The sequence below is a fragment of the Natator depressus genome, chromosome 10 (genome assembly GCF_965152275.1).
Source record: "Natator depressus isolate rNatDep1 chromosome 10, rNatDep2.hap1, whole genome shotgun sequence".
NCBI lineage: Eukaryota > Metazoa > Chordata > Testudines > Cheloniidae > Natator > Natator depressus.
The window spans coordinates 83,555,779-83,832,594 of record NC_134243.1 but is presented as its reverse complement, the minus strand read 5'-3'; the positions used below and the strand labels follow the sequence as shown (position 1 = coordinate 83,832,594).

Sequence of the window (276,816 nt, the reverse complement as noted above, 5' to 3'; positions counted from 1 at the left end):
GTGGTTGACCTGCTTCCCCTTTCCCCTCCTCTCTCTGGTGTTTTCCCCTCTCTCCCCGCTCATTATGAGGGGGGACACGGGTGGGACCCCTCGGGTGGACCCCGCCTGCCCCCCCATCACCCCCCGAGCCTCTACCTCAACCACCGCTACCGAACCACCTGCTATCGCCCCCGCTGGGGCACCAGCAGCAGCAGACAACGGGGTGAACTCCGCTGCTGCCATGTCCCTCGCCTCCTCCAATTCCCCCAGCTGGCACGAAAGGCCAGGGCAGAAAGAAGGGGAAGGGCCCCGCCAAAAAGACTAGGCCCTCCACGGCAGGGGCTGCCCCAACTCCTGCGGCCCCGCCACCGGCCACAGCATCCATCCCTGTTGCTCCCTCCACCAGCTCTGTGGGTGCCCCTCCCCCGGCCCCCAGGGCGTACACCCAGGTGGCGGCGGCTCCCCTGCCTGCTGCCACGTCATCTCTCCCGACCACCGCCTCTGCTAGCATCTATAGTGGCTGGGGCCCCTTCCCCAGCTTGACCAGGAAACATGGTGTCCGTTGCCTCCTGGTGCCCACCTCGCCCCACGTAGAAACCTACGTGCAGGCGTTGGCGGGCGTGGTGGGGCCCAAAATGTATGGAAAGGTCGTCTTCTTCCTAGTATCGGAGGCCTCCGCCCAGGAGGTGGTGGAGCAGGGCCTGGCGGTGGGGGGGCGTATTCGTCCCCCTGGAGGACCTGGGTGTCCGAATAGTCCTGACCTCTGTCCCTCCTTTCCTTCCCAATGCCAAAAAATTAATCCGGCTCTAGTTCAGGGATGACACATCACCTTACACCTACAGTAAGACAAAATGAAAGGAAGAGAACAACAGCAAGTATTTTGCAACTTGAACTCTAGCAGTTGCTAACAGCCCCCACTTGCTCAAAGGAACTGCACTTTCCTCCATATTCCTAGCTGTGCGTGGAGATCCTTTGAGCAGGTGGGCTGTTAGCAACAATTAGAGTTAAGGTTGCAGAATACTTAGTTATAATCTTCCATTTTTGCATATTAGTAGCTTTCCAATGCATTTGGATCAGATATTTTCTATGCTTGTTCTCTGCCTGAAGGTGAATTGTTTATTTTAACGTAAGTTACATTGTCTCAACCATTTTTTGATTGTGGAAAAATGAACAAATAGTTTTCTTCCGTTAAAAATTTCAAGCCATAGAATCACTTTCCATGTTTCCAAGTTGAAACTTGACCTGGATATAGTCCTCATTGAGGATTAGTGGTTTTGCTTGGCTTGAAAAATAATTGTTTTTATTTTACAAAGCTAAGAGACTTTGAAAATTGTATACTGAGAACATGCAGTAGCTTTGGGTGGGGGGGAGGGGTTGTTAAGAGATATGTGCTTAGGTCTTAACACAGATGGAAACTAAGTGTGTTCAGGATCTCACAGGAGACACTGAGCATCTTACAGGGCCTTTTATAAGAAAGTAGTGGAGAGGGAAGAGGAGCTCTGCCCTGACAAATCGCCTAAGAGGTCAGTGAGGAGCAGTGGGTGGTTTGTCAGAACAAAGAGCCTTTCCTCTTTGCTTCTCTCTCCATAGACCCCTCCCAAGCTCATCCAAGAAATCACAGTATAAATGGCAGCACAGCTCCAACCATTTCTACTGGGAAATGCTGTCAAAGTTAAATAATATCAAATTTAATAATTTTCAGCATCAAAACCTAAAGCTGTTCTGCTGGTTACTAGGATGGCAATCAGGGTTCAGTCTCATATGACTACCTGAAAGTTTTGGGGAGACCTGATGATTCTTCTGTAACACTGTAAACATTTTGCCACTAAAAACTCTTCAAGTTAGAAGGAACTCTACTTCCTGAGCCTTTAATTCCTAGTAATCCTGTGCCCTTTAAAACAAAGTCAGCCCTGTAGACACAGATTCTGATGTAAGGTTCTCTCTCTTTACAAGTTCCCATGGACTTCCTACTTTAAACCTTTCTTGCATAGATTCCAAGGCCAGAAGTGATGATTGTGATTATCTAGTCTGACTGCCTCTATAATACGGGCCATAGAACTTTCCCAAAATAATTTCTAGATCATAGCTTTCAGAAAAACATCCAATCTTGATTTAAAAGCATTATGCAGTTCGCCACTTCTACAAAAAAAAGTGGACATACACCGGCTTCTGTAACCTGAGTAGATTTCCTAAGCTCTTCAAACAAAACACACAGTTTTAAGTAAAATATAAAACAGATTTATTAACTACAGAAAGATAGATTTTAAGTGATTATAAGTAGCAAGCATACAGATTAAAGTTGGTTACCTAAGAAACAAAAATAAATTCACAGTCTGCATTCTACAAACTAAACAGGATTTGAATTAAGCAGTGTCTCACCCTGACAGATGGTACAAACAGGTTGCAAATCTTCAATATACAGGCTGGAACTGCCTCCCAGCCTGAGACCACCCTCCCCGGTTCAAAGTCTTTGTCCTCCTGTGTTTCCAGGTGTTCAGTTATGGGGGGAGTGAGGCCAAGTGATGATGTCACTTCCCCTCTTTTATAGTTTCTTTCAAATTGCAGGAAAGATCTATAATTGTGAGGTGGGGGTCCACCCTCATTGGTCAAGCATCTCCATTGTCTACGTGCTCTCTCTGGGATGGCTGCTGGGAAAGTGAATTCCCTTTAATGGGCGATCAGTACATCTGACTACTCCACTGTTGTACCTGAAAGATTGGTTGTAGGTATTCCCAACCTCACAACATATTTCAGTAACACACACACATAACAATACTTAATAACTTCACATATAATCCAACATGATATTAATGTTCAACAGATCAAGACTTTTAAAATATCTCACAAGCCATACTTTGTATACAATTAAATTATATGACAATGGTGAATATCACGGTTTCAGGGTGCTGCTTTGAGGTACAGAATGTCACACCCTTGCCTATAGATTAAGTTAATCCAGTTGTAACCTGGAGCAAAACAACAGGATTATGGGACAGGGTATAAATTAGGTGAATAAACAGCAGATGAAGAAAGAGAACATTAAGTAGAGTACAACATCCATTCTTCAGTGAAAAGATATCTCTGTTTGGAAACTACTTCCTGTTCGGAGTTTGATATCTAAGGTAAACCGAGAAATTTGCTCTGTTTTCATGTTCACCTACAACACTCTGAGCAAGACTAGAGGAGACGACAAAACATGACACCTGTTTTACTTTACTTTACTTTCACCTTCATGAAGGTGAAATGGTAAGAGCGTTACATCTCATCCAGTAATCCCCTCCCTAAAGGTCTTGTAGAAGTCAGTACATTTACAGTCCTGGTTACAAATTAGCTGATTTGCTCTGTATCTCCACTTCTCTGTCAGACTGTCTTGTCTCTGCTCAGTCCAGCACCTATCTTTTCCCTTGTTTGACTTTTGCTCTCTTTTTCTCTCCTGCATTTGTGATGACTTCACAACTAAAACTCCCATCCAAGCCTTAATCATCTCCTGTCTTGCCTAGTGCATCCTCCTCCTTGGCTTTCCTGACACCAACATAACCCTTTTTCAACCAACACAAAAAAAATTTGGAAAGACCAACTTCCTTGACTGTTACTCTGACCATATAACCCCTCAACTCCACCTATGAATCCGCCTGCTGACTTCTTGCCCTGGCTCTAGAAACTGTGAAGTCAAGAAGAATTCATCATGTTCCTATTACAACTCTGGCATTTAGGGTAGTGACAAAGCTCCTCCACTCCTGTCTGTTTCTGGCAAGTCTTTCAATGGTTCCCCAGCTGTGCCCCAGGTTTTTCAGCTCGGCTTTCACAGCTCTTCACCATGTTGTATTTGGGTGGCCTCGTTTTCGCTTGCCTTCAGGTGTCCATCTTATTGCTACTCTGGTGATGGAATCAGTTTCCATCCAAAGCACGACCAATCCATCTCCAATGCCTCCCGGCAATGATGGTGCTCAGATCCTCTTGGCTGCACTCTGTCAATAGATCTTGGTTTGAGATTGTTCTGGGCCAAAAGATAAGGAGGCACGTTGTATAGAATGAAGACAGTTTGGACGTCATACTTTCTCATTCCTCATTAGATGGGGTCAAAAAGAATTTTTCCATCTCTAAGTGCTATGATTCTTCGCTTTCTTTTTTCATCATTCTTGCTACACAAGTATGACCTTTGGTGTGTGCTTCTGACCCCTTTACCCCAGGTAGGGAGAATGAGTCTCCTTCCAGGAGCCTCATGAAGACAGCAGATCTCGTGTCTGACACCTCTCTACTATCATACAAGTTAGTCCTTTTCAAATTATGGGGGAGGAGAGGAGCTCGGGGTCTCAGCCCCACACTGCTCCCAGCTGCAGTGGGGGGAGGGGGACAGCTCGGGGTTTCAGCCCCACGCCGCTCCTGGCTGCAGCCCTGCAGGGAGGCACTGGGGCTCAGGGCTTCAGCCCCGCGGAGGGGTCGGGGGGAAAGGGACTGGGGCTCAGGAACTGGGTTTCAGCAGCAGGGCTCCGCGGCCCTCCTGAAAGGGCCCATGGACCCCTCCCCCGTTGAGAACGACTGACAGCACAAAATATCCGATGGTCTATTAAGAATATACCAGTACTGCCGGCTTGGATGGCAGATCATCCTCATACACATTTCTGTAAGGATGAAGTTGTCCTAAAAATATCATGCCAAATTCTTGCCTATGATCATGGATTTTTATTTAAATCAGACCATTTATGGAACCAGTCACATGATGAAGAAAATATTACATACTGAAGTAACTTTTGTCCTCCAAATATGTTGCCTCCATAGATTCACACTAACGTTCCCTCTTCCCCTTCACCCTGGAAATGTAAAGGATATGCCCAGGGTTAGAGAGGAGCTAAGTGACAATTTGGGGTGAACCTTTTATATTGTGTGTCCTAGAATCCTGGAACAGGGCAGAGGGCATCCACTTGCACTCTGTGATAAAGTCAGGTTGCCTGGGTCAGGGTCAGGTAATCTGTTCCTTAGTTTCCTCTCACACACTGGACTAATCAAAAGTCCTTTCCTTCTTAAGGTGAACAAATGTTCCGAATAAAAGAAAAATGCATAGTTCTTCACCCCCTCCTACAGGGATTCTCCTACTCTTTTATAAAAGGAATCAAACCAGCCTTCATCCTCTAGCTGGTGTCATGAAGAGGTGCCTTGCCCTGGAACCCTAAATCATACGGCAGCTGTGTGCCCTAATCTCAAAACTGCCCTGCTTCACTGGGCTACTTCCTACAATGCACCTTCTCCCTGGCCTTTCCCCACAAGTCCTCTTCCAAACCCCTCCAAGCTCCTTTTCCAGTCTTGTTCTCCAAAAGGCCCCATAACTGATCTTATCTAGACCCATAGTACTTGAGAACTTTCACCAATCAGTTACTAGCACTCCTCTTCTCAGTTCTACCTCACTGGAGAGACCCACACCAGATCTTGCTTTGTCCCTTTGTTTCTGAAAGAAAGGCTGCTTCTTACTCAGTTCTGCCCGCTTACTCAGCAAACCTTACTTCCTACCTGCAGTGACATGACCCCCTAGGTCTACTGTTCTCAGAATGCCTATTCTTAAAGGGCCAGAGGATATGCTAGATCAAAGCTTACCCTTAAATGGAACCCTGTGACACTCATCCAGTTCATAGAATATCAGGGTTGGAAGGGACCTCAGGAGGTCATCTAGTCCAACCCCCTGCTCAAAGCAGGACCAATCCCCAATTTTTGCCCCAGATCCCTAAGTGGCCCCCTCAAGGATTGAACTCACAACCCTGGGTTTAGCAGGCCAATGCTCAAACCACTGAGCTATCCCTCCCCCCAGTTGCTTTTAAATGGGTTCTTTTGGGCAGGTGATCTCACCATGGAGATCTATCAAGGCCATGCATTCAGAGAAAAAAAGTCACATTAGTAATTTACCTCTTTTTCTTAGCCATGTAACAGTTGCTATCACTGGTATTATGTCTTATTTTACTTGGTTAAATGTTTTAACATTTTTAGATGCTCTCATAGGTCTCCAATTCCCAAGAGGACTTTATTCATATGGACATTTCTTCTTTCCTCTTTTGGTTAGGAAGAATGGACATTTAATGAACATTGATCGGTTTGATTGATTATTCTGTAGCAGTAGGTCCTGGGCTACAGGACTGGAAAATTGAAATATTGGGGATTACTTTTGTTCTGGCACATTCAAGAGCCTTTTTATTATGATTTGAGGCTATTTGCTTTATTCCCTTTTCACGACTACTGCTAACCATAAATATCTCACTGTTACCTTGCACTCCCACTGTCCATTGTATTCACCTGTTGTCTCCCATCATACGTTTTGATCGTAAAAGCCTTTTTGGGGCAGGAATCATATTTTCATTACATACGTATAACAGTCCCTAGCATAGTGGGCCACTGATTCCTGACGGGGGCTGCTAGGTGCTACCACAATACAAACAAACAAACAAATAATATGATAGCAATAAATATCACATAGTAAAAAAATCTTTGGGGCAGATCCTCAGATAATTTAGATTGTCATAGTTTCTTTGAAGTAAAAAATTTGGACAGCAATTGCTATGCAGATTCTATTATATGTATATTCATACTAGAAAGCAAGAGATTACCAGTTATTCCATCTGTATGCTACTGGCAGGGCAGAAAGGGCATTGTCCATTTTAAAGCAGTCTCATTTGTAAGCGTAAGCAATCTTCCCTAGAGGTTCTAGTCTCTGTGGAACAGCACCATGACTGGGCATTGTTTTTAGTCTTCACTCCAGTTTGTATGTCTCCTGTTCCTTTTTCCCCCTCTGGTAGGGAGCCAGCTGGAGGAGCCTCTCTGCACTGCAGTGAAAAGCTGCAGCTCTGGAGAGCTGAGATGTCAAAAAATAATCCTCAAGTATTAAGATGAATCATCTGAAAACAGAAGGTACTTGGATCATGTGGTCTGAAAATCTCAGAAAACCTTTGATCATAGTGATTCTCTTTACTGATGTACAGTCCCACTTTCAAGGTAGAATCGCTTACATTTGTCTTTCTGAAGAAATGTATCTGCAAGTTTTCTCTTTACTTACATATTTACTTGTCTCAGTGCAATGACTTGAGACAAGCTGAACTGATGCAGTCTGGCAAATTACAGCACAGAAAAATAAATTCAATCCCTTTGCTCCACTGACTCCCTTTGTTTATAAGGCTCATTTCCCATAAAGTGCATAGACTGTAGTTTCATAGCTCCTTTTCTATATAAAAATTTCTATCACATCAGGTTGCGTTCATCTCCTGGAGACTAATGCAGATTAAAGATCTTAGTGTGGAAAATAACTAACCTATTAACACCATCAGCAACTGCAACCTGAATCATTTGGAAACACAGCAGAGGAAAATTCAATTTTTTTGTTTTGTTTTTCAGATTATGTTGCTGTTAGTGTCTCATGACACAATAGATAGCAAGACTCACATGCACTTGCCAAAATGCTAACTGTTCCTTTCAAACTATGAATTTTCTCTTGTGTCCTCAGTGTTGACGTGGCAGATTATAAGAAAAAAAAAATCCCACTGAAAGCAAAGACACAGGTTTCTCTGTCATGCTTCTCAAGCAGTAACTCCTCTCAACAGGAATCTTGCAGACTACAGGAACTGACATTTTTAGGGAACACGGCTGATTATTACTTTAAATTGGTTTTACAATCACTAGACTTAGACTCTTCTTTCACTAAACTGCATTAACACAGGCCAAATCTCTACTCTTTTGTCAGAAGAGCACAAGTACTGTACTGGATATAATCACCCATACACTCTATACCCTAAAATGGCCATTGGTGGAGTTTCCTTTACACAGCATGCCAAGGGCTGATACCCTGAGCTTGGGCTATTTGATAATATCTCTCATACATTGTATGTAAGTACTCCATTGACATGGCTAGGTTGAATGCATTATCTATCATATACACAGTTTCAGAGGAGTAGCCGTGTTAGTTTGTGTCAGCAAAAACAAATACGAGTCCTTGTGGCACCTTAGAAACTAACTAACAAATTTATTTGGGCATAAACTCCACACCGCTTCTTGTCAAGTGTTGGAAATGGGTGACATCCACCCTAATTGAATTGGCCTTGTTAGCACTGACCCTCCCCCACTTAGTACAGCAACCCCCATCTTTCCATGGGCTGTGTATTTATACCTACCTACTGTATTTTCCACTCCATGCATCTGATGAAGTGGGTTATAGCCCACAAAAGTTGCTGCCCAACTAAATTTGTTAGTCTCTAAGGTGCCACAAGGACTCCTCGTTGTCTCTGCATATACAACAGTTGTGTACTGAATTAAGGTCCTTTTTCCCCCCGAACATGTTTCTAGCCTCCTGGGTCTTCCATTTTAAGCACTTGCAGCATGGGACACAGTAATCTGTGGTTTCTGGAGCCCGTCTCCTGACGTTTGCAGGGTTGTCTGGAGGTGGCCACAGGGCACGCCAGGAGCGTGGGAACCCTGGCTCGCCCACGGACGCCTCGGCCTGGGACTCGTAGGCCGCGGTCTCATTGGGGGGCCCTTTCGCCAGCCAGCTCCCGCCCCGCGCACCGGGACCGGAAAGGCAACGCGCCGCCCGGCGCTGCCCTGACCCGGCCCCCGCCGCGCCCCTTGCTCTGCAGACCGGGGCAGCTCGGAACTCCCCCCGCCGCCGCCGCCGCCGGACCGCGTGGGGAACGAAGCGCGCGGGAAGCCCGGCGGCGGGGCGGGGCGGGGCGGCCGGAGTGCGGCACGCAGGGGGGGATGTAGGCTGAGGTGGAGTCAGCGAGACCACGGGATCCCGCCCCCCGCTGCTCGGCCGCATTATCTCTGGCTCACGTGTCCACCCCAGCCAATCAGCGTGGGGCTGATGGCTCTTTAAGAGCCGCGCGCCAGTCACCTGCTTCACGCTGCAGTAGCGGCGAGCGGTTGCCATGGAGATCATTGACAGGGCGGTTGCCATGGATACAGCGGCGCCCGGGCTGTCGGGCGGGCGCCGCGGCTGGGGGCTGCGGAGGCACGCGCTGCTGATCGTGATCGGCGAGATCGGGACCGAGGCGGAGCGCGCGGCGCTGCGGGGCGCCCTGGAGCGGGGTGAGCAGCGGGCGCCGAAGCGCGCGGCGGGGCTGGGGCGAGGCGAGGCGGCAGCCGGGGGCACTTGCCGTGGCGGCTCCGGGCGAGAAGCGCGGGGCTGCCTGGGGCTGGGGCTGCAGCGACTGGCCAGCCCCGCCCGGGGCGCGTCAGCGTGCCGCACTGTCACGGCGCGAGTGGCAGGGGCTGGGCTCGCCCGCCCCCCCCCGCCTTCTGACCCCGTCCCTCACCGTAGCGCTGAACCCCCCCCCCACCCCTCCCGTCCCGGCTTCTTACCCCGTCCCTCACCGTAGCGCTGAACCCCCCCCCCCACCCCTCCCGTCCCGGCTTCTTATCCCGTCCCTCACCGTAGCGCTGAACCCCCCCACCCCCGTCCCGGCTTCTTACCCCGTCCCTCACCGTAGCCCTGAAACCCGCCCCCCCCCCGTCCCGGCTTCTTACCCCGTCCCTCACCGTAGCCCTGAACCCCCCCCCACCCGCCCCCGCTTGTTATCCCTCCCCTCACCGCAGCCCTGGATTCCTTTTCCCCCCTCCACTCCCCCGGCTTCTTACCCTGCCCCTCATCGCAACCCTGGATGGACCTTCCCCACACCCGGCTTGTTATCCCGTCCCTCACCGTAGCCCTGAACCCCCTACTCTCCCTCCCCCCCCGGCTTGTTATCCCTCCCCTCACCACAACCCTGGATGGACCTTCCCCCTCCCCCCCAGCTTCTTACCCTGCCCCTCATCACGACCCTGGATGGACCTACCCCCCCCCCGCTCTCCCCCTCCAGCATCTTATCCTATACCTCATCGCAACCCTGGATGGACCTTCTGCTCCCCTGGCTTGTTATCCCTTCCTCATGGTAGCCCTGAACCCCCTACTGTTCCCCCCCCCGGCTTGTTATCCCTCACCGCAACCCTGGATTCCTTTCCCCTCCCCTGGCTTCTTAGCCCGCCCCCACCACAGCCCTGAACCCTCCACCCCCCCCCCCCCGGCTTGTTATCCCTCCCCTCACCGCAGCCCTGGATTCCTTTCCCCCCCTCCACTCCCCGAGCTTCTTACCCTGCCCCTCATCGCAACCCTGGATGGACCTTCCCCTCCCCTGGCTTGTTATCCCATCCTCACAGTAGCCCTGAACCCCCTACACCCCCCCCCCGCTTGCTTGTTATCCCTCCGCTCGCTCACCGCAGCCCTGGATTCCTTCCCACCCACCTTCCTTACCTTGCCCTTCACTGCAGCCCTGGTTTCTCCCGCCCCAGCTCTGCTGAAGTCTGTCTCAGCCCAAGGCTCTTCCCATCCCTTTCCTGCCCCATCCTGGGGCATGCTGAGGGCCGGTGCCTCAAGCAGGGTTTCTACCCTTTGCCCCTGCCCTCATTTCAGGGCAGCCCAGGTGGCTGAGGAAGTCAGGAGGTTTATTTCTCTCCACCAGTTGTGGGTGTAGGAGCTGTACAAATCCATCAGTGTCAGGTTATGTATACTGTCAAAAAGTGGTTAAAATGTTTGTGTCCATTGATCTGGGGCTTCTGGAACAAGCTGGGGGTCATGGGTGTGTGGAGTGGGGGCATATAAAGGACCTCAACTTTGCTCTGATGTGCTCTAAGGAGTCTGGAATTAGAGCTGGACCTGGGGCTATCCTCAGACAGCCCTGGCTCCCTGACACTGTTTACTAATAAACTTACCTGTGTCTGTAAATAGGATCTAGGGTAAAGAGCTCTGTGAGCCTGACACACATCCCCCTCTATGTGGTATTCACTGACCTCCAAGCACAGGTTAGTAGCTTGGGGTGAGTGGTGCCAGGTGAATGCTTTGGTAGGGTCACGTAGGGGAAGACGAAGGTCCTCTCACTCATGTTCATCCTTACATAAGAGACTTCAGCTCCTTAATCAGATAAAGCTTCTTATGGTCTTTACCATATAACGACATGAAACTCTTAGGCCTGGAGGGGAATGTGTACAGAGAGAATATCCCACGTAAAACAGTAGCAATGCCAGCCAGAAGAGTGGATTGCAGATTGTTGGGATCGAGAGGACTAAGAAAGCTGCCTCATGGAATTGTGGGATACTTCAGGATGACTCCTGGCACGTGAGTCAAGTGGGGCTGGGACTACACTGCAAAGCAGTAGGCTTGACTTGACCTCGGACACTCCAGCCCCGCAGGGTCCTGGGACCCTACGTCTGACTCCTGGGTTAGCACAATTGCAGTGTAGGTGGAAGGGGGGTTAGCCTTGAGCTCAGGCTCAAGTTTGGGCTTACATTGCAGTGTAGACATACTCTCAGAGTACCTTTTCCAGACCTGACAAAGAGCTCTGTGTAGCTCAAAAGCTTGTGTCTTTCACCAAAAGAAGGTCCAATAAAATATATTACCCACCTTATCTATCTAATATCGTACAACTGACATGGCTACAATACTGCAAACAAAGTCTTTATGTATAATTTTTTTGGGGGGGACCCTCCTTCCCCTGTATTAGGAATGGAGTAGAGAGAAGAGTTTATACTGTCCCTTATGTAAACATTTTGAGCAGCTGGGTATGGTCATGTGGAAGCCTTCCTGTGATTGTGAGCAAATGGTACAGGGGGTGGAGGCATTGTGATTAGAGAAGACTTTTTCTGAGATGGCTGAATTATCAGGTCCTAGGGACCTGACTAGGAACAGTTCCAAGAGCAGTGAAGATCCTGTAACTGTGACTTGCAAGAATAACATGTTAAAAAAATTTCAGCCTACAATGCTAATATAGGCTGAGATTGTGATTATCAAGAGATGTGACTGTGGATTCTGGCCCAAAGGGGGAGGAAGAACCCAATGATAAAGGGCTTCAGCAAAAAGATATTTGCATTGTCGTCTCAAGTGGTCAGAACACTGTCAAACCTGTGGGGACCCTCCAGTGTATCTTTGTGCTTGTGAGATTCCTTTATTGCCGTTAGAGGGATATGCTTTAAACAGTGTTCTAAAACACCATTATTAGACCTGGAAATTGGGGATATCTTTAGATTCTAAACCCATCCCTCTAGGGGAAAGTAGCTTGATATTGCTCTGGATTACTGGTTATGCATATTTATCGTGTTATGACAGTAGTACCTGTGGCCAACTGAGACTGGCACCCCATTGTGTACTGTACAAGGCACTGTACAAACAATGAGACAGTCCCTGCCCCAGAGACCGTACAATCTATATAGAGAAGACAAAGGTTAGGGATATAACGTACAAGTTGCTCTAATGATTCAAGAATTGTAGATGGCAAGAAGTGACTTGCTATGTAATGCTGCCAGTGAATCTTGCTCTAAAGATTGGCGGTATTTATTTATATTACGGTAGGGCCCACATGCTCTAGTGATAGATCAAAACAGTCATTCTGGGTTAGACCAAAAGTCCATCTAGCCCAGGATCCTGTCTTCCGACAGTGGCCAATGCCAGATGTCAGAGGGAAGGACCAGAAGAAGTCATCATCAAGTGATCCATCCCCTGTCGCCCATTCCCAGCTTCTGGCAAACAGAGGCAAGGGACACTATCCCTGCCATCCTGGCTAATAGCCATTGATGGACCTATCCTCCATGAACTTATCTAGTTCTTTTTTGAACCCTCTTATAGTCTTGGCCTTCACAACATCCTCTAGCAAGGAGTTCCACAGGTTGACTGTGCGTTGTGTGAAAAAAATACTTCCTTTTGTTTGTTTTAAACCTGCTGCCTGTTAATTTCATGTGGTGACCCCTAGTTCTTGTGTTATGAGGAGTAAATACTTCCTTATTTACTTTCTCCACACCAGTTATGATTTTATACACCTCAGTCATATCCCCCGTAGTCTCTTTTTTCCAAGCTGAAAAGTCCTAAACTTATTAATCTCTCCTCATACGGAAGCTGTTCCATACTCCTAATCATTTGTTGCATAATGACAAGTTTCAGAGTAGCAGCCGTGTTAGTCTGTATTCACAAAAAGAAAAGGAGTACTTGTGGCACCTTAGAGACTAACAAATTTATTTGAGCATAAGCTTTCGTGAACTACAGCTCACTTATCGGATGCATCTGATGAAGTGAGCTGTAGCTCACGAAAGTTTATGCTCAAATAAATTTGTTAGTCTCTAAGATGCCACAAATAAGTACTCCTTTTCATTTTTGTTGCCCTTTTCTAAACCTTTTCCAATTCGAATATATCTTTTCTGAGATGGGATGACCACATCTGCATGCAGTATTCAAGATGTGGGCATACCATGGATTTTTTTAGAGGCAATATGATATTTTCTGTCCTATTATCTATCCCTTTCTGAATGATTCCCAACATTCTGTTTGTTTTTTTGCCTGCCGCTGCACATTGAGTGGATGTTTTCAGAGAAACATCTACAATGGCTCCTAGAGCTCTCTTGAGTGGTAACAGCTAATTTAGACCTCATCATTTTATATGTATAGTTGGGATTATATTTTTGTAATAGAGCCAGGCTCACCCGGTGGCACCTCCTGCTGGCTGTCCTTGGGAATTAGCTCATCAGCCTTTGGAGCGCCCTCTGCCATCTGGTGATTTGCCTGTCACTGGCCCCCGTGTCCCTCCCGGACCTGGTGCCCTTTTGTCTGGGGTCCTGCCCCCTGGCAGTAAACCCCAACAATCTCTGAGGGTCTCCCCTCCCCAGGGAACCCCTACCCACTCCCCCCACCTCACCTCAGTCTTGGCTACTGCCAGTCTTCGCTTAGCCCCGCTCCCTGGGGCAGACTGCAGTGTATCAGCCACTCATCACAGGTGAGGGGGTTTGGACCTGCTGCCTCTGTCTACCTGTGGGCTGCCCCCATGCACCCCAGTACCTAATAGGTCCTAATCTAGGCCTCACAGCTGGGGGCAGGTTCCAGGCTGGAGCTCCCAAGGCCTTTCCTCCTCATGTCCCTGCAGCCAGACCCTTCCCTCTCTGAACACAGAGAGAGACTCTGGCTAAGCTTCAGCCTAGCAGCCCCTTTATAGGCCCAGTTGCAGCCTGACTGGGGCATGGCCCAGCTGTGACCATCTCCCCAATCAGCCTAGCTTTTCTTGGCCTGAGCCCTGGCTCTCTCCCAGGGCTGGCTTTTAACCCACAGGGCAGGAGCGGGTAACCACCCCACTACAGTTTTCCAATGTGCATTACTTTGCATTTGTCAACATTGAATTTCATCTGCCATTTTGTTGCCCAGTCACCCAGTTTTGTGAGATCCCTTTTTAATTCTTCACAGTCTGCTTTAGACTTAACTATCTTGAGTAGTTTTGTATTATCTGCAAGTTTTGCCACCTCACTGTTTACCCCTTTTTCCAGATCGTTTATGAATATGTTGAATAGGACTGGGCCCGGTACAGACCCCTGGAGGACACCACTGTTTACCTCTCCCCATTCTGAAAACTGACCATTTATTCCTGCCCTTTGTTTGCTATCTTTTAACCAATTACCGATCCATGAGAGGACCTTCCCTCTTATCCCATGACAGCTTACTTTGCTTAAGAGCCTTTGGTGAGGGACCTAGTCAAAGACTTTATGAAAATCTAAGTACACTATATCCACTGGATCCCCTTGTCCACATGCTTGTTGACTTCCTCAAAGAATTCTAGTAGATCAGTGAGGTATGATTTCCCTTTACAAAAACCATGTTGACTCTTCTCCAAAAAATTATGTTCATCTATGTGTCTCATAATTCTGTTCTTTTCTATAGTTTCAACCAGTTTGTCCGGTACTGAAGTCAGGCTTACTGGTCTGTAATTGCCAGGATCACCTCTGGAGCCCTTTTAAAAAATTGGTATCACATTAACTATCTTCCAGTCATTTGGTACAGAAACTGATTTAAATGATAGATTACAAACCACAGTTAGTAGTTGTGCAATTTCACATTTGAGTTCCTTGGGTAGGATCTAATGAGAGAGTGAAATGAAAGAGTCCTATTCAATTACATCATGTAATAGCAGACAGCTAAAAAGTGACAATTTTTAAAGTGCTTATATACCAATGCTAGAAGTCTAAATAATATGGGTGAACTAGAGTGCCTCATATTAAATGAGGATATTGACATAATAGTCATCACAGAAACTTGGTAGAATGAGGATAATCTATGGGACACAGTAATACCAGGTACAAAATATATTGGAAGGACAGAACATGTCGTGCTGGTGGGGGAGTGTCACTATATGTGAAAGAAAGTGTAGAATCAAATGAAGTAAAAATCTTAAATGAACCAAACTATAGCATAAAATCTCTATGCATAGTAATTCCATGCTCAAATAATGAGAATATAGCACAGGCAGTCAACAAAAATTCACATCCCGTGACCTGTCCATGACTTTTACTATATACCCCTAACTAAAACTTGGGCCGAGGGCTGCAGGTGCTCGGGGAGGGGGGGGGGGCCTGTGGCGCTATGCCCGGGACCCCTGCTGGCGCTGGGGGGTGGGACAGGCCACAGCACGCAGCCCAGGACCCCTGCTGGGGGGGAGGGGTTGGCAGGGCTGGCAGGGGCTCCCTACCGGCTCCACGTGTCCCTGCAGCTCCTAGGTGGCGCAAGGCCAGGGGTCTCCACGTGCTGCTCCCGGTCCTGCCATAAGTGCCGGCTGCGCAGCTCCCATTGGCTGTGTTTCCCGTCCTATGGGAGCTGTGGGGATGGGCCTTGCGGGCACAGGCAGCACATGGAGCCCCCTGGTGCCTGGCCCCTCCTCTGCCTAGGAGCTGCAAGGCCATGCCAATGGGAGCTCCCCACCCCGAGGTAAGCGCCCCTGGCACCTGCCAATCCCCTGCCCCTAGTCCTGAGCCCCCTCACACAAACCCAAACTGCTGCTGCTGGCCCAGGGGCTGCCTGGCTTGGGCAGCCCCTGAGCTAGCACCAGCTGCAGAGGTCATGGAAAGTCATGGAATCCGTGACTTCCGTGACAGACTTGCAGCCTTACCCATAGCTAGAGGGTCACATAGATGTGATATGACACACTGAGAAAGGTGATACAGCTTGCTGGGTCACAGTGTACAGGGTGCCTTGTGATAGTGAATCAGTCTGCTGAACAGGAATTGCATTTTATCAGTTAGGAGACACTGAGTAAAACATCTCTTAATTGGCAACAAAATGTTGTTGTCCCCTGAAAGCCCTTTGTACAGTTTTTGTTTGTTTGACAGTAAGGAGTTTAGAATGCAGATCCAAATCAGATTGACTTTGGACTTCTCAGCAGCACTGAGACTGAAAGTTAGGTTGGTGCAAAGTGTTAGTTTACTCTACAGTGTGATTGGGATGTAGGATGTTCTTTGAGGGTAGAATAATTAATTAATCTTTATTCTTATTTTGTTTTTTATTATGGGCATGCCTAAACTGAGGTGTTGTCATACAGAGAGGAAGACTTTGAGGACTTTCCTCGTAAACACCACCAAAATCTTGCCCTGTGTGACTTTGAAGGTGTGCAGAGTCGCTTACAGAATGTGACTACTAATCTCGTATGCTTTTCCCTTAGTGTGGTCCAGGAGAACACACAAGTTAGACTAGAATTAAGAACAAACATATTCTTGATACCTAAGCATTACCCGGCTTCAGTGGCATCATGTGGTTCTCTGTGTGAGACTTGAACAGTGGCTACTCTCACATGCTATGAAGCAGAGTCTGATCCGAAGGTCACGTTTCTATTCTACTTTGATTCGTCCAGTTTTGAAAGAATGTCTCAAGGGAGTGAAGCTGGTATTAAAAGGAAATGTCAAATCTTATAAGCCAATTAACCCAGCAGGAAGTCAGACAGTTTGCAAGGGCATGAGGAATGGGATATGAGAAACTGTACCACAAGTCACATGGACCTGTACCCATGCAGTACATGCTACAGCAGCATCCTCAAAGAATATGACCAGTTAGGAAACCTCAGGATGGTACATTGCACACACCTGTGTAAGGAGAAGGGGGCCCGGAATCTGGTAGAGCAATGGTCTGGTCCCTCTGCAGTGGGCTGAGCATTTGAGGTGATGGTCATTGGTAAGATGAGGGATGATTTTAAAAACTAAACTGAGTGACTTCCAAACTGCTCAGAGGAAAAACTTGAAAATTAGCTGAGATACTAAATGAGAAGCCCCCTCTCCCCATAGATTTTAAAAGAGGATCTCTTTTCTTTGCATTGTGGAGAATGTAACAAGCAGTGCTCCAGAATAGCCCTTCTTGTTGCTGCAGCCAAGAAACTGTGACTGATACAGCAGCTCACATCAGCAGGAAGTGTCCTGCAGAGAGCCACCTCACCTCCCTTCTGTTCCCCTCCAGGTTGGATTGCTATTCAGCTTCATCTCATCAACACTGCAGAGGTATTAAAGAGCCCCTGTGTTGGGCACATGTATTAAATCACAGCTTGCTTATCAAGGCCATTTTTATAAAAAGGGGAACTGATTTTCCCTGCCTTGCCTCAATCTGTTCCCTTCCTGAACTGCAGAACTCTTATTTCTTGGCCTGTGTTTGTTATTTGGGGGTGGGGACATAAAGGAGCAGGAACAATTGATATCCTGTGGTGCTGCTAAAACTGATGATGGGTTTTTCTGATATTCTGAGAGCATCCTGAGCGCCATTAGCTTGTCATACGTTCTGCAGTGCGGTCTGTCACCTGATTGCTGCACCATTCCTTTGCAGTGTGTGCTGTGACCATAGACAAGTTAACAAAAAAATTGTCCAGAGTTATTCTAAACAATCCCTGCCTTTGAAACTATATGTTTGCTATGTGTGTGTGATGTGGCAAACTACTAACCCCATTATGGTGATGTGTGCTGAGGGCTCGGGCTGAGCTTTGTAATTGCATCTTGTACTCTGGAAGCAGCGCTGATATTTGAGTTTGCATCCTCTGCTGAGCAGTGGCCACTATGTTGCATTCAGTTGACGGTCGTCTCCTGAATCGAGCTATAGTGCTGGAGAACAAGAACTGATTGCTGCAGTTAACTGGATTGGTACCCCTGCTCCTCCAGGGACTGGCAATAGACTCCTTTTAGGGTAGCGACAGGTGTGGAGCTAAGATTTTTTTTTCTGGCTTTTTTGACCCCCTGTCTTTAATGCACCATCACACAGGAGTGGAATTTTCTCTCTGAGATGGTGGCAAAGGTGTTTTATCAGTACTCACGTAATGAGTACTGATAAAGTTTAGAACCTTAGTTTAGTTATTATGTATTTGACTTGTACAACACTCTATCACTGGCTTTAAGCTGCTGCTGGCTTGCTGGAGGCAGCAACGAATGAAAGGTGAGGTGGAGTTATCATATGTACCAACAGTTTGATTACCATGCACCCAACCGTGGCAAGGTGCCATCTGGGAGTGGCTGCTCCTTGTTGGGACATGAAGATGAATTACCTGTAGCACTGTATATGCTACCCAGAAGGTGAAACTCTTCCTCACCAAGGTCTGAAGGTGACTTCCCCAGCATGGTGTGACGCCATCTGGTCTGGGAAGAGAGTCTACTCCCTGCTGGGATATGAAGGCGATTATTTTGCAAAGATTGTATAGCTTAAAGAGCAAACTCAAAGGGTCTGAGGGTGATCCATGGCTTTGGAAGAGTGATGTGGTAAAGGAAGTTGAGGGGGATGGTCTGTACTGTGACTCGGAGGGGTACACATGTTATAAGAACTGTCGTATCAAACGGATCAATAGTCAAATTAGTCCAGTATCCCATCTCTGCCAACAGCCAATGCTGAACACTTCAGAAGATGTAAAACTCCCACAGTGCATTTGCCTGATTATGCAGTGGTGTATTTGGTTTAGTCATTGTTTGTGGAACCTCACTAAAATGAAAACTCATTTACTACCTTGTCCTGCCCCATAACCTAGGTGCAGAGTTGTAAAGGAACAAATGGGAATTGGCTGCCTAACTGTCCCTTGTCTTTTAAAATGTTCACCATGGGTCCTAAATATGGGCTTCTGAAATAGCATACACAGTTTCATATAATCAGCTGGCTGACTTTTATTGACACCTCCATTCCTGGTTTTGGAATTCATGGAAAAAGGCCTTAATTCTACTTTTCTTGTTGGACAGGAATTCGCTCATGGAACATTCATCTTCCCTCTTGTGACCTTAATCAGCAACTGAGACTCTTTGTAAGTCAGCATCTTGCTCAGTTTTCTTCAGAGTTCAAAGGTCAGTTTCCTTTTATCTATATTCATTTTTTTGCTTTTCTGTTGGAGTTTGAAGTTGGTGAATAGAGGATGGAAATGAAATTGGTAAAGATTTTACTACTTAGAAAACAACCATGTTCTTCCTGTGAGTTGCTTCTCCCGGTTTGAGTAGACATTAACATGAACACTGAAGGTGGAAACCATAGACATTAAATTCCTTTGCACTGATATATATTTATCTAAAACTGCTGGTCTAATTGTTGGTGAGGGTGGAGGGCTTGTAGAGGAACTAGAGACATGCAAATAGGCTTTTAAACAGAGTGCCCAGATAAATAATTTAAGGCATTGTTGTTTGTTCCTTCTTACAGCACAATACATTATTTCATACAAACTGTGTATTCTCAGATCTCTTTATAGAGGTAATTAATAGTTTGAAACTGTAAATTCCCCACTCATGGGAGAGTTACCAGAAGTAATCACCTTGTTGGATAGTGTGGGGGGCTGAGGAAGACTAACTGAATGTTTGTTTACCTGAATAGCAATTTGCATTTCATAGGCGTTTATTCCACTTTCCTGAAAGGAAAGATGATGAATAAGTACTTGATATTAAATACCATTGGCATCTTTGAAAGAGTGCCGTATTACCATGCATTTAGAACTGTCCTCTGTTCCCAGGCTAATTGTCACACTGTTAAATTTCTCAAAATGTATATACATATTAAATATAGATCATATCAGACATATGGGCACAGGCTGTCACTGTGAGCTATGCCTGCAAGATGTTTTTATATCAACATATTACACCTTGTCAGATTCCTCTTTTTAGGTGTTTGTGTGTACTTGAAGGAAGGTGCCATTTTCCTAATGGTCAGGATATATAACTGGAAAGCAGAGGCCTAGGTTCTGTTTCTGGATCTGCCATTGACTTACTATGTGAGCCTGTGACGCAGTTTCTTTACCTATAAAATGAGGATAGTAAGAATGATGCATTTTTGTAAAGTAGCGGGATATCTGGAGTTAAAGCTCTGTGTATTACTATGTACACACTTGATTAATTCCTCTCCTGAAGTGTGGTGCCAAGAACTGGACACAGTACTCCAGTTGAGGCCTTATCAGTACTGAGTAGAGTGGAGGAATTACTTCTCATGTCTTGCTTACATCACTCCTGCTAATAGAGCCCAGAATTATGTTCACTTTTTTAGTAACAGTGTTACATTATTGACTCATATTTAGTTTGTGATCCACTATAACCCCCGGATCTTTTCCTGCAGTACTTCTTCCTAGGCAGTCTTTTCCCATTTTGTATATGTGCAATTGATTGTTTCTTCCTAAGTGTAGTCCTTTGCATTTGCCCTTTATTGAATTTCATCCTATTTATTTCAGACCATTTCACCAGTTTGTCAAGATCATTTTGAATTCTAATCATGTCTTCCAGAGTGCTTGAAACCCCTCCCAGCTTGGTATTGTCCACAAACTTTAAAGTGTACTCTCTATGCCATTATCCAAATTTATGAAGATAGTGAATAGAATCAGAGCCGGTACAGAACCTTGTGGGACCCCACTCAATATGCCCTTCCAGTTTGACTGGATAAAGATTTGACCACAATGATCTATGTGTTTGTCACCTCCAGATTAGATTTCTGTGACTTACTGTCTCTAGGCCTGAAGGTAGATGCAATATCAAGGCTTCATCTTGTGTAGATTATAGCAGCCCAGTTTAATGAGATGAGCCTCCTTGAGTACATTATCATTACCTCTGTAGAGGCTCTGGTTCCCACTTCACTTGCTAGTTCAAGGCCTTAGTCCTAATCTACAAAGCCATCAAATGGTAAAGACCCAGCTACTCTATTAAATTCCTTTATTTATTTTTTGTATTGCTGTAGCACTATGAGGTGCCAAGTAGGATTGGGGCTCAGCTGTACTGAGCGCATACAAACATGTAGGAAAACATAGTCAGATTTCCATCCATGACTTGCAAAAACAGTTGTGTTCCTCTGGAATAATGTAGTGTATGCAGCATGTGATAAAGAATTCTCTAAACAGATTTTTTAAAAAAAATCTGTATGTCTCAAGCAAAGCTTCCCATAACCAGGGAATGGAGAAGATCAGGAGGTTCCATGGAGTCTGCTATGGAGCTCTCCACAGACACATGATTTACCTGGAAAGTGCTTAGGCACTACAATGATGAGCACTGTAGAAAATCCTAAACTAGATTCCTATATCCTGTTTGCACTTATGCCACTGAAACCCTCATTCTTGAATGAGTAATTGAGTTCCTCCATACTTCCAATTTGTCCACCTGTAAAATATCTGGTCTCTTGTTATAAACTAAGGGATTAACTACTTGAGATCCTCTGAAGGGAACTAAAGAAAGATGATTTTATTTGTTTTGTATTATTGCTTAGAGATCCCCAACCAGTTTAGGGCCTCATGTGATAGGCACTGCACAGACATAGTGTAAGACACTGCCTTCCCCAGTCTTAGTTTAGGACAAGATGTAGCAGGTTGGTAAAACAAATGAGGGCTAGGGAAGGATGGGGTAACAGTAATACATATTCTTTTGCATAGATGAAGTGTGCACACTTCACTGGTGTAACAAGCAGATCAGTAGCAGGAATGGAGAAAGGAGAGCAGCAGAATATGGACCCTGGACTTCAGAAAAGCAGACTTTGACTCCCTCGGGGAACTGATGGGCAGGATCCCCTGGGAGAATAACATGGGGGGGCGGGGAAGGAGTCCAGGAGAGCTGGCTGTATTTTAAAGAATCCTTATTGAGGTTACAGGAACAAACCATCCCGATGTGTAGAAAGAATAGTAAATATGGCAGGCGACCAGCTTGGTTTAACAGTGAAATCCTTTCTGATCTTAAACACAAAAAAGAAGCTTACAAGAAGTGGAAGACTGGACAAATGACCAGGGAGGAGTATAAAAATATTGCTCAGGCATGCAGGAGTGAAATCAGGAAGGCCAAATAACACTTGGAGTTGCAGCTGGCAAGAGAGGTTAAGAGTAACAAGAAGGGTTTCTTCAGGTATGTTAGCATCAAGAAGAAAGTCAAGGAAAGTGTGGGCCCCTTACTGAATGAGGGAGGCAACTTAGTGGGAGAAGATGTGGAAAAAGCTAATATAAGCAATGCTTTTTTTGCCTCTGTCTTCACGAACAAGGTCAGTTCCCAGACTACTGCACTGGGCAGCACAGCATGGGGAGGAGGTGACCAGCCCTCTGTGGAGAAAGAAGTGGTTCGGGACTATTTAGAAAAGCTGGACGTGCACAAGTCCATGGGGCCGGATGCGTTGCATCCGAGAGTGCTAAATGTGGATGTGATTGCAGAGCCATTGTCCATCATCTTTGAAAACTCATGGCGATCGGGGGAGGTCCCAGACGACTGGAAAAAGGCTAATGTAGTGCCCATCTTTAAAAAAGAGAAGAAGGAGGATCCTGGGAACTACAGGCCAGTCAGCCTCACCTCAGTCCCTGGAAAAATCATGGAGCAGGTCCTCAAGGAATCAATTCTGAAGCACTTAGAGGAGAGGAAAATGATCAGGAACAGTCGGCATGGATTCACCAAGGGCAAGTCATGCCTGACTAATCTAATTGCCTTCTATGACGAGATAACTGGCTCTGTGGATGAGGGGAAAGCAGTGGACATGTTATTCCTTGACTTTAGCAAAGCTTTTGACACGGTCTCCCACAGTATTTTTGCCAGCAAGTTAAAGAAGTATGGGCTGGAGGAATGGACTATAAGGTGGATAGAAAGCTGGCTAGATTGTTGGGCTCAACGGGTAGTGATCAATGGCTCCATGTCTAGTTGGCAGCCGATATCAAGTGGAGTGCCCCAAGGGTCGGTCCTGGGGCCGGTTTTGTTCAATATCTTTATTAATGATCTGGAGGATGGTGTGGACTGCACCCTCAGTTTGCAGATGACACTAAACTGGGAGGAGAGGTAGATATGTTGGAGGGTAGGGATAGGATACAGAGGGCCCTAGACAAATTAGAGGATTGGGCCAAAAGAAATCTGAGGTTCAACAAGGACAAGTGCAGAGTCCTGCACTTAGGACGGAAGAATCCCATGCCCTGCTACAGACTAGGGACCGAACGGCTCGGCAGCAGTTCTGCAGAAAAGGACCTAGGGGTTACAGTGGACGAGAAGCTGGATATGAGTCAACAGTGAGCCCTTGTTGCCAAGAAGGCCAATGGCATTTTGGGATGTAGAAGTAGGGGCATTGCCAGCAGATCTAGGGATTTGATCGTTCCCCTCTATTCGACATTGGTGAGGCCTCATCTGCAGTACTGTGTCCAGTTTTGGGCCCCACACTACAAGAAGGATGTGGAAAAACTGGAAAACGTCCAGCAGAGGGCAACAGAAATGATTAGGGGACTGGAACACATAACTTATGAGGAGAGGCTGAGGGAACTGGGATTGTTTAGTCTGCAGAAGAGAAGAATGAGGGGGGATTTGATAGCTGCTTTCAACTACCTGAAAGGGGGTTCCAAAGAGGATGGATCTAGACTGTTCTCAGTGGTAGCAGATGACAGAACAAGGAGTAATGGTCTCAAGTTGCAGTGGGGGAGGTTTAGGTTGGATATTAGGAAAAACTTTTTCACTAGGAGGGTGGTGAAGCATGCAATGCGTTACTTAGGGAGGTGGTGGAATCTCCTTCCTTTGAGGTTTTTAAGGTCAGGCTTGACAAATCATCCCAGCCAGGGCTTTAGTTGGGGATTGGCCCTGCTTTGAGCAGGGGGTTGGACTAGTTGACCTCCTAAGGTCCCTTTCAACCCTGATATTCTATTAATCTTCTCTCCACCTGCATATAAATATGAAATGTTATGTTTGATTTATGCTGTTACTTTGACAGATGCTTGAGGTTTAAACCAAGCATCAGAGAACAAAGGCCTGTCTCCTTAGAGACTGGCTTGTGGTTATGGGTGGGATTTATTTTTTTTAAATGTAATATTGGAAACTGAAATCCCACTTCTGTGACTAGAATAGTAATTATCACCAGGAGCCTACACTGCCATGCCAGTCCACAGCCATAAAATAGGATCTAGACTAAAGTCACTGAGAGACTCCCACTCTGGCTTCTCTCTATGTATGTGCACGATCTAATACTTTGCTATTATAGGAATAGTAGCATTGGGCTGCTGGAGGAGCTTACATTTTGATTCCCTGTCCCTTCATCGTGATGGGAGAGATGCTGCTGGAGATCATTTAATATTCAGAAATTCTTATTCAAGATGCTTGAGTCTTTCTGGTAAAATTGTGGGGAGGATGTGATGGGCTGAGACTAGCGAGGGTGTTGCTTCCATTTTTAGGGCCACCGTTTCCATTTCCTAAGTGCCTCTGCCACAGTGCTTCAGCTGAGCTGTGGTCATGGTACCACCTTAAGAGCAGTGCACTCTGTTTCTCTCAATGAATCCAACTTCCCCTCCAGCCCCTACACACTCCAGCATGGCTTCACTGTTTATTCTGCATGTCCTCTGAGTCCCCCTTCCCTTCCTCTGACTGAAATGCATATAAGGCTGTTCCTGGAGTGAGCAAGATGCATTATGACACTGAATTCAGCCCACTCAGAAGTTGAATCCCTCATCATTTGTGGTGGGTGAAGTTTTCTTGTTTCAGCACCACCAATCCCTTTGCTGCCAGTAATGCAGTCCAGTTCTCTGTGCTGTCAGAGATGAATAGTGGATCTGTTGATGCAGGGTATAGTGGAATGTAATGTGGACATATGATGTGGAGTACTATTCTGGTGCTGCAGCTCAAGGCCTTTTATAAATGCTTAAACTTTCCTATATGTACTGATATATCCATACCAGTGTAACCCTCATGTGGATCCTTCTATTCCAATGTTCTATTTTTGGTTTAGAAAATGTTGCTTTGGAAGGTGTTTAATGTAAACAAAAAAAGGTTACTGTTATATCAAAATTAGAGTCTCTACCCAAGGGGTTATACCACAATAACAATATCAGTTTAAATCCACATTTTGGCATATACCAGCACAACTTTTCTGTGTAGACAAGCCCTGAGGCCCCCTACACAGGTCTGCCAATCCACTTAAGTCCAGCAGCACCATCTGTTTCTCTAGGTTGACTCTCCCATGAGCCAGATGAGCAAGTGTGGCTCCGGCATGCCTGGGGAATGGTGACTATGTAACTGTATTGAGACGTCTTTCACTTTGCAGGTTTACTTATTGTCTGGGAGCCTGTGCAGGCATTTTGTGTAGCTTCAAAGAAATTCAGCGCCTTTGACCATGCAACAGCTTCAGAGGCCCCTGGGCACTCCCAGCCTACAAGACGAGGGGGAATGGATGGATACTGTGATGGGTTTTTTTGAGTGGAGGAAAGGGGAGGGCCATAACTCCAGCAGAGCTATAGCAGTCTCTCTACCTCATTGTCCTTGCAGACAAGAATTAGCTCATTAAACAGTTGAAAATTCTGGTCCTGATCCCAAACAATCTGAAAACTAACAGCAGTAGGGTCTAACTCCCTGCTCAGCCTCTCCGCTTTTCCTTGCAACCTCTTTCCCATCTTCTGTCTTAGTCTATTTAGATTGAACTCCTCAGGGCAGCAACATGCTCTTCATACTGACTGCACAAATAATAAAAAGAACCAACAATGGATTTGAGACTTCCAAGCTGCAGTACATGGAGCTTCCTCAGCTTTGTTGCCATGCTGCTGGCATTGAGATAGATGTGCTATGAGAGCCAGACAAGGCCAGCTGAGTCCCTGCCCACACCGGTCTGGACATTCTTACAAGAGATCTCAGACCTGCTGCGTCACTTTGCCTTTCTCTGGCAGAAAGAGTGTGTTTTGCTGCCATCTATTGGCTGAAGTTGGGGTGCAGGCAGTACAGCTTTGTGTGATATGTCCAAAGTGTCTGTTTAATTTTTTAGCTGTCAGAGGACTCACCAAGAGTTTGAAAACCTTATAGAATCTCAGGCTTTGTGTACACTACAGTTTATGCCTGTATATCTTATGTCGCTCAGGGGTCTGAATAAACCGTCCCCCTCGAGCGACATAAGTTACACAGACATAAGCACCAGTGTGGATAGTGCTGTAATGGCGGGAGAGCTTCTGCCAGCATAGCTACTGTTGCTTTAAGTCGACGGGAGAGCTCTCTCCCGTCACCTTGGAGTGGCTATATTAGAGAGCTTAATGTGGGGAGGTGGTAGAGACCCCAGAGCATGGCTGATTCCATCCAGTGATGAGGGCATCAGTAGAAGTAAATAGAATCAGCTGGGACATAGAATAACTACCGGTACTTCAGGAACCAGGGCACCTGTGTAATGTTCTTATTGCTGCAACTGAGTAAGAAACCCCTGAGAGGTCAGCTGAGTGGGGAGCCATCAATAGAGTGAATCCCAGTTGAGAAGTTTGATCTGAGAGGTAACAAATACAGTCTGTCAGAGGTGAAAGTTAGTAATAAATTTAGTTCCTTATAAGAATTACCCCAAGTGTGAAAGTAGATTACAAATGGGAGTCCTTGCGCTGTTATTCTTATGCAGATTATTACTATTGTTTATATTTATTTATACTGTGTCCCTAGTTAAAACCAGGACCTAACTGTGCAGGATGCCGTGCAAACACAGAGAAGACAGTTACTGCTCCAACAGGTATATAGTCTAATCAGAGACAAGTTGGAACAAGTGAGTGACAAATGAGGAGGGGAGGCATTACACAGAGTAGGGGTGGGCAAACTTTTTGGCCCGAGGGCCACATCGGGGTTGCACAGCTGTTTGGAGGGCTGGGTAGGGAAGGCTGTGCCTCCCCAAATAGCCTGGCCCCCACCCCCTATCCACCCCTCTCACTTCCCGCCTCCTGAGTGACCCCCCTCAGAACCCCTGACCCATCCAACCCCCCCTGCTCCTTGACCCCTGATCGCCCCCTCCTGAGACCCCCCCCGTCCCCTAACTGCCCCAACCCATATCCACACCCTGCCCCCTGACAGGCCCCCTGGTACTCCCATGCCTATCTAACCCCCGCTGTTCCCCGTCCCTTGACCGCCCCCGCCAACCTCCACCCCATCCAGTTGCCCCTTGCTCCCTGTCCCCTGGCTGCCCCCTGGAACCCCCGGCCTGTTATCCAAACCCCCCGCTCCCTGCCCCCTTACCATGCCGCTCAGAGCAGCAGGAGCTTGCAGCCCCGCCGCCCACCCGGAGCCAGCCACACCGCGGCGCTGCCTGGCAGGAGCAGCGGGCCAGAGCACTGGCAGTGTGGCGAACTGAGGCTGCGGGGGAGGGGGGAACAGCACGGGAGGGGCCGGGGGCTAGCCTCCCCGGGCAGAAGCTCAAGGGTCAGGCAGGACGGGCCCACAGGCCGGATGTGGCCTGTGGGCCATAGTTTGCCCACCTCTGACATAGAGCTATTGATGGTCCTGAGGGTACCATATCTTTTACAGTAAATAAAATTGGCTCTCCCTGACTGACAAACATCTGAACAGTCACTAGCTAGCTGATTGTTTGTCAGCATCATAGGAGACCTGGTTCTTGGGGAGAAATTGGAGGAGATAGGGAAGTGGCCTTATGGATTATGGGGGGACAGTCCATGTATAAAGTACAGTGCAAAAACAAGCACAGAAAAGGCTGTTGGAAAAACAGACCAAAGGTAATAAAAGGAGGCTTTGGTAGCAGGGAGCACAACACAAGAGATTGGAGAGAACAGGTTGTAGAGGACAGAGTTGTGAAGGGCTCTGAAGGTCAGGACAAGAAGTGTGTATTTGATGTGATGAAACGAAGAGCTAGTGAAGCATTTGAAAGAGGGAGAGATGGTGGTGATATAAGTGGATGTATTTTGGTGAATTGAAGGGTGTATGTACTGTTTGCCTTACGGAGGCCACAGGGGAGGAGGTGCAGTGGTTTATGGACAATATATAAGACCTTGGTGAAAGCCCATTATAAAATAGGATTAAAAATCCTGCATTGTGATTGGCTAACCCAGTGAGGTGTGGTATTAATTGCAAGACAAGTCTGGAGTGATGTAATGGACCAGGCCTTGTCACATCGGCTATCACTCCACCTTTTTAGCAGGGCTTTAACGGAATGTGCTTCATCTATTTCTGCTAGGAACTGATGGATAGAAAAGTATGTGCTGAGTCACAATCCTGTTCTGGAAAAGGAAAAACAAGTTTTCTGATTAGGGTTCAGATTCAACAGTCAAATCTGCTCAGAGAAAAGCACTTTTTTTCCTTAGAGTGAGCAGAAAAGCGTGCTTTTATCAGCCTCAGCCACTTTCCAAACTGCCAAAAGAATATTTGTATTTACTTGTTCCTGCCACAGAAAGGGGGTTTGAAATTGCTTAACAGGGCTAACTAAATTAACTCTTACTAATTATCTCCCCGCCCTCTCGCCCCTGTTATACCTTTCATGGCCAATCATCAGATCACTTTTAAAAATAATTAAATTATTTTATTAATTCTTTTCAATTATGTGATTAGGAATCAGTTATTTAAACTATTTTCATGTGTTTTAAATGAAAAATTGTAAGATGAGCTTGAAGGAATGACTAATTTGATATGTTTTATGAAAGCTTCTCAAGACAAATGGATTATCATTAAACCTTTGGTTTCAGAGTAGCAGCCGTGTTAGTCTGTATCCACAAAAAGAAAAGGAGTCCTTGTGGCACCTTAGAGAATAACAAATTTATTTGAGCATAAGCTTTTGTGAGGTACAGCTCACTTCATTGAATGCATTCAGTGGAAAATACAGTGCGGAGATTTATATACATAGAGAACATGAAACAATGGGTGTTACCATACACACTGTAACAAGAGAGTGATCACTTAAGGGGATCTATTACCAGCAGAGGGGCGGGGGAAAACCTTTTGTAGTGATAATCAAGGTGGGCCATTTCCAGCAGTTGACAAGAACGTCTGAGGAACAGTGGGGGGTGGAGGAGTGGAATAAACATGGGGAAATAGTTTTACTTTGTGTAATGACCCATCCACTCCCAGTCTTATTCAAGCCTAAGTTAATTGTATCCAGTTTGCAAATTAATTCCAATTCAGCAGTCTCTCGTTGGAGTCTGTTTTTGAAGGTTTTTTATTGAAGAATTGCCACTTTTAGGTCTGTAATCGATTAGAGTGACCAAAGAGATTGAAGTGTTCTCCAACTGGTTTTTGAATGTTATAATTCTTGACGTCTGATTTGTGTCCATTTATTCTTTTACGTAGAGACTGTCCAGTTTGACCAATGTACATGGCAGAGGGGCATTGCTGGCACATCTGCACAGACACACCCCTGGAACCCCGACCTGGGGTATTCTATCTGCTACCCAAGATCCATAAACCTGGAAATCCTGGACGCCCCATCATCTCAGGCATTGGCACCCTGACAGCTGGATTGTCTGGCTATGTAGACTCCCTCCTCAGGCCCTACGCTACCAGCACTCCCAGCTACCTTCGAGACACCACTGACTTCCTGAGGAAACTACAGTCCATTGGTGATCTTCCTGATGACACCATCCTGGCCACTATGGATGTAGAAGCCCTCTACACCAACATTCCACACAAAGATGGATTACAAGCCGTCAGGAACACTATCCCTGATAATGTCACGGCAAACCTGGTGGCTGAACTTTGTGACTTTGTCCTCACCCATAACTATTTCACATTTGGGGACAATGTATATCTTCAAATCAGTGGCACTGCTATGGGTACCCGCATGGCCCCACAGTATGCCAACATTTTTATGGCTGACTTAGAACAACGCTTCCTCAGCTCTCGTCCCCTAATGCACCTACTCTACTTGCGCTACATTGATGACATCTTCATCATCTGGACCCATGGAAAAGAAGCCCTTGAGGAATTCCACCATGATTTCAACAATTTCCATCCCACCATCAACCTCAGCCTGGACCAGTCCACACAAGAGATCCACTTCCTGGATAGTATGCTGCTAATAAGCGATGGTCACATAAACACCACCCTATACAAGAAACCTACTGACCGCTATGCCTACCTACATGCCTCCAGCTTTCATCCAGACCACACCACACGATCCATTGTCTACAGCCAAGCTCTACAATGCAACCGCATTTGCTCCAACCCCTCAGACAGAGACAAACACCTACAAGATCTCTATCAAGCATTAGAACTACAATACCCACTTGCTGAAGTAAACAAACAGATTGACAGAGCCAGAAGAGTACCCAGAAGTCACCTGCTACAGGACAGGCCCAACGAAGAAAATAACAGAACGCCACTAGCCATCACCTTCAGCCCCCAACTAAAACCTCTCCAACGCATCATCAAGGATCTACAACCTATCCTGAAGGACGACCCATCACTCTCACAGATCTTGGGAGACAGGCCAGTCCTTGCTTACAGACAGCCCCCCAACCTGAAGCAAATACTCACCAGCAACCACATAACAGAACCACTAACTCAGGAACCTATCCTTGCAACAAAGCCCATTGCCAACTGTGTCCACATATCTATTCAGGAAACACCATCATAGGGCCTAATCACATCAGCCACACTATCAGAGGCTCGTTCACCTGCACATCTACCAATGTGATATATGCCATCATGTGCCAGCAATGCCCCTCTGCCATGTACATTGGTCAAACTGGACAGTCTCTACGTAAAAGAATAAATGGACACAAATCAGACGTCAAGAATTATAGCATTCAAAGACCAGTTGGAGAACACTTCAATCTCTTTGGTCACTCTAATCGATTACAGACCTAAAAGTGGCAATTCTTCAACAAAAAAACTTCAAAAACAGACTCCAACGAGAGACTGCTGAATTGGAATTAATTTGCAAACTGGATACAATTAACTTAGGCTTGAATAAGACTGGGAGTGGATGGGTCATTACACAAAGTAAAACTATTTCCCCATGTTTATTCCACCCCTCCACCCCCCACTGTTCCTCAGACGTTCTTGTCAACTGCTGGAAATGGCCCACCTTGATTATCACTACAAAAGGTTTTCCCCCCTCTTCCCCCCCACAGCTCTCCTGCTGGTAATGGCTCCCCTTAAGTGATCACTCTCTTGTTACAGTGTGTATGATAACACCCATTGTTTCATGTTCTCTATGTATATAAATCTCCCCACTGTATTTTCCACTGAATGCATTCAATGAAGTGAGCTGTAGCTCACAAAAGCTTATGCTCAAATAAATTTGTTAGTCTCTAAGGTGTCACAAGTACTCCTTTTCTTTTTGTGTTTACACAAGATCCTCCATCACAGATCATCACAACAGATGCCTCCCTTGTTGGGTGGGGAGAACACATGCAACATCGCACAATTCAGGGATTATGGTCCACAGCCGAGACAAGGCAACACCTAAACCTTCTAGAACTCCTTGCCATCTGTAATGCCTGCCTCCACTTTCTACAGTTTATAAGAAACTAAATCATAAGAGTAATGACTGACAACATTGCTTGCATGTTTTATTTAAACAGGCAAGGGGGAGCCTGATTACACTCGCTCTGTACTGAGGCTATGAGACTCTGGAATTGGTGCATCCAACACAATATCCATGTCTCGGCTTCCTGCCTACCTGGATGCCAGAACACCACAGCAAACGAACTCAGCGGATATTTTCCCCATGACCACAAATGGGAATTAAACAACGCAATATTGGAATGGGGCCACTGACAAATAGATCTATTTGTGACTGCCTGCAACACCAAGTGTCCAAAATTCTGCTCCAGAGCAGGCCTGGGGAAGCGATCAATAGGGGATGTGTTCCTGACCAGGTGGAACACAGACTTTTTCTATGCATTCCCACTAATACCATTACTACCCAGAGTAATACAGAAAATAAGGACTGACAAAGCCAGAGTCCTCCTAATAGCCCCTACATGGCCAAGACAAGCACGGTATCTGTACATCACTCTCCCGCTCCAGACGGACCTATTAACACAGTGAGAGGATCAATTGCAACATCCAAACATAAAGATGCTACATCTGAAGGCATGGCTCCTCTATGATTCTCTAATGACAAACTAAGTTGTTCTGAACAGGACCAGAGGCTGCTGCTCCACAGTAGAAAACATATTACACGTAGCACTTGCCTACATAAGTGGAAGATATTTACAGCATGGTGCACCGCTAGACAAACTGATGGAACATCTGCACTTCTTCCATTGATATTAGACTGCCTCCTGGAATTAAAACAATCTGACCTCTCCATCAGCTCAGTAAAGGTACATCTCCTGTCACCGCCTTTCACCAAAAAATCGGCAACACTACAATTTTTGCTCACCCAATCACCAAGCAATTCCTCAGGGGCATTCAAACCATCTGTCCGGACGTGAGACCACCCACACAATCCCGGGACTTAAACTTGGTCTTAATGGTTCGCACTCAGAAGCAGTTCAAACCCTTAGCAAACTGCTCCTTACTACACCTATCCAGGAAAAATGGCACTCCTAATAGCAATCACATCTGCTAGACGTGTGGGAGAAATTGGGGCTCTCATAGCAGATCCGCCATACACTATCTTTTTTAAAGATAAATTCATTAATCAACCTATACAGCTTTCACCTTTCTTTCCTAAGCGACACGAGAACACGTTCGAAGCTATGATGCACACCCTTGGTGTTAGAAGAGCACTAGCTTTCTACTTGGACAGTACCAAGCCATTTAGAGTTTCACCAAAACTCTTTATATCCATCACAGAACGCTCTAAGGGTACCTCCATATCTATGCAGAGACTCTCTAATGGATATCTGGATGTATTCACCTGTGCTGTCAATTAAAAGAAACATAACCTCCAGCAGGGATCAAGACCCACTGTACTAGATCCATATCAGCGTCTGTAGCATTCCTAAACAACGTTCCCCTTATAGACATAGGCAAAGCTGCCACCTGGGCCTCCGAACACACTTTTGCCAAACATTATGCAATCATGCAAGGCCCTAAGATGGAGACTCGCCTGGGTCAAGCCATATTATCACTTATCCTACCAACTCTGAAGCCCCTACCATCCTAGGAAGGCACTGCTCTACAGTCACCTGGAGTGGAGCACCCACAGGGACATCTCTCGAAGAAGAGAAGGTTACTCACCTTGTGCAGTAAATGAGGTTCTTTGAGATGTGTATCCCTGTGGGTGCTCCACTACCCACCCCCTCCCATCTACTTCAGAGTTTAAAGCAGACTGCGGCAGAGAAGGAACTGAGGAATCTGGGTCTTGCACACCTGCTAGATGAAGTGCCAATGGTGCATGAGGGAGGCACTGCGCGTGTGCAGCCCGTACAGGCACTGCTGCAAAACTCTCCAAGCAAAGGTGCAGGGATGCACCATCACCTGGAGTGGAGCACCCACAGGAACACACATCTGCAGAAGGTGAGTAACCTTCTCTTTTGATGTAATACACTTAGACTTCTGTAAAGCATTTGACTTGCTTACAGTCTATAAATATCTAAACTGGGAACAAATATTTGATAATGGGCTCTTCAATCTAGCAGAGAAAGATATAACATGATCCAATAGCTAGAAGTTGAAGCTAGACAAATTTAGACTGGAAATAAGGTGTACATTTTTGACAGTGAGGTTAAGTAATCATTGGAACAACTTACCAAGAGTCATGGTGGATTCTCCATCACTGACTATTTCTAGATCAAGATTGGATGCTTTTCTAAAAGCTGTGCTCTAGGAATTATTGTGGGAAAGTTCTGGCCTGTGCTATACAGGAGGTCAGACTGGATTATCACAATGGTCCCTTTGGGCCTTGGAATCTGATATTCTACCTTGGAGTTCTCTGCCCTACTGCCTCTTGTTTGATCTCCATAGCTGTAGTGGTTCTTGTGGAGCTGGCTTTCTCAAACTGTATGGGGCTGGAGGTGGTGGTACAAAAACTTTTTGTTTGTTTAAAAAAAAAAAAGTAGGAAGACAATACAAAAAATAAGAACAGCCAATGGCTGCCTGTAGTTTTCTGCTTATTTCTCTGTGTTCTAGCTCCACCTAATGCAGTGGAGTTCAATGTAGGGCCCTCCAGAAAATGTGTACAGTAGAACCTCAGTGTTATGAACACCTTTTGAAATGTTTGTAACTCTGAACAAACGTTATGATGGTTCTTTCAAAAGTTTACAACTCAACATTGACTTAATACAGTTTTGAAACTTTACTATGCAGAAGAAAAGTGCTGCTTTTAACCATCTTAATTTAAATGAAACAAGCACAGAAACAGTTTCCTTACCTTGTCTAATCTTTTTTTAAATTTTCCCTTTATTTTTTTTTAGCAGTTTACATTTAACACAGTACTGTACTGTATTTGCTTTTCTTTTTTTGTCTCTGCTGCTGCCTTATTGCATATTTACAGTTCCAAATGAGGTATGCGGTTGACTGGTCAGTTCGTAACTCTGGTGTTTATATCTCTGAGGTTCTACTGTATTTGATTTAGAATTGAAGATATGCTTTCTTAGCCACACCCTGCAATTTTTAAACTGAAGTACTCAAATTGGTCATTCTGCTCTATGGAGGAAGTAGAGAGCACCACCACCCTAACCACCCACTGCTTCCCCAGCAGTCACAGGGCCAGCTCTGGGGTGAGTTGGGAGCACTCCATTCCAACCCACTGCAACTGCTCTGCAGCTCCCCTGCTGACTGCCTGTTGTATCTTGGAGAAATAGAGTAACTCCAGCTGCTCCATTGCCTGCTTCTTTGCCAGGCTGTGAGAGCCCCAGGGAGAGTATAATAAGAGCTCAGCCAGCTCTGCCTGAGCCTGTGGCAGTACCTAAGAAAGGCTGGATGCCTGTGTCCACACAGCTGTCTAGGGGAGCCTAAGAAAGTGAAAAAAGTTAACTGGTAACCAATTATGGTTCCCTGATTCTGTACCCCAACCCAGGTTAGAGTAGCCTGGGGGCATCACTGCCCCAGGCTCAGCAGGAAGAGAAGAGTAGGGAGTGGCTTTGTTGTCTCTGTGCTCTTGGGGGGAGAGATAGCTCAGTGGTTGGGGGGGAGAGATAGCTCAGTGGTTTGAGCTTTGGCCTGCTAAACCCAGGGTTGTGAGTTCAATCCTTGAGGGGGCCATTTAGGGATTTGGGGCAAAAATTGGGGATTGGTCCTGCTTTGAGCAGGGGGTTGGACTAGATGACCTCCTGAGGTCCCTTCCAATCCTGATATTCTATGACTCCACCACGCTGGTATGAAGCAGAACAGGCCCTGAGTATTGATTTTGGTCCCTTGACCTTTGTGACGTATATTTTGCCCTAAGTCTGAAAAGGGTCAGCACCACTGTGTTAATAACTCTCACTCCTCCAGCTGGACTGAAGGCACTTGAGCAGGATTCCCCTGTAGCAACTCTGCCTGGTTCTGGTTGTCCAGAACCACAACTGTTATTTGAGGAGATAAATTCTTCCATTTTGTGCAGACTGAGAGCACAGTCGTAGAAGAGTGTGGCTGGAGGCTGCTAATCCTGTTTCACCACAGATTAATTGCTGTCATGTGCCATTGTAAATTTAGTGCCATAATTCCCTAAGAAAACAGATGTTCCTGAGTCTGTGATTGGCTGCGTTCCAGGATTTTGCCGTGCCTCATTAACCCTGGCACTGCCAGAAGGTACAGACTTTGCCTCCAATGGGAATTTAAAACTGTGGACTGCAGACATTCCTTCCTCTTCCGATCCAGTGGTTCTTTAGCTGGGGAGGCCAAGATAAGAGGGAACTGAGGAGCAGTGAATTTCCCTCTGTGTGCATCATGACTGAGAAATGGAAAAATGTCTCTGTGCTGACCCTGGAAGCCAAGAGGTTAATGACCATTATTGGAAGCTTCAAACTAGGAAGCACGTGCCTGTTGAAGCACTAGCTTGCCTTCAGTTTATTTGGAGATAATGGAGTGTTTTGCTGCTTACTTGGAAACTTTGACCCAAGAGATTCCAAATATAAAAATAAACCAGCAAATTTCTCCTTGTTTCATGGCAGGGTGTTCCAGGGAGACTCAGCTTCTGCAGGAGCATGGGTACTGTACCTGTATTTGTCTCTTCTACCCAATATCTTAGGTTATGTCTGCACAAGTTAGGGGTGATTCCCAGCTTGCGTATGCATGCTCGTGCTACTGAGTGTAAATAACAGTGTAGCTGCGGTAGCACGGGAAGTACAGCAGTGGCACAGTATCTTAGGCTACGTCAGCACACGTTAGGGGTGATTCCCAGCTGTCATCGCGCTAGTGCGAGTGTGTGTATGTACGCTGGGAATCACACCTCTAGTCTGTAGTATAGATGTAGTCTTAGGTAAGTGGGAGACCCTGACCTAGCCTCTTACTCCTTGGCATGCTGTACACTGAAATAGGGGAGACCTAGTTTAGCTTCCCAAGCCTGGGTGCTCAGGGATTGGGAGCAACATAAAGTATATGAAGGTGCATGTTACATTATTCCATAGTAATCCTCACCATCTTTTTAAAGTAACTAGTAGATTCTAAGGCCAGAAGGGACATTTTGACCATCTAGTCTGGTTTCCTGTGTTAGACTGTTTTAGAAAGAGACATCTGAACTTGACTTAAGGACTTCAAGTGGTAGAAAATCCACCACCTCTCTAGGTAACTTATTCCAATGGTTAATTACCCTCACTGTTGAAAATTTGCACCTTTATTTCTAATTGAATTTGTCTAGTTTCAGCTTCTAACCATTACATTGTTTATGCCTTTATCTGCTAAATTGAAGAGTCCTCTCCTGTTAGAAATCTTCTCCCCATGTAGGTACTTGTAGGCTGTGATTGAGTCACCTCTTAACCTTCTCTTGGATACACTAAATAGACTGAGCTTCTTTAGTCTTTTACTGTAAGGCAAGCTTTCCAGACCTCAAATCATTCTTGTAGTTCTTTTCTGAATCCTTTTTAATTTGTCAACTTTCTTTTTGAAGCATGGATGCTAGAGTTGGACACAGTATCCAGTAATGGTCTCACTAATGCCATGCACAGAGGTAATACCGCTTCATTAGTCTGATTTACTATTACCCTGCTTATACATCCAAGAAGCATGTTAGTTTTCTTAGCAACAGCATTGAATTGGGAGGTCAAGTTCAACTGGTTATCAATCATGAATCCTGAAGACATTTTCTGAGTTATTGCTTTCCAAAATACAGCCCCATCTTATAAGTGTACCCTAAATTCTTGGTTCCTAGATCTCAACCTTGCACATTTATGTGTTTTAAAATGCATGTTGTTCAGATTGCTCTGTAGAACTGACCATCATTATTTACCATTCCACCAATTTTAGTGTCATCTACAAACTTTACCAGCAATTAGGTTTCAGAGTAGCAGCTGTGTTAGTCTGTATCCGCAAAAAGAACAGGAGTACTTGTGGCACCTTAGAGACTAATATGTTAGTCTCTAAGGTCCCACAAGTACTCCTGTTCTTTTTACCAGCAATGATTTTACATTTTTTCCAGATCATTGATAGAGATATTGAATAACATTGGGCCAAGAACAAATCCCTGTGGGATTCCCCTAGAAACATCCCATTGAGGATGATTCTCCATTTATCATTACTTGTTGAAAATTATCAGTTAGCCAGTTTTAATCCATTTGAAATGGGCTACATTTATTTTGTATAATGCTAATATTTTTTTTAACAGAATGTTGATGTATTAAGCCCAGTGGCTTACAGAAGTATAATTATATTCTCTCAACAGTTACTTTTATCAAACAAACTTTAAATTCAATGAAAAAATATTGTTTGTTTGACAATGCCTATTTTCTATAAAACCATGTTGACTGGCATTAATGCTACTGTTCTTTAATTTTTTACCAACTGCATCCTGTGTCAGCCTTTCCACAATTTTGCCTGGGACCTCTGTTTAACTGGCCTAAAATTCCCTGGATCATCATCTTTACACTCTTTAAGTACTGGCACAATGTTACAGTTTTCTGGAATTTCCCCAGTGTTCCAATTTTTTTTTAAATATCAACATCAACTGTAAAGGGAACTCTTTAGACAATTGGTTTAAAACTCTTGGATGGAAGTAATCCAGTCCTGCAGATGTTTAAATGTAACAGTGGCTGTTTAATATCCCCTCTGGCCTTTCTGCACTGGACAGCTGGACACCGTGCCATGGGGGGAAATGAAGGGATTCAGAAGAGAATCCAGAAACAAACCTACCCACCAGAAAGATAAATATTTCTTTCCACAATGACTTTGGGAGACCTGGCAGCCTGTACTCTTCCTATCTGTCCTTTGCACCAGGTTAAATCTCTACAGCATTCTAATACACCAGTCCAGTCAGTGATTTTTCTGGAAGTGAACTCATGGAGGGGATCTTTTATAACTGCAGTGAAAAGACAGTGGTGCCCGTCAACCTGGAATCCGTGCATGAGCTTTGAGCATCTTGGAATCAGCTAGGACTAATCAAGCAGGGGAGACCTCCTCCTTTGGGCCTGAATGTGCATAAAAGTAGTTGGAGTGCCCTCCCCCTAAATGCAGCTAGATTAGGGTAGCATCATCCAGGCCTTGACAGTAGCAGATGATATTCAGTGCTTGGCTGATGCCTGCAGGTTTCAGGGATCTGTTATTTGGGGTTTCTTTAGTGAGTGCTAGAAAGGAGCAGAGATCCCAGGGGTCATCCTTTTGGGAGTCCTGTGTCTGCAAATATGTCATAATACTGTTGTGCTGCAAGATTATGCCCTGATCCATGTATCTCAGAGCTGAGAGGTTGCAGCTTGCATTATTGGAAACCCATAGAGCAAATACGTCCTGAGACAAGTCAAAAGAAATTGTGAGATTGCTTGGCTTAAAAGGCAGGTGAGCATTTTGGTTTATCTTCTAGTATTTTAAACTCTAGGAGAGAGCACAAGCCCTACTATCTACAGTGTACATGCACATCAGGCTGAAACTACCGCTGTCATGAGCACATGGAGATGTAGGTTGTGACCCTGCTTCTTGACTGCTGAAATAAAGGGGGACTCCACTTGCCTCCTCATGCAGCCCCCTGTGGTTATGATCTTCTGCCAATGGAAGGGAAGTGGTTCTTTTGAGGACTAGATACTCCATTCTGCAGCCCCTGCAACAGCCACTGGGTCCTGTGCAGAGGCTGCAATGCCTTCATTAAGAACCTTCTGAAGTTGGCAGAGAAGCAACATGCAGCACTATAGAGAAGCCACAGGCATTGGGAGGAGGTTGTATAGCTAGGGCAGCTAAGACATGCAGAGGGAGCCTACAGTTCCCAGGATTTGGGATTCTCTGTTTTGCTCTCTCCTGAATGCAGTTGCCTTCTTTAACCTGTTCTGCAAACATAGTCCCCATCCCATGCAGAGCGGACTTCCTGTCCATGGAGTTTGGCTTTGTTCATAAGTAGGGGCCTTCCAAATTCACGGTCCCTTTTGGTCAATTTCACAGTCGTAGGAATTTTAAAATCGTAAATTTCATGAGTTCAGATATTTTAATCTGAAATTTCATGGTGTTATAATTGTAGGGGTACTGACCCAAAAAGGAGTTATGGGGAGGTCGCAAGGTTATTGTAGGGGGTGTTGCAGTACTGCTACCCTTCCTTCTGCACTGCTGCTGGTGGCGGCATTGCCTTCAGAGCTGGGCAGCTGCTGGCTGGGAGCCCAGCTCTGAAGGAAGAGCCACCACCAGGAGCAGTGCAGAAGTAAGGGTGGCAAGGTATGGTATTGCCACCCTTACTTCTGCGCTGCTACCTGCAGAGCTGGGCCCTCAGTCAGCAGCTACCACTCTCTGGCCACCCAGATCTGAAGGCAGCAGTGCAGAAGTAAGCGTGGCAATACCATAACCCCCAAAAAATAACCGTGTGACCCTCTGTAACTCCATTTTGGGTCAGGACCCCCAATTTGAGAAATGATGGTCTGGTCTCCCCTGTGAAATCAGTATAGTATAAGGTAAAAGCACGCAAAAGACTAGATTTCATGGTGGGAGACCAGATTTCACGGTCTGTGACACGTTTTTCATGGCTGTGAATTTGGTAGGGCCCTATTCATAAGGAATCTACAATATGAGAAAGTTCAGCTCAGACCTTCTCTCTGGCCTGGGCTGCTCCTAGAGCATTTCCATCTGGACTGCCCAGCCCTACATTAGAGGCAGAGGTCCTGAAACTGTGGGGCACACACCCCTGTTTGGGGGGGCACAGCGGGGCCTGGGCCAGCCCCTACGGGGGCAGGGAGGGAGCACCACCCAGCCCTGTTCCAATCCCAGCTCTGCTCCACTCCACTCCAGCCCCCACCCTTGCCCCCTCTTACCCTGTGTGCATCCCCCCTGCTGTGAGCCACGGCCCTGCTCCTGGCACTGGGGAAGGGGCACGGCCCTGAAAAGTTTGGGGACCACTGCATTAGAGCCTCTCTCCCTAGAGAACCACTTCTACCTCCTTTATTCCCAGGTGGGGTAGTAGGCTCCTGCCTCAGTGAGTCAGCAGACCCCACTTAACTCTCTCCTAATGGGCAGTACCTGCTGGCAGGGTAGTGGGGTTTCAGGCACTCACTACCCACTTGCTTCACCCTTTTACTGTACTACTGAATACAAAGGGAGGTGATACTACTTGGCAGGACCAGGACAGGTGCCCATTATCTTCCCTGCAGGGCGGTTTGTTCATAGAACAGTGACTGAGCTGGAGACTTACGGGGGTGAAGAGAAGGAAGCAACAGTGGCTCAATGAGGAACAACTGCCTCTGGTGCATGGAAGAGGGAATTGCTCTCAAAGAGGTCAGGTGGAAATTTGTGTGGTTGAAAGCAGCATGCAAATGCCACAAAATCATGGGACCTAATGTGACAAGCTGGCAAAACACCAAGAGTATGAGATGATCTCATTTGGGGACAGGACACTGTGTCCAGTGCTGCCTTCCTCTCATTGCATATGGTCAGGACCTGGCACTACCACGGCAAACAGGCTTTCATTTGCAAATTCATATATATGGACATTGTAACTATTGAGTGATTCACGATGTCTTCCTGGGCTAATGAGGACCTCTCTGAGAGGAAGTGAACAGCAGAGCAGGTGGTTGGACCAACCTCTTGGCTGGCTATTGTGTTCATAGGCACATAAATGAGAACCACAGCTGTCTCCTTTGAAGAGTGTTATCAACAATGTGATGCAGTTGCAAAAAAGGCTAATACTATTCTGCGGTGTATTAAAAGGTGTATCATATATAAGACAGGAGATAATTGTCACGCTCTACTTGGCACTGGTGAGGCCTCAGCTGGAGTACTGTGTCCAGTTCTTGGCACCACACTTTAGAAAAGATGGGTACAGACTAGAGAGACTCCAAAGGAGAGCAACAAAAATGATAAAAGGTTTAGAAAACCTGACCTATGAGGAAATGTTAAACTTGGTATGTTTAGCCGTGAGAAAAGAAGACTGAGGGGGGGACCTGATCAGTCTTCCAATCTGTGAGGGCTGTTATAAAGAGGACTGTGATCAGTTGTTCTCCATGTCCACTGGAGGTAGCACAAGAAGTAATGGGCTTAATCTGCAGCCAGGGAGCTTTAGATATGAGGAAAAATTTTCTAACTGTAAGGATAGATAAAGAGAGGAACAGGCTTCCAAGGGAGGCTGTGAAGTTCCCATCATTGGAAGTTTTTAAGAAAATGTTAGACAAGCAGCTGCCAAGGCTGGTCTAGGTGTACTTGGTTTTGCCTTAGCGCAGGGGGGTGAACATGATGACTTCTTGAGGTCCATTCTAGTCCTACATATCTATCATAGAATCATAGAATATCAGGGTTGGAAGGGACCTCAGGAGGTCATCTAGTCCAACCCCCTGCTCAAAGCAGGACCAATCCCCAATCAAATCATCCCAGCCAAGGCTTTGTCAAGCCTGACCTTAAAAACTTCCAAGGAAGGAGATTCTACCACCTCCCTAGGTAACGCATTCCAGTGTTTCACCACCCTCCTAGTGAAAAAGTTTTTCCTAATATCCAACCTAAACCTCCCCCACTGCAACTTGAGACCATTACTCCTTGTCCTGTCCTCTTCTACCACTGAGAATAGTCTAGAACCATCCTCTCTGGAACCACCTCTCAGGTAGTTGAAAGCAGCTATCAAATCCCCCCTCATTCTTCTCTTCTGCAGACTAAACAATCCCAGTTCCCTCAGCCTCTCCTCATAAGTCATGTGTTCCAGACCCCTAATCATTTTTGTTGCCCTTCGCTGAACTCTCTCCAATTTATCCACATCCTTCTTGTAGTGTGGGGCCCAAAACTGGACACAGTACTCCAGATGAGGCCTCACCAATGTCGAATAGAGGGGAATGATCACGTCCCTCAATCTGCTCGCTATGCCCCTACTTATACATCCCAAAATGCCATTGGCCTTGTTGGCAACAAGGGCACACTGCTGACCCATATCCAGCTTCTCGTCCACTGTAACCCTTAGGTCCTTTTCCGCAGAACTGCTGCCTAGCCATTCGGTCCCTAGTCTGTAGCTGTGCATTGGGTTCTTCCGTCCTAAGTGCAGGACCCTGCACTTATCCTTATTGAACCTCATCAGGTTTCTTTTGGCCCAATCCTCCCATTTGTCTAGGTCCCTCTGTATCCTATCTCTGCCCTCCATCGTATCTATCACTCCTCCCAGTTTAGTATCATCCGCAAATTTGCTGAGAGTGCAATCCACACCATCCTCCAGATCATTTATGAAGATATTGAACAAAACCGGCCCCAGGACCGACCCCTGGGGCACTCCACTTGACACCGGCTGCCAACTAGACATGGAGCCATTGATCACTACCCGTTGAGCCCGACAATCTAGCCAACTTTCTACCCACCTTATAGTACATTCATCCAGCCCATACTTCTTTAACTTGCTGACAAGAATACTGTGGGAGACCATGTCAAAAGCTTTGCTAAAGTCAAGAAACAGTACATCCACTGCTTTCCCTTCATCCACAGAATCAGTAATCTCATCATAGAAGATTTTATGATTCTATGATTTTATGATTTCTGTTATTCTTACTGTACGCACTTTCTCTCTGCATGTATCAGATTTATAGCTGTGTTTTCAGTCCTGGGAGAGGGAGATGGATTTTATTTTGGCTTATGTATCATCAGAAGACTTGTTAAAGGTGATTGGAAAAATGAGTTACTGCCCTTTTCTTCCTCTTTATGGTGCATGGAGAAGGCCTGAAAGGGCTATTTGTTTTTCAGAAAAAGATTTGTTTCTTGTTTACATTAAAAATTCGATTATTGTCTATCTTGTTGTTCTTGGAAGACACTGGAATAATGGAGAACTGTTAGCATTATTACATTGGTGATACTTATAATTAAACCTCATTACCAGTGGGGAAATTGTTTATTCAGACTGTTCAAAACTTATTTTTAAAAAGTTTTGCTAATATCTATTTTATTCAAATGCCTAAAAAACAATTCAGGGAGAGGCTTTTGTGCCCCCTGTCTCTTCCATCTGAGAAAGTCCTCAATCAGCATCAGTGAGGATTTTCAGCAAAACCTGGTTTTGGTCCATGTTTTAAAAAGGATGTTGGAAAAACTGAAGAGGGTACAGAGAAAAGCCACAAATGAGTGAAGGACTTGAGAAAATGCCTTACTGTGAGAGACTCAAAGAGCTTGATCTGTTTAGACTGTCCAAATGAAGAATCAGACATGAATTGATTACCATGGTATCTTCACAGGGAGGGAGATAATCTAGCAGAGATTCATAACCACATGGTTTTTCCTGACGTTTCCTCCTCATAATCCTCTGTGCTAAGCAATGCAACTCTTTTTAGAGAGGAAGGATAACCCAGTTGTTAGGGCACTGGTGTAGGACTCTGGAGCCTTGGCTTCAATTTCCTGCTTTGTCACAGACTTCCTGTGGGACTTTGGGCATTTCACTTAGTCTCTATGCCTCCGTTCCCTTTCTGCACAATGAGGATAATAGCACTGCCCTTCCTCATGGAGGTTTGTGAGGATAAATACTACCTCCATTCAGTGTTAGCTGGATCTTGACCCCTCTCTAATCTCTCCAAGTGATAAGCCTCTTGATTTCACCTGCCCTGAGGTGGAATCCTGTGATTCTCCGACTCCCAGATTGGGTCCCTGGGTTATAGGCCCCACCTCTACCCACTGTGATTACTCAGTAAGCCCGACTGGTTCAGTCTCTTTCCCAGCAGTTTCTGCCTCTCTCTCTCCCCTTTGCTTCAGGGCCTGTTTCTTGTCCACCCTCATGTTCTCTGTTTGTTTCCCACCTGGATTTCCTCTTCCCATGAGAAAACACAGCATGGGGTGAGGTAAACTTCAAAAGCAAATGACACCTGAATTCATAGGCACCAACTCAGTTAGTGCTCCAGGGCTCAAGCACCCAGAGAAAAAACACCCCCAGTCACAGTGGGTCCATGGCCCTGGGGCTGGCCGCCAATCAGCTGTTCAATGGGGCCCCGGGGCTGGCTGCTAGTCAGCTGTTTGGTAGGGTCTCGTGGGCTGGCTGCAGATCAGCTGTTCTGCGGGGCCCTGGGGCTGGCCGCCAATCAACGAATGGCTGGTGGGAGGTTCTCCAGAGGGCGGGAGGTCGGAGAGGAGCGAGCAGCGGGCAGGGAGGGCCTCAAAGGAGGGGGCGGAGCGGGGGTGGGAAGAGGTGGAGCACTCACTGGGCAAAAGAAAAGTCAATGCCCATGCCTGCATTTGTTTGGGTTGCCTGAGACTGTCAGCTTCCTGGCTTCCACGCAGTTAGCGCCCGTTGGAATTAACTCCCTCCAGGTTACAACGCTACCCTGGGCACACGGTACTCATCAAATATTACAGGCAGCTCCCACGCCCTTCACAAGTACATTTGAGATTGAGCTGGTTGAATATTGGGGTAATGGGGACTGTATAAGTACCCTAGATAACTCCTACAGTAGAGCTCTGCGAAGGGAAGACCTGTAGAAAACAAGCACTACTTCTATTAAGTAGCCCCTTTGACCTTTAAGGTCATCTTTAATTAAGATGCAAGTTTTGATGCCTTGTCTATCGTCTTCAGCCATAACATTGTCTTTTGTCACACTGCCCCTACATGTGAATGCTCTCCCAGATTTGATCTGCTAGACCACCCCACCCCTCCTCAGTTCTGCCAGAGATGAAGCAAAAATTAATTATTTTTTTCTTTCTTTTTTAAGAAAAGTAAAATTCTTGATAGCCATGAGCACAGCGTTGTGCTTCTAAGTTGACTATGCAGTTGTATTGCTGTAACTCTTTCCCTTTTGCGCCACTTCTCTCCTTCGTCTATCATGAGCAATCTGGGGTAGGGTTTATGACAGGGAAGGTGGCTATAGGTGTTTGGAGAAGCACAGAGGTCCTGGTGAGTGGGGCCTGCATGCCTCTGGTGAGCCGGAACCCTGCTAACCAGCACAAGACAGAAGAAGATGGCTGCAGCAGCTCAGGGGAGCCTGTTCATTCATTAAAGCTCCCAGCACACTTCTGGAATCTGACACAGACAGTTTTATAGAAGTTAGAGACAGAAAAGCTCTATTATTTAGGTCAGCTACTAGCCCATCCCTACTACTCTAGCTGGGCCGAACTGTCCTTAGGGTATTCACTAGTGCTGTGTCCAGTCCAGTGCTGAGTTTTTGAAATGACAAAGCTTTTACCACTTCCCTAGGGGAGACTAAACACCAAAGTCTAAAACATCTAGTTAGCTCTTTGCTGAACTTCATCCCCTTATGCCTAGTTTCTACTCCCTTGTGCCTCCCTAAATAATTTGTCTCCCTCCTTGGTGGCTGAAGGGCAGACATCCATTATCGTTCTCCGGGACCACTCTGCAGTGTTCAACATTGTTGACTATGAGGTACTGCTGTGCTGCCTGAGAGAGGTGGCAGAGTCCAGGGGAACATACTAAAATGGTTTTAATTCATGGAGGGGTGTAGCCAAAAGGTAGTGATGGGAAACTGCACCTTTGTCACTAGACTGCTTAATTGTGGAGTCCCACAAGGACCAATGCTCTCTCCTGTCTTATTCATCATCCACATGCAGCCACCAGATAAACTGGTGAGAGGCCGTGCAATAAAGAGCCAACAATTTGCAGATGGCACATGGCTCTATTTACCCTTCACTAATGCCAGTGGTTCACTATCACCTAGATGGCCCAGAGCTGGATGAGATCAGTTCATGGCTGAAGAACAGCCAGTTGAAGCTGAAACCTAGCCACAAGTCAGTGATGCTGGTGGCAGAGGAAACCCTGTGAGGCGTTTGCAGCTGTGGTGCAGTCTCCTCTTGTTGAAGGTGTCAGTTCAACTGCACCTGTATTTCCCCAGTGTGGATCATCAAGGGCAGCCACTCTCAGGCTTCCAACTACCCAGCTGTTGCCTTTCCTGGATGGGAGATCTGTGTGTCTCCCTTTTGACTGGGGTATTTCCAGGCTGCACAGTTCCCTGCTGTCACAGCGTTATTCCCAGGACAGGCAGGTTGCCCAAGGATACCGTCTTGCTTTTTCTTTAGAGATGGTTAATAGTGTAATAGCTACAGCTGTAAGGTGCCACACAGCACTTCCTATGCAAGCCTATTTTATTCTTAAGATAAAAGTGTTACTGAAAAAAATACCTTAAAATAGGGGTTCTCAAACTGGGGGTCGGGCGCAAGGTTATTACATGGGGGGCACGAGCTGTCAGCGTCCACCCCAAACCTCACTTTTCCTCCAGCATTTATAATGGTGTTAAATATATAAACAAGTGTTTTTAATTTATAAGGGGGGTTGCACTCAGAGGCTTGCTATGTGAAAGGGATCACCAGTACAATAGTTTGAGAACCACTGCCTTTAAACAATAAAAGAACCTATACACATGCTAATAAGCTTACCAGAGAATCCCGCAACCCTAACATGAGCTCTGACAGGAGCAGTCATTCAGCACCCCAGCTAATGGGTTTCCTTTGTGGTCACAATTCATCACAACTTCAGCTCAGAAAAGCACACTCATACCATGTTTAGTCCACCCTTTATACAGTTGAGGGGTCTTTGATCTGGAGTTTCCAGGAGCAGGAATAGGTCATTTGTATTCCCTTCACCCCCAAGGTATTTCCTAGGAAATCTACTTTACGTGCACTGTCCCCAAAAGTCCTTTGAAGTTCCTAGAAAAGTTACATACAGTCCTACAATAACACATAAACAATTGCATTTTCAATATAACGTACCCCAAAAGAATTAACCCTTATTCAGTAAAGTTTATCGTAATTCCATAAGGTTTGTCCAGGTTATTACATTGCTTGGATAAGATCAGCCCATGGATGAAGAACAGCTGGCTGAAGCTGAAATGGAGCCTGATGAGGGTGATGCTGGTTATAGAGAAAAGCCCTGTGCGGAGTTTGCTGCTGTAGTGCAGTCTCCTCTGGTTGAAGGCACACACCCACAGTTGGTAAATTCAGTCCGTAATTTAGGAGAATGCTGAGCTCTTACATAACAACATCTGCCAGCAGCACTCTGTACTGTCTCTGGTTGGGTAGGGCACTCTGTCCCATCCTGGTGGACAATGACCTGGCCTAATTTATATACACATGCATCCCCTCTCATCTGGACTACAAGAATGTGATAGACCTGGGCATGAAGCCATCTCCTTGTGAAACTCTTCTAGTACAGAACTCTGCAGCACATCTCCTCCGCAACACTTGCTACCACAAGTGCATCAGACCTGTCCTCTCTCTGCACTAGCTTCCCAAAGAATAGTGAGTTATGGTCAAAGTCTTGCTTGTTATCATAAAGGCACTCCATATACGTAAAAGAGCCTGAAGCTCCAGGATGAAGACAGAGGTCAACACTCTGCTGTTCTGGCCTAATAGAGCCATCACTGCAGGCATAAACTAATCCATGGAAGAGACAGTTTTCTCAGAGGCCAGTCCAAGACTGTGGAATGAGCTCCTACAGGAATGAATTATCACTACAAACCTCAGTCCTTTTATTCCAAGTCCAAGATGCATTTCTTTGAGCTGTCTTCTGTCGTATAAACACAGAGCAGCATGGACATATAACTTACTGAAAAAAAAAAAGAAAAGAAAATACTTGAACAAAAAATTTAATTGTATACACAGCTTTCTTCCTGGAGAGAGGGTGAGAGAGAGAATTAACTGTATGTGACAAGTGCTAGTCACGTTGTTTCGTGCATTCCTAGAAGGTATTTATACTACTCTGGGAAATGTGGTATAAATACCTGTCTGGAATATTCTAGAAATACATACTATTGGTAATTAGCATGTCCTAGCCCCCTCTTTTCCTTAGGCAGTACATAGGGCTTGTCCGCATGGGTAAATTTAGCAGCAGAACTGTACCAGTATAATTAGATCGGTATAGCTCCCCTTTGGGATACATAGTTTGGAATAATCCATATAGGGAGTTATGCCAGTATAGTTTTGTTGGTAAACTTCCTCCTGTAGCCCACTACGTGCAGCATAAATTAGTCCTTAATCAGTTTGTTGCTTTCTTGCTTCCACTCCACTGACAAGTGTAGCTTTCCAAGTTTGGCAGTTTCCTAGAGAGTCTTAAATTCATGCTTCTCTCCAGTCCATTAGGTTCTTCCCTGCGTTGTGATCACTGCAGTCTGTAAATTCACCAGTAGCATTTCTACAGTCAGAATTTTGCCCAGCAAAGCCATTACTCTGATTTTTAAAACCAGTGTGGTTGCATTTTGCTGGCTGTTTATGGGATCCAGAATCTTGAAGTACAGATTTGTGGATCCAAAGGCAAAGTGGATTTGCACTAAATAAGCAGCCAAACAGAGCAGCCTTTGAATCCTTCCTGGAATGTCAAAGAGAATGCAGCAGGCAAAACCTTTTTCCCCACTTTGTATTTTTTTAAACTATAAACAAATGTAGTCAAATGCTAAAATCCCCGCCCCAGCTCACCTCTGCTCCACCTCCTCCCCGAGCACGCCACCGCTTCTCCCGCCTCCCAGGCTTGCGGCACCAATCAGCTGTTTGGCGCGCAAGCCTGGGAGGGAGAGAAGCAGAGTGGGGCAGTGTGCTCAGGGGAGGAGGCGCAGCAGAGGTGAGCTGGGGCAGGGAGCGGTTCTCCTGTGTGCCCCCCCCCGTTACTTGCTGCAGGCGGCCCTCCCCGTGCCCCAGCTCACCTCCGCTCCACCGCCTCCCCAGAGTGCGCTTTTGGCCACCCCCAACCACTTGGCGCCCTAGGTGACTGCCTAGTTCGCCTAGTGGTTGCACCAGCCCTGCCTGTTCTTGATGTAGGATCTTTTGGATGATACTGAAATTTTGACTGAGAACTTTCTCAGCTCTTTAATAAAGAGGCAGACTGTGCTGAATCTAAAACACACTGCTTTTCTCCCCAGTGGTTTCCCTGATGTCATAAACCTACTAGCGCTTCAGTCATCAATAGACTCTTCCAGGAAAAAACACAGTAGATGAGCCCTGAATTTCTTATGTTAAAAAATAAAAGGGGAAAAAAGTCTTATACCTTTCAGGCCTACTGTATCTGTAATAAAGAAGGGGAAAAGGGCATAAACCCAGTTTTTTCCCCCTTTCAGATGGCCTCTTCCCAACTACCCTACTCTCTGCCCCACTGAAATTGTTCTAATCCAGGGGTGGGCAAACTTTTTGGCCCGAGGGCCACATCTACGTATGGAAATTGTATGGCGGGCCATGACTGCTCACAAAATTGGGGGTTGGGTGTGGGAGGGGGTGAGGGCTCTGGCTGGGGGTACGGGCTTTGGGGTGGCTCTGGGGATGAGGGGTTGGGGACGCAGGAGGGAGCCCCAGGCTGGGACCAAGGGGTTTGGAAGGCAGGAGGGGGATCAGAGCTGGGACAGGGGGTTGGGGCACGGGAGGGGGTCAGGGGTGCAGGCTCCAGGCGGTGCTTATCTCAAGCAGCTCCCAGAAGCAGTGGCATGTCCCCGCTCCAGCTCCTACACGGAGGCATGGCCAGGCAGCTCTGTGTGCTGTCCTGTCCGCAGGTGCTGCTCCTGCAGCTCCCATTGGTCGTGGTTCCCGGCCAATGGGAGCTGTGGGGGCTGCGCTTGGGGTGGTGGCAGCGTACAGAGCCCCCTGGCTGTCCCTATGCCTAGGAGCTGGAGGGGGGACATGCCACTGCTTCCAGGAGCTGCACAGAGCAGGGCAAGCCCCCAACTCCGCTCCCCGGGGAGAGCTCGGGGGCCAGATTAAAACGTCTAGAGGGCCAGATGCGGCCCTCGGGCCATAGTTTGCCCACCCCTGTCCTAATCTGACCTTATCTCTGACTTTTGGTTGCCTCCCTGTAGATGGAGCAGTGGGATGTAAGAGTTGGTTGCTGCTAGTTATAGAATGATCTCTCACTGGGCTGTGGGTGAGGGAATGGCCTAAATGTGCAGATCGGATTTCAGCATCTGAAATTCATGTTGGTATTAAACACTGAGGATGGAGTGGAGGTCAAGGATAATCTAGGCATGGTCCAATATCTAAACAAATACTTTGCCTCAGTCTTTAATAAGACTAAAGAGGATCTTAGGGATAATGGTAGCATGACAAATGGGAATGAGGATATGGAGGTAGACATTACCATATTTGAGGTAGAAGTGAAACTCAAACAGCTTAATGGGACTAAATCGGGGGGCCCAGATAATCTTCATCCAAGAATATTAAAGGAATTGGCACATGAAATTGCAAGCCCATTAGCAAGAATTTTTAATGAATCTGTAAACTCAGGGGTTGTACCGTATGATTGGAGAATTGCTAACATAGTTCCTATTTTTAAGAAAGGGAAAAAAAGTGATCTGGGTAATTATAGGCCTGTTAGTTTGACATCTGTAGTATGCAAGGTCTTGGAAAAAATTTTGAAGGAGAAGGTAGTTAAGGATATTGAAGTCAATGGTAAATGGGACAAAATACAACATGGTTTTACAAAAGGTAGATCATGCCAAACCAACCTGATCTCCTTCTTTGAGAAAGTAACAGATTTTTTAGACAAAAGAAATGCAGTGGATCTAATTTACCTAGATTTTAGTAAGGCATTTGATACTGTGCCACATGGGGAATTATTAGTTAAATTGGATAAGATGGGGATCAATAAGAAAATTGAAAGGTGGATAAGGAATTGGTTAAAGGGGAGACTACAACGGGTCCTACTGAAAGGTGAACTGTCAGGCTGGAGGGAGGTTACCAGTGGAGTTCCTCAAGGATCGGTTTTGGGACCAATCTTATTTCATCTTTTTATTACTGACCTTGGCACAAAAAGTGGGAGTGTGCTAATAAAGTTTGTGGATGATACAAAGCCGGGAGGTATTGCCAATTTAGAGAAGGACAGGGATACCCTACAGGAGGATCTGGATGACCTTGTAAACTGGAGTAATAGTAATAGGATGAAATTTAATAATGAGAAGTGTAAGATCATGCATTTAGGGATTAATAACAAGAATTTTAGTTATAAGCTAGGGACGCATCAATTAGAAGTAACGGAGGAGGAAAAGGACCTTGGAGTATTGGTTGATCATAGGATGACTATGAGCTGCCAATGTGATATGGCTGTGAAAAAAGCTAATGCGGTCTTGGGATGCATCAGGAGAGGTATTTCCAGTAGGGATAAGGAGGTTTTAGTACCGTTATACAAGGCACTGGTGAGACCTCACCTGGAATACTGTGTGCAGTTCTGGTCTCCCATGTTTAAGAAGGATGAATTCAAACTGGAACAGGTACAGAGAAGGGCTACTAGGATGATCCGAGGAATGGAAAACTTGTCTTATGAAAGGACTTGTTTAGCCTAACTAAAAGAAGGTTGAGGGGAGATATGATTGCTCTCTATAAATATATCAGAGGGATAAATACCGGAGAGGGAGAGGAATTATTTAAGCTCAGTACCAATGTGGACACAAGAACAAATGGATATAAACTGGCCACCAGGAAATTTAGACTAGAAATTAGACGAAGGTTTTTAACCATCAGAGGAGTGAAGTTTTGGAATAGCCTTCCAAGGGAAGCAATGGGGGCAAAAGATCTATCTGGCTTTAAGATTAAACTCGATAAGTTTATGGAGGAGATGGTATGATGGGATAACATGGTTTTGGTAATTAAATATTCATGGTAAATAGGCCCAATGGCCTGTGATGGGATATTAGATGGGGTGAGATCCGAGTTACCCAGGAAAGAATTTTCTGTAGTATCTGGCTGATGAATCTTGCCCATATGCTCAGGGTTTAGCTGATCGCCATATTTGGGGTCGGGAAGGAATTTTCCTCCAGGGCAGATTGGAAGAGGCCCTGGAGGTTTTTCGCCTTCCTCTGTAGCATGGGGCACAGGTCACTTGCTGGAGGATTCTCGGCTCCTTGAAGTCTTTAAACTACGATTTGAGGACTTCAATAGCACAGATATAGGTATGAGGTTTTTTTTTTTGTAGGAGTGGTGGGTGAAATTCTGTGGCCTGCGTTGTGCAGGAGGTCAGACTAGATGATCATAATGGTCCCTTCTGACCTAAATAAATATCTATGAATCTGCAGGTAAACCTGCAGCAGACAGTTCGACTCCCATCCAGGGAAGTCTCCTGAGAACACCGTTCTAAAGTTGGGACTCAGGTTTACTTGCGGTTTTATTCATAGTTCATGGAGATAAATAATTCAGCACAAGTTATCGATTTTATGTCCATTTGTTCTTAGTTCCTGATTTCATCTGAGCTCCATTTTTGCAAGGAAAGTGTGAGCTGCAGCAATGAGCTAATGTTACTTTAGGGCACAAGAAGGGAAGGGAACAGTCTCCCTGACAATGAACATTGGCACCCAGAAAATGTATGTATGTATGTATTGTGATACAGCATGGCCAGAAGGCAGCAGGAGAGTGATATAGGAGAGTTATGTAAGTCCCAGGATGAGGAGACGCCTTATTCCCTGTAGAGGGAAGAAAAGTTTCTATAGATTAATTAAAAGCACCTGAAGCCAATTAGAGCACCTGAAGCTAGTCACCTGATAAAATCCACCTGCTCCAATCAGCCAGGGGAAGGAGTTGCAGTAGAGTGCAGTTTGGAGGAGTTGAAGTAGAGGAGAGTTTGGAGAAGTGCCGTGGCTGGCTAGAAGACCAAGATCCTAGGTAAAGAGACACCTGGCTTGTGTAGAGAGAGAGGGCAGGAAGCCCCACAAGCTGAAGAGCAGGAGAGGGAAGTAGCCCAGGGGAAGAAAGCACTAGTTCAAGTGGTTTACCACTATCCCTAGGGCCCCTGGGCTGGGACCTGGAGTAGAGGGCGGGCCCAGGTCCCTCCCTCTCTACTACCCTTCTCTGGGTTACTAGTGGGACAGTAGATACCCTAGTTCAGGGGTAGGAAACTGTGCCCTGAACCACCCCCCCCCCCCAAGAAGAGGAAGCACAGTACCCATCATAATTGTACTGGCAATTTGCCACAGTATGTATGTTGAACTCATGTCTTTTCCAGTTCTAGCCCAGTAGGCACTGCTAGGGAGAATTGATCTGTAACTGACTAAGGTGATTTACAATTTATCTGATTGCCTATTTGTGGGACCTGTACTTTATCCTTCCATAATGGAAATGTACCTGGAAAGAACAGCACTCTGGGAGTTATGGTTGCCTCCCTGCAGCCACTTTATGTGGCTGAGACTGCTGATAACTTCTAAAGAAGTTATTGCAAATGGTCTCTGTAGCTCCTCTCTCTTTCACGGGTCCTTTTAATCACATTGAAACTTCTGTCTGTTCTGAGAGCAGCATGCACTCAGTACAGGGTGCTGCTAGGATCCCTCCTCCTCCCTCCCCCCCCCCGCTCTCCTGCTGGTATTAGCTCATCTTAAGTGATCACTCTCCTTACAGTGTGTATGATAACACCCATTGTTTCATATTCTCTGTGTATATAAATCTCCACTGTATTTTCCACTGAATGCATCCGATGAAGTGAGCTGTAGCTCACGAAAGCTTATGCTCAGATAAATTTGTTAGTCTCTAAGGTGCCACAAGTACTCCTTTTCTTTTTGCGAATACAGACTAACACGGCTTCTACTCTGAAACATGTGAAAACCGTGTGTGATAAGTTCAGTGATGTGGGCTCTGCAGTTTGAGAGGATATCAATAAACTATTCAATTCTGAGAATACAAGAGAAAATGTCCACAGTGAGTGAAACTCATAGGCATTGTAGACATGGCCATTTCAAGCACTGTTATACTGAGGAGAGAATGGGAGGAAGACAGCCAGATATTGGTCAAAATCAGACCATTTAGTACACAAGTGAAACCCTGCTCCTTATATAAATTATTTGACTAGATCACTCAGCCGCAGAAAGAGCAGTATCTTCGGAGAAAGAGCAGTATCTTCAGAGTATTGTTAATGTTCCCTTCAAGCTTTACTCTGCCCAGCTAGCTCCCCCTTATCAGTCTGTCTGTCTGATAGTCCCCTGTTGTGGTTTTGTCATTACTGTCCTAGTGGTCTCCCTGAAGAGCAGCATGGCATTTGTTATCTGGATAAACAACGAGGCATCTTGCAAATCAGGGACACTGGAATGAAACTCCTCTTCATAAGGATGTCAGCAGCCTTTTTTACTCTGGTGTTCAAGCCCTGGGGATATAAAGAGCTGAAAGCACCATGTCCCAGGAATCTGATCCTTCACAAGGCAGCTGATGACTATTACAAGAGCTTGACCAGCTGGTTTCAGAGCAAGGGATGAGGTCTGAGAGAGTTAAACCATTTCTAAGAAAAAGAGAGCTGTTCTGTGTTGAGGCAGAATTATAACACCTCACCTCTTTCAGTTTTCACGGGGTCACTCACTTTGTCTGACTCAGTTCCATTTCTTTATTATTTCTATTTCTAGTCTGTCTTGGGCCCTCTTTCTGCCTTTCCTCTTCTCTCTTTCTCTCTGTCTGTCTGAGATACATAAAAGGTCTAATATTCCTCTTCCTGAAGGATGTCCCTGTGTGCATGAGTAACTAATGCTGACAGAAGCAGACAAAGCAGCAGAACCAGGAAGAAAAGAAGTATGTGTGGCACCTAAGGTGCCACACGTACTCCTTTTCTTTTTGTGGATACAGACTAACACGGCTGCTACTCTGGAACCAGGAAGGACATCCTTGCGGGGATCACACTCTCCCTCTTCAGTGGTATTTGAGTGTCTCTTCCAAACAGGATTTTGGAGAAATGGTTCTTGAGGTCTAGTGATACTAAAAAGCCTCAGGGCTGTGATCACTAATCCCTCCCCACTCTGTGTTGCATCATCCATCTCTCTGCTGCATCACTTTCCTTCCTAATGCCATGGAGTTTTGTGCTGCTGTCTGGTGTGAAGTTCCTATTGCTGTTCTCACCATGTGGTGCTTTCCTTTAATCTCCCTTTTCTTGTTCCTTCCATTCCTTTACTCATTACTAATATTTGCTGCACTTTTCCAGCTTTGCTTCATAATCCTCTTTATCCGCTTCCATTGAGACTTCTTAGAAGTCATCTGCCTTCATTTTCCCTAAAGCTTTTATGAGTTGCTTAGTTAAATTAGAATCACACTTTTTAAAACCTTCTGTTCTGGGACAAAAGTGGAACCAGCATATTGGCACAGAAAATTGGGTTTAGGGGATTATTTAAGATAGAAGCTGGAGGGAAGTTAATGACAGGTGCTGATGATCACATGGGTCAGACAAAGATACTTCTAGTAACTCCTTATCTGGGAAAAAATAAGAACAGAAATTACAGCTGGAGTAGGGCCAGTTTGAGATCACATTGGTAAATCTGGAGAAAGTAAGAGGGTATCAGTTTACAGAATTTAAAAGTAGGTACATAGCCAAAAGTTAAAATGTTACGAATCTGCATACTGATGTGAGAAACTTAAAAGCCAAAATAGGTACACTAGAATGCCTGGCTATAAGGAGGAGCTTGGTGTGATGGAATGGCAAATCAATGAGACACTGTAATAGCTGGCTGGGCACTATTTGTAGAAGACAGAATAGGTTGTAGAGGATAGATGATAGGCAGGCCAAAGACACAACTAAGTCTGAAGTAATTATACTAATGGATGACTTCAGCTAGCCACATATAAATTGGTCAAATGTCACAACGAGACCAAATTTACAAGCAATTTCTCAACAGTTTAAACGGTTACTTCTTGGGACAACTAATGTCAGAGCAACCATGAAGAGAGGCTAGTCTCAGTTTAATCCTAAACTGGGAGGAGAGGTAGATATGCTGGAGGGTAGGGATAGGATACAGAGGGACCTAGACAAATTAGAGGATTGGGCCAAAAGAAATCTGATGAGGTTCAACAAGGACAAGTGCAGAGTCCTGCACTTAGGATGGAAGAATCCCTTGCACCGCTACAGACTAGGGACCGAATGGCTCAGCAGCAGTTCTGCAGAAAAGGACCTAGGGGTTACAGTGGACGAGAAGCTGGATATGAGTCAACAGTGTGCCCTTGTTGCCAAGAAGGCCAATGGCATTTTGGGCTGTATAAGTAGGGGCATTGCCAGCAGATCAAGGGCCATGATCGTTCCTCTCTGTTCGACATTGGTGAGGCCTCATCTGGAGTACTGTGTCCAGTTTTGGGCCCCACACAACACAAGGATGTGAAAAAATTGGAAAGCGTCCTGCGGAGGGCAACAAAAATGATTAGGGGACTGGAACACATGACTTATGAGGAGAGGCTGAGGGAACTGGGATTGTTTAGTCTGCAGAAGAGAAGAATGAGGGGGGATTTGATAGCTGCTTTCAACTACCTGAAAGGGGGTTCCAAAGAGGATGGATCTAGACTGTTCTCAGTGGTAGCAGAGGACAGAACGAGGGGTAATGGTCTCAAGTTGCAGTGGGGGAGGTTTAGGTTAGATATTAGGAAAAAAATTTTCACTAGGAGGGTGGTGAAGCACTGCAATGCGTTACCTAGGGAGGTGGTTGAATCTCCTTCCTTTGAAGTTTTTAAGGTCAGGCTTGACAAAGCCCTGGCTGGGATGATTTAGTTGGGGATTGGTCCTGCTTTGAGCAGGGGGTTGGACTAGTTGACCTCCTGAGATCCCTTCCAACCCTGATATTCTATTATTCTAAGTAACAGGAATTCATATGACATTTTGGGGTTCAACCTAGACCAGTGAGAGAGATTGTGTCACCCCCCACTGTACAACCCTGGATGTCTTAAATGCTCTGCTGCTGTGGCTTACAGCCCGGACACCAACAGCCAGTAGACAAACATGCAGTTCCCCAAGCATCTGTATGTTGTGCAGCGCTTGTTCACCTCTCTGACTCCAGCAGCCAGCCTATAACACAACAGCCCCATCCTGGTCTCCATCAGCCTTGGTTACTGCTTGCAAGCTAACTCCAATACACAGTCCCAAATTTCCCTAACGTCATCCGCTGTGAAGTGTCCTGCCCTCTCCTGGAAACTTAGAGAAGTAATAAGGTGTGTCTCTCTTTTAAAGAGAGAAAAGCACAGTTAATTAATTAATTAAACTGGAGTTAACAAGCACTTCAATTGAAACACAGCACTGGGTTTGTTTTGATTAAAAGTAAAATGAGTTTAATCAACAACGGTGAGGTGTTAAGTGAGTTCAGGTACAGGCGATAAAGACAAAAATAGTTTCAAGCAAATAAAAGTTAGAATATACTTTCGAATGGCTAAGGTTTAACAAGCTACCGCCTTGGCTCAAGGTAGCTTTCTTACCTGTCTTTCCAGCTATGGCTGACTTTCCCTCAGTCAGGACCTTCCACAGAAGTACAAGGTGCTGGTTTCCCTTATCTTCCTAGGTGAAAGATGCCAAAATGGCTCTCTTTCCCCTTATATTTCTCAGAGTTCATGGACCTTGTTTCAAGGGGCAGGATGACCTTGGGCTGTTCCTCCCCTGCTGATTTATAGGTAAATTAAGCTTCCATCATTTTGATTCAACAATGCTCCTTTCTCTCGTCTGGGAGAAAATCTGTTTCTTCCTTTGTAGAGGAAAGCATAATATGAATAAGTATATGTAATTTCTCACATAGTGTTAATGCATACATTTCACAATTATATTAATTATTAGTGTGTCACAGGCTTTCATAAAAGATGTTATTGATACACTTTTATAATGCATGTAATATTATATACAATCAGGTGATTCAGTTGCTTATCATTTTGAGGTTCAGACCACTGCAAGAGGCTGTCTCCCCCACTCGCTAGGTTGATGGCTTTGTTTGCTTTTTATGCAAATATACCTTCTTTATCTCTGGCTGACAACCAGCCTGGTCAGACATTCAGATTAAGGAATGTGTATTTAAGGCAAACTGGACCTATGCATTGCTTACCAAACACATTTTCAGAACATAATTCTAGCACGTATCTGTAACTGTACACACGAGCTGAAAAAGAACTTTGTGTAAGCTTGAAAGCTTGTCTCTCTAACCAACAGAAGTTGGTCCAATAAAAGATATTAGCTCACCCACCTTATCTCTCTGTACACACCTCGTGCATACATCACACAAGAATATTAATGACCAGTGAGTTATTAGTTTTCCAATGATACGTTACATGCCACCATTTGGGTATATATCATGACAACAGTGTGTTAAGTGTAGTATGTCAGGCCTGACAAGAGTTGCTGACAGTCTAGTGAAACACCCATGGACCTCTGTGTCACAGCTGGTTCAACATCTAACTATAGCTGAGCCACAGAGAAATAGACGGCATGATATAATTAAGTTCAACAGTTCCTTGAGGTAGAAATGTCCCAAAAATTTGCACAAGTGCCACAACACTTCAGATAGAAGTTTTAAAAAATGTGGAACCTCATCAAAAGTGAAGGAATTAATATCCTTAGACTGCATAAAGAATGCCTAAGGAATCATACAAGGTCTCAGAAGACATGGGTATCCCTAAAGAAGAAAGGGAACAGAAGGGGGATGATGGTGGAGGGGAATAAAATGGTTAAATAGAAAGGTTCAGGAAGTTATTCAAGACGAACAGGTATCCTTCAGAAAACCCGAATAAAGCCAATAAAATGGAGCAAAAATTACAGAAGGTAAAATGTAAGATGGAAAGGGAGCTAAAAGGGATTGTAAGAGCCTATTACATAAAAACAAGTAAAGAATTCTTTCAGTATATGAGACGGAGGGAGTGTATGAGAGAATCAGTAGGTCTGATCCTCCAGCATGTAAAGGGGGCATTTAAAGAGAATGAAGATGTTGCAGAGAAATTCAGTGATTTTTTTTTTCATCACAGAGGATTCTTGGGAGATATCTGTCCTTGCTATTTCTTCTTTTAAACGGTATTACATGCTGTCAGAGAATGAGGTGTCAAAAGACAGGGTTTTGGATTAGATGGATAGATTACAGCGCAACAAATCACGAAGTCTGGAGGGATTCATCCAAAAGTGCCAAGAAATAAGATGCTAACAATAATATACAAACTCATATTAAAATCAAGGGCTGTATTGGTTCAGTCCACACCAGTATGATGCACCAGCACTTCTTTGAGGCTGCTATCTTGTTCTCTAGAATCTCTGCTTTCATTTAGGAAAAAGAAGCCTCCAGCTGTTATGGTTGTGAAGACAATCTCAAAAATGTGAATCTAACTGATACAAAGAGTTCTACATACATTTGAAGAGAACTTGGAACAATAGCTTGGAGAGGTGTGAACTGCCCCATTCACAGCATTGCCATCCCTCATAATTTTATTGAGACTTTCACAATATTTGATGTTTCCGTAATGTCCCACCTCCTGGAATCATTTTATTTCATGACAATCTCAGCTTTCATTTAAAATAGAAAGTAAGTTTTTAGCCCTCATGGTCTCAGAGAAAAGCTTGGAAATGTGACCTGGGTTAACCATAACCAGAAGGCAAATAAAAGGAATCCAGTCTTTTTGAAATCTTGTGAATTTTAAGTCACTCATTATTTTGGGGGGGCTGACTCCTGATTTCCCCCTCTCCCCAAGTAATAAGGAGCCAAGCCAAAGAGGTGTGGTGAGCTCATGGGGAGGTTCAAGCCCCACTGAGGTGGGAGCCAAGCTGAAGGAGCCCAGAGAGCTGCACAATCATTTTGGACATGTGCAAGCTCTACTGCGAGAAACTTCTCATTTTGATGACACACTTGGGGGGAACTTATTTTGTGGCAGAGCATGGAAGAGTGCCATCACTGCCCCTCTTCCTCCAATCCATCCCCTGATTACAATAGGCAACTGTACTCTAGAAGACTAATGGATCGTAAGTGTGCCTGTCTTTAAAACAGGCTGTTGGGGTGATCCCTGGAATGAATTGCAACACCGTGTGCCTTTCTTCAGTACCAAGAATGCTAGTTAAAGGGATTGTTTTAAAATGGAGTTGGCTTCTGTGTATCCAACCGTGGGGTCAAAGCACTTGGTCTGTGAATGTCTGAAATCTCGGAGAGCAGTGTCTGCTGCGGGCCACTCGCTCCTCCGTCCGCCTTCCCTCACTTCATGAGGGTGTCAGGGAAACAAAAAGGGAGTGGAGCAAAGAGAGTGGAGCATACTCAGTGTCCTCAGTGCTTCCTTGGTTTGTTTTTGTTTTCTTCTGCCTGGCTTTGACAGCTATTTTTGTCTTTCGTTACATTGTCAGCAAATTTTTCTTTTTAAAACCTTAAAAGGGAAAGGTGTGTCACAGGCTTCACCTGACCCTGCAAAGGCAGAAGAGCTGCGTCAGACCCCTGGCTGATGGGGGAGGCTCTTCAAGCCCAGTTGAATAACAGGTACAGTATACATCCAGCATCCACTTTGACTATCTGCTTTACTGAAATGGCTGTATGCCCAGTTTAAGTAGCATCCTTGTCTCCACTCTCATCTGGTCAACCAAATCCAATCTAAGGATCTGTGTGTAGTAAGAAGATGTATACATACATACAGAGAAGGTGGAAGTTGCCATGCAAACTGTAAGAGGCTAATTAATTAAGATGAGAAAAAACTTTTGTAGTGATAATCAAGATGGCAAATTTAGACAGTTGACAAGAAGGTGTGAGGATTAGGGTTATAGATTCAATATGTGTAATGACCCAGCCACTCCCAGTCTCTATACAAACCCAAGTTAATGGTATCTAGTTTGCATATTAATTCAAGCTCAGCAGTTTCTCGTTGGAGTCTGTTTTTGAAGCTTTTCTGGATATATATCTTCTTACTATATGTTCCATTCTATGCATCCGATGAAGTGGGCTGTAGCCCACGAAAGTTTATGCTCTTATAAATTTGTTAGTCTCTAAGGTGCCACAAGTACTCCTGTTCTTTTTGCGGATACAGACTAATACAGCAGCTGCTACTCTGAAACCTCTCAAATTACAGTAGATTAACATGACACACCTTTCAATCGGCAAGGAATTTGAGGCTCAGTATGTGACAAAGAACCAAAGTGAGAGACAAATTGTTCATGACAGGGACTTAAAGTGTGGTGGGATTCATTCATTTAGAGTAAATAACTCTTTCTATATAGCCTCAGGTTCATAGTTTGTTATTTCTGACATAACTTTTATTGTTGAAAACTAATTAGGGAACACTAAATTTGTGTGGAACATAGGTAACTTTTTGGGACCAAAATGAGTGACATGCAAGACAGATAGAACATGAAATGATAGAGACAAATAAGCATAGCTTCTGTATAAAGGAAAATTGTGACTCTTAGAATTCCTTTAGCATGTTAACAAAATTGTGGCTAAAGGGGAACTGATTGACATGGTTTATTGGGATCTTCAAAAAGCCTTTAACAAAAGCAAACAGAAGAGGCTGTTAAGGAAACTAAGGGCTAGTTTAAACTTAAAATTATACTGGTAAAACATCTGTCAGCAGTGTGATTTTTTTTTTTTTAATCACGTAGTTATACCCATAAAAGTCCCAGTGTAGAGACAGTTATACCAGTATAAAAGCATTACCAGTAAAGCTTGTTTTGGTTCTCAAACTGGAATAAGATATCCCAGTATATACACTTTTATATCAGTATAACTGTGTCCATACTGGTGTGGGGGGAGGGGTGGATTGGAGGGGTTGCTGCTCTGTGTATATCAGTGTAGTTAAAGTAATGAAACTTTCTAGTGTAGACAAGCTCTATGTTGTCATGGGGTGAGAGGTGAGGTGCTATCATGGATTAGAAATTGGCTAAAACAGAAAACAAAGAATTATGAATAAATAGTATATTTTCAACATGTCAAAAGGCTAATGGTTAGTTCTTCATGATAGTTCCCAACTAGGAATGGTGGTGTTTAGTATTAGTAATTAGTTGGAAAAAGAGGTGAAGACTAAGATGGCAAAATTTGCAGAGCAAATGACACAAAATTAGTTAGGGTAGCCTAAGACTGTGAGGAATGTCAGAGGGGACTAACCAAGCTGAGCAAATGGAAGCAAAATGACAGATGAATTTCGTTGTTGACAAATGCAAAGTAACATTCATTGGAAGGAATAATCTGAAGTACTCTTATGTTACTAGGTTCCAAATTAAATAATTATACAGGAAAAATACCGGGCTATCATTGTGGACACTTTAATGAAAACATCTGAATGGGGTAAATCAGCTACTTCTCCTTTGTCAAAATATAGGAACAAGGGGACACCCAATGAAATTGAAAAGCAACACATTTAAAACTGATAAAAAGATATATACTCTCTACCACTGGATAGTAGTGAGGGCAAGACGATAAAACTGTACAGAAGACAAGGAGTTCATCAGTTTATGGGAGCCTGACTTGAGACACATTGGGTTGCAACTCTCAAGTCAGCTGGAGCTGAGTGTGCTCAGTATCTATGACAGTCAGGCTCAAAATATCTCAGATTGGGTTCTCAGAAATTGATGGGAACCTCAAATCATAAGGCTCCTGTGAAAAATTACTGCAAGAGCTTAGTAGTATTAAAAATAATTAGGCATTTACTTGGGTAAAAAGCAGTGTCACAATGTGCTGATGTACCATCCCCCAAGATATTTTGCAAGTCATGCAGCAAGTGGGACTGTTCCACAAAATGCAGGACAGAATGATAGCAGCAGTCATATCATTGAAGGTGAAATCTGTGGGTCACTATGTCCATTCCGTTAATTCTCACATGGGGTTTGTCTACTGAAAACTTCTTTCCTCAAATTAATTGATTGCCAGTTACTTTACAGTTGTTAGCACATTAGTAAAGGCTAATGTGGACACTCCACATGTTTTCACTTTACCGTATGCCAAGCCCTATTGGCAATCAACTTGAGGTTAAAAAAAAATAAGTCCAGTGCAGACATGCCCATGGTGGCAGAACCTCCTGTGGATCATCTTGTCCCTCCCCTACCAGCTGTCCCCACATGGAGTGGTTCCTGTGGGTCACCTCTTTGGCTTACCTGACAGAATCTTGGAGTAAGTGAGACAGCTGCCGTTTTACTTTGCAGGAGCTTCTCTGTGCCCTGGATGATTTCCTCAGCCCTTTACCTGTGCCTCTCTCATTCCTTCTAAGAGATGCTACAGCGCAAAGAGAAGTTATGGGCTTTGTTCACATATTATTGGGTGAGGTTCTGGGGCCTGTGTTATGCAGAAGGACAGACCAGATGATCAAAGTGGTCCCTTCTGGCCTTAAAATCTTGAAATCGGCACTAAAAGCAGAGGCCTATGGAAACGGGGAGTAAAGTGGGGTGCCACGAATAGTCATATCACCTATTCCTTCAGCACAGAGAGCCCTGAGGCAGTTAGGCTGTTAAAACCTACTGGAAGAAAAGAAGGGATCTGTGCAGTATCTGCATCAGCAAAAACAACGAGGAGTCCTTGTGGCACCTTAGAGACTAACAAATTTATTTGGGCATAACACTGACCCCCCACTTGGTAAGGCAACTCCCATCTTTTCATGTGCTGGTATTTATACCTGCCTCTGTATTTTCCACTCCATGCATCTTACGAAGGGTTTTAGCCCATGAAAGCTTATGCCCAAATACATTTGTTAGTCTCTAAGGACTCCTTGTTGTTTGGGTTTCCCTGTGTAATGCACCTTGCCTGGTATGCATCTGGCAGCCCTACCTGTGTTTCCACAGCCCAGATGCATTGTTACACATCCAACTGGGCTGCAGGGACAGCTGCAGTAGCTGTTATGGACTGCCAGAGGTTGTTGTGGCAGCTGGTCTGCCAGGCAGCCATGTGGCCTCACTTCCCTCCTCCCCGCATCACAGCAGGAAGGACCCAGTGGTAGCAGTGGCAACAGCTACAAGGGAAAAGGCGAGAGATCCAGTACTGGTGCCAATCTCCCTAGCATCCTTCCTTCCTCCCAGCCAACCTTCCAGCCTCAGCTTACCCCCAGACAGCCTTCCGTCCACAGCTAACTACCAGCCATCCCGCTCTCAGCTTCCTCTGCACCTAGCTACCCCTAGACAGCACCCACCTAATCCAGCACCGCACACACGCTTCAGCAGTTCCAGTCTCTGTCATCCTCGGACACCTTCTAGGACTCTCTCATCCACCTCCAGACCCCCTCACACCATCCAGCACCCACCCGACCGCAACTTCCGACATCCTCTGGAACTTACCTACACATGTAGCCTGGTATCTCCCCAGGACTCCATCCCACTGGCCCCGCCACACCTGCCATGATCTGTGCAGCTCTGTATCCTGCCCCCGCTGTTGCTTGGGGCAGGATGTGTTGACGGTAAGCTGAAGTTTAGGGTCATATACAAATAATTTGTCAATATGACGAGAGAATCACATGCTTTGTTGCTCTATAGGCTACGCTCATTGCTTACACCAGGGACACCTCCATCTCTCCATTCTCCCCCAAGCTCCCTGTGTGCCACCGTCTCTCCATTTTAGGGAATCCCTGCAGCCCCCCCACCCCACCTCCTGCATGCTGGAGGCTCTGTGTAGCCTCCCAGTTTCTCCTCCCCCCCATGCCAGAGGCTCTGTATCTCTCTTTTTTGTAGAATCTAAAGGGTCGCACACTTCATTGCTTATATAAGATGACCTGTAGTTCCCTGTGTCTTCCATACCCCCACCACCATCCCCTTTTTCTCTCCCACATCCCTTTGGGGTCCTGCTTTCTTCCTACTTCACTCTCGTCCCCCATCCAGGTTCCTGCTTCTCCACGCACACACTCCCCCCTCTGGGTCCCTGGTTCTCCCCACACACACAACACACACAACTAAGAGAGCATCAGAGAGAGGGTTTTTAGAAGGGAAGCAGGGACCAAGGGGAGAAAGTGGGGACCCAAGACAGGAGTGGGGGAGAATGTGGATGGGATAAGCAGCAGCACCCCAGAGCAGGGAGGGAGGGAGTGGAGGAGGGAGAGCAGTGAAAGGGGGGAACCAGGTACTCAGAATGGAGGGTGGGGAGCCGTGGAAGGTGAAAGCAGGAACTCAAAGAGGAGTGTGCCCTGCACTCCATTTGATGGCATTTCGCTGACTGTCTGTCTGCCTGTCTTTGAAGGTTTTCCAAATGGCTTTTCCAGTTTTCTAATTTTCACCCAAAATCAATAGGATTGTGCCCACTGATGCCTAGAACGTTCCCTGAAATTGTGGAAGCGATTGGCTGCTGTGTTCAAAAGTTACTACGTTACATCCAGACCAACAGGCAGGCAGACAGAGAAATGCCATCAAATGGAGTTAAATATGGGTTCATTATATAACATGCATAAAATCTCACATAGAGCTTAACAAAACTTGGCAGCTGTGGTGAAATGTACAGGGGCAGAGCAATGCAATGCTGCCAGCTCTCGTGATGTTTTTGCAGTGGTGGGATTTTGGCTGGGGCTGAAGCCATTCTGGTGGTGACCAGTGACACAAGAAGCTCCAGTCCTCTGGTGAATTTGAGCCCTCTGATTGGGTTCCCGCCCCACTTGCCTGCCTCCTGGTGCAGAATAACCAATCAGAGCTATGGCAGGCAGAGTTGCCTTCCCCCTTCCCATAGTAACCTAAAGCCATTTTCCCGAGGGGGGCAGGAGTGGAGGCGGGAGCAAAGAGCCTAGCTGCTCAGGTGGGCTCCGCCCCACCCTCCCCTCCCCTCCTGTGAGTAATGTGGACAGGACAGTGCCTCTCCTCTCTCCTTGCAGCACTTGGCCTGGCAAGAGATGAAGGGGGAAGAGCTGTCCACTCCAGACTTGGAGAGGGGGGTCAAGAACCCAGTAAGAGCAGGGGTGCTCACTGAGGAGGGCTGAACTGATGGGGGGCAGAATTAATGGGGTTGGGGGCTGAGTTGATGAGGTTACTGAATTGATGCGGGTGAGGGTTGAACAGTTGTGAGGGGGGGCTGGTTGGGGACAGAATTAATTGCTGGGCAGGGGGCTGGCAGATGTGGGGGTGAGAGCTCCTGCAACAGGGGCCAAAACTGCCGGCCCCAGTGTGGACCTGCCACAGCTGGGAGAGGCGCCCCTCCCCACCGGCCCCAGCGTGGACCTGCCCCAGACTTGCTGCAGCTGGGGGAGAGGAGCCCCTCCCCTGGCCCAGGTCCGCCGGACCTACCGGGGAGAGGAGCCCCTCCCTCGGTCCAGCATAGCCCCGCTGGAGCTACCGCGGCCAGGGAGAGGCACCTCTCCCCCGACCCTGAGCTACTGCGACGAGGGAGGGCTGGGGGAAGTCCTCTCTCCTCACAGCAGTCTTGGGGCAGCCTGTACCCCAAACCCCTCATCCCTGTCCCCACCCCAGAGCCCACACCCCCCTGCACCCCAACCCTCTTCACCAGTCCTGAGCCCCCTCCCGCACCGCAATCTGCTCATCCCCAACCACACCCCATAGCCCTCATTCCTCATCCCCTGCACCCAACCCTTTGCCCCAGTCTTGAGCCCCCTCCGGCACTCCTTAGCCCTCATCCCCAGCCCCCCCCCCAGAGCCCACAACCCCAGCCGGAGCCTTCATCCCCCCATACCCAACCGTCTGCCCCAGCCCTGAGCCCCCTCCCACACTGAGAACCCCATGGCCCCACCCCCGCCACATGAATTTTGTTATGTGTACCCATGTGAAGGTAATGTGTCACACCTCACCTCCATATGGGTGCACATAAAATCCATTCCGCACATGGACGTAAAAAATTAGAGGGAACACGCACACACACACACACACAATTGGTAAGGGGGAGTTCAAAACCCACAACATATTCTTGGTGTGAAATCTCATGATTTTCCAGGCCAATCTCGTGATTTTGGGGGTGTGACTCATGATTTCTGCTCCCCTGAGGTTGGCGGTACTGGTAATGGTACAGTACCAAGGTTAATGGGTGCAGAGGCACTTGGTGGGGAAGGCTGTTGAGAGTACAAGGAGGCTTATGAAGCCATACTCCGTCACCCATGGAGTAAGAGGGAGCATATGGAAGGTTTCTCAGGCTGGGCTTTGGCACCGACAGAGTTAATGTGGAGCATGTAGAAGCACTCAAGTCTGGGCTCTGGCACCAAGAAGGCTAATGAATGAGCCCACTGATGTCCCTGGGCTCCGGCACCCTGGGGGTTAACGAATGAGGAGCCAGTGGAGGTGCTGGGGTTGGGCTCCGGCACCCTGGGGTTATCGAATGAGGAACAGGTGGAGTTGCTGGGGTTGGGCTCTGGCACCCAGGGGGTTAACGAATGAGGAACAGGTGGAGGTGCTGGGGTTGGGCTCCGGCACCCTGGGGGTTATCGAATGAGGAGCCAGTGGAGGTGCTGGGGTTGGGCTCTGGCACCCTGGGGGTTATCGAATGAGGAGCCAGTGGAGGTGCTGGGGTTGGGCTCCAGCACCCAGGGGGTTAACGAATGAGGAACAGGTGGAGGTGCTGGGGTTGGGCTCCGGCACCCTGGGGGTTATCGAATGAGGAACAGGTGGTGGTGCTGGGGTTGGGCTCCGGCACCCTGGGGGTTATCGAATGAGGAACAGGTGGTGGTGCTGGGGTTGGGCTCTGGCACCCTGGGGGTTATCGAATGAGGAGCCAGTGGAGGTGCTGGGGTTGGGCTCCAGCACCCAGGGGGTTAACGAATGAGGAACAGGTGGAGGTGCTGGGGTTGGGCTCCGGCACCCTGGGGGTTATCGAATGAGGAACAGGTGGTGGTGCTGGGGTTGGGCTCCGGCACCCTGGGGGTTATCGAATGAGGAACAGGTGGAGGTGCTGGGGTTGGGCTCCGGCACCCTGGGGGTTATCGAATGAGGAACAGGTGGTGGTGCTGGGGTTGGGCTCTGGCACCCTGGGGGTTATCGAATGAGGAACAGGTGGTGGTGCTGGGGTTGGGCTCTGGCACCCTGGGGGTTATCGAATGAGGAGCCAGTGGAGGTGCTGGGGTTGGGCTCCGGCACCCTGGGGGTTATCGAATGAGGAGCCAGTGGAGTTGCTGGGGTTGGGCTCCGGCACCCTGGGGGTTATCGAATGAGGAACAGGTGGTGGTGCTGGGGTTGGGCTCTGGCACCCTGGGGGTTATCGAATGAGGAGCCAGTGGAGGTGCTGGGGTTGGGCTCTGGCACCCTGGGGGTTATCGAATGAGGAACAGGTGGAGGTGCTGGGGTTGGGCTCCAGCACCCTGGGGGTTATCGAATGAGGAGCCAGTGGAGGTGCTGGGGTTGGGCTCCGGCACCCTGGGGGTTATCGAATGAGGAGCCAGTGGAGGTGCTGGGGTTGGGCTCTGGCACCCAGGGGGTTAACGAATGAGGAACAGGTGGAGTTGCTGGGGTTGGGCTCTGGCACTCTGGGGGTTATCGAGTGAGGAACAGGTGGTGGTGCTGGGGTTGGGCTCCGGCACCCTGGGGGTTATTGAATGAGGAGCCAGTGGAGGTGCTGGGGTTGGGCTCCGGCACCCTGGGGGTTATCGAATGAGGAGCCAGTGGTGGTGCTGGGGTTGGGCTCTGGCACCCTTGGGGTTAACAAATGAGGAACAGGTGGTGGTGCTGGGGTCAGGCTCTGGCACCCAGGGTTTGGTTGGTTTTTTATTAAGGTTTTATTATTTTTTACTTTTCAATGCAAACATCACAATACAAAAACAAAACGAAAAATGAAAATTGTTAACTTAAAATGACTATGAGGCGTGTACTTGCCCCGCACTGGACAAAGAGGGATTAACTCTGCACTCTGGGCAGAGGAAGCGACACCCCCTCACCCCTGCTGGGCATGCTCCAACTGGATCATCAGTGTAAAAGGGAACAGCCCAGCTCAGTCAGGGCTGAACACCGAAGAGAGAATGGATGTTGCAGGCTCCTCCCCGGGAGCTTCTGAAGCCCAAGATCACGGAGGCCAAATCCTCTGAGACCCAGGCAGATAGTCAGCTTCCTACAGATACCCAGGAGACCTCAGAACCACCAGGAGCTTCATGGATGATCTCTGGACCACGCCCCTGGAAGACACAATAGGAAGTTTCCCAGGGGACTAACCATTGGATCGGGAACTAAGTCAGCATGTTTCGGTTGGATCCCTGCTGATCTAGCGACAAGTACACTCGCCATTGACGAGGCCTTGGGCTGTGACCCAGTGGAGTAGGGAGTGCTCGGTTCTTCTACCCTGGCCGCCACCACCCCGGGTGGAGGCACCATTGCCCTCTGGTCATCCAACTACTCAGCCCTGTAAGAGTGGGCAGCGACATTGACTTGGGCCACTAGGCCACACTAATGAGGGCAGCCATATTGACTCTGCCTATTGGGCCGTGCAACCCTGCTAAGGAGGACAGCCGTATTGACTCTGGTCACTAGGCTGTACCACCGTGAGGCCAAGGATGGTCAGGTGGACTCAGCCTTGGTGCTATAAGGCTCCTTCCCCCGCCCCAAACGGGGACGGAATGTACTTGCCCCATGATAATGACCAACTGTGACATACAGCATAGTGTTAGCATACATGTGCAAAAACCATTTTAACAATCATAATATTAAACTATAAAATCAGATAAATCAAAACTTTACAATTAATGTGGGGACAACACAGACATGGCAGGGAGGGGAAGAGTGAAAGCAGGAGGAAAAAGAAGTGGGTGAAGAGTCAAGGAGGGAGAAGGGGAAGCAGCAGGAGATCTGGACCTGTCAGTGGGCCTTTGGGAACTCCTTAGTCTAATGTTTGTAAAAATGCAGCCCAGATATCTTTAAACTCACATAGTTAATCCCTGTAGAGGACAATGACCCTTTCAGTGGCTGCAAGGCCGGGGAGACCAGAACACCATTGTTCTGTTCTGTGCATTGATTTACTTTCCCAACTCTGTAAAATCATTCACTTCATGATCATGGCTTCTCTCAGGAACTATTAATGCTGTGCTGATGAGAGGCCCCGTTTCATGGGTAAATATCCTAATGTAGTTCTCTACCAATGTTTGATTGCTAAAGCCCAAAATCATTTTAATTCTAGTGTCAACTGCTTTCCACAGCTGTTTAACTGGAGGATATTTCTACAACATGTGCAGGAGTGTGCCCTTATTTTTGCCACAGTGTCAGCTTCTATCTGAAGGAAGAGCTTATGGTCTTATATTAAGAGCTTTAATTTTATGTAGCCTTTGTGGTGTCCAGTACATTCTAAATACTTTCTGTTGTTGTTGAATTAAATGTTAACATACATCTATAGAAGCAAATTTTGCATTGTGCAATACAATTAACCATTGTGGAGCTTTTTAAAAGACAATCTAGCACTCTATCTCTCTCTTTCTTTTTTTTTAAATCTCATTCCTCTGAAGCATCAAGGATAGCCATGGTGAAGATGGGACATTGGACAGGGAGGGTCAGAGCTCTGAGGTGGCACCAAACATTGTCTCTCTCTCAAGTGCTTGGCTGGCTGGCTCTTTCTCATATGCTCAGGGTCTAATTGATCACCATATGTAGGACTAGGCAGGAATTTTTCCTCAGGTCAGATTGGTAGTGACCTTGGGAGGTTTTCATCTTCCTCTGAAGTGTATGGGTGCGGGTCACTTGCCAAGATCATCTGGTATATCTCAATCATCTCCCTGCCTTTGTGGGGACTCTTAACGTTGGTGCACCTCAGTCTCTCCGATTCTCTGCCTGTGGCTCATAACAGCCTAGTCTCCTGGGGGTTATAATGCTTTGGTCTGATTTCAGGTGTTGAGCTTAGTGTGTGGATGCTGAGTGGTATTAATGGTCTGTGATACACAGGAGATCAGACAGGATGATCTGATGGTCCCTTCTGGCCTTAAGCTCTATGACTCTGATCTGTGGATTTAGTGGACGCTTCAGGAATCGGAGACCTTTTCCATCAGAAAAGCATGTACGCAGATATATGGGTCTGGGAAGTTTGCGGAGCTTCTCTACTGTTCTGTACTTCAGGTGTGTCAGGTAGTCTCCGGGTGTTGGGCCAAAGTGGCAGGTCAGGAAAGGTTTTAGCAGTATATATTGCCATATTGCTGTAGCTAGTAGCTTATACTGCTATAACACCTCGAATGAACCATTCCCCCATCACCAACCAATTGAGAGAGGACTCCTACTCTTTCTGTTCATTCCCTCCATACGTTTGGTGGGTTGCCAATCTGCACGTCACTATTACCCCACGTAGTGGCTTTTGTATGGTGCGAAGAGTGAAAATGGAATCTGTTGGTCAAAATGGTCCATACTCTCCTAGTGGCCACTACAGAGGGCATTTTCTTTTTCTCTATAGGGTAGGATAAGGATCCCAACAGGAGGATTGATTTAATTCATTTTCTTTTAATCCCCATCCATAAGGGATGGTATTGTTTACGTGTTGCAAACTGTGAGAGATCTGGACATGAGACAGACAACATAATAGTTATGAAGGTCTGGGAGTCTGAAGACACCTCCAATGGGAAGGAGCTGAAACTTCCTCCAAGATAGTCTGGGGTGTTATGCTAGGCCCTATAAACAAGTGTTGATAATACTATTAAAGCTTTTAAAATAGAATGGTGAGATGATGACAGGAAGCCCATTCAAAATGTATAAACATCTAGGTAAAACATTAATCTGAACTGGATTAATCCCCCCCACCCAGGCTCAGTGAATGCACCTCCATTGATTGGTGTTTTCTGCCAGCTGCAGAAGGTTAGAATCTAAATTCATTTTTTCAGTTTTTTTAAGGTTTCTTGCTATTTGTACCCCCAAGTATTTAACTGCCTCTCGCTGCCTATGAAAATTCCACTGGGAGAAAGCCCCGCTAAAAGGCAGCCAGGCAATCTAAAGTAATTCTAACTTTTCCCAGTTAATGCTACAGCCTGAAAGTGAGCCAAAGTATTGGATTAATGCAAGAAGGGCAGGGATTGTGATTTCAAGGTTCATTATAAACAGAAGGGTATCAGCATATACCATCTAATGGTATTCCAGTGGGCCAATCTTAATACTCAAATGTTTGGGTGAGAGCCTGTAGTGGTCTTCATGGGCTCTATGGCTAGATCAAACAGAAGAAGGGACAGTGGACAACCTATATGATACCTCAGAGAAGGTTAAATGAGTGTGAAATTATGCCATTGGTTAAGATTAGAGATGTGGGGTCCTTATATAGAAGTTTAACCCATCATCTAAAAACAGGCCTGAAACCAGGCTCTGGAGGGTCTATAGCATGTACTCCCCGTTCATGTGATCAAAGGCCTCTTCTGCATCCAAGGCAGAAGTGCTTCGGCATCAGCGTCCTCATACTGTGCGATTATTATAGCTACTAACTGTTTTTAGTTATCTGAACCATGTTGGACTTTAATAAGCCCCATCTGGCTGTGATGGATGATACTGCGCCTGTCAGCCAAAATGTTGGCTAATATTTCAAATGCTAATTAAGGAGATTTCTGTATAGTTTGGGCATGACATGAGGCCACAGCCCAACTTGGGAATAACTGAAATACAGGCTCTCCTCCAAGCGTGGGGCGGGTACTTTCCTCCATTGAACAAGGCAGCAACTTGCCTGCAAAGGGGTCAGAAACATGTTTATAAAAATAAGCTGGGAAAGTGTCTGGGCAAGGAGCCTTACCCAGTAGCATGGATTTCAAGGCATGGGCAAGCTCTGATGTTGCTAATGAAGTATCAGAGCTCTCCTCTTGGGACACTGAGAGTTGGTGCACCCAGGGCATTAATGAACGAGGAATATGTGGCCATTCCTAGAGCTGAGCTCTGGCACCCAAGGGGTTAATGACTATTGAGACTGAGTCCAGGCTTTGTCACCTAAGAGGTTAACAGGGTGGTATGGAGGTACCTTGGGCCAGGCTTTGTCACCTAAGAGGTTAACAGGATGGTGTGGAGGTGCTTGGGGCCAGGCTCTGGTACCCAAGGAGTTAACAGGATGGTGTGGAGGTGGATGGGGCCAGGCTGTGGTACCCAAGGAGTTAACAGGATGATGTGGAGATGCCTGGGGCCAGGCTTTGGTACCCAAGGGGTTAACAGGATTGTGTGGAGGTGCCTGGGGCCGGGATTGGTACCCAGGGGGGTTACAGGATGGTGTGGAGGTACCTGGGGCAGGCTCTGGTACCTAAGGGGTTAAAAGGATGGTGTGGAGGTGCCCAGGGCCAGGCTTGGTACCCAAGGGGTTAACAGGGTGGTGTGGAGGTGCCCAGGGCCAGGCTTGGTACCCAGAGGGCTCAATTGGAAGACATGGAGGTGCCTGGTGCTGGGCACTGGCACCCATGGGGTTAACAGGGAACTCGTGGCAGTGGCTGGGCTCTGGCCCCTCCCTGAGGGTTAATGATCAGGGAGCAGCAGGGGTGGGGGATGCCTAGGACTAGGCTCTGGTTCCGGGTGTTCTCCAGGCAAAGACTCTGGCCCAGAGAGGGTTAAGTCTGCCTGGCGCATTGTTGAATGGGTGTCAGAGAGAGGCTGGCCAGCTCCTCCCCCGATTTGCATTGACATAACAGCTGCCTTCTGCAGCCGGTTTGTGTCTGTGACTCTCCAGGCATCCTGAGCAGCGGCTGCTACTTCCATGGGCTGCTCATCCCAGGACCCTATGGTACGTGCAGACTCCTCTTTCCCATCCTGTGCACTCAGCCTGGTGTGAATGGGTGTTCGAGGGCGACTGAGAGTTAATGGAGATCTCCAGCAGTGGGATGGGGAGAGGGTGGCGTGCAGGATCGAGATAGTCAGGATTGGCCTCATTCTTGGGGTGACACTGCTTAGCTCCCAGCTGGATTGTTTAAGGGTTGGAGGTACCAAAACAACTCATCACTTTGGGGTAGGGGGTTCCTTCCATCTGGAGGTGCTCACAGGAAATCTGGATAATAGGTGGCACATGGAGATCCACCCTGTCTGCTGTCCCAGCTCTGCCGTGTCTGATCTCAAGGGGATGCAATTGGCTGGATGTCACCCTGCTGTGGCTGAGGAGTGGTTGGTGGATCTGCCATCACGTTTCCTGGGGGAGCTTTGCAGTGATTCCTGGTAGATGCAGTTTCTCTATTTGATCTGCTGAAATAGGGCAGGGGATGCTGCATGGGGACTGGGCAGAAAAGGACAGTGACAAGAGGGTAAGGTGGCTGCAGGCAGAGCTAGTTTTTATATGAGGACCTCGCCCCTTGCCAGCTGCTCTTGTCCCAAGTGCCCCAGGGACAGAGAGACTCTGGATTCTCTGACTGCTCAGCTGTTCTCTGCACTTGTCTCTCTGGCTCAGACATATCTCAGGATGGCTAACACAGGGTAGGACCCAGGGAAAAATACTGAGTGCCAGGAACCTGGAATGTGCTACAGAATCAGAGCTTGTGTCAGCACTGCCTTGCCTGAGGGCAGTGTGCTGGTCCCTCTACCTGGGGGCGGCATGGCGTCTCACAGGCACTCCCGTAGGCAAGAATTGGTGACTGAAATGTCTGTATGGTGCTGATGCTGGAATGAGGCTAATGCTAATCAGGAAGAGGGTGAGGGTGTCAAGGTGGAATGCAGTGCTGTTAATAGATTGGAAAGGGGTACTGGGAGCCCCCTTTGCTCGCTCTCTCTCACACACACAGCAGTATCCTTGCATTAACTAAAGTCTGGCTTGGAGCTATTCAACACTTCATTCTTCCACTACAGGAAGCCAGAAAGCATCCAAACTCTTCCAGTTTGTGGGGGAGGAAAAGGGGAAGCTGCCTGTGAAATGTACGAGTGATGCAGCCTTTCCAGGGCACTAAACAGAGGAATGAAGTGGTTGGGCGTGTGGAGTTGATGTTGCTGTCCTGGGGGTGCGTGTCCTGCCAGCCCTGTATCCACGCTAGTGATAGTGTTCAGATTTTCAGTTCCCTGGACATGAGAAGAGAGCAAAGCCCTTGTGTACTCCCAGTCTTTGTCCTTGGCAGTCCCCTGCTCCTGCTGTGCCTTCCCTTTAGCACAGACACTGCGCTGGGTGAGCCCTCCCTTTGTATGCAGCTCCTGTCCTGGATTCCCAAGGTTACAGGGCGGAGGCTACCCGCTGTCCCATCAGCAAAGTGGAGGGCTCTAGTTTCACAGGGTGTGTCCAGAGCTGACTGACCACCACCAGCTAATATATTACGAAGGTGTTAAACCCTGTGAATGCTACTGTTAAGAATGTCAGTTAAAATATTTTTAAATACAATCTTTTCTCCTAGTCTAGACAGAACCAGAGGGCAAGAGGCAGGTGCAGGCTTGGCCCCATGAGCACTGGCCAGAGGCTGCTGTTGTGGGGTTAGTGTAAAGAGGGAGACGCAAACCCTGATGAACAGTGATGGAGCAATTGAAAGTCTGGTGAAGCCAACAAAAGACTTCTTAATTAAGTGGGGGAGGGGAGCCAGGGCGAGGGGCTGGGGTTGATCAGGCTGGGACTTGGAGTGGGAGTGGAGCGGGGAAGAAGGGAGGGAGTTAGACACATTTATCACACAGGGAGGAGGCTGGAGGGGAGGAGCATGGCTGCTGCACACTCACTCTTTCTCTCTCTCTCTCTCACACACACACACACACTATACTGCGGCAAATTCTGCAGCTGGTGCCTGCTGGCTCCTGACTGCAGAAAAGACAAGCTCTCTGGTTCAAACACTCCGATCTCAGGGACAGGGCTTTATCCCACTCCCAACAGCATTGATCCCACTGGGAAAACCCCCCCAAGCCAGGCATCATCTCAGGCAGACCAGGGTCCCGTCTTCTGTCCACAGAGGCTGATGGGTTAGGGGGGTCCCTCTTGCTACAAGGAGATTGGTGCTGCCCCTCCCTCCCCCACTGCCCCATGGTTGCAGTTCAGCTGAATGTTCCTCCTCTCACATAGACGTTATTACAAATAGGCAGAGGAGATGTGTAGGCACTCCTATGCTCCATTTAGTCTGTGTGGGCACAAAAAGATGTATGGGTCTGGAGTTGTTCCTTCCCAGGCCAAAGCATCCATGAGAAGAATTTCCTGAGGTGAAGCATGCAGAGCACAGCCCCATTTGCTGCTCCTGCCCATGTCAGTGCCATGAACACAGCATTGACCCAGGAAGATGTATCCTTAGCAGGTATGGGGGATGGGGGATGTATAACAATTCAAGCACAGGGGCTATGGGTTGTGAATGGCCAGTACAGGCAGGTAAAAGCAAGGGAGGGGATGTGCACCAGGAATGCAGCTGTGGCTGGTCTAGTGGGGTTGGAGTGGGCATGGTGGATATGGGCCTAAGGGCTCTGGACAGTGGGGGGTGCAGGGGAGGCATATGCAGAATTCATCTGGGGGATTTTTCAGGCACATAGTCTCCTATGGGAGTTAGTCTTGTGTTCTTTGCACACAGAGTCTTCCTCTCAGTGAGCCACCCAGGGTCGTTGTGGCCTCACAAAAGGAAGGGGAAACTGTTGAGTAAAGAAAAAAGACCCTATGATGTGTCTGTCTGGAAACAGATTATGAAAACAACAGGGGAATCTGCCTGCAGCCCTTGGCTGGTGGATAGACTGTGTTACTGTGTGCCTGCCTTTGAATGGTACATAGGATTATTAGTGTGGGGAAGTGTCTGTGGGGCCTCCACCAGTGGGTATTTCATAAGGACTGGGTAGCCAGGTGAGAGGCTGCCTCGGGATACTCATGGGGATTGGACCTGTTGTCTGATGGCCTTTGAGCCAGGGGATGGTCTGTGGGGAATATGGCCTGTGGGGCAGCAGTTGGGAACCCCCTTGGTTACTGGGCAGTTTTTGTGGACTCAGCAGATGAGGGAGAGAAAAGAGCGAGTTGAATCACTGTAAGTGTTTCTGGGGAGGGTTTGTTGGGATTGGAAAGGAGGGTTCTTTTCTCTTCCAAAGATAGTTTCAAAATTCATTAGACAAAATCTGCGGTTGAATTGGTTCCTCTGTCATGCCCTGAATTCCAGCACAGGCTGTGTGGCTGTTGGGAGGAAACCCTGGGGGACGCACCGAGATATTTTTATTCCAATTCCCAGTTTGTGTCCAGTTTCTCTCTGCATCCCCTTTGAGCTGCTGATTCAATCCTTGGGATTCCTCCCACAAACACACATGCTTTCCTTCTGAGTGGAGTCTACCTCCACTCGAACACACTCCTTCTTTAACTCATTAATGTACAGTGGCTGTGCTCCTGCCAAGAATGCCTCATTCCCCCGCAAGTGTCTTGTGGCTCCAGACTAAAGTCAGAATGTTTGTTCTCTGTGCCCAGCTCTTCAACAACCTTTGTGTATATCCTGGGCCTGAGTACCCCAACTCCTCTGCAGTCAGTGGGAGCTGCAGGTGCTTAGTACCTCTAAAACTGGCCTTTAAATCTTGCTGGGCCCATCTCTCAAATGGGTATTTTCCAAAGGCTCTAAGTGACTTAGGGGAGCACAAGTCCCTCTGACTTTCAATTGGCCATGTGCTCCTAACTCACTTTGGTGATCCACTAACATCAGAGGCCTGTCTCTGGCCTTTGAGTGCCTTGGAGGGAAGGTGCTGGAGAAGGACCTTGGATGATTATTGTTACTAAAGAATGACGCATTTCTGCTGTCTTCTGTCAGCACTAACCGGAGCACAGAATAAAGCCCAGTGCTGGAGGAGAAGACTAGCCAGTCTAAAGGGCTTTTGGGAAGCCTGAGTCTATCTGCTAAATCCAGTTACCTGGGATGTGGGCTCTTGTTAGTTAAATGCCTCAAGGTCTCAGTTTAACAAATTGTTTTTATTGAAGATATTCATCTAGCACAAAGCAGACTGTCTTATGGCCACTTTTCTTCTGGGAAGGAGAGGGGTCCAGTTCATCATTAGGGTGGACATTAACAGTGTTAAATAAAGAGACGCCCCACCCCATGCAGTAAAACACACTTCACAAGCTGAATTCTGATCTCAGGACAGTAAGGTTTTCCCCGAAGCTGCCATTAGTGATGCACAATGAGTTTGCAGTTTCTAGCACATTTTCTTGAGCAGCTGGTTCCTGTATCTAGGCACTAGTGCCCCCAGGGCACTGCTGCCTTGTTATTTTTTTCAAGGCAGAGATCCAGTCTGTGGAGGCTTAGGCCTATTTTTCATAATGTACCAGACATACAAGTAGATCATACCAATTAGATAGTGCCTTGCCTTTTGGCAAGTCCAGGTCATTTGCTTCTTCTAATGACCTTAATAATTCCTAAAAAGATTTTGCCTAAATTCCCTTTTCACCTGCCCTTTCTGAACTTTCTTTCATGCATCCTGATCCAAGTGCCTCACCCCTGCCTGTATCAAATGGGATCCAAAACAGAATCTTAGATGATTAAGAACTAGAACAGAACAGCCCTTAGCATCTTTATTTTGTATGTTGCTTGACTGTTGTCTGAGCCTTTCAGAAGACACTTGTGACACCAATCTCTAAAAGGAGAAGCGGGAGAGAAACCAATAATTACAGCCTGGTTAGCTGTGTTTCTGGAGGCCTCCTGAAATGGCTTCTTATGGATAAACTTGGATAGAAGTGGGAGTTCTGCCCAGAGCTTATGAGAAAGAGATCAATTCAAACAAAGCTGATTGCATTCTTTGGAGGAAGAACACAGAATATAGGTGATAGCTGGATCAGTGGCTTACATTCACCTGGAGCCTTTTGCAAGATACACACAGGTGGCTATCAAATGAGATTACAGCTATAGGCATCAGCAGTAAGACAATGAGATGGCTGGAGAGTTGTTTTTTTTTTTTTTTTTGAGGTTAAAGGTGTTTTATTTTCAGACAACTTATGTTTTTATAACTTATTACAGAAATGCGTAGAGGTCTGCTCGAACTCCAAATCCAGGTCCTTTGGGTGGTTCAGTCAGAGAAGTAAGACCACCAGCTGGCTCACAAGAAAAGCATCCATTTCTTGGGCCAGGTTTGGGAACTCTGCCAGCCTTTAATTCATCAATTTTGTCTTCAATATCTTTTGGTGTCAGATCTTCACAATAATTATCATTTATTTGTACCATCGCAAGCGCCTAAACATTTGACTTCTACCAGTGTGAAACAGGCAGGAAGTGTAGAGTACAATCTAATGGCAGTGAGTCCTCATGCAGAGGAGTAATAAGTGGGGACCCCTTACCCAGGGCTGGGATCTAATGCAATTTATAACACATTTAAGAGCCGTTGAAAGTAGAACTAGTTGTGAGGTCTGAATATTTACAAGCAATACAGAGTTCAGATGGAAACTTCACCCCATGCAGGAAGATTTGGGGAAATGGGCACACACAAATGGATTATGACGTCAGGGTCAGGAAATGTGAAGTTAGGTATCCAGGGAAATTCACCTAAATGGCAGAATCTTCATTCAGAGAAAGAAAAGGAGTACTTGTGGCACCTTAGAGACTAACAAATTTATTTGAGCATAAGCTTTATTTGAGCATAAGCTTTCGTGAGCTACAGCTCACTTCATGATGAGCTGTAGCTCACGAAAGCTTATGCTCAAATAAATTTGTTAGTCTCTAAGGTGCCACAAGTACTCCTTTTCTTTTTGCGAATACAGCCTAACACGGCTGCTACTCTGAAACCTGTCATTCAGAGAAGAGGTGGGTGGCGGTGGAGCAATGCCATGAGGTTTGGGAGTTCAGGTCTCGGTGTATGGCTGCAGTATGGTACTGTACCTCTTATCTAAAGCGGTGACTCTCCCCAGGGGGCCTGCCCTAGGGGGTGAAGCATCTGTCAGTCTCTAAGCAGTTATGCTTCCCTGCCACTTTCAGTCCAGTCCAGGTCTTGCTGAATCATTCTAGAGCAGGGGTTCTCAAACTGTGGGTCAGGACCCCATTTTAATGGAGTCACCAGGCTGTGTTAGACTTGCTGGACCATGGGGCTGAAGGTGAAGCCCAAGCCCCATCACTTGGGGTCGAAGCCCAAGCCCCACCGCCCGGGGCCAAAGCCCAAGCCCGAGGGCTTTAGCCCTGGGTGGCAGGGCTCAGGTTACAGGCCCCCCACCTGGGGCTGAAGCCCTTGGACTTTGGCTTCCCTGTCCTGGGGTAGTGGGGCTTGGGCTTTGGCTTTGCCTCCCCCATCCCTCGAGGTGGCGGAGATCAGGTGGGCTCAAGCTTTGGTTTCCCCCTCCTGGGTTCGTGTAGTAATTTTTGTCAGAAGGGGGTCACAGTGCAATGAAGTTTGAGAACCCCTGTTCTAGAGGCTTTTTTACCACCTAACTAAAAAACAAACCCAAGAGATTCCTAAGTCCTCTTTTTCCCTTGTGTGGCTCTCTTCAGGTTCTGATACTGGGCCCACCGCAATGGTGTCTGAGCACTATGGTAGCTGGGCTCCGTGTGGCTGGCTGTCAGACATTTATGTTGTGCCCAATACCATGCTACTCTATCTTGCCTGCTCGCAGTTGTTCCTTGTCATGTGTTTCTTTGGTGTAAATTCCCCCATATTCAAATCTGGGGATGACATCAAACCTGGAGGAAGAAACAGCCTATTGCCACCTGGTTTCCACTTACCTAATCTGTCTGGGACATAATAGGGGAGGACAGATTATGGGGCACCCATTGTTCCAGCAGCATCTGCAACATGTAGTGTCAACAATTTCTTAGTCTCTAAGGTGCCACAAGGACTCCTCATTGTTTTTTCAGTGCAGGTGAGTGGATCTAAGATCAGGGCTAGGTTTGAGTGTTGACTAATGCGGTGGGGGGAGCCAGCATGGTCAGATAGCATGAGGAAAGTGAGTCCACCTGTTGTGAAGGGAGGGCTGGCATGAGCTCAGTATGAGGCAATGGGATGTATATGTAGAGCCCTGCGTGGATACACAATTTGTATTCGCATCCAATCCATGATCCGCAAACATGGTCCGCAGATGTCCACAGATGTAAAGCAGATATCCGCAAATTTGCAGGGCTCTAGCTATAAAATTTGGATCCGCATCCATCCATGAGCCGCAAATGTGGTTCATGGATATCCACAGATGTAAAGGGGGTATCTGAAGTTTGCAGGGCTCTATGTATATGCCTGATGAAAGGCATTGATTGAGGTGCATTGTCCCCACTGTGATGCATGGGGGAGGGTGAACCCAGTGCGATATGGGCTTGGGGGAGCACCTCTGGTTCTCTCCAGCTGACACATTTTCAATACTGAACACAGAATAACAAGGCATTTGCTAATAGAATGGACATGGGTGACCCAAGTGCTATGTGCATTTATATAACCTTGTAGACATAGGTGAAAGAGTGCCTTGCACATCAGGCTGTAAATCAAACCCCAGGAATCCAGACCATGTAGAGAAGTTGCAAGGTGGCACCCAAAATCCAAGCATGCAAAGTCAGAAGAAATGACAGAGGCAGAGGATAGCTGGTTTCAAGTCAGAGGCTGGTAACTGAGAGAAGTGGGCCCTCATGCTTCTCTTTCCTTCTGCCATGGTTAGTTTATTGGCTTCATTTTAGATGTAGATGACATTCTGCATAGTGAGGCATTGGGGGTTCCCAGAATGCAGCAGGATGAGAGGCTTGGAGATAAGAAAAGCTAGTGAGGAGTGAGCAGTATGAGGAAGTATTAACATCCATGAGTGGGAATGAGTCTTGGGGCATTTGAACAGACTCCAAAATGCAGTAAGCAACGAGAGGGTTCCTTGGGAGCCTTTGCCAAAAATATGCCACCTGAAATTTGCAAACTGGAGGGAAGCTTGGGGTGATTTCCCCGCTTCTGATAATTATCTCCTCCATTGGTACAGCTAAATCCTTCCTGCAAGAGAGAGCTTATATGTGAGGATCATAAACATAGTGTTGAATAGCACAGTAATGCATCAGATTTAATCTGTTGACAGGTACCTGTATTTTTTAAAAGAATCCCTAGGGGAGGGACACTTCTTGGTCATTCTACAAGCTTCTCACCCCACCTTACACTTCAGATGAAACAAGATGGATCCTGGGTTGTACCACCAAAACACTCAGGAGCAAAATGTAATATTCCCAGCCAAGTACATCTTTATCAAGCAATGTTGCACAGTTGTGTTGCAGCATTTCTTGGTTTTGCTGATAAGAAAGTGTCATTGCTTAAATGCAAAAACAATGAATTATTTCATTTGCCTACTGTAACCTGGCACATGGAGTTTATCTCAGGATTAAGAGGGATATTTTTGTGGGGTCCCCTTGTTAAGATATTGGCAGCAAATCACAGATACAATTCCACTGAAAAGGAACAATATAAGGAGCTAGCAATGACCAGCACGGTCCCCTCAAGGTTAGTAAACATCTATCATGGGACTGGAGGAGTAGGAGGCAACCAGACAAGGCAGAGTCTCATGGAAAAGATGAAGGTTGCAACAGACACAGCTAATGCTGCCACAGGGAGGAAGGGTGTGACAGGGTTTTAACAAGCACCAGAAGGGTGGGGAATGAGGCGAAAAGCCTGGCTCATTAATAACAGGGAGATTAAAACAGTTGTTCTCAAATGGCTGAGTCACTGAATTGCTTTTTAAAATGGTCTATAACAAAAAAGTGAGACAGACTAGTCAAACAGCATGAGCTGAGAGAGCGAGCTGGGTTCTCACCACTCCATGAAGCTTGAATCGATCGGGGGTCCCAGGTGGTGGTGGTAATTGAGGGTCCGGAGTACTGGAGTCAGGCAGAGCCCCCATCATGATCAGTCAGAAGAAGATGAAGTCCCAGTGGAACTGATTCAGATTTTGGATCCAGGCATCAGAGTACTTACTTGAGCGTGGGTAGGAGTTTTTGTAGAGAAACAACAATGGTTCAAGGGAGAACACTAGATTTGTTTATGTGTAAACAAGGGAATATACCAAAGTTGTTTTGTTCAGACTAGACCATGGGAGCTGATCATTCCTGTCTTTGGGTGGTGTTCCTTGGAGGGCGTTCACAATGTAATTAGGGAGCTTTACTATTTTGGATACCAATAAAGGATTTATTACTAGAATTGGTCTGATAACTGCTGAGCTGGGTGTGTGCAGGCTGGGTTCATTAACATCTGGAGTAGAGATCCTGCATCATGCAGTGTTTCCCTGCTTTTCTGGTCCCAGAATTTCATGCGGTTCTTGCCTTGGAATCTCTGTTCTCCATTCTGCATGCTACTGGAGATGCCTCCTTGCCCCATCTTCGATGCAAATGAGGCTAGGGGAGTTTCCTTAATCCTGTCATCTGTATCCCAGGGGTCTAGGTGTGTCTCCCACTGCCTTTTCATTAGGGTGACCAGATGTCCCATTTTTGTAGGGACAGTCCTGTTTTTGGGGACTTTTTCTTATATAGGTGCTCATTGCCCCCCCACCCCCTGTCCCGTTTTTTCACAGTTGCTATTTGGTCACCCTTCTTTTCATTGCTTTTTGTAAATCTTTCTTCTGATGCAGATTTGGTTCAGTCAGAGGCTGGCGGGAGGTAGGGGGGGAAAGAAGGTCTTTTCTGAGTCCGACAGACTGGGTACTGCGCCCTGGTTCCCCAAGAACACAGAGCTGCAAGGTAACAATGTCATCTCTTCTCGCTTCTTTTTTCTCTGTGACTTTCCTAAATGTCACCTCTTTAGACTCACTGTGTACAGTGCTACTGTCCATTTTCTCATTGGCAAAGCACTACATCCTAACCTGAGTTTAGGAAAGCATTGACTTTAGTGAGACTTTAGCACATACTTAATGCTTTCCTCCACTAGGGTCAGAATATGTCATCTCTCTGCTTGCAAGCTGTATCCTGTTTTCCCACCGTTTGTCTTGTTTTTTAGATTCTGAGCTCTTTGAGTTAGGGACTGTTTCTGTCCACATGCTTATACACTGCCTAACATCAAGGGGCTCTGATCCTGACTGGGACCTCTGGCACAACCACAATACAAATACTTACCAATCATCATCATCATTAAAGCTCTGAAAAGTACCATGCACATAATAATATCCCCATGTTCAAACACCAGTGACTCTTCATTCAGTTCAAAATCCCCCTCATTTTAGAATCCGCCATGGTCTTGTTCCCACACATTTCAGAGACCATCTTTGCTGCCTTTCTCTGCTCATCTAGCATTGTCATTTAGCAGTATGTCCCAAGCAGACTGCAAAGAGCTACGAAAGGATCTCACAAAACTGGGTGACTGGGCAACAAAATGGCAGATGAAATTCAATGTTGATAAATGCAAAGTAATGCACATTGGAAAACATAATCCCAACTATACATGTAAAATGATGAGGTCTAAATTAGCTGTTACCACTCAAGAAAGATCTTGGAGTCATTGTGGATAGTTCTCTGAAAACATCCACTCAATGTGCAGCAAAAAAGCAACAGAAGGTTGGGAATCATTAGGAAAGGGATAGATAAGACATAAAATATCATATTGTCTCTATATAAATCCATGGTACACCCACATCTTGAATACTGCCTGCAGATGTGGTCGTCCCATCTCAGAAAAGATATATTGGAATTGGAAAAGGTTTAGAAAAGGGCAACAAAAATGATTAGGAGTATGGAACAGCTTCCATATGAGGAGAGATTAATAAGTTTGGGACTTTTCAGCTTGGAAAAGAGACTACAGGGGGATATGACTGAGGTGTATAAAATCATAACTGGTGTGGAGAAAGTAAATAAGGAAGTATTATTTACACCTCATAACACAAGAACTAGGGGTCACCACATGAAATTAACAGGCAACAGATTTAAAACAAACAAAAGGAAGTATTTTTTCACACAACGCACAGTCAACATGTGGAACTCCTTGCTAGAGGATGTTGTGAAGGCCAAGACTATAACAGGGTTCAAAAAAGAACTAGATAAGTTCATGGAGGATAGGTCCATCAATGGTATTAGCCAGGATGGCAGGGATAGTGTCCCTAGCCTCTGTTTGCCAGAAGCTGGGAATGGGCGACAGGGGATGGATCACCTGATGATGATTACCTGTTCTGTTCATTCCCTCTGTGGCACCTGGCATTGGCCACTGTCGGAAGACAGTATACTGGGCTAGACAGAGCTTCGGTCTGACCCAGTCTGGCCGTTCTTATGCTCTTATTGACCTCTGGCCTATCCCGTCACTCTTAGTATGAGAGCCTCTCTGGAGAGCCCTGCCCATTGACTCTTGATTGATTTCACATACCGACTGAAGATGTTTTCTCCTTGCCAATACCTGTGACTCCCTCGCCCTCGCTGGTTACTATTTCTCTCTGTAAAGTATTTGTGGACCCAAAAATAGATGCTGTACAAAATAAAGATGTATTGTAGCAGTTTTAAACTATGCTCCGCAGATCACCTGTGGGTGGTCCACAGAGTACTGGCTGGGTACAGCTGTTTCCAACTGCTGAAGTGCACTAAAAAAGCTAAAAATACTGTACCATACTTTGTTAATACAGTAGAACCTCAGACTTATGAACACCTCGGTAAGAGAGGTTGTTCGCAACTCTGAAATGCTCATAACTCTGAACAAAACATTGTGGCTGTTTTTTCAAAAGTTTACAACTGAACATTGATTTAATACAGCTTTGAAACTTTACTCTGCAGAAGAAAAATGGTGCTTTTAACCAACTTAATTTAAATGAAACACGCACAGAAACAGTTTCCTTACCTTGAATGAGGTGTGTGGTTGACCGGCCAGTTTGTAACTCTGAGGTTCTGCTGTACTGCTTTTTCATGTAAGCAGTTGCTGTAATTATCACATGTGCTGGTGAATGAAAGAGGAGGTTGCTACAACATAATCTCTTTATTAAACTGTGGTCCAACATTATGAAGCAGTTTGATGTGCCTTGTTGTATTCTGTTGATCTGTGAAGGGGATAGGTATTTAGTGGGTAACTGCAGGTACCAAGCCCTACTTTTAATTAATATCTTTACTAGTGATCTGGAATGGGATGTAAACACTGTGTTGATTAAATTTACTGATTATAGTAAATTATGAGGTGTTCAGAACAGCCACGATGGACAGAAGGATAATCCAAAGGACCTACAGAGAAAGGAATTTTTGGAGGGAAATGACAAAAGGAGATTTCATTTGGGACAGTGCTGCTAATCCAAACCACGCCCATTCAATAGGAATATTAAGAAAGTAGTAATAGCTGAAAGAGATGTAGGAGTGATATGACATAGATATGAATACGCTTGCAGCTGCCAAAAAAAAACGCCCAGTACATTTGGGCCGCATGTGCTGGGGCATAATATCCTGGGACAAAGGTGATGTGCTGCTTTCTCTGTGTGTCTAGCCACCTCAATCCCAGAAGAGCAACAAAACTGAAAGGGAAGATTAAAAGAGTTTCTGATATGTATCATCTGGCCAGACACTGAGAATAGTGTGAAAAACATGTTTAAGTTTAGAGAGGAGGGAAAACCCAAGCAGGAAGAAGAATTGTTTGGGGGTCCAAGACACGTAAATTCTGGGAATGGGTTGAAATTAATCAAAGGAAAATTTAGGGTTTTCAGAAATACAGCCTGACAGTGAAAGGGATCCAGATGGAGGACCATTAAATTTTACAATTTGCTATCTGTAAAAATGAGAGAACCCTTTCTTTCTCTCACCCTTGGTCTGTTTTGTCTATTTAGACTGTGAATAATTTGGGACAGGATGTGCCCATGTCCATGTCCCCAGGGAAGAGTACAGAGTCCCATCACTTGAAAAACTGGAGAACGAACTGTAGTGAATAATCCTGCCTTGCACCAATAGGGGTTGAGCTATATATATATCCTGGTAGTGCTCTTCCACCCCTCTCTCATCCCTCAACCTGTGTGGGCTCTGAGCACCTGGGCTTCTTCAAGAGAAAAGATGGGGGAGGCTGCAGCATACCTCTCTAAAAGCCACAGGGAGAGAAGTATGTATTGAAGACAGCAACAGTTTCTGAATACTGTGCAAAAGAGCAACCATCACACATGTTCCTCTTCACTTTCTGTTCCAAAATTTGTTGTGTTGCTCTGGGGTTGTTAAACAGCTGCTGTGCCCTACCCTAGAAGTAGCTGCAGCTCAGTGGGGGGGTGAATGATCCATGTGTGTGTGTGCACGCGCACACACACTCCTTGGGATTCTTTCTGATGACTGCTTATATCTATACCATGCCCGTCATCACAGTGTCTGTGAGATATAACACTTATCTCCAGTGCTGATGGTGCAGCCAATATGGGTGTCACATTGTCTTGGAAGCTGAGTTCACTATGTTGCTGATACCCTTGGGGAGTGTGGGTCACCATCTCCTAGAGTTAAGGGAACTAGAGACTGGGAAACTGTGGCCTGATTTCCAGTTTGGGGGTGGGGAATGGAACTCGGGATGTGGGCGTGAGCCTTCTCCACACAGACAGATTCCTGGGAGTGGAGATGGGGAATGGGATAGCAGCCACTGCTGGGGCTCAAGCCAGCACTGTGCAGACTCCCATGTTTCTTCGAAAGGTCAAATGACAGTCAGATGTTCCTGTTTGTTTTCTCTCTGATGTCTGGCAGAGTTATGCTGCTTGCACAGGGCCAGGCTGCCTCGCACAGACATGCCACTCACCAGCTAGCTCCTGCTGCCAAAAAACAGATAGCACAGTTATGGAATTTGCCTGCCAATGATCTCGCCTTTCTGGACTCCACTACAACCCTACAGCCGGCCCCATGCTCAGCACTTCCTCCCCTCAGACCCACTACAAACCTACAGCAGTCCCCATGCTCAGCACCTCAACTCCACAGCAGGCCCCATGCTCACCACTTCCTCCCCTCAGACCCACTACAACCCCACAGCAGGCCTGAGGCACAGCACTTCCCCTCTCAGCAGGACCGCCGGCGGGGGGGCTAATGGGGCAATTTGCCCCAGGCCTCGGAGACAGGGTGGGGGCAATTTTGGTGGCAAGTCTTTCAGTCCCTCTCCTCCTCGTTGGCGGCAGCTCAATTGCTCCGCTTCAGTCTTCTGCAGCAATTTGGCAGTGGGTCCTCCTGTCCTCTTCCTTCTTCGGCGACACGACTTGGGTTTTTCTTTTTTTCTTCTTCCCCGCTCGGGGCGGCAAAACTAACTTTTAGTTAATGGAAGGGGCTCCCGAAATTGCTTTGCCCCAGGCCCCCTGAATCCTCTGGGTGGCACTGCCTCTCAGGCCCATTACAACCCCCACAGCAGGCCCGCCTGTCTGGGTTCCTTTCACAGGCCTGCTGGTGCCCCTCACTTGTGACTTTGAGCACCCCAATGCCTGGCAGTATTTCCCAAATCACATAGGCAGTCCGTGGAAATTGAACCTGGATCTCCCAAGTACCAGGCTAGTACCCTAGCCACTGGGCCATCCTCCTTCTTAGCTCTAGAAATTCAGATCCCCCGTAATACCAGGTTAGGGAGCAACTTCTCCAGCATGGGTGGGACCCTCTGCCACCAGTGTGGAGCCACCCTTTCCATCAGCACAGTACCCCCCATAATGGGCTAGGGAACAGCTTGTCCTGATACTAGGTTTGCAACATCCCCTCTGGCAGTGCTACCCCATCTGTGGCTGACAGCCAATCCTCGGGCTTTCTTTAACGCTCCAAGCATTGAGTCCATCTTGCATTAAGAGAGGGGAAGGTGTGTGTAACATATGGGATAAAAGTAGGAGCTTTCCTCAATATTCTGTGCAAAACTTTTTTTCTGGCCTTTATAATGACGCTCCCCCAGGGCTGCTTCCTTGTATTTGCATTACAGTGCCAGAGTGGGAATGAATATGTTGTTCCCTCGCTCTCTGAACAGACCCATTTTGGGACTGAAATCTTTTTCTCTCTGGCACTGAGGAAGCTACAGTTGGAGATTTCTCAGCCTCCTTATAAAAGAGCCAGTTACCATCTCGGAGTGATGATGTCATTTAAGAATGAAGTAGATGGAAGCCTTTCAGTTTGCAGAAGACTATGCTAAATTATGCAGATATATGCACCCAGTGATCACTCATGCAAAGCTGGGGCTGTCTTCAAATGTGGCCTTTTGTTTATACAGATTCAGAAAGGCCTTGAGTCCTGTAATGTGTGGCTCAGAGCCATGCTGAAGTGTGGGAGAAGGCCAAGCAGCTGCAGAGGTTCAGGGCCTCACTGCAGGAAGAGCTTTTTGAGGAAAAACTCTAGGAAAAAGAAAAGGAGGACTTGTGGCACCTTAGAGACTAAAATTTATTTGAGCACAAGCTTTCGTGAGCTACAGCGAGTCAGGATATTGAGGTCATGATATGGCAGTAACTGCAGCAAGTTTTCCCCTGTAGTGTCAGCTGGAGAAGTTAATCTTCACTTTAGCACTTATACACTGTTTTGTAGTGTCAGTGGCTGCTGAATTCCACCCAAGAGGCTGCTGCACTATAGGGGAAAGGATCCCTTTATAGAGAAACTGTAAAACTCCTTGAGATCCTTTTGAATTGAAGCTACAGCGAGAAGTGCCTTCTGGTACAATCACTCAAAGCTGAGTGACTCAGCACGTAGTTCGTGGAAAGAAACTGCCCTTTTCTGGTGCTGCTCCTCCAACAAGACTAAATCAGAAGAATTGTGTACCTGTATACATGAACCTTCGTCTGCAAATTTTATATATAGCCATTTATATGGGGTGGGAGGCAAAGTATTGTCATGAATCAAAAACTATCTAAGAGATAGGAAGGAGCATAGAAATAAATGGTCAAATTTCATCATGGCAAAAGATGACCAGTAGGGACTTCAAGATTCCACATTAGGTACAGTGTTGTTTAATCTATTAATGCTCTGGCAAAGGGCATTAACACTGAGCCAACAAAATTTACAGGTGACACAATGTTATTTAGATCCAGAGAAGGGTGTGAGGAACTTCAGAGGGACTTAACGAAGTTGAGGGAATGGGCAGTATGGTGACAGAGGACGTTAAAAATCAATAAATGTGAAGTAATTCACATTGGGAGGGTGGGGGAAGATAAACTTCTCATGCACCTTACAGAGTTTTATATTAACTGAATCAATTCAGGAGAGGGACCTGGGCATCACTGTAGACAGCTCTATGAAGACCTGCTAAATGTGCAGCTGCAGTCAGAAGAGCAAACAAGATGTTAGGATGCATAAGAAACAAGATGGAGAATAATGCAGAGACTCTTATAATGCCCTTATGTACCTTTATGGACTGGCCTCACCTGGATACTGAGTTCAGTTCTGGTCACACCATCTCAAAAAGGATGTAACAGAATTTGAGGAAGTTCAGAAAAGGGCTACAAGAATGATTAGGGGGCTGGAGAAACTCTTATGAAGTGAGGTTAAAAAGATAGGGATTTGTTTAACCTTGTCAAGGACACCAATAAACAGAACAGGATAAAAGTCTAAAATAAAGAATGGTTTAGAGCTTCTCATCTCCTGATCTCATAACACAAGAACAAGGGGACACTCATTGACACTGAAAGGTGGGGAATTTAAAATCACTAAAAGGAAATGCTATGTCATACAATGTGTAATTAGACATTGGACCTCACTGCCACATGATATTGTTGAGGCCAAAAATTTAGCAAGAGTCGAGGAGGGGATGGATTAGGCCAGGGATCCGCAACCTTTGGCACGCGGCCCGCCAGGGAAGCCTAGCGGGCTGGGCCGGTTTGTTTACCTGCCACGTCCACAGGTTCAGCCGATCACAGCTCCCACTGGCCACAGTTTGCCGTCCCAGGCCAATGGGGCTGTGGGAAGGGCAGCCAGCACATCCCTTGGCCTGCGCCAGGGGTTCCCTGGTGGGCTGTGTGCCAAAGGTTGCCAATCCCTGGATTAGGCAGTGTAGCCTATGGAATAGAGTGCTGGACTGGGATTTCGGAGACCTGCATTCTATTCCTAACTCTCCCACTGACCTGCTGGGTGTCAGCAAATCACTTCACCTCTCTGAGACTGACTTTTCCCATCTGTGAAATGGGGACAGTGATACCGATCTGCTTTGTAAAACGCTTTGAGATAAGTTGATGGAAAGTTCTATATAAGAGCTATTATTTCTACTGGTAAGACTGTCCAGAGTTGTCATAATTAATGTGAAGAATGAGAGTATTGAGAAGGAGACAAACCTCCTGTTTCAGGGCCAAAGCCAATCTCCACTATTAGGGGTTAGAATGAGACCTTCACAAAGTAGATTATCCCACATCTGCTATTGTGGGGTTCTTGCACCTTGCTTTGAGGCACCTGATGGTGCTGGCTGATGCCTGAGATAGGATATTGGACTCAGTGGACCAAAGGTTTAACCCAGTGTGGCAATTCCTATATTTGACTGCACAGACCCTGTGATGATTATGGTAATACAGAACATACATGGAATATGCAAAGTTAAAATTAAGACTCATGCAATTGGAATTTTAACCTTAATGTTTCATAATATGCAGGGAAGAGGTTTGCAGCTAATATATAGTGTTCGTGAGTATCATTTGACAGGGCCTAAAGAGCGCAAAGCCAGAATGGTGATGCTACTCCAATAATTGGTTCATTAATAATATCTTCCAGGTGACTGAGGTTGAGGCTCTCACCAGACTGAGACTGTTTTTCTGTGTACTGTAAACTCTTGACAGTGGGAGCCAGGCAGAGCAAGGGCCAAGTGTGATCACAGTACGATCTTTCAGGCGTATCTCTCCCCTTTGCCAGAGCACTCATGTGGGACAAAGTGCTGTGGGATTCATTCCATTAGTATAAATGACTCTTTCTGTAACCTCAGTTACTCGATTCTCTATTTCTGATTTAAATAATTTTTGACAGTAAGCGTAAAGAACCCCACCCCCCACCTGTGCATTTGAATCCTTTGCCTGTGTAGAAGAGGCCTGTGGAACTGGCTTCTTCTGAATAGGCTCTACAGAGGGAGCTATCTGTAGTGGGCTCTTCAGGTATGAGCCCAACATGCTCATATTCAAAGTCTTTAGGGTAACCTACATTTCCCTGAGCTGCCTTGACCTTGGACCCACCAAGGATGTGGATCTCAGGGAAGATCAAGAGGGAAATCCCTTTGGATACTGCTCTCCTTGGTGTTTTGATCTATCACCTCCTGGGCTCTGGGCCTTCATGTTGTACTCTAGGTTCCCACTTTGATGTTAAGTGAGTGTATTGCACTGGGGATATGAATAAGAACATCAGAACGGCCATACTAAGTCAGACCAAAGATCCATCTAGCACAGTATCCTGTCTTCCAACAGTGGCCAATGCCACGTGCCCCAGAGGGCATGTGAACAGAACAAGTCCATTCCTGTCACTCATTCCCAGCTTCTGTCAAACAGAGGCAAGGGACACCATCCCTGCCCATCCTGGCTAATAGCCACTGATGGTCCTATCTTCCAAGAACGCATCTAGTTCTTTTTTGAATACTGTCTGTCATTCCCCATGTCTCTCTTTCTTACTGCTAGTTCTCCTGAACTTTTGGCAGGAACTCAGCAGAGTGATTCTGGTTGCTTCAGTTGCAATTCTCAATTCTATTAGCCCCAGTTGCACTTGGTGCTTCTCCTGAGCCTGGATCTCTTGCCTCTGAACTCAGATCAGAAAGCTCTTCATCTAGAGCATGGTTACAGGGCTGTTAAAAGGGGATCCTTGTACTTCTCTGGGAAAGGCTCTTCTGTACTTGTGGAATCACGTCTGTGAAATAGAAATGATGTAAGCATTCAAGAGCCCCTAGAGATGATTCCAGTCTCTTGTGCCTTTACCAGTCATTTTAGAATTTTCTTTCTCCTAGATGGAGTGGAAGTTCTCCTGTCTGCCATCTTTGCTTCTATGTGCCTGTGCAGAGGGTCTGTCTCGTCATCCTTTCCAAGACAGTATATTAAAGGGCCAGTGAATGTGTTTATTCAAAATCATGACCCATGAATCCATGAGATGGAAATCTTGGTTCCCTCAATACTTATCCTGTCTTTTGAGTCAATCTGCCATTGAGGCCAAGAACTTAACAAGAGTCTAAGAAGGATCGGTCAGTTATATGAATAACAAGGATAATCAGAGTAATAACTGTAATGATCAAAAAAAAGCTTTGGAAGGGATGTAACTGCTCCTGGGGCACAAGCTGACCTAACTAATAGCAGTCAGAGTAAACTGTCCATGGGGCAGACTATCCCAGAACTGCCTGCTGTAGGGTTTCTTCCTCTGAAGCAGCTGATCTTGGCTAAAGTCAGCAACAGGACATGTGGCTAGATGGTCCACTGGTTTGATGCAATCTGAGAATCCCTGTGTTCTTTGTGTAATGGTCCCTATGTGTATTCTACTTGGTGCGCATGCGCTCCATGGGCCTGAGTCCAGAAGATTTTTGCCGGCAATGTCCACTGCTCCATACCTGGGCCCCACTCCTCCTCATGTTCCAAACTGAGAGTATAAGGGGCAGCATGTACCGACTGCCTCTCTGGTTCCTTTCTGCCATCCATGGTCTGAGACAGCATCTCTTCAGTGTCTGTAGTGTTTGCTAGCATCCTCTGCATCAAACTATAAATATCTATAAATAACTCTTAGACAGTTTTTAGCAGTTGGGGGGCCAAGCTCTTGGGATTCAAAAGCTGAATGTCCTGGGGTCTTCCCAGTCAACGATGACCATGTCAGATGCCTTTGTTGCCTCAGGGAAGCTCACAGCCCCTCAAAGTGCAGCATTTGCTGTTCTTTCCCAAGCCAAACCTGTCAAGCCTGTGAGTACAGGCTTCAGAAATTCTTAATGGCTTTTGCTATAAGGCCCCAGTCTGACCCTGGGCCTTCAGACCCACCCTCCCTCAGTACATTCTGCAGAGAAACTGGGTAGCACCCCCTCCGAGCACAGTGATCTCTGGCTTCAGGGCTGATGGGAGTAGAACTAAGAACTCCTCCAAAAAGGGCAAGAGGTGGATAGGAAACACTCTCCCAAGAAGTGAGAGAAATCCCCCTCCATGTCCTCATCCAAGAAGAATACCTATTCTCCAACACCTTCCAAGTCAGGTGAGACACTGTGTGTCAGGAGCTCACAAGGAATGTGGTACTAATCTCCTGGCTCTGAAGAGCAACAGCATCCCAAAACCAGTGTTATCTGCAGGAGCTGGACTGTCCCAAGTACAGTGAGAGAGAAATGAAAGTGGACAGTTCCCACACTGATGGCACCATCACACCATGGTAAGGAGTTGTTGGTACCAAAGACCATCATCATGGGTGCTGCAAAAAAAAAAAAAAAAAGGCCCTCCTCTTGCGTCTGGGGATAGATACATTGCTTCTGAGAGCACTGCTAGCTTCTCAGGCCTGGAATCCCCGATTTTCTCATGGGAGATCTCCACACCATCGTCCAGCGCATGAGGGGAAGGGAGAGTCACTCACTGGTACCTTCTACCAGCCAGGGCATCATAAGATCCTGGGTACCAACAGCACTGCCCATAGAGTCGGAAGTTTCCCTTTCTGGTGGCCATCACTTCAGCCAGAAGAGTCAGAGAGTTTGGAGGCTCTTATGACTAATATGCTTTACATGATCTTCCATAGGGATTCCTAGTGATTCCTGAAATTCACCCTCACAGTGATCTTGGAATTCAATCTAAATTAGACTATTTGCTTACTTGTCTTCTTCACAAAGCTGCATGCCTCTGCTGAGGATAGCAAGCTCTACTCTCTAGCTGTGCAAGGATTGGCATTCTACCTGCAAAGGAGCCTTTTAGAAATAGCCTAGATTATTTGTGTCCTTCGCAGAATGTCAGAAAGGGTGCCCGCTCTCTTTCCCCTTTTCTGGCTCTCCAAGGGTTATTAGCAGTATAAAGATACTGGAGGAGTGTATGGTCCATGCTGACCCTCATACCCTGGGTTTGGAACACAAAGAGGAGTGAGGTGCAAGTACAGACCAATGGAACTGCTAGCAAGAGTCTTCCAGTCTTAGGTGCATGGAGCACATGTACACCAGCAGTGAAAGGAGGGGGGAGGGATAGCTCAGTGGTTTGAGCATTGGCCTGCTAAACCCAGGGTTGTGAGTTCAATCCTTGAGGGGGCCATTTAGGGATCTGGGGCAAAAATTGGGGCTTGGTCCTGCTTTGAGCAGGGGGTTGGACTAGATGACCTCCTGAGGTCCCTTCCAATCCTGATATTCTATGATTCTATGAAATAGAGCTAGAGCCTACACATCTCAAAGAACTCCAGATAACACCTAATTTAACCTTGGTAAATCACACTGAGCTACAGCGGATGAGGGAAATTAATCCCACCTGCTAATTTCAGAATGTGCTCTGCCCCACTCTGGAACAAACTGCCTAGGGAGGTTGTAGATTCTCTGTCATTTGAGGTTTTTAAGAGCAGGTTAGACAAACACCTGTCAGAGATGGGCTAGATAATACTCGGTGTGGTGGGTCAGGACTAGCTGTTCTATCAAGCTCCCTTCTAATCTTACATTCTATGATTCTAAGGCAGACTGTGAGTCAGAAAACTTCCTGAGAACGACAAAAAATTCCCCTCAAGGACTGCATTGTCCCCAGTGAAGGGCAAGAACAGTTGAGTCAGCTCCCATTAGTTAGCTCTCAAAGCCCCATAGCAACCACAACGTGGCTACTTTCCCAAGCTACATCTCCCTGGCAACTGCACTGAAACTAGATAAAAACCGTGAGTGGGCAGGTGAGGCCCCACTGCCTGCTGGCATTTATGAGCATAGGGGAGAGCCCACACGGGCTACACAGTGTTGGGCTCTAGGGTGGCAACCTGTGCTGGGCCAGAACAAGCCTGGTTTGTTTTTGTGTGGAAGGGGCATGACTCTGGCCTTTTAGACGCCAAGAGTTAAACTACACCCTTGAACATGACATGAGGCCTTGGAACCAAGGGGAAGGGGAAAATCTGCAGCAAAGTGAAGCACTGGGGACGGAGCTGTTGGCGAAACCCCAGCAGGCTTTTTCTTCCCTTCTGTTTTCCTTGCCCCTCTCCCTAGGCCAAAGGATCCTTCATCACCGGAGTGAGACTCTGGAGACAGTGATCCTGGTGAATCCCAATGTGGACAGCATTGTTTCTGAGGTAAGGACCAAGAACGGCCTCTTGCAATGGGACAACCCTGGCATTTTCTCCACATCAGCTGTTCTGCCTATGCTGACCCAAGCACAGCCAAAGCATTAGCTCATTAATAGAGCATTTCCCACCCTTCATGAGCAGTTTTCCCAGACCTGGTGTGTAGCCAGCAGAATTACTTCCAGGCTGTGTGCTCACTGTGCTTACCCAGCAGGAAGATCCATGCTGCACCATTGCCATACGTTCCAGGTTATTTCTAGATAAAGGAACACATGCCAGTGCCATGCCACACATTACTCTGAGGAAGAATGCTAATTCCTGGGAACTACCTAATCTCTAGAGCGTTTGTGAAGCTCTTTTAGCAGGAAGGAGGGAGGGCTTCAGCCCGTGAGAGACGGTGGAGTTGCTTTGTTAACACTGAATGGAGCAAGCTTTGTTAACACTCTGCTGCTGGAAACTTCTCCTTATCCCTGGCCTCTGCTGATTCTTGTCCCAAAGAGAGGCTGAGGATTGGGAGCAAGGGTATGGAGCTGCTTTGGAGGTGGGGTTTGCAAAAGGGCTTCAGGAACTTGTGTACTTAACTCCCTTGTGCTTTTGTGAAAAGCCCAGCCTGGCTTGGAGCTGGGTCAGGCAGGCAGCAGAGGCATCTTTGAGTGCTTCTATCTCTATAAGCAAATAACTTTTATGTAGAAAAGCCCTGCTTTGACCAGCTGCTTGGGCCTGAACTCTTAGCATGACTTAACCCTCTTACTGCTCTAGACTAGGGACTAGACCAGAGGTGGGCAAACTACGGTCCACGTCCACATCTGGCCTGTGGGACTGTCCTGCCCGGCTCCTGAGCTTCCAGCCGGGGATGCTAGCCGGGGTTAGGGCCGGGGGGTCCCGGGAGGGGGCGGTCAGGGGACAAGGAGCGGGGCAAGTTGGATGGGTCAGGGATTCTGAGGGAGGTGAGAACTGGGAGGGGGCAGATAGGGGGCGGTGGCCAGGCTGTTTGGGGAGGCACAGCCTTCCCTACCCGGCCCTCCATACAGTTTTGCAACCCCGATGTGGCCCTCGGGCCAAAAAGTTTGCCCACCCCTGGACTAGACGCTCATGTTCTGGATCCTGTCACTGGTTGAGACTGTGGAACTGGTGAGAAAGCCAGAGAACCATAGAACTCCAAACCTGAGCGCTGACAACTTTCTGTCTTATGGTAATAGGTCCGATCGCTGGTATGTGATTCATCTGCCCACAAACTACTGCTCCTGTGTGGTCAGAGCTCAGACCAAGAAGGAGACCTGATCCTGCAAACTGGGACCTTCACTTATCAGAAATTTGCTGAGATAATTGCAGATCCAGAGGTGAGTATGAATAGTAAACCAGGGACTCACCTCCAGCTGGCAGAGACCAGGGGGGCCAGGGCTCCACTTCCAGCTCACAGATACCCCAGCATGCTGGTCAGAAGCCTGGCTCTCGGTTCTCCTAATTCTTGAACTAAATTACTATAGGGCCTTGGGCAAGACACAGGTCAAAATTTTCCAAAGTGAATAGTGATTTGGGGGTGCTTTAACTTTTGAGTGCCCAGTTTGCGACACATCAGGGTTGCCTGATTTCCAGAAGTCAGGTGATCTGGCTTTTCTGAAAATCTTAAGGTATCTCAGCTTGGGCACCCAAATATTGAAGCCACCACAATCATGTGCCACCTTGGAAAATGTGGTCCTCTTCCTTAGTTTTACTATTTATCCAGCGAATGTTATATATATATCTCACACACATACATACATACACACACACACACACTACAGTTTGTGAGAGTTAATTAGTGTGTGTCTAAAGCTTTGAGATCTTTGGATAATTAGAAATGCACTCTAGTATTTATTTAGCTGTATTCTGGTTCCTCTCTAAAAAGCTGTATTATTATTTATTCTCATTGCCACTCAGATACACTATTTTGTCGCTTTGACAGTTTCAAGCCCTGCTCCAGATGTTTCTGGTCTGGTTGCAATATTCACTAAGCACTAGGGCCCACATTTTCAAAATTGTATGCACATGATTTGAATGTGCATTTGTGGTAGTTGTGGTAATGAGATATTCAGCTAACTGGCTAGGAGGGTAGATTAACCGTCTGGACACAATCACCATAACTGCATGTATAGGCCTGGAAATCTGGATTTCAGAGTTTATTTTTCTCAATATATTCTCTGGGTTTTTTCAACTTTACTATTTGCTTCCACTCCTTCATGGGGCCAGACTGTCAAGACATCAGCTGAGTAGGGTCTCTTTAGGCAAAAGCATCCTATGCAAAATATTATCACTAACTCTAAAATTCATAAAATGTAAGCTGTTTAATTTTTAATATGGCTTTAGTCAATGCATTTGCATATCTGCATAGTTCTAAGGACTCCTGAAACAGATATTAACTCCTGCCTTTAATCAGATGATAGATCGCAACACTTGCCAAATCAGCAATGATGTCCTAGCCTTTTAAAATCTGGGTCAGGAGAGACAATGAATCTGAGTAGAAAAGAAAATCCCAGTAACAAGGAACTAAAAGTTTCAATAACTAGGAAACTGGGAAAATACTCAAAGAAGAAGATGGGATAATGGCCAGCCAGTGAGAGTTGGTAGGAAACCACAAGAGTGTGCTTTGGAAAAAGAGTGGGGCTGACGGAGAGGATTCCCTAACCAATAGGAAACAGTTGCTTTTACACACCATGATTAGGGGCAGATTGTGCCCTTGTCGGCAGGGGGGAAGAGGACAAGGAGGCCCCTCCCTTTGTGCCTCTGCGGCCAGTCACACTTGCAGTCCTGGCATTAAGGAAGCAAAAGACCTCATCCTGGCTAGGCGCCCCCTCAATAGCATTAGGCTCTGAAAGAGAGAGCAAGGCCAAGGCTCTGGCCCATACCTCATAATGGCCAAAGTTGGCCCAACAGCTGCATTCTCAGGGGCCTGCTAGAGCCATTGTGCCCGTCTGAAGGAGTTGTGCAGCTCAGCATTGCCCTCTGTCATGGCCTCTTTTGCAATATGTCAGCGGAGTCCTTAATGGTCCCACATTAATCGTTGCTTTAAAAAAATTAAATGCTGCAGTGTCTCACTTCTGTGTCTGTGATTGTTCTTGTCTGTCTCAATAGGTTGCCCAGCTTCTCAGCAACACTGATCCAGATAACAAGGCCTCCCTCACTGTGTCCTGTTTGGGAGAGGGAGACTGGAGCAACCTTGGACATCCCCAGTTCCAGCAGCTTATTAATCTGAAACTGAACCCTGACCCAGTCCTGCCTGAGATGGATGGGGTCTCTGAGTTTGCAGAGTATGTCTCTGAGACTGTAGATGTGCCAACTCCATTTGATCTTCTCGAACCTCCCACTTCTGGAGGCTTTCTGAAACTGTCTAAGCCCTGCTGCTACATATTCCCCGGTGGGAGAGGGGACTCTGCTCTGTTTGCTGTCAATGGATTTAACATCCTAGTGGATGGTGGCTCTGAGAGGAAATCCTGCTTTTGGAAGCTGGTCAGGCATCTGGACAGAATTGACTCCATTCTCCTGACCCACATTGGGGCAGACAACCTACCTGGCATTAATGGGCTTCTGCAGAGGAAGATTTCTGAGCAGGATGAGGAGCAATCTCAGGGCTCCACCAACTACAGTGACTGGATGAAGAACCTCATCTCTCCAGAACTTGGGGTTGTTTTTTTTAATGTTCCTGAAAAGCTTAAGATGCCTGAATCATCCATGAAAGTAAAGAGAAGCATTGAAGAGGCTTGCCTGACATTGCAGTACCTGAATAAACTCGGCATTAAATCAGAGCCCCTCTACAGGGTGGTGAGTAACACCATCGACCCCATTACTCTGTTCCACAAGATGGGGGTTGGTAAGCTGGACATGTACATCCTGAATCCTGTCAAGGAAAGTAAGGAGATGCAGTTTCTAATGCAGAAATGGGCTGGGAATAGCAAAGCAAAAACTGGCATCATTCTAGCAAATGGGAAAGAAGGTGAGATTTCTGTCCCTTATCTGACCTCCATCACAGCCCTGGTGGTTTGGCTGCCAGCAAGCCCAACAGAAAAAATAGTAAGAGTTTTGTTTCCTGGAAATGCTCCACAAAATAAAATATTGGAAGGTCTTGAGAAGCTCAAGCATCTGGATTTTCTGAGGTACCCAGTAGCTACTCAGAAGGATATGTCTTCTGGCCTGCCTACACCTTCTCTGAAGCAGACCAAGATTAAACAGAGAACTGACAGCAAAGAGAGTCTGAAATCTTCCCCCAGGCCAGCTGCAACAAAGCAGGCCAGAAAAGAAGACGCAAATGAGGATGGGGCTAAGGAGATAAAACCAGAGGTAGTAAAGGAGGCCAGAACTGAGAAAAAAGTGAAAGAACACACTGAGAAAATTCCTGAGAAACATGCTAAACCTGAAAAGATAAAGACAGAATCAAGTGATGCCCTTAAAGCTGAGAAAAGGAAACTAACCAAAGATAAGATTGTCAAGAAGCACCTCAAAGAGAAAGTGTCTAAACTGGATGAGAAGAAGGACAAAGAAAAGAAAGAGATTAAGAAAGAGAGAAAGGACTTTAGAAAAGATGATGGAAAGAAAGAAGAAAAAAAAGATTCAAAGAAAGATGCCAAACCAGAGCTGAAAAAAATTTCTAAACCAGACTTAAAACCGTTTACCCCAGAAGTCAGGAAAACATTATACAAGGCAAAAGTTCCAGGTAGAATCAAAACTGAGAAAACCCGAGTCAAAGCTGAAAAGGAAGCACCTTTGGAACAGAAGATGTCACCACTGCAGAAGAGACCTATACAGCAAGAGCCAGGAATGGCTGACATGGTTGAGCAGAGATTAGTCCTGTCTTCACCAGAGGACCTGACCAAGGACTTTGAGGATCTGAATCATGAAGAGAAGGTGGAGCTGCAGGTGGCTCAGGAAATAACTGATATTGAAGTGAGTGATGCAGTCATGAGAGGACCTGAAACTGAAGGAAAGAGGGTCCCTGATATGACTGCTCAGGGTCACCTTGATGAAGCTCTAATTTTGGAAGAGAACATCTTGATAAAGGCGACTCCTCTAGATTCCCCAGATGAGGGAATCATCACTATTGATAGGGAAGGAGAGTTGCCATGTGAGGAAAAGCCAGTCCATCAGCTGGAGGTGAGAGCAGGAGAGGCTGAAAAAATTGTGGATGAAGGAGCGGCCCTGGAGGAACCTCTTGAGATGGGAGAGTTTGCAGAAAAAGTTGAAAGAAAGGAGGAAGCCAAGCTACTATCAGAGGTTCATAAAGATGAGAGAGGGCAGGTACCAACACACACAGAAAGAGCAGCAAGAGAAGCTCACACCCCAGCACTCAAAGAGAAGGAAGAAGAGCAGAAAATATCTTTGGACAGAAAGCAGAGGGAAGGAGAAATGAAGACTTGTGAAAAGTACATTGAGGGGATGGATACAGGTGAGGAAAGTGAGAAGGAAAAGAGAGAGGATGTGATAGAAAAAGCAGAACTGGAAGAAACAGAAGAACAATACACAGAGGAAAAGGACATGAAGACTAAAGAATTCTATCAGCTACACCACGATGAGGAGAAAGGCACAAAATTCACTGCTAAAGAAAAGGAAAGAGAGTTCAGTGAGGATATGGGTGAGAAAAGCAATTTACCTGAAAAGGAAGTAACTAAGGAGGAGTCTTACCTGAGAAGTGCACCTGTCCCTCCAGGAGCCACAGCAGAACACATTTCATACATCCAGGATGAAACCATCCCTGGCTACTCAGAGACTGAACAGACCATTTCTGATGAGGAAATACATGACGAACAGGAAGAGAGGATCCCACACTTGAAGTATGATGTTAGTGCCTATGATATTTCTGTGCCTGATCACCCAGGCTCTTTTGAAGCAGTACATGGTATCCAAGCCACCTCCACTACTGATATTGCTGCCAAGGGCTACATCAGCCAAGAATCTGAAATCCTTGTGTATCCTACAAGCATTGTGGCAGCCCCACTGGCTGAAGAGGAGCATGTGTCCTCTGCCACGTCTGTTACAGAATGTGACAAGCTTTCCTCTTTTGCCACTTCAGTAGCAGAAGATCAGTCTGTTGCATCCATAACAGCTCCACAAACAGAAGAGACTGGCAAAAGCTCGTTACTTCTGGACACAGTAAACAGCATACCCTCCTCTCGGACTGAAGCCACCCAAGGCCTAGACTATGTGCCCTCTGCTGGCACAATCTCTCCAACATCCTCCTTAGAGGAGGACAAATGCTTTAAATCTCCGCCTTCTGAAGACTTCCAGGCATTAGCAGAAGGAGAGAGAAAATTCCAAGCTCATAAGAAGGGCCTGCAAGAAGAGGCAGAAGAGGAGGAAGAAGAGGAAGAAGATGAGACTCCAAATATTGAGATGCCTGAGAAACTCAGAGGGCATTATGGTGCCCAGCTGTTTACTCAACAAGGGCACCTGGCTGATGTTTTAATTGAATCCCGCACAGAAGCGTCCATGTTGCTATTATCCACAGGGGAAACACAACTTTCCCAGGTAGACTCCAGTTCTGGAGAAGCTGAGGAACGATGCATAAGTCCTGATGATAGCACAGTCAAGATGGCATCTCCAACACAGTCTGGCCCCACCAGTGCTGGACATACACCTTTCCATCAGTCCCCTGTGGAGGAGAAATTGGAAACTGTGGAAACGGAGTTATTTGAAAAAGCCAGAGATACTTCTGTAAAGAAAGGTGAAGGACAAACTTCTGGTGTAGAAAAAGGAGCTGAGAGTGAATTTGAACCACTTAAAAAAGCTGAGGCACCTGCAGCTAACGATATCCCTGAAAACAAATTGCATTCTGTTATACAGGAGAAGCCTGACTTAGCTAGCAAAGTGCTACTGCCTATGGAGTCCATGTTTCCCAGTAATGAAAAGCAGGACCTGCCCATTGGAAAGGAACAGCTGTCACACATTTCTTATCACAAACAGGAAACCATTGAAATTAGTGAAAAGGATGGTTCCAATCTGTACATTCCCAGCACAGACATTATTTCAAAGCCAGAGAAGGAGGCGGAGTTTAAAGAAACTGAAATGACTCAAGGCGTTTCACTAGAATTTGCAAAATACACAGCTAAAGAGCCAGTTTCTCCCAAAGAAATATCTCCCCAAAATGCTGAGGCTCCAGAACAAAGCCAACTTGAAAGTGATAAATCTTCACAAATTTCTATTAAAGAAATATCTCCAGATGATTCCAAATCACTTTCTTTTGGAGAAGAAAGTCTTTGTAAAGAAAAATCTTCAGATATTTCCATTAGAGAAGCTTCTCCAGAAGAAGGGAAACTACTATATTTCACAGGACATAGCTTAGAAAAAGAAAAATCTACCCACATTTCCATTAAAGACATTTCTCCAGAAGACACCAAATCAATTTCTCTCACTGAAGAGAGTCCTGGTAAGGAAACATCTCCAGACATTTTCATTAAAGGAACTTCTCCAGAAGACACTAAGTCTCTTACTTTTACAGAAAAGAGCCCTGCTAAAGAAACATTTCTAGCCACATCCACTAATGAATTCTCCCCAGAAGCTGTCATACCCCTGCATTTCATGCAGCAGAGCCCAGCTACAAGTGAAAAATCACTGGAAACTTCTGCCAAAGATATCATTAAAGAAAAACCCAAATCCCCTCTTTTCCCAGAACACAGCCCAATTAAAGATACACTACCCACAGAAATTTCTTCTGCAGAAATATCTCCAGAAGATACCAGATTGTTTTCTTTAACCGAAATGAGCCTGGTCAGAGAAAAGGCTTTAGAAATGTGCCCTCAGGAAACTTTTCCAGATGCCGAGTTCTTACACTTAACAGAATCCAGACGAGTTCAGGATGAAGAGTCCTCAGACGTTTGCTCTGAAGATGTCAAATCTTGTGATTTCATGGACGAGACACAAACTAAAGAAGAAAAATCTCCGGAAATGGAAGATATTTATATGAAAAATCTAAATTACGAGAAGAAAGTGTGGTTTCCAGAGGAGGTGGAAGAGAGAACAAGTAAGGAAAGCCAACAGAAGTATGATAAGGAAAGAGAGAGCACTTTTTTGGATGAGGTTCAGGAATATGAAAAAAAATCTTCTCTTACCATAACAGAAGAGGAAAAGATTATATATTCTATGGCATATGAAGGTTATGCCTTGGAAACAGTAGAGAAGAAAACTTCAGACTCTGAATATGGATATTTCCAGGAAGAAGATGCCCCCAGGCAGGCAGGCCATCTTCCTAAGAAGGAAGATTACCTCTGTCATGGTGAAGACAAGCCTGTGCCTCAAGAAACAGAAGCTGGACATTTCAAAGTGGATTCAGCAGAAGCACAAGAATTTGCACTGCAGGAGGACAAAGGATTGTCACTGGAACCAAATAAAATGGAAATAGCCCCTCCTGGGATCACCTGTTCCAAAAAATCAGAAGTAGTTAGAGCAACCCCATCTTCTCAGCATGTCTGTATAGAAGAAAAACAGGTCAAACTATCAAGTGCAGCAAAAGGAAGGGAAGAATCATTGTTCCCATCTAAACAAGATTACTCCTATTTGGATCACGAGGAGAAAGCAGTCTTGGATCTATATGCTAAATCATTAGACGGAACACTGACAGTATCTCCTCTGCCTGCATCATCTAGTGCTCTAGAAAAGGAGGCGGACACAAGTACACAAGAACTAGAAAAACATTTAATGACAGACCAAAGCAAACCAGCTTTGCAAGCTGAAGTTCTGCAGGGGGCCAGAGTGGAGATATCAGATGACGATGTTTTGAACCAAGAAACATCAGACTCTAAATACATGCTAGACATAGAGCAGAATGCTGAAAGCAAAACCACTGAGGCTCATGATGACCCTAGAGGAAGCAAAGAGCAGAGTGCAAAAGCAATTGCTCTTCTGTACTCTACAAGCCCAGCAGAATATGAATATGTAGCAGCTTCCCCAAAAGACAGTGATGCAGTGTCAGAGGACAGCATGCACTCTTTTTCAGGACCATATCATCCCAAAAGAAGCAGTGACATTATAGGCCATTCTGAGGACATGGGTTCTTTCAGCCAAGTGGAATATCATACAGAGTCTTGCATTCGGAGCTCTTCCAGTCCTTCTGAGAAAGAGGTTTCTGAATCCAGAGGAGATGACCATGCTAAACAGCTAAAGCAGGAAGAAAGGGAACCAACACCCTACCCTGATGAGAGGACTTTTCAGTATGCTGACATCTATGAGCAGGTAGTTATCTCTGGAGTTGGGCTTCCGAGCCGTATCCTGAAGGATGTGGACAACCTAGGTCACCCCGATAAGGAAAAGCTGGAACCTATATTTGTGGCCTCCAAGACAGAGAAAGTATCTGTCTCTCAGAAACAGCTACTTTATCACATCTCTGCAAAAGAAGAAGAGTCCTGCCTCTACACCTCTGCTGAAAAGGAGCTGTCATCCCCAACTTCCCCCAAAGATAAAGTGGATTCTTCCTTTGCATACACAGACAGCCATGAAAGATATTCACCCCTGACAGAGTCAGATAAGCATGGGATGCCCAGTGACTTGAGATTCAAGGAAATGCAGGAAGGACAGAATGGACTGAGCTCATTAATTGCCACACCAAAAGAACCATATTTGACCCTGCCTCCTTCCTCTCCTGGAAGCAGTGAGTGCACTCCTCCTATACACACCATAGATGCATTTTATCAAGAAAAAAGAGCTCCCTACATTGAAGATGCTCATCCAGATGAAAACATAATTTCAATCAGCCAGGAGCAGAGATCTCTGTCACCAGTGGAGCCTCAGCCCAAAGACTTATACTACGAGAAAGCAGGACGAGGAGAAGAGAGCACCAGTGACTCAGAGTTAGAAAAAGGTGCCAAGGAGAAATCTGAAAAGGAGTCCAAATTGCCCAGCCCTCCCCAAGCACCAGAAAAAGTCAGTGAGCAGGAAGTGTATGCAGACATTTCAGTAATGGAGATGGCCCGGGTATCAGAGCTGCTTCACCAGGACAAGCACCAAGAGTCTCATTTGTCAACATCAGTTGCCTCCTCCCCTTGTGATCCAATGCAGAAAGAGGAACTTGGAGTTGAGAAAACTGAATCAGCAACAATTAGAAAGGCAGGTACTGCTGGCTACAGTACCCTGACAGATACATGCAGAGATGTTTGGGCATCAGAAATGTCCTATTCAAGCCAAATTTCTTTGCAACAGGGAAAAGATGCTGAAAAGTCCCCAAAGGAAGCACACTTTCTAGTAACAGATTATCACCATGCAGAGACTGCTTCTGAGGGCTATGACAAAGACAAAGATATTTGCTTAAAGTCTACTGCTAAATATGTGAAAGAGGAACATCAAAAGGGTCTGGCACTGCAAAGTAAAGAAATGGATTTCTCTTCATCTGGGTTTGAATTTTCCTCTCTAGAAAAACATGACCCATCCATTGTGTTTGGACATGAGACATCCTCGTCATACCACATAGGGGACAAATCTCTTATTTTAAAATTTCCTGATGCTTTGCCCTCAGACCAGGGGAAGAAAGATGAGTACCTGGAGGTTTCTAAAAAAGATACCAGTATAGATTCATCTTCCCTTAGCTTTTCACCACTGAGCCCATATAAAGAAGACAAGTTGTTCTCTGGGGCTGTGGAAAGAGAAGTTGCATCCCAACAGCAGGCAAAAGATGACTCTCCCAGACTCTCAGAGGATGCCTCTCCTGAAGCCACCACCCCTGTGATACATGCTACAGCAGAAAGCTTCTACTCCCACATGCTTTCTACATACGCAGGAGGAGAGACAGACACCAGGAGCCTGTGGGATGTGTCTCCATTGATTCCGGCTGATTCTGTCAAAACATATCCAGCTGAAATGGAAGGGTTTGTGTCTGCTGAGGATGGTGGTTCTGCATCCACATGTGATGTGGATAACACGCTGCCATGCAGAATTGACTGCCGAAGTACACGGACATCACCACTGTCCACAGAAAAACAAAAGCAAAGTTGTGCAGCCAGCCCAGAACAACACTCATCTGTCACTGAAATGCTTATGGCAGTGACCTCACTTCCTGATGTACTGACATTATTTCCTCCTCATCAGCAAGAAGCAGCAGCCACAGCCAATGGCCCAACAGAAGTGAGCACAAGTCTGCAAGCTTTCCAAAGTGTGCAGAGTGCAGCAGAGGTGAAAGATGAGAAAGCATTTCCTGATTCTGACTGGACTGTGTCACCATCCTTGGGGGAAGAGGATACGGCTAGGCAGAGCCGGCCTTCTTCACTGATGTCCCCTGAGCATACCTACCAGCCCTTTTTTCCAGAGGCACAAAGGGGAGGAAGAACTGAGGAGCACGGAGATGCTTCCCATGAGGTAGAGCCGTGTTTAGGAGCCAGCTCTGACAATAGGCAGAAGTTCTCTTCCTGTGAATATAAACAGAGGAAGGGTGAGCTGTCTCCATCATTCATCAACCCAAGTCCTCATGACCTCTCTGATGACAGTGACCTCTCACAGGATGAAGGACATCCTTCAGTGAAGGGGAGGCCACACCACACTACTGGTAGCCATGTACAAGCCACAATGGTAGAGGAAACCCCTCCCACATCAGTGAGTGACTCTGGAACCTCCCAGTCTGACTCTGATGTCCCTCCAGAGACAGAGGAATGTCCATCCATCACAGCCGATGCTGCCATGGACTCAGATGAAGATGCAGATTTCCTCCCAGTAGACAAAGCTGTGGGCACTTCGCATCATGGCAGCACAAGGTCTAGCCATGATCCACAACCTGTTCCAATGATAGATCCCCATCCTCATCCCCCTCATCCAGATGTATGCATGGTGGACCCTGAAATGCTGGTAAATGAGCAAAATGTGAGCAGAACTGATAAAATATCCAGAAAGGATCTGAAAGAAAAGAGCAAAGGAGTGAGGAAGCCTTTGAGTAAACCCAAATCATTATCACCTGCCCGGAAACTAGATGTCAAAGGGAAGCGGTCTCCCACACCTGTGAAACAACCATTAGACAGGTCTCCAAAATCTTCCACTGCAAAAAAAGAGCGAGATGGAGGAGAGAAGCAGTCAAAACCACGTACCCAATTAGTGCAGCCCTCTCACATGGAAGAGAAGGATGAGTTATCCCGGAGCAGTCACAGCAACCCGGGCAAGACCCTTGTTAATGGCATCAAAACAAACCCTGGTAAGAAATCCCTCCCCAAATGAGAATTCTCTTTTGCTTAAACAATAAGCAAAGCACTAAAATGTAAGCATTTGCTTCACCATTCAGGGCACTGAGTGGCAGTTAATGAGCACTTCCTAGCAAGTCAGAGTGAGTTTGCAAGCGCTGAGGGATTGTGATAGGCAATGATTTAAAAAAAAAATGCAGGGAATGTCAGTAGCAGTGAAGCCAAACATCTGGTAATTTAAATCCTTTGTGTTTAGATTCTATTATACACACAGGGAGTATGTTCCCCACAGGATGATCAGTAGTTGGAATTCTCTGGTCTCAGAGGGACAAGCAGAACCCACCTTACTACAATATTAACAGTGGGATAAGACACCTAACTATGGTGGCTGTTACTGCATTCTCCAGGGTTGAACTGATCATGACTCTAGGAGTGCATTTGGGTGCAGAGATGTTGCCTTCCCTCTGTAACTACGAGCAGAGACTAGATAGGAGTATCCTCCACAATTAATTCCCAAAATTACAGGGGGGGCTGAGTAGTATAGAACCTTGGTCATCCTGGCGTCTCCTCCCACAATGGAAGATGCCATATTGACTGACAGTATTGGAGACTGAAATCCTCTCTGCATCCCCAGAAGAGATCCCCCACAAACTACTCCCTGCCACTATGTCTCAGTCCTGCTTGGAGGAACCAGTTTAAGCAGTTGAGAGGGAAATTCAGTCTCCATGGTCCATGTAGCCCTTGAGTACTCTGCTAAGAGTGCCATCATGGAGGCCAACTGTTGTTATTAGTTGTATTAGGGTAGTGCCCAGGAGCCCCTGTCATGCACCAGGATCCCAGCACGCTAGGCGCTGTACAAACACAGAACATGTAGCTGGTCCCTGCTCCAAAGCGCTTAGAATTTAAGTATAAAACAAGCAATATTGGCTGGATACAAACAGATGGGGTGGGGGCACAAGGAAACAAACATTATTGGTCACCATGATGAGCAGTGGTCTCAGTACATCAGTGGCCAAACCATTGTCAAGATTTTTGTAGAAATCCTGGCATGGGAGAGTTTTGAGGGGGCATTTGAAGGTGGCTCATGGGGCAGTTTTATGGCTGTTTATGGCTAGTGCCTCCCAAGCATGAGGGGCAGCAAAGGAGGAAGCATAAAGATGTTTGAAAATTTAACAAATGGGTGATGGCGGCTGGCATCCTGGGCCTATTGGAGGCAGGAGTTGACATCTTGCTAGTGAATAAGCGCTGCTAGGTAGGGCGGGGCTAGGCCATCAAGGGCCTTGAAAGTGAAGATAAGTAGCTTATGTTTGATGCACTAGAGAAGGGGAGCCAATGGAAGGAATCCAAAGAGAGAGGTGACATGGGCAAAGTGACAGACTAAGGACGAGGTCTCTGCAGTGGCATGGCTGTGAGTGGGACAAGAGTTATTTAATCATCGCCAGCTAGAGGGAGGGCACAGTAATCACGACAGAAGATAAGAGCCTGGATGACAGTTGTTAGCTGTGTGAACAGATAAGGCTGTATCTCAGCGCTGTTATAGAGAAAGAATCCGCAAAATTGAGACCTAGCCTGAATGTGAGGTCCTAGAGCAATGACATCCAAAGATGATGCCCAGGTTATGAACCTGCATGACAGGCAGGATAGTGGTGGTGTCCTCAGTGATCGAGATAGGAGGTAGCAGGAAGGGTTTGGGGTGGAAGATTAGGAGCTCTGTTTTAGCCATGTTGCGCTTGAACTGATGGCTAGACATCCCCAAGAGATGTCAGGTGACAGGCTGAGATTTTTAGATTGGCCAATTAGAGACAGTTCAGGAGTAGAGGTAGCTCTGTGAGTCATCCACATAGGGATAGGAGTTGAAGTTGTATGTGCAGATGAGCTTATCCAGAGATAAGGCTTAGAGGGAGAAGGGAAGGGCGCCAAGCACAGAGCCCTGTGGAACACCAATGGAAAATGGGAGACGGGGCTGAGGAGGATCCTCTGAAGGACACGGCAAAGGAGCAATGAGAGGACAGAGTCACAGAAGCCAAGGGAGGACAAGCTGTCAAGAAGAGCCTGATTATGGTGTTGACGGCAGCTGACAGGTGAAGGTGGGAGAGGCTAGAGCACTGTTTCTGAGCTGTGAGTAGGCAGAGAGCATTAGAGACTTTGCCAAAAGTGTTTTAGTGGCATGCAGGGAGTGGAAACTGGATTGGAGAGCATCTGAACTGGAATTGGATGAAGAAAAGGAGTACTTGTGGCACCTTAGAGACTAACCAATTTATTTGAGCATAAGCTGTAGCTCACGAAAGCTTATGCTCAAATAAATTGGTTAGTCTCTAAGGTGCCACAAGTCCTCCTTTTCTTTTTGCGAATACAGACTAACACGGCTGTTACTCTGAAACCTGGAATTGGATGGGAGGCGCTGTAACCAGTGCATTCGTAAGAACACAAAAACAGCCATATTGGGTCAGCCCAATGGTCCAGCTAGCCCCGTAGCCTGTCTTCCAACAGTGGCCAATGCCAGATGCTTCAGTGAGAATAAACAAAACAGGGCAATTTATTGAGTGATCCCTCCCTGTCGTCCAGTCCCAGCATCTGGCAGTCAGCGGTTCAATGAGCTGAGGGAGGAGGGAGGGAGATAGGGTGGCAGCTGGAGAGACCGGTTGGGCCAGGATTGAGATTTTTGTTTTTCAAGTTGGGAGAGACTAAAGCATGTTTGTATTGTGAGGGGAAAGAGCCAGAGGAGAGTTAAGGAGGAGAGTAAGGGAAGGAGGTGTGTGTGTGGGGGGGGATCAGGAGATAAGATGGGCTGGAATCACTGGGGCAAATGAAGAGGTTAGACAAGGAGAGCAAGAGAGAAACGTGATGGGGAGGAGGAAAGACTTGTAGGAGGGGAAGGAGGTCAGGCAAACGAAGCAGGGGGAGAAGGTTGTGTCATTAGGTGGCTTTGGAGGTATGGACACTTGCCCACTAGCAAGTGTAATGAGCCACCAGGCCATCAAATGCCTCACTAAGAGTGATGTCAGTCAGCTTCACATGTGCAGGCTAGAAGGGACAGATTCTGTACTCACTGTACATTCCCTGAGCTATTTGTCTCTTGTTAATGCTGGTGTTTAGCCTGGCTGCTGCCATGAATTGGCTATGACAAGAAAATGAGGCGTACAGATTATGTGTGGGGACGGCAAATGGGGGCAGAGCTTTTTTTTTTTTAATTGTGCCTCTTCATTTCTTTCTTCCCTTTCAGACTTTTTTTTTTATTATTGACAGAACAGTTCATGTATCAGCCCAAACACTGTGGGAACTTTAGATTTAAAGGCCTAAGAGACATATGGAAGAAAAGAATATGTTGGGGTGTGGTGTGTGTGTAAATGCATGCACATGCTGTATTCACATACTTGTGTGCACTCACATATTTTCTAGTGTCTCTATAGATGATACTGCCTGTGTATATGTCTACAGTGTGTGTTTGTTTGCACATGGTCGGCAGTGTGCATGTGGCTATGTGTCTGCACTATTATGGGCATGTATTCACATATCTCCATGTTCAGGTCCTTGTCTAAATGTGTGTATGACTCTATGCCTCTGCACTTGGGAACATGTCTAACCCAATGACTGAAGGATGCAGAAATGATGAAGGGAAATGCTGAAGGAGCAGAAATATTGATGAAAAACATGAGCCAGTCATCAGAAAGAACTGCTAGGAATCATTAAGAACCAGGCAGGAGTTCCCAGAGATGTTACTGTAGATTCCTGAGGGCTGTCAGATGAAGGACATCAGGACATATTGCTATAGCCAAGATAGGTTAAGAAACCGAAACGGGGGCTATTTAGCCAGATAGTGACTGGACTAATTACTCTGCCAAAGCTAATAAAGGGGAATTTGTTTCCCTTCTGCAGCAAAGGCCATTCTGGACCTGATTCTAAAGCTGCTCAGTCCAGCACTAAAGAATTGCAGACCTTTCCCCTTTCCCACCTGGTTTCGGTGCTACTGCTGGGACAGACCATCCACTATTGTTTCCTTTCACTAGCAGAGAGGAGGAGCCAATCCAGGCCCTTTAACTTAGTCTCTGCAGCTGCAGGAAATCTTCCTGCATTCCAGATGCTTCAGGGTTTTGTTAGCATCTGATTTCTCTTTTCCAAAGTTTCCAGTAGCCCCAAAAGCAGTCTCTCTGTGCCCCCTGGACCACCTGTCTATGTGGACCTGGCCTACATCCCCAACCACTGCAGTGGGAAGAACACAGACCTGGAGTTCTTCAAGCGGGTCCGAGCTTCGTACTATGTTGTGAGTGGCAATGATCCAGCCAATGGGGAGCCCAGCCGTGTGGTACTGGATGCACTTCTGGAAGGAAAGTCCCAGTGGGGTGAGAACTTGCAGGTAAGTGATGTAAATGCCCAGGAATGTGTGATGTTCACTGTATCATGGAACTCCAGGGAGAATGTGCCTATTACAATACTGATCCACAGTGGAAAAAAATCTCGCATGATGGTGCACTAGAGGGAAACAAATGGGATGGGGACTTTCTCACTGTATGGTGTTAGGCGCCAGTCACTGTCAAATCTTAGCAACGTCTCTTCCCTCCCTGCCATTTGGGGTCCTGTTTGTCAGTAGCCTAGGGACAGGAGGACAATGTAGCCTGAGGAATGAGGAGAAAAGGTGGGGGATAGTCTCTTTCCCTATGCTGAGATTCATTCACTTAAAGATCACTCACTCCTCCTGCCTCTGCAGGAGGAAACAGAAATTGTCCTCTGGCAGAAACCAGCTGGAAAGTAAACACTAAGACAGCAGAGTAGCCCCCTAACGTGGTATTAGGGATAGGGTCACCCACCCCACTTCCCGCCCTGGCAGTGGGGACAGTGTTGCAATCACAATTCTAAACCTGTTCTGATAATAACTTCCTATTAGCTCCTTAAACCATGAACAAATATTCCTTATAATACCCACCTCTGCCTACAAGGTTTCAGTGAGAGCCTGGGTGGTGCCTGTTCCTGCAGACAGGACTAGAGCAGAGCGTGCCTTTGTCCAAACTGCTCTGCTAGATACCGCATCCTCAAACACCAGGGCTCTGGAGCTGACATGTTCTGCACCTGGGTAAGGTGACACACAGGCTGTGTGGCATTTTCCGGTCATTCCACGGCCATTACTGGAGCCCTTGTGAACACAGATTTGCTGCTACTTTTGCTGCTGTTGACCAACTCATTCTCCAGCACAGCCTCTCCCCCTCCCTCATTTACCTTTCTGTTCTTCTTCGTCTTAGTATTATTTATATGGCGGTAGTGCCCGTGCTGCAACAGGCCGGGACCCCCTGGTGCTGGATGCTGCACAGAGAGATAGTAAAGAGGCCATTCTAGTTTAAAAGACAATATGTAACAGGCGGATGGAAAAACGAGCAGGCAAGGCCACGAGGCCAGAGTAACGGTTATAGGATTGTGTGGGCACAATTTGTTGGTGCACTAAACCAGAGAGTAACAGTGCTGTCGGTTTTCTCTTTTGTCTTTTCCAGGTGACGCTGATTCCAACGCATGACACTGAGGTGACACGCGAATGGTACCAACAAACCCATGAGAAACAGCAGGAGCTGAACATCATGGTGCTAGCGAGCAGCAGCACTGTAGTGATGCAGGATGAATCCTTCCCAGCCTGCAAAATTGAGTTCTGAGTCTCCCAGTGACACCTGGCTCTCATCCCTTGATGCTGTCCACCACCATGCAGCACTCAGACAGAGCTACCATCTCATCACAGTCCAGTTCTTCTCTTCTGGTTTAGTCTATATGTGGTTCCCATTTGCAGGAGATTCAGGACTCATCCAGCTCAACACTGGATGCTTTGAAAGAGGAGCCTGGAGGTCTCTAAGATTCTGTGCAGAAATGAGAGGTCATGCAAGGAGCAGTACCAGGCCAGGGCCAGCTTCTCTTTCCCTGGTTTATTTTGCTGCCTGTATAGTCGCTGTAGAATAATTTGGCTGCCTTGATGCTGCGAGCACTTGCTCTCCTTCCCTTGCCCTGGCTGCACTGCCACTTGGCTTGTAGCACCATGAAGTGTTTCCTTTGGCCTGTAACTCTGCTGCTGCATGAAGATAGTTGTGATGGTCACGGTGTGGGAGAGAGACTGTGAAATAGAGGAAAAGGGGAGTGAGAGAGGAACAAAGGGATTCTGGTGTCAATATTCTGAAATAACTGGACAAAAAGAGAAGGCCATTCCTCCAGCTCTCAGCATGAGGCATGCTAGGAAAAGAGAACTGGACTCCAACTACGCATGGCTGCGTTTATCTAATTCCAGAGGCTTCTGCCCTGAGTTGTTGGACACCCATCACTAGGTTACCCATTCATCTTTTTCGCCATGGTTGAGGAGCTGTGATGAAGAATAAATTGGCTTGGTGGAGCATTGGCTTGTCATTCTTAGCTACAAAGAGCACATTCCTGATCTGCTAACCTCAGCTTTGCACTTGTAAAATGATTAACGTTGTACTTCTGAGCATCAGCAGTGTGACTGCAGGAGTCATCGAGGGACTGCTACGTGAACAGGCCCAGTCAGAAGGGTATCCAAACGCACAACCCCCAACTCACCTAAACAGAAGCGCTCAAGACAACGCTGACCACCGCTGGACCAGGATTTGCCTAAGAACTGTTGTGGCCTATGAATCAAAGGCTTTCTTGAGTGGGAGGAGGAGGGATAGGGAACTGAGGCACCAGGGGTAGCAGGGATGCGCTGTCATAGCCGTCTTAACAGATCCTTGCCTTTATCGCATGGGCGCTCCATTGCTGCTGAGTAATACATCAGCGCATTGTATAAGCTAGTGATGGAAAAGCCCTTTCAGGCTCCAGGCTCAGCTCATGAAGGGCCATAAACGTGAGGCAGTGGAAGTGGCTGCTCAAGCACTAGTGCTCAACTGCTCTGCCAACACGTTTAACACTGATTGGTCTTTGCAGAGCCATGTCAGGCTGCTCATGGCACCAGGGAGGATTTTTTAGCAAGACAGAGACACGAAGCAGTTGGGGGGGCTATAACATAAAAAGGCTATGATGAAAATCTTGGCCCACAGCCCAGAACACATGTTGTGTCAGTGCCAGTACTTGGCACTGGGCCCCGCTCTGATGGGGAAGGAGCCCAGGTCCTTGTGCTATGCTTGGCTGGGACATGCTGATCTGTGCCACTAGCAAACCAGTAGCCACTCCTGGGCAGCTGGTGTGGAGAAAATGCTGCCTGAAAAACCTGCTGCTAGAGGACTAAAATGGGATTTCTATGGAAATGATTTATTTTGCCATCTAATTTATATATTTATTTTTGGTGTTAAGCTGCATTTTGTATGGAGTTAATATTTTAATTTATACATGTTAACATGGCACCATGTGGTTTTGAGGGATCTCATTGTGAATACTCAGATGCTGCAATTTAAAGAACAGACAGACCCTCGAGAAATGAACAAAGTATCACTGGCAGCCGCAGGGGTCTCCGCACAGGCTACAAAGCAGAGTTGATGTATCTAAAGGAGCTGAGGCCAGTCAGCACAGCTGGCCCTTTAGGGCCCTTGTTTTGAGGGTGAGATTCTTGCCTGGGAATTTATTAAATTCCTGCATTGTATTTTCTTGGTTTTTTTAAACTAGTTGGTCCAAAGTGTGTCTACCAGGAGAATAAATGTTATTCTCTGTAAACTGATTGAGTCAGTATGTATGAATGTCAGCTATGACAGCCAATCACAGGCAGGCAGTGATACAGATCCAACCTGTTTTTCCATTGGCCTCTTTTCTGTCTTTGGGCTTTTCACTTTAGGTCATTCAAGAAGTCAGTTAGCCCAGTTTACCTGTGGTTGGCTGTCAGCCAACTCCTGGTGCCTGGAAGCCTTGCACACTCAGATCTGGGTTCGAAGAGGGAACAAATGGTGCATGCTCAGCTACTGAGTCCATTTCCTCAGCAGAGTGTGTAGGCAGAAAAAGTTAATGCACTAAACTTTAGCTAGACCCTCATATGAATGTCTTATTCTTCAACTTGAAGCAATTCTGACTAATAAGAGTGACAGTGGGGCTTTAGGGGCACCTGTATTCGCCAGGAAGGAAGAACAGCTGGGAGCATATCTGCCTACCCCAGGTCACGCTCCTGGTCGCTGCAGCTGTGTCCCTTCTGCAGCTTTACCCCAGCGCCCACTCTCCTCCCTGCCTGGAGTCTCTTTCACACCTTTTTGAAGAGTTTTGTAGCAGTGTGTGCTGTCTTCAGCTTCTTTCGCCTTCTTCCTCAAAATTTATGGGAAAATACATTTTAAAAAACCCACCACCTTTATAACAGGGCCAAGCCCTGCCTTCCCCAACAAATGGCTGCAGGCCTGAGGCTGAGTTAGCCTATGGGACACGGGCCAACCCAGAGGTACCATGACACTACAGTAGAGAAACATTTAAACTCCGCTTTTGCTTGTTTCTGCATGTGGACGACAATGTGTAATATTCCCGTATGTAATAGGTACAAAATATTTTAAAATTATAATAAAAAAAGTGAGCGTCTTAACTGTATTGAGCTGGCAATTTGTGCTCCTAGCTTCTTTCTATGCTGAATGTTGTAAAAACAGAGCGCCCAGGTTCTTTTTTTCTGCATCATGTTACTATTTGACCTTAGTTCCTTGATTTTAGTTCCTTTCCCCCATGTTCACGTGCAACACTCTGTAACTAACTGCTGTAAAGGGAGGAGCTTGATACAATAATAAAGCCACATTAGTTGCAAAAAATAATGTCTTGGGCTTTTGTAAACTGTTCCATTTGAGTTTGTCCAACTGTTTCCTCCAACTGGGCAGTTCCATACATCTCAAGCATATAGGCACCAGGAGACAGGGGCATAACTTGTGTGAAGTTCTGCCCCCTCCCTCCCCCCCATTATACACCCATGACCTCCCTGACTGTTGGCTCCCTACAAAAAATTAATGCAGCACACATTAAATGGATTAAAAGCTAGCTAAATGATAGGTCTCACACTGTATTTGTAAATAGAGAGTTATCATGGAGCCGGTGTGTTTTTAGTGGTGTCCTGCAGGGATTGGTTCTTGGCCCTATGCTATTTAACATTTTGATCAGCAACCTGTAAGAAAACATGCAATCATCCCTGATAAAGTTTGCAGATGACACAAAAATTGGGGTAAATAATGATGAAGACAGATCAGAGTGATCTGGATCACTTGGTAAGCTAGGTACGAGCAAACAATGTGTGTTTTAATACAGCTAGCATTCCTATACATTTAGAAACAAAGCATGTAGGCCATACTTACAGGTATTCTATCCTTGGAAGCAGTAATTCTACAAAAGACAAGGGGTCATGGTTGCTAAGAAGAGGGGAAGTACTCAAATCATTTTTGAGGGAATTGGTATTTCAGCTTTGCTCATTTGGTTACTGGAGATAGAGATGCTGCAATCTGCCTTGTGAGTCTTCCATTCTTGGCATTGCCAACCTGCTAGGGTCAGAATGAAGACTATCCAATACTGTATCAGCTTCTCCTGCACTTCAGGTAATTCCATGTCCAGAGTGTCCACTGTCCTTCCCAGCAACTCCTGACAGGACTTAAGTCATCAGGAGAGGGTACTGCAGCAGATCCTTATGCGTAGATGGCTAGAGAGATCTTTTGTGGCTTTTGGAGAAATAGTCCTCTTTCTCCTGAGTCTTGACCTCCTCCTCAGGTTTCTTCTTGTTCCCTAGGGTTATTTACAGCACAGGGTGGCCTAGTCAGGGAAAGATTTCCAACTTCATGTGTGCCCACATGTGGAATACACAGAGGGACCAGTGCTCAAAGAACTATGGGGTGATAGAGAAATAGCAGCTCATGGAAGGCCAGCACCCCCTCACCCCCCAAAGGAGGCCCAAGGTAACTGTCAGTTAGAACTTGGGAGTCCTGTCTGGCCAGAGAGAAGCCACAGCATTTAAGTTAACTGCATGAGAACCCTGGTCTGAGTCTGCTCCGGCTTCTGGAAACAGCCAGCTGACACTGTGCATGTGCACAGGCTTAATAAAGGCATTAACATAACCAGTCCCCCATTCACAGTCACTAGCTACCCTTCCCCATAACACCTTTCTGGCTAATTTAATTCCATTTTTAATTTCAAAATTTATGTAGCAGAAAACTGACACCTGAAACACTTTGAGGTCCCACCTGTAGCTGACGGGCTCTCTTAGCACCCATCCATTAACGTGACTGGCTCCAGGCCAAATATGTTGTGTCTCAACCAGGAACTACAGGGATTTAGGCCCAGACCCTCAAAAAGTCTGTGTGTGTCTCACAGCCACTGAAAGCAAGGGAAGATAGAGGCCTAATTAATCTTTAAGGCTCTGGGCCTTGGTGACTTTGGCTACCTGCTAGCTCTGATGTGGCGGCTTTGTTCCTTGAACAATGACATTTTCACCTCTCGCATGGAGTCTGTTAGTTCAAAATATGATTGTGGCTTTGCTAGGTGAGGGCAGGACCTATAGACTCATATTGAATTGCAGCTAGCCATGTCCTTTCCCAGGAGTCTTGTTTGCCTTTGTCAGACTGGCCTCTGGTTCTGCACATCTGTCATACCAAAAAATTGTTACTCCCCTTCTTAACAGCTGTGCTGCAGCAACAGACCCCATCAGTTGCCACTGGGGGCTTTACAAAAGCCCCGCTCTTCCACCACCCTAAAATTCCAGCAATAAAAACCTCACCCCAACTGCCCGTCAGTTTTCCCTGTTCCTCCCAAACCCATTCCTCCCCTCTGGCAGGTTCAGGACTAGAAGAGTTGGCAAGCTGGCATTCTTTAAAGCATTTCTCCAGATCCTTTGGTTCCCTCTGCAATTGCAAATGGGGGAAAAAGTCAAGGTGCAGGATTTCTTACCCTGACATCTGTATGACCAAAAATGTGGTGCCAGAGGGTGGCCCTGGGTTTGTTCCCTACCGAGGAGTTCTCTGATCCATCGTAGAAGGATTAGTCACAGGGTACCAAGAGGTTGCAGAGTAGCAGCCATGTTAGTCTGTATCCGCAAAAAAGAAAAGGAGTACTTGTGGCACCTTAGAGCCTAACAAATTTATTTGAGCATAAGCTTTCGTGAGCTACAGCTCACAACACAGGATGCAGCCGATGAAGTGGGCTGTAGCCCATGAAAGCTTATGCTCAAATAAATTTGTTAGTCTCTAAGGTGCCACAAGTACTCCTTTTCTTTTTGAGGGTACTGAGATGCTCTTCTGGTCTGAACCTAGCTGCAGAAGCTATTTCATCCACCACAAGAGAGGATCATTGCATATGAGTAGAGCACTCAGGTTCTCTAAGAATTACAGATCTCCTTGGATCCACTTGCTTTTATATCTGTGAAGAACAATAAGCATCGGCAAACTAACAGACGCAGGTCCTCTGCATCAGTTACAAACTCAGTTACAGTCTGGTTCTTATTCTGCCTCAGTGCAGACAGCCACGGTGGGTCCTATGGGTCCAAAAGCTGCTTGATAGGAAAAGGCCCTGACTACCCTCACCAGTCAGCTGGATATTTTGCTTGGGGCAGCAGCTTCTGAAAGGGTCGATCTGGGAGAAAGGGTCAGAGAAGAGTCTGCCTAATTGTCAGAAGTGCTGATTAGAGGCAGGGGTGGGTCTCAGCTCCCACTGCCCCTATTTGGAGCACAGCCCAGGCAGTCAGATATTGGTGTTCTCCTGCAAGTTAGGCCGCTGCTGTATGAACTGTATGCCCAGATGGTCACTGTCCAAGGCAGGCCTGCCAGCAGCAGACCTGACAGCGGCTGGGGTCTATCCCCTGCCTCAACATTCCCTCCATTTCCACTGGGGCCTCAGTGAGGCCTGACTGATGTAATGAATTCATCAGAGTCCGCCTGCATCTCCTAGGACGTGCCAGCTGCTCTGCTAGGTTGTTTTTCCTTTTGACTTAAACAAAGGCTCTGCTGAAAGCTGGCACTGTTCTGTCTCCCCCATAGAGCGTGCTCTGTCACGGGGCAGCTGGCTGTGGGCAGCAGCACCCTGAGCCCCTGGTGAACAATGACAGCTCTTAGCCAGGAGCTGTGTGCTTGTCATGCTAATGATCCCACTGCCTCCTTGTGGCGCTGTAGCACAGTGACACTGATAGACTGGCAGAGGGGCTGTGACCCACCATATCCCCCGTGCTGCCAGATGCCATGGTCACTAGGAGGCAGTATCTCTGCTCTAGGAAACACAATCACCCACATGGAAAGGGCAAACAGCTTGCTCAGACAGGGACGGATTTCCAGTTTGGCACATGCCAAGGGGCGCCGGCATTCTAGAGGCACCTAAAAGTTAAAAATGGGTTAAAAGTTTCATTTTTTTACAGCAAACATGAAGGTCAGCTGTAGGCAGGGGGTGGCACTGAAAATGCTGTACCTAGGGGCATGTAAGGTGTAAATCCAGCCCTGCTCTCAGATGTGTTTGCGGACAGGTGCTTGGCTTCCCTGATCCTGATGTTGCTGTCCCTGCACTGCATTCTCAAAGTGAGAGGTTCTTCCTCAAAGCTTGTGCTGCCCTGGATAAAATGCTGCACTTGGCCCCCCCTTTGCATGTCTGGGTTGTAGCTGTCAGGGTTACGAGCACGCCAGGGAGAACTGCGGTGCAGAAGTTGTGCTGCACACTCACTGGGGGAGCTGCCCCCCATGCCTCCCTCTTACTTCCGACTTCGTTCAAATATCCAGTTGAAAATTGCCTTCAGAGCCCTCGGTGGCTGGAGTGTGTGTAACAGCACCACAAGCAATCTGGTTACGGGCAGATGTTCTGGCTTCACCGCACTGGACGAGGAAACGTAGGGACTGTAGGTTCAGCTTAGGCAGAAGATAATGTCGCTAATCACAAGCCGTCGCTATGCTAATTCCAGACAAAACCACAGGGCTCGTCTATACACAAACTTGCACCAGTTTAATTACCCTGGTTTAGTTAAACTAGTGCAAACCCATGTGGACACATTTATCTCCGTTTAAAACTGGTTATAGTGGTTTAAGCTTGCTCTGTAATGGATAATGTAAGGTACAGGAGCAAGCTAAAGGACTAAAATACAGGGTTAAGAGTGTCCTCCCACAGATTTGCACGGATTTAATTAAGTCTTTGTAAAATCATGCCTGTAGTTAAACCAGGACAGCTGTGTGTGGAGCAGACCTCTGTGACAATTGCAAAACAATAATGATGTCAGAAGTAATAGGTAAGAAGGCTGGAATTTTTAAAAAGGCCAGGTGCGTCTAAGCTGAGATAAAGCCACCAATGTGAGAGAATGGGCTTGTGTCTATCACACCTAACTGCAGCTCAGGAGGTCAACATCCACTTCTGGCTCTGCCTCCCTCTGTCACCTTGGTAAAATTACTTCATCTCTCTCTGGGCCTCCACTTCCCACCCATCCAATGGACATAACAGCACCCTGTCTCACAGAGGTGTTCTGAAGCAATATTAATGCACGGTTGTAAGGTGCTTTGAGCTAGTCTCCTTGAACAGAGGCACCAGAGAAGTGCAATGGGGAAATGCAGTTAAATACCTCAACTGACTGTAACTCTGCCCCCACACCTGTCACCTCACGCACCTGCCTAGCAGAGTGCAGCCTATGGACAGCACGCTAAAGGCACGTGTACGCTGCATAATTATTGGCAATGAACCATAATACACGGACCTCAGCAGCTCTCCTGTGCAACGAGCTATGGCTCAGCCTTGCAGATGAGGAGGCTCTTCTAATGGACAGGGGACACCTGGAATATTGTGGTGGTATGTGGCCTCTGTGACGTGGATGAAGGTTGTGTACGGTCAAGTAGGGGATGTGGCTCCAAGTATGTGGCTCCATCATCTCCCCCATTCTATTCAACATATGCACAGAACTGCTCTGGAGAGGGTGACTCAAACGGCCACAAGATACAGCTTTATATCCCAGGCAGAGTTCATGATCTCCTAGCTCTCCCAGTGCCTGAGGGAGATTAGTCCCTAGATGCAAAGCACACTTCTTTCGGAAATCTTGGCCTCTCCCGGTTCTCTACTCACTCCTTCAGCGGGTCCTACTCATGCCCTCATCAGTGCTTTGTGGGGGGTCCCACTGGGCTCTGTCCTTGCTCCTCTACTCTTCCCCCTCTGTGCTTTATCTCAGGCCAAGCTCATCCACAAGCAAACATTTAACCCTCTCGATGCTGACCACTCACAGATCCACCTCTCTACTCCAGCCCTGCCAAGCTGGAGAACTGAATTCAATCTCAGCCTCTGCCACAGAGTTCCTGTGTGATGCTGGCAAGTAACTTAAACCACACTTTCACAGGTGGCCGCAATTATATGTTCCTTATTTTCTGGATACACTGTGATCTAAGCGGGGATCTGGAGCATTTTAATGAGTACAAAGCCTGATCAGTTTTTGAATTAACTGGGTCTTGTCCATCAAAGAGTAAATCTTCAAAGGGTGTCTGTACCTCTTTAGGTAAAACCAGATACAGACGAGACCCTCTTCCTTGCCACCAGTTGCTATATATCGTACCCTTGTGTCCCCTGCATCTAAAGCTGCCTGCAGGGATGTGTTGGCAACTGATTGTCCTGCTGAGCAAATGGACTTAAACTCCCAGGAGAACTCAAGGAGAGGTTATCCACAATCTTCACTTCCTTGTCCCACTGCAAATAATGTAGCCTGATGATTTGCTTGCAGGCTACCAGAGGAGTATTATTTATTTATTTTTTGGTAAAAAAAAATCTAATCTTTTTTTCAGAGGTTGGTTCTTTGTCCTTTGGGGCAGACTTTGTAAACTGCTTAGATTGTTCATTGGCTGCAGTGACTACTAACAAGATGAGTATCAGAATACTCCAACTCCTCAGATGGAACCAGATATCTACAATCCACGCATTTCAACGAAGCAGAGCGGATGGCTGGGGGAGCCTATAAATCCTTAGCAAGGTTTAAAATTCCCTTCTTCACTGGCAAAGTTTCACAGTTCTGAGGAGCCAGTAACAGAATCTCAAAAAATGTATAAGCCTTCTCTTGAACCATCTCAAGAGGAATTTCAAGGATTTCTATAATCTTTTAAACAATTATTGAAATAACTTGAAGTCATCAAGAGTAGCAGGGACAAATAGAATCATTGTGTCAGCTGGGGGGAGGGGGGGGTTGAGCGAAAGCATGGAGGTGCTGATGGGGTCCTCCTGACGCTCCATGTCCTTCCTTCACTCAGCAGTTGCTGCTCCTCTGGGATGATCTCCTGCCCAGTATGGCCAAGTTTGAAAGCCAAAGGAGTATGACATATTGGGCCAAAGAGAGGCATCTATGAAGCATGTGGAGTTTCAGGTACATGATCTCTGTAGAAGGGAAGAATTTAATCTATGCCCTTCCCTATCCCTAGAGTGGCCAGGTAGGAAGGGTGCTGGTCTAGGGTTCCTGCTAGAAGTGGCTGCAAATGAGGAAACACCTACTAGTGGAGAAGCAGTGCCTGGAGCCACTGAGACTTGAGTGGGAATCGTGGATTTCCTCTGACTCTCGGGTGGATGAAGTGAGATCTTCATCACTGGTACCCAGGACTGGGGTACCAGAGATGATTTTGAAATCATAGCAGAAGCAGAAACATTGAAAAGAGAAGACTCCAGGGTGACTCAGTCCTGCGGGGTAGAAAATGCCCCCTTAGGTATTGTCAGTACTGGAGATCTGTGTTCTGTTGAGAGTGGTCTCAGGTGAGTCAACACCAAAGCAGCTCTCAAAGGGCTGTAGGGGAGGCAGTCTAGGCAGTTCAGTGCTGTCATCCTTGGATAGTGCTGCATCAGTCCCAAGGTCAATGACATGGTAGTGTCTTTACTAGCACTGGCTTAACCAAGTCTCCAGCTTGCCGACTCTTAGCAATCTCTTGCTCTGTACTGGGAAAGGGGATGGTGCTGAGAGGCAAACGGAGCTATGCTCTGCTCTCCTGCAGACAGCAAGGGTAAATGACTTCTCCAGCAGGGTGTGTGGCAGTGTCTTTGCACTCCTGGAGGAGGAATGAGTGCACACTGCCGCTCTGGAGCCTGGAGTGCCGTCCCAAGCAGATGGAGCATTGGAAGCATATTTTGCTGGAAAAAAGGCAGGAACTTCTGTCTGGCACACCTGTGAATCAGATGCTCCCCTCAGACTGCTCCATGAGGTAAAGATTTAGCACTGACTCTCTGGCCTTGTGTGTGCGTTTGCTAAAAGATTTACAAATTGCACACTTAGAGGAGATATGACTCTCTGCAAATAGTAAAGGCCCTTCAGGTGTTCATCCCACAGGGAAATTATCCTTCCATGGGAGAGAAAGGTCTTTAAACCTGGGGACATGGGTTCAGCCATGAAACTGAACACCTGGGATCAGCTGAGGAATTTCAAGGATTTCTATAATCTTTTAAACAATTATTGAAATAACTTGAAGTCATCAAGAGTAGCAGGGACAAATAGAATCATTGTGTCAGCTGGGGGGAGAGGGGGGTTGAGCGAAAGCATGGAGGTGCTGATGGGGTCCTCCTGACGCTCCATGTCCTTCCTTCACTCAGCAGCTTCACTCAGCATGAGGAACACCCTCATGTAGATTTTGTGGCTTTTTTTGTTGGTTTAACAAACAGGCTAAGACCAGAAACACTAACATGTAATACCTGCAGTAACTGCGACCAGTAACAAACGATCTCTAGCGACTACAGGGACACTGAAGTTGTTCTGACTTGCTGCCGAGAGTGGTAAGAAGGAACTGAGTGGTGGCTGGGGTCACACTGCCCTTTACCCTCTTGGGAGGGGGAGTGCAAGGGTGTGCAGAACACAGGCCTGGCCCCCTAAAAGACACTGCTGGTAAAAACATTCCAAACTCCCACATGTAGGGCGCATGTGCATCATGATAAAGTCTCTCTACTTGTGGATCCCAAAGCAGCAGTGCCTACCAGTCACCACCCTGCCCAGATCACAGCTGCAGCCTCAAAGCCTTTGGAGAGAGCCAGGGTAACATCCAGTTTGAGCTTGAGGAACCAGAGATGTGGCTTTGGCAGATTTAATGAACACACGTTAGTTCCCTCTAGAGCTTCTCAGTAGCTGTTTAAAGGGCTATTATCCACCAGGGCCTCCTTTTGCTCCCTTGCTCTGTGCACTTCTTTCCTGCCCCTTTCCTCTGAGAGGGGCAGCAAATAGGTTAGAAGGGAATGGGGCAGCTCCCCCCATTACCCCTACAAGGCCCCTCTTAGCCCAGGGGATACAGCTACTACTGCAAAGGGAAGGAAAAAAAATGCATTTACAACAGAGTTTGTCATGCTCACAAAAACAGTTGCACAATAATGAGATATGTATTCTAGCACTTGGCTTTGAATGTCCATGATCCCGTGAGAGTTTAGGCTTTCCTGGGAGAGGTGGCTGCAGGAAGGAAATAAAAAAAATACACCTTTTCTTTGAAAGGTGGAAAACCCCTTTCCTAGTGGCTTTATCCATCAGAAAGCAGATGAGATGTACCAAGCCCAATTCTTTTCCCACTGCGGCTCCCAATCCCACATGCTCTTTCTCCAAGCTGTAGAGAGCACTTGGCTCTACCTCTTGCATCTGGCATTCCAGACACCTGGCATCACAGGTGAAACAAATCAGCTTTTAATGGTCTCCAGCCTCAACTCCATCCCATTCTGCACCAGGGCAGGAAACCCTCTTGCCACTGATTTTCAAAGTGGTTTCTCAGGACACAGCTTGTCCAGGTTTTAAAGGATTTTGACAAATTGTCAAAGGTTCAGCAAAACGACAAGACTTCTCCAAGGTCTGGAAAACGTGTGTTACAATGAGAGACTAAGAGAGCTCAGTCTCTTTAGTTTAGCTAAGAGAAAGCCAAGAGAATTCAGATAGCAGAGGGCTCCTCAATCTACAAAGGCAAAATGAGATCCACTGGCTGTAAGCTGAAACTTCAACAAATTGGTTAAAATGTGCCCATTACTTCTATCCAGGCACTGTATTTTATACCCTTGCGTCAATAAAAATGCCACCCTATCCCCCATCTTTGGCGACTCTCTTTCTTAGCCTTTGTCCCCATCCCTTACCAGCTGCTCCATGGCCCCACCCCAGCTGCTGGTCTCCTTCACAAGGTTTCTGCCTTTTAATTTCCCTGAGGAGGAAGGGCTGGAACTGGGGATGCCCTACACCAGTCAGTACTTCCTGGGATAAAAGGGAGATTACTGGGAGATCAGCAACTGATGCTTTGGGCAGCCTCCAGCTCACTTTGCAACGCAGCAGCACAAGAGCCAGCCTTTGAAGCCTTGCTATCAATACACCTCATACCCGTCACAACTTCTGTGCCAGGCAGCTTGGCTGCTTATCAGGCAGCGCTTCATGGGAGACTGACTTTGACCCCGCGGGCTGCATGTGTATGATGACTCACAAGGAAGCAGCCCACTTTCCTGGGATGTTAAGGACACTCACGTGGGTGATTCAGTGTGTTAACACCTTGAGCACTTTCCCAACACATCTGCTCCATTCAACCTGCTCTCTGGGGAGCTACCTTGTGCTGAGAAACCCAGCACCACAGCTGTTACATGCAGCTGGTAGCCATGCACAAGCTGGTGAAGTTAAGGAGCCTGAGGACTGCAACTCACTGGGACAAAGTAAAGCCAGTTGTAGCTTCCTGGGGGCTGTCAGTGGAGACTTCCTCTCCCGGCATGCCAACCCTCTCCCTCCCCCCCCGCTGAACAGCCTACTGCTAGGCTGTTATAAAATTGTGTCTTCTGGGCAGTGGACTGCACTTTGGCCACCTCCACTACACAGGTACAGAGCAAGAGCTGGACAAGTAGAACCCAGTCAGATTAGAAACCCAGCTGGCCTCTTTGTCCCCCTCGCATGGCCACAGCTAGCAGCTCTGTGCTGTGGTGTGTACAGCTCCCCACACAGCCGGACATAGTGCTGCTGCTGAGATTTTCCTGGAGCAGCATGAGTGGCTAGAGATGAAGAGCTGGAGCAGGCTGAGCTGATTTCTTATGCCGTGGAGGCACAGTTGCTCAGTCCTAGCTGAGGCTCCTATTCCTACCAGTGTGATGAGATGCATAGATCTCACCCTGCCCCAGCAACAGGAGAAAGGAAAACAATTATAGAGAAACATCTCCTGTTGCCTGGGGAGGTCTGGTTGCCACAGTAACAATGGTGACGCCAGCAGATGATGCTCATTGACCTTGAAGAGAAGCTTGAAAGTGCAGCAGGTGGGGAAAAGGCAGCCTCCTCCCCCTTGGCTGAAAAAACAGGGAGAGGTGTTAGAGGCAGGACCCCCAATCTCTCCCAGTGTTTGAGGCCTGGGGATCTTGTGAGTCTGGGCAGCACTGCGAAGGAATGCAGGTGAGTGTATTCCAAATTCCAACACATGCCTCACAAAGTAATGGAGCTGGTCTACCCTACCATGGGCACACTCCCTCGCCGAGTGCTTTCTAGGGGCTGACAGACAACAGATGGCCAGGAGGAGAACTGCTGAGCTAGCACCACTTCTGAGTTAATAGAAGCTGGGGATGCAGTTAACCCCTGCAGTTAATAGAAGCTGGGGATGTTCTGGAGCATGCCATCTTCTAGATCTTTAAAATCCTAGTTCACAGCAAGGGACAGTGAAGAGTTGGCTCCACCTAGAGGAAGGAAGCAGTATAAAGCAGGCAGGACTTCACTCCAGTGCCAGGAAGGGGATGCTCCTTCCAGAGCCCAGCAGCTAAGTGCTGCTGTGGGCCAGTCCCATGCAGAGCCCCTGATCGAGCACAGTGGGCCAAAAAAGCCCGGTCAAGGGGAGAGGCTGTGTGTCCACGAGCCAGAGCACAGCATTCCAGCCCGCTGCAATTCCAATCTAAATATTCAGGAGATGAGGGGAAAAGCAGTTCAAGAGAGCTCGCAGTTTTTCAAAGAGACATTATTAAGGGCACAAAAGCAAACTATCCCACTGGGTAGGAAAGATAGGAAGTCTGGCAAGAGACCACCCTGGCTTACCCAGGAGATCTTCAATGATCTAAAACTCAAAAGAGAGTCCTACAAAAATTGGAAACTAGGTCAAATTACAAAGGATAAATAGTAACAAATTACACAAGTATGTAGGGACAAAATTAGAAAGGCCAAGGCACAAAATGAGATGAAACTAGCTGGAGACATCATGGGTAACAAGAAAACATACTACAAATACATTAGAAGCAAGAGGAAGTCCAAGGACAGGGTAGGCCCGTTACCCAATGAGAAGGGAAAAACAGTAACAGAAAATGTGGAAATGGCAGAAGTGCTAAATGTTTCAAAAAGCGTACTTGTGGCACCTTAGAGACTAACAAATTTATCTGTTAGTCTCTAAGGTGCCACAAAGTCTATATCTGTAAAAAGAAAAGGAGTACTAACACAGCTGCTACTCTAAATGTTTCAAAGTTTTCACCAAACAGGTTAGCAGCGATTGGACATCTAACATAGTGAATGCCAGCGAAAATTAGATAGGATCAGAGGCTAAAATATGGAAGAACAAGTTACAAATTACTGGCAGGGCCTGATGAAATACATCCTAGAATACTCAAGAGCTGACTGAGGAGATATTTGAGCCATTAGCGATTAGCTTTGAAAAGTCATGGAAGATGGCATAGATTCCAGAGGACTGGAAAAGACCAAATATAGTATATATATATAGTATATAGTAATGCCAATCTATAAAAAGGGAATAAGGACAACCTGTGGAATTACAGACCATCCAGCTTAACTTCAGTACCCAGAAAGATAATGGAACAAATAATTAAGCAATCAATTTGCAAACACCTGGAAGATAATGTGATAATTAATAGCATGGATTTGTCAAGAACTAATCATGTCAAAGGAACCTAATAGCTTTCTTTGACAGTGTAACAAACCTTGTAGATGGGGGAGAGGGTGAAGCGGTAGATCTGGTATGTTTTTATTTTAGTAAGGCTTTGATACTGGATTGAATGATCTCCTCATAAACAAATTATCATAGAATATCAGGGTTGGAAGGGACCTCAGGAGGTCATCTAGTCCAACCCCCTGCTCAAAGCAGGACCAACACCAACTAAATCATCCCAGCCAGGGCTTTGTCAAGCCTGACCTTAAAAACGTCAAAGGAAGGAGATTCCACTACCACCTCCCTAGGTAACGCATTCCAGTGTTTCACCACCCTCCTAGTGAAAAAGTTTTTCCTAATATCCAACCTAAACCTCCCCCACTGCAACTTGAGACCATTACCCCTTGTTCTGTCATCTGCTACCACTGAGAACAGTCTAGAGCCATCCTCTTTGGAACCCCCTTTCAGGTAGTTGAAAGCAGCTATCAAATCCCCCCTCATTCTTTTCTGCAGACTAAACAATCCCAGTTCCCTCAGCCTCTCCTCATAAGTCATGTGTTCCAGTCCCCTAATCATTTTTGTTGCCCTCCGCTGAAGGTTTTCCAATTTTTTCACATCCTTGTGTTGTGTGGGGCCCAAAACTGGACGCAGTACTCCAGATGAGGCCTCACCAATGTCGAATAGAGGGCAACGATCACGTCCCTCCATCTGCTGGCAATGCCCCTACTTATACATCCCAAAATGCCACTGGCCTTCTTGGCAACAAGGGCACACTGTTGACTCATATCCAGCTTCTCATCCACTGTAACCCCTAGGTCCTTTTCTGCAGAACTGCTGCCTAATCATTCGGTCCCTCGTCTGTAGTGGTGCGTGGGATTCTTCCGTCCTAAGTGCAGGACTCTGCACTTGTCTTTGTTGAACCTCATCAGATTTCTTTTGGCCCAATCCTCTAATTAGTCTAGGTCCCTCTGTATCCTATCCCTATCCTCCAGCATATCTACCTCTCCTCTCAGTTTAGTGTCATCTGAAAACTTGCTGAGGGTGCAATCCACACCATCCTCCAGATCATTAATGAAGATATTGAACAAAACCGGCCGGAGAACCGACCCTTGGGGCACTCCACTTGATATCGGCTGCCAACTAGACATGGAGCCATTGATCACTACCCGTTGAGCCTGACAATCTAGCCAGCTTTCTATCCACCTTATAGTCCATTCATCCAGCCCATACTTCTTTAACTTGTTGGCAAGAATACTGAGAGAGACCGTGTCAGAAGCTTTGCTAAACTCAGGGAACAACATGTCCACTGCTTTCCCCTCATCCACAGAGCCAGTAATCTCATCATAGAAGGCAATTAGATTAGTCAGACATGACTTGCCCTTGGTGAATCCATGCTGACTGTTCCTGATCACTTTCCTCTCCTCTAAGTGCTTCAGAATTGATTCCTTGAGGACCTGCTCCATGATTTTTCCAGGGACTGAGGTGAGGCTGACTGGCCTGTAGTTCCCCGGATCCTCCTCCTTCCTTTTTTTAAAGATGGGCACTACATTAGCCTTTTTCCAGTCGTCCAGGACCTCCCCCGATCGCCATGAGTTTTCAAAGATAATGGCCAATGGCTCTGCAATCACATCTGCCAACTCCTTTAGCACTCTCGGATGCAGCGTATCCGGCCCCATGGACCTGTGCTCGTCCAGCTTTTCCAAATAGTTCCAAACCACTTCTTTCTCCATAGAGGGCTGGTCACCTCCTCCCCATGCTGTGCTGCCCAGTGCAGTAGTCTGGGAACTGACCTTGTTCGTGAAGACAGAGGCAAAAAAAGCATTAAGTACATTAGCTTTTTCCACATCCTCTGTCACTGGATATGAGTCAACAGTGTGCCCTTGTTGCCAAGAAGGCCAATGGCATTTTGGGATGTATACGTAGGGGCATTGCCAGCAGATCGAGAGATGTGATCGTTCCCCTCTATTCAACACTGGTGAGGCCTCATCTGGAGTACAGTGTCCAGTTTTGGGCCCCACACTACAAGAAGGATGTGGAAAAGTTGGAAAGAGTCCAGCGGAGGGCAACAAAAATGATTAGGGGACTGGAGCACATGACTTATGAGGAGAGGCTGAGGGAACTGGGATTGTTTAGTCTGCGGAAGAGAAGAATGAGGGGGGATTTGATAGCTGCTTTCAACTACCTGAAAGGGGGTTCCAAAGAGGATGGCTCTAGACTGTTCTCAGTGGTAGCAGATGACAGAACAAGGAGTAATGGTCTCAAGTTGCAGTGGGGGAGGTTTAGGTTGGATATTAGGAAAAACTTTTTCACTAGGAGGGTGGTGAAACACTGGAATGCGTTACCTAGGGAGGTGGTGGTGGAATCTCCTTCCTTAGATATTTTTAAGGTCAGGCTTGACAAAGCCCTGGCTGGGATGATTTAGTTGGGGATTGGTCCTGCTTTGAGCAGAGGGTTGGACTAGATGACGTCCTGAGGTCCCTTCCAACCCCGATATTCTATGATTCTATGCCTCCCTCATTCAGTAAGGGGCCCACGCTTTCCTTGACTTTCTTCTTGTTGCTAACATACCTGAAGAAACCCTTCTTGTTACTCTTAACATCTCTTGCCAGCTGCAACTCCAAGTGTGATTTGGCCTTCCTGATTTCATTCCTGCATGCCCGAGCAATATTTTTATACTCTTCCCTGGTCATTTGTCCAATCTTCCACTTCTTGTAAGCTTCTTTTTTGTGTTTAAGATCAGCAAGGATTTCACTGTTAAGCCAAGCTAGTCCCCTGCCATATTTACTATTTTTTCTACACATCAGGATGGTTTGTCCCTGTAACCTCAATAAGGATTCTTTAAAATACAGTCAGCTCTCCTGGACTCCTTTCCCCCTCATGTTATTCTCCCAGGGGATCCTGCCCATCAGTTCCCCGAGGGAGTCAAAATCTGCTTTTCTGAAGTCCAGGGTCTGTATTCTGCTGCTCTCCTTTCTTCCTCGTGTCAGGATCCTGAACTCGACCATCTCATGGTCACTGCCTCCCAGGTTCCCATCCACTTTTGCTTCCCCTACTAATTCTTTCTGGTTTGTGAGCAGCAGGTCAAGAAGAGCTGTGCCCCTAGTTGGTTCCTCCAGCAATTGCACCAGGAAATTGTCCCCTACACTTTCCCGAAAACTTCCTGGATTGTCTGTGTACCGCTGTATTGCTCTCCCAGCACATATCGGGGTGATTGAAGTCTCCCATGAGAACCAGGGCCTGCAATCTAGTAACTTCCGTGAGTTGCTGGAAGAAAGCCTCATTCACCTCATCCCCCTGGTCCGGTGGTCTATAGCAGACTCCCACCACGACATCACCCTTCTTGCTCACACTTTTAAACATAATCCAGAGACTCTCAGGTTTTCCTGCAATTTCATACCGTAGCTCTGAGCAGTCATACTGTTCTCTTACATACAATGCAACTCCCCCACCTTTTCTGCCCTGCCTGTCCTTCCTGAACAGTTTATATCCATCCATGACAGTATTCCATTCATGTGAGTTACCCCACCAAGTCTCTGTTATTCCAATCACATCATAATTCCTTGACTGTGCCAGGACTTCCAGTTCTCCCTGCTTGTTTCCCAGGCTTTTTGCATTTGTGTATAGGCACTTGAGATAACTCGCTGATCCTCCCTCTTTCTCAGTATGAGGCAGGAGCCCTCCCCTTTCGCGCTCTCCTGCTTGTGCTTCCTTCCTATCCCACGTCCCCACTTACCTCAGGGCTTTGGTCTCCTTCCCTGGTGAATCTAGTTTAAAGCCCTCCTCACTAGGTTAGAGGAGGGAAATACAACCTAGATGGAGCCATGAGGTGGGTGCATAACTGGTTGGAAAACCGTTTCCAGAGAGTAGATATCAGTAGTTCACAGTCAAGCTGGAAGGGTCCCGCAGGGATCAGTTCTGGGGCCAGTTCTGTTCAATATCTTCAATGATTTAGATAATGGCATAGAGAGTACACTTATAAAGTTTGCGGACAATACCAAGCTGGGAGGGGTTGCAAGTGCTTTGGAGGATAGGAATAAAGTTCAAAATGATCTGGACAAACTGGAGAAATGGTCTGAAGTAAACAGGATGAAGTTCAATATGGACAAATGCAAAGTACTCCACTTAGGAAGGAACAATCAGTAGCACACACACAGAATGGGAAATGACTGCCTAGGAAGGAGAACTGTGGAAAGGGATCTGGGGATCATAGTGGATCACAAGCTAAATAGGAGTCTACAGTGCAACACTGTTGCAAAAAAAGCAAAGATCATTCTTGGATATATTAGCAGGAGTATTGTAAGCAAGACAGGAGAAGTAATTCTTTTGCTCTTCTAGATGCTGCTAAAGCCTCAACTGGAGTGCTTTGTCCAGATCTGGGCACCATATTTTAGGAAAGATGTGGACAAATTGGAGAAAGTCCAGAGAAGAGCAACAAAAATGATCAAAGGTCTAGAAAACATGGCCTGTGAGGGAAGACTGAAACAATGGGGTTTGTTTAGTCTGGAGAAGAGATGGCTGAGAGGAGACAACACAGTTCTCAAGTACATAAAATGTTGTTACAAGAAGGAGGAAGAAAAATGTTCTCCTTAACCTCTGAGGATAGGACAAGAAGCAATGGGCTTAAATTGCAGCAAAGGCGGTTTAGATTGGACATTAGGAAAAACTTCCTAACTGGTCAGGGTGGTTAAGCACTGAAATAAATTGCTCAGGGAGGTTATGGAATCTCTATCACTGGAGGTTTTTAAGAGCAGGTTAGAAAACACCTGTCAGGGATGGTCTAGATAATCCTTAGTCCTGCCATGACTGCAGGGCACTGGACTAGATGGCCTGTCCAGGTCCCTTCCAGTCCTATGATTCAAATACTAGCAAGCTGGTAGCTAGATATTACCCAGTTGAGGGGGAAGTCCCAGCAGTATCTCCCTCCACCAAACTAAGTGCCTTCTCCTCCAGCTGAACGGCCCAGGATGGGCACTGGCCATGAAGCAGAGAAAGAGGCTGCAACAGGGTGGATGGGGGGGTTTCTGCTTGTGAATTATTAGAAAAGTCAACTTTTATGCACACATTTTCCTGCCAGTTCTAGGGCTTGTGCTGCCATACTCCTGCTTGGCCTCGTCTGCACTAGCAACCTTTGCAAGGGTTTTCCTGCTCTGCTCACTCATCTCGCCCTGCTGCCAACAGCAGAGCTGGAATGCAGGAAGGGCACTGATAGTCATACTCCCACGTCATCCAACCCTGTGGCAGTCAGAGTGCAAGTGCCCTCCTGCCACTCCAGCACCCCCAGGGGTGGCAGCAGGGGAGCTCACTAGGTGCAGGGGTATATGTCAAGGCCAAGCAGGGCAAGGCCAAGCAGGGTTATGGCAGCACCAGTCCCACCCTGTGAACCAGGGAAAAGGGGTTTTATGGAGACTAAAAGTTTTCGCTAAGCCCCAGTTAACACAAACACCTCACAAATGGTGCACTTAATGAGGAAGGGGTCCTGGGAAAAAACAAAATGTGAGTATCCTAATGCATGCCGTTACAGCCAGGAGGGAACTGCACCTAGAAGCTCTCTCTTGGAGGGACCCTTTCCAAAGCATAGGGCTGTGCCACTCTCAAGGTGGACCCCCCCCCAGTTCACCCCATTTTTAGACTGGATCACCAGGCTTCAGCACTTCCTCTTTACCAACTGTATTGACCTTGCAATTGGCTGAGACACAAGCTCTCTGTGTACAAGGCTTACCTGGCCCTTTCAATGACCACGTAACCAAAGGCTGGAAAAGCTCCTGCAGGCTCCGCCTCTCTAGGTCCTGCCAAACCCAGGAAGCTGAGGCTGACACCCCTGCCGCTCCCATAGTGAAAACCACACCAGATTTCCTCTCCGTGTCTCAGAGGTATTAGGCCTTCGTTATACATCCAAGACCCAACTTCCACCCCAAATACCCACACCCATTTTGCAGGTTTCCTTAAACCATGGCTTGGCTTGGCATGGCACGGCCACGCTTTGGTGGGGGACAGAGTCAGGCCTTAGCCTCACAGAATCACAGGATTGGAAGGGACCTCAGGAGGTCATCTAGTCCAACCCCCTGCTCAAAGCAGGGCCAATCGCCAATTTTTGCCCCAGATCCCTAAGTGGCCCCCTCAAGGATTGAACTCACAACCCTCAGTTTAGCAGGCCAATGCTTAAACCACTGAGCTATCCCTCCCACATAGGGCTCATCACCTCCAATAGGTGAATGGCACTAGCTTCAACACAGATATCACAGACACGTGCATTTCCAACACTCCATCATCTCAAGTGCAACAAAGGGAGTCTCTCCCCTGTGGGGGCTCAGGAAGCTTTAGGTGCAGTGGTCTGACCTGAATCCCCAAGTTCAGCTCAGCAGCGTATACAGCAATAACTCCTCAAAGACAACCCAGACTGCTGGAGACATTGGGCGTTTCAGCGCTTTGCCCAGGCTGCTGCAGTGGTAAGAGAGATGGAAGCCAGACATATAGTGTAGCATGTTTACTGTGAACACACACATCCTGATATAGCGCAGAGATCTTTGGGTACAGCTTCCCCAGAGACTACAGACACACAGATAAACCGGTACCATAAATAAAGTCCTGCCCTATAGGCAGGACAAAGGAATACACTTGCTCTGGCAGATTGTCACTTTGCTGAAGAGGTGACATCACAGCCCCTGCCATTGCAGATGGGGAATCCTCTACCTGCAATGGCTCAGGAAGCAGGACCCCTGTAGTTACCATGCCTCTGGGCTTGTGCTTGATGCTCATTTACATAAATATATATTAAATAGTTTGTACTTTATTCACAATAGCGATTTCTCCTTATCAGTGTCTTACAAATAAAACCTGATTTGCTCAAAAAGCAGTTGCACTTTGTTTCTGTCACTGCAGGGCTCAGAGCTCAAACCTCATTCAGCCCTCAGGGACCAGAAAGACCCGTCTGTGTACCCGCCGTGCACCCCTCCTAGAGTGGGCACCATGCCCCTACCTGCAGAATCGCAGCCCAAAGGGAACACACAAGGGTCAGCCACTGAAAGGGGTCCCCCCACAAGCAGTGGTCCCCAACCTGTCCCTGCAGTGCTCCAAGTAAAGCTTCCCATCCCACCCCCATTACCCTCTCTGTCCCATGCCCCCCACCAGTGTTTCTCCCTACAATCAGACTTGCCTCTGTGCCCCCCCACAACCATCCCCACCTGGGGGTGACTGACAGGCGAGGTGAGAGAAGCAGACAGTTACCAGACCTGGCAAGTGAAGCAGTCAGGCTGGGTAGGGGCAGCAGGGCCCACAGAAGGAAGGAGCTGGTTTGGCAGCAGGCAATGCCCAGTGTTACCTATTTTTCATTCAGTCACATAAAAGCCATTTCTGAACAGGCTTGTCGTGAACCTGCAGGCTAGGATTTCTCCGTTCCAGAAGCCACCAGCTTACAAAGGCACTCTCATCACGCACCCTTGCCAAGCCTCGGGATCATTCTCCTGCTTCCAAGGACACTGCAGCTTAACCAAGATCCTCAAGCTGCCCTCAAATCTCCTCCCCTGGTATATTCCAGCAGCCAGAGAGCAGGAGACCAACACCACAGTGCAGCTGGTCAGCACAAACATGCAGCTCTTGTATGTTCTGATGAGGCTTGTGGCTGCCACAATGCCCTTGTCTGCCAGACCCTGTGCCCCTCTCCATGCAGTCAGTGGGCTGACACCAGCTGCAGGCAGCAGGCACCTCCTTTGGCCTCATTACCCTGACAGCTGTGGACCCACCTCCCCTTCACTCCTGGCTCCAGTGCCGCTGAAAAAGCAAGCCAAAGCACTCCCTATGACTTCAGTGGGAGTTGCCCCTGCTCACCCAGGGCTGACTTTGTTTTCTGTTTAAGGAAGGCAGGGATGCGTGTCCCTTGTCAGGTGGTGACAAGCTGACTGGTGTCTCTGAACAGAACAGACTTTTCCCCTGTCCCTTGAATGACCCATAGACCAGTCTCCTATAGTCAGAGCTTTGGAGTGCCAGCTGCTGTGCAGGGAGTGATGTAACGTCTGCCCAGCGGGTTGACTGGAGGGCTAGAAACATTACGCAAGACATGGGCACAGCCGAGTCCACTCCACAATTGGGGAATCATACTGCTTCCAGACATTGACTGTCTCGGGGATTCTCTTTTCTTCCCAGCATGCTTGCCACAGAGGGAGATGCTAGTTCTGTAGCTCCTGCTGACTAGCAGGCTGCTCGTCCTCAACACTGTTCTCACTGGACAGCTGTTGGTCCCAATACGGATGACTGGATGGATGCTGATCTGATACAGCATTATCTGTGGACAGCTCCTCTTCTTCCTTCTCCAGTATTTCCACCAGCTGCCCCTCACTTTGCTCCAACATCTGCATCACTGGCTCCTCCTCATCCAGCTCAGATGTCTCCCCTGGCACTAGTGGCCTGATCACATCTGGTTCTAACATCTCCCCAGCTGGCCCCTCTTCACCTGGATCTGACATCTTCCCAGACAGCCCTCTCTCACCTGGCTCCAGCTTCCCTTTCTCACCCAGCTCCCATGTTCCCCCAGCTGGCTTCTCCTCACCCTGCTCCAGCTCCACCAACTCATCTTTTTCAGATGTCTCTCCAGACAGCCTGGTCTTGCCCAGCTCCAGTACCCCGGTCTTGCCCTGTTCTGGCACATCCTCAGATGGTTCCTCCTTGCTTGGCTCTGGGACCTCCAAGAGCCCCGGCACCCTCATCAGGCCTTGTTCTGGCATCTCTCCCAGGGGGTTCTCTACCAAGGACCCAGACCCACCCAGCTCCAACTCAAGTGCCTCCCCCAAGGGCTCCATCTCACTCTGTTCAGGGGGCTGGCAGTTCAGTCGCTCTTCACTTATTTGGGGACTGATGGAAGGTTTCTCAGTGAAGCCGAAGCGAGCGTAGTTCTCCATTGAGGTCGGGGAGGAGGGGCCTGCACTGGAGACAGTGCTGGAAGGACCACTGCTGTCTGCAAAGCAATTCCAAAAAACGTCAGACAAACACTTAGAGAGTCAGTACTTAGCTGAAAACCTCAGCCAGAGTCTGTGCCGAAAAGCCTATTAAATGGCATGTAGCACATTCCCAGACATCAGCACCTGACTGCTCCCTCCAATGGGAAGGCAGCATATCAGGGTGGAAGGGACCTCAGGAGGTCATCTAGTCCAACCCCCTACTCAAAGCAGTGGTAGCAGATGACAGAACAAGGAGTAATGGTCTCAAGTTGCAGTGGGGGAGATTTAGGTTGGATATTAGGAAAAACTTTTTCACTAGGAGGGTGGTGAAACACTGGAATGCGTTACCTAGGGAGGTGGTGGAATCTCCTTCCTTAGAAGTTTTTAAGGTCAGGCTTGACAAAGCCCTGGCTGGGATGATTTAATTGGGGGATCGGTCCTGCTTTGAGCAGGGGATTGGACTAGATGACCTCCTGAGGTCCCTTCCAACCCTGATATTCTATGATTCTATGAAGAGCCAACTCTCTCTCTCTCAAATGTACATCTGGCAATTCTGTACATAGTGGACGTAACTAACATCAAGCCCAGGAATGGAAAGGGAAGAAAAATCAAGCCATTACATCCTTTTATTTATTTATACCCTTCTGCAGACTATAGGACTCCACTATCAAATATTATGTCCACTAAGTCCAAAAAATTGTAAGTGGGCCATAAACAAACAGATAGCCCAAATGCCATGTAGCTGCTCTGCACATTTTTCCCATAGGTACACTCCCTAAAGAGAGTGATGCCATTGGTCTTGTAGTGCATAATTTGAAGTCTGGGGTAGGACCCTTAGGCTATGGAATAGTCACCTTCTTTTATTTTGCAGTGGGTGAAAGGCAATAAAGCGTGATATAGGTTTTCTGAATTATTTTCTCCTGTTGGTAGATATTTTGATTGCCCATGATGCAGCAAGATTTGGCCATAGTGTCTCCTTGGGATGCCATGGGACCAGACAGAAGAAAGTGCTAATTCATGAGCCCTGTCAACCCTAGATAAAAGCTTGGTCGGGATTCCAGAACTCTAAAGGCCATCATGTCCTTGTGAAATGTGCATTACGGATCCATTATGGATAGTGTCCCCCATGCAAACTTACTCCCGGATGAAGCTATCACTGAGAACCACAACTGCACTCCTGCTACAAAGAACAGGGATGCAGAATAAATATTTAAATAAGTGGACCAGTTAGATCTTGTTACATGTCAGATGTAGGTTCTAGCATGGATACATGCTTAGGTGTACATAAAACTATGGCTTGCATATCAGAACCCAGCAAGACCATAGCATCTTACTGAGTTAAGGGCTGCTAACTGGGACTCAGACCTGCAGACAGATCGCCCTGTGGGAATTGTAACTTACTGAGGATTGAAGGGTTCCAGGGATCTGCATCACCCTCAATACAGAATCTAAGGGCCTGTCTACGTGAACAATTAGTTTGCGGAAAGCTGGGGTCTGAATCTACCCCACACTAGCCTGCTGTGGGCTAACTATGCATGGGGAGCCTGCTTACAGCCTAACAGTTTGTTAATGCCCTTTGCTCTAGTCCCATTTCAAAGCTGACAGGATCAAAGAGCATTAACAAACCCAGAGCCCACATGGACATTGTCTGATACAGGCTAGTGCGGGTAATTCACACCCCAGCTTGCCACAAACTAAATGTTTGCATAGACAAGCCCTAAGCTGTATCCTTGAGACAGGGCCTCATGAGCTCTGTGGCCAGGAGAACTAAAGTGTGCAGCAAAAAGTCTCTGGATTCAGGGGCATTCCAGAGTGGAAAGCTGCAGAACTTAAATTTAAATTAAAAGGTATAGATTTTTAATTAAACTAAAAATAATTAATCCATTCAGTATAGTCACTCCTGGGTTATCATCTTGATGTTGTATTTAATATTAAGCTTTCCCCCCATTTTCAGTTTTGAATATACCACATATTTCTGCGTTGACAACACAAGTGCACCATGAGGTTGCCAGGGGAAGCTGGAGCTTGTGATGCAGGGGAGGCAGTTTGGAACTATGGATAAGCACTTTAGCTGGATGTTTGTTTAAAGTGATCAGTTATTAACTAGTTTAGTTTATCTCGTTGTAAATGTCAATGTTGTTAAGGTGCCAAAGTGAAGAGTCCCTGGGGATGACTGTACCTGCATTATTGTTTCATGCCTGCCTGGTTCACACAGTTCCAATGTGGAAAGCGGAGATTCTGGAACAGGGTTCTCTGGCAAGGGGTGGATACCATGGCAAATTCCAAGGCTGCAGAACTGTGGAATTTCTGGGGCTCTGCCTTGAGCATGCCAACAGGGTGAATTTTTATCCCAGCTGCTCGTAACTTGCTACTCCTTGTCCAGAATATATGAGGGTTACTTTGGCCACGTCTACACTAGCACTTAAACTTTTGTGGCTCAGGAGTGTGAAAAAACACATCCCTGAGAGACATGAATTTTGTCAGCATAAGCGCTTGTGTGCATGGTGCTATGTTGGTGGGAGACTGTCTCCCGTCGGCAAAACACAGCTAAACAAGCACTTTCACAGTGGCACAGCTGTGCTGCTCTAAGCTTGTAAGTGTTGACATGGCCTTACTTGTAACCAGAGAGGACTTGTGCCTCCTGGGAGGGCACAATGTGAAGGGGGGGCCAACTGACCACCCAACGTGTTGCCTCTGGGAGGAACCTTCCAGCCGCTCCTCCCTGGGCTAGTTCAGTCAATCCTGCCAGCTCCTGGGGGCCTAGGGCTACAGCAGTGGGGAGCACATGTGCCTCTGGGCCTGGCTGGGAGCCCAGGGTATGGAAGCTGCAACTGGAAAATCATATTTTCCCTGCATCCAAGCAACATATCTAGCTCATTTTAAATAGTAACCCTTTTTAGTAGGCAATTTTCTAGTATTAAGCAGGACATTCTATACCAACGAGAACATGACTACTAAGAGTAGCCAAAATCTGACAGCCCAGGCCATGAGATGAAGAGACTGAGGATCTGGATGAAGGATCCTGCCTTGTTGCTGTAACAAGAGATCTGGACACAGAGGAAAATGCATGTAAAGCCCTGCTGGCAGCTGATGCAGATTCATGGACCGCTGCTGTCTCAGACAAGCTGAGGCAATCAATATAATTTTTGCCCTGTCCTGACATATCTGTCACCACTTTCTGAATCAAGGTGTGTTGGGGGGCAGGGGGGTACACAGAAGGCTCCTTCCCCAACGTAGAAGGAAGGCATCTGAAATGGACTGACTGGCTGTCAAACAGGTCTACATTGGGATAATACCAACAGGGGAAGATGTCTTGCATACTTGGATCTTTCAGAGACCACTCGTGAATCTGAGAACTGTCCCTGCTGAGGCTGCTAGCACATTGCTCTTGTCTGCTAAATGCAGGGCCATTAGATAGATCTTGTGAATCGCATAATCTGACCACCTTGGCACATAACTGGAAAGAATGAGGCCCCCCTTCCTTACTTGTGTAACGCATGGCAGGAGCGTGATCCAGTGCTCCCTGAATAGCCTTCCCCCCTTTTATATGAAGAAGGAATGATCTGAGGGTCAAATGGGCTGGCTCTTAATTCCAAATACATTTTCTCAAAAAGCCCAGACTGTAAACCAGTGTAAATGAGCTGCCCATCCAGTGTTGGCTGCATCTGACGTTACTATGACTGGGGGCGAAGGAGGATCGAACAGGACGCCTCAGAGTATTTGATCCGTTTGTCCATCACATCAGTGAATTTAGAACATCCTGAGGCATGGTGACGAATATTTTCTGACTGTCCTGGCTGGGTATGTAGACCTGAGCCATCCAGTGCAGCACTGGTTTCATTCAGAGATGAGAAAACCGAGTTATGTAAGTGGTAGCTGCCGTCAAGCCCACAAGATCCAGGAAGATGATCACTTTCCAAGATTGGCAGGCTTGAATCCGCAAACCCACTTGCTCCATTTTTAGAAACCTGTCCTCTGGAAGTAAAGTTTTCCCTGCTACTGAGTCCAGCATAGAACCTATAAAAGGAATTCTGAGCTTAATAGAAATTCAATTTTTTGATATTAAGAAGCAGACCCAGATCCAAAAAGAGGGAGACTATAACTGTGATGTGAAATGACAGACCCTCACGTGTAGCACCTTTTAGCTACCAATCCTCCAAATATGGGTAAACAAAAATACCCTGTCTTTTCAGATGTGTCACTACCACAGAAAGGCATTTTCAAAAGACCCTTCACACTGTGGACAGGCTTAATGGGAGAAGCTTGTACTGGAAAAGGTACCCTGCCACCATTAAATGCAGACATTTTCGACGACTATGTCGGCTAGAGATATAGAAGTAAGCATCCTTTAAATTGAGAGTGGCAAAGCAATCCATAACTGTAGGCGAGGTAATTATGAAGGCCAGGGTTACCAGAGGAATACACTGGGGCGGGATGGGGTGGGGGATTTCTTCCTCACCCATGCAGGTAGTCAGCCAAAACATGAGCTTTTAGAAACATTAGAAATAAACGAGCAGCGAGCCCCATGGCTGCTGAGCCCTGACACCCACCATCACAAAAACCCAGTCACACAATCACATTTTTAAACTTGACCAGCTCTCTTAAAACTAATTAAGTTGTTTGCCCCACAGCTCCTATTGGGAGGCTGTTCCAGAGCCTCACCCCTTGGATGGTTAGAAGCCTTCTAATTTCCAGCCTGAATCTGTTCTTGTGCCAACATTATCTTTTGAGTTTAAATACTGCTTCATCCTCCCTGCTATATACTCCGCGATGTACCTGTAGAGTAACCATACCCCCCCTCAGCCTTCGTTTTGCTAGACTAACCAAGCCAAGCTCTTCCAGTTGCCTCTCAGAAGACAGGTCCTCCATTCCCCTGATCATCCTAATTGTTCTTCTCTACACCTGTTCCAGTTTGAATTCATCTTTCTTGAACAAGGGTAACCACACCTGTATTCCAAATGAGGTGTTACCAGCGCCTTGTACAATGGCATTAATATTTTTCTATCTGATACATCCCTAGGACTGCATTTGTGGATTGACCCAAACTGATGCACCACCAAGAATGAAATATGCACGTGCAGCAAGAAAAGTGGGGCTTTGGTACAAGATAGAGGGTATGCAGGCAGTCTGAGGTCAGAAGAACCTCAAAGTCCTTTTTGGGAGTGATCGCCATCCTTCCCGCAGAGGGGAAGTTCTACCTTAAGCACCCCTGGATGGAATAGCCTTATCCCTGGCAAGAGACTCTCCAGCAGCATCTGCCCTCTGTCAGTAACAGAGCCCTTTGGTTCTTCAGTGTTAAAGAGCCTGAAATGCTCTTGTTAATGTGTTTTCTCTTACCAGGCTTGTTCCATCATCCCTAGTCACCTCCTCCTCAGAGGGGCGCACGGGTGTCGGAGCCTCAAGGGAGGATTTTGTGGGAAGAAATTTACTCTGAGGCTCATTCTCAGGAGCCCACTCAGGTTGGACTGGAATAGTGGAAACAACCTGGCTGCACATAGCTTGAAATTTCTCAGGGGGAAATTTGCTGCATTTCCCCCACTCCCTGTTCAGATTCAGAGTCAGACAGCTCACCTTTCTCAGTGGAGGAGGGGGGAGGAAGAGGAGTCCAGGCCTCGTATCTCATGGATTTTTGTGTTTTTTCTTCCCTTTTTCTCCTTTTCTGATTTAACTTTTTTTAGTGCACTTTGGGAGCACAGAAGCTCTGCTGTGGCTTTTTATGGCTTGTCTTCCTTAGGGCCTGGAGCCCTCTGCAGAGGTCTGGCTCTGAATCCACTCCCTTTGGGGGGAGAGGGGACATGTTGTCAGAATCCTTCTGCTTGGCTTGGGAGGGAGGGAGGGAGACTGATTAGAAGCCCTGCTTCTTTCCTCAGGGTGCTGAGGACTCACTGAAGATTGTGGGGGTGGGGTGGGGGGGAGTTGTGGCCCCACAAACCTCCGCTCTTTGTTCTGCAGGGGTCCCCTTGGACTTACCATGAGTCAAGTAATCAGGGTCCTACTTGCTTTTAGAGCCTTTCCTGCTCTGCACTGGGGTTCTTGGTCTATTCCCCCCCCCCTCCAATGATGTTGCGGCTGCCTTGGTGGGCAGAGGCTCCACCTGCCTGTCTGACTTCTAGCTCCGGGACCTAACAGATTGAGGGACGGAAAACTGGGCACCAGTCACCACCTACCAAGCCTGGGAAGGCTGACTCACAAATAGAGCACTGCTTGAATTAAACCTCGTGCTTTCTGGGCTGCTCTGCCATAGCTGCAAGGGACAGAGGAGCCTGCAGGGAGATGCTGCAGAACAGGCTCAGGGAGGGTTAAACCCTTGTGGGGTTAACTGAGCCAGGAAGGTGAGGGAATGTTGCGCCTCACTGCCCAAAAGCTGGGCAGAAGCTCCAATCGCAAAGGAAGTGCAAGAGCAACAGAAGCCATCAGTGTCTGTGGAGGAGGCAGCAGAGAATCCGGCAGCTAGTGAGAGCAGAGGGGGCACAGCCAGGGAGTGCAGACTCAAAACACTGAGCCACCTCTATGAGGGTGCAGTGAGAGGAGAACAGCCCAGACTCCAGAACTATGGGAGATGCCCGGCTACAGAATGTTCTGGTCTATTTCGGAGTGCAATATCTCATGAAAGAGGGCCACAGCCATGCCGGACTGCAAAGCACTGAAGTATTTTGGGTGAGCAATACCTGATTAGACAGGAGAGAATCTTGTTAATTAAGTCTAGGCTCTAGGATGCATGTTACAATTTTATTTTATATGTAAAGCATGTTTCCAATAGTTCTACTTGCCGCCACTTGAATCTCTGTCCTTTATTAAATAAATGTAGCTATGTTTACAGTGAAATCAAGTATAAGTGCTATGTGATCAGTGGAGTGGTGATCTGAGGTGCAACTGATAAGCTGGGGTGTACTGTTTCTTTGGAAGCAGCAGGTCTGTGAATGCTGTCAGTGTCCATCGGATGGGGCAGGACACTCGGGGAGATGCTCAGAGGGCTTGAGGGTTGGAGAGTGCACAGGAAACATCATCACTAGGGCTGTTGATTAATCGCAGTTTACTCACGCGATTAAAAAAAAATTATCGCGATTAATTGCACTGTTAAACAATAGAATACCAATTGAAAATTTATTAAATATTTTTGGATGTTTTTCTGTATTTTCAAATATATGGATTTATATTACAAACACAGAATACAAAGTGCTCAGTGCTCGCTTTACATTATTATTTTTATTACAAATATTTGCACTGTAAAAATGATAAAAGAAATAGTATTTTTCAGTTCACCTCATACAAGTACCATAGTGCAATCTCTTTATTGTGAAAGCGTAACTTACAAATGTAGATTTTTTTTTGTTACATAACTGCACTCAAAAACAAAACAATGTAAAACTTTAGAGTCTACAAGTCCACTCAATCCTACTTCTTGTTCAATCAATCACTAAGACAAACAAGTTTGTTTACATTTATGGGGGATACTGCTGACTGCTTCTTATTTACAATGTCACCTGCAAGCGAGAACAGGCATTTGCAAGGCACTTTTGTAGCCAGTGTAGCAAGGTATTTACGTGCCAGATATGCTAAACATTCATATGCCACTTCATGCTTCGGCCACCATTCCAGAGGACATGCTTCCATGCTGATGCTCATTAAAAAAAATGGATTAAATAAATTTGTGACTGAACTCCTTGGGGGAGAATTGTATGTCTGTTTTACCCACATATTTCATGCTATAGCAGTCTCAGATGATGACCCAGCACATGTTCATTTTAAGAACACTTTCACAGCAGATTTGACAAAATGCAAAGAAGGTACCAATGTGAGATTTCTAAGGATAATACAGCACTCAACTGAAGGTTTTTGAAGTGCCTTCCAAAATCTGAGAGGCATGAGGTGTGGAGCATGCTTTCAGATGTCTTAAAAGAGCAACACTCAGATGCAGAAACTACAGAAACCGAACCACCAAAAAAGAAAAATCAACCTTCTGCTGGTGGCATCTGACTCAGATGATGAAAATGAACATGCATTGGTCTGCTCTGCTTTGGATCGTTATTGAGCAGAACCCATCATCAGCATGGACACATGTCCTCTGAAATGGTGGTTTAAGCATGAAGGGACATATGAATCTTTAGCGCATCTGGCACATAAATATCTTGCAATGTCGACTACAACAGTGCCATGAGAATGCCTGTTCTCACCTTCAGGTGACGTGAACAAGAAACAGGCAGCATTATCTCTGGTAAATGTAAACAATTTTGTTTGTCTGAGCGATTGGCTGAACAAGGAGTAGGACTAAGTGGACTTGTAGGCTCTAAAGTTTTACATTGTTTTATTTTTGAATGCAGTTATTTTTTATACATAAGTCTACATTTCTAAGTTCAACTTTCATGATAAAGAGATTGCACTACAGTACTTGTATTAGGTGAATTTTGAAAAATACTATTTCTTTTGTTTTTTACAGTGCAAATATTTGAAAAAAAATATAGTGAGCACTGTACACTTTGTATTCTGTGTTGTAATTGAAATCAATATATTTGAAAATGTAGAAAACATCCAAAAATATTTAAATAAATGATATTCTATTTTTAACAGTGCAATTAATCACACAATTAATTTTTTTAATCGCTTGACAGCCCTAGTCATAACTATACTGCACTTAAACTACTTTATACTAAAAACTAAACTGTAAACTAACAAGGGACTGGAGTGGTTCAACTCCATCTGGCATAGCAGCTGTTCCCCTACATAGCCACTCAGAGGAAGAGTTTAAGGGGGCACGTGTGCTCTAACGAGCATTGCTTAGAGAAGGTTCTACCATTAGGTGCCAACAGGTGATGCAATACCCGTAAGTGGGAATATGCAATGCCACTTGACGAATACTGATTTTTCATCAGCATCTCCTGAAGTAGCTAGGCTGCTAAGCTCAGAGAAAATAAAAACCTGATGGCACCTGAAACCTCGAAAACCCACATCTTATGCTAGGTTGGCAGGACCAGACTTCAGGATCCAGATTGCAAGGGTTCACACCTGCCTGCCCCTCCCCCATATAGGTCAGTAGATGTGTCAGAGGAGGGAGGAGTCTGTCTCCCTGGAAGGGTTTTTTTTTACATCTGGAAGTCCTGAGAATGCCACAAGAACAGGGGAGCATGGCTGCTGTGCAACCTGCCAGGATGAGAACCCCACCTGCTCACCTCCGTGGCCTCCCTCAGCCTCACCTTTTTGGCACAGAGAGCCTTCCGGCTTTGTCCAGCGGCCTGGGATTTATGACGGTCAAGAGCTGTAGGTAGAGCAGGGGCACTACGCTTTAGCCCTGCTTGCCTCAGTCTTTGACTCCATACTGAGTTGCTAGAGAGTACAGAAGGAAGAAAGCCCCAGTTTCATGACAACAAAGCCAATAAAATAAAGCCAGTACCTAGCCCAAAGCAGAGAGGTCTATTTGCTCAAAATCTGGTGTGATGAGGAGAATTCCGCATTAGATATGACCAGGAGCAGAACAAAGGCATGAACCTTGGAGGTGTAACTTTTGGGAAGAAGGTCCTAGCCCTGCCCTCCTGCTGTGAGCTCCAAGGAGCATGAGGGAGAGGAGACTCCCACCCCCAGCAAAGACAGAAATGCCGGATGTACTTTTGACCGCTGCGTAACAGGGAAAAGACTCAAACAAAGGACCTAGAGGTGAGATGAACCTTATTTTCAAATGCAATCACAGTCACTGTGAGAAGTGCTGCCCCTTACAACAGAGTGGAGGGAGCGTCCTGGCCTCAGCCACCCTTAGAAGGAGTGGGTGAATGAGGTGCAGTGAAAGCACTGGATGGAGACTCAAGAGTTTTGTATTCCTGTTCCTAGTTTTGTCACTGGCTTGCTCTGTAACCCGGTGTGAATCCCGTCCCCTCTCTGGGGCCCCAAGGGGGTTAATACCACCCATCTGCCCCAAAGAGGTTGTGAAGCTCAGCTGTGGCTGTGATGAGTGACAAAGAAAAGCCTACAACTAAAATAGTAAAGAAGGGAACACTGTGGCCTCCTGGATCAAAAGGCACTGCTATTTGTGAGGGAGAATCAGACACATTAGAGATGGAAACACCTCTTAGGTGCCATCCAGTCCATCCCCACACTCAGGGGACAGTACAGGAGTGGCCCCGACAGTATCCTTGGGGAGACTCTGTCCACTAGAGTTGTTAATGTGTCAATGACGGAGCTTCCACCCCTTCTCTTGCAGGACTGTTTGGTAGATGGATATCTTTCTCCTTCAGGAAGATTTTCCCAATACAGTAGACAGGCTACATGTTTTCTTTGTACTCAATTATATCCCATTTCTCCCAGGTTTATCCGTGGAACTCCCCTAAGCAATTCCTCTCCCGCCTGCAAACCCTCCAAGCCCATTATCTTGGCATCCCGCCGCAGCCACCATTTAGCCCAGCTACCACAAATCAATCCCTCCATAAAAGAAAGGAAACACTCACACCATGGCGGTTTGTCAGAGCGCTGGCGCAATGGCAGAGATGAGGATGAGAGGATTCTCTGAGGCATGAAGGGGTCACCGGGTGTCTGGCTTCCAATCATGGAATCAAACAGAGCTTGAAGAGACAGAACATCCATATGAGGCCACACAAATTCCATCAACCACGTGGATTAACACCCCAGAGTGGAAAATACCAGGCTGCTGCTCCAGCCACAACAGAATCTAGGCCCTCTGCAGATCTACAAGCAACCTGTAGTGCCCACCCCCACCCGCAGTTAGAAGCTACTTTTGATTGATTGCCTCTTATATCTCACATAACCATGCAGGGCCACCCATGAATCACCTCACTGGACCAGCAGGCTCTGGAGCAGTTACTCTAACTGGCATTTATTACTAGCCTTAACCTTTTCAATCTGCCCCTCCATTCTACAAGGAGGACAGAGGATAAACAGGACTTCACAGTGTCCTGGCCAGCCCCACTGCCCGCCAATGGATCTTCCACTGCTCCTGTTGTCCTCCTCCTTTTCGCAGGGTCTCAGGGATTGCCAGGCCCTCCCCCACCAGTACCTGTGGATGCTCGAGAGTGCGAGTTGCTGTAACTCCTGCACACAGATGTCAGGAACTCATTGACCTGTCGCAAAGAGAGGGAGTTGTGCAGGGTCTCCAGTGGGTAAATGGTGGGAACCATGGAGCAGCCTTCAAAACCTGCAAGAAACCCAGGCAGAAAATAAATACAGCAGACAGTGACTTGGTCGCATGCAGGATCATTCACCATTGAGAGGGAAGCAGTCTCCCAAACCAGACAAGGTGGGCCCACTATGAACCCCAGACCCAAATTCACCTCATCTAGGCCAGGAAAATTGTCACTAAGCAACAACAAGCCTAAGAGCACGAGCACAGGCATAAACAGCCAGAGGGGGGAGCACACATCACCTCTCTGCTGCCCAGTTTGTGGCCATTTTACTAAATTACTGGCATTTGTTTGATTGTTGTGGAAGAATTCATCATGTGCCCAACAGCTCATAGCAGCCCCTCTGGAGAAAGTCAGCAAAACCTTAATGGGAAAATGGCTCCCATTTCTGGTGCCTTAAGTTTGTGATGAGACTTTTTCTCTGTCCTAAAATGTGCCTCGCCCCCATAACACCATTTAACTAAAGAAACAGTGAGTTACAAACTGAAGGCAAGCAGCAGCAGCAGCCGCCCATTCCCACAAAAACCAGCTGGTGCCCCCTCTTGCCCACATGGGCCTGGCAGGGTTTCCCACAAACAAAAGGAGGCTGCACTAGAGCCCAGTTCCTCCCTGGCACCTTTCACAAACTTCTACGCACTCAATTCCAGTAGCCACCAAATCCAATGCTACCAGGGCCAGGCATTTCACAAGACACTCACTCACTGGGCTGCCCTTGCTCAGATCTCACACCCAGCAGGGATGCAGGAGTCCCCATGAGACGACATTTCTGACCCCAGAGCCACTATAACAGAGAGCAGCAATGCTGTCTCTCTTCTCGACCCTCCTTCGTCCCCCTCTATGGGCTTTAAGCTAGCGCAGAACTGCTAGCGGCAGGAAGGAGGCTGACGGGAAGAGACCAAGGCAGAATGGGGGAAGCTGTTCCAGGCACTCCTGCCTCCATGTTCCCTTCACCCTCTTTCTAGGCTGTCCCAGGTTCCCATCCCCCACTTCAATGCTGCCCATTCACCCCGGCTCCCCAAGCTGCCTTGGAAAGTTCCTGCCTCTCCCAAACCTGCCCCCTCTGATCCTGAGAGGGACTCAGTAATTTGTCCTCACTGATGAAAAATGTCATGCATGGAGCTGCTAAAAACCCTGAAAGCAGTGGAAAGCCATGTATCTACTGAGAGACTTCTGGAGGCTGCTTGGTGTAGTTACAAGTCCAACAACTCTGTGCTGCAATGGCCCATCCATGTTTTGGTGTGGTCAGGTCATCTCACCCATCCCTGCAAGGCACCAGCTAAGGAGAACAAGTATTTGCGCATGCAGAATCATCTTGCAGGCTGACAGGAGCACATCACATGAAGATGCCACAGCCTGGTGCACTCTCACCCTGCAACCTTTCAAGAAGACAGAGCAGCAGAGGGGCACTCTACAACCCTGCTGCAGGTGCACACCCAGCCACTGTGACAAACAGTGCCCAAAGGCTTCCCAGACATCTCCCAAAACAGAGAGGAGAGGTTTCCCCATGGCAAGGAGCTTACAAACAAAATTTAGACAAGATGTGATAGGGGTAACACAACAGCCACAAGAGGAGAGGATACCTCACATTACACTGCTTCCAAGCAAGGTCTAGTGGAATGAGCAAGGGCTTTTCATGGGATGGTCGAGGAAGCAGACGTCTCCATTTGATAAAAAGAAAAGGAGTACTTGTGACACCTTAGAGACTAACAAATTTATTTGAGCATAAGCTTTCGTGAGCTACGGCTCACTTCATCAGATGCATGCAGTGGAAAATACAGTGGGGAGATTTATATACACAGAGAACATGAAACAATGGGTGTTACCATACACAATGTAAAGAGAGTGATCACTTAAGGTGAGCTATTCATAGAATATCAGGGTTGGAAGGGACCTCAGGAGGTCATCTAGTCCAACCTCCTGCTCAAAGCAGGACCAATCCCCAACTAAATCATCCCAGCCAGGGCTTTGTCAAGCCTGACCTTAAAAACTTCTAAGGAAGGAGATTCCACCACCTCCCTAGGTAACGCATTCCAGTGTTTCACCACCCTCCTAGTGAAAAAGTTTTTCCTAATATCCAACCTAAATCTCCCCCACTGCAACTTGAGACCATTACTCCTTGTTCTGTCATCTGCTACCACTGAAAACAGTCTAGAGCCATCCTCTTTGGAACCCCCTTTCAGGTAGTTGAAAGCAGCTATCAAATCCCCCCTCATTCTTCTCTTCCGTAGACTAAACATCCCCAGTTCCCTCAGCCTCTCCTCATAAGGCATGTGTTCCAGTCCCCTAATCATTTTTGTTGCCCTTCGCTGGACTTTCTAATTTTTCCACATCCTTCTTGTAGTATGGGGCCCAAAACTGGACACAGTACTCCAGATGAGGCCTCACCAGTGTCGAATAGAGGGGAATGATCACGTCCCTCAGTCTGCTGGCAATGCCCCTACTTCTACATCCCAAGATGCCATTGGCCTTCTTGGCAACAAGGGCACACTGTTGACTCATATCCAGCTTCTCATCCACTGTAACCCCTAGGTCCTTTTCTGCAGAACTGCTGCCGAGCCGTTCGGTCCCTCGTCTGTAGCGGTGCATTGGATTCTTCCGTCCTAAGTGCAGGACTCTGCACTTGTCCTTGTTGAACTTCATCAGATTTCTTTTGGCCCAATCCTCCAATTTGTCTAGGTCCCTCTGTATCCTACCCCTACCCTCCAGCGTATTTACCTCTCCTCCCAGTTTAGTGTCATCTGCAAACTTGCTGAGGGTGCAATCCACATCATCCTCCAGATCATTTATGAAGATATTGAACAAAACCAGCCCCAGGACTGACCCCTGGGGCACTCCACTTGATATCGGCTGCCAATTAGACATGGAGACATTGATCACTACCCGTTGAGCCCAACAATCTAGCCAGCTTTCTATCCACCTTATAGTCCATTCATCCAGCCCATACTTCTTTAACTTCCTGGCAAGAATGCTGTGGGAGACCGTATCAAAAGCTTTGCTAAAGTCAAGGAACAACATGTCCACTGCTTTCCTTTCATCCACAGAGCCAGTTATCTCGTCATAGAAGGCAATTAGATTAGTCAGGCATGACTTGCCCTTGGTGAATCCATGCTGACTGTTCCTGATCACTTTCCTCTCCTCTAAGTGCTTTATAATTGATTCCTTGAGGACCTGCTCCATGATTTTTCCAGGGACTGAGGTGAGGCTGACTGGCCTGTAGTTCCCAGGATCCTCCTCCTTCCCTTTTTTAAAGATGGGCACTACATTAGCCTTTTTCCAGTCGTCCGGGACCTCCCCCGATCGCCATGAGTTTTCAAAGATAATGGCCAACGGCTCTGCAATCACATCCGCCAACTCTTTTAGCACACTCGGATGCAACGCATCCGGCCCCATGGACTTGTGCACGTCCAGCTTTTCTAAATAGTCCCGAACCACTTCTTTCTCCACAGAGGGCTGGTCCCCTCCTCCCCATGCTGTGCTGCCCAGTGCAGTAGTCTGGGAGATGACCTTGTTCGTGAAGACAGAGGCAAAAAAAGCATTGAGTACATTAGCTTTTTCCACATCCTCTGTCACTAAGTTGCCTCCCTCATTCAGTAAGGGGCCCACACTTTCCTTGACTTTCTTCTTGTTGCTAACATACCTGAAGAAACCCTTCTTGTTACTCTTAACATCTCTTGCTAGCTGCAACTCCAGGTGTGATTTGGCCTTCCTGATTTCACTCCTGCATGCCCGAGCAATATTTTTATACTCTTCCCTGGTCATTTGTCCAATCTTCCACTTCTTGTAAGCTTCTTTTTTGTATTTAAGAGCAGCAAGGATTTCACTGTTAAGCCAAGCTGGTCGCCTGCCATATTTACTATTCTTTCTACACATCGGGATGGTTTGTCCCTGTAACCTCAATAAGGATTCTTTAAAATACAGCCAGCTCTCTTGGACTCCTTTCCCCCTCGTGTTATTCTCCCAGGGGATCCTGCCCATCAGTTCCCCGAGGGAGTCAAAGTCTGCTTTTCTGAAGTCCAGGGTCTGTATTCTGCTGCTTTCCTTTCTTCCTTGTGTCAGGATCCTGAACTTGACCATCTCATGGTGTCTGCCTCCCAGGTTCCCATCCACTTCCAACTGGTTTTTGAATGTTATAATTCTTGACGTCTGATTTGTGTCCATTTATTCTTTTACGTAGAGACTGTCCAGTTTGACCAATGTACATGGCAGAGGATCATTGCTGGCACATATCACATAATCAAGGTGTGCCATTTCCAGCAGTTGACAAGAACATCTGAGGAACAGTTGGGGGTGGAGGGGTGGAATAAACATGGGAAAATAGTTTTACTTTGTGTAATGACCCATCCACTCCCAGTCTCTATTCAAGCCTAAGTTAATTGTATCCAGTTTGCAAATTAATTCCAATTCAGCAGTTTCTCGTTGGAGTCTGTTTCTGAAGTTTTTTTGTTGAAGAATTGCCACTTTTAGGTCTGTAATCAAGTGACCAGAGAGATTGAAGTGTTCTCTATGTATATAAATCTCCCCACTGTATTTTCCACTGAATGCATCTGATGAAGTGAGCTGTAGCTCACGAAAGCTTATGCTCAAATAAATTGGTTAGTCTCTAAGGTGCCACAAGTCCTCCTTTTCTTTTTGCGAATACAGACTAACACGGCTGCTACTCTGAAAGCGTCCATTTGATAGTTTCGTATAGGCATCATGGCAGAAGTGGATTGTGAAAAGGGATTGAATTGGGAGGGCATGCCTTGCAGGCCAGCTCAGGGAGGGTATTCCATGCATAGCAGCAGCAGATGAAAAGAGAGGGCAGGAGTTCTTATAGATCCCAAGGCCAGAAGGGACCATTGTGACCATCTAGCCTGACCTCCTGCATAGCACATGCCGGAGAACTGCCCCCAAATAATCCCTAGACCACAGTTTTTAGAAAACCATGCAGTCTTGATTTAAAAATGGTCAGGGATGGAGAGTTCACCACAACCCTTGGGAAACTGTTCCAGTGGTTAATTACTCTCACCTTTAAAAAAAAAAAAAAATATATCACACCTTATCTCCAGTCTGTATTTGTCTAGCTTCCACTTCCAGCCACTGGCTCTTGTTATACCTGTCTCTGCTAGACTCAAGAGCCCACTACTTAATATCTGACCCCATGTAGGTAGTTATAGATGGTGATTAAGTCACCCTTTAACTTATCTGAGCCTTCCTTGACTCCTGTAATTATCTAATTAGCTTAACAAAGAGAAGTTTATTTGTGGCCTTTACATGAACACAACAGTGTGAGGTCCTAGCTTCACAGACACTGTCCCCAGCCAATGGCTCTCATTGCAGACTGCAGGGAAAGAGGGGTCCCCATGGTCTATGTCCACTCTGACCCCACAGCTGAAACTACCAAGAGGGAAATTCAATGCCAGGGAGATCGCACCATGATTTCAACAATTTCCATCCCACCATCAACCTCAGCCTGGACCAGTCCACACAAGAGATCCACTTCCTGGACACTACGCTGCTAATAAGCGATGGTCACATAAACACCACCCTATACCGGAAACCTATTGACCGCTATGCCTACCTACATGCCTCCAGCTTTCATCACAGACCACACCACACGATCCATTGTCTACAGCCAAGCTCTACGATACAACCGCATTTGCTCCAACCCCTCAGACAGAGACAAACACCTACAAGATCTCTATCAAGCATTCTTACAACTACAATACCCACCTGCTGACGTGAAGAAACAGATTGACAGAGCCAGAAGAGTACCCAGAAGTCACTTACTACAGGACAGGCCCAACAAAGAAAATAACAGAACGCCACTAGCTGTCACCTTCGGCCCCCAACTAAAAATCTCTCCAACGCCTCATCAAGGATCTACAACCTATCCTGAAGGACGACCCGTCACTCTCACAGATCTTGGGAGACAGGCCAGTCCTTGCTTACAGACAGCCCCCCAACGTGAAGCAAATACTCACCAGCAACCACACGCCACACAACAGAACCACTAACCCAGGAACCTATCCTTGCAACAAAGCCCTTTGCCAACTGTGTCCACATATCTATTCAGGGGACACCATCATAGGGCCTAATCACATCAGCCACACTATCAGAGGCTCGTTCACCTGCACATCTACCAATGTAATATATGCCATCATGTGCCAGCAATGCCCCTCTGCCATGTACGCTGGCCAAACTGGACAGTCTCTACGTAAAAGAATAAATGGACACAAATCAGACGTCAAGAATTATAACATTCAAAAACCAGTTGGAGAACACTTCAATCTCTTTGGTCACTCGATTACAGACCTAAAAGTGGCAATTCAACAAAAAAACTTCAAAAACAGACTCCAACGAGAGACTGCTGAATTGGAATTAATTTGCAAACTGGATACAATTAACTTAGGCTTGAATAGAGACTGGGAGTGGATGGGTCATTACACAAAGTAAAACTATTTCCCCATGTTTATTCCACCCCTCCACCCCCCACTGTTCCTCAGATGTTCTTGTCAACTGCTGGAAATGGCCAACCTTGATTATCACTACAAAAGGCTTTTCCCCCCCCCCCCGGCTCTCCTGCTGGTAATAGCTCACCTTACCTGATCACTCTCCTTACAGTCTGTATGGTAACACCATTGTTTCATGTTCTCTGTGTATATAAATCTCCCTACTGTATTTTCCACTGCATGCATCTGATGAAGTGAGCTGTAGCTCACGAAAGCTTATGCTCAAATAAATTTGTTAGTCTCTAAGGTGCCACAAGTACTCCTTTTCTTTTTGCTTATGTCGCTTATCTATCTTGGCTCCTCTATGGTGCCTAAGATCTTAATTATTATTTGCAGGCAGGAGCGTCTAGAGCCCCAATCAAGAATCAGGGCCCCACAGTGCTAACCTCTTTACAGATACACACATAAAGATGGGCCCTGCCCCTGAGCTACAATCTAAGTCAGAGGTGGGCAAACTACGGCCTGCGGGCCACATCCGGCCCGCGGGACTGTCCTATCCAGCCCCTGAACTCCTGGCCGGGGAGGGTAGCCCCTGGCCCCTTCCCCGCTTTTCCCCCTCCTCCGCAGCCACGTCACCGGGCAGGCGGCACTCTGGGCAGTGGGGCTGCGCACTCACGTAGGGCAGCGCATCTGGCTCCAGCCGGGCGGCACAGCTCCAGACATGCTGCTCTGAGCGGCATGGTAAGGTGGTCGGGGCCAGGGGGTTGGATATGGGGAAGGAGGTCCTGGGGGGCAGTCAGGGGACAGGGAGCGGTTGGATAGGGCAGAGGTTGGGGGGGGGCAGGGGAGTGGATAGGGGTCTGTGCAGTCAGGGGACAGGGGTGGGGTCCCGGGAAGGGGTGGTCAGGGAACAAGGAGCAGGGGGGGTTGGATGGGTGGGGGATTCTGAGGGGGGCAGTCAGGGGGCCGGGGCCAGGCTGTTTTGGGGGCACAGCCTTCCCTACCCGGTCCTCCGTACAGTTTCGCACCCCGATGTGGCCCTTGGGCCAAAAAGTTTGCCCACCCCTAATCTAAGTCATAAGTGAGAGAACAGATGCGGGAGGACACAGTGACCATGAGAGGGTACTTGTTAGCTTCCCACTGCTATCTAGCCATTGTTGAGGTTTTTGTAGGCATTGTGGAGAGGAGAGTTTTAAGGCAGGATTTGGGTGGTAGTTTTGTGATACTTGTGCACTAAAAACCCAACTGCACACAGAGAGACCACCAAGCAACCATCAGAGGTACACTTTTCATTCATTGCTAATTCAGGCTGGTTTGGCACCAAGTGACATCACACTGAAGGATGGGTGGACAATGCCCCAAAGCCAACCCCAGCCAAGGAGCGGCACGTATGCTGCATATGTCTGCTAAAACTCTTAATGAAGTTTTCATGATAGCAGCTGGTGTGAATCCCAAACCCAGTTAATCCTCACTAGAGGAAAAGGATGGTGTGGACACAGCTCACAAATTTTTGTGCAATGACAGGAAAAGAACTCCAGCTGCTGCTGAAATTTTATTATTTGTTTAAATATACAATAAATATTAAGAGAAAACCCTGTAAAAAGCTAGAGGATTATGTAAAACACTAAGCAACATGGGTTTGTAACTAACAGATCTAAGGGACAATCTCAATAGACCTCAGATGTTGAGCAGACTCCGTTCTGATTAAACTATTTCGATACAGAACTCCACGAAAAGTGCATGTACTGCCGAGAGTGGGGGAGGTGACTCAGTACAGAGCACTCTTCCATTTCTTTCGGTACTGCACCTATGTCCCAGAGCAGTGGCAGAGAGCACAGTGCTGTTAGATGAGAAACAAAATTTGAGATGCTCACTGCTCAGCCCCGGCCATATTACAACTCGAGTAATTATATCCTAGCTAGGACTATACCTCCTGAAGTTTCACATGGATACTGTATTCTTCCAGCTCACTCACACATTGTTGTGTACATTGCTGAGCACCATTAAGCCACAGGCAGGCTGGACAGTCACACTGCATGCCAGAAGTAGCTGCATTTCACTGGTGGATGAAATGACTGACATATTAAGGAGTCACAGGAGCAGGAAAGGAAGGGACAGAAAAGTTAAGTAACCTCTCCGAGGGCCTTTAAGCATTCCCACTCTGGGGAGATTCATGAGCTGTCCAGACCAGGTGGAAGGTGGGCTGAGGAATTCTCAATTAAATAAAGATTGTAGCATCACTCTCTCCAGCCCAAAATCAGAGGGGGAAAATAGTATTTGGTGAATATGTGGAGTGAACTCCAAGTAATTGCTCTACAATTCTCAGCATTACAGAAATGCCTGAAACAGGCCACAGAGAGAACAGTAGCCCTGACTGAGCAAGTTCTACACCCTGCTGGGATAAGATTTTTGAAACATCTGGTTGCATATGGCATCCCATTGCTCTTTACCCACAAGCTTTAACCAGACATCTCCATCTATCCAAATGCTACATCCCTTCCAAAAAAGGACCTTAAAAATATAAAATGTCCCCTAAGCAGAATTTATCCTGAAAAGGGAGAAAGCTAGAGATTCCATGAAGTCCAGAAAGGCCTTCACTGTTGTTCTTATTAATTGTACATGGAGGGGGCACTGATTCTGCAATGATGGGCAGCAGGGGCTCACCTCCTCCCCACACCTCTCCAGACCACATGTAGAGATGATGCGGTAACTGTCTGTGGTAGCCGACAGCAAAGCCAGTGAGCCTTCTCCCTGGTGGTAGTAGGCTGAGATAAATGCAGAGAGCACTGTAGCCCGGGTGTTCTTCAGTTTCTCTTACACCTTATTCATTTTGGCACTAAAGTGCCCATGTCCTTTAAATAGTAAGCCCTCAGTCTTCAACTCAGCCATGGATGGTAAAGCCTGAGAAATACAGCCGAGCACAGCTGAGGCTCAAACACATCAGAGTCTCGTAATGGATGGTGTTTTCCTTAAAGTCGTATCTCGTACGATCGAGAGACTGCAGAAGAATTCCAGCTTTAAAAAACTTTTTTAAAAATAGTTTCTAGCTTTCAGAGCTGCAAAGAAAGGCTGGAAAACGTGATGCAAGTGCCCGGGAAACACTCAAACCAGAGAACAAAATTAAGAAGTTACAGATTTTGGGTGCTATACCTTCTATCTCCAGGTTTCAAAGAAGGCAAGGAATTCTGTATGTATAGCCGTTATCAGATGTAGGAGAGGGCCTTGTATCAACTTTATCCATCCAGAAGTACTAAAGCTTGAACTTCCCTGAGGTGTAGCAGTGTTGTGTTCCCAGTGCCACGGTTCTTCGGTAATACTGATAGAGATGATTTTCCAGAAGGTTCAGAAGGTGTGAGGTGCCAAGGCATCATCCCCATTGCACCAATTTAACTAAACCGGCTTCTGAAATATAAATCAATCCGTCTGAGTGGCTAACACTGAGTGAGCTTAACTCAGTTTGTGGCCAGGCCTGGAAACATGCAAAAGCCCTTGAAGAACAACTACTCCTTTCTGCATAAAGTTTCTTCTGTGTCGTCTTTCCCCAATGATTTAAGTTTGAAGTTAATTAGAGGACAGTTTGGAATGGTCTTTAAAAGAGTCGTATATTTTCACCTTTTGAACCTTGTTCTAACATTTGCTTTGACCACTGAAATCAGACACAACCTGCTGTAAAAATTTCAAACTTTTTTTTTTATATTTGAATCTTTAATGAGAACTCACACAGATGGTGACTGTCATGACATTTGAGAGCATAAGTTTTTAAGTCACTAAAGGCATTATCCCTGTCACAACTTCCATAAGAACTCTGTTCCATCTATGCCAATATTTTATTTTGTTAAAAAGTAAGTTTTTAGTCAAGACTTGGATACTTCAGTTTTTGGACTGGAATCTTCTGATTTCTCCTGTCGATTTCTTTTCTTCTTGGTTCTAACTACAATGTTCTAATTAAGTGGGTTTTAATCACTAGCTTTCTCTTTACAACTCAAAACTATAACACTGAACTATTTTAGTTTTTAATTTCCTTAGCATTAGACACATACCTCTCTTGTGCTTTAACAATAAACATGCTCCATGACCCCTCAAAACATCCAGCTACAATGGTTGGGATATCAGGGGACAAAGCTTGGGTTCTTGTTTGAGCTCTAGTAGACACAGGAAAGAGATCGGCGAGATCTCCAGCAGGGACAGCTCTCTGCTCTAGCTTCAGAGCAGCCTGGTTTGTCCAACCCCCTCTTCCCTTGAAGCAATCTTGCCTCTTTTTAGTCTTTGTTGCTAGGAGACCAAGGATAATTCTAATCACATTGGTACAGCAACAGCCATCTCATCTCTTGATGGATGACAAGGGCCATATTGAGAAAAACCAAATTGTTTTGCAGAAATTCCCCTTCTTCCGCATCTTCAGAACCTGGGGTCTGTTTCTTCACAGTGTGAAAAGCCAACCTTTCTGCACCTGTCCCCCTTTCTTCTTCAATTCAGAAAGGAAAAGCGGATTGATGCAACACAACACACACGGTTCAGCAAACCACATACACCAGCAGGTTTTATAGTGTAAGAATATCTGGGCTGGCCAGCACCAGATGGATAATTTCCTTTCACAGAAAAGGATATCGCCTCCTACCCACTTTAAACCAGCCAGAGGCACTACCCCCAAGATTTCCACACTCCTGAAGACGAGAAACACACAGAGGAACAGGAAGCTATCACACCATTTAGATCTGATGCTGAAATTCCCTGCCCACTCCCTTACAAGCAGGGACCAATTCCCATAAATGAAACAGATGCCATGCAATGCAGACACACAAGCAGCTCTCCAGTCCTACATTAATCCGGCCTCTCTGAAAAGCAGTGCACCTCCCTCAAGCAGCTCACTTTCCATGCATTTCCAAAGGAGAGGTTACTTACCTTGTACAGTAACTAGAGTTCGAGATATCTGTTTCTCTGTGAGTGCTCTATGCTAGGATGTGTGCACACCTGTGCACCCTGGATCAGAGGGGTTTTTTTGTGGTCAACAGTGTCTGTGGGTCCAAGCCTATGCCCTAGACACCCTCATGTTCTAGTATGAGGGCATATAGGGGGGCAAATTTGCTGCCACTCCAGTTCCTTTTCAATGGCAAAAGTTCACCAAGAGACTCCGAGGCAGATAGGTAATGGAGCACCAAATAGGGACACACATCTTGAAGCACTCCAGTTACTGTACAAGGTAAGTAACCTCTCTTTCAAGCAGAGTCCCTAGGGGTACTCCTGAGCAACATCTTCAACATGGAGAAGGGTGCTGAGGAGGTGGATTCAGTCAAGATCATACAACAGGGTCACTGAAAGCCGCATCAGCTATGGGAACAGTGACAAGAGCATAGTGCTGGGAGAGCATGCGTATCAAAGACCAGGTGGCTGCTCTGCTGGGATAGGTATGTTTCTCAGCAGGGCAACAGAGGTAGATTGAGCCCTGTTGGAGTGAGCCATAACTCTCGAAGGGGAGCAAACTGCTTAAATCTTCGTTGAAGGTTAAGGTGCATCCTGCAACCCATTTGGACAGCGAGTGAAAATCCCCCGTCCTTTCATGCATTCTGCAATTGAGATAAGAAGTCTCGGTGTAGCCCTAAAGGACCGAGTCCTGTCTTGAAAAAGGCAAGACCTTTTCTTTACACCCCAGCATACAAAGGCTTGGGATAAAATCACCAGTAGGTGAATCTGTTGGTTGATGTGGAATTCTGAGGCTACGTTAGGAAGGAAGCGAGGGTGTGGACATAGTGTCACCCTGGCACAACTGAACACCATGCACAGCAGGTCAGCCATCAAGGCTCCACGCTCCCCTATCCTCCTGGCCAAGGTGATGGTTATAAGGAATGAGGTTTTAAGAGGATGGAAGAGGGAAGAGTTTGCCATAGGTTCAAATGGGGATTTCCTCAACGCACTGAGGACTAGGTTGAGGTCCCATGGTGGAGTTGGTTCTTTAACTGGAGGGAATAGGTTGAAGAGGCCTTTGAGAAACCTCATCATGGTTGGGTGGGTGAAGATTGAAAGTCCCTCAGTGGGGGAGCTAAAGGCTGCAACAGCAGCTAGGTGAACTCTAATTGAACGCCGAGATAATCCTGTAGGTTTTTAAATTGAAGAGGTAATTGAGAACGTGTGTTAGACGGGAGTCAAGAGGAAAGAGAGATTGGTGACTGCACCAACTCTAGAAGAATTTCCACTTCTGCAGGTAAGTTTTTCTCATTATAGGTTTTTTACTGTGAAGCAGCACTGTTTGCACCTTTGGGGAGCAAAATAATTCTATACCAGAGAGCCATCTGGTAGCCACTCCTGGAGGTGAAGTGCTGAGAGGTTCAGGGGGTGACAGAGCCCAACTCTTGGGTGAGACGATTCACTGTCAGGGGAAGGTGCAGATGCAGTCAGAGGTATTCAAACCAGCTCTTGGAACCATACCTCTCTCAGCTATGGCGGAGCTATGAAAATGGCTACTAATTTTTATTGTTTCAATTTGTTCAGACCCTTGAGCAATAGGGGAGTCAGAAGGATGAGCACACAGCACTATGTGAGGCCAAGGAATAATTAGGGCATCTCCCATTGAGTTGTGGCTGTGCCCTTCCCTCAGGCAGAATTGCCTGCACTTTTCATTGGATAGAGCTGCAAGGAGCTCGGTCTGTGGATGGTCCCAGGTAAGACAGATTTCTTGGAATACCTCATTGTTCAGTTCCCACTCACGTTTGACGCTGAAATGTCTACTGCGTTCAGTAGTCCTGGTAGATAAACCACTGATACGCACCAGATTCACAGTTTTATGGATTCGGTGCATAAGGATCAGGATCTTGCTCCTCCTTGCCGATCAATATAATACATTAGTGCTGGACCACAGAGAAGCATGCTTATTGACAGGCCCCTGATGCGTGGAAGGAAGTGCTGGCGAACATAAAGAACCACTCAGAGCTCTAATACATCAATATGGAGGATTGCCTCGAGGGGACCACTTGCCCTGGCTATGAGGGTTTTGAAAGCATGCACCCCCTCCTATCAGAGAGGCATCTGTAGTGATGATTCCTGTGGAGAGGGCTGTAAGAACTGAACCCCTATGCACACATTCTGCAGATCCTTCCACCAATTTAGAGACTAGCAGTCCCTCCAGGGTACAGGCACTGGCTTGTATAGGCGGTGTTTGTTGCGGATGTAAATGGTTCTGAGCCAGGCCTGAAGACACCAGGAGCATAGTCTTGCCAAGGATACCACAAACGTACAGGCTGCCATATGGCCCAGATGTTGTACTTAAGCTTCTGCTGGCTCTGTTGTATTGTCAAGACAAGGCTGGATAGTGTCAAATCTGTCCCTGGGCAAGTATGTTCCGGCAGTGGAGGAGTCCAGAGTAGCTCCCACAAAGTCTATTCATGGGGTGGGTGTGAGAGTGAAGTGGAGGACCAGTGACTGGAACAGAGATAGGGCCTTGCTGGTTGCAGTCTGCTTCGAGGAATGACTGACCTTTCAGGAGCCAATCATCCACAAAGAGAAAAAAAAGATTATTCCCATCTGATGAAGAAGGGCTGTGGTGGTCAACACAACTTTGATAAGACCCTTGGAGCAGTGGAAAGGCCAAAAAGGTAGGACATGATACTGCTACTGGTCTCTGCCCACCCTAAAGCGTAGGAAATGCCTGTGTGAGGATGTATAGCTATATAGAAATAAGCATCTCGGAGACTGAGGGAGACAAACCAAAAGACAAAACACGACTCCAGAGAGGAATCATCGCTACTAAGGTTACCATTCTGAACTGCTGAGCATGGACAAAGGTGTTTAGTGTCCTTGGGTCCAGAACCGGTCTCCATCCCCGCTTTTTCTTTGGGACCAGGAAGTACCGGAAATAAAATCCTTTCCAGACAAAGACCAGTGGGATGGGTTCAACTGCCTCCAGTGTTAGGAGGATTGTATCTCCTGCCTCAAGAGACTCCCATCAGAGGAGTCCCTGAAGAGGGAGGGAGTGTGGCTGGATGGAGTAACCTGTAGATATCACTTGTAGGATCCATCTGTCTGAGGTGATGGGCTCCCAGGAAGGAAGGAAATGGGTGAGACGGTCCCCATAGGGGAGGAGGTGGGATAGATGCAGTGTAAAATCTGGAGCAGGAGAGAGAGTTCATGACCCAAGACCGCCAGGTCAAAATGGTCGTTTTGAAGATGTTGCCAATTGGGAGGTCACAATAGAGGACTGTCCTCTCAGAGAACCTGAGCTTCTTCCTTGGGGGCTCAGCAGTTCTTGTGGGCTGGCAGTGGACTGGGTTTGACCACTGAGCCACCTGCAACCTACTGTACTTTCTCTTTGTCATAGGTGTATAGATGCCCAGAGATTGTAGCATGGCCTAAAGTCCTTAGAGTGAACGGACCCATCCACGGCATCACTGAACAACATGGGTCCCTCAAAGGGACAGTTTGAGGGTATTTTGTACCTCCCAACACAGACCAGAGGACTGCAGCCAAGAAGCTCTGCACACGACTATTGCTGTAGCCAGGGAACGAGCAACTACGTCAGTGGCTTCTAGTGAGGCTGTTATGAGGGCTTGAAGTTGTTCCCTGTGATCCTGTAGCAAGTGGTCAACAAAAGGATGAAAACTGGGAAGAATTCATGAAACTGTGTTTTGGTATCAGGGCTTGGTAACTGGCTGCTCTGAACTGCAGTGTGGCTGAAGGGTAGCTTTTTCATACCCAGAAGGTCCAGTCTTTTTTGTTCTTTATCAGACAAAGTAGAATGGAACAGATGTTGTCTGTTCCATTTGTTGACTGCTGCCACGACCAGGAAGTTGAGTGTAGGATGGAAAAGAAATATTCTGATCCTTCGGGAGGGAGGTAGCACTTTTTGTCTGTCGGCTTTTACGTAGGCAGTATAGTAGCTGGGATTTGCCACACAGAATGTGCAGGGGCCAGTGGAGCAGCATTAATGGGAAAGGCAATTTTGCCCCGAGGAAATGTGTGAAGGATGTCCATCAAGGAGTGTTTGAGGTTCCTGTATCTCCCCCAATGGAATATATAGGGTCTACACTATATGCTTCATAAGATCCTGAAATTCTTGAAACCGTCAGTATAAGATGGTGAGGGAGGCATGAGCCTTGTCTGGGGAGCAGAAGGATGTATGGGAAGGCAAAGATTCTTCTTCCATAGGTTGCTCTTGCTTCCCTGTAAGATCCTGCTGTGTGGAAGGACCCAAGGGTGCTAGCTGCTGCTCTTGATGTGCCCTCCTACGAGATGGGACCCTGTAGAACTGGTCACCATAAGGGGCTCCAGTGCTCCAATAAGCCTACTGTGGTGGCTGTAAGGGACAGGATCCCACTGTTGTCCTTGCCAGGGTTCAGAGGTATCGCCTGGATAGGAATTTCATGATCAGGAGGTACTCTGAGTGAAGGAGGTTGAAAAGAGGAACGCTTTATGACACTTCAAAATTAGATGTGTCATTTTCTGTTTCAATTGGAGGGGCAAATGATGTTGGTACCGGTGGTTGAGTCAGTACCAGGGCCCAAAAAGGGGCCTGTAATTGCATCAATACTGGAAGCTGTTGATATGAAGGTACCAGACAGTGTCAAGTCAGTAACTGAGAGAAGTGTGTCTGTGTACCCTCAAGGGAGGACTGGAGGCTGTGATGGCACTGGAGGATGAGACATGGTTGAAGACAGTAGTGGAGGAAACGCAGACTCCAGCAGATGAGGCCGTACACCAGTGGGGAGTGTCTTTCAGTACCCCTCAGCAGAGGTGACTCAGGGTACTCCAGGATCCAAAGCTCCACATGGATCAAAAGATTGGATGGTACTGGGGACCCCAGGTAGGAAACATTGGGAGTCAGACTATCTGGTGGTGTCAATAGCCACCGGCGAGGTGCTCTGCTCTGGTTCAATAACAGTTGGCTGCGTGCATGTTCCCTCTGTGTGCTGCCCCAGCTCTGCAGATAGCCGACACAGCAGACCCCGAGAGAACCCCCAAAGACCACGGACTCTAGTAAGGCATGAAGGCACCTGGCCAGGTTTATTGTCAAACAAAGCACAGTAATAGTTTCCTATAGACAATGGACACAGCTCAGTCAGTGGCAGGACACTCCACTGCCCCCTAGGCTGGACAAAGATATGCGCTCCCAGACCTATTTTTATACAGTTGCAGGACAGATTACTCATCCCTACTGACGTATTGAGGTACAGCCCCTTGACTCATTAGGGTGCTGTCTCCCCCTTTGATCATGTTGGTTCAAACAAACAGATCTGTCCATCATGCTGTCCTTTTGACCCTGCTTTGGGATGCACCTGGCTGTTCCTTGTTATCTCTGTGAAGTGTCCTGGTACCGGGATGTTCAGGTGCCATCTTGGCACACGTTCCTCTTATTACCACTTATATCATTAGCGCGTGCTTTCTAGGAGTCCTTTTCTTGCCAAGTTCTGCAATTAGGGCCTGCCTCTGGCTCACAGCCCAGCTTTGCTTAGCAATGCCTGGAAGTACTTTGGTTCAGGCTTTAGGTCTCAGACCAGGCCTCTGATACAAGGGTTTATGTTTCAGGGCCTCTTACTACATCTGTTGTTACCGAGATGGTACTAAAGTACAGTCAGCACATCCTTTATGTCTGGTTGCTAGAGGCAGTACAGACAATGATTTTGGCTTAGCTCTGGAGTGCTTACATCTTGGAGGCACGGAGTCCAGTGGCAATGTAAGTACCACTTCAGGTAATTTACCAGACGGTTTCTTGATATGCAGCATAGTGACCTTAGCGAGTGCTGTGGTCTCAGTTCCAAAGGGGATGGGAGCCTCAGAGGTACCCATAATGGGGGACAACATCTCCTGAGACCCAGACTGAGAGGTTGACTTTCCCTTTCTCTTCTCCTATTCTGGGAAAGGCGGCGTTCTCTTCTTCAATGGTTTAGATGGTTCCGAAGGGCCCCCAGGTCTTTGCTTACTGTCACAGAAGAGATGGGTCACCGGAGCTCTCTGAGCATCTGACATATAGGGGGATGACTCAGATCCTGTGGGTCTCAGCAAATGCTCCATTAACAGGAGTTTGAGCCTGTTCTCTCAATTTCTTAGATCTACTCTTAAACCCTGAGCAGACTGGACATTTGGAAGGGACGTGAGACTCCCTGAGGCAGCTTAAATGTCCATTGTTGTGAGGGAAAGATTTATGGCATGTCTGGCAGGTTTGAAGCCCAAGGGCCTGGGCATAACCCACACTTGAGCCCATGGATCAAAGGCCTGAATTGGGCAAAAAAGAGGAAGGGGTGGGGAACCTATTAAAAAGCACAAATTGTGCTAAACTAAAATAAAGAAAAAAATACTAAGAAAAAGAAAATTTTCACAAGAGGCGTAGCCAGCCTTGACGCCAGCTAGCAAACACCGTGATGCTCGGTTTCAAACTGCAAGTGATTGAGAAGGAACCGGGAATGGCAGCGGGTCCACCCCTCCCTACATGCCCTCGTAGTGGAGCATGAGGGTGCCTAAGGCTCTGGCACAAACTCACAGATACAGCTGACAAAATGTCTCCAATCCAGAATGCACAGGCGCACGCACATCCTGACACTGAGCACCCATAGGCACACTACTCGAAGAAGCAACAGGTTTATCTCATGGGTTTCAGGCTGCTCGGTCATTCTTATGCTATGTCTCCCGATTCTCCATCCTTCTCCACACAGCAGTCATCCACCTCACCTCCTTTATTAAACTGAAGGGACATGGGGATTACACTTCTCTGGGGATTGGGCATGGGGAGAAAGAGTGTTATATCAGCAGTCCATCAAGCTGCTGGAGCAGCATCTCAGACAGATGAAAGCACCCCAATCCACATTGGCCATGGCTCCACAAGAGAAGCACAAGTACCCACTCTGACTAGAGGAAGGAGGCACTGTGCAATTGCCAAGGACGAAGAGCACAAAGTTAACAGCTACACAGAAGTTATTACACAGAAGTGCCCTTGTTGCCAAGAAGGCCAATGGCATTTTGGGATGTATAAGTAGGGGCATAGAGAGCAGATCGAGGGACGTGATCGTTCCCCTCTATTCGACATTGGTGAGGCCTCATCTGGAGTACTGTGTCCAGTTTTGGGCCCCACACTACAAGAAGGATGTGGATAAATTGGAGAGAGTCCAGCGAAGGGCAACAAAAATGATTAGGGGTCTGGAACACATGACTTATGAGGAGAGGCTGAGGGAACTGGGAATGTTTAGTCTACGGAAGAGAAGAATGAGGGGGGATTTGATAGCTGCTTTCAACTACCTGAGAGGTGGTTTCAGAGAGGATGGTTCTAGACTATTCTCAGTGGTAGAAGAGGACAGGACAAGGAGTAATGGTCTCAAGTTGCAGTGGGGGAGGTTTAGGTTGGATATTAGGAAAAACTTTTTCACTAGGAGGGTGGTGAAACACTGGAATGCGTTACCTAGGGAGGTGGTAGAATCTCCTTCCTTGGAAGTTAAGGTCAGGCTTGACAAAGCCCTGGCTGGGATGATTTGATTGGGGATTGGTCCTGCTTTGAGCAGGGGGTTGGACTAGATGACCTCCTGAGGTCCCTTCCAACCCTGATATTCTATGATTCTATGATTAGCCCTACACTGAAAGTACCTTCCTCAGGCTCCAAAACTGCCCTGATGCAACCACCCACATGCCTCACTGCAGCACCAACCTGAGGCTCTCAGAGAGGCAGAGAGGGAAATGCTTTCCCTAGTTTAGAAAGCACAGCATACATTGCATTCTCAAGCAGACAGCACCCCCCGCTCAGCTACAAGAGCGTGGGCTTAAGGCAGCTGCAGCGTGCAGTACCGTAGAGGCACTCCAAGTCATCCTGGCCTGAGATCAGCCAGCTCCTGAAGAGACGCAGGTGGTAGGAACACTGAGGTAGGTGGTGGGCCAGAGTGGCATCCAAGGAGATATTCCGTCTCATGGCATAGTCAGAGGAAAAACGGCACAGCAGCTGGGCAACACGGTGGTGTTCAAGCACATCTACAGGAGAAGGGAACCACAGAAGGCGAGAGAGAGAGAGAGAGAGAGAGAGGGTAGCTGAGAAATGAGAAAATGGAGACAGGTGGGGAAGAGGCCATGAGCTGAACCCCCAGCCCCAAAGAGTAGGAAGAGCACTCTCCTCACCACCCAATACGCTGAACCTTCAGCCCCCAGGGTACAATCCCATTGAAGAGCTCGTTTATATTTAGGTTGTTTCTTTCCAAGATTTTAGTTTTTCTAAAATGAACAAACCCCAGGAACACATTTTTAGCCTGTGTGTAATTAAGATCCAGGCTGGGCTACAAAACAAGAAAGATAGGCCCAGGCCTGGCCCTTCTCCCACTGAACCAAGAAATCCAGATACAGCCTTTGGTGCCAGAATCCTGAGCACTGTGTATGGGGAAGAAAAATGTATGGTTTGGAGAGCATAGCAAGGGTGGAAAATAGCCAGCAGGGAGGCTGAGAAATTAGCTGAGAACAGATCACCTGGAGGTTCTGAAAATGCAGAGGGGCACAAGTTATTTACAGCCCCCATAAGAACATAAGAATGGCCATACTGGGTCAAACCAAAAGGTCCAACCGCCCAGTATCCTGTCTACCGACAGTGGCCAATGCCAGGTGCCCCAGAGGGGGTGAACCTAATAGGTAATGATCAAGTGATCTCCACCCTCTGACAAACAGAGGCTAGGGACACCATTCCTTACCCATCTTGGCTAATAGCCATTAATGGACTTAACCACCATGAATTTATCCAGTTCTCTTTTAAATGCTGTAATAGTCCTAGCCTTCACAAACTCCTCAGGCAAGGAGTTCCACAGGTTGACCCTGTGCTGAATGAAGAAGAACTTCCTTTTATTTGTTTTAAACCTGCAACCCATTAAATTAATTTGGTGGCCCCTAGTTCTTATATTATGGGAACAAGTAAATAACTTTTCCTTATTCACTTTCTCCACACCACTCAGGATTTTATAGACCTCTATCATATCCCCCCCTAGTCTCCTCTTTTCCAAGCTGAAAAGTCCTAGCCTCTTTAATCTCTCCTCATATGGGACCCATTCCAAACCCGTAATCATTTTAGTTGCCCTTTTCTGGACCTTTTCTAATGCCAATATATCTTTTTTGAGATGAGGGGACCACATCTGTACGCAGTATTCAAGATGTGGGTGTACCATGGATTTATATAAGGGCAATAAGATATTCTCCGTCTTATTCTCTATCCCTTTTTTAATGATTCCTAACATCCCGTTTGCTTTTTTGACTGCCACTGCACACTGCGTGGACGTCTTCAGAGAACTATCCACGATGACTCCAAGATCTTTCTCCAAGACGACGAGAGTGCCAAGAAACACTGGGAAACGTATCAGCCCCGCTCCATAGAATTGTATTGTCATCCTCAAGGCAGTGTGGAAAGACGACTAAATTCCTTCCCTTCACACACTGTGGGATTCATAATATTGGTGCCCAGTTCCTCCTGGAGTCACAGATTTTAAGGCCAGAACGGTCTATTATGATTATCTAGTCCAGCCTCTGGCCCAGGGCAGATAATTTCACCCAGTGGTTCCTGCATCAAGCCCATCGCTTGCAGTCGAGCTACAGCAGATCTTTTCAATTGAGACTTCCAGTCTGGATTTAGACAGGGAATGCATCGTGTCCCTAGGTAAGTTGTTCCAGTGGTTAATTACCCTACACTGTTAAAAATGTGCACCTGATTTCCAGTCTGCATTTAACAGAATCACAGAACTGGAAGGGACCTCAAGAGGTCATCTAGTCATATAATATCAGGGTTGGAAAGGACCTCAGGAGGTCATCTAGTCCAAACCCCTGCTCAAAGCAGGACCAATCCCCAATTAAATCATCCCAGCCAAGGCTTTGTCAAGCCTGACCTTAAAAACTCCTAAGGAAGGAGATTCCACCACCTCCCTAGGTAACGCGTTCCAGTCCAGTCCCCCGCACTCAAGGCAGGACTAAGTATTATCTAGACCATCCCTGACAGGTGTTTGTCCAACCTGCTCTTAAAAATCCCCAATGATGGAGATTCCACTACCTCCCCAGGCCATTTATTCCAGTGCTTAACCACTTTGGCAGTTAGGAAGTTTTTCCTAATGTCCAACCTAACCCTCCCTTGCTGCAATTTAAGCCCATTGATTGCTTAGTTATTTGCTCCATTATCTTTCCAGATACAGAAGTTAAGATGACTGGTCTGTAATTCCCTGGGTTGTCCTTATTTCCCTTTTTAAGGATGGGTACTATATTTGCCCTTTTCCTGTCTTCTGGAATCTCTCCCTTCTTCCATGACTTTTCAAAGATAATCGCTAATGGCTCAGATATCTCCTCAGTCAGCTCCTTGAATATTCTAGGATTCATTTCAGCAGGCCCTGGTGATTTGAAGACATCTAACTTGTCTAAGTAATTTTTGACCTGTTCTTTTCCAATTTTAGACTCTGATCCTATTTTATTTTCACTGGCATTCACTATTTTAGACATCCCATTGCCACCAACGTTCTTGGTGAAAACCGAAACAAAGAAGTCATTAAGCGCCTCTGCCATTTCCACATTTTCTGCTATTATCTTTCCCCCCTCATTGATTAATGGGCCTACTCTGTCCTTGGTTTTCCTCTGCTTCTAATGTATTTGTAGAAAGTTTTTTAAAAATTTGTCTGGCTCCACCTCCCAGCCATTGGATCTCATGTTGTTTCTGTCTGGACGGATTAAAGAGCCCTATGCTCTGTGCACTTTTTTTCCCCAACACACACACTGCGGGTGCCCTATTTCCCTCTATAATCTCTCTATGGGCATCAGGCTGCTGTTACAGTGGGGGGTGGCCTATGGAAGGCTGCTCCATAAAGGAAGAGCTTGGCTTCCACATGCCACATGTGCTTACCAAACTATTTTCAGAAAGATACCGGAATGAGCCATGCAGCTGCTCCCTTTGCACAGAATGAGACCGAGTCCACCTGGTAATTTCTCCCATGGTCTGACCTGCTCGGAGACTCAGTATGTCTATGCACCAGAAGCTGTACACAGGCTAAGCTACCTGAGCTAGCATGAATCCCACTAGTGTGGGTGACAGCAGCAGCAAAGACGTATAGCGCAGCATTCAAAGTGCACTAGTTTGCCGAGCATTACTCAGGGTCTGTGTCAGGCTTGAACTATCCATGCTGAAGCCCATGCTGCCCTGTTTTCCCTCTTCTTGTAATCTGAACCAGCGCAAATCCAGCCAGTGCAGGCAGGCTAGCCCATGCAGACCTTTGGCTGTGCAGACACACCCTTCAGAAACTAGCCAGACCCTAGCTTTGTGCTTTATGATGGTTCTTTTCTGTTCTTAGACTCATCTTCTAGATCACAGAGTGTTTACTGAGCACCAGCATTCAGGTTGAGAAGAGACAGTCTAACCCAACTAAGAGAGAAGTACTTCTACTCATGACTCTTAATAACCTGCTCCAGTCCCAGCCACTCCCTATCCATGAGGAATGGGTAGGAATGTTAGCTGTAAAACAAAATTTTTCTGAACATTTCTGTTCAAGGCTTAAGAGAGCAAATACTTATGAGCCATTTGACAGACCAGGAGAACCAACTGTCTTCATAACATCTAAAGATGCACAGAATTACATCAGGTTAGGAGCTACACAGAGCAGGGGAGCTGGAGAACACAAGGAGCAGAGCCACTCTTCCCTATTCCTTGCTGTTAGGGTGGGGAGAGCAAAGCAGACTGTACTGCAGCTGCCCTCCCTCCTGGCTAAGCGGGGAACAAATATGGAGCCCAGTCTCTGAGTTTCATGGGTTCAGTGCGGAAGATTTCCCACAGCAAAAGGAGAAAGGCGCTGCCCTTTTGAATGTCAATGAACATTCCACAACCTTCCTTTGCGACCATATTTGTTTGTGAGATTAAAAGTGAATTCTCCAATGACATGATGCTTGGGGGGAGGGTGCATGTGAAAAGGTGAGACCAGCCCTACTAATGCCATCATGTTGGGTGGGGGATGAAGAGAGATTTGGGGAGGGGGGGGGGGACATGAGAGGGACTAGCATTGCAAGCGACACTGTGCAGGTGGGAGACCAGGAGAGAACCAGAGCTACCAAGGCCACTGTGCTGAGGGGCAGCTTGGCTAGAGGAAATGCTAGGGATCCCTGCTGTTTTATCCTCTTACTCTCACCTCAGTAGATTGCATTTTCCACAGCCACCAGCTGGAGGCTGCCTTTGCCTCACTTATTAATGCCATCTAACCCCAGAGCTGCCCTCGCTCTTCCTCCGCTGCTATGCACAGCAGACTAGAGAGCCAGTCATTGCTTCTCTCAGGATACAGACTGTCAAGGCAGATTGTGCTGCAGGGTTTGCACGGCTATGCCTCCCACACCATCAGTGAGATGGAGAGAGTGAGCATGGAGGAGACGCTGACGCCAGTACAGAATTTGAGGCTGCTAAAGGATCCAATTCTTGTTTGCTCACATTTGGTTGGTCAGTCGGGGTGCAAACACCTCTGGAATAAACAGGCTGCCAGGATTCTAACAGCCTGCCCAGGCCTGGGCCCCTCACAGACAGTAACACAAAGTGAGCAGGTTAGTCACAATGAGACAACAGGGAAAACGGTGAAACAGTTGGACACCAGATACACAGACGCGCAGAGGAACATGAGAAGGCTGAAGGGAGGGGTACACAGAATGACGTGCAGAGAGAACGGAATGTGAGGATGAGGTTAGAAGCATGAGGAAACGTCAAATCAAGGAAGCAAACGTACCATTAGTCGGATGCTTTGCAAACGACACAGAAAATCGTTTTACGGCTGGCATAGACAAGAGCTCTGAGGAAATAAAAACAGATCATCTCAGTTAATAGCCTGCTTCTAAGGAGCCCTGAGACTTTGCATGCTTACAACTATCCCTGCCTGATAGACCCCTCACACTTATCCATCTGCCTGATCCCCAGACACCCGCTCCCACGTGACACTTCTCTTGACACTCCTTACATCTGCAGCACCTGACAGAGTCCTCCAGGTCCCTCTTTACACCTGCTCTCTGCCTCCCTTGCATTTATGCCCACTAACAGTCTCCCTTCCTGATACCCTGCAATGTTCTCACACTTCTTCAGCCCCATTCTTATACACAGGAGGCACTCCCTGCCCTCCTACCTCATTTTGCCTAGAGATACTCTCTGCTCTCTGAGTTGTGCATGGACTGGTCCTACTAGAGATAGCTGGGGGAAGAGATAGGGCTCTTCTGCACAGGTGACCAGGACATTCTCAGAGCCAGTATAGCACAAAGCCACACAGAACGCAGCAGTACAATATAGGCCAAGCCACTCAGAACTTACTGGGGAGAAGTGAAGTGAAGTGCCTAAGACTGCTCTCCCCTTGCAGGAACAGAAGATTTAAAGTAAAGGACACTGTAGCCTCAGTGTGTCCCCTCCGGAATCTGTGCTAAGCAGAGAGCTTTATGACTTAAAAAGGAAAGTCAAATTTACAACTGAACAGACTAAGCGGGTGCCCCCAGACCTTGTCCCACGAGGCATTCCCAGATACCGGCCAGGCATGGCCCCTCAAGCACAGCTGGGCCCCACAAGGATCCCTTTGGGCATGAGCCAGGCCAGGTTCCTGGCCACAGAGGCAGCAAAGCTGTCTCACACGAGTTATGTTGCTGGGGAGGGAGGGACTGAAAACAGATGGTGCATAAAAGGGCTCGGCTTTCATGGTACAGTTTTGTTATTTCCATAATCTACCGGAGAAGTCTGCAGTGAGGCATGGGGAATATTGCAGGTAGCTCCTCAGGGCGTGTGGGAAGGGACAGGCCAGCACAAACCGAAGAGAAAAAGGCTGATTGGATTCATAGCTTGGGGGAACAGAGCCCAGCTGGCCAGACTTCCACCACGGCGTGCGAATTAAAAAGGTTTTCATTTCTCAGAGTGTCTCTTTCATGCTTCCTTTTTACCAGAGCCATAAGAGCTACACACAACCTTGCCCTTCCACAAGTGCTCTAATTCAGTTGGCATCAATGCCATCTCATCCTCGTGTCTGGATCATGCTGCTGGCTATGTTTACGGAAATACTGCTGACTTACCCCCACAATTAAATTTTATTCAAGGGCTCACGGGCATTTCTATATTTCCCTTGCTGTCTGGATGGCCCTGGAAACTGAATTGCTCTGTTTACTCCTGGGTAGGTGCAGCATAGGTAGAAGCAGGACAAGATTCCCATCCACATGCACTCAAATTGGAGAGTGTTTCTCAGCCTTGACCCTATAAATCAGCTCTAGAGGAGACAGTGACATTCAGTCTCCATAGCCCACTCAACGGCTGGCTATGAGGAACTGGCCTGAGGCCAACCAACTTACTTCACAGAAGGTGATACCACGGATGACTTTCACTCGCTAGTGGATTGCGCTCCATCACACCAGTAATGTAGAGGTGAAAAGCTCCGTATCTTATTCCCAGTCGCCAACAAGGAGACTTTTAGAGCAGCAATGAGCTGTGGAGGAGAGCACCACAAGCAGGGCACCACGTACTCTGCAATTCAGCCGCCACAGAAAGGAGAAGCAAAAGCCACCACTGGTCCAGAATTGTGCTCCGGAATCTTAGGTTGTGTCTCTAGTTTAATCCAAAGCTGTTTGATGTGCATCAGGTAACTCAGAGTATGCAAATTGCACCAACAGGATGCACACAGAACACTCATTCCATTTTCAATTCACATTGTGTGAACACACTGCAGCAGTTTGCTGCAAACTCAGGGTGCAGTCTTCTTGAGAGGTCCTTTGTTTTGCTGCTGAGCAGCATGCATCCTGGGATTGTTTTTGCTGTGAATTGTGGGGAAGCCAGCTAGGTTCTATTTTGTTTTTGTTTTTTTAATTCTACATTTCTGCATTCTCCACCCCATCCTTCCTTTCCTGATAGCCTTGTGCTATTTTTGAATTGCTCAGTCAGCATTAACTCAACAATGCTCCATTCCGCTATGGTGAAAACTGTGAATATTCAGAGCCTGCCTGGGCTGCATTATAGCACTAAAGCCAGATGAAATTGGCATTTCACTTTGCCAAATCGCCCCACAAGCAGAAGAATATTCTATGGCATCAGCACAACACACTGGAGTGGGGGGAGCAGAATGAGGAGGAAGAGGACCCTGCCAACCTGCGTGAACTAGAGGACCAGTTCCTGGATGAGTTACACAGTTCTCAGCACAGTCTATGGACCTGGGAAACCAGTGTGGATTGGTGGGAGAGGACATTCTGCAGGCCTGGGATGACTAGCCGTGGCAAAAGAACTTCAGGCTAGGGAGAGTTACCCTTTTTGAGATCTGTGCAGAACAGACTCTGGAGCTGCATCAACAGCACACCATCATGCGGTGCCACACCCCTGTGAAGAAGCCAGTCGCCCTTGCCATCTGGAAGCTGGCCATCCCCAAATGCTTCCGGTCTGTAGCAAACCAATTCGCCATGGGTCCATTCTCATGCAGGTCTGCTATGCCACTGATAAGGTACTCTCTAGCTGAGTAATGCTCAGGAGATTATTGATGGCTTTGCACGCACAGGGTTCCCAACTGTACTGGAGCAACTGGTGGAACCCATGTGCCTATCCTTTGCTGTTCCCTCACCCCACCAGGGCACAGAATTTAGAAACAGAAAAAGGGGTAATTCGCCATGGTTCTCCAAGGACTAGTGGATCATCACCGGTGATTTACAGACATAAATGAATGGCGGTCTACAAGGATCTTTTGGAACTTGGTATATGTCTTCCCTCACATGTGCTCTGGGGCTGAATGCCATAGCTCAAAACTGTCAGGGACACTACTGGACTCCCCTGCGTTCTTGGTGTCTAAAGGTTGATTCCAAAACGGGGATGGCTTCTGGTAACACTGCTGAGAGGTGCGGTGGGGAGGAGTTGCTGCTGGTCCCAGTAGCCAGTATTGCCCGTGGGCTCAAGGACATGCCTGAGTCCCAAGTAACAGGACTGCAGGGCCTATTGGCCTAGTAGGAGCATGTTTAAGAGGAGAGCATTCTGGCCCAAGATAGTGTCCATGTGTTGCCTCTGCATCTCCTTGTCTTTTTCCATGATCTCCTTGGCCAGGGTGATGCTTCCCCTGGCCACAGCCACACTTTCCTGGAGAGCTGCATTTCTTTCTTCTTCCAAGTCTTGATGTACAGTTCAGTTTTCCTCTGCAACTCCGCCATGAGTGCTACAAACATTTCGTCCAGGGTTTTCCATTTCCACCCACTCAGGTGGCCAGCCTTTCTGCAGTACAGAGCAGCTCTGTCTTTGACAGTCTGGCCACTGCAGGTCCTGTGGCTGTCTGGGGGAAAAACCCAAAAAGCAGTTGCTTGTTGGTCATATTCCAGACACGCCATGATGTTTTTTCTTTATGTGACTTACAATTTTGGAGGTTCCCCCAGGATTGGGACGAGACACTGTGAGGTAAAGTGGTCTATGTGTGAGGAGGGTGCTGGGTGTATCGGGATTTCTGAACATGCTGTTAGCAAGATTGGGGGGTAGGAGGGGGTGGATTTAGAATTATGTTTCCACTTTGGTTTTGCTGTTTTGTGTGTGTGCTGGAGGCACTTCTGTGATGTTGGCAAGGTTAAAAGGGAGCTTACGGGAGGCTTCAGGGGTGAGAGGGCTAGTAATCCTCCCAACAACCCCCATTAGGCTGTCCTGATTCACTAGGATGTTGCACTGGGGCAGAGGCAGAGAATGCGTGACTAGGAGGCAAGGAGCAGACCATTGAGATATGCTGTGAAGTTATTCACTAGGATGGTCCCCCCAGAAATGCTGCAGGAGTGGAAGGAGCTTGAAAGCTATACCTGGGGCATGGGCAAGCATCCATTCCCTACAACATGCAAAACTAAATGAATTTCTCAGTCAAGTTCTGCTACGTCTCCCCAGCAGACAGAGCAAATACACAGAACAATAGAACCATACAATGATCATCAGTTAGAATGCATATTGAAGGGCATTTGTTCCTCAGCACGGAGCAGCTTGCATGCCTGGTAAAGGCATTTGCAGAACTATGATATACCACACATCACTTAAATCAGCCTCTGTACAAGATAGCTATTGTAACAGCTATTTTTTAAAAAGGCTCCAGAAGCGATCCTGGCAATTACAGACTGGTAAGCCTAACTTCAGTACCAGGCAAATTAGTTGAAGCTACAGTAAAGAACAGAATTATCAGACACATAGATAAATACGATACATTGGGAAAGTGTCAACAGGCTTTTGTAAAGGGAAATCATGACTCAGCCATCTATTAGAATTCTCTGAGGGAGTCAACAAGAATGTGTGAAAGGGTGATCTAATAGATCTAGTGTACTTGGACTTTCAGAAAGCCTTTGACAAGGTCCCACACCAAGGGCCCTTAAACAAAGTAAGCAGTCATGGGATGAGAGAGAGAGAGAGAGAGAAGGTCCTCTCATGGATCAGTAAGATAGGAAATAAAGGGTAGGAACAGAAGGTCAGTTTTCACAATGGAGAGAGGGTACCCCAAGGATCTGTACTGGAACCAATGCTGTTCAACATATTCATAGATGATCTGGAAAAAGGGGTAAACAGTGAGGTGGCAAAACTTGCAGGTGATAACTATCAAGTAATTTTCTAAGTCCAATGCAGACTGTGAAGAGTTCCAAAGGGATCTCATTAAATCTGATGACTGGGCAAGAAAGTGGCAGATGAAATTCAACAATAATATGCATTGATAAATGCAAAGTAACGCACATTTGAAAACATAATCCCAACTATACATACAAAATGATGGGGTCTAAATTAGTTGTTACCACTTAAAAAAGACCTTGGAGTCATTGTGGATAGTTCCCTGAAAACATCTGCTCAATGTAGAGTGACAGTCAAAAAAGCAAACAGAATGTTAGGAGCCATTAGGAAAAAGGATAAATAATAAAACAGAAAATATTCATGCCACTATATAAATCCATAGTACGCCCACACCTTGAATACAGCCTGCACTTCTGGTAGCCCCATCACTAAAAAGATATTAATACAGAGAAGGGCAACAAAATTATTAATAGTGGTATGGAACAGCATCCATATAAGGAGAGATTAAAAATACTGGGACTGTTCATCTTAGAGAAGAGATAACTAAAGGGGGATATGATAGAGGTCTATAAAATCATGACTGGTGTGGAGAAAGTAAGTGTTATTTATTTGCCCCTTCACATAACAAGAACCAGGGGTCACCCAATTAAGTTAGTAGGCCGCAGATTACACAAACAAAAAGGAAGTATTTCTTCACACAATGGACAGTCAACCTGTGGGACTTATTGCCAGGGGATGGTGTGAAGGACAAAAAGTATAAATGGGTTCAAAAAAGCATTAGATAAGTTCATGGAGAACAGGTTCATCAGTGGCTATTAACCAGGATGGTCAGGGATTGAACTCCATGCTCTGGATGTCCCTAAACCTCCAACTGCCAGAAGATAGGACTGGATAATAAGGGATGAAACACTCAAAATTGCCTTTTCTGTTCATTCCCTGTGAAGCATCTGGCACTGGCCACTGTTAGAGACAGGATAATGGTCCAGATGGACCATTGGTCTGGCTCAATATGACCTTTCATATGTTCTTATTTATACCTCATGTAAACTATGAGCACTCACGAAACTCCTTTTCCTGTAACAACTGTCTCCGTACACTTGATTTTTGCAGAAATGAATGCTTTCGTTATTCAAATCTGTTGCGGGAGGGGAGGCGGTGTAGAGACTGACTTCTGCCCTCAACACGGCCACTAGATGGGTGAAGGAGGGGGATGGTTTCAGAAGTCAAGTAAGATAAGGGAAGAGGAAAGGAAGACAGGAAGATGGGCAAGTGGCCTCCATGTGCCATGGACCTGAAAACATCAATAGTCATGGCGTTAGCATGTCACAGAGGCTGACTGCCTGGTGGAGCAGCCACCATTTTGGAAGCACTTTGGAGGGTGAGGGGACAATGGGCAGCATGAGCCAAGGGAGGCAAGGCCTGGATACTCGGAAGGGCTCCTAGCTCACATCTGCCTACAATGGCTGCGGACAGCAGTGTGGCACAATAATAGATTGTAGAATTACATGCTGAAGTTCCCCCCAGGGAATGTGTTTTTTCAGTCCCGAATCGGTTTCTGTCTGGGCCATGGGTTCAGCCAATGCAGGGCAGGAATCGCGGTCCATTGCAGGAGGGTGGGACTGCAGCTAGCTGGCATGAGGGTCCTGAGTCCCAAAAAGATCCTGGCTCTCAGGAGACAACTCCTCTCTGGCATCCTCCTGCTCATCCTCTGATGCGTTTGGCTGGTCTTCATCGGGGGGGAGGGAGGGGGGAACAGTGCGGGCAGGTCCCGAATGGTGTCTGTACAGGATGGACTAGAATTGTGTAGAATCCTATCTAGTTCATCAAAAAAATGGACGGGTCACATCCCCTGCCATATTGCCTCCTTTTGTCCCATGCTATAATGTACTTTCTCCTGAGCTGCTTGCTCTATCTGGCACTGCTTGGCATCCTGGTCGTGACCCCTTGCAGACATCTACTTTGCAATGTACACGAAAAGGTCTTTATCCTAGAGACAAGAGCTTCCTGAACTGCCACTTCTCCCCAGATGGCATTGAGATCCAGGGTCTCAGCACGGCTCCAACCGGCTACATGAGGGCATATTGTGGGGCTTCAGAAGTGCTTTGGTGGTCACACTGCAAAAAATGATACGCTGGAGTCCAGGAGCAAATGGGCAAAATCTGGCTATGTGTCAGCTTCTAAAGGGAGGTGGTATAGTCCTGGAAACTTGACACCAGAGCAGGGAGGGCACACAAGTAAAGTGATAAGTCAGTAACGGTCAACCTGCAAAGCCACTGGGATCATGTAAAAAGAAGCGTGCAACAACTGCATACACACATACAATAGATGAACTAATCTGATTCGAAGCAAACATCATCCACTTTGCAAGAAGACCTCAGGGTTTGCGATAAATGTGTAATTAGTGAACAGTGATGGTATGGCGTTGCATGTATTCAAGTGTTTTCAAATCATATTAACTTGATTTGATCCACTATAAAGCCCCACCACCCCCCGTGTAGACAAGCCCTTAGTTTTATTTTTATTGTTATGTTTCTAAACTGTTGTCTGAACTGCCTCACTCATCTCTATTGATTGGTAACTCTGAAATCTAAAGATGATAATTAGCAATGCTGGTATTTAAACCACTTCATTGCAGAAACACCCAATCAAAGGGTTTGTCTCACTTTCCAAAGTGCCTCCCCCCAGGACCCAAAAGCCTCAATAGCTTTCTATGCAGCTGCTAAAACTTCCAGCTTCTTCCTCACAACTTCCACAATGCAGCTTGCTGGCCCTGGCAGAGCAGAAAAGCATGGAGACAATGAGAAAGAAACAGAATTTAACACCAAAATAAATAACTCTGGGGCGAGTGACTTGATCAGGTTAGTCGCCTTCATACTGAATTAAATAAAAATCTACCTTCTAACATTTTATTTTATATCTGTTTTATTATCTATCCACTCCACAAGAATGCCAAAGAATGCAGGGACTTTGCCACAGGATTTAGACCCAGCCTGCTGGAAACTGCCCAGGGCCTTGACTATAAGCAACCAATGGTACAAACTGAGTTTGTAGGCAGGCCCCAGCTGCCCAGCATACATGCTGCAGCATTCAACAGGCAGTGAATGAGCACAGGGCCAAGACTGAGATGACCTGGGTTCCTTTCTTGACTGCTACCAGCTTGCTGCATGCCCTGCACCAAGTCAATTCTCCCTATGGGAATAATACTGCCTCTGAACTTTGAAGGTGCCTAGAAGCTACAGAAGAAAAAAAATACTAGGACACAGGCTATTCTTTCCAGCCTCCTCACCTGTATCTCCACACTGGATGCCTTGAGCTAGCTTGCCCTATACTGGCAGATTGGCTCTGGGACCTATTGCATAACCAGCACAGATTCTCTTCCCCCCCACCCACCCACCCACAGCCACCGAGGGCAGCTCAGAACTGATAGGAAAAGGTTGACCGAGACAAGGTGGGCGAGGTAATATTTTATCGGTGAGAGAGACAAGCTTTTGAGTTACAAAACTTTTCTTCAGATCTTGGAAACGTATCCAGAGTGTCACTGCTAAATACAAGGTGCAAGAAATTGTTTAGCTTAAGTAGCTAAACACATAATCGAAGAGATCATTCAAGATTAAGTTGCCTGTTAATACCTGTGCAGTCATAGGACAAACAAGGGGGGTTAGCAGGCTACAGATTCTTGTAAGAAGCTGTAAATTCAGTGTCTTTCTTTTTTAGCGTCTAGCAGCAGCGAGTTATGAATTTAACTTCCCAAGCTCTTCTTTTGAAGTTGTTGTGCAGGTTTCCTTTGAGGACAAGGACAGAGGTCAGATACAGAGCGTTCACTTTGTGAGAAGTGTTCACCTAGGAGTGATACTGGGCTTGTCTTTTACCTTTTCCTTTGTGAATCTGAGCGTAGTGATTGGCTGGTTACACCCACAGAGTTGCTATGGGGCAGTTAGTACACTGGATGTGATACACCACGTCATGATGGGCACGTGTAAGACCCAGGAATCCCAACAGGTGTGTTATGGGGGGCACTGATCATCATACCCACCCTTTCTCGCCAATACCTTAGGAACAACATAGCTAGAACACCACAGCAAACAAGGAGAAGGTTTTGCAGTTTCCCCCAGTTTGCTTTCCTAATATCTATCACCCTTATGCTGCATCCATCCTTTACACAGCTCATGGAGACAAGCTTCCCTATTATGTTCTACACCACAATCAGTGGCTGTGCAAATGATTATGACTTTGACCAGGCAGCAGATCAGGTCATAGGCAACAAAGACCTAGTATTATGCAGAAGTCTCTTGTAGCAAAGATGGAAGAGCAGCATAGAAAACCTCTCAGCAGACTGATCAATACAAAGTTCTCCATGAAGTTCCAGTGGATTTCTGGTTTGCAAATGCCTTCCCCAGAGTACTTTGCCAGACCAACTTCCTCTTTTTATTCCATTCTGTCCCACTCAACGGGCCATGGCCACAAGAACTGAGCTAACATGGAAAAATAAACAATCCTCCAACTTTACCGCACCCTCACATCTCCCAGAATATCCCAGCTTCTACACGAAGTCCCTAGAGGCAGAACTGCCTCATTGCGTCCTTGACGCAGTGAAATCCATAGGTGCTGGGGGAGCTGCTGCACCCCCTGGCTTGAAGTGGTTTCCATTATATACAGGGTTTACGGTTTGGTTCAATGGCTCTCAGCACCCCCACTATAAAAACTGTTCCAGCCCCCATGGTGCCACCACACTAAGTGCTGTATAAAATACAAATGACTATTCTTATTTAATGTGTCAACCAGACAGTTCCCCTTCACTGACAGAGTACAGGCCAGCACTTAAACCAATGAGCTGAATGTTTGATTTTATCAGGTCATCTTCATTAGGGATTCAACTGCAGATTTTTCAGGCAGCTTCTGCAGTAAGTGAGCAACAGTGATGAGAGTTTGCAATCTCCTCCCAGCATCCTACCCAACACCCGCATCAGCACCTCAGGTGTACAGAAGTGTCTGGATGTGGGTGCATTCCAGAGGTTCTCCCACAGCTGCCCATAACTCCATATACTTCCCCCTCCCAAATATCCCCAGCCTGACCCCACCATGCATGTCATTCGGCTAACATGGCAGCCCCAGCTTCACATGTAGATAACTTGGTCTTCTTATGGGCTTAGAAGTAAAGCACAAGTGGGACCATTTGAGACAAGCGAGCTGAACCTCTAAGCACACAGGGACATACCAATGGCCCATTGAGCTCAGTAATCCACCTCCAAAGAGTGGATACTGTCAGCTTGCTTGGAGCAGTACATAACAATTCAGTGTGACTGTGATTAGTGCAGGTGCAGAGGATATTCAATTCATTCATGTCTAATTCTCTGGAAAATCTTACTACATCTTTGCCTCAGTAACATCTTTAGAGAGCAAGTTCCACAAGTAAATTATCTGCTACACAAAGAACATTCATACCATCTTTGTATGTCAGGCTGGTGGTGAACTTTTTGCCGTGGCTGCGTGCGTAGTCCTGAAGGTTTGGGGCACTGGAGGAGCCTCCGAGCACAGTAGTGCTAAATAGTCCTGTACACTGCGACCCTGGAAAGGCGTGGGAGGGCATTAGTATTATGTCTCCACAGCATGCATCTACAGACGACATCAGCAGAGTTAGCGCGGAGAAGTAAGAGGCAGTTACTCACCTTGTGCAGTAACAACAGTTCTTTGAGATGTGTGTCCCTATGGGTGCTCCACTTTAGGGGTCTGTGTGCCCCTGCACCTCTAATCAGAGATATTTGGTAGCAGTGTCCCGTTGAGCCTGCTCATGTGCTCTCCCCCTCCCTCATGGTCTGCTTCAAGGCTATTTAGCACTGCACCAGCGAACCCCACTCACTTCCTTCTCTACCACGGAGCCCTGTAGAGAAATCTGAAGTAGAGAGGAGGAGGGTGGGTTGTGGAGCACCCATAGGGACACACATCTCGAAGAACCATCGTTACTGCACAAGGTGAGTAACTTCCTATTCTTCTTCGAGTAGCGTCCCTATGGGTGCTCCACTTTAGGGGACTCCGGAGCAGTACCCACCACTGGAGGCTGGGACTTCGGAGCGGAGTCTTTTACTACAGAGAGTACTGTGGAGTCGAAGATGGCGTCAGCAGCCAAATCTTCAGTGATCGCCTAATGTTCTGCGAAAGTATGGACAGAGAACCCAATCATTGCTCTATAGATTGGGTAGATAGGGGTATCCCTATGGAATATGACTGAGGTAGGAAATGATCTCATGGAGTGCGTATGGACGGAAGGAAGTCGCATCCTTGCTAAGTGATTAATGCAACTAGAGACTCATTTGGATAGTCTTTGAGGAGATATCAGAGCTTTTGGATCTTTCTGTGGATGAACGGAAGAGTTTAGCGGATTTCCTGAAGTCCTTAGTCCTGTCCAAGTAAAATGCTAACGTCCTTCTAAAATCTAGCATATGCACAATTGTCTCCCAGTTGTCACAATGTGGTTTTGGGGAAAAAACAGGGAGATGGATCTGTTGATTCATATGGAAAGTGCAGAAAAAGTAGGGGAAAACTTGGGATATGTGGCCTTAGAGGAGGAGTTATTATTATTTTATTTTTTTAAAGATAAAGGCCGTGAATGATGGGTGTGCCATCAGGGCCGCTATTTCTCCTATGTGCCTAGCTGAAGTGATGGCAATTAGAAATGCTGTCGTCATGGACAGGTGAGAGAGAGAACAAGTTGCCCTGGACTCGGAGGGAATCATAGAATATCAGGGTTGGAAGGGACCCCAGAAGGTCATCTAGTCCAACCCCCTGCTCGAAGCAGGACCAATTCCCAGTTAAATCATCCCAGCCAGGGCTTTGTCAAGCCTGACCTTAAAAACCTCTAAGGAAGGAGATTCTACCACCTCCCTAGGTAACGCATTCCAGTGTTTCACCACCCTCTTAGTGAAAAAGTTTTTCCTAATATCCAATCTAAACCTCCCCCATTGCAACTTGAGACCATTACTCCTCGTTCTGTCATCTGCTACCATTGAGAACAGTCTAGAGCCATCCTCTTTGGAACCCTCTTTCAGGTAGTTGAAAGCAGCTATCAAATCCCCCCTCATTCTTCTCTTCTGCAGACTAAACAATCCCAGCTCCCTCAGCCTCTCTTCATAAGTCATGTGCTCTAGACCCCTAATCATTTTTGTTGCCCTTCGCTGGACTCTCTCCAATTTATCCACATCCTTCTTGTAGTGTGGGGCCCAAAACTGGACACAGTACTCCAGATGAGGCCTCACCAGTGTCGAATAGAGGGGAACGATCACGTCCCTCGATCTGCTCGCTATGCCCCTACTTCTACATCCCAAAATGCCATTGGCCTTCTTGGCAACAAGGGCACACTGCTGACTCATATCCAGCTTCTCGTCCACTGTCACCCCTAGGTCCTTTTCCGCAGAACTGCTGCCTAGCCATTCGGTCCCTAGTCTGTAGCGGTGCATTGGATTCTTCCATCCTAAGTGCAGGACCCTGCACTTATCCTTATTGAACCTCATCAGATTTCTTTTGGCCCAATCCTCCAATTTGTCTAGGTCCTTCTGTATCCTATCCCTCCCCTCCAGCGTATCTACCACTCCTCCCAGTTTAGTATCATCTGCAAATTTGCTGAGAGTGCAATCCACACCATCCTCCAGATCATTTATGAAGATATTGAACAAAACCGGCCCCAGGACCGACCCCTGGGGCACTCCACTTGACACCGGCTGCCAACTAGACATGGAGCCATTGATCACTACCCGTTGAGCCCGACAATCTAGCCAGCTTTCTACCCACCTTATAGTGCATTCATCCAGCCCATACTTCCTTAACTTGCTGACAAGAATACTGTGGGAGACCGTGTCAAAAGCTTTGCTAACGTCAAGAAACAATACATCCACTGCTTTCCCTTCATCCACAGAACCAGTAATCTCATCATAAAAGGCGATTAGATTAGTCAGGCATGACCTTCCCTTGGTGAATCCATGCTGACTGTTCCTGATCACTTTCCTCTCATGTAAGTGCTTCAGGATTGATTCTTTGAGGACCTGCTCCATGATTTTTCCAGGGACTGAGGTGAGGCTGACTGGCCTGTAGTTCCCAGGATCCTCCTCCTTCCCTTTTTTAAAGATTGGCACTACATTAGCCTTTTTCCAGTCATCCGGGACTTCCCCCGTTCGCCACGAGTTTTCAAAGATAATGGCCAAGGGCTCTGCAATCACAGCCGCCAATTCCTTCAGCACTCTCGGATGTAACTCGTCCGGCCCCATGGACTTGTGCACGTCCAGCTTTTCTAAATAGTCCCTAACCACCTCTATCTCCACAGAGGGCTGGCCATCTCTTCCCCATTCTGTGATGCCCAGCGCAGCAGTCTGGGAGCTGACCTTGTTAGTGAAAACAGAGGCAAAAAAAGCATTGAGTACATTAGCTTTTTCCACATCCTCTGTCACTAGGTTGCCTCCCTCATTCAGGGAGGTCTAGTCCAAGCCCCGAGAACTAGATTAAAGTCCCAGATTGGAGCGGGTGGTGTCACATGGGGGAAGAGAGTCCCAGTGCCCTTAAAGAGTCTACGTATTAGTGGTTGAGCAAACTCCAAGTGGGAAGCCATTTTCGCCATGAGATGTACCTTAAGGGAGCGGAGTGAGAGTGTAAAATGTAGTGCAGAATCAGAGGGAGGAAAGAGGAGGTTGGGTCTGTCCGTTTGGAATGGTACAAACGTAGAGTCGTTTCCATTCTGTAGATGGGTATGTGGAGTGGTCAACTTGTGGTTGTGTTGCAACATGTGTTTCAGCTTGTCAGAGCATTCTGCTTCTAAGCCTTGGAACAAAGAAAGATCCAAGCCTGGAGGCAGAGGACCCATGGGTTGGGGTGAAGGGTCAGCCCATTGTTTTGAGGGGGGGGGGGGTGAGGAACGGGCTGACGTCCGAGGAAGAGGAGGGCATATTGCCATCTGCATCAGGTAAGGGAGCCAGACTTGTCACAATCAATCATAACAACTCTCGCTTTGTTTCGCTGAATTTTCAACAGAATCTTGGATAGGGTAGGAAACTTGGAAAAGACATACAAGTGGGCCCTGTCCGCTGGGAAGATGATGGCAACTGCCAGTGAATGTTTCCCCAAAGGGTGGCTATATCCTGAAGCACCTCTGAATTCAGTATACACGCATTGTCATGAGAAAATTCCAACTGAGACTGTTGGTTATCCCGTTCTGTATCCCTTGTAGACAGACAGCTGAGATGGGCACGTTGTGATGGGTGCATCAATTCCAAAGTTTGAATGCTGTCTTGCAGAGGGAGGGAGATCTGGCAGCTCCTTGGCAGTTTATACAAAACATACAGGTCACATTAAGTCCATCATAAGATCTTTTGTGTTGCTTTGTAGGTGAGCTCCCCAGCATATTAGGGAGACATGTCCCAGGATGGTGAATGTGAGTAGTGAGAGGAGCGCTCTCTTGTACTGCATCAGGTTGGTGCTGATAAAGTCCAGTCCCTGTACCAGAGTTAGTATGCCACTACAATGAAGTGACCCTTGGAGACTACCCTGTGTGAGCAGTCTGTACCTATAATGATCCTGCCCCAAAAGGCAAGCAGTAGGAAATCTCCTGTACAATGGTTGTATTGAGATATGAAAGTAAGCACCCTGTAGGTTCAGGGCTAGAAATCAATCACTCTCTTTGCTCTAGAGCTGGTCCTAACTGCTGTGAAGTAAGGTAAGGTGACTTCTGAGTGGCATGACAGGTGTATAGATGGCAGCTGATGCTGTAAGGTATCATTGTTCAGGCCCCTGACCAGCTCATCAAAGTGCTTATAAGAGGCAGTTTGAGAGGTCATGGACTGGGGTGCAGACTGTTGTCACTTTTGAGCCCTGGGCCTCTTACAATGTGGCTCATAACAGCAAAGAGATGGTGATATTGAGAAGACTGATCTGTGGTGTGGTTGAGAGGTATATCTTCTCTTCTGTTCCACAGTGTAGATTCCTAAGGAGTGTAGTGCAGTCCAAGAATCCCTCAGGATGTGGAGAGAAAAAAAAAAATCTGTCTTCTCCGCAAAGAATCTGGCCCTTCAAATTGGAAGTCTGTAGCTCTTTGGGCAAATCTAGAGAGGTGTAGCGAACAAAAAAAAAAAAACCCAAAAAACACAAAAAAAACCCACAACCCACCTCAGTACCACTGTCATGGAGACTGGGCAGGCAGCTGTAACAGCTACATCCAGTGGTCTCTCTAGGACCAGTCTGGCTATTAACTGACCTTCTCTAAGAATGGTCTGAATCTGTTTTCTGTGTTTCCAGTAACGTTTCAGAAACATCCTGGGTTTCCCCAAGATTAACAAAATTGTTTTGGCCATGACAGTTTGGTAATTTATTACTCTAAACAGTAATGTTGTTGATGAATACACCATCTTGGGAAGCCTGAGCATATGGAGTTGACTTGGCATTATGTTGCTTGCTTCATGCATTAACCACATCCACTAGGACGATTGGGTTGTGGATGTTGAAAACAAAGTCTGCCTCTTTGGGTAGAGATGTAGGGTTGTTTTTGTTTACACTCTGTTGCTGGTTGGTGCAATGGAGGCTGGCTCTGCCAGATGATTTTGGTAGGAGCTAGAATCAGCTCATTAATTGGGAGGACAGTTCTAGATGAGAAGGTAGTGTGCAGAATTTCCATCAACTTGTGATGTGCATCTGCCACCTCCTGTAAAGGGAATCTGCAGCTCGTCTGCCACCCTCTTGGTAAGATCCAAAAAGTTCTTAAATCTTCACCTAGTGATGAGGGGTAGGCAGCACAGTCTCATCTGGGAGAGATGAGGAAAAGTGTGCTGAAGAGGTAGCTTCCTCTTCAGGTTTTTTTTTTCCCCCCTCCCTTCCCTCTTCCCCCTTCTTTCCTGTTCTGAAAAAGCTTTCTCCTGTCCTGGCTCAGGTGCTCTCCTGCCCTGGCTCAGGTGCCAGGCTGTAGCAAACCAACTGGTGGACTCTCCCTGAGAGACACTGGAGACGGTCGCACTATGTGTGGGTATATACCCGAAAAGTTACAATATGGCCTTGGGAGGGAGAGGCAGGAAGGCAGGCACTGGCGGTTGGCGTGATGGAATTGGGGATGACCCTTGTAGTGTGGTGGTGGGCCACCTTGAGGGGCCAGGAATTGATCTCCTCCTGGCCAGTGTCAGATTCATCAGTGGGTAAGGGTGCCGCTGACTGGGGTATTGGCAGTATACAGCCCAGTGCTAAGAGCGATTCTGGGTGCCTGGATGTGCTTGATACTGGGGTCCTGGTACCAAGTAATGGGGATTGTGGTTCTTCTCCAATCATCAGGTCTCCAGGGTACCAGAGTCATGCAGGACCATGGGTTCATTTGGTACCACAGAGGAGGGTCCGTGGTACATTGTCAGTACTGATAGTTTGGCAGAGCACTCCCTAAATGAGAGTTTTGCCCAGTACAAAAAGTTTGTTGGTGCCACTTTTTTAGAGACAATATGGTATGTGTATGACAACAGTGTGTATGGTAACACCCATTGTTTCATGTTCTGTGTGTATATAAATCTCCTCACTGTATTTCCCACTGAATGCATCCGATGAAGTGAGCTGTAGCTCACGAAAGCTCATGCTCAAATAAATTGGTTAGTCTCTTAGGTGCCAGTAGTACTCCTTTTCTTTTTGCAAATACGGTAATTGTCTCTCCCTGGGTACTGAGGTCACAGATCTCCAGAGTACCAGAGCACCTGTGTTACCATGGGCTCATCCGGAACCCCAGAGGAGCGTCTGTAGTCGGTATCAACGGTTGGAAAGGTGCAGAACACTTCCTAGATGGGAGTTTTGTTGCCTCTGGTACCAAAGGGTTTCTCTATGCCACTCTTTTAGAGATGGTATGGTAACTGTCCCCTCTCCTTAGGGAATGGTACCATTGCCTCAGAGCATGAGGGTGGAAGCCTCTGGTGTCTCGGTGCCAAAGCAGAGCTTCTCTGTGTCGCTCTTTTAGAGATGGTACGGTAAGGGTGCCCTCTGGGTGCCGTAGTTGCCCAGAGTAGAGCTCAGAGCAGCACAGAGCTTATAGAAGCCCCTCCTCAGTCAGTGCGGAGAGCAGAGCTCAGAGCAGGGCGGACCTCACAGCAGGAAGCCCCTTCTCAGGTTTCAGCTTCCAGAGCTTCCCTGCCGAAGGGGAGTGGCAGCTGAGCTCACGTGGCCAGCTACTTGGACTGGGGAACACCCCTCTGGCTGGCCAGTTGCTCGGAGGAGCCTTTGCAGGGGGAGTCTGCTGGTGGCTTCTTCTCTCTCTCTCTTCTCCTCTTCACCACTGGACCCCTTTTGAAGTGAAGGCTCCGGGGATAGACTGAAGGGTTTTCTCTATAGGGAGGAATTTTTACTTCAGCTCCCAGCTCCTGTGAGGCTGCAGTTTTAGGTGTGACAGGTAAAGCACTTCTGTGAGGGTCTCCCAGGCACAGTGAGTGTCTGGCCATTACAGGAACTGACTCCTGGCAGGAGAAGCATCGCTTGGAGCAGAGAAATCTAGGCAAGCCCTTGGGCAGGGGGTTGTCATCCTCTAGCAGGGAGGAATATACAGAAGAACATAGTTGTTTTTAAAAAAAAAAAACAAAAAAAAACTGAAAAAGAAAATTATGAGTCTACTAGATGCCTGGGGAGGGGGGGGAATGCCCCCAGACAGGGAAGGAAAGTGAAGTTCTTTTCCTTTTTCTCTTTTCTTTTTAAACCAAAGGAATAAAATAAAACAAAACACTAGCTTGAGTGCTTTTAGGGAGAACAAAGGTAACAAAACAAACACTACTTATGCTAATGACACAGCTAAAGAAGGGACAGCTGCTCGTTGGGTCAGACACCAAAGGCAGTAGAGAAGGAAGTGAGGGGGGTTCGCCTGTGCAGTGCTAAATAGCCTCCAGGCAGACCAGGAGGGAGGGAGAGCACATGCGCGGGCTCAACAGGACACTGCTACCACAAATCTCCAATTAGAGGTGTAAGGGCACACAGACACCTAAAGTGGAGCATCCCTAGGGACACTACACGAAGAAGAATCTGCCCGTCTCCAGGAGATGAATCTCCAGAAGGGCCTGATGCCAGAGGAGGCAGCAATCCCCTCCAAAGGAGATCAGCACTGGGCACGCGTGGGGATCTTGGTATTTGGAGATGAGGAAAGTTGCCTTACTGCAAGATAACCAACCATGCAGGGTTTACTGTCACTTGGCTTTCCGCCTCCTGACCCAGGAGACCTATGTTGACCAGTCTGAGCGCTAGGATATCTACCCATCCATTTTAATTATTTAGGATACCTAATCCCCTTGATATGTAAACACCAACTGCAAGCACTGCCCCTCTGCCTTCCCTCCAGTTCTCCTGTGCAGAGATTTCACTAGTTCTGTAGGAAGCAGCCAGCACTGCAGCATAGAGGAGGAGGAAGCAGGGAATAAATCTAGGGGAGGAGAGAGTGTCCACAGCCCAATCAGGATTTTTCAAATGAACTGAGGAACCTACTGATCAGGAAACAGAAAGCTTGCTCATCGCTCTGAGTGCAGAGAAAAGACTGGATGCCCAGCTGGTGATGCGTCACCATACCAGGCACTGGGCTGCTGATGCCAGACCTCTACCCATCAGCACTGGGGAAAAATCTGTATCCAGAGCGCCATTTTTCAGGTTTTCAGATATACAAGCTGCTGCCCCTGATCAGTACACAGGTCCCTCCAGTACAGGATTCTGCCTTGATGTTTCAGAGAAAGGCCAAGTGACCCACAATGTTCCTCACAAACTGTGAGAAGATATATGGGGCACAGGACACGAGTCCTGCCTGAGCCCTGGAGCTTGCAAACCATCCATTTATGCCCCAACTGTCTCTCCGCAGACCTACTTAGGGTTTTCTTTCTCGGTTAAGACTTTCCAGTTGTACAAAACAAAACCCACCCAAATAAAACTAACTCAACCCAAATTAAACCATGGCTTTGCTTTCTGCATCCACGGTCATATGCTCAACTTGAAATCTGTTCTTTAAAAAAAAAAATCACAATGTATTAAGCCAAGAGTTTTGTTGAGAGTCTGAAAATGACTGCCACACATTGTGTCATTCTGCCTGTTCTGGATGCCTCCATAAAAGTCTGTTTCTCCATAAATTAAGTGTCCTAAATTTTTACCATCTACAATTAATTGTTGGCTCTTTTTTCCAGGCAGTTGGCAATGCACATCTAGATTCAACTTACATATGCATAGTAGGTTTATGACCTTTTACATTATATGTAAACTATAACCTATAAACCCAGAGGAAGGATGGTCTGTAGAAAAGGCAGATAACTAGGAAGGCATTGTTCTATTCCCAACCCTGCCACACACTCATTGTGTGCAGTCACTCAGGTCAAAATTCTCAAAAGGAGTCTCTGATTTTGGGTACCCAAGTTGAGAACCCCTTAAGATTTTCAGAAGCGCTGTACACCCTTGGCTCCCATTGACTTCTGTCAGAGTGATATGAGCTCAGCACGCTGAAAACTAGGCAAAAAGAAGCAGCCATCTGGACACCCAAACACTGGTCTTTGCTTCTCAGATCCACAGTGCTTCCTGGAATGCTCTGCGCTCCACATGGTAATGAATGTGGCTTAAGTGGTGGTTTGATCGTTGGGCATTTGGAACATGGTTCATGTCAGTTGAGGAAAGCAACTTTGTTTATCCATATTGTGGTCCAAAATTATTAACTGTGGATGCAGCAGAGTGCAAGCCCCTGCTCCCAAGATGGGAGTCCCCCCAGGAGGGGGGGAGGTGCATGCTCTTCCACCCCCCCCCCCTTTTTTTTTTTTACACTCCCTGAACAGTACAGATCCAGGTACCTACAAGTTGTTGACTTTACACTGGTCTAAAGTTTTCCTCCTTTTTTAACTTGATAACATTCTATTCTCTGCACCGCCACCGTTACTCAGGATCATATATGATTCAACCCTTTTAAAACCCGTCATGGGAGCTGTTTCATGGACATCTCATGGCATGCCGAGTACTCACCCTGAGAAACATCTCTTTTGATTGAGTTTAAATTTATTGGCCTTTAATTGACCAACCCTTGTTCTCAAATTATGGGGCAGCATCAAAACTCAGGACTGATCAATTTTTGCGATTACACACATAACTTTACTTCAGACAGATTCCCTTTAATTCATATTCCCAACTCCCCTTTTTATTCCCCCAGAGTAAATGCAGCGATTTTAGTCTTTGAGTCTCTCATCAAGTACCCACACTAACTACCCTCACAGTTCTGTTTCTGGGCCTTCCAAACTGAGTTCTTCTACAGCCAAGGCACCCAGCACTGGACATACTGATCCAGATAAGGATGTACAGTGATGGCCTATTTTTCTTTGCTAACGTCTATTTGCTTCTGTCTTCACTGAGCTCCTCAGGGCCCTAGCATAAGAATTCTTCATCAGGGTACCCTTGCTCAGAGAATTGATAGAAGGATGCAAAATCTTTTCCACCCAGAGCCCTGCTTTGTACCTAAGACTGAACGTAAATTCCTCACCCCAAGAGATGATCCCTTCAGTTGGCGATCTGAACCTTACTGGGAGCAGGCAGAGTGATGAAAGTTGGCACTGTCATTATCTGTTCCAGAGAGAAACAGGGGCTCAGTCTCCAGACCTCCCAATTTGCCATTTGACACGAGTTCTAAATTCCCCGTTTAGCTCAGAGATTCCCCTGGTGCATCTATGGAACATTATTTTGTTTTCTCATGTGTCGTTTGATTTTCTCCTCCCTCTCCTGGCTGAGCCTCAGTAAACTGCAAAGCACTCTGGGATTTTTAGTCTGTTCATGGACTCATCTCTCCATTCCACCCAGAGACAAATTCCTTTTTCTTAGTTTTTCAAAAGAGTAGTGTTTGCTGAGTGTGAAGCAGCTAGCTCAACACAGCACATTTCCTGTCAGAGTCTTCATGAGAAAGACAGCCTGCAGAAAACATCCTTCCCAAGGAAAAGAAATTTCCATATGCGATCACATCAAAGGCCAATTCAGACCTGGAACCATCACCTACTGCTATTCTGAATCAGAAGAGTGGCCCATCCACTTGGTATCCCTCTCTCCCTGCTACACTAGATCACACCAATAGTCCATTTAGTCCAGTATCCTGCCTCCAGCTGTAGCCAGGACCAGATGCTTCATAGAAAGATGTACATTGTTTCCAGATCTCACTGGGCAATACTATCCCATATAGGGCAATTGATTCCTAACTCTAGAACTCATTCATTTCCTGAAACACGACTACGGATGAGCCTTGTAATTTTATCCTGAAATTGTGAAACTTAGCATAAGATGACACTATTTTTCCATCAGTTTCCAAAAGGAGTTAATTCAGTTCATACAACCAGAACAATTTATTTGGGAACCATCTGTTGCTGCAAAGCTGCAGAAGAGGCATCAGGCTTGGTCAGCCAGCAAGTGGCTGAGAGGACAGAGGCACACAGGGATGAGAACGCCTCCCAGGGCAGCCAGGGGAGATCACAGCTCCCAGAGGATGAGCTTAGAGATTGTGCTACAATGCAATCATCACACCAAACAGCAGAAACAGAACACAAAGAGGCAAACAAACTGTGTAGCAAGAGCTCTATGTCTAATCTCTTGGCTGAAAAGAAGGTAATGGACAGGAAGTGAGAGAGAGAGATACATGACTATCCTTGGACCTGGCTAGCTCAATACAATTGGAGAATGAGCCTGTGGAACTGCAATGCTTGTATACGGATCGTTTCTCCTGAAGACTCTACACAACCAGCCCCTCAATCTCTCAGGCTGTGACTGTGGCCCTCCCCCTTTCCAGTGGAACATTTTAAGGGCTCCAGCAGAGTAAACCTGACTCAAAACTTAGGATGATGATGGCTGGGGGGGAATGGTAACAGCACTATATCAAGGGTCCTCTCCTGCCTTCTCCCTTTTGTGTTTGTAACCATTTTGGTTTTATGCCAGAGTACTAGCACTCATCCTTCTCCCTCCATGGCAATAGAATAAGAAACACCAGCAGCCAGTCACTGGCAAGGCCACTTAGTGGGGAAGTAGGCACAGCCTGACACTGGAGCAGGACTTGCTCAAAGCCCAGCAGCAGCAACAGGTAGTAGTGACTAACAGACCCACCCACAAGAATAGGTGCTGAAACCCAAGCCAGAGGGAGAGCCAGTCTAAGACCAGCTGTCCTTCCTACTCCTCCCCACACATTGAGAACACACATCTCAGATTGTGAAGGGGATGAATCTAGGTTTCAATAAAAGCAGACAAACGCATTAGGAAGGAAAAAGAAAAGGAGGACTTGTGGCACCTTAGAGACTAACCAATTTATTTGAGCATGAGCTTTCGTGAGCTACAGCTCACTTCATCGGATGCATGATGAAAGCTTATGTTCAAATAAATTGGTTAGTCTCTAAGGTGCCACAAGTCCTCCCTTTCTTTTTGTGGATACAGACTAACAGAGCTGCTACTCTGAAACCTGTCATTAGGAAGGAAGAGACCCACGAACAGGTAACAGATGCATTGTCTCTAAATACATCAGAGGGATAAATACCAGGGAGGGGGAGGGAGTTATTTAAGTTAAGCGCTAATGCTGACACAAGAACAAATGGATATAAACCGGCTGTCAAATTAGTTTAGGTTTGAAATTAGAAGAAGGTTTCTAACCATCAGAGGAGTGAAGTTCTGGAACAGCCTTCCAAGGGGAGCAATGGGGACAAAAAAATACAAACAAAAAAACCACTAACTGGCTTCCAGACTGGGCATGTTGAGTTTTTAGAGGGTATGATGGGAATGCATACAATGGCATGTAGCCAATCAGTACGAGTAACAAATACCCTCAACAGCTGGTGATGGGACACTAGATGGGGAGGACTGAATTACTACAGAGAAGTCTTTCCCACATGCTAACAGATTGCCATATTTGGGGTCGGGAAGGAATTTTCCCCCAGATCAGATTGGCAGAGGCCCTGGGGAGTTTTCACCTTCCTCTGCAGCATGGGGCATGGGTCATTTGCAGGTTTAAACTAGTGTAAATGGTGGATTTTCTGTGACTTGAAGTCTTTAAATCATAATTTGAGGAGTCCAGTAACTCAGCCAGAGGTTATGGGTCTATTACAAGAGTGGGTGGGTGAGATTCTGTGGCCTGCAATGTGCAGCAGGCCAGACTAGATGATCACGATGGTTCCTTCTGACCTTAAAGTTTATGAGTTTTTATGAATCCAAATCCACCTAAGAAGAAAGGCGCATCCCCAGCAACCGTGGCTCCCCAAGTAACCCACCAGCACAGATCCCTCCGTGCAGATGCAGAGATCTCTTGGGCGCAGTGACCACTGGGGCCACACATGCCCCACTCACAAAACTGATCACTTGGTGCCATTTGTTTCTTCAGCTTACTCAGTGCTGCTGAGACTTTGCACTGCAGATAACTATTGAGAAGAGTGGCTTTGTAGTGACAATCTAGTTAAAGATCCATAGACTCAGAGTAGTTAAGGGCCTTTTTTGCACCTCAGTGGAGCCTCCAGCAGCCTGTTCCAACACTGAGTGAGATTTAGGGAAAGCACCACAGCACATAGTCAGGGATAGCAGATCTCGATAGAGTACTAAACAGAGGACAAGCCGTCAATGCCTGAACCTCTCTAACCCTCCCCGCTGATATTACCACTATCCAGGGTTCAGTCTTCAGGGACAGACATTAAAACAACCTTAACCTAATGGTTCAAAAGGAGATTCCGTTAACTGGGTGAGAATTAAGTTCAAATCCTAAGAGGGGGTTCATGCACAGATGTGGAGGAAAGACTCAGGGCCTTTTAGAAATCTCTTGGCTGTAAGATGTCTAAAACTCAGAGAGCAGGGACTTGAACTAGTGTTGTTGCTAGGAAGACCTTGGCCATGCCTCAAAGGTGACCTGCAAAGATGTTTAAGAAAATTGGTTTGCCCCTACTTTGCCGCTTTCTGGTGTATAATGGCAACCTGAAAGGTCTGAAGCTTGTGAAGTTTTTTTTAACTTTAGAAACATCAGGAATATCAAGTCTGGTCTACCCTGCTTTTGCTGGATAACTTTTGGAGCTTAAAACGTGAACTCTTCCACCTAAATTAAAGATTCAAAAATCTGCCTCTTTAACAAAGACATCCTTTCTCCTAAACATTCTAGGGTACGTTTACACGGAGATACAAACCCACAGCACCAAGTCTCAAAGCCCAGTCAGCTGACTCGGGCTCGCAGGGCTCAGGCTGCAGGGGTGAAAACTGCAGTGTAAACATTTGGGCTCAGGCTGGAGCCCAGGCTCTAAGACTCTCCCCTCTCATGGGGTCTCAGAGTCCAGGCTCCAGCCCAAGCCTGAACGTCCACACTGCAATTTTATAGCTCCCCAGCCTGAGGCCCGTGAGCCCAAGTCAGCTGACCTAGGCTAGCTGCAGGCCTTTGATCTCAGTGTAGACATAGCCTTAGACTTTGGAGCTCAATGACTGCTAAACAAAACCCAGAATTTTAAAGTGTGGTGAAAATTCCCTTTCCCTCTCAATTGCTCAGGTTTCACTTTCTTGCAATACTATAGTTGCACTAGTTCTACAGTGGCCATAGAGTCTTCCAAGGAGACAAGAACTGAATTTATAATGTTAAAGAACAAAAAAAGCAGAATTTTCTTTTGACAAAACCCTTTGGGACTTCTTCATACAACACAAATAAAAGCAACGAAGTGCACATGCTCATGTACTTTCCCTTTGGACTGCCAGACTTTTAGATTCAGGAAATTATCCAGGACTGCAAAGACAGAAGCAGGTGCTGGAACAGTCTCCTTCTGTGTTGTCCAGAGTGAACACCTTGCACGAAGCTGTTTTATGGATAGTTTGCAATCTCCCACAAAAATGTGCTATCCTTCTAAACCATCATTATCTGCATCTGTCAAGGTTCTGCTTTGCAGGCAGTCAGCAGCAGAGATTTGGGCTCTGGATAGAGAATTTGACTCTGCTTCTGCAACAGGAGTTCTGGGAGCATTAGGAGGCTCTGAGCAACAAAATCCAAATTCTGGCCTGACAGGACAGCACGGTAATGGCTTTCTTAACCTTGCACCAAATGTTTGGCTCTACTAGGCAGCACGACAAAGCTCCAACACAATCTGACTTCAGTGCCCAGGCCACAGATACTCAACAGTGGGAATCTGTGCTAAAAATACTTGCAAACAGTGCCCAGAAGTTTTTTCCCCAGCTTCGACTGGCACTCTAGCTATGAAAAGCTAATCAGATCAGTGATGGGTGCTATGAGCCGTCACCACTGAACAGACAGCAGCTGGTGAGCGATCTCCATTTCCTTGATGAGGCCAAAAAAATCTTAACACGAGGAAGAAGGGATTATAGACAACAATCCATCTATGGGAAGAGCCTGGCAAATGAATAAATTAACCCAGCTGTGATAAGAAAAGCATGCCAGTTTCAGATCTCAGATTTTGGCTAGTAACTTTCCCTCCCTCTGCTGAGGATAAAATAGTGCACCATGAAATACGCTGCCATAGGAGCAGAAACCTGCTCTGCAATTATGCATCTGCTACAAAAGGTAACATGTTCACTTTCAGCAGTAAGAACCTTTGCTGTATGAGGGGCTGAGGAATGAAGGAGAGAGAGAACTGTACAGGAAACTTATTGTATGCTATAACATTACATAAGAGGACATAATACAATACACAGACATACATGGAACTTGAGCCAGATGTACATGTGGCGGGATGGACACACGCACACAGAGAGACAGAGAGGTACAGGTGGACAGGTCGAGTACAGGCTCGTACCTAGGCCACTTTGCTTCATTTCGGAAGATTGTCTGGAGTAGGAGGAGAAGAGACGATACCCTCCAGTTTTGGAAGAGGACTCGGACAGCACCTGTAAAAACAAGAGGAATGCTGACTGCACCATTAAGGATTCCTGGCTACTCTACCCACCACTCTCAAGGGACTTCACAAATGATAGTAAGAGGCAGAGAGGATGTGTCTCATTTTAAAGACTGCATGGAAAGGAGAATTTCACAGGCACAAAGAGCCAAGTTGTGCTTGATTCTCACTGGCAGTGACAGGGAGTTAAGCGTTGACCTGCCTTTTGCACCTTTAGAAATCTTCCCCTAAGGAACTCGGCATAAAGCTGAGAACAGAACTCAAGGAGTCCCAGCTCCCATGCTCCAGCTCTGATCACTGAGCATTTCCCCTCTAGGGCACACACAACTCATGTCAACACCATCAAGTGCAGTTGTTTCTACATAAGAACAGCCATGCCGGGGCCAGACCAAGGGTCCATCCAGCCCGTATTCGGTCTCTGACAGTGCCAGATGCTTCACAGGGAATGAACAAAACAGGGCAATTTCAAGTGATCCATCCCCTGTCATCCAGTCCCAGCTTCTGGCAGTTGGAGGTTTACGGACACGAGGAGTACGGGTTTATGTCCCTGACCATCTTGGCTTATAGCCACTGATGGACGTATCCTCCATGACCTTCTCTAATTCTTTCTTGAACCCAGTTATAGTTCTGGCCTTCACAACATCCCCTGGCAATGAGTTCCACAGATCGACTGTGCATTGTGTGAAGAAGTAATTCATTTTGTTTATTTACTCTGCTGCCTATTAAGAACCAGGGTTCACCAGACGACAATGTGTTATGAGAAGGGGTAAATAACTCTTCCCAATTCACTTTCTCCACACCATTCATGATTTTATAGACTTCTAACATGTTCTACCCCCCTTAGTCGTCTTTTCCAAACTGAACAGGTCCCCAATTTTTTAAAATCTCTCCTCACATGGAAGCTGTTCCATACTCTTAGTCATTTTTGTTGCTCTTCTCTGTAACTTTTCCATTTCTAACATGTATTTTCGGAGATGGGGAAATCAGAACTGCATGCAGTATTCAAGGTGTGGGCATACCATGGATTTACATAATGCCACTATGATATTTTCTGTTTTATTATATCTCTCTTTCCTAACGTTTCCTGACTTTGTTAGCTTTGACTGCCACTGCACACTGAATAGGTGTTTTCAGAAAAACACCTTTCTTGAGTGGTAACAGCTAATTTAGACCCCATCGGAAAACATAATTCCAACTATACATACAAAACAATGTGCATTACTTTGCATTTACCAACACTGAATTTCATCTGCCATTTTCTTGCCCAGTCATCCAGTTTAGTGAGATCCCTTTGCAACTCTTCACAATCAGCTTTGAACTTAACTATCTTGAATAATTTTCTATCACCTGCAAATATTGCCACCTCACTGCTCCTCTCCTTTTCTAGATAATGTATGAATGTGTTAAGCAGCACTGGTTCCACTACAGACCCTTGGGGGACCCTGCTATTTACCTCTCTCCATTGTAAAAACAGACCATTTATTCCTACCTTTTGTTTCCTATCTTTTAACCAGTTACTGATCCATGAAAGCACCTTCCCTCTTATACCTTGACTGCTTACTCTGCCTAAGAGCCTTTGGTGAGGGACCTTGTCAAAGTCTTTCTGAAAATCCAAGTACATTAGATCCGTTGGATCACCCTAGGATCCTCCCCAGACCATGGTTAATTTATTGTGTGCCAATCACCAAAAAGGCATCTGTGATTTCATGGCTGACTATAATAAGGAAGGCCAAAGACAGCCACAGATCCCTCAGCCACAAACATCCCTTCCCCCGCCTCCAAGAAAACAGCTGGAATCAAGGCGAGTGACTAGTCCCAGGAGGGAGGGCACACAGTGCTGAAAGCAGCTTGAAGGGGATTTGGATACCTGTGAGCTAAGTCCCCACCACTGAGACAGTCCATCCAGACTGAGCCTGAGGACAGGGAGTAAGGCCAGCTCAGCTCAGCTGCCTATAAGTACATCGGCCCTATGGCAGATTAAGAACTTTGTAATAAACCTCCACTGCCCAACACAAATCACAAACAGCAGGCACCACCCCTTCCCATGATCCTACAGGAGACAGATCGGCCACATGGCACCTTCCAGTTCAACTTCATGAGACACCCAAGAAGAAATGAATTAAAACAATGCAGCCTGGAAGTGACAACAGTACATTTACTTTGACACGTAGTTTTGCTAATATCCCACAATGCAGCGGATGTGCCTATTCAGCATTTCCCCAGTGTGCTTTCGCTGCAATTCACCCATAGTTATTTCCACACAATTGTCTTTCCTCACCAATTGTCCAAACCTTTTTCCTGCATTTCTCCTCCGTGAAGGTATTTTAAGGAGTTCAGTATGTCAGCCACCTAACCACTCTGCATTTATTAATAAACCTGCTTTCCCATCGGACACATTATTCCCTTAACTCAGTGACCTCCAACCAGTGACCTCTAACCCTTTTTATGCCTAAGATCACTTTTTGAATCTAAGGGCAACCCAGAATCTACCCCACCCCTTCTTCAAGGCCCTGCCCCTTCCCCAAACCCCCGCCCCACTCACTCCATCCATCCCCCCGGCCCCGTTTCTGTTGCTTACTCTCCCCCACCCTCACTCACTTTCACCGGGATGGGGTTGGGGTTCGGGAGGGGGTGTGGGCTCTGGGCTGAGCCTGGGGCAGGGGGTTGGTGTACAGGAGGGGGTGAGGGGTTCAAGCTCTAGAAGGGAGTTTGGGTGCATGAGGGAGCTCCAGGCTGGGGAAGAATGTTGGGGTGTAGGAGGGAGGTGCAAGCTCTAGGAGGGAGTTTGGGTGCAGGCTGGGGATGCAAAGGGGGTGCAAGTTCTAGGAGGGAGCGGTGTGGTGCCAGGGTAGGCAGGGAGCCTGCCTTAGCCTTTCTGTGCCCACCGCCAACTGGGAGCCGCCAGAGGTAAGTGCCGGAGCCAGCACCCCAAACCCTCTCCTGCATTCCAACCCCCAGCACTCCGAACCCCTCCCTGCCTACCCCAGCTCCACACCGCTCCCAGAAGGGAGCAACGCAACCCTGTGGCCCCTGGAGGGGGTGGGGGGCACATAGCTCCGTGCGCTCCCTCTCTCTGCAAGCACCGCCCCGACAGCTCTCCTGGCCAATGGGAGATGCGAGGGCAGTGCTTGAAGATAGGAGTAGTGTATGGAGGGAGACCCCTGCCCCTGTGGCTGCAGGGCTGCGCTGGCCGCTTCTGGGAGCGGCGTAGGGTCGGGGTAGGCAGGGAGTCTGCCTTAGCAACAGTCACACTGCACCGCTGGAGATCACGATCGACTGGGAGATCCTCTAGGATCAACCACTCGATTGCGATCGACTGGTTGGTGACCACTGCCCTAACTCCTTTCATAGCAGTAACTCAGATCCTGGTGCACTGCTAAAAGGGGAGTCCCAGAAATGCAGCTTTTCTGCAACGGTAAAACGGAGATGCCAAGTCTGGGCAAGAGGCCTAATCAGAGCAATTGAAACTACACCCGCCCCATTACCTCCATGGACCCAGTTTTCCGGTTGCGGATCAAGGGCGATCTCCGCTGAATGCAGGTTGGCTCAGAGGGCTGGGATGACCTTTCTTGTGCTTGGTCTGTTCCATCAATGCTCTTCACTTTGGAGAGATCCTCCATGCTGCCCTGGTTTGGCTTCTTATCATCATTCTGCATGAAGGAAATACTAGCAGCATTACTAACACAACTAGCAATGCAGGCCCAGGTGGGATTTACTGAGAGGAAAAAACAGGCCCAGCAGAATTCCAGTCAGACACTTGTACAAAATGAAGTGAGATTACATCTCCCCACACACAGCCTTGAAACCGGAGACCAAGTACCCAGCCAGCCAGGAAACTCAACCCCGCAAACAACCCTCAACTGCCAGATACGCTACTGCAAGAGTGGGCCCGAGACATGGCCACTGCTGGCTGGCGGAGGCACCACAGAATGCAGGGGAGCTGCTAGGTATGTGCTTGTCAAAATGTGATGAAGGATTCTGGGTCAGACTGTGCCTGGCCCTGCTGTGAGCACACCAGAGCCTGCTTCCCCAGGATCACAAAGGCTCTCCTGAGCACACTTGGGTCCCAGCCTCTCTTCTAAGGATGGGGAAGAGGTGGGCCTGTGGCTTCACCTCTCTTTCATTAGCGCACTGCTTTCCCCACAGGGGCAGTGCAGTTGCTGTGCTCCACACCATCTCCCACCAGGCCTGTGACTCAGTGACACAGGCAGGCCCTTCAAACAGGGCACAGTGACTGCAGACTCACTTCTGCTGATGCAGGCCGAAAGCCAAACCCTGTAGGGGCACTTCCATCTTCCTCACATCCCTTCACACCTGGGCTGAAATGAAGCTCCACGTGAAAACGCTCCTCTGAAGATGAGTCCTGAGAACACAAAAATCAGCCCCTACTTCAGTGTGGGCTGTGGTACTGGCCTTCTGCCCTCTCTCCTCCATGCCAAAATAGCACACACCCCAAGCACACCGCTTAGGCGGAAATGCAGAAGCAATGAGACAAGCACAGACAGGCTAACCTGGGCTTTATGTCTCACCCAGCAGCACAGAGCTCAGTATTACGGTTATCACAGTAGCGCCTGGAGGACCCAATCAGGACTGGGCTATGCAAACATACCCAGAGACACAGTACCTGCCCTCCCTTCAAAACGGACCACACACTGGGGAGAGCAAGTCTTATACCTTCCTGGACTTGGTTTTATAGATTATGACTTCTAGGACAACACAGGCTAAGGAACCTCACCCAGGATGCCTCCTGGCTGGGCTACAACAGATCTTTGAGAAAGACACACCTCATCTTGATCTGAAGACCCCCCTCCTTGACGGAGAATCCACTACATCACTGGGCAAGTTGTTTCAAGGGTTAATTACCCTGACTGTTAAAAACTTCCCACCTTATACTCTAGTTTGTATTTGTCAACTTTCAGCTTCCAGCCATTGGCTCTTTTTTTTCAAATAGTGAACAAAGATATTTATTGAATACTTCTGTCTTTTCTGCATCATTACTGGCAATTTTATCATCTCTATCTAGTGCAGACTTACACCATTGCTAGAATTTTTTTCCTGGATGTTTAAAAAATTATTATTATTGCCCTCTGAATCCTATTAGCTATAGATTTTTGGCATTGATTCCTCTGGTATCCCGTATCAATTGTCCGCATTTCACGACGAAAAAATAACAGCCATACTGTCAGACCAAAGATCCATCTAGCCCAGTATCCAGTCTTCCGACAATGGCCAGTGCCAGGTGCCACAGAGGGAATGAACAGAACAGGTAATCTTCAAGTGATCCATCCCGTCACCCATTACCAGCTTCTGGCAAACAGATGCTAGGGACACCATCCCTGTCCACTCTGGCTAATAGCCATTGATGGATCTATCCTGCATGAATTTAATCTAGTTCTTTTTTGAACCCTGTTATAGTCTTGGCCTTCACAACATTCTCCAGCAAGGAGTTCCACGGGTTGACTGTGTGTTGTATGAAAAAATACTTCCTTGTGCTTGTTTTAAACCTGCTGCCTATTAATTTCATTTGGTGACTCCTTGTTCTTGTGTTATGAGAAGGAGTAAATAGCATGTCCTTATTTACTTTCTCCATACCAGTCATGATTTTCAAGACCTCAATCATATCCCCCCTTTTCCAAGCCGAAAAGTCCCAGTCTTATTACTCTCTCCTCATACGGAAGCCGTTCCATACCACTAATCATTTTTTTAAAAAGGAGTACTTGCGGCACCTTAGAGACTAACAAATTTATTAGAGCATAAGCTTTCGTGAGCTACAGCTCACTTCATCAGATGCTGTAGCTCACGAAAGCTTATGCTCTAATAAAATTGTTAGTCTCTAAGGTGCCACAAGTACTCCTTTTCTTTTTACGGATACAGACTAACACGGCTGCTACTCTGAAACTAATAATTTTTGTTGCCCTTTTCTCAACCTTTTCCAATTCCAATATAACTTTTTTGAGAAGGGGCAACCACATCTGCATGCAGTATTCAAGATGTGGGCGTACCATGGATTTATATAGAGGCAACATGACATTTTCTGTCTTATTATCTATCCCTTTCTTAATGACTGCTAATTTAATAGATTTTAAGGCCAGAAGGGACCATTATGATCACCTGTCTGACCTTCTGCATAATGCAAACCATAGAATTTCATCCAGTGATTCCTGCCTCAAACCCATCATTTAAGTCATTGCTATCAACCGCACTTTTTTCCATTTGTGCGTGCAATTCCATAGTGCTCTTTTCTCTTTCCTTTTTAATCAGGATAAGTTTTCTGTGATTGGGGAATTTTGATTTTTTTGGGCATCTACTAAAAGAATTTTTAAACAACTTCCAATTATCATTCATGTTGTTTGAAGTTTTTCCTACTAAATCACTTTTAATCATAATTTTAAGCAAAATTGTTTTCAGCTTGGGAAATTGGCCCTTTCAAAGTGCCAAGTAAATATATTACTGGTTAGGACAATATTCTGTTTACAGATAACAAATGTAATTAGGTCATGTTCACTTACACCTCGGCAACCACTACTTTTTAGCTCAGTGATTAATTTATCTTTATCAATAAGTTAACACAATATTAGCCACAAATGCCATAGCTAGGCTATTCTCCTCTAGGAGAGCTCAGCCCCTACATTCCAATAACCAGAGGGCCACACTCACTCCCCCTAAATCAAGGGTGGGTTAACGAGTGGTAGCTGCCACAATGAGTCAGAAGGGCTCTGTTAACCTTTCCCTACAGAGTTCCAACACCTGATAACACTGTGGGTCAGTGGAAGAGCACAACCAACCTATTACAACAGATCTGACTCCAAGTGCTCTGCTCCAACCATTTACAGATGATGCGGTCTCTTCTAACAATGCACTGGGAGAAGAGGGGGGGTATTCTCTCTTTTTCCCCAGTGGTCAAAGACCACCACTAACAAAAGGCTGTTACGTCTGGCCTCCAGCACCTCTGGGATGTTCCAAGCCAACGGGAGCTGATAGCAGAGGTGTCTGATCATAGATTCAGCTAGTCCTAGATTAATGCTGTGACTGGAAGCAGCTGCTCAGCAGCAGGTTATTTTTAAATACCAATTCAAAATCCCCTTAACTGAATGAAGGATTCTGGTCTACAGATTCTTCGCCAGATGGGAACTGTTGGCCCTAGAAACTTGTGTTTTGGGAGGCTCTTCAGCCCAGGAGACTCCCCATCTCACATTTCAGAAAGAAAATGTGCAATCAGTTTTGGTGGCTCACTGCTTGGTATGACAGGAGGCCCACCAATGCCAGTACCTTGCCACCTGGGCAAAGACAGAGAGTGCTGGATCCTGGTGGCCACTGTCTCATATCACAGGAGGAAAGATTTTATTCTAGTTCTACATCCCTCACCTTGTTGTTGTCCTCGTACAGCATGATAACAATCTGGGTCATGTAGTTCAGTTCTGAGATAGCACTCAAATAGTCCATGGCTCTCTTCCACTGCTGGTCCTTGGACTCCTGATACATACACACAAACAGTCGCATGGGATAAGCAATAGCAGACAACTTGCAGCACTAAGTGAAATGGGTCTGAGAGGGTTTCCTCTCCACAGTGTAACATCCCTGTCAGCACAGAAACACCTCACTCAGCTAATCTGCAGACAGAACCTCACACGGGGGGAGAGGAGTTTACAGAAAGAAATGATGGCAGGAAGGGACACTCAGACTACAGCTACAGCCCATGTTCAGATTTTAGCACATCCAGCAGCAGGCTACCCGCTAATGTCATGCTGAGAAATGGAGCACAACCAATAACAGCTTCCCTAACATGCTGGTTCTCATATGGTGGTCTGCAGAATGAAATATTTGCAAGAAGCAGTAAGAAAATGGAGGGGGAAGAATGGAAAGGAAAGAGGGTTGCTCTTACAAAAGGGTTTGATGAATGGAAAAACTGGACAACACTTTGGACATGCCATTTGCGAGATGGGAAGGGCAGCATGGTGTCCGAGCTCTCACCAGGGCACAGCCATGCCCCCAAGGTAGCATGCCCCACAGTACAGTATCCCCTGACACCACAGGGGACGGTGAGTGGAAGAAAAACACGCTGCACATTGACCAGGAAGTTAGATAAAGTCACTTCTGGCCACTTTCCTCAGATACAGAGAGCTGCCACAGGCACATGAACCTGAACCTGCTAAACAAGCCCCAACACATGCAAACCTTCTAGGAATAGCAGGATAGGAGACCAAAGCGAACCAAAGAACACAATTAGCTGTTTGTGAGGCAGTGCATTTCTTAGCCCTTCTAATACCCACAGGGAGTGTGTGTGTGTAGAGCCAACCTAACCAACCAACCAACCATCGAGGCTCGGGGAAAGATTTCTCCGATTCAAGCTCTGTAGTGATGTGAAATTCTAGGCTCTACTCTTACCAAAGGAGAGACAGGGCTCCGTCTCCAAATGCCAGGCCCTTCCATTTCCTTCTCGCTGAAGGGACCCACTCATACACAGAATCATAGGACTGGAAGGGACCTGGAGTGGTTATCTAGTCCAGTCCCCTGCACTCAAGGCAGGACTAAATATCATTTAGACCATCCCTGACAGGTGTTTGTCTAACCTGTTCTTAAAAATCTCCAATGACGAAGATTCCACAACCTCCCTGGGCAATTTATTCCAGTGATTAACCACCCTGACAGTTAGGAAGTTTTTCCTAATGTCCAACCTAACTCTCCCTTGCTGCAATTTAAGCCCATTGCTTCTGGTCCTATCCTCAAAAGTTAAGGAGAACAATTTTTCTCCCTTCTCCTTGTAACAACCTTTTATATACTTGAAAACTCATGCTTCTCCTTAGTCTTCTCTTCTTCAGACTAAACAAACCCAATTTTTTCAATCTTCCCTCAAAAGGTCATGTTTTCTAGACCTTCCATCATTTTTGTTGCTCTTCTCTGGACTTTCTCCAATTTGTCCACATCTTTCCTGAAATGTGGCGCCCAGAACTAGACACAATTCTCCTGTTGAGGCCTAATCAGCGTGGAGTAGAGCGGAAGAATTACTTCTTTTGTCTTGCTTACAACACTCCTGCTAATACATCCCAGAATGTTTGCTTTTTTTGCAACAGCGTTACTCTGTTGACTCCTATTTAACTTGTAATCCACCGACTCCCGGATCCCTTTCTGCAGGACTCCTTCCTAGGCAGTCATTTCCCATTGTGCATGTGTGCAAATGATTGTTCCTTCCTAAGTGGAGTAGTTTGCATTTGTCTTTAGTGAATTTCATTGTATTTACTTCAGGCCTTTCTCCAGTTTGTCCAGATCATTTTGAATTTTAATCCTATCCCCAAAAGCACTTGCAACCCCTCCCAGCTCAGTATCATCCGCAAACTTTATAAGTGCACTCTCTATGCCATTATCTAAATCACTGATGAAGATATTGAACACAACTGGCCCAAGAACTGATCCCTGAGGGACCTCACTCGATATGTCCTTCCAGCTTGATTGTGAACCACCGATAACTACTCTCTTGGATCAGCTTTCCAACCAGTTATGCACTCACTTTAGAGTAGCTGCAATTCCAGCTCACTTACTTCAGGGGACATTGAGTCATTGACTTGGAACTAAAAGAAAGTCTCTAGAGCGGAGCTTGGCCCTGCTCAAGAGGAATCAGCTTCCCTTCCCTTCCAAGGGCAGGGTGGGGAGCACTCCCTGAGCTATGCCACCAAATCAGACTCCCACCAGGTTCCCCACTAAAACCAGTGGGGCTGGTCTTGGAATGAAGTATTATTCAGCAAGAATCAGACCCTTAACAAAAACCACCCTCCACCTGCCAAAGATGAAAATAAGCCCCAACATGCAAACAAAGCAGAGATAGTGCTGGTCAGAAGCCAGTGGTATGAGTCATTGGTGGGGAGTTAGCTAGAAGGGGTAACCTGCAGCCACACACTGTTCACCCTGGACAGGGCTGATGAAGAAAGGGGGAGGTTTACCCTGTGGTACTGCTGGCACACTTACATCCAAGAGCCCCCCATAGCGGAAGATGCTGAGCAGGGAATGTACGTGGCTCTCGCTGGTAAAGTATAACCGTGTCCGTACATGGCGACCTGGGGACAGGACTCCTCTTGAGTACCTAAACCAAATCAGCCCCAGTGTTATTCACAACGTAGTTCATACAGACTCTCTCAAACATGCATGCCTAACAGAGTGAAATAATTCTGCAGAGATAAATACACCCACGTTTCACGGTAGCAGAGGCAGAGCAAGATGCGAGGAGCAAGTGGCCTGCTACACAGCATCCTAAGGAACAGGCCTGTAGGAATGGTGTAGTCCTCTCCCCAACCAAACACCTGCTCCCCTCTGCACATTCTGATAAAGGCAGCAACACTCCCTCTCCCCGCAACGATGCACTACTGCCTTAATTTATCATCACTGGTTGGTCCATCTAGGTCAATGTATGGCATGGCCTTCTCAGGGCACAGTGTGTCCCCGACCAGTGCCAACATGCAGCAAGGTCCTTACAAGGGGTGCAGCTTGTTGACAGACTCATCCTCATGGGTTCTTTGCAGGTCCAACTGGATCTTCTTGATGAGAGGAAGACAGAAGCCAATAGCAATCTCCAGCTTTTCCTCCTTATTAATCCCATATTCCTGCAGTAGTAACAGAAAGAAAAGAACGTAAGAACCACCATACTGGGTCAGACCAGTGGTCCATCTAGCCCAGGATCCTGTCTTCAGACAGCAGCCAATGCCAGGAGCTTCAGAGGGAATGAACAGTACAGGTACTCATCAAGTGATCCATTCCCTGTCATCTAGCCCGAGCATCTGGCAGTCAGAGGCCTAGGGACACCCAGAGCATGGGGTTGCAGCCCTGACCATCTTGGCTGATAGCCGCTGATAGAGTATCCTCCATGAACTTCTCTGATCTTTTTTTAACCCATTTATACTTTTGGCCTTCACAACATCCTCTGGCAACGAGTTCCACGGGTTGGCTGTGCGTTGTGTGAATGTTTATTTGAAACCTGCTGCCTATTAATTTCATTGGATGACCCCTGCTTCGTGCGTTATGTAAAGGGGTAAATAACAACACTTCCTTATTCACTTTCTCCACACCTTTCACGATTTTAAAGACCTCTATAATACCCACCCTTAACTGTCTCTTTTCCAAGCTGAATAGTCCAGCCTTGTTAATCGCTCTTCAGATGAAAGGTGTTCCATACCCTTAATCATTTTTGTGGCCCTTTTCTGTACCTTTTCCATTTCCAATATATCTTTTCTGAGATGTGGAGACCAGAACCACACACAGTATTCCAGTATTATATATTGGCATTATTGATATTTTTGTCATACCTATCCCTTTCCTAATGGTTCCTAATATTATTAGCTTTTATGACTACCAATCCACATTGAGCGGATGGTTCAGAGAACCATCCACAAGGACTCCAAGATCTCTTTCTTGAGTGGTAATAGCTAATTTAGACCAGATCATTTTGTATATATAGTTGGGATTATGTTTTCCAATGTGCATTGCTTTATATTTATCAACTTTTAGTTTCATCTGCCATTTTCTTGCCACTCACCCAGTTTTGTGAGATCCCTTTGTAACTCTTCACAGACTGCTTTGGACTGATCTTGGATAATTTTGTATCATCTGCAAACTTTGCCACCTCAGTGTTTACTTCTTTTTCAAGATCATTTATGATCATGTTGAACACCATCGGTCCCACTACAGACCCCTGGGGGACACCACTATTTACCTCTCTCCATTCTGAGAACGGACCATTTATTCCTACCCTGTGTTGTGTCTTTTAACCAGTTACTGATCCATGACAGGACCTTCCCTCTCCTCCCATCACTGCTTACTTTGCTCAAGAGCCTTTGGTGAGGGACCTTGTCAAAGGCTTTCTGAAAGTCCAGCTACACTAGATCCATTGAATCACGCTTGCCCACATGCTTCTTGACCCCTCAAAGCATTCCAATAGATTGGGGAGGCATGATTTCCCTTTACAAAAGCAGTGTTAACTCTTTTCCGACAAACAGAACTATCAGACACATATGAACACCCTGATTATCACTACAAAAGGTTTTCTCCCCCCCCCCGCTGGTAATAGTTCATCTTAAGTGATCACTCTCCTTACTGTGTGTATGATAACACCCATTTTTTCATGTTCTGTGTGTATATAAATCTCCTCACTGTATTTTCCACTGAATGCATCCGATGAAGTGAGCTGTAGCTCACAAAAGCTTATGCTCAAATAAATTGGTTAGTCTCTAAGGTGCCACAAGTACTCCTTTTCTTTTAATATATGAACACTGTTCTTTATTATAGTTTCAACCAAATTGCCTGGTACTGAAGTTAAGCTTACCAGCCTGTAATTGCCAGGAGCCATTTTTAAAAATTGGCATCCCATTAGCTATCCTCCAGTCAGCTAGCACAGAAGTGGATTTAAGTGATAGGGTACATACCAGAGTTAATAGTTCTACAATGTAATATTTGGGTTCCTTGAGAACTTTTGGGTGAATACCATCTGGTGCTGGTGACTTATTACTGTTTAATTTACCAATTTGTTACAAACCCTCCTCTACGGACATGTCAGTCTGGGACATTTCCTCAGATCTGTCACCTAAAAAGAATGGCTCAAGAGTGGAATCTCCCTTACATCCTCTGCAGGAAGACCAATGCAAAGAATTCATTTATATTCTCTGCAATGGCCTTGTCTTCCTTGAATGATCCTTTAGCACCTTGATCATCCAGTGGCCCCACTGACTGGAAGGCTTCCTGCTTCTGATGTACTTACATTTTTTGGAGTCTTTTGCTAGTTGCTCTTCAAATTCTTTTTTGGCCTTCCTAATTATATGTTTACTCTTGACTAGCCAGAGTTTATGCTCTTTTCTATTTTCCTCAGTAGGATTTTACTTCCAATTTTTAAATGATCCTTTTTGCCTCTAACTGCTTCTTTTACTCTATTGTGTAGCCATGGTGGCATTTTTTTTATCCTCCTATTCTTTTTAATTTGGGGTAAAGTTTGAGCCTCTAGTATGGTTTTTTTAAAAAGTTTCCATGCAGTTTGCAGGCTTTTCACTTTTGTGCCTGTTCCTTTTAATTTATGTTTAACTAACTTCCTCATTTTTGTGTCATTTCCCTTTCTGAAGTTAAATGCTACTGTGGTGGGTTTCTTTGGTATTTCCCCATTCCCCTGACAAAGCATGTTAAATTTAAATTATATTATGGTCACTGTTACCAAGCGGTTCAGTTATAATCACCTCTTGGATCAGAGACTATGCTCCACTTAGGACTAAATCAAGAAATGCCTCCTGCCTTGTGGGTTCCAGGATTAGCTGCTCCAAGAAACAGTCATTTGAAAGGTGTCAAGAAACATTATCTCTGCATCCTGTCCTGAGGTGACATATACCCAGTCAATATGGGGATAGTTGAAAGCATGCATTATTACTGAGTTTTCTGTTTATAGCCGCTCTAATCTCCCTAAGCAGTTCACAATTACTGTCACCATCCTGGTCAGGTGGTTGGTACTATGTTCCTACTGCTACATTCTTATTATTCAAGCATGGAATTTCTATCCCTAGAGATTATACGGTACACAGTTTATTCATTTAACAATTTTACTATATTTGACTATGCTTTCTTTCAAATATAGTGCCACTCCTCCACCAGCGTGACCTATATTATCCTTCCTATATATTTTGCACCCTGGTATTACAGTGTCCGACTGATTGTCATCATTCCACCATGTTTCTGAGATTCCATTAAATGAGGCTATTCATATCATACCAGGCACTCAAGTTCACCCATCTTAGTATTTAGACTTCTAGGATTTGCATACAAGCACTTAAAACGTTTGTCACTTTTTAGTTGTCTGCCTTCATGTGATATTGAACTGGGACTCTTTCATTTGACTGTCTCTCTTCAATTCCTACTTTTACTTTGCCAACTTCTAAACTCTCCTCTTTACTAGGATAGAGAATCCCCGTTAATAAGTCCTCCCCTATGGGAGATCTTTGTCTGAACCACATGCTCCTCCGCACCTGTCAGCTTCCCCCACACTTTAGTTTAAGAACTCCTCTATGGCCTTTTTAATTTTACATGCCAGGAGTCTGGTTCCATTTTGGTTTAGATGGATCCCATCCTTTCTGTATAGGCTCCTCCTTTCCCAACAGTTCCATATAAACCTGAATCCTTCCTTCCTACATCATTGTCTCATCGACGCATTGAGACCCTGCCGTTCTGCCTGTCTAACTAGCCTTGTGTGTGGAACTGGAATCATTTCAGAAAATGCTACCATTGAAATCCTGCACTTAATCTCTTCCCTAGCAGCCTAAATTTGGCCTCCTATCCTTCCTTATGTCACTGGTACCCACCAGACAAACACTGAAACTGGCTTCTTAGGGCCAGATCCTTATACAGATAATGAAGGCTTCTTACACGTAACCAGATTTCTTCAAGATGAGCCTCTGAATATCCACACTTGTGCAATCGAGGCTCCTCCACTGCAAGCTTCCAGAATATACGAGCGAGAAGTGTCCCCTGGAGCCACTTACTCTTTCCCCACCCCACCCCACCCTTCATGCATGGCTCTGAGTGCATACAAGGGGAGGTGGTCCCAACCTCCCTCGGACACACCCTTTCATCTGGGAATTTTTAACCCCACACCTCTGAAAAGGAGGTCTGATTGATCAGCAACTCCTGCTTTTCAACAGGTTTGTCCAGAGCACAGCATCACCCTTATGAGAAGTGTTCCAGCATTCCAGAGTCAAGCAGCTGACCAGAGAAAATTCAGACCTGAATGGAGATGCCCACCTCAAGGAGCAAGACTTCTTAGTCATCTTAAGACCCAGGATACTGAACAACAGAATAGTCAAGTTTCAGTCATGGCTAGTGACAGCAACTAGGTACCAATGTAACCAATATCTGAAAGATCACCAAGTCAATAGAATATCCAGAGACGTTCCTGCTCTTAGCAAAGGAAAAGGTCTGTGTTACTGATGTTAGCTCTTGCTTGTCCTTGGGTCAAAGCCATGGACAAAGTGCATTTTCCAGGGTGGGAAAAGATAAGCGGGTAGTTTTTGTTTTGGGGTTGTTGGTTTGTTTGTTTTTGGGGAGGGGGGGGTGTCCAATAGTTTTGGTAGCCAAATAGTTTTGACTGAACCAAAGAAGAGTGCTTTAGTAATATTAAAATCAACCCGACAAAGGTTTTTGTTTCGACTTTAGGCATTTTGACAAAAGTAAACGACTAGATTCTCCAGATGGCCTGGGGGAGTGGGAAGGGAGGAGATTTCCCTTACCACTGGAATGAAGGAGTCCCCAGTTCAAGTCCCCCCTCTGCCTGATGTGGAGAATCAGATTCCAAGCCTAAAAGGACCACTGTGATCATCTAGTCTGACCTCTCCTGTATAGCATGGGCCACAGACCTGCCTCACAATAATTCCGAGAGCAGAGCTTTAGAAAAACATCCGATCTTGATTTAAAAATGGTCAGTGATGGAGAATCCTCCATGATCCTTGGTAAATTGTTCCAATTGTTAATTACCCTCACTGTTAAAAATGTATGCCTTATTCCCAGTCTGAATTTGTCTAGCTTCAGTTTCCAGCCACTGGATCATGTTATACCTTTCTCTGCTAGATTGATTCGCCCGTTATTAAATATTTGTTCCCCATGTAGATACTTACAGACTGTATTCAAGTCATCCCTTATCCTTCTCTTTGTTAAGCTAAATAGATGGAGCTTCTTAAGTCTATCACTAGAAGGCAGGTTTTCTAACCCTTTAATCATTCTCATGACTTTTCTGAACCCTCTCCCATTGATCAACTTCCTTCTTAAATTGTGGGCACCGGAACTGGATGCAGCATTCCAGCAACAGTCGCACCACAGTCAAATACACAGGTAAAATAATCTCTCTACTCCTACTCAACGTTCCCTTGATTATGCATCCCAGGATCACTTTCTCTTTTGGCCATGGTGCCACACGGGGCATCTATGAAAAATGTCTACACTGGAACCGAGGTTGAGGTCGAACTAGGAGGCAGGCTGGTTGGCAGTGGCTGGGTCAGGATAAAAGGAGTGAAAACCAGGCTGAGGTCACGGCCGGGGTCTACTACGGACCCCTGCCCCAGAGGAAGAGGAGGCAGCTTTTTAAACAAATAACAAAACCCTCCACAGCCGGGGGCTTGGTGGCGAGGGGGGACTTCAGCTACTCAGCACCTGTTGTGGAAAACAGCCCAGCAGGGCACAGATTATCCAATAAATTCTTGGAACGTATTGGAGACAATTTTTTATTTCAGAAGATGGAGAAAGCTACTGGGGAGAGGCTGGTCTAGATTTGATTTTGACAAGTAGGGAGGAACTGGTTGAGAATTTGAAAGTAATCATGAAATCTTTGATGATCTAAAAATCAAGAGAGAGTCCTACAAAAAGTGAAAATGAGGTCAAATGACAAAGGATGAATATAAACAAATAACACAAGTAGATAGGAACAAAATTAGAGAGGCCAAGGCACAAAACAAGATCAAACTAGCTAGTGACATAAAGGGTAACAAGAAAACATTCTACAAATACATTAGAAGCAAGAGGAAGACCAAGCACAGGGTAGGACCGCTACTCAATGGAGGGGGAAAAACAATAACAGAAAATGTGGAAATGGCAGAGGCGCTTAATGACTTCTTTGTTTCAGTTTTCACCAAGAAGGTTGGCGGTGACTAGATGTCTAACATAGTGAATACCAGTGAAAATGAGGTAGGATCAGATGAGGCTAAAACAGGGAACAAAGTTAAAACTTACTTAGACAAATTAGATGTCTTCAAATCACCAGGGCCTGATGAAATGCATCCTAGAATACTCAAGGAGCTGACTGAGGAGATATCTGAGTCATTAGCGATTATCTTTCAAAAGTCATGGAAGACGGGAGAGATTCCAGAAGACTGGAAAAGGGCAAATATAGTACCAATATATAAAAATGGAAATAAGGACAACCCAGGGAATTACAGACCAGTCAGCTTAACTTCTGTACCCAGAAAGATAATGGAGCAAATAATTAAGCTATCAATTTGCAGACACCTAGAAAATAATAAGGTGATAAGTAACAGTCAGCATGGATTTGTCAAGAACAAATCGTGTCAAACCAACCTGATAGCTTTCCTTGACAGGGTAAAGAGACTTTGGCGGGGGGGGGGAGAAGCGGTAGACGTGTTATATCTTGACTTTAGTAAAGCTTTTGATACTGTCTTGCATGACCTCTCATAAACAAACTAGGGAAATGTAACCTAGATGGAGCTACTATAAGGTGGATGAAAAACTTGTTGGAAAACTGTTCCCAGAGAGTAGTTATCAGTGGTTCACAGTCATGCTGGAAGGGCAAAATGAATGGGGTTCCGCAGGGATCAGTTCTGGGTCCAATTCTGTTCAATATCTTTATCAATGATTTAGATAATGGCATAGAGAGTGCACTTATAAAGTCTGCAGATGATACCAAGCTGGGAGGGGTTGCAAGTGCTTTGAAGGATAGGATTAAAATTCAAAATGATCTGGACAAACTGGAGAATGGGTCTGAAGTAAACAGGTTGAAATTCAATAAGGACAAATGCAAAGTACTCCATTTAGGAAGGAACAATCAGTTGCACACATACAGAATGGGAAATGACTGCCTAGGAAGGAGTACTGCAGAAAGGGATCTGGGGGTCAAAGTGAACCACAAGCTAAATATGAGTCAACAGTGTAACACGGTTGCAAAAAAGTGAACATCATTCTGGGATGTATTACAGGAGTGCTGTAAGCAAGGCACAAGAAGTCATTCTTCCGTTCCACTCTGCACCGATTAGGCCTCAGCTGGAGTATTGTGTCTAGTTCTGGGTGCCATATTTCAGGAAAGATGTAGACAATCTGGAGAGAATCCTGAGAAGAGCGCCAAAAATGATTAAAGGTCTAAAAAACATGACTTATGAGGGAAGATTGAAAAAATTGGGTTTGTTTAGTCTGGAGAAGAGAGGACTGAGAGGGGACATGACAACAGTTTTCAAGTATGTAAAAGGTTGTTACAAGGAGGAGGGAGAAAAAACTGTTCTCCTTAACCTCTGAGGATAGGACAAGAAGCAATGGGCTTAAATTGCAGCAAGGGAGGGTTAGGTTGGACATTAGGAAAAACTTCCTAACTGTCAGGGTGGTTAAGCACTGGAATAAATTGCCTAGGGAGGTTGTGGAATCTCCATCATTGGAGATTTAAGAACAAGTCAGACAAACACCTGTCAGGAATGGTCTAGGTAATATTTAGTCCTGCCATGAGGGCAAGGGACTGGATCAGATGACCTCTCGAGGTCCCTTCCAGTCCTATGATTCATGTTCGGCTGATTATTCACCACAACCCCCATATTTTTTTTTTCCAGAGTCACTGATTCCCAAGATAGAACCCTTCATCCTGTAAGGATGGCCTATATTCTTTGTTCCTAGATGTATACACTGACATTCAGCCATATTAAAAACACATGTTGTTTGCTTGCACCCAGTTTACCAAGTAATCCAGATTGCTCTGAACAGTGACCTGTCCTTTTCGTTATTTACCACTCCCCCAATTTTTGGGTCATCTGCAAACTTTAATCGGAGATGATTTTATGTTTTTTCCTTCCAAGTCATTCATAACAATGTTAAATAGGATAGGGCCAAGAATCGATCCCTGCAGGACCCCCACTGGAAACATTCCCATTTGAGGATGATTCACCATTTACAATCATGTTTTGAGACCTAATCAGTTAGCCAGTTTTTAATCCATTTAATGTGTGCAATGTTAGAACATAAGAACAGCCATACTGGGTCAGACCAAAGGTCCATCTAGCCCAGTATCCTGTCTTCCGACAGTGGCCAATGCCAGTTGTCCCAGAGGCAATGAACAGACAGGTAATCAAGTGATTCATTCCCTTCGATCATTCCCAGCTTCTGGCAAACAGACGCTAGGGACACCATCCCTGCCCATCCTGGCAAATAGTCATGGATGGACCTATCCTCTGTGAATTTATCTAGTGCTTTTTTGAACCCTGTTATAGTCTTGGCCTTCACAACATTCTCCAGCAAGGAGTTCCACAGGCTGACTGTGCGTTGTGTGAAGAAATACTTCCTTGTGCTTGTTTTAAACCTGCTGCCTATTAAATTTCATTTGGTGACTCCTAGTTCTTGTGTTATGAGAAGGAGTAAATAGCATGTCCTTATTTACTTTCTCCACACTAGTCATGATTTTCTAGACTTCAATCAGATCCCCCTTTAGTCGTCTCTTTTCCAAGCTGAAAAGTCCCAGTCTTATTACTCTCTCCTCACATGGAAGCCGTTTCATACCCCTAATCATTTTTGTTGCCCTTTTCTCAACCTTTTCCAATTCCAATATATCTTTTTTGAGATGGGGCGACCACATTGAATACTGCATGCAGTATTCAAGATGTGAGCATACCATGGATTTATATAGAGGCAATATGATATTTTCTGTATCATCATCAAATCCCTTTCTTAATGATGCCCAACATTCTGTTCGCTTTTTTGACTGCCGCTGCACATTGAGTGGATATTTTCAGAGAACTAGCCACAGTGACTCCAAGATCTCTTTGAGTGGTAACAGCTAATTTAGACCCCATCATTTTATATGTCTGTTAATTGTATATTGTTTTAGTATTTAATTAAAATGTCATGCTGTGCCAAATAAAATGCCTTATAGAAGTATGTCAACACTATTACCTCTGTCAACCAAACACAATCTCATCCCTCTCCCCAAAAAAGATATCAAGTTAGTTTGACAAGATCTGTTTTCAGAAGGGATCTGAACCAAACTGAAAAATCCACTATTTGCCCAGCTCTGTTAGTTGCTATTTACCCCAGTTGCAGAAAAGCAGATAAAAATCAAGATAGAGACTTTGAAAAGAGCACTTGTGGTATTGAATAAAAACTCTGCTCAAAGAGCCTGTCAATAATTTATCTCCCTCTGGTAGATGAGACCTTGGTACAGGCATGAACAGCTGTGCTGAGGCTTTAGACATAGCCTGATCTTAAAGTTATCATATAATTGCACAAGTAACAAACCCATTCACTGCAGGAAAGTTTGGCAGGTTTGGAAAATATCAAGGTTTCACCGCCAAACTTAAGTGTGGATGAAAGTGTCCGTTTATATAAAATACTAGAGACAAATCATCTGCATGCTCTACTGAAGGTCAAGTATGGACACAGATGAAGACACCCAGACATTCATGAAAAATAATCATGAAAGCCAGGCATTTAATGGAACACTTGCTGCCAAAGAAAGGCCAAAGGTAAGATGCAGTTTTATTGGTAGAGCTCTTCCTGGACTCCAGAGGTTATGTTCAGTGAGATAGATTAAGATCTGAAAATGGCCATCTCTCAAGACTGTCTCATCATGCTTGTAGTTTTGATGCTACTATTGCACAGAAGGGTGAGTCCCTCTTGAACACCCCTGGAAAAATGAGCTCTGCCTTTGAAACCTGATAACAAGTACTATGTCCTCCAGGGTGTTAACACAGTCAGACAGTCATTTGCCCCATGCCAGGTACTCCAACTGCCCACACTGTACGATAGCTGGCAAGCTTTTATTTGTATTACAACCAAGAAGCAAACCTCACATGCCCTTAAGCTTAGTGATTTTCCTTTTTAAACCACACACACACACACCCCCGTGCATTCCAGATGGGAAGAATGACTGTATTGAGATTTTTATTTATATTACAAATAAAAACCTTGATACAGTGCATTTCTGATGGGAGGAATCAAAGCTCTTTTACAGAAGCTCTTGTCAATTTCTGGACCTGACTGTCCACCAGACCCTGTGTACTCCATCAGCTCCAAGAAGGGTTTGGTAAAGCAGAAAATGGGAGGCCTTAGGGGTTTCTACTATCCATGCGTGGGCTACAAAAGACACAAAGACAGTGCTGAAAATTCTATGGTATCTAGATATGCTTAGCACGGATGCTCTGGATTGCTGTGTATTTCATGCTGGAGCCACTCCAGAATCAGAATTGAAACATTTACTTCCTGGTTTTTAAGCAGATAAATCTGAGGTCAGTAGCTCTGAAAACACAAATTGTCTGCTCATATTCCCTCCTATGAGAGGTCAGAGACAAACAGCCATTAGCACATTTATGCTGCCAGATCCAGGGGATATCAAAGTATGTTTCATGGCCCCTCACCAATAGCAGTAGGTCCAAATTGGACTGACAGCACATTCTTCTCCCTGGATCCTTTCCTACACAAGGGGAAGAGTTCCCAGCATCTCTTCTCACCTTTGCAATAGGGCTGCTGAGGCAGTAGAGCATCTTCCCTGCAACTCCGTGTGGCCTGCTGTGGCACGGCATCTCCCTCCTAGCCTTAACAGTCCTACAACAGGTCCACCTGCTCTCAGGGAGACCCTGGCAAGAAGCAGACTCTAATCAGAGCATAAAACAGGGTCTTCCACCCCTCCTTGGCTACCCTTCTGCCCCACTCACTCACAGTGTGGACCTCTGGACTTTCTCCCTGCAGATTTGGCTTCTACCCTCAGGGCTTCATCCCAAAGTCCTTTCCCAAATCAGATTCTCCCCAGGCTGGATCCTTATTCCAAGTCTATTTCCAGGCTGTCTGAGTGATGGCCTTTTTCCAGCCCTGCAACAAGAGCCTCCTTCTCTCCTGCTGCCCTCTCCCTTCAGGGTCAGTCACAGGAGGGACTCTCCCTCCAGCAACTATCCAAACCCTGATGAGAGTCACCCAACTCTTCTGCACTCGGATCTGATAATTGACTTGAACCTCTTGATTCCCAGCCAGTCAGGATCAGCTGGGGGAACTGCTCCATCACAGGGAAGGCTGAGCCCAGCTCACCTTAAAAGGCCCAGCCAAGTGGTGACAGCTGCAGAAAAACTCTGAAGCCAACAGGCAGCCCCTTGTGGAGCGATTCATCATATCCTCTGAGTCTGAGATCCTCTGAGGCTTGTTTTTCTGTGAAGATGGCAGAATAGTGAAACCTTTGGATCCATAAGATGCCTTAGAACAAAAAGTCTAGGTGGGGAAAAAGGCTGTATCATAACCTCGTGCATAGGCACCGACTTCCCCTCTGCCCCGTGGGTGCTCGACCCCCCCCCCCCCCGCCCCTGTCCCTGTCCCGGCCTCACCCTCACCCCAATTCCATCCCTTTCCCTCAAGTCCCTGCCCCTGCCCTGCCTCTTTACCACCTCCTCCCCCGAGCGCGCCACATCCCCATTCCTCCCGGAAAGTCCTAAGCGCCACCAAACAGCTGTTAGGCAGTGGGCTGGAAGCACTGGGATGGGGAGGAGTGACGACGCCATGCTCGGGGGAGGAGGAGGGGGTGGGGAGAGCTTCGCTGCCAGTGAGTGCGGAGAGCCTGCTAATTTCTCCCTGTGGGTGCTCCAGCCCCTCAGCACCCATGGAGTCAGTGCCTATGACCTCATGTCCTCAGACATGAGCCAGGCATCAGTTTTTGAGCAGGTTAGAACCCCAGTGCTAGATTCTCAAACCCAATCCTTGGAGGTTGAATTTCTGTGGCACAGCTGAGCCCTTGGGGGTAGGCTAGGAACCAAACAGAACCATAACGGGCCCTTCTTGGAATAAGGGAACACAGCTTCAGAACCTAATAAACTGATTGCTGAGGCTTCTGGTAGTAAGAGAGTCTATAAATGGATTCCGTCCCACTCTTGACTTTCAAGGAGAGGGCCTGAAAGACAGGGCATCAAAGGGGAAAACTCTCTCCTAGACAAGCAGGGCATCAAGAGTTTACATGTGAACACGACCAGACAGGAAGACCATCGTTAAGACTCCATCCCATAACAGAAATCCATCATCCTGAACTCAATTAGAAGTTTGCAATGTGATTCCCAATTTCCACTGGTGGAAAGATCTCAACAAAGATGCTCACATCCCCATATTGGGCACATAGCCAGTAAGAAAAGCAATTCTCTAAAGATCACGATGTATTACTCCTGCAATACCAGGCTCAATTGAACAGGACAGGTCCAGGGCCTCGGCCTAAATGGTCCTATGCTGGGCACAGAATCACTAGATAAAGGATTCTTCCTACTCAAAGGGGTTGGATCCTCATGCTGGCTGGATCCATGCTTTGTTTCCAGAGGTAGACAATGGCCTCTGACATTTCAGGAGCCACTTTAGGCATACAGCCAGGTCTGCTAGGTTGACCTGGACTTATCCAGGGATCTTAATTGGGAGCAGATCCTTAACTTGATAGCCAGACTTAATCAACTGGGCCTGAAGAGCTTTTCCACCAGCTGGGGTCTGAGGCAGCCTTCCCCACTCTGCAAGCCAATCCTGTACATTGACACTGGACTTGTACATGGGCTAACCTTAGCTTAGCAGGCCTGAGGAGTCTCCCTTGACAGTGAGGTTGTGAGGGAGCCTACCCTCCTGCTCGTGGTAATCCAGAAGAAGCCCGTGCCTGATGGACATCTCATCTTCTGCACTTTTCACTTAAGAAATCGGATTAGTTGGCTGATAATTTAACTATAAACAAAATTTGCCCCTAAATGGCAAAAGAAAAAACCCAACAAGATAAGCACGCAGAACACTGTGTATGATCAAAGTTTGCTGCACCTTCAGTGGTTAGAAGGAACTGTAGGGTAGTTAGGGCCACTTACCTTTTCCTAGCCTTGGAACCTTTCTGGCTAAGAGGGCAAGGAAGGGGCAAGCTGACCTAGTGGACAATGCTCTCTAGAAGATATGGGTGGCTTGCAGAGTAGCTGCCTTGCTCCCACAAGTGATAAAATGCAGAAGAAGTAGGAACTACTCAATACAGTGAAATCCTCTTATAAACACCAACCAATCACTTTCTGGTTTTTGCTCACAGTGGGGAAACCTGACACGGGCCTGAAGACACATCCCTTTGTGAGACCCATGTTAGACACTTCCACTATAGAGAGCGAGCGCCACTCCTAGGAGAGAGGGGAAAGTCGAGCCAGACTGTACCTGGGGTATGATCACATCTGCCAAGGCTTTGGAGAGTTTGAAGAGTTCAGCAGTGCCCTCCAGCTTCAGAGTGCAATTGTGTTGGACATCATATTTGATGCAGTCATAGATATCAGGGATCTTGCTGATGTCATAGCGCCCATTCTTCATGCGGAAATCCCTCTCCAACTTGCTCCAGCGCTGCAGCATCAGCTCCAAAGTCTCACTGTGGTACAGCTGCAGGTCTAAAGAGCAGCAAGAACAAAACAAATATATGTTTTAAAAAGGGAAACAGAGGCTCTCTCTACACTGTGTTTGAAAACCTGCTGTACAGAGCCGGGGCTACAGGCTCAGGCTTGTACTAAAAAGAGCCCTGTAGACGTCCATACTTGGGCTGGAGAAACACACCCATGACCCCAGGCTTCAGAGCCTGAGCTCCAGCCTGAGCCCAGATGTCTACACAGCTCTTTTTAGTGCCTTAGCAGGAGCCTGAGTGCTATAGACCCAGGCTCTGAGACTCACTGTTGCAGGTTTTAAAGTGCAGTGTAGACATACTAAAAGGAGGTCCTGAAGCATGATAGAGTAGTCAGCCTCTCTTTGATACCTGGTAATTATTCAGCAATCAATTTTTATGCTCCTGGAGGATAATAGGGTGATAAGTAATAGCCAGCATGGATTTGTCAAGAATAAACCATGGCAAACCAACCCAAATTTCCTTCTTTGAAAGGATTATGACCTGGTGGGGGGAGAGAACCAGTAGACAGGATGCATCTTGATTTTAGTAAGGCTTCTGACACAGTCACACATGACATTCTCATAAGCAAACTAGGGAAATGTGGTCAAGATGAAATTACTACGAGGTGAGTGCACAACTGGTTGAAAGACCGTACTCAAAAAGCAGTTATCAAAATCAGCCATAGTCAAACTGGGAGGGTGGTGAAGCACTGGAATGGGTTACCTAGGGAGGTGGTGGAATCTCCATCCTTAGAGGTTTTTAAGGCCCGGCTTGACAAATCCTTGGCTGGGATGATTTAGTTGGTGTTGGTCCTGCTTTGAGCAGGGGATTGGACTAGATGGTGTCCTGAGGTCTCTTCCAACCCTAATATTCTATGATGTATCTAGTGGGATCCCACAGGGCTCAGTATTCAATATTTTAATTAATTACTTGGATAATGGAGTGGAGAGTATGCTTATAAAGTCTGCAGATGACACCACGCTAGGAGGGGTTGCAAGCACTTTGGAGGACAGGATCAGAATTCAAAACAACCTTGACAAATTGGAGAACTGGTCTGAAATCAATAAAATGAAGCCACCAAAGTACTTTACTTAAGAAGGAAAAAAAAAAAACCAACCAAATGCACAACTACAAAATGGGAAATAACTGGCTCGGTGGTAGTACTGCTGAAAAGAATCAGGGCAGGGGGTGGAAAATGAGGGTTCTAGCAGATCACAAATTAAATCCGAGTCAAAAATGTGAAGCAGTTGCAAAACAGGCTAATATCACTCTGAGGTGTATTAAACAGGACTGACATATGTAAGACATAAAAGAGGTAACTGTCCCGCTCTACTTGGCACTAGTGAGGTGTCATTTGGAGTAGTGTGTCCATTCTGGGCACCACACTTTAGGAAGAGGTGGACAAAATGGAGAGACTACAAAATAGAGCAAGAAAAAATGATAAAAGATTTAGAGATCCTGACTTATGACAAAAAGTTAAAACAGTGAGTACATTTAGTCTTGAGAAAAGAAGACTGAGGGGGGACCTGATAAGTCTCCAAATATGATAATGGCTCTTATAAAGAGGACTGGGATTGTTTGTTCTGCATGTCCACTAAAGGTAGGATAAGAAGAAATAGGCTTAATCTGCAACAAGGGAAGTTTAGGTTAGATATTAGGAAAATCTCTCTCACTTGAACAGTAGTTAAGCTCCGGAATAAGGCTTCCAGTGGCGGTTGTGGAATCTCCCTCATTGGAGGTTTTTAAGAACAGGTTGGACAAACACCTGTCAGGGCTGGTCTAGGTTTACTTGGTCCTGTCTCAGTGCAGTGGGCTGGACTTGATGACTTTGAGGTCCCTTCCAGCCCCATATTGCTATGATTCTATGTTCACACCCAGGCTACTCTTATTTGAATTTCAACTGACAAGACTGCACGTGTTTCCGATAGCTGGGATTCCGGCTGGGAAAGGAAAAATACAGAAAGACCTACAGCCTCATAGCAAATACCACAAATGGGCTTGGAAAACCCAGTCACACCCAAGAAGTCTGCATTGCTACTAACAGTAATCACTAACGCCTTGAACACAGAGCAATCCAGCTCCTTGGCATTACAGCTTTCCAGAACATGGTTCAAAATAGGAATGGGAGCTTCCAGATCAACAGCATGCAGACCAGACTCGATATATATATTTTAAAGAACTGGATCTTTCTACCACGCTTTGGAAGGCTCCTCCTCCGGAGCTGAACTAGGCTGCTCCCCTGAGTCCAACTGCTCCCTTCATGCATTAGCCAAGCCTCTCTCCAAGTGTGCGTTTCCTAGGCCTCTTTACTGCAGACACATATTTATACAGCTCAGAGCTCTTGCTTGCACAGACCAATCTAGAGGGTTCTGCTCTGGACAACCCTATTCCCAAGCCCAGCTGCTCACCTGCAGATTTGGGATCTTCCAGACGTTTGCATATCTGGGAAGTGAGGTTCTCGATCAGGGCAAACACCTTGTCACAGATCTCTACTGGGTTCTGGATGAAAGTCATGGAGTTGACCAGCGAGACGCTGCCTGTAGGTGCTAACTGCAGAGTAAAGAGAACACAAAAAGGTTAGTGTCTATTCATATAGAGAGCACAGAGCATCCAGCCCAGCCCCAGCAATTAAGCTTTCGGAAATGGTGTGCAACTGACAAACTAATGTCTTGTGTAACAGTCATCCTATACATCCACCACCAACAGCCTATACCTCCTGACCCTCCATGCCACACCTGGCCTGTTGGCAAAAGTCTCTATCTATGGTACAGCAGAGACCTTCCAAGAGGGACTAGGTGGTATTCATAGGTGAGAAGCTGTCAAATATAAAGGGAAGTGTAAACACCTTTAAATCCCTCCTGGCCAGAGGAAAAACCCTTTCACCTGTAAAGGGTTAAGAAGCTAAGATAACCTTGCTGGCACCTGACCAAAATGACCAATGAGGAGACAAGATACTTTCAAAGCTGGAGGGGGGGGAGACATGACAAAGGGTTCTCTCTGTGTGTTGCTTTTGCTGGGACCAGAGCAGGAATGCAGGTCAGAACTCCTGTAAAGAGTTAATAAGCAATCTAGTTAGATATGCGTTAGATTCTGTTTTGTTTAAATGGCAGATAAAATAAGTTGTGCTGAATGGAATGAAGATTCCTGTTTGTGTGTCTTTTTGTAACTTAAGGTTTTGCCTAGAGGGATTCTCTATGTTTTGAATCCAATTACTCTGAAAGGTATTTACCATCCTGATTTTACAGAGGTGATTCTGTTACTTTTTCTTTAATTAAAATTCTTCTTTTAAGAACCTGATTGCTTTTTCATTGTTCTTAAGATCCAAGTGTTTGGGTCTGTGTTCACCTATGCAAATTGGTGAGGATTTTTATCAAGCCTTCCCCAGGAAAGGGGGTGTAGGGCTTGGGGGGAAAGACGTTTCCAAGTGGGCTCTTTCCCTGTTATTTTTGTTAGACGCTTGGTGGTGGCAGCAATAAGGTCCAGGGACAAAAGGTAAAATAGTTTGTACCTTGGGGAAGTTTTAACCTAAGCTGGTAAAAAATAAGCTTAGGGGGTTTTTCATGCAGGTCCCCACATCTGTACCCTAGAGTTCAGAGTGGGGAAGCAACCTTGACAGAAGCCATTTCCTTTTCTCTACTGGGTCTCGGCTTCTTCCATTTTGAGACCTCAGGTTACAAGAGAAAAAAAATTTGGGGGACCCTCCCCCAGTCTAGTTGTAAGGAAAGGAATGGTGGTCATAACCTCTAGGTTCTGTTCCTGGTCCCCATGTTGAGTACCATGCTTTACTCCCAGTGCATCAGATGCTGATGAGGGCAAGTGCTGCCAGGTGCTTCATTAGTACAGAGGAGTCTGGGTCCTGTCAACGTACATGGAGTGGGCTGGATCCAGGCTTGATTATTTTACTTCCCATGCACAGCAGCCATGACTGCTCCAGGTAGACCTGCGAGGAAGAGGCCCTATGCTTGTGTGGGAAGGAAGTCCCCTTCACCTCAGAGAGGAAGAGGCCAACAAAGGCACACAACCAACTTGGCCTCGCATTAAACACCAAGAAAACTAAAATACTCCAACAGGCTCCGAATCACCAGGATCCTGCTCCCATAATTCAGATTAATCGAGACCCTGGAGACTGTCGAGCTGCTCTGTAGCAGAAAGCCAACACCGACAAGGAAATTCACCACCACACTCAATGTGCCAGTGCCGCTTTAGAAAAACGTGCCTTCGAATATTGTGACATCAAGAATCAAACCAAACTTCTCGTGTACCAGGCTGTTATCCCTGCTCTCTTGTACGGTGCCAAAACTAAGGTCATGTACAGTAGACACCTCAAGATTCTTGACGGATACCATCAACGGTGCCTCTGCAAGATCTTCCAAACCAAGTGGGATGCCCAACACACCAACATCAGTGTTCTGTCCCAAGGCAAAACCTCCAGCATTGAAGCTATGATCATCTACCACCAACTCTGTTGGGCTGGTCACGTTCTTTGAATGCCACAAAATTGACTCCTGAAGCAGGTCATGTTCTCACAACTGAGCCATGGCCAATTGATATGGGGAGGCGGGGGAAGCACTTCAAAGACACCCTCAAAACTAACATGAAGTGCAATATTGACATAAAACTCTTGGGATGCCCTTGACTAACCAAAATGAAAAAGGATCCCAGTATTTTGAGATCAATGGAGACAACAGGAAACTGAGAAACAGGAAAGGAAAGAACGTGGCACAGCCCGACTCGACGATCCATATCCGCCCCTTCCACTGGGAAATGACTGCCTCAATTGAGACCAGATCTATGGATCTCAGATCGGTCTCATTAGCCGCCTGCGGATGCACCAGTGATAACTGGCTATCATTTTATGGTAGCCTGACCCAATTCAACCCCGACTCTGCTACTGTCTCCTGACCGCAAGTGAGTAACTGACCAGTATACACAGGCCGCCTGTGGCCCGGCCCTGATAAGATGTGTATGCACATGTGACACATGGCAGTGAGGGGGGAATCACTGCATTTAGGCCACCACCATCACTAAGATAAAACACGGTCAGAATCCTGTCTCTGCCCTTCTGGGACATGAGCAATGACGTGCAGAAGAAGATTAGAAGATTAAAGAGTCATATATATTTTAAGGCCAGAAGAGAATTATGATAATCTACTTGGAGCATCCCCATAACAGAGGCCAGAGAATTTCACCCCGTGGTCCCTGCATCAGCCTATAATTCTGGGCGAAGAGATCCTTTAGAAAAAGATATCTGGTCTTAATTCAAAAAGAATCAAAGTGATGGAGAAACCACCACATCACCCAGCAAGTTATTCAATTGTTAATTACTCCGACTGTTGGCAATTTACACCCTTATTTCTAGTCTGAATTCCTCTAACTTCAGCTTCCAGCCACTGGATTGGGATATGCCTTTGTCTGCCACATTGAAGAGTCCTCTACTATCATGAGCCTTTTCCCCGGGCAGTTACTTGCAGATAGTGATCACGCCATCAAAAACCTTCTCTTGGAAAAACTAAATAGATTGAGCTTATTTTTAGTTTCTCACTGTAAGCCAGGTTTTCCAGACCTCAAATCATTCTGAACCTCTCCAATTTATCACCAACATCCTTTTTAAAGTGTTGACACCAGAACTGGACACAGTGATCTGTAATGGTCTGCATACAGAGGTAACAGCACCTCTCCTACTTGATATTCTCTTGCTTATGCATCCAAGGGATTGCGTTTGTTCTCTTAACCAGTGCAAGGCCCTGGAAATTCATGTCCAGCTGGTATCCACTAGGACCTAAAGTCTCTTTCAGAGTCACTGCTTTCCAAAATACTCCCCATTCCCAGAAGCGTGACCCAGTACATTCTTTGTTACTACATGTGTGACTTTCACATTTAGCTGTACTAAAATGCATGCTGTTCAAAGAAGCCCAGCTTACCACATGATTCAGATCCCTCTGTAGAACTAACCCCGCCATTATTTACCTTTCCACCAATTTCTGTGACCCCTGCAAACTTTACCAGTAATTATTTTATACTTTCTGCTAGATCACAGGTAAAGATAGCGATTAGCACTGAGTAAAGAACAGATCTGAGGGACCCCACTTAGAACGCCCTCACAGAATGATTCCCCATTTACAATTTCTTTTTGAGATGCAGGAGACAAATTTTGAACCCATTTAATATGGGCTACATTGGTTCTGTACAGTGTTAATCTTTTAATCATGTCACATGGGACTAAGCCAAGTGCCTTACGGAAGTTTAAGTATATTATCTCAAAACTATTTCCTTTGTCAACCAGACTTGTAAGCTCATTAGAAAGTGATATTGGGTTAGCTACTTCCCATAAAATCATGTTGACTGGAATTAACTAACTAATTCTTTACCGATTACATCCCGTATCGGCCTTTCCACATTTTGCCTGGCTCAATGTTAGGCTGTCTGAACTAGAACCACTCAGTTCATCCTTTTTAATACCAGCACATTAGGTTTTTCCAGATTCAGCAAGACCTGGGATGGCTCAGTCCCAGACTGACGTGTCATTAGAGGAAGTTTTGAAACAAAATTGATAAATTAAATAATAAGTCACCAAGACCAGATGGTATTTACCCAAGCATTCTGAAGGAACTCAAATGTGAAATTGCAGAACTATTAACTGTGGTTTATAACCTATCATTTAAATCAAATGTACCAAATGACTGCAGGATAGCTTATGTGACCCCAATTTTTAAAAAGGGCTCTAGAGGTGATCCCAGCAATTACAGGCTGGTAAGCCTGACTTCAGTACCAGGCAAACTGGTTGAAACTATAGTAAAGAACAGAATTGTCAGACACGTACATCAACATAATTTGTTGGGGAACAGTCAACATGGTTTTTGTAAAAGGAAATCATACCTCACCAATCTACTAGAATTCTTTGAGGCGGGGTCAACAAGCATGTGGACAAGGGGGATCTAGTGTATTTAGATTTTCAGAAAGCCTTTGACAAGGTCCATCACCAAAGGCTCTTAAACAAAGTAAGCTGTCATGGGATAAGAGGGAAGGTCCTCTCGTAGATCAGTAACTGGTGAGAAAAGATAGGAAACAAACGGCAGGAATACATAGTCAGTTTTCAGAATGGAGAGAGGTAAATAGTGGTGTCCCCCAGGAGTCTGTACTGGGAAAAGTACTATTCAACATATTTTTAAGCAATCTGGAAAATGGGGTAAACTGAGGTGGCAAAATTTGCAGATGATACAAAACTACTCAAGATAGTTAAGTCCCAGACTGAAGAATTACAAAGGGATCTCACAAACCTGGGTGAGTGGACAACAAAATGGCAGATGAAATTCAATGTTGATAAATGCAAATGCACAGTGGAAAACATAATCCTAACTATACATATAAAATGATGGGGTCTAAACTAGCTGTTACCACTCAAGAAAGAGCTCTTGGAGTCATTGTGGAGAGCTCTCTGAAACCATCTGCTCAAATGTGCAACAGCCACCAAAAAAGCTATCAGAATGTTGGGAATGATTCAGAAAAGGATTGATAATAAGATAGATTTATATAGAGGCAATATGATATTTTCTGTGGTACACCCACATCTTGAATACTGCGTGCAGATGTGGTCGCCCCATCCCCAAAAAAATATATTGGAATTGGAAAAGGTTCAGAAAAGGGCAACAAAAAATGATTAGGGGTATGGAACGGCTTCTGTATGAGGAGTGATTAATTAGAATGGGACTTTTCAGCTTGGAAAAGAGATGACTAAGGGGGGAATATGATAGAGATCTATAAAATCATGACTGGTGTAAACAAGGAAATGTTATTTACTCCTTCTCATAACACAAGAACTAGGGGGTCACCAAAGGAAATTAATAGGCAGCAGATTTAAAACAAACAAACAAATGGAAGTATTTCTTCAGACAACACATAGTTAACCTGTGGAACTCTTTGCCAGACGATGTTGTGAAGGCCAAGACCATAACAGCGTTCAAAAAAAAGAACTAGATAAATTCATGGAGGATAGGTCCATCAATGGCTATTAGCCAGGATGGCCAGGGATGGTATCCCTGGCCTCAGTTTGCCAGAAGCTGGGAATGGGTGACAGGGGATGGATCACTTGATGATTACCTGTTCTGTTCATTCCCTCTGGGGCACCTGACATTGGCCATGGTTGGAAGACAGCATACTGGGCTAGATGGATCTTTGGTCTGACTCAGTATGGCCGTTCTTATGTTACCTTTTCGTAATCCTCCTCGCAGAACTTGGCATCCTTCTGCATGATTTCATGCAGCCGTGCCTTCACTCTGTGCTGGCAGCTGCTGAGGGAGTCGCTATCACTGTCCAACAGCCCATTCATATTGGCACTTTTTACCATTTGCACCAAGATGGGGGTTAGCTCTCCCTCCAGAGCCAGGAGACCCTAGAGCAGAACAGAAGAGGATTTCAGCTCAGTAGAACACAAGCCAACACACTTTCTAGCAAATTTCATGACTAGTTTCTCCTTCTAGTCATCAAATGAAATCCTAGCTGTTGAGGATGGTTTTAACAGTGTTTAGGAAAGTGCCAAAGATTCTGTCAGTGCAATAAGAACTGTTGTAGGTTTTGGCTGGAGCAGTCCTTGGCTGCCTACTGCACCCTTGAGTCACTGACTTCTAAAGGGGTGGAACCATTTATACAATGAAAGCTCCTTGCAAATCAGATTCCAGAACACACTAGGATTTCCCATTTGTCTGAGTGGTATCCACAGACACTCCCAACCTGATCCCTACCCCACACTGTCATTTGGAACATTTCACTGCCCATTTACAACCAAGTGGTTACCAGAGACAAAAACCTTAAACCAGGGGTGGCCAAACTTACTGAGCCTCCGAGCCTCATATGACAATCTTCAGAAGTTCGAGAGCCGGGGCATGCCTGCCAGGGCTCGGGGCTTCAGCTCCCACAGGAAGCGCCCCCTGGGGTTTGGGGCTTCAGCAGGAGTGGGGCTGAAGCCTCAAGCTCTGGCAGACTCTCTCTGTGGGGCTGAAGCCCTGAGATCAGAAGCCCCTAACCCCACCACCCCGCCACAGGGCAGAACCCCCGAGCTCCCGCCCAATCCGGTAAGCAGAGAATGGAAGGAGGGGCTCTGTGAGTTGCATTTTAACTGTAAAAAAGCCACATGCAGCTCATGAGCCACAGCTGGCCACCCCGCCTTAAACTAAGCAGTCCTCTGAGAAACAACCTTCTAAGCAACAAATACCTAGACACATACAAATAGCTCTGGCATCATGCATACCCAGGATACCAGATGAATAACTCCCCCAGGGATCTGGCTGATTCATTACCAGGCTTCAACTACTGCTCCAGTGCTGTCAAATGCAGCAGAAATAGGAGGGTCATATTGCACTGCCAGTGCTGTCCCATGCAAATGTACAGTCTCTGAAGTGTGGACAGTCTCAGACACGCCCATTAGAACAGCAAAGGGGTTACCCACAGGAGAGCTCACCCTGCATATCACCTGGGCCTGCTTTAAAAGGAAAATCATTATTGAGACCTATCTAGTGGAGTTTTGTAGCAGCTCCAGACGGTGTAGATCCTTTGCTGCTGGCCATCATCCCTACAGCCAAGAACCACCTCTGGGTTATCTGGGCTGCAGCAAACATGGCTGTGAACTGCGCAGATGCCATAAGAGAGGAGTCACCTTTGCAAAAGCTGCTGCTGTCATTTGAACCCTGCCCTCATCTGAAGCATAGATCTTGAGGTCATGACGGTAGGTGCTATGCAGTCTGAGCAGGCCACACCCTGGGAAGCCAGCATAGTCACCTGGAACAGAGAGCAGAGACTCAAACACAACTTTCAAATACCAACAGCTGTCAGCTGCTAGGATCTGTCGGAGTTAAATGCACCTCCAAAATTCTACTCCTTTAGGGAACAGATACATTCCTGAGAAAGTTACAGTTCTCTGCAAAGTTCAGTCACATACACACTTACTCAGTCTTTGGGTTTGCACAGAATGCAACTGTGGTAGGGAAGGCCCTGGCACAGGCTGAAAAAACAGGCTAAGAGTTCTACTGATCCACTGCAGGATGGGACTGATCCATGTAGTCCTAGCTGGACTGGGCCAGAGAGCAGAGAAATCATCATATCCAGGAAGGGTTAGTGTCAACGAGTTACTGCTATTAGAGTGGGTCCTTGTAGTGAGGCACAGGGGCCTCCCACTGAGCAAAAGGGAACCCACTACAGAAACCCACTACAACCCTTAATTACTTGAAGGAAACAAACCCCCAAGTCAGTGATTAGGGGCTAAAGAAGACACCTGGGTACTCAGAGCCATTCCTATTGACAGCCCATTACTAGCCCCTGAATGACAAACTGCAGGGTCAGTTTACCCAGTGTCATCAGGGGAGCACCCCTGTCTCTACTAGAGCCTCGGGGGGGGGGGGGGGGAGGAGGGAAAATCACATACTGTATGACTAGAGTTGCAAATAAAATCTTTTCTTCCTGGGTCTGGTTTATTAACAGACTAAATTAACTTCTATTTGCATTACAAACCCCTTTCTGTTCATGCCTGTCCTCTGTCTTCCACAGCCCTCTTTCTAGGGACAGTGACTAGTCATTACTAAAGCTGCGAGTCTGTCATGGAAGTCAAGGATTCCATGACTTTCCGTGACTTCTGCAGTGGCTGGTGCTAGCTCAGGGACTGTGCAAGCCGGGCAGCCCCAGGGTCAGTAGCAGCAGTTTGGGTGTGTGGGAGGGGGCTCAGGGTTGGGGTGCTTACCTTGGGCTGGGGGGCCCCCCAGCTCCCACTAGCATGAACCCCCTGCAGCTCCTAGATGGCAGAGGGGTCTCCACGTCGTACACTGCCTGCAGGCCCGTCCCCATAGCTCCCACTGACTGCGATTCCCAGCCAATGAGAGCTGCAGCAGCCGGCACTTGTGGCGGGAGCAGTGGAGACCCTGCCGCCTAGGAGCTGCAGGGATGTGGAGCCAAGTAGGAAGCCCCTGCAAAACTCCTCCCCCCTCCCCCTCCCCCGCCCCCGGAACGGTACCAGCAGGGGTCCCAGGCCACAAGCCACAGCCCAGCTCCCCGCTCCTCCGACATCTGCTGTAGAACTGATAAAAGAAATTGTTCATAAGAAAAGTTTTATGAATGAAAGTTGTTTCATTCATGAAACGGTCACCCCAATAACTAGCTAACTGACAATTAAGATGCTTGTTAAGAGCCATAGCTGTTCAGCCAGCTGCCCTTGTAAATTTCACTTTCAATCCAATTGCTGCTTAAATCACTGAAACTTGCACTATTTCAACATTATAACTTCCACTCACTGTTCGCCATTCATTATACTTGTCCATATAGTAACTCAAACTCCATTTTAAAATGCTCACTCCATTTTGTAAAAGCCTGCTGCAACCTTCATTTTGCAAAACCCTGATGTAATCTTATTAGTTTAGATGTGCGAATGAGGTATGTATGGATGATGCAATCAATCTCCAGCCCCAGCCCATCCTGATGAAATAAAGTATAAACGCCAATGGCTGAAGATGCAGACAACAGCCCTGACAAAGCAAGAAGAGTCCACCCTAAAAAGAAAAGAACAAAGGTACAATTGAGGGAACATCAAAGCCAGGTCCCAGGCTGAAAGTCATGTCTGCAATTGATGGGTGATCAATCACACCGAACCCAGAGGTGGTGTGACACAGCAAGACCTATAGACTCTGGATTCAAACTAAAGCCTACAAAAAGGATGGCTGAGATGGAAGACTTTGGAAGGTAACATTCTGCTGCCAACATCGAGCGGCATCAGTGCATGCCCGACAGAGACCCAGCCCTTCCTCCTGCCTGGCTTTCCTGGCCAGTTAGCCACCACAAGCTACGATCCCAAGCCGCGAACTCAAGCTACGATCCCAAGCCGTGAACTCAAGCTACGATCAGGACTGGTAACTATCCAGCAGCTGTAGAAAATATAAAGTGTGTGTGTGTGTGTGTGTAAATAAAATACACACACACACACACACACACACACACACAGAATTATATAAAAAAAATTAGGTATGAGCTAGTGGTTATAGATCAAATTGTTATCACAATAAATGTGGGATTTTTGCCTTGTTCCCTAAAATGATCCTGTATAGTTTTGTCTGCATCACACCTCGGGGGTCCTGTCCCACCCCCTGAGCCCCCGTGTCCCTCTGGCCAAGTTTTAGTCAGGGCAGGTATTTTTAATAAAAGTCATGGACAGGTCACGGGCCCATGAATTTTTGTTTATGGCCCGTGACCTGTCCATGACTTTTACTAAAAATACTCGTGACTAAAACATAGCCGTAGTCATTACATCTCTTGGCTTCAGGGGTCCACCATAGCACCAGGCAGTCCCTGCCCCTCTCACCAGCTTCTGACCATATGCGCACTCAGACTCCACACCCCGGTCCTTGCCAGCAGAAACCTAAGTGCCACTGCTGTTCCCGTTGGGTCTCACGGTGGAGACACACCTGCTCTCCCTCAGGTCTCATTTTGAGTACACAACAGGACCTAGCTTTTATTTTTTTCCCTTCTTCTCCCTGCAGGGCTTGCTCTCTACCTACTCATGTAATTACACACATTTCCTAGGCACTACACATCAGAAAGCCTGCTCTTAAAGGAGACAAGACTGTTACAGGATGAGAGGCAGAGAAGAGATGCCAGAATCAGTTACGTACTCTAGTTGCACCAGCATAGCCCTTATTGTCTCCAGGTTCGTCTGGCTCCCACTGGTTCCCATTATACTGTAAACTGCAGCACTATGTATATTTACGGACTTCATAAACTACAGCAGCAAAGCAGCAAGGGTCTCGGAAACAGCATGCAAGCCTGCACATCAGAACAAGAACGGCAAACATCTCACTGTGCAGGCACATGAAGATACCTTGTGCACACAAAGCTGGAGCCAGCCAGTCCGAAGTCAAGCATTTCTAATGGACTCTCAGAGTTTAAGGCCAGAAGGGACCATTAGATCATCAAGTCTGACTTCCTGTATATATCTCAAGCCACCCCTGCATGGAACCCAATAACTTGTGCTTGATGAAAGCAACTTCCAGAAATGTACCAGTCTTGATTTGAAAACATCAAGACTTGGAGAAACATAGAAGAGTAAGACTGGAAGAGACCTTGAGAGGTCATCTAGTCCAGTCCCCCGTACTCCAGACAGGGCTATGTAATAAATAGACCATCCCCGACATGTGTTTGTCTAACCTGTTTTTAAAAAACCTCCAATGACAGATGCCACAATTTTTTCCAGTGCTTAACTACCCTGACAGTTAGGAAATTTTTCCTAATGTCCAACCTAAACCACCCTTGCTGCAATTTAAGCCCATTGCTTCTGGTCCTAGCCTCAGAGGTTAAGGAGAAAAACTGTTCTCCCTCCTCCTTGTAACAATCTTTTATGTACTTGAAAACTGTTGTCATGTCCCCTCTCAGTCTCCTCTTCTCCACAACAAACAAACCCAATTTTTTCAAGCTTCCGTCATAGGTCAGGTGTTCTATAGCTGTAATAGTTTTTGTTGCTCTTCTCTGGACTTTCTCCAATTTGTCCACATCGTTCCTGAAATGTGGCGCCCAGAACTCCAGTTGAGACCTTATCTGCACAGAGTAGAGCGGAAGAATTACTTCTCATAACTTGCTTACAAGACTTCTAATAACACATCTCAGAATTATGTTTGCTTTTTTTGCAACAGCATTACTCTGTTGACTCACATTTAGCTTGTGATCCACTATGACCCCAGGTCCCTTTCTGCGGAACTCCTTTCTAGGCAGTCATTTCCCATTGTGTATATGTACAACTGATTGTTCCTTCCCAAGCAGAGTACTTTGCATTTGTCCTTATTGAATTTCATCCTATTTACTTCAGACCATTTCTCCAGTTTGTCCAGATCATTTTAAATTTTAATCCTATCCTCCAAAGCACTTGCAACCCATCCCAGCTTAGTATTGTCCGCAAACTTTATACATTTTAAAAAAGGCTCCAGAGGCAATCCTGGAAATTACAGGCTGGTAAACCTAACTTCATTAGGTTGAAACTATAGTAAAGAACAGAATTATCAAACATACAGATGAACACGATTTGTTGGGAGGGGGTGAACATGGTTTTTGTAAAGGAAAATCATGCCTCACAAATCTATTACAATTCTTTGAGGGAGTCAACAAGCATGTGGACAAGGGACATCCAGTGGATACAGTGTACTTAGATTTTCAGAAAGCCTGTGACAAAGTCCCTCACCAAAGGCTGTTAAGCGTAGTAAGCAGTCATGGGATAAGAGGGAAGGTCCTCTCATGGATCAGTAAGTGGTTAAAAGACAGGAAACAAAGGGTAGGAATAAATAGTCAGTTTTCAGAACGGATCTCCCAGGGATCTGCACTGCGGCCAGTGCTGTTCAACATATTCATAAATGATCTGGAAAAAGGGGTAAATAGTGCGGTAGCAAAATTTGCAAATACAATACTACTCAAGATAGTTAAATCCAAAGCAAACTATGAAGAGCTACAAAGGGATCTCACAAAACTTGATTAGTGGGCAACAAACTGGCAGATGAAATTCAATGTTGATAAATGAAAAGTAATGCACACTTGAAAACATAATCCCAACTATATCTATAAAATGATGGGGTCATAATTAGCTGTTACCACTCGAGAGAGATCTTGGAGTCATTGTGGATAGTTCTCTGAAAACATCCACTCAACGTGCAGCAGCAATCAAAAAAGCTAAACAGAATGCTGGGAATCATTAACAAAAGGATAGATAATAAGACAGAAAATATAATGTTGCCTCTATATTATTATTATTATTTAATAATAAATAATTAATAATAATAATATAGAGGCAACATTATATAGAGGGATTATGATTGAGGTTTATAAAAGCACGACTTGTGTGGAGAAAGTAAATAAGGAAGCGTTATTTACCCCTTCATAAAAACACAAGAACTAAGGGTCACCAAATGAAATTAATAGGCAGCAGGTTTAACAAACAAAAAGACAGTTACTCACCCTTTTTGTAACTGTTGTTCTTCGAGATGTGTTGCTCATATCTATTCCAGTTAGGTGTGTGCACGCTCCGCGTGCACGGCTGTCGGAAGCTTTTCCCTAGCAGCTACCCTGGCTGTGGAGCCCCCTGGAATGGCACCGATATGGCGCTCTATATACGACCCTGCCGGCCTGACCCCCACTTCAGTTCCTTCTTGCCGGCAGGTAGGGGGTGGGGGGATGGAATACGTATGAGGGATGAGCAACACATCTCGAAAAATAATTACAAAAAGGGTGAGTAACCATTTTTTCTTCGAGTGCTTGCGCATATCTATTCCAGTTAGGTGACTTCCAAGCCTTACCTCGGAGGTGGGGTCAGAGTTAAGGTATAGCCGACCGAAGTACCGCTCTGCCGAAGGCCGCATCATCCCAAGATTTATGGATGATGACGTAGTGCAACGTGAAGGTATGCACTGAAGACCATGTGGCAGCCCTGCAGATTTCCTGGAGAGGTACATGGGCCAGAAAGGCTGTCGAGGAGGCCTGCGCCCTTGTGGTGCGAGCTGTGATGGCAGGCGAAGGAACCTTCGCCAAGTTATAACAAGGGTGTATACATGCCGTGATCCAGGAGGAGATCCGCTGGGAAGAGACTGGCGGACCTTTCATCCGCTCTGCTAAGGCAACGAACAACTGGGTTGTCTTGTGGAATGGCTGTGTATGGTCGATATAGAAAGCAAGCGCCCTCCTGACATCCAGTGAATGCAGCTGCTGTTCGCAGGGACTGTTGTGTGGTTTTGGGTAGAAAACCGGGAGGAAGATGTCCTGGCTAACATGGAAGCGGGACACCACTTTGGGAAGGAAGGCCAGATGAGGCCTAAGTTGCACCTTGTCCTTATGAAAGATAGCGTACAGAGGCTCAGATGTAAGGGCCCGCAGTTCAGACACGTGTCATGCCGAGGTGATAGCCACCAGAAAAGCAACCTTGCAAGAGAGGTAGAGAAGCTAACAAGAAGCTAGAGGCTCGAAGGGAGGGCCCATGAGGCAGGAGAGGACTAGGCTGAGGTCCCAGGCCAGAATAGGGGGCTTCATCGGGGCATGTATCTTTTCCAGACCTTTCAGGAAACGACCCATGATGGGTGTGTGAACACCGAGCACCATAAACACCCGGGTGGAACACTGAGATGGCCACGAAGTGGACCTTGAGGGAACCAAATGCCAGATGCTGGTCCTTCAGGTACAGAAGATAATCTAGGATACAAGGGATGGGAACCTGGAGTGGAAGCGCCTGTCTTTGGGCACACCACCTGGAGAACCTCTTTCATTTCACCCTGTATGTGGCTCTAGTAGACAGCTTGTGGCTCTCCAGAAGCACCTGTCTCACCGGGTCTGAGCAGGAGAGCTCTGCCTGGTTCAGCCACAGATCCTCCAGGCCACGAGGTGGAGCAACTGAAGGTCCGGGTGAAGGAAATGACCGTGGTTCTGTGAGATGAGGTTGGGAGTGAGAGGTAGCCATACCAGTGACCGAACCAAAAGGTCAATGAGGGTGGGGTACCAGCACTGGCGAGGCCAAGCTGGGGCTAACAGTATGACTTCCGCTTTCATAGAATATCAGGGTTGGAAGGGACCTCAGGAGGTCATCTAGTCCAACCCTCTGCTCAAAGCAGGACCAATCCCCAATTAAATCATCCCAGCCAGGGCTTTGTCAAGCCTGACCTTAAAAACTTCTAAGGAAGGAGATTCCACCACCACCTCCCTAGGTAACGCATTCCAGTGTTTCACCACCCTCCTAGTGAAAAAGTTTTTCCTAATATCCAACCTAAATCTCCCCCACTGCAACTTGAGACCATTACTCCTTGTTCTGTCATCTGCTACCACTGAGAACAGTCTAGATCCATCCTCTTTGCAACCCCCTTTCAGGTAGTTGAAAGCAGCTATCAAATCCCCCCTCATTCTTCTCTTCCGTAGATTAAATATCCCCAGTTCCCTGTGGTCCTTGAGAAGCACCTTGTGGATGAGCAGGAATGGCGGGAAGGCGTATAGCAGTTGACCAGACCATGGAATCATGAACGCATCTGCAATCGAGCCTGGGCTGTGGCCCCTGAAGGAGCAGAAGGCTGGGCACTTCCTGTTGGCTCCCGTGGCAAATAGGTCGATTTGGGGAAACCCCCAGCTGCCGAAGATGGAGTGGATTATGTCTGGACATAATCAGCCACTCGTGTGAGGAAATGTCTGCTCAAGCTGTCTGCCAGCATGTTCTGAACGCCCAGCAGGTATGAAGCCTGGAGAGGGATGAAGTGGGCTAGACAAAAATCCCCACAGTAGAGGGCTTCCTGACAGAGAAGAGACCATCAGGCTCCGCCTTGTCTGTTTATATAAAACATGGCTGTGGTATTGTCCCCATCAGTACCGCTACGCAGTGGCCCTGCAAGCAGGACAGAAATGCTTGGCAGGCGAGGCAGACCGCCCTGAGTTCTTTAATGTTGATATGCAGAGCCAGTTCCTCTACCTGCCACAAGCCCTGAGTCGTCAGGCTCCCGAGATGCGCTCCCCAGCCCAGCGCGGACGCATCCCTTACCAGAGTCAAAGTGGGCTGGGGAGGGTGGAAAGGAACCCCAGCGTCTACCATGAGGGGGATCTAGCCACCAATGTAGGGAATCGAGGGTGTGCCTCAGGATGGTCAGCACCATGTCCAGACTTCAGGGCCACCCACTGGAGGAGTTCCTACAGGGCCCTGTAGTCCATGGGTGGTGGTCCAGATGTGGAAGTACCTGCCGCAGCCTTGTCAGGGGACGATGAGGAATAAGCCAATGGCAGGACCAATTCCATGACAGCCTCTTGATCCTCCAGAACCGGGTCCTCCTGAATGCTGGGTGTAGCGTCCACCGGGGGAATGTGGGGTTGGATCCGGGTCCTATGGTGGGCAGCTGAGGGTTGCCTCAGGGAGACGAGACCCTGAACGGAACGATGGAGGGACGCCAGGAGGGGCACCTTGGGCCTGATGGTACACCCAAGGGGTCCAAAATTGCCACTGGGACTGCCAGTAGGCGCCAAAGCATCCTGCCTTAGGCTCCCCGGCCCCGATCTGCGTGCTTCTGATGCCCCCAATGCCCTGCCTGATCTGAGGGAGGGTGATCTCGAGTGTGACGGCCAAGGGGGAGCGGTGCTACACTGCACCAGGGAGGCTCTCTCCTCCAACAGATGGGATGGGTGCCAAGAAGGGTAGCAAGGTCCGGATGGTGATCGGTGGCGCGGTGCAGGGTGGCGCTGCTGCAGGGAACGACAGTGGGATGTGGAGCGGTGCTGGGAGGTTGAGCAGCGCCACGACTAGGAGCTTCGCCTTGGTGGGGAACAGTGCTGCGATGTAGAGCGATGCTGAGATCAAGGCCGGTGCTGAAGTGGGGATCGGTGCCAGGAGCGGGAGGTGTGCTGCAAGCAGGACCGGTGCCATGCTGGGGAGCGGTGCCGCAAGGTGGAACGGCACTGGGATGGCGTGTGGTGCCGTTGCATAGAGTGGTGCCAGTCCATCGAGCGATGTCTGGAAAGTGCAGGCTGAGGTTGGTGTTGTGAGCGGTGCCACGAGGTCACAGATCAGGACCTGGACCTCGAGCAGGACCACAACCTGTCCACCGACAACCACCTTGAGCAGGAGCAGCTATGAGGGTCAGGACTGCAAGACCAGTGCCGCGAGTCGGACCAGTGCCACAAGTTGGACCAGCATGGGGCATAGGTGCGACGCTGGGACTCAGAGCAGTGCCGAGATCCTGATCGGGGAGCAGACAGCCCAGACATGGCTGGCTTGCCTCTGGACGGTGCCGGGCCTCGAGGTAGTGGAGGTCTCGAAGTTGGAGACTTGGGTGCTGTCATTTCAATGAGCCCCCTAGTGGCTTTGAAGGTGTCCGGTGTGGAAGGCATCATGACCTCCCACACCTGCAGCTGCGGTGAGTCCAAGAGCACAGGGCTTCCTGGGGAGACCAGGGCCTGTGGGGGCTGAGCCCAGCCCAAGGGTCTGTCGGCGATAGGCCCATGTCCCGCGCTGTCCCCTGCCTGGGGTGCAGTGTCTGCGACAGGCTGCTGCGGAGACTTGCCCTGTTTCTTATGGGCACCTGGTGAATGAGAGTGGTGCTGGGGTGAACCCTTTTGGGGCCCAGGAGACCAGTGGCCCCTGGGTAGGCATGCAGAGTCCTTTTTCGGTACCATGGATGGCACCACCAGAGGAGCACTCTGCACCAAGGTGCTCGGGGCCGGGTCCTGCTGCAGACGGAGGGCTGACTCCATAGGAGTTGTTTTAAATCAAATGTCCCTCTCTTTCCTAGTGCGAGGCTTGAAGGCCTTGCAGATCTTGCACTTGTCTGACTGATGGGCTTCTCCCAGACGCTGGAGGCAGGAGTCATGGGGGTCGCCCGTGGGCATAGACTTGAAGCAGCAGCTACAGGGTTTGAAGCCCTGGGACGGCATGCCCTGGAGCCCTGCGGACGCGTTGGAGGGGAATTCCCCCCAACCACTAACGACTACAATTAAAAACTAAAAAGAAAAAGGAGTACTTGTGGCACCTTAGAGACTAACCAATTTATTTGAGCATGAGCTTTCGTGAGCTACAGCTCACTTCATCGGATGCATCCGATGAAGTGAGCTGTAGCTCACGAAAGCTCATGCTCAAATAAATTGGTTAGTCTCTAAGGTGCCACAAGTACTCCTTTGCTTTTTGCGAATAAAGACTAACACGGCTGTTACTCTGAAACCTGTAATTAAAAACTAAGAGAACGATTAACTAACAATGGGTAACTATACACGAAGATAAGCAGAAGAGCTAGGGATTAGTGGGACACTTGTGAGCAAGGGACCACTGTTCCAACAACTGTCACTGGCGGTAAGGAGGAACTGAGGGGGGGGGGGGAATTGGGCCAGCAGGATCGTATATAGAGCACCACATCGGCGCCATTGCAGGGGGCTCCACAGCCAGCCTGACGGGTAGCTGCTAGGGAAAAGTTTCCGACAGCCATGCACACACACACACACACACACCCCTCTACCTACCTACCTGGAACTGATATGAGCATGCACTTGAAGAAGAAAGGAAGTATTTCTTCTCACAATGCAGTCAACCTGTGGAACTCTTTGCCATTGTGAAGACCAAGACTATAACAGCATTCAAAAGAACAACTAGATAAGTTCATGGAGGGTAAATCCATCCATAGCTATTAGCCAGAATGGGCAGGGATGCAAAACCATGCTCAGAAGTGTCCCCTAGCCTCTGCTGCCATTAGTTGGGAATGGGCGACAGGGGATGGATCACTTGATGATTACGTGTTCTGTTCATTCCCTCTGAAGCCCCTGGCTTTGGCTGCTGTTGGAAGACAGGACACTGGGCTAGATGGACCTTTGGTCTGACCCAGTATGGCCATTTTTATGTTATGTTAAGCGTATTCTCTATGCCATTTTCTAAATCATTGATGAAGAGATTGAACAGCAACAGAGCAGGACCAATCCCTGCTGGACCCCACTCAATATGCCCTTCAAGTTTATCAGTGGTTCACAGTCAATTACCCTCTGGGAACAATTTTCCCACCAGTTATGCACCCACCTTATCCACTACTTCCCCCTTGACACTTTGTTCCAGTGGTTACTCACCCTTACTACTCAACAAAAATTGTCTGATTTCTCATTTGAATTTGTCTGGCTTTAGCTTCCAGACACTGGTTCTTGTTCTGCCTTTCTTGGTTACATTAAAGAACCCTGTAGATCAAGTCACCTCTCAGTCTTCTTTTTGATAAGCTAAACAGAATGAGCTCCTTAAGTCTCTCACTGTAGGCCATTTTCTCCAGCCATCAAATCATTTTTGTGGCTCTCTTCTACCCGCCCGCCAATTTTTCCATTATTCTTTTTAAACTGTGGACACCGGAACTAAATGCAGTGTTCCAGTATCAGTCTCACCAAGTCTATATACAAATGTAAAAATCACCTTCCTGCTCCTACTTCCCTCTTTATACACCAAAGAATCACATTAGAATCACAGGGTTCAGAATAGCAGCCGTGTTAGTCTGTATCCGCAAAAAGAAAAGGAGTCCTTGTGGCACCTTTAGAGACTAACAAATTTATTTGAGCATAAGCTTTCATGAGCCACAGCCCACTTCATCGGATGCATCTGATCCATTCACAACAGAAAATTTCTGGTGGTTAGGAACTGAAACTTCCTTGATCAACTTACTTTTACACCCTTCAGCTACAGCAAACTGCTTGCACAGATATCAGATAACCTTTCCATAGACACCTTACACGACAACCTTTGTACAATATTTGCTGCAAATATACAACAGTGCTTGCAACAATGATCTATACGGTCACAGGTTATGTCAGTAACGTCAAACCAACCTAGACCTCCCCCACTGCAACTTGAGACCATTGCTGCTTTTCTGTCATCTACCATCACTGAGAACAGCTGAGCTCCATCCTCTTTGGAACCCCCCTTCAGGTAGTTGAAGGCTGCTATCAAATCCGCCCTCACTCTTCTCTTCTGCAGACTAAACAAGCCCAGTTCCCTCAACGTCTCCTTGTAATTCATGTGCACCAGCCCCCTGATCATTTTCGTTGCCCTCCGCTGGACTCTCTCCAATTTGTCCACATCCATTCTGTAGTGGGGAGCCCAAAATTGGATGCAGTACTCCAGATGTGGCCTCACCAGTGCCGAATAGAGGGGAATAATCACTTCCCTCGATCTGCTGGCAATGCTCTTACTAATGCAGCCCAATATGCCGTTAGCCTTCTTGGCAACAAGGGCACACTGTTGACGCATATCCAGCTTCTCGTCCACTGTAATCCCCAGGTCCTTTTCTGCAGAACTGCTTCTTAGCCAGTTGGTCCCCAGCCTGTAGCAGTGCATAGGATTCTTCTGTCCTAAGTGCAGGACTCTGCACTTGTCCTTGTTGAACCTCATCAGATTTCTTTTGGCCCAATCCTCCAATCCTAGGTCACTCTGGACCCTATCCCTACCCTCCAGCATATCTACCTCTCCCCCAAGCTTAGTATCACCTGTACCCTCAGCAAGTTCACAATTCATCCCATCATCCAGATCATTAATAAAGATGTTGAACAAAACTGGCCCCAGGACTGACCCCTGGGGCACTCCGCTTGATACCGGCCACCAATTAGACATTGAGCCGTTGATCACTACCTGTCGAGCCGGACAACCTTATAGTCCTTTCATCCAATCCATACTTTTTTAAACTTGCTGGCAAGAATAGCGTGGGAGACCGTATTGGGACACTGGGAACTTATGTTCAGTTGCTTGTCCAGTGTGATCCCTCAATCCTTTTCAGGGTCCTTGCTTTCTAGAATATAGACGCAACTCTGCAGGTATGATCTGCATTCCTTGCTCCTAGATGTATAACTTTGCATTTGGTTGTATTTAAGTGCATTTTCATTGAATGATACCAAGCTATCCAGACAGCTCTTGTGACTGTCCTATTATTATTGACCACACCACCAATCTGTGTCATCCACAAAGTTTTATCAGCAGTGATTATATTTACTTCCAGAAGTATTGATGAAAAAGATGACTTCCACCAATTCCTCCTGCAGCATTCCATTAGAAATACCCCCACTTGATGATGATTTCCCCATTGACCACCACTTTTTGACATCTGTCACTCAGTTCTTAATCCATTTAGTGTGTGTTCTATGGATACTACATACTGCTAATTTTTCAAATCAGAATGTTGTGTGGTACAAAGTCAAATGTCTTCAAGAAGTCTTATATCTATCCAGTTACCTTTATTAACCAAACTTGCACTATCAAAGACTGAAATCAGAGGTTTGTTTGACAAGACCTATTCTCTATAAAACTAGGTTGATTGGCATTAATTATATTCCTAGTCTAATTCTTCAATAGTGGTAACTAGCCTATAGTCACCCAGGTCATCCCACTTTCCCTTTTTGAATATTGGCACATTAGCACTCTTCCAGTCTTCTGGAATTTTTCCAGTATTCCAAGATTTATTGGAAGTTAACATCAGCAGGTCAGAGATCTCCTCAGCCAACTCTTTTAGGACTCTCGGGTGCAAGTTCTCCAGACCTGCTGGATTTTAAAACATTTAGCACTAGTAGATGTTGTTTAACATCCTCCTCTGTTACAATGGACTGGAAAGTAGTTAGTCATCCTCGTGTGACACAACCACATCATCCTTCTTCTTTCCAAACACAGAACAGAAATAGTTACTGAATTAAAGCAGTGGTGGAGCCCTGAGCCACATATGCTACTAGAGCCTAATCAAGAGAAAGTATTCAGATGCATGCATGCATCCAGTCACCAATGGTGATTAGCAGGCTATGTGTGGCCTCTGTGTACAGTCAGAGACCAGAGCTGATGAGCAGCACAAGAGGGAAAGCTCACCTTGGCCTCCAGGGTACATACAGCGAAAGGCCCGACCAAGCTCTTCTGCCTGGACCCTTCCTGCTGGGGTCAGCTCTCCACCCCATTTCAGCACCAGTAGCAGAGATGGGGAGGGCTCCTTACGGGCATCTAAAACAGATAAACAGGTAGTCACCATACTGTAAAATAGGGGCACAAGCTCCAGAGACCGGGGGCCTACAGGGCAGCGGCAGAGGAGTCTCAGCATGGGCATGATTTCAGTGGGCGCTGGATCAACAAGAGCTTGTCTAATGGACTTCAGTGAGTGCATGATTAGGGGGCTCTGGATTTTGTGGACATGGGGTCAAATTTCCAGTCTTAATGACAGAAGTTCAAGACAGAGCATGTGAACTCCAACCCACCCTAAGGGATGGGGGTATGGCATAAAGCATTCAGGTGTTAGCTCCAGTAGGTCTTGCCATAGTGGCAGAGTAGGCATGCATTCGTCCTTCTGACCAGCACTCTGCTCAGTTCCCACCACCCCAAAGGTGCAGTCCAAGCTGGGGTGACAGAGTAGCACACAGGTACTGAGCCCCAGGGATTAGAACCAGTCTGAGAGGGAGTGTGTGGGGGGTTTTTAACCTTCGTCTTCACTGGAAGCTTTTGGGTGTCCACGAGGCAGGTAGGTTAGCTGCACCTTGCGGTTAATGCCAGAGAAATGTCCGTACCTGTCACAAAGGGAGATAAATCAATATCCTGGCCCCATAGCCAGGGACATTCAAGCTCCCCGCAATGCCCTTCTTAGAGTCCTTGGACGTATTCATTTCCTGGCAGCATCACTAAGTGGCCAAGTTGTGCACTGGTGCTCTACATCTGTGACCCAGCATACAAAGCTGGCAGGTTTGCCTGCTGCCTCATTTAACAAAATGGTCTGAAAACAGAAGACTTTTTTGGACTCAGAAATTAAGAGTGTTTGAAGCCCTCTGGACACTAATTTCTATCTATACCTTTGACAGATAAATACAAGGTCCCATAGTGCTGCCTCCTAGGCCCAAACAAGGTGAGATCTGGTCTACTTATTAGATTTGGGCTTCTGTATGTTAGGAGATGCCATAAGACCACCACGTCACCTGTTATGTTGGCCCCATAGGCTATTCCGGATTTGGCCCTGTTTGCCTTACAGAGGTACTGGGTTCACTGGCCCACATCAAGGTCTCAGTTTTCCTTTTGTTGCACTCTTGGCACTAGAACCACCTCACTGAGCAAAGCTACCTCCATTCCATTTGCAGATCTCTAGACAGAGGAAATTATATGCACAAGTGCTGTGCATCAAGGGGATGATTTTTCCTTTTCTCCAGCAGTGGAAGTTCCCAGCTGTCACAAGAGCATTGCTAGGTCAGGGTGCTGGGCCTTTCTACACGAAAACCAGAAGACATCATGCTTACAGTGCCCAAAAAATAAGAAGTGGTGCTTGTGGTGCGAGAGTTTCGGAGCAAGCCCTGCTGGTGTCATCCTCCAGATACTGCTGCCTACAAGGAGGCTGCAGCCTCTGTCACCCCTAGGGGACTGGCCAGGCAGGACACGAGCAGCACACAGTGCTTCAGTAACACGTCTCCCTTCTGTAGCTGCACTATTATCCGCCGGGGAGTAGGTAGCCCTAACATGAGCCTCCACCCCACGCGACTCGCTCTTACTCACATTTCCAGGACAGTTTTTAGCTGCTCCAGTTTGGACTTCCTCTCCTCGATTTCACAGTCATTGTGAGTTCCCAACTCCACCACTAGCAGGCGCGCAATATCCAGCACTTCCTGTCAGGGATAACAAGCACCATCTATCATGTACCCAGAGAGCTTGCACCCCCTACCCTTCCAGTGCCCCAAGGCTATGGACACCCAGCCCCACAGTCACCAACTCTCCTTCCAGTGTGCCAGGGAGGATGGGCACTCAGATAGCATGCACCTAGTCCATGGCCACTCACATCATTGAAACGGTTTCCCACATTCATCTGTGGGGACATTTTTATTCTCCAAGACACAGCTTTAGCCGGGATAAGTTAAGGCCAGTTCTGGTTTCTTCCACCTTCAGGTTGCAGCTCTGTCCTGCTCAGAAGCAAACACAAGCCTTCAATTCCTCCAGTTCTCGAAGTTTGAGGCGCACTCTCACCGAGACAGCACCGTGATGGGAGAGCAGCAGGACTGACATTATTGTGATTCTACAGCAGTTCATCTTTCCTCAGGTTCTTGCCCATGAGCAGTCCCTGCTGGAAGCTAGTGACATGACCTGCTGTGTATGTGATGGGGAGAGTGCTCAGGTAGTGCTCCTCCCATTGACCATCCCCACATAAAGCTTTCTCTGGGATCCAGATCACCCAGGTCTTCTGTACAGTGACCCCAGGGAGGTCTTCCCCTCACCTGCAGCTGCTCTGGTTTCTTCAGCTTCAGCTTCCCTGTCTTGTAGCCATCATATTTCTCAAATAATTCGAAGAACCTAAACAGACAGGCAGACCTAGTCAGATTTTCAGTTCTTCCCATGCCAAGAGGATGGTCATCCCTACATACCCAGCTATGCCTCTTCAGTGAGAGCTGGCATGTCTATAGGCTCATTCCTGCCCCCAGAATTTCCAGGAAAACAGGTGCTTTCAGCCTGAACTAGGAGAAGGAAAGAGTAGCCAATGGTTTCTCTCCTTGACAGGGGCCCTTCCCTTTGCAAGTGCCCAGCAGAAAGTCCAAGATCTTGTACTTCGAACAAGCCTTCATCCCGAGCTGCCCTCTCCCAGTGCTTGCATGGAAAATGCAGGAGCTTCCTGGGGCAGGCTAGATTGACTGAGTGAAAGATATTAGCTCTGAATGGAGCTAGAGAAAGCACCACTTCCCATGCAGTGGGCTCTCATGCTTGGTCCATGATCTCAGCAGCTAAGCCCTCTACCTATCATTTCTCTTGACTGCAAGAGTCCATACCCCTTCTGCTGCACCCATTACCTAGAGTGTTTAACCTCCATCTTCATCTTCTGCTTGGGGGTGCGGTCTCCATGCCGGATCACTGCAATAACACAGCGCAGCTCCATCCTAGCGTGGGAGAAACCAAAAAGCATAAGCCCTGTCAGGAGACAGCACCCTTTCCATATATTCCTCCTTTTCCCATTCCAACACCTACACCAACACAAGGAGACAGATCCCAGTCTTGTGGAAACCCCTTTTGCCCCCATGCTCTCAGAAGTCTGCTTCAGTATTAGAAAGCCTACACCAGATCTGGGAGAATGGGGTAACTCCAACCCAGACTGGCACACAAGTTCAGAGCCTGCAAGCAGGAGCCAAAATCCTACAGCCACATTAACACCACAGCAGACAACAGAGTCACAGAATTCACAAGCATGACGTGCAAGCATGAAACAGCAGGAGATTCTGGTGGTGTGAGCTGGGTCAGATCTTAGGGCAGCTGTAGGAACAGGACTTTGGACTGTGCCAAACTGCTTTCAGGAAGTGCACAATCCCACTTTGGGAAGACAGGAATGGCCAGACTAGACCAGACCACTGAGATACCGGTCTCTGCCTTTGGCCAGGACCAAACGGAAAAACCATGCACCAGGCAGTTCTGGGACAGCCTGCCCCAGAGCCAGTTTTCTCTGATCCCCATTAGTTAAGCCAGCTTATGCCCAGAAGCAGGAGCGATGACATCGCTTCCAAAACTTTTCAATAATTACTACAGTAACTCTGGCTGTGCTTATTATCCATATAAATGGCCAGTCTTTTTTTGAGTCCTATGTAGCACTTTGCCACAATATGCAATTGTGGCAATGAATTCCACAGGCTGTCTTGTGTGAAAAAATATTTCCTTTCATCAACTTCAAATTTGCCACCTTTCAATTTCATTGACTGCTCTCGACAAGCTTTCCCAGAATACAAGAATAAAGAGAAGTTCCTGATCTACCTTCTCATTATTTTATATATTTTTATCCTACCCTCCTATTTGTCTCCTCTCTAAGGTAATCATTCCAATCTTTTCTCTCTCTCTCTCCATAGGAGAGTTTTGTCAGGCTCCTGTTCATTATCACCCCTCTCTACACCCCATCTATTTCTGGTACAACCTTTTTACGACAGGGTGACCAGAATTGACCACGGTATTCTAAATAAAGACATCTCACAGATTATATAATGGCATCATGATACTTTCACTATATTGTTCTCCATCCCATTTCCTCAGTATCCTACCAGGTTTGTTTTGACTGCAGCTGCACACTGAGCAGGGGGCTCACGCAGCTGTCACCATGACACCCATGTCCCTTCCCTGAGTGGATATCGTTACTTTAGAACCCTCGAAGGCATATGAGTGGTTCATATTATTCCTCCAATGTGCATTAGTTTGCATTTCTCAGCACTCAATTTTATCCTTCATTGTGCTGCCCTTCCCTAGCTTGATTAGGTCTCTCTAGTGCATTACAGTTTGTGTTCTGCATAGACCCAAATGCTTGGAGGGGAAGCACAATGCTCAGGGGGAGTATGGCAATCCTTGGCTACCCATGGGGGCACCCTTTGCTGGGGCTAACAGATACTCACATGGTGCCTGAAGTCGTGGGGACAATGGGAATATCCTCTGCCTCCGTTGGGATGGACCAGGGAATCTGGAACTGGGGAGCCAATTCCCGCATGATTATATTCCTGGAACAGACCAGAACACAGGAATTCCATTCCCTTAGCAATCTGCACCCAGTGACAAGCTCCCCTAGAATCCCCCTCCACCACAGCCTTGCTCAAAACCCATTATGCCACAGACGGTGCTTCCTTTAGTCCTGCACACACTCTCAAGTCAGATTTTCACATCACAGACCCAGCAGGAGAGCTCCTGAGTGCAGCAGGTGTTGGCATCCTTTGCATCAGTCCAAACAAATGCTTTCCATGTAGCTCCAGTACAGGAGCTGGGTTCGTAGGTTATAAGAAGGCCAACTCATCTACAGTTGATATTGGCTGGCAAATCTGCATCTGAGAGAAATTAACCCCTTACACCCTGGAGCTTCCCCATCCTAAGCACTTACAAGTTTCAAACACAAAGCAAGTGTTCCCTGCTCAGCAGTTTGCCGAGCTCGCCAGAATAAGGTGAGCAGGGTTATACCACATACTTGGAGGAGCTCCCTCACACACACACACACACACACACACGCTCTGGCTTTAGCTCCTTACATACCCAAGAATTTTGGCGCAGTCATCATAATACTTCATGGAGTTCTTCACAAAGCTGAACCCATTCACATCACAGACAAAGGAGTGGCCATTCGCCCGCAGAAGGTCAAACCCACACACTGTCTGCTGCATGAGGAGGAAACAAAGGGCAAGGGATTCAGACAAACCTCCCCAAAAGCTCAGGGTATGGGGCAGGCAGCACAGGCCCAGCCCAGCAGCTGTGAAAGAGGACTATGCAGCACAGGCCTAGCCAATACACTGTGCAACTTGGCTCCTCAGAGGCCTTCCAAGCTCTGCTTTCTCTGGCAGGAAGGCTAGGACTCTCTGGCTTCAGCACCCCCACACCACCAACACATACACTTCATGGATTCTGGGAGAAAGAGACAGAGGAGTTACTTACCAGGAATTGGCCCTTTCAGGTAAGCCTGTGGGATAAATTCACACCTATCGTATCAAGGGTCTGCACCATGAGCAAGTGAACCAGGACAACAGAACTGTCACAACAAGCATAATCTCTGGGTGCCAGGTCAAGAGTATATGAGAAATGACTATACTCTTGCTCTCAGTCCTCTGAGCTCAAACCTCAGCTGAGGGAAAAAGCCACATACAGAGCTCTGAGAAGCAGCATTACAAAGTCCTATGATGAAGATAGCACAACTACTATGTAAGCTGTCTTAAGTCTCAGCTGAGTGCACTGGACATCTCCAAAATGTACATGAATGTCTGCTAGGTCATAACAATAGCAATACATAGCCCATTTCATTTGGTCCGTTACCCCTCAGAGGCTGTTCGACTCCTGGTCTCACCGGCATATAGCTCAGAAGTGGGGAACTTGTGGATAGGTTTGGTTCCATGCAGACAGGGTCCCATATGTTCTGCAATTCCACAGCCATGGCACTTGTGTGGAACCGTTTTCCACAAGCTTTTCTCCTCAACCACAAGGGCTAGAAAAAGGAGATTACTTACCAGTAACTGGAGGTTTGAGATATGTGGTCCTGGTCTGAATTCCAAATGTGGATGCGCACTCATGCCATGTGCTGCAGCCAGAACAGTTTTGTATTGTAACAACGTCCTTTGACCCACATGTGCATCGTGCCTTGTCCACGGATGCATCCAAGGCTATAAGAGGCCGTGCGGGTCGATGCTGCTCCAGTGTCCTCAAGAATGGCCTGGACCTCCTTAGGGAGCCCAGACAGCTAGAGACAGCAGTTGTGACAAAGTACTATGCCAGTCGCCAATGAGCATGATGCAGTGTCGGCAGCCTGTACAGCTGTCTGGAGGCTCACCTTGGTGAGCAGTTGACCTTCGTCCAGCAGCACCTGGAAGTCTTGCTGTTTGTCTGGCAGTAGAAAAGCCTGAAACTCTGAAAGCTTTGAATATGGGAGGAAGTCATATTTCTCCAACAGGGCCTGGTAGCTGGTGATACAGAACTGCAGTCCCACAGAAGAGTAGACCTTCCTATCCAAAAGGTCCAACTTCTTGGCTGCCCTGTCCAGAAGAGTGACTTGAGGTGGTGTTGGCAAGCATGTTTGGTCGCTGCATGAACCACCAGTGAGTTGGGAGGTGGGTGCGTGAAAAGGAAGTCCGTGCCTTTAGACGGGACAAAGTATCGCCTCTCTCCAAGTGCTTGGTGGTAGGGGCACAGTGGGCTGGTGTATGCCAGACCATCTGTGCTGGTTGCAGGATGGCTTCATGAATGAGGAGGCCAGTCTGTGAAGGTCCTGGTGGTTGTAGGAGGTCCAGTAGCTGATGTTGTTTATCCTGGATCTCCTCCCGCATGAGCCCAAAAGCTATGGCCACACGATGAAGCAGGTTGTGGTATTGTTTATGGTAATCAGGTGGGGAGAGGGAGAGCAGGATCAGTGCCTCATCTGGCAATGAACAGGCTCCAACAGGGACCCAAAGTACCAGTTGCACTATGTCTTCCTCCCCTTCACAATAAACAGAGGAGGGTGCGGTGCAGGTAGCCGATAGTCAGCAGGATGCCGCCAGAGGCACACTATGGTCCCAGTACAGGTCCCAGGGAGGCTAGTAGGACCAAGCATATGGGTCGCTGCGCAGTGGCAGACCCCGGAGGGGACCATGGCTCAATGAGGATACGGTGGTCGGCACCTGGGATCTGGACTGTGAGACTGGGCAAGTGAGAAGGAGGGATCTGGCTCCGACAAGCACTCGGACTCAGAGGATGGGTCCACAGTGGCAGATTACCCACTGGGCCAAGAGGCCCATGCCCAGAGGCCACGGCCAATTGGGGGCCCCGGAAAAATGGGCGCCCCGGCACCCCAACCTGCCTGCCTCTCCTGCCACGGAGCACGGGAAGCCCCCATGACCAGACCCCCACTCCCTGGCAGGAACGCTTTGGGGGGGGGGGGGGGGCGGAGAAACTGCAGGCGGAAGGGGTGGTGAGGGCCCCCCCCCCGACTTGCTCTGGTCCAGGGCCCCACAAAACCTAATCCGCCTCAGTGGGTCTGGTAGGAGTGGAGCCGACAGTGTTGGCAGTGCAAATCATGTGGAAGAAGTGTGCCACTCAGGAAGGAGCAGGAAGGCAGGACTGAGGTGTCCAGGGGACCAGAGAGCAGCAGAGAATCAGAGTATGGAACCAACAGCTTCGCAGTGGGTCTCAACAGTTCCATGAATCCAGATGTGGGGGGGGGGACCACGTGTGGTAGTCTGAAGGGGCCAAGTGGCGTGGACAGTGCCGGTGGCTGCTGTGATAATGGCACCGGAATAGTGACCATGGCTGAAGAACATGTCTGGATGCGTGCACCAAGAAAGACAGCTGAACCAGTGTAGCTGCAATGCTTGGGTCTCCTATCCACATTATTACTCTAATGGTGCAGAGGAAGGGGTTTTCAAGACTGGCTCTAATTGGTGCAAACACCCTGAGAAACGCAACCCTGAGAAACGCAAGGAGCAATTCCACATGCAGGCACAGGACCAAAACCAGGGGGTAGCAATGCCACAAAGCATCTAATGTACACAGGCCCAACAGCAAAACAGACACTGAAAAAGTGGTGGAAAACACGCACCAAAATGTACATGAGAGTGGGAAAGAGTAGTGAAGGAAGGGACAGGCCAGGGGAGTAGCAGATGGCAGGCCACAAGTTAGAGAGTGACATCAACCAATGTAACACAAGCAGGCTAAATGTTCTCAGCCCACATGTAGCTGAGAACACACAGAAAACTTCTGAGCCGCTCCCTTCCTCCCCCCACCCCCGTGTCCCCTCAGCTTTCCTGACTGGTTACAGACCTCGGCCACAGGGGTGTCAGGGCCACTGGGGTGACAGGCTGTGGCATAAGTGGATGCCTGGGGCACAAACAGGATGTTTCAGGGAACAGTCTGTTACTCCTGCAGAATGGGAGATGCACAAACCTTAAAGGCAACACAGACTTTCCTGGCAACTAACTTCTCCATGGCAGTCAGCATGACCGGATAGCGGATTTCTTTCCCCTCACTGTCCCGTTCAACCTTCCCGTCCAGAGCAGGGGACTTCCGGGCTTCCGCATGGGCATAATCCGGCCCAACTGTGTACACCTGGGCAGAGACAGAGGTGAGCTAGGTGGCCTGTATCACTGGATTATCTAGCCAGGTTCCAAAAAGTTACAGCTGAGCAGACAGACAAACTAACTGGAACCCACCAGGACACACCTGGGCTGCAGACATATGGAGAAGTGGAAGGAGGTTTGGTGCCACACACTCTCCTCTTTAATGTCTGAAGCAGACAAGCATTAAATCCTCACCCTGATCAGGCAGTGCTGTCACTGACTATCCGGAGGGAACAGTCCAAAGAGTTCTCAGACTACTAAGACCACAGCTGCCCAAGGTCTGGCCAAGGAGGCAGCCACCCCTCACTTTCACTCCAGCCTTCTCCTCACCTTGACATCAGTGCCATCTGTAGGCATGAACTCCTCGTAAATGTATGAGCCCGTTTTCCGGACACTGCTTTCAGGGGAGTAAACACTGCTCCGGCTACCAATCTGAAAGCAAAAGATGAAGAGAACCTCAGAGGAGGTAAAAAGGGAGGTGTTCAGTGTGAGCTAAAATATGCTCATGCAGGATCCACTGCTGCAGGGGAAAAAAGAGTGAGGAACCACACAGGCCAGGCACCCTAACAGCACTTATTAGTCTGTCAGTCTGCTTGACTGTGAATAAGTCTCTCTCTCTCTCACACAAACACACAGCAGCACGCAGGGAAAAGTACTTTCCCTTCAAACTCTCCTGTTTTATGATAAAGTGTTCCACTGTTTGGACTCTGCCTAACAAAGAGCTAAAAGGGAAGTTTAAATAAAATCAAATTCAGCCACACAAGAGCTTGGCAATGTAAGCAATAGCACTTCCTTGGGAACAACCTAATCCAAAAGGCTGCAGCAAAGAGGGATGGAATGGGACCCTTGAAACTGGGTATGAATCACAGAAATGCAAGGGTGTAAGGGACCTCAAGAGGTCATCTAATCCAGCCTGCAGCACTGAGGCAGGGCCAAGTAAACCTAGACAATCCCTGATGGGTTTGGAAATTAGGTTGATTTAGTGTGATTTGTTCTTGATAAATTCATGTGGACTGTTATTACTCTGTTATCCTCCAGGAGCTTACAAATTGATGTTTTAATCATATGTTCCAGTATCTTTCCAAAAAGAAAGGAGTACTTGTGGCACCTTAGAGACTAACCAATTTATTATCTTTCCAGGTATCAAGTTAAGTTGGCTGGTCTATAATTCCCTATGTCCTCTTTGTTCCCCTTTTTAAAAGGCAGATTCTGTGTTTGACCTTTTCCGTTCCCTGGCACCTCACCCATCTTCCATGAGTTCTCGAAGATAATCGCTAACAATTCCAAGATTACTTCAACTAGTTCGTTTAGTATCCGAGGATGAATTTGGTCAGGCCCTGACAACTTGAACACATCTAATTTACCTTAATATTCTTTAACCTGTTCTCTCCCTATTCTGGCTTGCATTCCTTTCTCCTTGTTGTTAAATGTTAATTGTGCTAAGCATCTGGTCACAATTAATCTTTTTAGTGAAGCCTGAAGCAAGTTAGACATTAAACACCTCAGCCTTCCTGACATCATCTGTTATTAGCTCTCCTTCCTTGCTAAATAGTGGACCTACACTTCTATTTTTCTCTTGCTCCTAATGTATTTATAGAACCTCTTCTTCTTATGTCCTTTTATGTCCCATGCTGTACATAATGCATTTTGTGCTGTAGCCTTTCCAATTCGGTCCCTACATTCTTGTTCTATTCTTTCATACTTATCCTTAGCAATTTGTCCATGTTTCCACATTTTATAGGTTTCCTTTTTGCTGTTCCACTTTTAACATTATCTATGAGAAACTTCAGCTCTCCTGAACCACTTTTCCTCTTAGGTAAGGTCCCATGAGAAGAAAATCTACCAGTTCTGAGTCTGTAAATTCTGTATTTTTTGAAATCCATCATTATTGTGCTGCTCTCACTCCTTCCTTTCCTTTGAACCATTAAATCTATCATTTCATGATCACTTTTATCCAAAATGTCTTCAACCTTCAATCAGAACTAATTCCAATTCCTCTATGTCAGTCAGAATCAAATCTAAAGCGGCTGTCCCCTAATTACTTCCTCCACCTTCTGAAACAAGACATTGTCCCCAGCACATTAAAAGAACTTATTGGATAACAGCTGCCACATATTGTAGTTATGGAGGGGCTAGTATTAACTCCATAATTCATGCTAAGTCAGAAGTTTTCAATTTAAAGGAAGCTTTAAACCTTTACTTTTTAAAAAATCGTATTGATATGATACAAACCAATCCACAAAATGTAAATTGACACTATTTGAATTTCCTGGTGGTTTGAGAAAAATAACTCAATACAGAGAGAACAAGAGCTCAAAAATCACCTCCTTGCATTTTCATGCATCTCACCTTTTTGTACCTCCTTCTGCAAGAAACCTACGGCACTCCAGCCAAATTGCTGCTCTTAATGCACCGATTGCTCAAAATGCCGCGCTTGTCTATAGAGCATTTTATAACTTTTTACCCATCACTGAAAGTTTGTGCGCTATGCCGAACCTGCCAATTTGACAGCAAATCTGTCATATGTGAACACCACCACTCACTTCTGAGGGCAAAAAAAGGAGACCAAAAGTTCAAACCTAACCTCATCTATCCTCTGTTTAAATTCCCATGCAGTTCACTACCCATATCATTGACTAAGACAATAAACCCCCAACTTAGATGTCAGTCAGGGAAATACAAAAACAAGTCATTAATGCAAAATTTCAGCAGTGCCCTCAACATTGCTAAGGCAGAGTAACTTCCCTGCTGCATGGAATGTGGGAGTCAGGTGTGGAGATCTATTGATATAAGTTGATACAGAAGTAAATGAATTGTAGTGCAAGTTTGATACGCTGGTGTCCGCATTTGTGTTGTGTGTCTAGAGGAAAAGAAGTGAAAGCCATATGGAGTGCTGGAGTGTAGTGTTAACAGCACTGTAGGCAATATAAAGGTGGAAAAAATGCACAGGTCTTTCTGCCAGCCTATTTCCATGTTGTGAAGGTTTTGGGTGGGTGGAGCATATTCTGATGCAACCTTAACGTCACTAAATAGTCTTTGTTTGACAATTTAGTATTTGGATTGTGCTAGGCATATTCAAAACCCGGAGGAAAAGCTGCTCCCCGCCCTAAAGAATGCACAAGCTAAACAAAAACAGACAAAGCATGGGGGAAGGGATAAAAACAGACAAGTAAAGCCTTGAGAGTGACACCAGACACGGAGAGCAGAGTGCGCACCAGGGTGAGACGCAGTATTCATAGAGGGATTGGTGATGTGCAGGGTAGGAAACCGTTAGATGTGCCTCCAGAAGTCCTAGCACTGCCACACAAGTGAGCAGAGCTCCAGCATGGATCCACCTGCACTCAGCTGTTATTCTGTAGGGTGGACACTCTCCCTTGTGATAGGTTAACCTCCAAGGAAGTCATTCAAGGGTAGACTACTGGAGTTAATTCTGTAGCGTAGATACACCCAGCATGAAGTTGGGGGCTAAGGCATCTGAATGAAAACTGCACTAGCTGGTACTATCCATGACCTCTAGTGATCATGCTGATGGGATGAGCACTTGAGCAACTTTTTTTTTTTTTAAATCTACTAGGCTTTTTTGGGGCTATTCTATTAGTGTGTGTGGTGCGATTGAGCACATAAGCCAGGCACTGCTGCTGGAACCGTTTCTTCAGCAATTCCTGACTCACTGTGATTTAACAACACGTTCTTAACATGGCATTAATAGGTGTTTGCATTTAACAAGCAACAAAATCTCAGTCAGCTTGAAACCAGATTCCCCCACCACTCCCTCCAGGAGGCCCCACAAGCCTTTCGCAGACCCAAGGACTCTCCTTCCGGTGGTGCATCTCTGGCCTCGAGGCACATGGGAGTTCTATCTATCTGCCAACAGACACGCTCTGTAGTGTCTACCCCACAGCCAATGGCCAGTGGCAACTGGAGTTCCCCTCACCTTCCGGAAGAGCCTCTGGCTGCCCCCACCTGCCGAAGTTGGGTAGTAAATATAAACATTGTGATCCTCCGCACTGACTGGCTTCTCTACAAACGGCTTTGGGAAAACGGCTCCATTCACCTCCACTTGGTCCTCTCCCTCCACTAGGTTGCACTCTGCAGACAAAGCACAGCAGGAGCAGGTCAGGAAAGGGGGAAGCCTGCTTCAGAGGATCCAGCTCACCACTCCCTCCCCACCTCATTCCTCTACCCCACGTCCGGGTCAGCAGCATAGACTGCGAATCATGTATGTTCAGGCTTGCCACCAAGGTCTGATCTTTAACAGCAAGTCCCTTTTAGCACCATCCTTGGAAGCACTCCTCTGGTGGAGTCAGCTCTGATCACAGCCACACTGCCCAGGCATTTGGGGTGTGCTGCACAGGATACTTGGGAATAGCATCAGGCTGGCCCTCTGAGGCCTTAGTAACCAAGCGCACACAGGGGAGCCAGGCACGCCAGTTTGTTTGTAAATGGAGGTTGAGAAGCATCAGCATCCCTGTGTACCCGAGCTCTATTCCCAGACTCTTCTGAGGCCGAGCCACCTAAAGTGGAGCTCTCTGGGGAGATGAACTTGCCATCTGTCACTCCCACTGCCCCATGGGTACACTCACCATCCGGCTTGTCAGGATCTCGATTAAGCACAGCATAGCGGGGCAAGTCTATGCCCTCTTCCTGCAGGATCCGGTACACTTCTCGCCTGCAGGGATAGGGCAAGAAATCAGCGGCAGCCAACACGATAGGCGGAAAGGTCATGGCTGTGACCTCGACACAAAATTTGGAGATTTATCACTAAGTAGAGTGAATGCAACAAGGTCTAGGTTTGAGGTTCAACGTGGATGGGACTAGAACCCAGGTCTGCAGGATGGCTGGCACCCTCATGCCACCACCCGGGAGCCATGGAAGGACCACAGGCATCACCACATAGACAGACACGACAGGAAGTTACACCTTGAAAGCCCAGACCAACAGATTTCCTTGTGGTCCCTTACTGGTCCAGCCGTCCCACTGAAACCCAAGACGAGTTCCAGGAATGCCTATGCAGCAAGGTGGACTCCCTTGCCAGCTGTAGCAATGGACCTGCCTCTCGGCTTGCTCTTGGGATTCCTGACCCCAGCTCTGACCCCTGGTTCCTGACTGTCGGAGCTGTTCCTGGTCTCTAACAGCCACTACTCTAACCACTAAGAATGCCACATTGCGTGACCACTGCGCCTGACTGCCCAAGCCCCAGTCATGACACTAAGGGAGGCAAAGCACCTGCATGCACCTGCCCAGAGAAGTCTACCTCCCATCCCTGATTGGAATGCCTGTGAGCAGCAAAGCATTGCCCACCCTGAACTAGGATACCTATGTCATGGATCCACAGGACTAGTGCTATGGCTCCCGGTCTCTTGGAGGAATGCCTTCAGTGTGCCAGATCTCCTAGGGGGTCTCACTCTTCCTCCAGGGTAAGCCACGCAGCTTCCCCGCCTCCTTAGACTGTACCTCTGAGCCTGCAGCCCCCCTGCTTCCCACCGTAAGCACCATGCAGCAAGTCCAACTCAGACTCCTGATGTAGACTTGTACACTCTTAGGGAATTAATGCACCTCACCCAGCGTTTGTAGTGACACTCACAACTTTGTGAAAACAATCAGGTTTATTAATCAATTTGAACACAGCTTAGGGAGGCTTTAGGGTAGTATAGAGAACTGAAGGTTAAAGCACAGTCCATTCTGGCCAGCCCAAGCCCAGCCATGCTGCAGTAAACCCCTTGGTTCAAGCTGTCTGTCTGTCTTGCTGTCTGATCTCCTGCATCAGACCAGGTGAGAGCCCCAACTCCTTTCAGCTGCCAGCTCTTATCCCCCACCTCATGCCTCTCCTGTCCTTTGATCTCAAGCTGGGGGTTGTTGTTCAGCTTCCCTATGTAGAGGTGGGGAAGTCCATACCCCTCTGGGTCATTGCTTGCTAGGTGTCAATGTCCTGGCAACTGGATTTGCCACTGGCTTCTCAGACGCTCCACTGATATGGAGACTAAGGCCCAGACAGCGGGGCAACACCCTCACCTATGTCACTCAGCGTGCCCTGAGAGCAAACAGTCCTTTTCCACCCCGCTGGGTAACAATGTAGCATATAGGGGAAACTGAGGCACAAACAGGACTCAAAATTATTACAAAATATTCCCACTTTGTCACAATCTAATGGTAGCTGGGTGCCCATCCTACTCACCTGCACCCACCCAACCTGGACACCTAGGCACAGCAGAGCACCACTTTCGACACCCTCCAGCACTGGACAGCAACAAGTAAGCGTGGCAGAGACCATACCACAAGAAACCTCCACCCTGGTCAGGGACACCTAACAGCAGCAGAGTCCTCACACTCACGGGTCCCAAATGGGGAAGCTATGGTTTTCACACCAATAACTACCTTCTTTGCATCTGCCAATCAGAGCTTGAGGGCATGCCAGTCACACAACTCCAGGGGAGTGTTTTGGGAATGCAAATTTGGAGGGGAGGGCTGGGTGTGACACTCTAGCCCTAAACATCCAAGGCCAAAGTTTTCAAACCTTGCTGCCTACTCTGACTTCTAAATCCATATTTTAGATATACAGCCTGAATTTGTTAGGAGCTGGGCACCCACAAATCAGCTGGTGTTCCTGGGAGCTGCAAGTGCTAGACCCCCTAAGTAAGTGCTAGGTCTCCAGGAGTCTAACCTTTTAGCACGTAGCTACAAAAATGCTGGCTGTTCCCACCCCATCCCCAGAATCTCACCTGCCCTTGCTGCTGCCACTCCCTGCTTCCCTACACCAGGATCTGACCTGTCCTCACTAATCTCTCCAATCTCTCATTCTGTGAGCTCACTCCCTTGGCCTACTTCACTCTGCCCTTCCCACACTCTGTACTAATCAGGAAATGTCAAAATACACCTGCTTCCATCCGAGTAAGTCCATTCCTTCCCCTTACATCATCCCACCTGGAAGTTATGAGACGATCATGTCCCAGAAACCTGCTAAATAGAGGCAACCAAGACCCCTCCTCCATCCCTTCTACCCACTAGCACAGGGAAGGTGAAGCAGCAGCAGCATTTGTACAGCACTCAGGGAGACCAGAGTCAGCCAGGCAGTTCACCCACAGGGGAAGGAAGGAGATTCTCCAGGCACTGAACCCCTACCTGTCCTGGATGTAATACTGCATATCAAGGTCATTAATCAGAAACGGATTGCACAACTTGGCGTAAGCAACTGCCTTATCCAGAGGGAATCCTGAAAAACAGCAAAAGGTGCTATTAATGCAAGTTCCCTGCTGCCAGGCCTGTGGGGCAGGGGCTGCACAGACCTTTACCTTTAGAGTGGAAGGAAATGAGGCAGTCGCAAGGAGGCCAGTTCTCGACTGGCTCGTTCAGAATGACATCTTCTCCCATGATCACCACTGTGATGTACTCAAACTTGCACAGACGTTCCAGGATCTGGGTCATGGGCTTTGACTTGGACTTTTTGGTCATGGCACAGATTCCGACCACAATCTGCCGTTCTGGAGGCTGAGGGGAGAAGCAGGAAGCTTATTATTGAGCCAGCTTGCTCAGTGAATTCAAATTGCAAATGGCACAGAGAGGCAGCAATTGTGAACAGACATGGGGCTTTCCCCAACCCACACACATGCTTCATTCTCTCTTTAGATCCCACCCACGACACAGGATTCGGCAGGTGAAAACTATTAAAAGCATCTTAAAACACCCGATTCTCCAGCACACGGAAGATTCTCCCTCCTATCTCTGAACATCTACACTAGCATCAGAGTCACTCTCTAAAGCACTGCAAGCTTATAACTTGTTATAACTTAACTAATATGTGGTTCTAATCTCCTCTTTGCATACACATGCGAAAAGTGATTTGCACACATACACATTGGTGACACAAGCACATGCATAGCCAAGCAAACACAGACCATGGACAAGCATGAGAATTTGCACATGTTCCCTTCCACACAGCACGCATTCTGCAGTTAGGAATTGCCATCTTTAAAAGCAGTTTTACCACAAAGTTCATGGGCTGAATCTGCAAAAATGCTTATAATTATTTTTTTTATTCTTAAAAACACTGAGTAACTTCCTCCCCTATTCCCCACCAGTAACACCAAAAGAACTCAAGAAAATTTGTGCAAACACCCCCCCATCCCTTTTTTTTTTTCTTTTTTAAAGTCCCCTATGACAAGACACCACAAACAGGAGAATTCAGATAAACGCAAACGTTTCAGATTAAGAGTGTATGAAAACTAGGAGTCAGAATGAGAATTCTCTGCAAACCTGACTCCAGCAGTCACAGCCAGTGCAGCTGCTAGAATGACTGTTTTTTAAATAGCTTGGCCCTTGTTGTGCCAATGTTTCTACCTGATGAGGCATGGCAGTATGCTTTTAGAAGGACAGGAGCAGAGATGATGAGACCAGCCTCCTGCGGGGAGCTTCTTTGCCAACAGAGTCAAGGAAAGAGTAGGGACTGACTGGAGCATTCAGAGGTCAGCATCTACACGTGGGAGTAGCATTCAGTAAGGGGCTTTGGCTAGCACTCTACTCCCACTACCACTGGCCGCAAGGGTAAAATCCATTAAGAGTCAGAGGAGTTCTACTGGTCTCTTAATAAAGAGCTTAGACCCGGGAGTCAGAATCCTGCACAAATGGGATCTTCAGAGAAACCATCTGTGACATTATTGACATAACCTGGGAACATATAGATCATTCTTGCAACCAAGGTCCTGTAGTTGCACCAAATCTTATATAAAGAGAGTCAGATGAGGTATCTAAAACAAGGTTATGGTTTGCTGGTTATGATTATGATATCTGTATATGTGTACCATTTTTATAGTTGAAGGTATGAATATTGGCTCTGTACTGTCTGTATTTCAAACTTATGCTATGCTTCTGGGGGACACCCCAGACAAGCTGGTGTCAGCTCTGCTTAGCCTGCTTGATGGCCCATGAGCTATACGGTCCCAGGTTATGTCAATAACATCACACCATCTTATTAGTTTAAAAGGATTTTGACAATAAGCTAAATACCCCAGAAGAAGAGATAGAATCATAGAATTGCAGGGCTGGAAGGGACCTGGAGAGGTCATCTAGTCCAGTTCCCTGCACACTCATGGAAGGACTAAGTATTATCTAGACTATCCCTGACAGGTGTTTGTCTAACCTGCTCTTAAAAATCTCCAGTGATGGAGATTCCACAACTTCCCTAGGCACTTTATTCCAGTACTTAGCCACCCTGACAGTTAGGAAGCTTTTCCCTAATGTCCAACCTAAACCACCCTTGCTGCAATTTAAGCCCATTGCTTCTTGTCCTATCTTCAGGGATTAAGGAGAACAATTTTTCTCCCTTCTTCTTGTAATGGTCACTGACCCACACCAACATGTTTAAGGAAATATTTACAATAGGAAATGCTCCCTCCATCTAGGCTCTTATGTGCCCCAGACAAATACGAAGCAGTGACATGAACATTACAATCTAGGACAATATGGCAAGGGGAGAGACCAAGGGATTCAAATCCCTCATGCCCCCAACCACCACATTATTAAACCAGATATCAAGAAAACATCTTGACACCCTGTCAGTTTCAACACCCTCCCTCCAGCAGCAAGAGAGACAGAGGACTCTCTAGGGAGCTACTTCATCATTTTCACATAAGAAAACATTCTGCTTATTCCCATCCAGTCCACCACCACACTTCATGTGAACACAGCTCCCCCTTCTATTTATGGTACAAGACTTGTCTGCATTAACCCTCAGAGGCTCAGCCCATATCACACACCCGAGGCCAAAGGGTCAGAACCCATAAAGCTACAGATGGAAGTCCTGCAAAGCCCCCCAGAGGGCCCCTGGCCAGTGCCACACAGAAAACACCGTCACGTGGTAACTTCAGTGCGGTCTGTCTGCATTATTCATGGTGAATTTCTTCAAGTAACTAAGAATGATAAAGGGGTAACAGAGCTCCAAAGGAAGGAAAAGGTACAGCAGTGCCTGCGCCTCTGAATTAATCCCACTTACAAAGGGGGTTGGGAGAGAGGCCAGTCAGGGGGTTTGCAAACAGAGGCAAAAGGAAGCAGTCACAAGCAGAAGGAGATTACTCTTTTCTGCAGCCTGTAATATCAGGGTACAGATAATCTGTGATCCAATATAAGGGTGAAGCAGCCAGGCCCACCCTGTTGCTACCACCATTTAAAGGACCTGAAAGAGAAAACCCTAGAATTTGCCCGAGCATTGGGTGCTGAGAACAGTGGAGCAATTGTGCTGCATTTGGTGTTGGGTAAGGCTAAGATTTTTGTCACGGATATTTTTAGTAAAAGTCATGGACAGGTCACGGGCAATAAAGAAAAACTCATGGAAGCCTGTGATCTGTTCATAACTTTTACTAAAAATATCTATGACAAAATGGGGGGCTCAGCTCCAGGTTCCCCCCACCACACCTGGACAGCTCAGAGCTCTGGGGGCCCCATCACAGGTGGCTTGGAACTCCGGGGTTCCCTTGCTGTAGCCAGGAGCTACAGAGGGGCCCCTGCCAGGGAGACCCTACAGGTCCCAGGAGCTGAAGAGGAAGTCACCGATTCCATGGCTTCCGTGATCTCCGTGAGAAAATCATAGCCTTACTGATGGGGATCTAGGACATTACATTTCCATACTACTGTGCACACTGCCTGGTTTGTATGGCCTGCAGGTTGTGACAGCCTGGAACCTCAAAAGTAACCACACATGTAAAAACTAAGCAACCGAGAAGAAAGCTGGACATGGCACACACATAAGCACCCCACTCCATAGCACCAGGACCTACTTACCGACTCTGACTCCTCATCGTCCTCAAAGAAATCGATCTCGTCTGTCTTCATGTTTGATCCCAGAAAGTCTGTCTCATCATCTCTGGTACCAACAAAAAACCTGGGAGTGGAGCTCTCGCCCTCATGGGAGGTCGTCAGGGACGACATTACAGCCTGGGTGGCCGACCATCCCGCTCTGGAATCATCATGTACAAACCAGGATAAAAAAGAACCCACAATGGGGAGCAAGCCAGGGCTGATGCTACTGAAGAGAGCCTAGGGTGGGTGGGGCCGGACTAGTGCTGTGTGAATGAACCCAAGAATGTAATAGCAGTACTGGTGGAAGGTGCCTGGGGCTGGAGGAAGAAGACTTTAGGCTGGGTGGGGGCAGAAGCCAGTGATATTGGAAGGTGCCCTGAGAGCAGGCTGGGGGAGCCCAGCATCCAGTGCCATTTCAAACAGGCACCTCCAATGTGCAATTAATCCATCTGCACTAGCTGGGAGGGGAATGGTGTCATTGCTAAAGTTAATGAGTTGGACGCGATGAAACTTAGCCCTTACAATGCTGTACGTTCCAGACTGCTGACTACATCAATCTCCCATCCTTGAGGACACCAGCTGATACTCAAGAGGGTGGGGGGGAGCTAAGGAGAGAATGAAGACTGCTTCCCAATCCCCAAGCTTCAATCCCTTCGCCTGTCAGGAAGGCCTACAAAAAAAACAAAAAGACAAATCACACAAGGCACTTAAGTTAGCATGGTGGGGGTAGCAGAATTTCAAGACACTCCATGGAGAATGGGAAGCAATATTTAGAGCACATGACCGGAAGTCAGGATTTCCTGAGATCTAAATCATAAGTAGGTCACTTAGGGCTCAATTGACAAAAAAATAGGCACCCCTTTGTATGCACTCCCCAGGCAGGCATAGTTTTTCCATACATTAAACACAAATTTTTTAAAAAGTTCATTTAAAAATAGTTTTAAATCCAACACGTCTGTTCTTTAAATAATTGTTATTTTCATCCATTCTGTCTGGCTGCAATCTTGGACCACGGCTTTAAAAGTAGTTTCATGGCGCCACAAGCCTTCCACACACATTAAATGGGCCGTGGCCAGGAAACAACTCAATTACTCTCCAATTCTGCAGACTCCTATCTAGGAGACCCAGGTTTCACATAGAAATCACAGCAACCAAAATCAATTTAATTAATTCAGTGCAGCCTTCCTGCGTGGAGACTCAAATCAGTACAAGAGTGCTTTACACCCATATAGCTTAATTTGGTTTGTTATAATTTGCAGTGAATGCAAATGGGTGATAGAGGAGATGAACTTGTACTTGAGAAGGTTTCTCTTACTCAGGAAAGTTACTATTGGCTCAGACATTTAGCTCGCAAGAGATGAAACCATAATTTTACCAGGCCAAGACGCCCCAGCGTGTGGAATTATTAAAGCTGGAAGATTGGTACAGTTGAGTATAAGCAGTAGGTATTCTTTAGAATTATAAAGTGATGACAGAGAGGGAGCAGGTAGACAGAATGCAAAAGCCCAAGAATTAACCTAGTAGGATTCCATAAAGGAAGGATTGTGGTGCACAGGAACTATAATTATGGAGACAGAGGGGAGAGAGGCAGGAACAGAAGCACAATAGAAAGCAGAGTTCGAGAGAAGAGAGTGGGCCACCATGTTGAATGCTGCACTAAGGTCAAGGGAAACAAAGATTGAGAAAAGCAAGCAGCAGCCAGCAGCAGCAGCAGGTTGCCTCTCCTCTAGGTGGATAACTATTGCTATGCTATGGCCAGACAAAACCCCAGAGAGCGTGCCACTGTGCTGTTATATGCAGCCGCCTCTGTTTCCAGGCCTCCATGTCACCTTACCCCACTCCAACCCCTAAAACTCTCATCATTGCATTAACACCGCCAGCCCAGCTCCAACAATGGTAGCTACAGTAGACGCACCAGCAGAGCCCAGGCAGCCACTGGCTGTTTTACCACCATGTCATCTAGACCTGCTCTGAGTAGTATCAGTGACAAACTGATGATGCCCTGTGGATATTAGCACTCCCTCCGATACTCCACCAGTGACAATGAAGCAGTAGGAAGTGTAGGAGAGACATTTTTTAAGGGAATTCACTGCACTTAATTTAGATAAAACTTACATCATCATGATCTACACAGTGTGATAATTTCATCCACCAGTCTGCAAAGGCAATTGGGCACCCATTACACAGACACCAATATCAGCCCCATGGAAAGTTTCTATCAGATACCCACTCCCAGAAAATGAAGGCCTGAAACTGTGTAACTGGATTAATCCTTGGCTTCAAGATCCTTTTCTCTAGCAGAGGTGGAACCTTGGCACACCATATGCAATTGCTTTTGTATTATATAGCCATTGCCAACACTTTGTCAACGTGTGTCTTCTCCAGGGTGGATAAAAATCAATGATTTAAAAAAAAACAAAATAAAAAAGATTTTTTTAAATTTAAATCGGATTTTTTAATAAAATGCTTTTTGAGGAAAAAACTACCTAAAGATAGTTTTAATTAAGATACATGATAGCTCAAAGATATCTCATCATGGAATAGGGATTATAAATTCTAATTCTATAGTATGAGACAATATAGTCATGTAATGTTTAAAAAAAGTTTTGTAAATAAATTCCAATAGTTCATGGATTAGAGACCCAATTTTATGGGGTTCCAGGGGCTTCTGTATAGATTATTTAGGTTAATCTTTCTATCTACCCAATGGGACTCAGTGCTACCATCTAGAAGATACCATCAGAGATGCTTAGTTTTGCAGTTCTCAAACTGTGGATTTGTGTCTCCAGAGATAACATGCTTGTTAACAGCAAAGACAGTTTTTAAATAAATAAACAACTATATAGAGGTGAGAAATAACAAACCTCAACCCTATTGTCCCTCTGCAAATTTGTGTACACAGAGTCAATCCCTTACCTCTCTCTAAAAGTGCAAAGTTTCAAAAAGTTCAATGAATAGAAGAAGATTGTTGGGGGCGGAATAGATCTGGACAAGGAGAAGTAGTCTGGAGATAAATGTGAGAAGGGAGGGACAGGCAGTGGAAACAAAAGTGAAACTGTTTGAGCAGCATATTCCTGAAGTCTTGAGGTCTTTCTGAGTATAGCCTTCATTGATTTGAGATCTACCATACCATTCTCTCACTAGAAGGGAAAACCTATAATGGCAGCAGGCCGTAAGAGAGACCCACTTTGGGTCTCATCTATCGCTGAGTTGTGAAGAATAACAAGAATGCACTTTTATGTAGAAATCCATGATTAAATCGAGTCTTCGTTACTAGTGATTTAAATCATGATTAAAATCAATTTGATTTAAATCAAATCCACCTTGGTATTCTCGATCGTAAAATCTCCAGGACAGGAACAGTCTCTGTATGGGACCACACACCCTGATTGCAGCATTCCTGTCTTGGTGTTTATATAGCCCTCACTACCACAGCATCTAAGCCTCTCAATCATTAGAAGACTTGATCTTCACAACAGTCCTGTAACATAGGGCAGAGCAAACGACTTATTCAGAGTTGCACAGGACGTCTGACTGAGCTGGGAATTGAATCCAGGTCTCTTGACTCCAAGGGTAGTGCCTTATCCACACGAGGCCATAAGGAAGCATTGATAATTGGTTCATTGATAGGGGCCCCATTTGCAGGTTATGGTTCTAAGCCACTCTCCCCATGAAAGATCACCAGCATGCCCCAGCGTGAGACACAATCCAACTCAGCAAAGGCAGCAGATGCATTTATGCTCTCTCAACATTCATATTTTTGTTTGGTCCAAGAGTGTCGCTCTAATCAAAGCCATCTTAAGGCATAGATTATAGGCCTAAAACCCCAGCTCCTGAAGTCACAGGATACCTTCAGCAGTTCAGCTTTCATTTAAAAATGAGTTTCTAGCCCTCATTTGTGAGGACAAACCTAAAAGAGGTGAAATGAGTATCACATGCAGTGATGTCTGCTGGAATCTGCAGAATCTATATTAGCTCAGGAGGAACTGCTGCACGCAATTCAATGGTGTAGTGAACTCCATGACCCAAAGCTTTGGGGGCCCCACCAACACCACCAGCAGAGAACTGCGTGGCCTTGTCTAGACTAGGATTTAAGAGTGTAATGTTACCCAACATGTTAATATCACAACTTTAAATCCTAGACTAGAGAAGGTCCATGTGGAAGGGGAAGAAGAAGTGGCTAGACACACTGCTCTCCTCAGACAGACACACCCTCACTGCTAGGGTAAACACCACCCCTTATTGCCACTCCTTCCTCTCTGCCAAGGCAGGAGAGGACCCCTGCTGCCACTGCTGTCCCTCCCAACAGGAGTGGAGCTCCACTGTTGTTTCCAGGGAGCTAAAGGGGCCCCGAACCGCTGCTCCCTGCCACTCAAAGTGGAGGGAAGGGCCCCTTCTTTCAACACAACCATACTGTGTAGGAAGCAGGCCACGGCATAGGGTAAGGCTTGGTTTCTAACCTTACTGATCTTCTCAGCAAAGACAACAGCACACAGTGCTTCAAAAAGGACATTGCTTCAGGGGGAAGACCCTGGACACACCTGACCTCTCAAAACCCGTCAAGGAAGGTCATTGCTACTTCCAAAATAAATGCAAAGTATTTCTCCTTCAGCTTCACACCACCACCTGGGTTTGCCTGAACCTTGGTTAGGCTGACTCTTCTGCCACTCAGTGATGCACTCCAAACCACTGAACACTAAGCAAGTCCACAATTAGAAATTTGAACAAGGGCTCTCTCCACACAAACCCCTCACAAGTCTTAGCCCACTCAAAGATTCATCTACACCAATAAAGATTTGAACAGGAAAACGTAAGAGGGCCTACAGATTGAAGGGGATGGGCTCAAGTTACCATATGTTCTGGACTGTCCACTAGTGTCAACCTTTGCAGTAAGAGCCCAATTCTCCTACTATTTTAAGTTAACCTCATGAGGGTCAAATAAAGACCTAACAAAGAGATTCCAGAGTAGCAGGACTGGAGCAGTTTGCAGTGTTGTGGTGCATTTAATGGAATTTCAAACCTCTGTTAAACTTGTGTATTATTAATTTGATTTCATGCTTGAGAGACTTTGACAGCGGAGGAAGCCCCATTATAGCAGTCTTTGGCACTGACACCCTTCAAAAGCCGGCCAGTCCGCGGGTGAATGACAGCTATTTCAGAGGAGAGCCCTGAAAGGCTGTTGGGGGATCAGTTCTCCCCCCAGTCTCAAAGAATCCCAGAGGGCTTCGCAGCAACCCAGGCAGCGACTGTCAGGCTGCGGAGAATAGGGAGCGCCCTCCTGTGAAGCCACGAGCCTGGCGCCGAGCTCACACCTCCTGGCTCCCCAAACCGGCCAGAGCTCTGTGAGATGCAGAGGCAGCGAGCAGGGGGACAGGCGTGAAGGGAGCGGAGGTGGCCAGAGGCCGGCACCCAGGGGCGCAGCCAGCGGAGGCCAGGGTGACCTGCTCCCCCAGCCTCCGACTGCGGTGGAGGACAACTCCGAGCCGCATCCCGGGGCCGGCGGCGCGTGCCTGCGAGCTCGCTGGGGCCCCGGGTACGCCGCGCCCCCGCCCCAGGCAGCGTCCCTCAGCCCCGCCAAAACTGCGCCCTCCCTCCACACGCAGCAGCGATGGCCCAGGACCCCCGCCCCGGGCCCGACCCCGGCCTCACCCCCTCCCCGTCCCCGACCCCCACCCCGCCGCCTCGGGCCCCCCCCACGGGACCGACCGACTGACCCCCGGCGGCCCGGGACCGAGCGACCCGACCCGTCCGCCCGGCCCCGCCGCCCCGGGACCGACCCCCGGCTCTCCCCGGCGGCCCAGGACCGACCCCCGGCCCCGCGGCCCGGCCCCGCGGCACACCGCTCCATTACTGGTTTAAATCGCAGAGAGCAGCCATTTCCCCCACACTCACCTGCCACCCTCCGGGCGCAACCTAACCTGCCAGCCATGGCTAGCCAATCGAAGCGTGTTTACTGTCACATGCAGCCAATGAGCAGAGGCGGGGGCGGGGCATGAAGGGGGGGGGTGAGGCTGGTTGGCCCGCAGAGCCGTGGCGGGTAGTGCCGGGAGGGAGCTGTGAGGAGACCGGCCGCGCCGCCTCAGAGCCTCCCCCCCCCCCCCCCGCCGGGAAAGGGGCGCCTCAGACCGCCCCCGTCCCTCGCCTAGAAAGGGACCCTCCGACCCCCCACCGCCCTCCGGGAGAGGGGGCGCCTCACCCCCCCCCGGCACTGCCCCCCTGGAGCGGCGGCGCCTCAGACCCCCCCATGCCTCTCCTGGAGCGGGGGCGCCTCAGACCCCCCCGGCACTGCCCCCCTGGAGCGGGGGCGCCTCACCCCCCCATGCCTCTCCTGGAGCGGGGGCGCCTCAGACCCCCCCCATGCCTCTCCTGGAACGGGGGCACCTCAGACCCCCCCCATGCCTCTCCTGGAGCGGGGGCCACCTCCTGGGTGGACAGAAGAAAATTTTGTCCAGTGGAGAGATGAGGGTACAAAACACTGTACCCCTGACTGGGGGAAAAAATGACCCCTAATGTTGAGCTGTTTTCCTTTGGCACCTATCTTAAAAGTGTGGTCCTGAGATGTTAGAGTATCTTAGTACGCTGCAGCTTCTACTGTACACAACAGGACTGAAATAGACTCCGACCAATTGCGGGGCTACACACAGCAAGCAACCTTTCACAGATGTAAAGCTAACTGTGAGCAGAAGTGACAATCCCTCTGTCTCCAAATAGCTGATTCTAGTCACAAGGTATCTAGCAAGAGGCCGATATCTAACCATAAAAACAAGCACTGACATCATGCGATTGGTAACATTAGTATACATTTATTCTAAAAAAGAAAAAATATAATTGCATTAAAATAACGTGTGTGTGTGTGTGAACATTCTGAAGCGGCTACTGCCTTTATCTTAACAAATGTATTACAAGGGCAAAGTTTGTCATACCAAACTTTTCTTAGTGTTATTTTCCTGATGTAAGACCATGCATCCTTTTCTATTGAATGCAAATATATATGTGGGTGGGTCTGTTTTAAAGTTGCAATCAGATGAGGCTACCTAGAAAGTGTGCTTTCCTTTGTTTAGCCAGGCCAGCAGAGCCTATTTTCTGTGTAAAGAACGAGGAGGACTTGTGGCGCCTTAGAGACTAACCAATTTATTTGAGCATAAGCTTTCGTGGGCTATAGCTCACTTCATCAGATGCATGCAGTGGAAAATACAGTGGGAAGAGATAGATACAGAGAACATGAAAAAATGGAGGCTGCCATACCGACTCGTAATGAGACCAATCGATTAAGGTGAGCTATTATCAGCAGGAGAAAAAAAACTTTTGTGGTGATAATCAGGATGGCCCATTTCAAACAGTTGACAAGAAGGTGTGAGTAATAGTGGGGGGGGAATTAGCATGGGGAAATAGTTTTTAGTTAGTTTTTAGTTGTGCGGTGCTCACTGGCTCTGATTCCCCACCCCCGCCCCATTGAGAGAGGATTGTAGGTTCATCATGCTTCTGCAACCCTTCTCAAGACTACTTTCTACCACTGGAGGGCTGAGTGAATTGAGCCATAAATCTTGTTTTTTATGCCTAGATAACATCATAGAATCATAGAACTGGAAGGGACCTCAAGAGTTCATCTAGTCCATTCCCCTGCACTCCTGGCAGGACTAAGTATTATCTAGACCAGTGCTACTCAAAGTGCTGGTCCGCGGACCGGTGCCGGTCCGCGAGCAATTGGCTGCCAGTCTGCGCGCACATTGGAAAAAAAAATTGCCAGTCCCCCACATCAGATAGCTTGAGAAGCACTGGTCTAGACCATCCCTGACAGGTGTTTTTCTAACCTGCTCTTAAAAATCTCCAATGATGGAGATTCCACAACTTCCCTAGGCAATTTATTCCAGTGCTTAACCACCCTGACAGTTAGGAAATTTTTCCTAATCTCCAGCCTAAACCTCCCTTGCTGCAATTTAAGCCCATTGCTTCTTGTCCTATCCTCAGAGGTTAAGGAGAAGAATTTTCCTCCCTCCTCCTTGAAAACTGTTGTCATGTCCCCTCTCAGTCTCCTCTTTTCCAAACTAAACAAACCCAATTTTTTCAATCTTCCCTCATAGGTCATATTTTCTCAGGGGTGAAAGTAAGTCGAGTGACTTACCGGTACACTGGGGCCAGCTCTGGCCCCCGGAAGGGGCGGGGCCTAGGGTGGAAGGGCGGGGCTGAGGGGGTCAGAGCCAGCCCCAGCCCACCCTGTGCAGTAATTGCCTCCCTTCTCCTCCTCCCCTCCTCCCCCACCGGGGTAGTAGCAGCAGCCCAGGGCTCCGGGGGCTATTTAAAGGGCCCGGGGCTCCCCTGCTTCTACTGCTGCTGTCCTTTAATTAGCCGCTGGAGCCCTGGGGAAGCGGTGTGGCTCCAGCGGCTATTTAAAGGACCGGGGCAGCAGAGGCAGCTGGAGCCCTGGCCCTTTAAATAGCCCCTGGAGCCCCTGCTACCCCAGGGCTCTGGGGGCTATTTAAAGGGCCTGCAGCTTCCCTGCTTCTACCGCCCCAGTCCTTTAAATAGCCCCTGGAGCCCTGGAGTAGCGGTGGGGCTCCGGCAGCTATTTAAAGGTCCGGGGTGGTAGAAGCAGGGGAGCCCCGGGCCCTTTAAATAGCCGCCGGAGCCTTGCAGCCGCTACCCCAGGGCTTCAGCAGGGGGTTCTGGAGGCAATTTAAAGGGCCTGGGGCTCCAGCCACTGCTGGGAGCCCCAGGCCCTTTAAATTGCCCCCTGGGGAAGCCGGGCTGCCCCAGTACGGTGCACCGGCTCTTGCCGGTATGCCATACCAGGGTGTGCCGGCTTACTTTCACTTCTGTATTTTCCAGAACTTTAATAATTTTTGTTGCTCTTCTCTGGACTTTCTCCAATTTGTCCACCTCTTTTGTGAAATGTGGCACCCAGAACTGAACACAATACTCCAGCTGAGGCCTAATCAATGCAGAGTAGAGCGGAAGAATTACTTCCAGTGTCTTGCTTACAACACTCCTGATAATCCATCCCAGAATGATGTTTGCTTTTTTTGCAACAGTGTTACACTGTTGACTCATATTGAGTTTATGGTCCACTGTGACCCCTATGACATTCTGAGTGTAATTTAATATCTCATTGAAAGGTGACAGGGCCAGAAAGAGTTAATTAACTCCCAGACTGACCTGACCCATGGCCGAACTTTAGAGACTGGATAGGAAGAGATGGAAATGAAGAGAGCTTTGAAATGCAAGTCTGCATTGTTAGAGACAGAAGAGTAGATGTTTGCTCAGGTCTTGTGATGTCAGCAAACAAGTCTTGTCTATGGCTGTAGCTTTGATTCAAAGATCAAAAAAGGAATATTAACATTTAGGAAGACACTTGAGTGAAATAGTATTATTGTCTCTGTCTCTTTGAAGGTTGTGATAACCTGTGTCTGAACTGTTTAATGGATAAATTATCCTTTGCTAATTGCCATGATGTTTGGAAGAAGGAAAGTTAAGCCTATTGTTTTCTTAGGCCAAAGGCTGCAGGAAATGTATAAAAACCTTGGGACACGATCCTTCTTCATCTCAGATCTGCTCTGGGTTTCAAGAGGGGGAAACCTTAAACCATAAGGATTGAGATCCCCAGTCACTGATATTGGACTATAACCTATGGACTATTTCTAAAAGGACTTTTGGCAACTACAAGCTGATCTCTGCCATGTATCTGAACCTCAAGAATTGAATTCAAGTCTGTATGTATATTGATCTTTTAACCAATACTCTCTCTCTCTTTTCTTTTTTTAATAAATTTTAGCTTAGTTAATAAGAATTGGCTGTAAATGTGTATTTTGGGTAAGATCTAAGTTATAATTGGACCTGGGTGTGTGGCTGATCCTTTGGGATTGGAAGAACCTTTTCTTTTATATGATGAAATAAGATTTTCAGTGATCACCATCATATCTGACATGTGTGTCTGGACGGAGGCTTGAGGCTGGGTACTTTAAGGGAACTACATTGTTTGGACTTCTAAGTAACCAGTGAGGTACTATATAAGCTGTTTTGTGCTGGCTTGGTAAATCTAAGTATTGGAATATTCACCAGCGTTTGGGGTTTGTCTGCCCCATTCTGTTTGCAGTTCACCCTGATTGAGTGACCTCAGCTGGCTCCCATGGGCAACGTCATCACAATCGTCAGATCCCTTTCCGCAGTACTCCTTCCTAGGCAGTCATTTCCCATTTTGTATGTGTGCAACTGATTGTTGCTTCCTAAGTGGAGTACTTTGCATTTGTCCTTATTGAATTTCATCCTATTTTCTTCAGACCATTTCTCCAGTTTGTCCAGATCATTTTGAATTTTAATCCTATCCTCCAAAGCACTTGCAACCCCTCCCAGCTTGGTATTGTCCGCAAACTTTATCAGTGTACTCTGTATGCCATTATCTAAATCATTGATAAAGATATTGAACAGAACTGGATTCAGAACTTATCCCTGCAGAACCCCACTCGTTATGTCCTTCCAGCATGACTGTGAACCACTGATAACTACTCTCTGGGAACAGTTTTCCAACCAGTTTTGCACCCACCTTATAGCAGCGCCATCTAGGTTGCATTTCCCTAGTTTGTTTATGCGAAGGTCATGCGAGACAGTATCAAAAGCTTTACTAAAGTCAAGATATACCACTTCCCCCATATCCACAAGGCTTGTTACCCTGTCAAAGAAAGCTACCCGGTTGGTTTGACATATTTTGTTCTTGACAAATCCATGCTGACTGTTACTTAGTATCTTATTATCTTCTAGATGTTTGCAAATTGATAGCTTAATTATTTGCTCCATTATATTTCCAGGTACAGAAGTTAAGCTGACTGGTCTCTAATTGCTTGGGTTGTCCTTATTTCTCTTTTTATAGATGGGCACTATAGTTGCTCTTTTCCAATCTTCTGGAATCTCTCCCATCTTCCATGACTTTTCAAAGATAATCGCTAATGGCTCAAATATCTCCTCAGTCAGCTCCTTGAGATTTCTAGGATGCATTTCATCAGACCCTGGTGACTTGAAGATATCTAACTTGTCTAAGTTATTTTTAACTTGTTCTTTTCCTATTTTAGCCTCTGATCCTACCTCATTTTCACTGACATTCACTACGTTAGACATCCAATCACCACCAACCTTCTTGGTGAAAACTGAAACAAAGAAGTCATTAAGCACCTCTGCCATTTTCACATTTTCTGTTATTGTTTTTCCCCCCTCATTGAGTAACAGGCCTACCCTGTCCTTGGTCTTCCTCTTGCTTCCTAAGTGATGTGCACAATATAAACAAATAAATATTGTGTGGCTTCCACACATTATACCAGGGCAAAATAATTTTAGCTTTACAAGAAGAGGGGAAAGCACAGAGAAAATTAAAAGTTGCTTTACAGGAGCACTTTTCAAATCATTAATAATTCTGGCTCACTAAAGATTTGTCAATATGTTGCTCTGCTGACTGTAACCAGGGAGGTTCATAGATTTATAGATGTCAAGGTCAGAATGGACCATTATGATCATCTAGTCTGACCTCCTGCTCAACGCAGGCCACAGAACCTCACCCCCTCCCCTACTCCTGCAATAAACCTCTCACCTATGTCTGAGCTATTGAAGTCCTCAAATCATGGTTTAAAGACTTCAAGGTGCAAAGAATCCTCCAGCAAGTGACCCGTGCCCCATGCTACAGAGGAAGGCGAAAAACCGCCAGGGCCTCTTCCAATCTGCCCTGGAGGAAAATTCCTTCCTGACCCCAAATATGGCGATCAGCTGAACC

The 276,816-nt window shown here is 46.8% G+C and overlaps 2 protein-coding genes and 1 long non-coding RNA gene across 10 annotated transcripts; 1 reads left to right on the top strand and 2 right to left on the bottom strand.

Annotated features, from left to right (window-relative positions):
* Positions 1 to 2,362: 2,362 nt before the first annotated feature.
* LOC141995470 (uncharacterized) lies at positions 2,363 to 6,831 on the bottom strand. Its single transcript, XR_012641324.1, has 3 exons — positions 6,570 to 6,831; positions 4,720 to 4,790; positions 2,363 to 3,976 (listed from the first exon to the last, which is right to left on the bottom strand). It is a non-coding gene; the product is annotated as an uncharacterized LOC141995470 (long non-coding RNA).
* Positions 6,832 to 8,910: 2,079 nt separating this feature from the next.
* MAP1A (microtubule associated protein 1A) lies at positions 8,911 to 116,377 on the top strand. Of its 2 annotated transcripts, XM_074966732.1 has the most exons (7): positions 8,911 to 9,036; positions 18,976 to 19,077; positions 95,516 to 95,598; positions 96,789 to 96,929; positions 98,701 to 107,719; positions 111,827 to 112,059; positions 113,186 to 116,377. In XM_074966732.1, the coding sequence occupies exons 5-7, from the start codon at positions 98,851 to 98,853 to the stop codon at positions 113,339 to 113,341; spliced, it is 9,258 nt and encodes a 3,085-aa protein (XP_074822833.1). In that variant the 5' UTR covers positions 8,911 to 9,036; positions 18,976 to 19,077; positions 95,516 to 95,598; positions 96,789 to 96,929; positions 98,701 to 98,850; the 3' UTR covers positions 113,342 to 116,377. The 2 variants fall into 2 exon arrangements, with proteins under 2 accessions (XP_074822833.1, XP_074822834.1); XM_074966733.1 differs by lacking the exons at positions 8,911 to 9,036; positions 18,976 to 19,077 and adding an exon at positions 73,435 to 73,478.
* Positions 116,378 to 135,499: 19,122 nt separating this feature from the next.
* Positions 135,500 to 271,007, bottom strand: PPIP5K1 (diphosphoinositol pentakisphosphate kinase 1). 7 transcript variants are annotated; one of them, XM_074966724.1, is made up of 32 exons: positions 270,957 to 271,007; positions 265,587 to 265,734; positions 265,047 to 265,221; positions 261,566 to 261,761; positions 261,396 to 261,486; positions 258,860 to 258,945; positions 258,211 to 258,365; positions 254,607 to 254,708; positions 254,104 to 254,265; positions 250,735 to 250,856; positions 250,110 to 250,211; positions 248,535 to 248,621; positions 247,968 to 248,043; positions 247,255 to 247,364; positions 246,199 to 246,284; positions 245,599 to 245,727; positions 231,919 to 232,040; positions 230,476 to 230,658; positions 224,678 to 224,819; positions 222,056 to 222,279; positions 208,619 to 208,746; positions 208,115 to 208,229; positions 205,520 to 205,627; positions 202,401 to 202,517; positions 201,640 to 201,804; positions 198,056 to 198,146; positions 182,772 to 182,894; positions 172,540 to 172,602; positions 167,624 to 167,803; positions 148,313 to 148,450; positions 147,747 to 147,860; positions 135,501 to 137,330 (listed from the first exon to the last, which is right to left on the bottom strand). In XM_074966724.1, the coding sequence occupies exons 3-32, from the start codon at positions 265,191 to 265,193 to the stop codon at positions 136,546 to 136,548; spliced, it is 4,449 nt and encodes a 1,482-aa protein (XP_074822825.1). In that variant the 5' UTR covers positions 265,194 to 265,221; positions 265,587 to 265,734; positions 270,957 to 271,007; the 3' UTR covers positions 135,501 to 136,545. The 7 variants fall into 7 exon arrangements, with proteins under 7 accessions (XP_074822827.1, XP_074822825.1, XP_074822826.1 ...); XM_074966725.1 differs by having other exon boundaries at positions 270,916 to 270,958; XM_074966726.1 differs by lacking the exon at positions 182,772 to 182,894 and having other exon boundaries at positions 135,500 to 137,330.
* Between the last annotated feature and the right edge of the window lie 5,809 nt (positions 271,008 to 276,816).

Excerpts from the sequence above, each read along its gene's own strand:
- MAP1A (XM_074966732.1), top strand. The coding sequence starts at position 98,851 with ATGGATGGGGTCTCTGAGTTTGCAGAGTATGTCTCTGAGACTGTAGAT. Across the intron at positions 107,720-111,826 it reads TGGCATCAAAACAAACCCTG|TTTCCAGTAGCCCCAAAAGC; the intron begins GTAAGAAATCCC and ends TCTTTTCCAAAG. Across the intron at positions 112,060-113,185 it reads AGTGGGGTGAGAACTTGCAG|GTGACGCTGATTCCAACGCA; the intron begins GTAAGTGATGTA and ends TGTCTTTTCCAG.
- PPIP5K1 (XM_074966724.1), bottom strand. The coding sequence starts at position 265,193 with ATGTCGTCCCTGACGACCTCCCATGAGGGCGAGAGCTCCACTCCCAGG. Across the intron at positions 250,857-254,103 it reads AAGTCTGTGTTGCCTTTAAG|CAGACAGTGTGTGGGTTTGA; the intron begins GTTTGTGCATCT and ends CTCCTCATGCAG. Across the intron at positions 247,365-247,967 it reads AGAAACCAGAGCAGCTGCAG|GAAGTGCTGGATATTGCGCG; the intron begins GTGAGGGGAAGA and ends TATCCCTGACAG.